The 288,358-nt window shown below is 44.5% G+C and overlaps 4 protein-coding genes across 8 annotated transcripts; 1 reads left to right on the forward strand and 3 right to left on the reverse strand.

Annotated features, from left to right (window-relative positions):
• Positions 1-36,488: 36,488 nt before the first annotated feature.
• Me3 (malic enzyme 3) lies at positions 36,489-191,243 on the forward strand. Of its 2 annotated transcripts, XM_041654647.1 has the most exons (15): positions 36,489-36,672; positions 37,020-37,217; positions 110,929-111,062; positions 112,843-112,992; positions 141,597-141,672; positions 148,567-148,728; positions 154,468-154,571; positions 169,993-170,102; positions 184,802-184,899; positions 185,193-185,306; positions 187,459-187,564; positions 188,128-188,270; positions 188,767-188,940; positions 189,493-189,591; positions 190,876-191,243. In XM_041654647.1, the coding sequence occupies exons 2-15, from the start codon at positions 37,035-37,037 to the stop codon at positions 191,035-191,037; spliced, it is 1,815 nt and encodes a 604-aa protein (XP_041510581.1). In that variant the 5' UTR covers positions 36,489-36,672; positions 37,020-37,034; the 3' UTR covers positions 191,038-191,243. The 2 variants fall into 2 exon arrangements, with proteins under 2 accessions (XP_041510581.1, XP_041510572.1); XM_041654638.1 differs by lacking the exon at positions 36,489-36,672 and having other exon boundaries at positions 36,686-37,217.
• A 12,626-nt stretch (positions 191,244-203,869) lies between these two features.
• Ccdc81 (coiled-coil domain containing 81) lies at positions 203,870-228,225 on the reverse strand. The gene is made up of 15 exons (XM_041656669.1): positions 227,968-228,225; positions 223,278-223,339; positions 221,181-221,337; positions 219,424-219,680; positions 217,471-217,550; positions 216,692-216,813; positions 215,791-215,914; positions 214,246-214,336; positions 213,688-213,834; positions 211,987-212,091; positions 211,424-211,596; positions 210,118-210,196; positions 209,713-209,933; positions 207,065-207,190; positions 203,870-204,011 (listed from the first exon to the last, which is right to left on the reverse strand). Exons 1-15 carry the CDS (start codon positions 228,044-228,046, stop codon positions 203,870-203,872), a joined length of 1,965 nt encoding a protein of 654 aa, XP_041512603.1. The 5' UTR covers positions 228,047-228,225.
• A 3,854-nt stretch (positions 228,226-232,079) lies between these two features.
• On the reverse strand, positions 232,080-251,276 carry Hikeshi (heat shock protein nuclear import factor hikeshi). 3 transcript variants are annotated; one of them, XM_041651773.1, is made up of 5 exons: positions 251,051-251,276; positions 245,935-246,172; positions 235,771-235,922; positions 233,477-233,535; positions 232,080-232,384 (listed from the first exon to the last, which is right to left on the reverse strand). In XM_041651773.1, exons 1-5 carry the CDS (start codon positions 251,078-251,080, stop codon positions 232,330-232,332), a joined length of 534 nt encoding a protein of 177 aa, XP_041507707.1. In that variant the 5' UTR covers positions 251,081-251,276; the 3' UTR covers positions 232,080-232,329. The 3 variants fall into 3 exon arrangements, with proteins under 3 accessions (XP_041507707.1, XP_041507697.1, XP_041507716.1); XM_041651763.1 differs by having other exon boundaries at positions 233,477-233,595; XM_041651782.1 differs by lacking the exon at positions 245,935-246,172 and having other exon boundaries at positions 233,477-233,595.
• Positions 251,277-255,597: 4,321 nt separating this feature from the next.
• Eed (embryonic ectoderm development) lies at positions 255,598-279,766 on the reverse strand. 2 transcript variants are annotated; one of them, XM_041658991.1, is made up of 12 exons: positions 279,266-279,766; positions 275,771-275,923; positions 271,809-271,901; positions 270,799-270,864; positions 269,133-269,258; positions 266,623-266,704; positions 265,460-265,551; positions 264,716-264,849; positions 262,118-262,223; positions 257,025-257,183; positions 256,341-256,414; positions 255,598-255,931 (listed from the first exon to the last, which is right to left on the reverse strand). In XM_041658991.1, exons 1-12 carry the CDS (start codon positions 279,377-279,379, stop codon positions 255,805-255,807), a joined length of 1,326 nt encoding a protein of 441 aa, XP_041514925.1. In that variant the 5' UTR covers positions 279,380-279,766; the 3' UTR covers positions 255,598-255,804. The 2 variants fall into 2 exon arrangements, with proteins under 2 accessions (XP_041514925.1, XP_041514933.1); XM_041658999.1 differs by having other exon boundaries at positions 255,792-255,931; positions 257,114-257,183; positions 279,266-279,529.
• Positions 279,767-288,358: the final 8,592 nt, after the last annotated feature.

Here is a 288,358-nt window from a genome sequence, read left to right on the forward strand (position 1 = left end):
GGGGAACATCTATTCACAAGACTGACATTTAAATGAGGTATAGATAACACAGTATCTGTCGCTTGGCATGATGCCTGCGAATACTTAATTTCTCTTGTAACTTAACATTGATTTAAGAGAACTAGAAAGAAGAAAAGTATGTGTCAGGGCTGGGTGCTACCTCATGAGGACCCGAGTTTGAGGCCCAGAGCCCACATATAAAAAGCCAAGCATTGAGGCAGAGCTCGTGATCCTAGTCCTGGAAAGGTGGGACAGACGGAGCTCTGGGTCTCACTGGCAAGCCAGCCTAGCCTACATGGAGAGCTCCAGGCTGATAAGAGAAAAAACTAGATGGTGTCTAAACTACAACACCCAAGGGGTTGCCCTCTGACCTAAACACATGCTCAAATACACACACACATGTACACACATACACATTTATGCACATACATACACATATGTATATACATACACATACATGCAACATATACATATGTATGCACGCATACCCACATACATGTACACACACATATTCATGCATACACACATACACAAGCACACACACATATGTCCCAACCTCACCACCCTTGACTATGAGCAAGCTATGTGTCTCAGCCTCAAGTTCTTCATGAGCAACAGAAATAAACACACTGCCTAAGAAAGTGCCTTGTCCGCATTAAATGAGTTCAGGAAGCTGTGTCCTGCCATGTGGTAGCAGAAAGATACTTAGAAAGTTGCGAAGAAGTTTGCAGCCGCAATGATCATTCTTTTGCTGACTTCAGGAAAACAGCTTTATTGCTGGGGGAGAACTGGGGTTAAATGTGGTTGGGAATCCCTCATCCTACAAACACAGTAATATTGTAATAGGAGCAGCGGGCTGCTTCCCGCCACCCGGCTAGCTTTACCTGAAATAATTACACGGAAACTGTATTCTTTTAAACACTGCTTGGCCCATTAGTTCCAGCCTCTTATTGGCTAGCTCTTACATATTAATCTAACCCATTTCTAATAATCTATATAGCCCACGAGTTTGCTTACCAGGGAAGATCTTAACCTGCGTCTCTCTGGAGTGGGAGAATCATGGCGACTCTTGACTCAGCTTCTTTCTCCCAGCATTTTGTTCTGTCTACTCTGCCTATCTAATTTTCTGTCCTATCAGAGGCCAAGCAGTTTCTTTATTACTTAACCAATGAAACAACAGATAGAAAGATGACCCTCCTCCATCACAGTAACATGCTGAGCACTTGACCCTTTGGAGATGGGGGTCAGTTCTTTGTCCCTGTTATCGTCACTTAGCTCACTAATCCTGGGATAACCAAACTGCTTGGCATTCCTTTCTTCCCCCAACCACCCAGGCTTCTCTTCTGAGCATGGAGGGGAAGTACTGTCACCACATGCCGCCATGAATCAAGGGGCGTAATTAAGGCAAGACATGCCATGTGCATACACTCGCATCCGACAGCGAAGGAGCTGGCTCTTTTCACTTTGGCACACAAAGCGTGGAGAGTATTTAGGGAGAAAAGTAAGGTTATTCATTAGTCTCACAGAGGCCAAGACAGGAAATGCCTTATGTACAAATGACACAACACACACACATTTTAAATCTAAGTTTGCATATTCCATATGGGAAATACGACGAGTATACCAAGCACTGGGGGTGAGACAGCTTCTGCTCTTCGGGGCAGAACGACAACGTGACCACAGAGAAGCCAAAGATGAGCCTAATCAAATGGCAGTGACCCTGAGGTAAAGCAGATCCTGCAGGGTTTCTGCCTTGAAGACGGTCATGTGACAGGGCTGAAGTTACCCTGAGGCAGACCCAAAGTCTCCACTAAAAACCTGTGCTTCTCCTGCTGCACTGAGCCCTGCCTCCCAGTCCCCTAGGCTTGGGTCCAGGCAGGTGCAGAGTGGAAATGGTGTGTAGCCATTCTCTGAAGAAATGCTAAAGTGATTCCTTTGCCCATTGCATTTGGGATGTTCTGTGTGTACTCTGGTTGTCAATCCTGTCCCACATCGTATATGATCTTTACATGTTAACATTCTATGTTTTATAGTTAGAAGACATACAATTGGTAATTGTTTTCCTTCTGTGTTATCTTTTTCTGCTTTGCTAACAGGGTATGGCAGTCTCAAAAATCAGTTGGGAAGTAGTCTCTACTTTATGGGAAAACTTGTGAAGATTTTTATGTAATTTCTCACTCAAAGATCCTCTGACACTAGGGATCAAGTGTCAAAGACCAAGCTTAGGTCTTTTCTTTGAGAGACGTCTTTGGTCATTAATAATCTCTTTGTTTGTTTTCAATGTATTCTGATGTTATTCTGTCTTTTATTCCTGATTGTTTTAATTTATGGGCTCTCTTGCCTGCCCTCCCTTCCTCCTCCTCCTTCTCCTCTTCCTTCCTCCTCTTCCTCTTCTTCCTTCACCTCCTCCTCTTTTCCTTCTCCTCCTCCTCTTTTCATAGTAACAGGCTTCTTGGTCTTGTTGAACATTTCAGAGAAGGCACTTTTGCTTTATTGACTTTTCTCTACTGATTTTGCAATCTGTGTTTAATTTCTTTCTATGTTCCTCTATATTATCTCCTTCCTGCTGCCTGCTTTGGGATTAATTTACTTTTGAATTGACGTCTTAATTTTTTCAGGCTGTTCATTTCAGGCCTTTATTCTTGTTTTAATGTAAGAATTTGCAACCCTTGTGAACTTTGGCAACAACAGTTCAGGGGATTAGGGTCACCTTGGAAATTGGCGGGGAATACACCGTTTATGCAAGGTTATCAAGCTAGTAAACAGCAGGGCTGGAATTATACTATCGGTTCTCTGAGTGGGAAACAAGGAGTTAGAGTCCAAAGCTACTGTCACTGTCACATGGCTTCCCAACACACCAGGATACACCCCCTGAGAACCGCATAGCCCACAGCTTAAAAACCACACCATCTGTAACCATTGCAGCTATTGTGAGCGTGGATGTCTGTTATGACTGCCTCTGTAATCTGGACATGCGTGCTTCAAAAGCTCAAGAGAAATATATTCCTTGAGGGAAGAAAGCTTTCTGGGACATTCTCTAGCTGCTGACTCTCAGCGGTAAGTGGTTTAATATGGGTTACCGTCACAGGGCTAACACGGGTTACCATCACAGGGCAAACATGGGCTACTGTTACAGGGCTAATGTGGGTTACCATCACAGAGCTAGCGTGGGTTACTGTCTTGGGGCTAACGTGGGTTACTGTCACAGAGCTAACATGGGCCACAGTCACAGGGCTTGCCTCCTGCCTTTTGTCATCTGCTGTGTTATTTTAATTTCGCCAAAATCCTATAGACTAAGTAACAGCTCTGGATCCCAAAGCCCAAAAATGTTAGTATGGAAATTCAGTGTTACTAAGAGAAAAATGATAAACACAGAATACAATGCCCAGGTCTAAAGGACATGCTTTCTCTCCTACCTAGTTTTAGCCACAAGGAGAAGAAATATAGTGCTTTAAAGATGTTTCAAGCTAGAGGGATGGCTCAGCGGCTAAGAGTGCTGGCTGCTTTTTCAGATGACCCAGATTCAATTCCTAGCATAGCAGCTTAAACCATCTATAATTCCAGTTCCAGGGCTCCATCTCTGGACTCTGTCGGTACCAAGCACACACCTAGTGCACAGACACAGATGCAAGTAAGACACCTTACATACACAATGAGAAAACATTAATCTTTTAAAATGTTTCAGTTATCTACCTGCATATACAAATAAGGTTTCCAGAACCTGTTACGTGGCAAATTTTGCATAAAATATTGATATTAATGTTAAAATTCTACATGTTTCCTTTACTCGCAATTCTTACAGTTTAATGGGATAAATCTTAAGCAAGCAGTCATGAAAATAAATGCATGATGATGAGTATGATAAATTTGAAAGGCCCATGTACATCGCAATGTGTTAAGAATGAGATAATCTTCCCAGCTCCGTCATAATGGCTTCCTTAGGAAGCACTACTCCACTGGAATCTGAAGTCAAGTTTAGAAAAGAGTGATATGAATATTCCAGAACAAAACAATGGCCTGTGAAAAGGTCCTGTGGTGGGCTCAACTCTAAGGAACGCAAGTTGCTTTACTCTATTGAAACTAGTACAGTCAAAACCAACATGGCATGTCACACAGCTGAGCGTGAAACAGCGCAGCAATGGATGGGAAGGCAAGTTAATCCAGCTTCTTCTAGGCCTGGCTTAGCAAGGACCTCCTGATAAGGGGGATGATGCTAGCACGAATTTTAAAGATCTGTCTGTGCATGTCAGTCCTCAAAGACCGCTGTGTCTCTTCATTGCTTACAAGGATTTTCCTTCATGAGTATCTTATTTTAGGAAGAGTTGAATAATTTAAGATTTAAACTTTCATTTTCTTGTGCCCAACAGAATTTACACCACAATAATGTGATTACTTTATTACGTTATTTCTTTTTCTGTTGTTTTTGTTTTTGTTTTGTTTTGTGTTAGGGAGGTATGAGACAAGGCCTTAAGCTATAGCCCAGGCTAGCCTGGAACATAAGGAGATTCTGCTTTCTTAGCCTTCCTTGTGCTGGGACCATCACAACTGCAAGCTATCATGCCTAGATTTCACACAAACACACACACACATTATTAACAGTAACAAAGCTGAAATACAAACTTGTGCTCCCAGCTGCAGCGATGCCATATTTAAAAGCCACATGGCAGAGTCAGCTGAGACTGTGATGGAGGCCATGCCAGGGAACAGGAATGCAGGATGGAGTGTACCAGCCTCATCAGAGAACACAAACTCCTGCCTGTGATCTTAGTCACTGCCCCATTGTGCTGTGAACCAATCCCAGCTGTGTTGCGGACTTTCAAGGCCCAGGGCACTTCCCTTAGCATCCGGGCACTTTCAGCATCATCCAGACCCAGAGCCTTGTCTGCATTCAGTGCTGGGTGCACAGCTCTCAGTACACAGCTCCACATGGATTACCCAGTGTTGGGTCAAAGAACGTTAGAACCAAGAAAAGATTGGAGAAGCAATTCAGGGCACATTAGGACATTTCTGGGTAAAGAAACTGAAGTGTAAAGAACAGCACACTGCTCACATCTCTGTGTGGAGGCTGAGAAACCTGATCAGATGCATGTGCCGATTTTAGAGACTGTGAGTATAAAATACGAAGTGAAGAGTGTTTTGATCTGCTGTCCCTGGTGCTGCACTGAGTGGAGGAATTGAAGAAACAAAGCTACTTTTATCCTGTTGGTATTTGCACTGAGGTACCTGTCGTTCCCTGTAAGCAGTTTCTTTGAACTAATTCTCAGAGCTTTATGGTCACCCATGAATTAAACACGATTAGAGCAATTTCCAGGCAGAGGGAAAAACAAACATATCTCGAGGTCAATATTGACCTTTCCTTATTTGGTAGTTTTCCTTTGAGCACCGAAACCCCTTGGGCTGCTGAAAACTGCAAGATAAGGAGGTGACCTCCTTCCAGGGTAGCAAACATCCCTTCTTGAGAAATCTCTAATTTTTTATAACTCAGACAGAACAGTGGTCACAACTACTTAATATTTGCATTAGATTTTGTTCACACTGTTCAAAGTCATATTTACATGCCCTGGCATATTCTCTCTCTCTCTCTCTCTCTCTCTCTCTCTCTCTCTCTCTCTCTCTCTCTTCTCTCTCTCTCCCCCCTCTACTTATTACAGGTTCCTTTTTCTCTCCTAATATTTCCCCTCTCACATTTCATAGACGATTTGTCCGTTTATGAGGCTAAAATCGGTTAAATGCCTATAATGGACACATTACTGGTTCAGGGATAAGTAAGATGTACTTTTTTTCCTCCAAGTTATACGTAAGGACTGTTTTTCTTTTTCTTTTTTTTTAAGTATGGATTTTAAGGAATTTGGAAGTAAAATTCTGTTCTCAGTGTAAAGACCACGCAGACTCCTTGCTACCTCTGTGGTTCATTTCCCGCATGCCTGAGATGACTTTGGGGTACTAGTTGATGATGCAGAGAGCTCGAGAAAACGGCAGGAAATGTATCCCTTAGTTGACATTTCAGTGTGGGAAAGAGTTCTCCTGCCTGGGTTTCATTTTTTTTCCCCTTGGGGACCATGGTAGACAGCTCCTGAAAACCATGTCAGCACCAAAAAATGGTGGGGAAGGAAGCCAGGGGATGAAGTTAAATCATCCACCCCTGAGTCATCTGGAAAGATTGGGCCATATCTTGCAGAGTAATCTGCCTAGAACTGAGACCAATCCGGGTTCTTGGGTCCTGAAAGCTAGATTATTTAGTGGGAGATAGTCCCTTGAGAAAATTAATACAGAATTTACAAGTTTAAAAGTAGCAACAGTGCTTTAGAAGGGAGCACAGAATTAAGCAGTCCTAAATCTGCTATGGGCTTCCTGATAAATCTATGGTCACGGCTTCATTTATGGGACAGACAGAAATATTTGGTGTCTCCGTAGTTCTGTGTTTGCCATGGAAACACTAGATTTGCTTAGAGCCCACCCAGGGACTTCCATGATATCCTTCAGCATCATCTCTATTCAGCTCTACTGGGTGCTCAAGTTTTCAAATCCTGAACTCAGGCAAGTAATGAGGAAGAGTGTGTCTGTGGAGCATCACGGGGACCTTGTGAGTCTCTTCTTGAGACGGCTGTAAGTTCTCGGAAGGACACGTTTTGCCATTGTTTTCGTAGGCTAGGAGTCCCATGAACTACAGCAGTAGTCTCCGAGGCCATTCTTCTATACAAAGCAAGCTGTTTTGCTCTGCTGTCAAGCATGTCCCCACAAGTACTGGTGTATTAATCAACTTGAGTTCAGGATTAAAGGCAGTGAATCACTTGAAGCAGGTGGTGTTGTTGGTGCTTGCAGGATTTTATCCAGGCAGCTTGGAATTCAATACCCTGCTGAAATAAAAAGCAAAACAAAATGAAAAACTGATAAACAAAAAGCATGTTTCTTCTCTTCTACCTAAGAAAAAAGGATGGACCCTTCTTAACAAGAACTATGATGGCTGGTTAAAAAAAAAAAGGAAGGAAAAAAGAAGAAAAGGAAGAAAGAAAGAAAGAAAGAAAGAAAGATCAAGAAAATAGTGATTTACTTAGTCTTATTTTCAATGATAAAAACTTTTTATTTATTTTTTTATTGTTTTTATTGAGCTCTACATTTTTCTCTGCTTCCCTCCCTACCTCTCCCCTCCCCTTCAACCCTCTCCCATGGTCCTCATGCTCCCAATTTACTCAGGAGATCTTGTCTTTTTCTACTTCCCATGTAGATTAGATCCATGCATGTCTCTCTTAGGGTCCTCTTTGTCGTCTAGGTTCTTTGGGATTGTGATTTGTAGGCTGGTTTTTCTTTGCTTTATGTCTAAAAACCACTTGTGTGTGAGTACATACGATATTTGTCTTTCTGAGACAGGATTACCTCACTCAATATGACGTTTCCTAGATCCAGTTGCTCACAAATTTCAAGAAGTCATTATTTTTTTCTGCTGTGAAGTACTCCATTGTGTAAATGTACCACATTTTCCTTATCCGTTCTTCAGTGGCGGGGCATTTAGGTTGTTTCCAGGTTCTGGCTATGACAAATAATGCTGCTGTGAACATAGTTGAGCACAAGTCTTTATGGTATGATTGAGCATCCTTTGGGTATATACCCAAATTACTTAGTATTTTTATATCTCTTTAATTTCTTTCCTTGCCCTTGCTTTCTGATTGGTATTAATGTACCTAATGATTTTGACATTGATAATCAAAGACACTATAAGTTTTGTGCAGTGGTGGGATCTGGGACTATGAAGAAGCCAAACAATGAGGTCCTGCCTCAAAGAGGTAGGAAGACCACAAGAGTAGTTTTAAAAATGCCTAGTAAGTAAATATCATCGGATTAAGTTATATGAACTCATAGTTTAGGGGAGAGTAAAGAGTAAAACTATAGCTATTCTACAATATAATAGTTGGTTTTTCTTAAAGAAGCAAGATTATGGATTGATTAAGGGATCTAGACTTAAAGAAATAAATATAAAATCCAGGTTCAAATCTTGACTCTGTCATCAATCACCCATTCCGAAACAAGCAAATGCCCTCATGCGTGTGTCTATTTCCCAGTTGTCCTATGGTTTTTAGTATAGTACTTGCCTTAGATTGTTGTTGTAAAGTTATGAGAAAATATATCTAAAATATGGAATAAAGACCTTATACATGTGTTTAATATTAAGAGCATTTTGAGCTCTAGGGAGTTTACAAGGGCTAGAGAAACACATGGGGCTGGGAGAGAAGGGATTTTTTATATATGTGGTTGGAAACTAGGATGTAGGTTTTGGAGACTATGGAGATGATGGATGGGTGGTGGGTGGGGAAAAGGGTAGGTGGATGGATGGGAGGGTGAGTAGAGACAGAGTAGTGGCGGGGTAGAACAAAGGTGAGTTCAGGATCCGGTGCTCGATTTTGTCTGATGCTTTTTTAAATGTCTCGTTATCAATAACATCTTCCAGGGAGTGAACACAGCATGAAGAAGAGATATTACAAGGGCTCTCTTTCTGATTGTGTGCGTCATAATGGTGGATGTATAACACTGGTCCAGGGAGACATTGGTACAGCATGGATTTGGGGGTTAATGTTGGAGAATCAGACTGTGAAACAGACTTGGCAGCCAAAGCATTAGCAGCGGAGGAACAGAATGTGCCCGGGGCAGTGGACATTAACAAGCATGATGAGACAGGAGCGCCACCAAATGACTGAGACCTTCAAGAACGAGGTCCTTCAGGTGAGGCCATGGACCAAAACCTGGGAGCACTAGTAAACATGTATTGATTCCTTCAGCTTGATGGGAGTAGGGGCATTTGAGTTAAATTAAGTTAAATTAAGTTTTAAATATCTCCATAATATTTTAGTGCCTCCTTTATAAATTTTAATATCTTATTTACCTCTTTTCTTTTTCTTTTTTTATTTAACTTTTTCAGTGATGCTTTTAGAATGAAGAAAACTGTTACATGAACGCCTTACCAGTTATTATGTTTGGCTTAGCTACATGCTCTTCACTTTCCGCTTATCCTGTGATATATCCCTTTACTATACACAAATGAAAAATGAGAACTCAAAGCAGGTAAATGATTTACAAAGTCTCCTGGGTGTTAATATTTAACTAGAGCCCCATCTTCAATGTGTGCTCTCTGCTATTGGAGTTCAGTATATGATACACTAAAGTCTGGTGCTTTGGCATTTGTGAGTACTTTGAGCTTAAGGAGACTAAGTGGTTTCAGAAGCTAGAAAGTATCTCTGGTCCGGTCTTCTCTCTTGCTCCCCCTTTTCCCTCCTACATTTTCCCCCAGAAATAGGCAATAGAAACTTGAATTCCTCTCCTCCCAGCCAAGTCATAAAGTTAAAAATGCCATTCACCACAGTCTCACTTTCCTCTAAATCCGCTCATGCAATAGATGTCTTGTTTATGCCTGAGGAAAATATTACTACGGAAAGGTTAAGAATATATTGACGAACAGGACTTCCTGTGTCCGCCATCATTTACAGCCCTTAGCTTTTAAAATCACATTTCCACATGACTGTGCACTCCTCATCAATCTCATGCTGTTTAATCTCGTCAACCTGAATAGATTCAGAAGCACCTAGAAGAAACCAAGACACATCTCTGAAGTTCCCAGAGAGGACAGAGGAAGTACTATTTTGAATGGAAGTTGTCCTGTCCCACAGACTGGAGGCTCAGAGAGAATAAAAAGGAAAAGGAGAGAGCCAGTAGGATAGGAATTTTTGTGTCTGCTTTCTGACGGCCGTGGTGTAAACGCCTCTGCCTTACCCTACCCCTCCACCATGATGGACTAAAATATCAGAACCCAAGAACCATCATAAATCTTTCTTCCCTATATGTTATCTCTGTTGGGTATGTCTCACAGCAATGAATGCTTGCTTGACATGGAAAATCGGTACCAGAGAATGGGGTCATTATAGTGACCACATCTAACAACATGGTATTGACTCCGTCGGGAACTGGTTCTCAAGAGGAATGTGGAAAAACTTGAGTGGGCTAGCAAATGCCTGGAAAGCTGGAGCAATGAGAGGCCCTTGCGGGTACTCAAAAGACCAGACTGCAGAGAAGAACTCAGGTAATCAGATTGTCTTTAAAAGGCTTGGGTGGCAACATGGCTTTCTTGGCTCTTGGAACAGAGGCCCCCCCACGTTATATTCTGCTAAAGGACTTTTCCACATTTTGTTTCTGTCCTGAGACTTTGCATGGGGATGAATTTAAAAGTGACTAGATAGCATAGCAGAGAAAACTTCAAGGCCACCCAGAATTCGGCCGGTGACATGGTTACGTCAATCTGATCCTACTTTGATTTATACTACGAATAGGGAGCAAAAAGTAGATAGGTCGGGAAAGACTGAGAAGATGCACAGTATAGACATCTTCAGAGACTGTTAATCAGCACTACAATGTTGAGTGTAGTTGGCTATTCACTGAGACAGGGCCCTCAAGCATCCTGATATTTTGTTTATTAAAATATAAAATGGCATTGTCTGTGTAGTCATAAAATACATTTGTAAGCACTGAAACTGTCGACAAACAACCAATTACTTCAATAGTCACACATACAAAAGGCTAATTATAGTGCCGTGTGGTGGTGGCGCATATCTTTAATCCCAGCACTTGGGAGGCAGAGGCAGGCAGAACTCTGTGAGTTCAAGGTCAGCCTGGTCTACAGAGTGAGTTCTAGGACAGTCAAAGCTACATAGAGAAACCCTGTCTCAAAAAAAAACAAAACAAAACCAACAAAAAGGCTACTTTTTCAGGACCTGAGAAGCAAGGTGAAGCTCATCACACACAGCACTTTCTACAGTCTGGAGAGGAGACATGTGCTACAGGAAAGGGTCGGGACACACAGGGCACAGAGAGCCATGCATGTGATGAATGAGTTGGTGAGCCTTTCGAACTTCGGGTATCGTGCCAGCTCTGAGATCCAGTTTTTTTCCTAAATCATTCTGAGATATGTTTTGAGCCTCTACTCTGTATTTCAGGCATGGAGCTGGCTTTTAGGGGCATAAAGGTGAAAATAAAATCCCTCCAAATATATCTAGGATGGTTTGGGGGACAAACACATAGACAGACTACTTCAGTTGATCATATTAGGGTCTAGATAGAAGTGAAGTCAGGACTTATCTTAAGGGAGCACAATGGAGGGTTTGCTTAGTGTTGGTGTGGGCTTTGGTGAAGAAAAGGGTTAAGCAACACGTCCTGGGAATGTCTAAAATGGTCTTAAAGAGTAAGAAGGAGAGAGGCAAGAGAGTCTGGGGAAATAAGGGCACAACAGAGGTCTTGTCAGAGCTGGGGATGAGATGAAAAGGAAACAGGTAACAGATGTGTGTGAGAAGCAGACATTCTTATCCTATGCAGGGGAGGAGGGGTGAGACTTGAAGATGTTTGATCAAGTGCCTACCTCTTAAAACCAGGAGCCGAGTCTGAGGCCTGAAAGCTGTTGCACCTCTATAGGTAATAGGTACATTCAGTCACCTGCAAACTAGATTAAAGATAACTGATTCAGGAGGATTAAACAGGGCATCATGTGCAAAGCTTTGAAATGGGCACAGAATGCCATAAGTATGTGTGAATGATAGAAATTAAGACAGTAGGCGTTTGCTTTTAAATCTACATAATATGGGGACTGTGGCTATGGCTCAGCTGTTAAGAGTGCAGAGAGCTCAAGTTCAGTTCCCAGGACCTATGTCAGGTGGCTCACAGTCTCCTTAACTCCAGCTCCAAGGGATCTGATGCCCTTTATGGCCTCTAAAGGCAACTGTAGTGATGTGCGCGCACACACACACACACACACACACACACACTTAAAAACTATATGATTTTGTTCCAGGCACACAGAAAGTGCCCCAGTGGAGACCCCCACAGAGTATCCATCCAGGGTGATGGTGAAGTGATCTCTCCTGGGTGCTGGCAAGAAAGGGAGGCACAGTTAAAACATTTAAAATTCCAGTAAAACTGAAAAAAAAAAGTTGGCCTGCTTTTTATTATTGTGAAGCCTAGAGAATTCAAAACAATGTCAAAGCGTCCTCCCTCGAATATCTTCGTTTGGTCTAAGAATTCCAAAGCAGCGCTGCACGGTTACTGCTGAGTTTCAATAATGTATTTAAAACCCATAAACACATTATAAACTAGAGAGGCTCCCCTGAGTCATAGTGAGTTGTACATCATTGTCAAATAACCACTTTAGCAACACTGTCTCCCTGGTTTTACGTCCTGAACAGATAAATATTGAAAGGAACGCACAGTGTAACATGTGTTACATGGCTCAGGTTCTATCCCATGGACTTTCCGATTGGTGTGTGATTACCAGTTCTTCTTATTGTTTCAGTGAGGGAGCTGACAGCTGGGGAGGTGGTTCAGTTGTTGAAGCGAGAGAAGTAGAGGGAGAAGAAGCCATCATCATGATATGCTGTGTGAAAAAAAGAAATCTATTTTCAATAAAAGGGAGAACATTAACCAGGGGCATCCTTTGGATAAAGGGTGAAGACCCCCAGATGACTGGGGGCTAAGTAAGAGGTAAAACACCGGTGCAGGGCCCTTATGCTACCCACAAAGGTAAAGTCCAAGCTGGCGACAATAAATCAGTTAATTATTCTTTTTATCTTAGCTATAACCTGAGTTCTAACCGACTACAAAGCTAACCCAAATGATATTACGGTTAAATATTTCCCCCTTTGATCTGAAAGAACAGAGCGTTACACGTGCTCCTGAAGGCCACAACGCGGGGGCGGGTGGGCACTTTTGACCCCCATCTCAGGATCCTTTCGCCTTTCCTTGCATGCCCACTTCCTTCTCATGGGTGCATCTTGTTCCTTGCAGCCCATAAATCTCGTGTTTTTCTTTCTCTTCTCGTCATCTCCCCCCATGCAGCTTCTAAGATCCCAGGCGGCCCTGCCTTACTAGCTCTCTCTCATGCCGATAAAATTGTCTCAGAGTCCCCTTCTGTGTCCATTTCTAGCTTTTGTCTCGTTTTGTTAACAAGATCAATAATTACAGGGAGGACTCTGCCTGGCCTTCATCCTGGTATCCCTCTGCTGGGCAGCGCCTTAGTGCTTAGTGACTGCGAGTGGCTTTGATGATTCAAAGGTGAGGATGAATTCAGGTAAGGCCTGGATTCGAGGAGGTCTGGAGGAGACATCACGAGAGGGATGTGGGGAGATGGCTCAGTGAGTAAAGGAGCTCGAAACAGAGCCTGATAGCATCAGCTTGATCCCTGAAAGCCGCAGGGCAGAAAGAGAAGACAGACTCACGCAAATTGACCATCACCTCCCCGTGTGTGCTTAGGGAGGTTCGCCACCGACAACTAGATAAAGGCCGTTTTAAAGGTTTAAAAATAGAGAATGCGGAGAGACTGGAAAGCAGATGCCAATTCCGGAGCAGGACACCTGGGAGTGGCTGCGGAGATAACCCGAGTGAAGAGGGCAAGCCGCGGAATGACGGCGCTGACAGGGTGGGGCAGTTTTATCTAGTATGATGTGGGAGTCCCCTCTGTGTGCTGTGTTTACCATTAATGAATAAAGAAACTGCCTTGATCTGTTGATAGGGCAGAACTTAGGTAGGCGGAGAAAACAGGACTGAATGCTGGGAGAAAGAAGGATGGAGTCAGAGAGCCACCATGGAGCTGCAGCCACCAAAGATAGACGTGTTGAAACTTTGCTGGTAGGCTATGACCTCGTGCTAATGCACAGATTAATGAAGATGGGTTAAATTAAGATGTAAAAGTTAGCCAATAAGAAGTTAGAGCTAATAGGCCAAGCAGTGTTTTTAAATAGTATAGTTTCTGTGTGATTATCTTGGTTCTGGGAGGCCGGGACAAACAAGTGGCCTCTCCTCCTACACTAGTATTCTTCTGAAGTATTTCAGCCAGTATTGGATATATATATATACACACACACACAAATATATTTCAGAAATGCTACTTTCTGTAAGATAATGTTACCTGAGTATAAATCATACTGAAACATGCTGCAGCCTGTGTGCCATCCGTGCTGAATGTCATGAGTTGTATCATTTAAGGTGTATAATTACACCACATCACCTTAACCTCATTTTACCCTTGGTTTCATGATAAGGTTTGCCATGGTTGAATTCCTCCAACCTAGTACATCTTATAGTGTGGTCAGGTGAGGTGTCTCTGACCTCTCCATTGTATGATCCCATCGTGTCTGTGTTTTTCCTTCACGGTGCTCTGCCTACCTGAAGCCATTTGATTTGTTGCTGTGTATATAAAAATTGGTTTGTAGGTCCCCGTTGTTGCCAGACTTGAATCCTGTTATGGATAAGGATTGTGTTTCTAGCTGCATCTGCGGATCAGATAAACTCCCTGAAGCAAAGTAAATGTCTAGCCAATACAAGGGACTAAGTGACTGGTTGTCTTAAGCCTTCATGTCATGAAATAACCATGACAACAGATGGCATTGGCCACGCTAAGAGAGTATGTCGCTGTTGTGGAGATCATATCTGGGACTTTATGATTTTTCATGTAACTGTTCACCAGCTCCTAAATTCCAGTGACTTGAAAGACCAGGCACACACGTGGGATCTTAAAACACAGCGACGGTCCATAGGGTCTCGCAGCCTTGACACCACACTCGTGCCTCTGCCATTTGGGGAGCTATGAAATTAGCTCCCACACGGGAGCACCGGACAGAAATCTCAAGGTCCAAATCAGGAGCAGAAGGAGACGGAGCACGAGCAAGGAACTCAGGACCACGAGGGGTGCACCCACACACTAAGACAATGGGGATGTTCTATTGGGATCTCACCAAGGCCAGCTGGCCTAGGTCTGAAAAAGCATGGGATAAATCCGGACTAGCTGAACATAGCGGACAATGAGGAATACTGAGAATTCAAGAACAATTGCAGTGGGTTTTTGACCCTACTGCACGTACTGGCTTTGTGGGAGCCTAGGCAGTTTGAATGCACACCTTACGAGACCTGGATAGAGGTGGGTGGTCCTTGGGCTTCCCACAGGTCAGGGAACCCTGATTGCTCTTCGAGCAGATGAGGGAGGGGGACTTGATCGGGGGAGGGGGAGGGAAATGGGAAGCGGTTGTGGGGACGAGGCAGAAATCCTTAATAAATAAATAAATTAAAAAAAAATAAAAAATGTTCTATATAATAAAATACATAAAAAGTTAAAAAAAAAACTGGCATTCCTTGATGGGCCCAATCCAAGTCAAGTTTACCATACATGTGTGTGTATGTATGTATATATACCTACATACATATGTTGCTATAAACATGTGTGTGTGTGTGTGTGTGTGTGTGTGTGTGTGTATAGCTTACTGGGTGAGTCTTAAATTCAGAAAAAGAGTATAGAGAGTATGATCCCAGGAAGCAGGGTGAGAATGTCAAATAACTGAATAAGAAAATTTAGCACTCAAGAACCCGATGCAACAAATAATTAGACAACATACTAGTTAACAGGGATGGGCAAGGCCTCCCTAAGAGCCCAAGAAGGACTTTTTAAGTAATCCAACCCAGATTGGAAACAGATGGAGGCAGAGGAAGCTAGCTTGGAATTTTGGCAGCAGAAACACAGAGATTAAATATACAGAAAATTTATGATTTCCTAAATCTCTGGCAAATCACAAATGGTGAATGCACGTTACATGCTCCATAAATGCCAAGAAACTAAAAGTGGTCATCTGTAGAAGTGGTGGGGTACAGGAACCGTGAAGTTTGCCTGTAGATGAACCATATTGAAAGACTCTATATGGTTCCTGTGATCCCAGAAACATTGATGATATATCATCCCTCACTTCTTTTTGCTAACCACATTCTGAAACTTCACTTATTAGTTTACATTTTCCTATATAAGTTCCTCTATTTTATTGTCCGTAGTTTGTAAGGGTCAAGACCCCGGTCCAAGGGTACAGTGCCATCTTTTCACATGGACGATAGAACAGAACTGGCATTAAAATAAGTATCTGAGGCACAAGATGATGAACACTGAGCTGAGTTGATCAGCTGTTGAAGGCAGCATATTCCAAGTAAATGATACAATACAGTCCAGCATGCAATTTATTCCTACTTCTTGGTGTTTAAGTCACAGCAGGCATGGGACCCATGCCTTCCAGCTCTTCATCTCTGGTTGAGAGAACGGGTATCCATACCTCAGTTACAATTGCTTGCAATGTATTTGCATTTTTACATGATAAATTTCCTATTTGCTTTCTTCCAGGTTGGTGGTAGACTGTGAAGGGGTTGTGGTCTGTGTTCTCATCTCCACCTGCTGTTTTCCAAGGTCTGTGGGCATCTACAAGTCATTACGTTTGACCTTGCCGACGCTGAGGGCTCATGGACATAGACACCCCTGCACTGTGAGTTCTAGACTCTCGCACACCTGTTCCACCTGGCCCTACAGTCCTTATCCTAACCATCCAAAAGCCTTATGATGTGTTTTCTACTGAAATCTTTTATTTTTTTCTCATCCTATACGCTCAATCTTATCTGCTATTGCTACCTTTCCCAAATAGTCAACTAAGTTATCATCTGTTTTCCCAAATTTTAATTTGAGCCTCATCTTTTCTCTTGACCTCCAGACTTGTATGACTAACTGCTTAGTCACACCACGTAGATGGAGAATAGCCAATCTCAAACTTATCCCATTATTTTTCTTAAGTTTTCTGTTGTCTTTAGTATTTCTATGCTTTGAACTTTAGTTCAGCCTATTTTCTAGAGAATTAAAGAACCCATTGTCTTATTCATCTCCTGGGCAGGTGGTCGTGTTCACCTCAGATCTGCAGAGTGATACCCTGTTTAGCAATGTCTCTCCTCTGTTCTGTGTCTCCTTTTGTTTAACCATGCTCACGGGCTGTGCTGGACAGCCAAGTCACGAGGAAAACCATCTGCCCTGGTGAGGACAGCTGCAGAGCAGAGGTAAAATACCCTGCCACCTTGGAAGGGCCTCTCAAAAGCTTTGCATAAAGGATCCCTTAAATCCTACTGCAAATAGTCTCTAGTAACAGAGCCAATAGATACACAATCCATTATAGTCAAGAATCTGTAATAGAATCCAAGGAGTACTTTCTAAAGGGAAGGCTATACATTTAGACTTTAGAAAAAAAAAAGCTTACCTTTTTCCATTAAAATGCCTATGTTTAAATTTAGTTGAAGAAAAGTAATCTCACTGCTAATTTGTAGTTTGATCTATAACACTAAAGTTTGCTTAAGAATTCCCCAAGGCTATGGAGCAACGAGGTATGGATTTTAAAACTTCAGTGAAATAATGAATTGCAACTCCAACGATGTACAAATGTTATTTTACAAATTCTGTCTCTTCTTCCTATGGGGTAGGGAAAACAGCACACTTTCATTTCCATTTATCTAAGAGGGCTAAGATGTCTTTTTTTTTTTTTTAGTAGAGGCGCTTTTAATACGGAAACAGCACTTTTTATTTTATACATTATTTATGTAGGGTCCACAGGGGCCAGTAGTTTCTCTCCTATCTATCTGACTTGTGCACAGTGGCATTGTTATAATGGAAGAATCTCACTTCATGGCTCATGACAGGACAAGGGTGAACCAGGCTTCTTCGTTTCGGCCAACAACCAGCTCCCAAATCATGACATAGAGACTTGTTATTAGTTTTGAATGCTCAGTCTAGCTCAGGCTCATTTCTGGCTAGCTCTTTTAACTTAAACTGTTTCTCTTTATTTACCTTTGCCTTGGGACTTATTACCTTTCTTACTTCTGTATATCTTACTTTTACTGCTTTTCTATGTCTGGCTGGTGTCTGCCTGGTTTCTTACTCTGGTGTGTCCCTTTTTCTTTCCTCTTTCTTCTGTCTCTCTCTCTCTCTCTCTCTCTCTCTCTCTCTCTCTCTCTCTCGCCTAGATTTCTCCTGTTTATTCTCTCTGTCTGCAAGCCCTGCCTATCCTTTCTCTGCCAGCTCTTTATTAGACCCATCACATGCCTTAGGCAAGCAAGGTAAAACAAATACAACACATCTTTACGTAATTAAACACACATCCTGACATCATTAAATAAATACAGCATAAACAAACGTGACACATCTTTGCCTAGTTAACGTAATATCCCACAACACACGGGCATTTCCCTTAAAAGCCTTTGATAGACGTGAAAGATGTAGGTATTTGGAGACAAGCATCCAGAGGACTTATGAATGAGTGGGATTGTAAGGGATAGATACATTACACAGGTGATATATACATTACACAGGTGATATATACATTACACAGGTGATATATACATTACACAGGTGCATTTTTTAAGGCAAGTCTTTAGCTTTATAAGATTCTCAGGAATGCTTTTGATCCTAGCAATGGTTAAGATCACTGCTGTAGAAGTCTCTAGGAAGTCATACCCAATGAAGGGCATGGTGTGATGGAACGATACACTTTTCTTACGAGCATGCAGCGAGCCCAACTCCCCTCCAATCTCGAGCCACGTGTGCTGATGGATCAGCGCATCCCTCCCACCCCCTATTAGAAAAGCTTCTTTTTGCAATTGATGATGACCAATACAGAGAGACTCACAACTGACCGAAGTGCAGAGAATACATGAATATGGTATTTTGTTTGCTGTGATTTGGTGGCAAAGCGGAAGTTTGATTTTCTACCCATAGGGAGGACAGACTTGCCCAGCAGAGTCCCGCACAGCTTCCATTTTTCTTGACTATGAGAAAATATTAATGAGATGACTGAAGAGGCTAGGTAAATGTGCTTGGCCATAAAAGCAGGTGCGGATGTAATTAGTAAATGCACATGTTTTGACATTCAGCAAATAAACCCGTAAATCTCGGCTATCTACGGACTGCATCGTGGCATAGTTTCACAGCAAAGAAATTTAACCCTGAATCTAAGGCAAGTCAGATAAAGTTGAAACTTATTAAATTTTTTCAGAAAGCATTAGATGGCTGACAATGAAAGACAAAGACCATTTGACATTTTCCTGTCCTGTCTCACACACCTTTACCTCCTCTTAGGCATAGCAACTACTCCCTTGTATCTTTCGTCCACACTCCGACAATTCTAAGCTCCCCCCCCATGCAGCTTGAGGTCCCACATCTCCGTGTGCTCATGAATTCTGTATTATGTAGGTCAACTGAGTCTCTCTGTCTTATTTTTTAAATTATGCATTAAATTATTCCAATGCTTCCCTCACTTCCCAACTTCTTTGAGCAGATCCGGCAAGCGAGAAACTCACCTTGGGTGGGACTGGCAGCTGGGAAGAAGTGTACATTTGCAAATCATTTAAACGCTGTAAAGGAAAGCAGGCACATTTAAGAGTTAAGCAACTTCAAGTTGGACTATGTCTTTCTTGATTAACCTGTCCCTTTAAACTGTTCACACACATTTTAATCTGTTAAAATGAATTGCTTGTACATGCCAGCACATAGTTGCCTTGGATTGTATTCAAGAAATTAAATCACTATATGTAACACACAATTTAATCGAATGATTTTTCTTTCCAAGTTCTCTGGTCCAGGAAGGAAACACTTTAAGCCACAGGCAAGTGGGGAAATAATTTGCATAAAAGCAACTCTGCCCCAGTGAAAGTTTGACACATCCTAAGTCCTGTAATTATTTAGTTCTCTTTTACTTCTCCACCGAAATCTGGAAAACAAACCTCTAGGGGACATGTCATAAGAAGGCAGGCAGGTGGAGCCAGGTATGTTGGTAAGTGTAAATCAAAGGAGGCTTTGTTCCACAGCCAGGCAGCCTCTATGTCACCTGACATGTGACTGGAGGCATGCTCATACACGGATTTGAGGATGTGGTAGGCTGTGCTCTCAAAAGCCTGTAATCCCAGGAAGGATCGCTGCTGAAACCTGCTGGGTTTTAAAAACAAGGAGAGCAAAAACCATAAATATCTTTCTGAAACTTCCCTTTAGAAGTTAAAAGCAACGTAAACTTCACATGTCACCTACGGTGAACAGATCCGTCCACAGTGGGTACGTCCATGGGAGCTGAGGAGTACCAGTAGAGAAAGCTGCCTCGAGTCACAGACTACTAAATGCCATAGCTATTATCCTGGGCACTGGGAGACAGCTCTTTACTTATATGCCATCCACACTGTGTGCCATCTGGGCCTTGAAGATAGCTTCTAATTCAAATATAGCACCTGTGAGGGCCTAATTTTGAGCCAAGGAACATGGAAAATTCCTGTAAGAGGATGAATGGCTTATGAACTTCCTGGCTCGAGGGGTTATAAACTGGGAGTGTGGTGGTGGCAATAATTATCTCCTAGAATGTAACGCAGCCTCACGTGTGTGCCTGTGTTTACAAACAAATACACGCGAGAAGCTCTGTGTCAAAACATTAAAAAACAAGTGATATTGGTTAGCAAGTAAAGGAGCTTATTGCTGGGCCTGATGACCAAGACTGATCCCTGAAATCCATGTAGAAGAATAGAGAACTCACTCCACAAGCTGTCCTCCATCCTCCCCAGAGCCACCATTGTCCTCCATCCTCCCCAGAGGCACCATGGTCCTCCATCCTCCCCAGAGGCATCATGCTCCTCCATCCTCCCCAGAGCCACCATTGTCCTCCATCCTCCCCAGAGCCACCATTGTCCTCCATCCTCCCCACAGGCATCATGCTCCTCTATCCTCCCCAGAGGCACCATAGCGAGTCAGAGAAACTCAGTACTTCTCTCATCAAAGCCAGTTATGAAACCCAGAAATATCTCTAGGTTTCCTGTGTAAATTCTTAATACAAAGGATTATCTCATGGACCTTGCTAATGGACCATTAGGCCCTCCTTCTCCAGCGGGTCTTGCCCTCCTTCTAAGGAAGAATAGCACATGGAAATGAATACCCCCAGAAGATTCCCAATGGGATTTGTTGCCTTTCCTTTCTAAGACTCTTGAAATCAGGTCACTCCTCATGGACTCCAAACAGAAATGGATAGCCTCCCTGGGCTTTTCAGTCTCTAGAAATGACACATACAAAACTTTAATTAAATATATCTGTTACAGGTTTACCAGGCTCATGTCTTTTGTGACAAGGATAATAGCTATGGCATTTATGCATGAGGTCCAGGAAAGGTGGACAAGAAAAGGACAGGAACTTTTCCTGGTGTGTGGACTGACTGCTCCATTTGAACTCATTTTGATGGTTACTCTCAGCCATCAACTTGACTATATCTGAAATTAACTAAAACCCAAGTGGCTGGGCACATCTGTAGGGGATTTTTTTTCTTAAATAAATCATTTGGAGTGGGTGGATCCGCTTTTAATATCAATCTTTCTAGGTGGGAAGATACACCTTTAATCCGAATCTTTTGAGGTAAGGAGATCCACCTTTAATCTGTCTGGGCCATGCCTTCTGACAGAAGCCTGGATAAAGAACAATGAAGAAGGAAGCTTTCACTCTTTGCTTTTGTCTGCTACCTCTTGCTCTCACTGGCAAGTTTGTTCCTTAACTGACATCAGAGGATTCAGGATTCTGGTGTATACCAAAGATCATCTGAGACAATCCAGTAATTGACAGAAAAATTACTGGATACTTGGACCCTCCATTGGTAGACAACCATTGTTGGACTGGCTATACCACAGCCTGTAAGCCATTCTACTAAATTGTGTGTGTGTGTGTGTGTGTGTGTGTGTGTGTGTGTTTGTGTGTGTGTGTGCAAATTCTGTTCCTCTAGAGAACCCTAGTATACTCTGTAACATATAAATTACAGATTATCAATATGGCGACAGCAATAGCAATCCAGTGTATATCCTAAATTGTCTGGAGTGTAGGCCTGCGTGATTAAATGGGCTAGCCACAGAACTGCACCATTCCATCCCTCTGAGGATTTCTCTGTCACTGATCACATCTGGGCATTTTTGCTTAAGTAATTATGACCTCTAAATAAATCTTTCAAGGAAATCCATCCTTGCAAAATCAGCTAATAAAGGTGCTGTCTTGGGGAGGTTCTCTCCTGTGGTGGCAGTGTGTGCCAGAAACCAAAGAATATTTTTTTCTCCAGTGCTAATGGCTAGAAATGTGATTCACCAATTAAAGACTGGAAAACACTGGCCTCTTTCATAAGGCAAATGCTTGGGACGTTAATCAACCAAAGTCATCTTATTCTGGGCAGACCTGGCACGGAGTCAAGACTCCAAAGGGGAAATTCCAAGCATGAACCGTTGGCACTAAAGTGTGTCCTCTGTATGCGATCTTTATGTTTTAATGCTATACCTCTGCCCTGGAAGGTGTGCTAGCTAGTCGCAAACTGAGGTGGCGGTCCCTCTTAAGGTGAATGTATCTGCACAACACATGAACTAAAATGCTAGCAGTTCAATAATGCTAACTGTATTTCTCCTCTCTGAAGCGGATGTTCCTGCTTGGCGGTTAGCTCTGCCTTTAGCAATAATTAAGGAGCCCAGGCTTCTTCCACACTGGAGCCCATCCATCTTCCATATGTGACTTCCAAGAGTTTTCCTGTAAGGAAAGAACCCTGGGGATGATAGTTGGGAGTTTCTAGGGGCCAGGGCTTCAAGTAGCTCAGAATATTTTTGTAGCATTCATTTGGTTATATCCTGGTATATATCTTGGCTACCCTAACTCCATGAGAGCCTGAGAAATGTCATAAAACTGATGGAGAGAAATGGGTAATGGGAGTCCTTACTTTATAGTATCTGATACCACTTTGCAGTAACTGAAGTCGCGGTAAATAGGTGTGCAATTTGCAAAGTACCTGCAGCTCTCCCAGGAGAGTCAATAGAGTTCAGCTCCTTGATCTCGTCATGAAAGTGAAGAGAGCAAGGCCTGTCAATACAGCAAAGACTAACAGATGAGCTAGTGATCTCTCCACCAAAGTTTGTCCAATTATTTTGCTTCTCCTATGGCAATGAGTATATAAATTCATGAGATCTTTTCTTTACCATTGGAATAAGTTGCTGATAACTGATCGCTAGCATGATTCTTAAGTACTTGCCCAAAATTAGAAAAGTGCCTGTAAGTTAAGAAATTATTGTCTACAAAGTCAATGCAGTGTGTTGTCTCTGACCATCCCGGAGTTACAGCTTTGTTAAGTTCTAGCATATGCTGTCTGTATTAAGACTATCAGAATGCACACAATGGAGACAAGGTTGGATTAGCTTTTGATAAAAGGGGGGATTTGTTATAAGGATAGAGACTTTTAGTCTTTGTTTTTGTTTTTGTTTTTTTAAATTCTGGGTGGACGTAACAGCTAGAGTTCAAGAACCCAGGAGCTAGAACGCGCGCATGTCTGTTTCTCACCTCTACATTTCTCCAGGCGCATCGCTGGAATCCTCTTCCCCAAGTATGTGTGCCTGTGTCCCAGCCGTAAGAACAGGCTAAATTCTTGTTTCACATTTCTAAAAAAACTACTCTGATTGGTTCAGCGTGGGAATATTCATCACTGGTTCTGATCAATAATAACAATGAAAGCAAGGTTGCCTCCAAAACTATTTCTCAGAGACCAATACCCCCAACCCATGTCTAATACTTGTCAAGGAGATGGCTGTCTCTTTAATAATGCCTCTGGCTTTAAGGTTCCCTTCAGCACCAACTCAGTGTGAGTAGCATCATGGCAGAGGTCCCACTGATTGAGCTGTAGTATTAGAATACCATGGGTGGGGTAGCTGGGAGACCCAGTGTACCTCCCTTACCTGACCACATCAGGAGCTGGCAGTTAAGCGAATACATAGAATGCCTGTTATTAAAAGAACGTAGTCTCACTCTTTCCACTCGAGCGATTAACGTTTTATAAAATTTTCTAGTTTAGAGTTCTGTGATAGTTTATTCCAAACAGTCAATCCCTTTTCAGTACAACACTAAGAATCCAAGTATTGGCAAGACCCCTTCTAAATTATGTTTTTCTTGTGGAAACAAAAAAGAACCAACCAGAGTTCTCCTACTAGAGGAAAATGAATTGTTAACTACTGTTAACTGGTTTATTAAAAATGCAAAACTTGACGAACTGTGATAAGAAATTCCGTCTTACCCTTTTCCATCACGGCTTTCTGATATGCCTGGCCATGAGGAAATCAAGGCAGATCTCACGACTTCAAAGTTACTTTAGGTTAATTGAAGCTCAGTGAAGTGCATCTTAAAGCTACAGTCTCACATGCATTTCCAAGATTCTTCTCTCAAACCTGAGCTTGCTCCCTTCTCTTCCCTCTGCCAAATCTAATCACCACCTGACTAGAGGAAGGGCGTGAGACAAGGCATGCAGGTGGTTGAGCTGTTGCCCCACAAAAGATGCTCTAATCCCTGGAACCCGTGACTGGAAACTTCCTAAAGGTAAGACATTGAGCTAGTACCGGGCGGGCTCTAAATTCAATGTCGCTGCAGTACAAGAGTTTGCACAGAGGAGATGAATGCAGAGAAGAGAGGCAAAGTGACCAGAGACTGAGGGGAATGGTATAGCCACAAGCCAAGGAGCACTTGGTGTCACTAGAAGCGCAAAGAGCAAGAAACCCTCTCTCCTAGAGCTTCCAGAGGAAACGCTGTCCTGTGGAGCCTCAGCTTTTGCGTCCTGCATTGTTGGAGAACAGATGTACAATGCTGTAAGCTACCGCTATCACAGCAATGTGCTACAGTAGCCCTAGGAAGCCAACACCAACAGGACTTAAGGCCTTTTGATGTTGATTCTACTTTCTGTAGAGCTCTTGGAACAATCGACGTTCACTCAGAGGTTAAGTGTCCCAAAGCTGGATATGTCACTGGCTGCAAGATCATCTTTTTTTGTTCGGAGCCTCACGGCATCCTGGCTTCAGAGGATAGCTCCAGCATTGATTCCATGGGACTTTCTGCTTAGACAGTTCTCACTCAGTTAGGATGTTGGACACAACATCCCCTTAAGTCTATAATCCTCCCCAAAAGCAGGATGAGTACTCCTGGGTCCTCATGGGTACCACATCCTAGAATTCTCAGCTATTTCCCTGGCATTCCTCTGGGATCTCCTGAGCACTGTGAAGAGTGGAAGATCACCCCAACAAGCGTCTGATCTCTTTCCTCTGGTATCACTGGCCACCCCAGTCAATCCTCCATTTTCCAAGGTTGCTTGCAAGCTCACTCGTGAGTTGTCTTATGCCGGTCCACCTCGCGGGGCCTAAGTTAGTTCATCAATAAGCATCTAGCCAGAAACTAGGACCCTTCTGCTCTGTGACAAAAGCCCTGGCTCATGCATAGTTCTTCTGCATATCCTTTGTCAATGGACTCTTCTCGGTCAGAGGTTCTAGTTCTAGTCAGCCGCTACCAGAGTATTAAGAGTGAGAATCCCTTCAGTTAAGACTATTGGAAGCCATGCCTGATGGTTCCTTGTTTTCTGTAGAACACAGAGAACTATTGGTCTTGGTTTTGATCTGTTACTAACATTCTGAGTTACTAAACAAAAACTTTGTTCAAAATCCTATCATACACCATACAGAACAGTAAGCAAAATTTCTAATATGTTGTTCAACTCTGATAACTTTTCTACCAATTATAATTTATTATAGATCACTTCTGTTGTAATTTAAAAAGACACCATGCAAAAGAACTCACGTGGAGGGGGTTTATTAGGGGAAAGAAAACATAAAAAGGGGAAAGGGAGACTGGCCTCTGGGGACAGGAACAGCAGAAGAAAAGAGAGAGGCAGAGAGAGGAGGAAGAGACAAAAAGACAGGCGGCGGAGGAGGAGGCAGAGGAGGAGGAAAGAGAAGGAGGAGGGGGCAGAGGAGGAGGAGGAGGGAAGAGAAGGAGGAGGAGGAGAGAGAGGAGGGCAGAGAACGTAATGAACGTAGTGAACGTGCACAGGAGGTGCTCTTAGTGGCTGCAGCTGAGGACATATCCTGTCAGGACCCCAAGGGCAGGCCAGTGCAGATGCCTGAATGCTAACAACTTCCCATTCTGTCCACAATCTTTTTATCTTCTTGGCTTGTTAGAACTAACGATTAGATTTTCAGATCCCCAACGCAGAGTCTATTCATTCTCATAACCCTCTCTTCTCTATGGTAGTTCCAGGACTCCGTGTCTGGATTCTTTATCAATCTCATTGCTTGCTTAAAATGAGAAGCTATCAGTCTGGACTATGAATCGTCTTTAAAAATGTAAGAGAAAAAAACAAAATGAGCCTGCTGTGTGTAGCTATTCTGATTTATTCATAAGAGACACTTCTCACAGGAGGGGCTGCTCCCATCCCAACAGTACCTTGCAAGTGATGACCTGCTGAGTAACCTCTGGCATCCGGAAGCCTTCCCAGAAAGAAAAGGTTCGATTCTTGGCACCATCTTCCATTAGTAATAAAGCCTGGATGATTCCTAAGACCCTTCTAACTTCAGAATTATGTAATTTCATGTGCTCTATAATTGCCGGAGGTTATAGACAGTTTCCAACTAAGCTTCAAACCTTCTGACTCATAAAGAGACTCTAATCCTTCCCTCCGTTACTAAATCTTATTTAAGGAAAGTATTTTTAAAGCTATATGGACGTATCATGGGTAAGTGTGCTACATTACACAGTGTTCCTGTACATTCGAGACCAACAAAGGTTTTAGGTGTGATGGGGGTTCTTAGACATTTATTTGGATGCCTGCGTATATACTATTATATACTATATATTATATACTATATAAATATTACTGATTTACACAGCAAGCCTCGTGAAGACGAACTTGCACATAATTACAGTTGGCTGATTTTATGTGTATTTGACTTGATTGATGGGTCTACGAGGCCTGAATGCATGCCTCTCCTCCAGGAAATCAATTTAAACAAACAAAATGTTTTCAGGATAGACTTGAATGAGAAGCAGGGATAAGAGTAAACAGAAGTTCAAAGCAGGGTGTAAGGTTATCCTGGAGCCCACTTGGTGTGCACTGAAGAGAGAGGAGGCACAGCAACTGAACCCTGAGAGAGGCACAGCACTCTTCCGGAGACCTGCCTTCTTCCTGGAGCTGGTACATCTGCACCAGCCACGGAACGTGCTGGGCATCCGTCCCTGCCTTCCTCTGCCCCATCAGGAGAGAACCCACAGTTTCAAGCAGCAACAGCAAAGAAGGCAGGCAGCCACGGGGCTTCAGAAGTTGTGGTGGCCAGTGACTCAAGAGAAATAGAAGCAGAGTTTCAGCGATTACTGGTTATTACACACATGGACATGAACACATACACACACACACACACTACCTTGGTGAAGGAGAGGAACAAAGCAGTCAGAGGTGTGGCTCAAATCAGAGCACCTGACTTTGCTAACTAGATAATAAACCTTCTCTGCTGTCCACTGCCAGATGGGCTCCTAGATACGCACACACTTGGGGGGAGCTGAGGTCCTTGTGTTTGAAGTTGTTGGCATGGAAGTCAATCTAGAAAAGCAAAGGCTGTGTGGGAGAATAACCTTACCTGTGACATGAGGGACTGGGGCCCGTGAGCTCCTCGAACTCCCTTTTTAATAGGAACTGGCATGGTATCTAACAGTGTGTTTGTGATTTGTCATCCTTTAGCAACAACAAAACTCTGAGTATTCAGCCTCTGCCCAGGGATATACCTGCTCTGGAGATATGCAAATATCTCATACAGAGCTTTTGAAATCTGAGCCTATAAAAAAAAATCAGTCAGTCCAATTTAAGCAATGTTTACTCAGCATCACATGCTCGGGGCTGTTTCGTGGGAATACAGACGCAGTATGGAAATGATACTGAGCATTTCCCCAAGGTTTACTATGTGCAGTTATTTAATCCTCAGAGCCATTGTGGGAGCTAATTACTACTAGGACCAGGCTTGCCTTATAGTCAACATGGGCTTTCAGAAGGATTAAGCCAAGTCCCTCAGGATCCCACGCCAGTGATCTTGCCAGAACCCAGATCCAACTCCACATGTTGTGATTCCAAAGAGAAAGCTCCGAGTTATTATACCATATACATTTTTTACTGGGCAAGAATCTGAGGTCATGACCTGAAATAGCGCCCTTGGCTCACGCGCTTTCTTTATCGTGCAAGTAAAAGCATTGGCCAGGGTGCCCGCGATGCTTAGACCTTGGAATCTGCTTTGAAACCGCAGCGCTGAGCCTATTTAAAATAAAAACGAAGACAAATAAGATCTCCAGCTCGTTGTGAAGCCTGAAAGCAAAACAGCATCTCTTAGTCCATGGCATTCCTATAGGGCTGGTTTTGTCTCCACTTTCCCCTTGCTAAGACATTCTTGCAGCTTTCGGGACAATCTCAAAGCTAAGACAACGGAAATCCACCTGCCCTTAGAAGCAGGGATACTCCAGGTAAGAAGCCTGCGTCTGGACAACTAGAAGCCTTCGAGGTAGAAGCTCTGGCTTCTCAGTCAAAATCCACACTGGATCTCACAGCCCAGTGAATGTGGCCTGAAGTCCCGATAATACCCATCGCGATAACACCCTGCACACAAGCTAAACTCAAAAGCTCCGAATCCACAAAGGAAACAAATTACATCTCCTTGGGGGAAGGTTCGGTGAATCAGGCAATGGGATTTGAAGCTGAATACCAGCTGAGAGAGGGATCGAGTGGCTAAGCCTTGTGAGACAGGAACGCAAAAACTAATTGAGGCGATAAAGAGCCCAGGAGAGCCCGAGTTCTCTAGAAACAACAGTCTGCCTTAATCTCACCAATTACACAGAGAGAAAACACGCCTTTAAAAACACTTTGAACGGAAAAAACCCCAACTCTCCAGTGAAAACTCGGGATTCCTCCAGCTAGCAGATGAGCTTTGTCGCAGAGAGAAAAGATCCTCAGCGGGGAATGGGGGGTGGGGGGTGGGGGGTGGGAGAGGAACCTCTCCTTTGGCTCCTCCTTTGTGGAAGGGTATGGGGACTGTTGCAAAGTCAATTAGGAAATGGGGCGACATGCTCATTACAGCTCAACAAGTTCGGAGGCTGTGAAGGAGCCATGGAAGCAGCCAGTGGCCAGGGTCAGCTGGTCCAGGGGATGCTGAATGGGCCAGATGGTCAAATCACACTGTGGACAAAGAGCCCTCCCCTCGCCCTATTGGGTTGCTGCTCTGACCTCCAAACAAACCAGGAGGCCACAGATTTGTTCCCCTTATCAGCTGTGCGGCTCAGCAGCTGCTGCCATGGGTTTCTGTTTCCGAAGCCCGAGTTTCCCCAACAGTTGCCTTTTTGTCTAACTTTTGTGCGAGGGAAGAGGAGGTGGGGAGGCCGGAACATAATGGAGAAATGGCCTAGGGACTGGCCGAGGAGGGAGTGTTTGAATAGAGTATTGCAAGAGGTGCAGAAAATAGATGGTTTTTTCCCCTCCCCTTAAACAACCTCTGGGAAATCTACCGGCCTGGAAAACACACAGAAAGTACTGAACACTCCGACTAAAGGCAACATCTCTTTTCAGAACTCATCGTGGAGTGGAAGTAGAGCCGTGTATGAAATGGCCTCTACATTGTTTGGGCTTAAACGAGCCATGGAAAGAAGGGCCGTGGTGCAGGCAGGGTAGGACTCCAAGCAGGACTGCTGAGATCTAACTGCCGAACAAAAGGATAATGGAACCAAAAGCCTGTTGAGAAAGGCAATGCATCATGTTCTCCTATCTGGGAGCAATTACACCTGCTGTAACAATTACTTAGGAAGGCAGCAGGGGTTATAAACAAAGATTGCCAAGTGTTCTTGCAGTAACAATGCAGGGATAGATGAGTTTGGGCGGGTCTCTATTAAAAGTGTGATTAGTTAAAGGTATATCCTTTTCTTCTTAAAGTCAACTATTGTAGTTCTGACAATGGACTAGAATAGAGAGGCGCACACACAACAAAAATAAAGAGCAGGTTTTCTTCTGCTAAAAAAAAAAAAAACTTTCATCTTTCTTTGCTGTGTTGCAGACTGTCTAACGGCTGGTTCTTCTCCTTTAAAAACTAGCAAGAAACTGAGTTAGGATGAGTCGTGTGGGTTAGCCGAGAAACGGGAAAGGGAAAAGAAGAGGCAGAGACGCTGTTTCCCTGGAGACACTTCACACAAAGGAGATGGGAGGGACAGGAACTCAAGGCTCTGTGCTCCCCCGTAAGTGGTGTTACACAACCGTGTGCGAAGGCTTGGGTAGGATGCAGGGCTGATAAGGTGATGAGGAGGTGACTGGATAAGGGAACTGTCACATGGGTTCTTCACACGTCAGGCCTGGTGGTGCACTTCGCAGATCTAAGTCTTCGGTGTCCTGGAACCGCTATGGCATCTGGAGTCCAGACTTAAATCCCAGACCACTCAAGCAAAGCAGTGTCTCTTGTTTGTTTCCTGGTTTGAAAAAACTGAGGGTAACATCAATTTCCAAGTCACGCCAGGCTGGACTAAGTGGAGTAAACAGAACCAAACCATGAATTCAAGAGAACGAACAATTTTCTTCTGTGCTAGGGGACTGAAGGAGAAATCGGGGATTGCTGGGGCAGCCACTAGAAACTTGAGGAATATTATTGTAACTAGATAAACATGTGTCATATTTGCTTACGATGCAGAATATTAATTTAACTGTATAAAGGGGCCTGTTGTTTATGCTGCGTTTGTTTAATTCTGTAAAGATGTGTTGCATCTGTTTCATCTTGCCCCCCTAAGGCACCCAATGGGTCTAATAAAGAGTTGAATGGCCAATAGCTAGGCAGAGAAAGGATAAGCAGGGCTGGCAGCCAGAGAGAAAAAATAGGAGGAGAAATCTACACTCAAGAAGAAGAGGAAGAAGGAGGAGAGAGCAAGGAAGGCACCTGAGGCCAGAAGCTAGGCAGGCACTGAGTAAGGTATATAGAAAAAGATAAAAGGTAGATGAAGAGACACAGGTTAATTTACGTTATAAGAGCTAGTGAGAAAAGAGCTAAGCTAAGGCCACGCATTCAAAACTAATAATAAGTCTCTGTGTCATGATTTGGGAGCTGGTTGGTGGCCTAAAAGAAAAAGCCTGGTACAAGAAACCACTGGAAGAAGCTTAAAGAAGAAGAAAGAAAGGAGCTGCTGGCACCACGAGAGGCTGCACTTGAGCAAGAGACCAATTAGTAGGGGTGCAAGGGTCTGGTGAGGCTGCATTTGCTAAGGAAGGAGGCTGCGCTCAGGGATCAGTGACTGATGCCCACCAATGGGCTACAACGGAACTCTTGAACTGAAAGTGACCTGCTGGAAACAGAGTAAAGAACGTTTGTCCTCTCCAGCCTTCGGTCTCCCTCTGTTGCCCCCACTGACAAAAATTATTGGGAAACCTGTTGCCAAAGAATTGGCTTGCAAGATCCTGCTTCAGGCGTAAGTCAGAAAGATAGTTCTGTAAAGGAATAATTATAGAATTACTATAAGATTAAATGAGTTACAACAGGTGCTCTTTGACTTACAACTAATTAGTTGGCTTATGGCCTGTAAGTCCACTTTGAGTTAGAAATATTATTGATTGAAAATCCATTCACTGTACCTCTGGGGGTTTGAAACAAAATGGCCTCATAGGGAGAGGCACTATTAAGAGGTGTGGCTTTGTTGGGGTAGATGTGACCTTGTTGGAGGAAGTGTGTCACTGTAAGGGGGTGGGCTTTGAGGTCTCCTCTCCTTAAGCTATACTGAGAGGCACAGTTCACTTCCTGTTGCCTGTGGATCAACTTGGAGAGCCCCTTCTCCAGCACCATGTCTGCCTGCACGCCACCTTGTCCTGCCATGATGATAATGGACTAAACCTCTGAACTGTAAGAGAACCTAATTAAATGTTTTCCCTCATATGAGTTCCCATGGTCATGGTGTGTCTTCACAGCAATAGAAACCCTAACTAAGACAGTGCCCGACCTCCCAAATATCAGAGTTTACTGCCAAACACCAGTCATTTATTCTCATGGTTGAGCAATTGGGAAGCTCACTTTACTGCTGCTAGCCAGCGAATGGAGAATGAATCCTACATCTGGACAGCCTGGGAAATGGTCAAAATTAGCAGCACCGTTTCCATGGAACTAACTACCTTACAGTTTCTAATCTCGAGTGGAGGACTCGAGTGTTTAGAGCTGTGCTTGGCATCATGTCAGGGTATTGTAAAGTGCTTTCAATAAGCAAATAAAACCACAAAAATGCTAGGAATAGCAGTGGGATCTCAGTTCTGACATGAAGAGGGTGAGATTGTAAAAGGTCTCTTAAAATGCTCCAGGTCCCATGAACTACGCACTAGTAGAATCCAGACCAATGGACTCTAAAGCTGTTAGCCTTCATGAGACCCAGAGGAGCAGGGCATACAAATAAACTGCATGCAAGAGAGACCGGCTTTAACGGTGTAGTAGACACGCATGGAGGCATTTGGGGATCATGAAGGAGGAAGACGCGCTTACTGACCGTGAGAGACTTGCTGGTGACGATGGTATTTAAGAAGTGAAGATGGAGAAAGGCCTTGTGTGACAGATGCCCAAAGCAAATTCAACAAACCAGGTGTATTCTCTGTGCCAGCCAGGTGCCAACCCAGATGCTGGAGGTCCGAAGACTTGTGCATGGCTTCTGCAATCTTTTTTAAGTAATATTTTTGTGCATCCTTTGAGAGCTTCATACAATGTATTTGATTATATTCATCCCGTCCTCCACCCCCTCCTACATCCTCCCTCTTTTCTACTCACCCAACTTTATGGCTTTTTTTCCTGTATCAAAACCAACAAAACAAACCTCATGGAATCCAATCTGAGTTGGCCAACTGGTCAACCACTCCTGGACATGGGACCTGCCCTGGAGTGTGACTCAAATATCAAATATCACTCCACTGAAGAAAACTGACTCTTCCTCACATAGATGAAATCAAATGCCAAAAGCTCCTTGCCCAGGGGTGGGTCTTTATGCCCATCTACCCTCCCCTCTCCTGGGAATTTTGTCTGGTGTTTGCTTACAGGGGTCTTATGCATGCTGCCACAGTCTTTGTGAGTTTGTGTGTACATCTGCTCTGCTGAGTTTGGAAAACACTGCTTCCTTGAAGGTATCACCACCTCTGGATCTTACAGTCTTTCCACCCCATCTTCCACATAGCTCCCTGAGCCTTGAGAAGAGGGGTGTGATAGACATCCCATTTACGACTGAGAATTCCAAAGTCGCTTATTCTCTGTATATCTATCAACTCTGGGTCTCTGTGTTGCCATCTATGGCAAGCAGAAGCATCTCTGATGAAGGTTGAGTGATGTGCTCACTGATCCGAGGGTATATAAACAATATGTCATCAAGAGTCATTTTATTACGTTCCTTTAGCACAATAACACAAGCAGGCTTCCTTCTAGGACCCATATCTATCTAGTCTCTGTTTTCTGGCCTTATTGATAGTATCAGGTATAGGATCCATCTCATGGAGCAGGCTTTAATAACAATCAAAAAGTAATGGATCCCTCCCATAGCATTTACACCACTATTGCACCAGGGGACATACCTTACCAGGTAGATCATCACTGTATCTCGCAGAGTTAACCTTCTAAAGCCGTGAATACCAACTGATATAAACGAAGCCTCCAGTTGAGTGCTCCCTAGTTTTCTTGATGCTCTGTGACAGAAGCATATGGTATCTTCAGCAATGAGGTCTTACTGTCAAGTTCTGGCAATAACCTGTAATGTTTTGGGGGTCTTTGGGGCCCCATTAGTTACCAACTCGAAAATAGGTAACTCATTCCTGGCACTAGGGTTTTATTTTGTAAGATATGATTTCTAGCTGGAGTATTGTCCCTCATTGTAGGGTGGTGGTTTCAGTCTTTAAGGAAGTCACGATTCAGTAAGGTAGCACATAAATCCTCAAATCCCTATGCTTGTACTAACTAGAAAAGCAACGGTCTTAAGTGAATTTGGAAATGGAGCCTTTGGTCAGGGGGATGGAATGAGATTCCTACCCTGTCGCCTCAGGAAGCAACATTACAAAGGCAGCAGAAGTCGGTTGGTGGGATGAGAAAGGCAAGGCAGATCAGGGAGCATCACTAGTTTTCTCTAATGCTGGAACAGACTGCCGTACTGGCTCGTAAAGGTTTCTTGCTGATGTTTTGATTTTTTTTATGGAATTGGAAAAGTTATAGAATGTTCCCTTGCTTCTCAACTTTGTCTCAGAAATCTTATGTTCATTTTGAAAAGGAAAGGGGTTACTATAAAGCATAGATAGAACCCACGGAGCAGTGACAGACGGCAGCTTCCGAGCCTACCCTGTATACCGAGCTCCCTCACCACAAAATGAGTATTATAGTTAGACACCTAGTCCAGTCAGTCCCGAAGAACAGTTCCTAGTTTCTTCCTTTCAGTAACAGACAACCCTGGCGAGCCTCAGGAAAGCACCCATGATTTTATGGCAGATATCAATGTGATATGCAGAGGGCAATGTGACTATGTGATGAACATCACCCCCCCCCAAAAAAATACTGTGAGCAGATGCCAACTGACTACAATATTCATCCCATTTCCCTTGGCAGAGAGAACCACTTCCTTTCCCGTTCCTTTCTGCCTTTCCACAGGGAAGAAATGGGACACTGAAGTGGTGTCAGCGCTCCTGGAGAGCAGACCAAATCACTTCAGAGGACTTGCCATGCACCCCATGGCGTGTGCTTAGCACACCACTGTAACCAGCATGGTAGCACTGATAGAGTTGTGACTGGGTAGAGAGGGTTTCAGCCATAGGTTATGGCACATGGAAGACTTCCAAGCAAACTTTATAAGCTTTGGTGAATGGACAGTGTAAAAATTGTATTTACTTAAGCTGGGCGGTGGTGATGCATGTCTTTAATCCTAGCACTTGGGAGGCAGAGGCTGGCAGATCTCTGTGAGTTTAAGTCCAGCCAGGTCTATAAGAGCTAGCTCGGGGACAGGCTCCAAAGCTGCAGAGAAACCCTGTCTCTAAAAACAAAACAAAATTATATTTACTTGTTTGAAACCTTCTGTTTTTTGTATCTGTGTCTCTGGCTGGGTTTTGAAGGACTGGGTCTACACCCAAGCAAGGAAAAGATCATCGTGTTGAACAAGGGCATACTCGTTGAACAAACAGTTTTTGCTCACTTGCTCTTTCCTAACTACTGAAGAAAGAAGCATGCATATGCAATCTCTGTCCTCAAGATGCTTGAGAATTGGTGGCGATATGTGCAGATATAAAAACAGTATTGAAAGAAGTGAATGCTCTTGGCTACAGACTATATAAAGACTCTAACTCAAATTTCCTTTATTAACTAAAATGCCATTACCAGGCTTGTGTAAGTATCCACCCTAAGAATAATCCTAACCAGGCATTTACCCTCTATTGGATGAGACTGTTAATGGGACCTGAAAACTCTGTTCTGTTGACCCGGCCTCTGTCCGTTCAACAGGGAGTTCTGATGCTGCTCTAAGCAGCACAGTTTAATACAGATCATTCCGATAGAGAACTGGAAATTAAAGCAGAGAAGATAACAGCTTCAAGGGAAGACCATCATTCTTGAGGAGACGAGCTCCCGAGCCCAGGCTGGAGGACCCAGACAGCACCATCATGACTACTTGGCACTTGGGGCATGAGAGTGGGGGGAGGTTTGAAGGGGGGGCTGAGAGAAGCACACCGTCCACCCAGCAGTCGTTCTGAGAGTCCGCAGCCCCGATCAACAGTGCTCACTCACCTTTGTTCACCAAACAACTATTTTTTTTTAATTGAACAGAGACCTGCCAGGCCCCAAGGACAAACTGATTTACAGGCAAAGATCATAGCCCAGTGAAGCCTGTATTTTAAGGGTGGGAAGCAGACACTAAACCACCAGAGCAATGACTTAATAGCTATATGTTAATCTATACGTAGAGGAAAACCTTGTGTGTCTCCTGGTGATGGCCAACACTGAATAGAATAACTAGAATAATGGCCTCCAAGTTGACAAATTAGGGGCAACCTGAGAGATGAGATTGCAAGCTCTTTGGAAGGTCGGAGGATGCCATTCCACATAAAGCAATAGCAGACAAAAGGCCCTCAGATGCAAAGGCCCTCGGGTAGAGGTTGGGATCTGGGGAAAGTGGAGAAACAAAGCAAGGGACGGGGACCTAAAAGGCAACGCAGAGGGGAGCAGAATGAACGTGAGAAGTTGGCAGGAGCCAGCCTGTGGTTGACCAAAAGGCCTCCTGAAGACGTGGATGTCGGCTCACACGCAGTGAAACACTGCCCATGAAAGAACTCTCTTGACTACTGTGTGGAGGAAGTACACATTTAAACTCAGGGAGAGGGGGACATCAAGGTGCAGGTGTGACCTTAACATCTGTGGCCGCTGGCAGCATGAGCTTCCTAGGAGCCCACTTAGGGACCAAGCGACTTTCCTCAAAGTGTTTTGCATATGTGCACAAACATATGGGCTCTCAACCGCCAACAAGGTGCTTACCACGACTGAGGAATGGGTTGTAAACTGTATTTTATTTAGAGGAATGTATTGAAAACTTACAGCCACATGAAGCTTATGGTTATTATATTGGACAGCATCCTTGTTCAGGATCTTGTTCAAAAGGTGGAAGCAGAAGAGGGAATACTGACCCTTACACGCTCACCCAACATTGCGATTCAGTCCTCTCTGGATGGAAAATACCAGGGAGAAAATGTGCAAACGCTCTAAGGTGGGGAGAAAGCCAGCTTCATCTTGTCTTGTTAGGAAGAGCCGCACGCGCATCGTTAAGGGAAGTCTGGTGCCACCAGGGAAGGTTTGGGGACTGCCTTTCCTGAACGCACCAGTACCGCCAGCTCACGCTGCCTGTGCCACCAGCTCACGCTGCCTGTGCGGTGCAGCCTTTGACGGGAGAGTGACAGGGAACAAAAGCACCTTGCCCCACCTGCCCGCAGTGGGACTGCATAGGTTTTAATTAGACAGGTGAGCCAAGGAAGGAGGAACCAAGGAGAATGCGGGGACCCCTCGGAGCGCGCAGTCGACCATTCTTCTGCATGGGGGCGGGGATGGCACCCGCTGTCATCCGCACAGGATCTGCTTTCTGAGCTTGCTTTCGCTTTGCTGGGTGCCTGGTGAGGCTTGGAGCATCGCAACCGAACCTGGAGCAGGTGGCCTCGGAGGAGGAGCGGAGGCTGGTCCTTTGAACCCTTCGGGGAGCCCCCTGCCTCTCCAAGAATAGGAGTCCTGACTCAGGCCCCCGCGCTCTGCTGGCGCGCAGGACCTGGCTTGGCTAGAGGGCACCCCTGACCTTGGTCTCTCCCTGGTTCCAGATCTGCGCCAGGACCATGGGCGCCGCGCTGGTCACTGGCCCGCGGCTGACCTCCCTGCCACGCATGGCCTTCGGCACCCTCCGGCGCCAGGCACCCTCCGAGCCCGCCCAGGGTTGCCACTCCAAGTCCGGCCCACCTCGCCCCGTGCCCCTGAAGAAGCGCGGATACGATGTCACCAGGAACCCTCATCTCAACAAGGTAATGGTCCGGGTCTGGAAGGGTAGGACATCGGATCCTGTGACTGGAGGGAAGGACGCCCCGCCCCCCTGGGCCTGGGAAGAAGCCTCTGGCGTCCTTCCACGGCCCTTCTGGTTTTGCCTAGCAGAGATTGCTTTATTTGTTTTGGCTTTTTCCGTCCCCTTCCTCTCTCCCTTTTGACATGGAGAGAGGTGATAGGTTATGTGGACATTAATTTCTTCAGCGAAACCAATACAGACCCAGTGAAGGTCCACGAAGGTCTCTCTGACCTAGAGTCAGATTGCCAGCAGATCTTGAGGACAGTTCCTTTGACCCCTGGAATTAAAGTTTCTGTATCTGTTAGAGAAAGACTTCTTGGGAGGATTGCACGGTTTACAAGGAAAATAGAAGCAGAGTTCTTAGCACACACTCCGGCACCAGCGAGATAAGAAGTATCAGTCACTGTTATTATGATGATTATTTGTGAATGCAAATCTGGAAGAAAGGTCTAGAATTATAGAACATTTTAGGACTGGAAGGAACATCCGAGAACTGCGTTCAAACCGGTCCTAGAGCAGGATATACAACCAAGGGGGCTTGACCAAGATGACCAAATTCAGATCTCTAATGCTTTGGCATGTTCAGCCCACTGCAAACACTTGAGTATTAACCTAGAAATACGCACACGCTCTTCCTCCGGGAAGGAGTTCGTATCTCTGGTTCAGAGGATTGTGATGGACAGGAGCCAAAAAAGCAAGACTAGCACCAGTCCGCCACCCCCACCTCTTCACTTTTAACTAGGAGGCTCAACTTTCTTCAGCCTAAAATGGATGCTAGATTCGGCATTCCAACCCCACTGGCTTAGTGTGAATATTCTGAAAACCACAGGATTTGAAGTACTATTTTAAACTATAACTCCAGAGTACTGGCTAAACAATTACCGCAAATAAAATTGTAATGATCCTCATGTATGAAGTTAAGTTTCTGTGATTCAGGATGGTGAAATTCAAATGAGGCAACCTGTATGGAAAATGTGATTTTAAGTGGTGGGGCCAATCATGCCATGCTATGGGTTTTTCCTGCAGTGTTAGTAGAAACTAAGAAAACAAAAAACTTTTGGCTCAGTCTTTGCCTGTCCCACTGACCTCCTGCTCTCCAAAGAGACCTTGGTTTCTCTGAACAAGGCTCCTTTCCTAAGCACAGAAGGTATTTACATCAGTCTGCATCACTTAGGCTGTGTTAGAAGGTGTAAACGACTTTAGACAATCAAAAAGTTACTTTACAGAAACGGAACCTAAAGGGCGGGCTACAGGTAAGACTGGAGGGAGTCACCGAGGGGACTCCGGAGTGGTGCAGCCTTGCTCTGGTCGACCCTGGCTCTGTAATGTCAGCTTCAACAGCAGACCTTTCATGAAGTCGGAGTAGGCCACTTCTTACAGACTCTGCTTGGGTTTTCCTCCTATTTCCAAGACAACCACCAGTAACTTAAGCCAGCTGGAGCATAAGGCTCATTTCTACACCATAATACACCAATTACCTTAGAATAGAAGAGATACATTTCCCCCACCATAAACTTGTATATGTCATAAGATATAAGAGACAGAATTCTGGTGTGCAAAGTAATATATTACTACCATAGGCTTCAGTTATTATAACAATCGCCTTAGATGTATGTGTACATTACCAAAAAGAAGTTATTGCTTCATAAGTAGTTAAGAAAATAATGTTTTTAGTCCCGGGTTTTGGACCCCTAAAAACATTCGAGTCCCCTATGTAAGTTGTCCGAGTGACTTGCCTTCCCAAGTACCAAAGATCGAATGTTATTCATAAATGCATGCGGCCTGCCATTTTCATAAAGTTACACGCATATTTGAAGATGCCTGACACTGGTTAGAGAAGTGGAGGATATCCAGAATGCTGCTCAGGGACAGGGGTATCCCTCTTCTGCAGTGAAGAAGCAGACTTCCGGGGAGCTGCTCATAAGCCCTTCTGTTCCCTCTGGTGACCCCAGCATTTGGTGTCTCCAGGGAAGGCTTCAGGATTTCTCTCCGCCAGATGGGACAATTGTGATGAGGTTAGACAAAGCAATAAGGTTCCCAGAGTAGAAAAATCAACAAAACAAAACAATAAGATGGGAATCTTCGGAAGGTCCTTCATGCCGTGGTTAGCTGGCAGGTCTGTGGGCGGACTGTTTTTCTAGCATGCAAGCTCTTTGAGAGCCAAGACTGACAGTGTTTTGTGCACCTGTGTCTAGAATGCACTAGAGAAGCTTCTCGGGGATCTCGCAATCCACCTCTAGCACTGCATCCGTCGTACTGTGTGTTCCATTTCTGGCAGATCAGGAAAGGCATAACATTGAACCTGGAGGGTGAACGGGAAGTGGAGTTGTAGAGAGAAGATGGGCTTCTCACCGGGTGGGGTAGGCCCGCTGCGGTCACGTGGTCACCATCTTCTGGATCTGGCGCTGTCTGTGTGCCGGCCCTGCTGTCTGTGCTGGGTCTCACTGGCATCTCGGTGACTGGCATGAAGGCCGTCCTCATCCACCTCTCTAAATGTGAGCCTCTTGGCGTTTGCCTTTTTGCCATTTCCTTCGGCACTGGGCATACTTCTACAGTGGCTAAGTTCTTTTCCACAGTAGACCACGATGTTCCTGTGGACAGAGACTGGCCGGTCAGATAATGGTCTCTCTGCCTGATTTGACAGTTGGTAACTATTTGCTCTTGAGTAATCTGAGTCTCTGCCCTTTCCCTCAAAGGTGTTAACGTTAATGTGGTAATTTAACAACCGAGCTCTTGTTTGACTACGTTCTCATTGACTAAAGCCTTTTGTGGAAGCAACATACCTACTTGATACTAGTAGTCCAAGATTTTCAGTCTTTCAGCAAAGCAGTCTGTTATTTCCTAGAGTGCACCAGCCTCCGTCTTTGACATAATACCAGCAGTGGGTTTTTTTCTCACAATATGCTACTTCTGCTGCTTCTGAAGTTTTTCATTTGTTTGTTGTTTTTGTTCATTTGTTGTTGTTTTTGATCTCCTGAGTTTAAGGTTTCAGGAAGTAATGAATGAAGCAGGTGCTTAAACCACTGGTTGTTGACTGGACACATTCCACGGGGTGGACCTTGAGATACTTCAGGACAGAGCAGAAACAGCCTGCCTTCCATGCAGACTTGGCATATTTCGGTCCATGAAGGTATGCAGGATGGTGACCAACACTGCAGCAGGGGTTGAGATTCCGGGGAAACACAGGTTTCAGCAGAATCACCTCAGCATTCAGTGGGGGATTTATTAGACTCCTACGCATGTAATTTGTTTGAAGTGCCTTTTTTTTTTTTATTAACTTAGCAGCAGCACAGACCTTTACCTCCCTCTCCTTGAATGAGGGAGTTATCTCCTCCCAGACTTGCTTCATTCACGTTCAGGAGATGCTGACTGGGCCGGATGGAGAAGCAGAGGTTTAGTGGTGACGTGAATAATATGCTTTCCTGAGACCTCAGTGTCAGATATAAGAGAGAATCAGGCTTCGGGATTGAAAGAGAAACAGTGGATCACTAAGTAGATATGAGTTCATGTGCAGTTTGCCCTAGAGCTAAGTCTCTGGCTTGCTGGTACAGGGAATAGAAACTCAAATACTGTTTGAATATTTCAAGACGAAACGAGAAAAAAAAAAACAGTTTAAAAGTCAGCCTTTCCCTATCGAATACTGCCCTGTCTTCATGGTCCTGATGTGGTTATGTGCTGAAACAGCTGAGAAATGTTAGGGCTATGTGCTTAGAACAGCAAAAAGAATTAGTACTAGTTAGACTAGGTCAGGCCAGTCTGACAAAATGAGCTGCAAATGCGGGGACTTAAACCAGATAGAATTACAAATCAGATAAATGAGTCTGGGAGGGAGTTTGCGAGTTGGCAGGAAGCTTGATCTTCTTGCTCAGTAGTCTTCGCTGGGCTTTTTATGTTTGATAGTCCAAAATGGTGACTCTGGCCATATCTTTAACTCCACAGACTCCAAGGGTAAGAGGAAACACTGCTTTTAAGGGCACTGTTTGGAGGACTTAATTATCATTTTTAGTCAAACCCACTTGGCTGGAACTTGGTAATATGCACACTTAGCTTTAACAGAACAGGGCTGGGGAACCGTCTGGCTGAGCACCAGTGCTTCAGTTAAAAATTCTCCACTATCAAAGAGAGGATATTTTGGGAGCCTGTCAGAAAATATTGATCTGAAACTACCATTCTTTTAGTCTGTCAATTTTTCCTCACCTTCTAAAATCTGTTTTTCTACATCCCCACTAATGCCAACTTTGTTCCTACATATCTCATCTCATCATGGTTAGCTCCTGTAAGCTAGACAACCGTTCTACTATTCAGATTAGATTTAGCCCTCCTTTGCTTCAAGGATTTGGGGCTGATATAGCTCAGGTATTTAACCTACAGTTAAATAGAATGAAGGAAGGAGTCAAATTGTTACCACATTTGTTAGCATCAAACTTGATCACTGCCTGCCTGACAAGATAGCCTACCTCCCCAGAAGGCCAATAAAAGATGCAAGTAGTGGTGAACATCAGAGAAGAGGTGTTTATCCAGTGTGGCTACACGGGGAGGAGGAGCAAATGAATAGATCCAGTGGAGCCCTCTGATCCATGCTCCCCATACTGGCGTTTAGAAAGAGAGCAAAAGTGTAACTCAGCAGCCCTGGGTGAGGTGTGGTCCTGTCTATCCTTGGCCCATCACAGACACATCACTGTCCCCTGGTCCTTGGTCTGCCCTGCAAATGGTCAACACTGGGTAAAATCTCTTGCTGGGAGATGAGCACCCTTCTGGCTGGCACCAGGACCTTAAATTTTTCCTTTCTCAGAATGAGACCACTTTAGAAAGTTCTAATTCCTAGGAATCCCTTGTCTCCATAATCTTAACACCCCAAGGAAGAGACATAGCATCTCACTTTATAAGTTCAGGTTATATTGCTTCTGCCAAGATGGCTATAAACTAGATGAATCATTCAGAGTGACTTCGGCCGGGTTCCCTAAATTCCTCCTTTTTCTTCATCTCTCTTTCTACCAAAGGGCCCTTCTTCAGCGCAGGCCCCTCCCCCAGATCCGTGGATCAGAGAAAGTAGATCCAGGTGCAGCCAGTACCTCCAGTGTCCTTGCCTCCTCTTCTGATGCCTCAGAGGTTCCACTGCTGCTGAGACAGGCAAGGGAGGCAGAGGGATTCACGCAGGAAGGAAAGCTCTAAGGCACTGGTTCTCAACCTGGAGGTCATGACTGCTTTGGGGTCTCAGATAGCCTGCCTATCAAATATTTGCATTACAATTCATAAGAGTTGCAAATTACAGTTATGAGTAGCAATAAAATCATCTTATGGTGGGGGGGGTCACCACAACATGGGGAACTCTATTAAAGGGTCACAGCATTAATGAGAACCTCTGGTCTAAGGCCTCAAGAGTGGAGGATGGGTGCTCAAAGTTACCATAGCAGGCAGAGCCTCAGTTCCAAATACCTGAAAATGGAAAAAGTATGGGGCAGGTGCCAGAGGCTCTGGAAGGAGCTTGACCGTCGCTGGAACCTGAAGCTGATTTGCAAAGTGTTTTCTCATAAGCACGTGGCTATAAATAGGTGACTGATTCTCTAGAGAACACAGAACATTTACTAAATGGGCATCTGTATATTCATCCTCAAGATTTCAGAACCCATTGCCAACAATGCACAATGCTAAGTCGACTCTATAGGGATGGCTGTTGCTATGAGAAACACGCAAGTCTGGAAAATGGCGGGGAGGTAATCTCCTGGAAATGCCTGTTTTGTAACAGAGGTATATTAAGAATCTTATTTTTTCTCTGTGTTAATTCCTTAATGTCCCATTATCGTTTCAGTGGTTTCTATGAGGCAAAGTTTCTAGAACTGAGTGGACGACGTTCAGCTTAACTTTTAGAAGTCGATGCATCTGGAATTTATGAGTGGAAATCTCTCTCAGCGGTCGTCTCGTTTCAGTCTTGTATAATTAGCTATCTTCTGCTGCCAACATTAAAAGTAGTTGTCAACGGCAATATCTGGATTACGTAAGCAGCCGCATGGCTGGCACACCCTTTACAGAAATATGTGCTGTCTGCCTCCGACCTGGGCCAGCTGGCATCTTAAAGGTTCTAAGTCTTGGCTAGATATAAAGTTTCTTTGGTCATGTTTTCAAGATCATCTCTAGTTTCCCTACATCAGTTTCTCTTGGTTGCCCTTGGCCTTGGCACCCTTTGAGGTTTATGATCTGATTGGTTTTATTTGACCACGTTTTTGCCACTTCCACCCAAGATTTCATTATCCGCCCTCCGCGTTCTAAATGCCAGTCACGCCGCGAGGGTGGGAAAGTGGCCTTCTGATTTGTCGGCCATTGCAGGGCACCAATGTGAGCACTTGTGTTTGCAGACAGGGCTTACTTACAATCCCTTCCCTTTGATGTGGAGAAAGTACATCGGGCAGTCCTTTGGGGTGGCGTTCGACTGCCTTTCTGAGTAGAGCACAAAGGACACTCTATGATTGCGTGATGAAAATCCTGCAAGTGGAGGTGCTGGGGTCAGTGGTTAAAAGCTCGCATTCATTCTGTGCGCAGAGGGTTGCCAGGCAGCCTGGGTAAGACACGGTTCTTCCCGCAAGGACAGAGAAAAGAGGAAAATATACCCAGTCATTTGAGGAGAGGGTTTTTGATAGAAAGATTATCAGCTTTTGAAGGGCTTGAATAAAAGAAAATCAAAGCTCTGTTTGCTTTTCCTAGGAGTGGAAACTGGAGGCACAATTCAGTAAACACCTGAATGGCTGGCAACTCGAGATTGTTTTTTTTTTGTTTTTTTTTTTTGTTTTTTTTTTTTTTTTGTCTCATTTGATGGTTTTGTTTTCTTCTGAACTACGGAGCATCCAAAAGAATTGTCTCAACCGCATTCTCTACAGGATAGAAGTCTGGCAAAAATGGGCTCGATTGAATCCTTTTGCAAAATAAAAAGATGCCCTTCTCACCCACCCAAATTAGCATCTCTTCGGAGCTATCTGTTGAGTGACTTTGAGGCTGAAAGCACCTGGCAGACATTGTAGGGCAGCTCCACCTTGGTCCATTGTCCTATCCCTTCTCCCTGCGGATTCCATTTAGACGTCAGTAATGCCAGTTTCCTGCCGTGTTGTCATGGAGAGGAGCCAGACAACAACGACAACAGTTCACAGTTGCAGGAGACATAGGGTACCCAGAATTCTTCCAAGCAGTGTTCATGGGCATTAACTCATTTACTGCATTATCACAACCTTTTGAGGTATACATTGTTATTATTCTTACGTCACAGAGAAGAGGGAAAAAGCACTAAATGGCAGATAACGAATTGCTCCACGCTCTCTGCTCAGTGTGGCACAATGGTGCTTAAACCCAGGCTATCTAGTTTAGGGCCGACACCTGCACCCAGTGTGTGCACTAATGTCACCTGCACCCAGTGTGCGCACCAGTCACCTGCACCCAGTGTGTGCACTAATGTCACCTGCACCCAGTGTGCGCACTAATGTCACCTGCACCCAGTGTGTGCACTAATGTCACCTGCACCCAGTGTGCGCACTAATGTCACCTGCACCCAGTGTGCGCACCAGTCACCTGCACCCAGTGTGTGCACTAATGTCACCTGCACCCAGTGTGCGCACTAATGTCACCTGCACCCAGTGTGCGCACCAGTCACCTGCACCCAGTGTGCGCACTAATGTCACCTGCACCCAGTGTGCGCACTAATGTCACCTGCACCCAGTGTGCACTCATGTCACCTGCACCCAGTGTGTGCACTCATGTCACCTGCACCCAGTGTGCGCACTCATGTCACCTGCACCCAGTGTGTGCACTAATGTCACCTGCACCCAGTGTGTGCACTCATGTCACCTGCACCCAGTGTGCGCACTAATGTCACCTGCACCCAGTGTGCGCACTCATGTCACCTGCACCCAGTGTGTGCACTAATGTCACCTGCACCCAGTGTGCGCACCAGTCACCTGCACCCAGTGTGCGCACTAATGTCACCTGCACCCAGTGTGCGCACTAATGTCACCTGCACCCAGTGTGCGCACTCATGTCACCTGCACCCAGTGTGTGCACTCATGTCACCTGCACCCAGTGTGCGCACTAATGTCACCTGCACCCAGTGTGCGCACTAATGTCACCTGCACCCAGTGTGCGCACTAATGTCACCTGCACCCAGTGTGCGCACTAATGTCACCTGCACCCAGTGTGCGCACTAATGTCACCTGCACCCAGTGTGCGCACTCATGTCACCTGCACCCAGTGTGTGCACTCATGTCACCTGCACCCAGTGTGCGCACCAGTCACCTGCACCCAGTGTGCGCACTAATGTCACCTGCACCCAGTGTGCGCACTAATGTCACCTGCACCCAGTGTGCGCACTCATGTCACCTGCACCCAGTGTGTGCACTAATGTCACCTGCACCCAGTGTGCGCACCAGTCACCTGCACCCAGTGTGCGCACTAATGTCACCTGCACCCAGTGTGCGCACTAATGTCACCTGCACCCAGTGTGCGCACTCATGTCACCTGCACCCAGTGTGTGCACTCATGTCACCTGCACCCAGTGTGCGCACTAATGTCACCTGCACCCAGTGTGCGCACTAATGTCACCTGCACCCAGTGTGCGCACTAATGTCACCTGCACCCAGTGTGCGCACTAATGTCACCTGCACCCAGTGTGCGCACTAATGTCACCTGCACCCAGTGTGCGCACTCATGTCACCTGCACCCAGTGTGTGCACTCATGTCACCTGCACCCAGTGTGCGCACCAGTCACCTGCACCCAGTGTGCGCACTAATGTCACCTGCACCCAGTGTGCGCACTAATGTCACCTGCACCCAGTGTGCGCACTCATGTCACCTGCACCCAGTGTGTGCACTCATGTCACCTGCACCCAGTGTGCGCACTCATGTCACCTGCACCCAGTGTGTGCACCAGTCTTCCAGCATCCAAGATCCCTCTTACTTGGGACTTACTGTATGCAGCCTGATGAGCTGCGGCTGTCCCATGGTAATAACGAATGTAGTGCCTGTTTCCTTGTGTGGCCACTAGGTTGTTATTACTTCCATTTGTTTGGTTTGAAATAGGGAATCCTGAAGTTGGAGGGGACCTTAAATATCACTAAGTGACTTCTACTCTCAAGGATGTGTAATTCTACTCAAACTTACTCTTTTTTTTAATTTTATTGAGCTCTACATTTTTCTCTGCTCCCCTCCCTGCCTCTCCCCTCCCCTTCAACCCTCCCCCAAGGTCCCCATGCTCCCAGTTTACTCAGGAGATCTTGTCTTTTTATACTTCCCATGTAGATTAGATCCATGTTTGTCTCTCTTAGGGTCCTCATTGTTGTCTAGGTTTTCTGGGGTTGTGATTTGTGGGCTGGTTTCTTCATGTTTAAAAACCACTTATGAGTGAGTACATGTGATAACTGTCTTTCTACTCAAACTTACTTTTTCCGTATTAGATTCATCATTAGCCCTTTTATGAGTCCTATTTCCACTTTAAACAGTGAGGAAGTCATGGTAAACACAGCTCTTCTTCTGCCTTTATAGAGTTTACAGGATAAGACAGGGGCATGTGAGGAGCAGGGAGGACTCGGAGACAGTTTCATTCAGCTGGGTAAGTGTGATGAGGGGGGCATCTGTACAGAGTGTGAAAGGGGGTGCAGCAATGCTCTTGTGGCAGCGTTTTGGGGGCTGGTGTGAAAGGACGCCTCAGAGTTGGCCGGTGAAGGTGATGGAAGGCAAGCCGGTTAAACGAGACCCTAAGAGGCTGGCAACGCATTACTGTCGGGATGGGATGGACAGACACTGAGTAGCCTGTAATGGGCCATATTTCAAGAGAACTGTGTGACATTATTGTATCAGCTGTTTTCCTCCCTGCTATAACAAAACACCTGACCAGAAACAGCTTACTGAAAGAAGTGTCTTAGTTAGGGTCTCTATCACTGCGACAAAACACCATGACAAAAAGGCAAATTGAGGAGGAAAGGCTTACACTTCAGCGTTTCTGTTCATCACTGAAGGAAGTCAAGACAGAGCAGCAGCCCAGAGGCAGGAGCTGATGCAGAGGTCATGGAGGGGAACAACTTAATGGCTTGCCTCTCCTGGCTTGCTCAGGCTACCTTCTTATAGAACCCAGGACCAGCAGCCCAAGGATGGCACTACCCACCATGTGCTGGGCCCTCTTCCATGATCACTAATAGAGAAAATGCCTTACAGCTGGATCTCATCAAAGCCTTTTCTCAACTGAGACTCCTTCCTCCTATAACTCTAACTTGGGTCAAGTTAACACACAAAACCACACAGTATCCTTAGCATACTCCGTGTGATATCAAGAGTTAGGGACATTGGGGAGTGACTAGAATTAGATAAGACCGTCATGGTGGAGCCTGCAGAACTGAAAACTGATGTCTTCATAAGAAGATGGACAGATACCTAAGGATACAAATACTTGCATGTGTATGCAAGCACACACATGTCTCTTGACACATGATGCCTCGTACTACCTGAGGACCAGTTTAATAAGAAATCCGCCATATATGACCCCCATATGTTGGATCCCAAATAAAACTCCATAAAGTTCTAAGTGCCCAGCCTCGGGTGTTTAGGTATAGCAGTTAAAAATGGATGAATACAATTCTAATCCAGTACTGCCGTTTACTAGATTCAGGGGCTTTGGAAATCTTTTGAGACCGTTTCCTCATCTATGACGGGAATGCCAATAAAATGTACCCTCTTGATAGGTTGTTCTAATGATTAAAGGAAACACCATATCTAAAGTGTGTTCTAAGCCTTCAGTTAATTCTCAGGTAGCCCTCATCTTTAGCATGTCTAACACAATGCAAGCTCTCTGTGCACCACAGATACCGAAAGAGTCAAGACCTGGCCCCTGCCTGTGTAGAGAATTCAACCCAGAAGAGGGGAAGGCTAAAGCAGCAAACCTGTTCTCAGAGGCGTAGCAGACTTCCTGGAAGAGAAGTGGGTCAAGGAAGGGGCAGGCTAGGCAAGATCATTCACTGATAATTTGTGTTTTGTGAAGCCTATGTGCCCATAAGCTAGGCATTTGTCTGAAAGAAACTTAGGTAAAAATGTCTCTAGAAGTAGAAATTCGAGTGACATTCAGGAAGATGTTCTGGTAATTGAGTCTGGTGTTGAAGATGGTGCTGCCTCCAGCAATCTTAGAACTTTGATCACAATGTTTGGGCACCTGATAAGCAACATTTTATAAACAAAATCAAATTTTCAAAGTTCAAATTTGGGTGGATCTCTATTTCCTCGTTGCTATAACATTCCCAGTCTCAGGAGACAATAACAGTAAGACAACAGATAAGAGAACGTTTGTGATGTCTGTTCAGAGACATAAAAGTCGAAATATTGCCTCAAACTCAGATAAACTGGGCCCAGCTGGCCCAACTTATATTGCTAACAGAGAGTTTGGGGATTGTTCCATCCTAGCAGAGTCTACATAGGCTGTGCTGTGGGTGATAAAATGTGCGTGTGCGTATGTGTGCATGTGTGTTTAAGTGGGCATTTCCCTCTGTCAGGATTCAGGATGAGAATTTTTTAAAAATACTGAGTGGCCATTGTATTTGGAACTTTGTGTTTGGGAAGACACTGTTCTAGCCTTGTTGATCATTTTCCAGATGAATTTCTAGAGGAGAGGAGTCCACATTCATCCTGCCTAGGGTGTCAGCGGTGGACAGGGACACAAGCTACAGCTGTCTCTTTCTTTTCTTTAATCTCTCTCTCTCTCGCTCTCTCTCCCTCTCTCTCTCTCTCTCTCTCTCTGTGTGTGTGTGTGTGTGTGTGTGTGTGTGTGTGTGTGTGTGTGTGTGCCTGTGCTTGTATATATGTGTAAGGGAGGTATATGAACATGTGTGTGAAGGCCAAAGTTGACACTTGGTGTCCTCCTCAGTTACTCTACCCCTGATTTTTTGAGGCAGGGTCCCTCCTTGAGCTCCTTAGTTCAGGCAGACCAACTAGAGAGGAAAGCCAGGGATGCTCCTGTCTCTCCCTCACTAGCACTGGAATTACAGGAGTGCGTCCATGTGCTTGAAATTTTTATATGACTTCTAGGGATCAAACCCATACCCTCTCCTTTAAAAAAAAAAGGAGCATTTTGCCTGCCATCCTAAAATACCAACTTGGACCAAGTCTTTGCTGACATACACAGAAGTACGTTATAGTCTTCATTTCCAAGGAAACACATGAATATTAATCATCGCCATGCACTTCATACTGAAGCACCTGCTGGCGTGGCTCTTGCTGCCACTCCTCAGAGCTCGCCCTGATGAATGAGCCTGCTCCCAACTGTAACTCTTTCCGTATTTCTGTTTTTCTCTGCACTAACATGACCTAAGGGACAGAGCACAAACGACTGGCCGAAAGCTGAGCCCTCCTGTCAGACGCTCCTTTCTTATCTCTTTCGTTTTATTTTTTATCTCTTCTTGCCCATAGCTATTTGTTTTGACTGGTAAAACCATTTGAGGTCACAGGGACAGCAAATAGCAACACAGCTGCTGCTTGGTGAAATAGGAGGAGACAGGGTTGGTGCTGAGAAAAACCCATTAGCAGCCATTTTTAGAAACAGGCTTTGAAAACCACTCAGCAGAGTTGAGTCATCCACAGTGTAAAAGGAGACTGCTCTTTAGTTTCCCGGCCACACAGACCCGAATAATCACACAAACATTTTATTAACTATAACACGGTTTGACCAGCTGCTCAGGGGTATTCCTAGCTAGCTCTTACATCTTAAGTTAACCCATTTCTATTATTTTATATTTTACCACGAGACTCGTGGTTTGTTACCTCCCATCTTGCCTCTTGGGCAGCTACATGTCATCTTCCTGCCTCTGCCTTCTTTCTCCCTGCATTCAGTTTAGTTTCCCCACCAAGCTATATTCTGCCCTGTCATAGGCCAAAGCAACTTCTTTATTAACCAATGGTAATAAAACATATTCATAGCATACAGAGTGGAATCCCGTATCACCCCTGCTCTCACGGGAGTGGGAAGCAGCTTCTCCTTGCATGTCTCTGGCACCACAGACACTGCCTAAGGCCTGGGGAAAGTCCAACAGACGTGCTCATGGTGGAAGGAGAGAACTGACTGCCTCAAGTTGTCTTTTGATCACTATATGTGTGTCATGGGACATATGTGCATGTGGACATGTGCGCACACACACACAAATAAAAAGCAAGGTAAATAAGAGAGAGAAATATATATATATATATGAAGGCGTAAGTCATAAACAATGCCACACCAGTATGGAATTATGATTAATAGGGCGGTATTTATTTAAAGGGGAAAAAACTTACAGATCACCGTCAGCCCTCTACACAACCAGGAAGGGAGTCTAGTAGCCGGCAGAGCATGAAGTGAAGAGAGAGAGGAGAGGGAAGTGGCCACTTTTTTAAAGAGAGAGAGACCACGCCCCAATGGGCTGGTATCTCAGCAGCTATAGGCTGGAGGAGCGGGAGGACCTCCCGCAACATATATATATATATATATATATATATATATATAGAGAGAGAGAGAGAGAGAGAGAGAGAGAAAGAGTGTGTGTGTGTGTGTGTGTGTGTGTGTGTGTGTGTGTGTGTGTCTAAGGATAAGAAATAGCCTTCAGCCGGGCGGTGGTGGCGCACGCCTTTAATCCCAGCACTTGGGAGGCAGAGGCAGGCGGATCTCTGTGAGTTCGAGGCCAGCCTGGTCTACAAGAGCTAGTTCCAGGACAGGCTCCAAAACCACAGAGAAACCCTGTCTCGAAAAACCAAAAAAAAAAAGAAATAGCCTTCAAAGTCATACGTCCATTGACTTCTTCTTCCACTAGGCCCAACTGCCTACTAATTTATTGCAGTTGCTCCCCTTCCTTCATCAACATACGTAGCCCATACTAATAAAGAAATAGCACATTTGTGTTTTAGCCCAGCTTAGAGCTCATGAAGGGATTCCTGACCGGTCATTTCATTTGATTTCTACAGAAGTGCCTCTGAGTGCATTATCCTTGCTTCCTAGGGAAGACATTAGGACCCAGAAGACGGAGCTGCCCCTTGTGTGAGTTTCCTGGTCACAAGGGAAAGAAAATCCAGTCCTTCCAGTGTCTTAGCTACTTTCCAATTGTGATAAAACACCATAGCCAAGGCAACTTACAAAAGAAAGTGTTTGCCTGGGCTTATGGTTCCAGAGGGTTAGAGTCCATGATGGTAGAACAAAGACATGGCGATAGGAACATCTCAGAGCTCACATCTTAATCCACAGTTGGGGTAGACAACACACCTGAAATTTCATGAGTCTTTTGAAACCTCAAAACTTCAAACTCACCCCTAGTGATGGACCTCCTCCAACAAGGCCAAATCTCCCAATCTTTCCCAAACAGTTCTACCAACAAGGGACCAATTATTCAATTATATGAGCCTATGGAGAGAACTTCACTCAAATCAGCACTCTTCAGATAGAGCCCTGACAGACCAAAGGAATTATTTCACCTAAACCTAGTTTAGCAAAGCAGTGAATTTGTTGGAGTTACTTACAGAAGCACATGTGGGGGTCTACCTATAGGAATGGTTATCAACCAAAATAACCATGGAAAAGAAAAAAACAAGCTTAAATTTGAAAAGACACAGAAGAGACTGACATGAGAGCTCAGCTGTCTGATAGTTTGTGGACTGTCTTTGAGATCTCATTAATGCAAAACAAAACAGAAACATGGGAAGATAAACATGTAAAAAAAATAAGATGTATAGAGGCACATGGATGCCTCAAAGGAAACTGCATCATTAAAAAGCCCACCCAGAATGGGTAATGACCCACAACAGCTGTGTCCCTGAACAGCTTTCAGTCAGCTTAGCCAATCAGAGACTCATCCCCCCCCCCCAGTAATTATTTACTATTTATATAATCACAGGGCGGGGCCTTGTGGATCTTGTAAATTTCAGGAGCTTTCTGAGCCTTGTATGTTTCATTTAGTTTTTGAGTCTTCTGAGCCTCACTTTTTTTTGGGGAGAAAAAGGTTTCAATTCAAAAAGAAACAGCTATACAACAACCCTGGTCTCGCAGAAAATCAGTAAAGACTCCACTCCAAATTCCCTGAGACCATTTGCTGATAAATTCAACCATCACCTGTGCACCACCTGAAGTATTACCAGCACTGTGCAGGGTTCAAGGCAGTTATTCTCAAGGAGCTTGGAGTTCAGGGAAGAAACACCCTTGCAAGTTCATAAAGTACAACTGTCTGATGTGTTCTGTGTTATATTAAAATGTATAATTAATACTGTGTCCAAGGAACCTTTATGTTGGTGGTAGAAATAGTGAGCAGGTCATTGGTCAAACAGTGTTATAATTAATATAGTTTCTATGACATTATTCAGGTCCGGGCAGTTGTAAAACCAAAGTGCAATCTCTGTTTACAAACTTCCTTCTTTTTCTCAAGCTACTGGAGAGAAAAAACAAAAAAGCAATTTCTTTCCCTGAGAATGACGAACTAAGGAGACAGCTCACATGAGAAAGTACTTAAGAAGCAAGTGTGAGAACCTGAGTTCCATCCGCGGAACCCATCTTAAAAGAAAAGATCCAGCACATGGGTGTGTTCTTGTAGCCCATCATAGTAGCCCAGTAAAGTGCTCTTGTAGTCCCCGCAATGGGAAGGTTGAGAGAGGAGACTCTCTGGGGCTCTACGGTTATCTAGTCTAATGGTACAGGCAAGCTCCCGGACAATAAAAGACTATCTCAAAGCACAAGATGGATGATACACAAGGAATGATACTCCAAGTTGACTTCTAGACTACATTGATGCAGAGAGAGAGAGAGAGAGAGAGAGAGAGAGAGAGAGAGAGAGAGGCCCCACATGGATGTACACAGAGACAAAGGAAAATGGAAAGAATGCTCATAATTAAAAGTGCACTCCCCCCTCCACAACTTTTCTCTATTTTTTCAGAGGACTTGGGTATAATAAAAGGACTTAGGGCTCATGCAATATGAACCTTTCACAAATTTAGGCCTCCACAGGCCAAGTGTTGTCATGTTCTCCATCGGATTGAAGTTTAGCTTGCCTTTCTCTCTGCCAAGTTCTAGTTTGTCTTTATGAACCATGGTTCCTGGAGAACAAAAATAGAAAGTCAGAAGCTTGCAGGAATGATTTTCTTGGCGACTTCAACCAAGTATCAGCTATTTGCCTAAGTAAAAGACTGTTTAAAGATCTTTTGTAAGTCAAATTTTAAGAGAACGAGAAATAGAGATCCCATCTCTGTTTTTCATGCATTTTTTTTGGTATTATCTAGAAAAGGTTGTGTGTCACATGGTATGATTCTAACCACTGTGCCTAGACAACACAGAAAGTTCAGCGATGAAACATTTCCCAGAATAAAATACTCTGGTGTTTTAGTCTTACAAGTTGCAATTGCACAAGATCTTTGATTTTAAAAACACCATGGGTTCCAAAGTCTTTGATAGTGTGTAACTCATTGTAGAGTAAGACTGTTGTGGTTGACTTTAATTCATACCCCCTTCAAAAGAACATTTTATAATGGAATCTAACACTATAAACATTTCATGGCATTGTGGCTTCGAATAAGGAAATCTGTAAACGTGTTTGCTTCCATTTAGCTGATGGTCAGCAGATGTGAAGAACCCGAGGATTCATTTTGTACACGGGGAAATGCTGCTTTTATGATTTGCCTGAGAAGTGTGGCTTCCATCAGCCTACTCAGAAAGAGATGCTATACTAATATTTTTGTTAAATAACCTTCTCCATAGCAGTCCCCTTTATTTTTGTGTTATAATTCTCTTTTATAATGGTCTATACTATTTCATTAGTTTTACTATTATTTTCTTATTAGGGGAGTGAAAATAAAAATTTTCTTTTACTTTCATATTTTCTACTTGATGCAAGGGCATAGTATTTCATCCAGAAAATTGCATCAAGATTACTAAAAATTATGCTCTCTTTCCCTCCCTATTTGTGTGTGTGCATATATATATATATATAGTGCATACATTAATTGAGGATGGAAAGTTGTGGCCTCACTGTGTAGCCCAAGCTAGCCTCAACTCTCTATCCTCCTGTCTCAGCTTTCCAAGTTCTGTGATTATAGGCATATGTCATCGTGCATTCTGTGTATTTTCCACATCTGTTTCCATTGACACCAATAATATAGAGAATGGGTCATTATGTGTGCCTTACTAATGCCCTAATTGTTAATATGATGATGCCTACCTCTGGGGAGCTAGAAAATCATCATGTTTCCCAATGGGAAGCTGAGGAAAGGGGTACCATCCTGGAGATGAGATCCTGGGACTGGGTGAGAGGGAATGATGTATCTGGGACTATTCATCACTGGTGGAGACAAGAAAAGAAGCTGAGCAAAAAGGCGTGTCAGTGAAATACGCTAAGAAGCATTGGGCTGCATGTTATTGGAAGCATAAATGAATGTAGAGAATGTCCGACAGTGAGGGAGGAAGAGGGATAAGAACGAGGTGGAGACCTGCAGCCAACCAGGGTCAGAGCAAGGGACTGTGGAGTATGAATGTGAGCTTGTTACTTTAGTGAATCTTGACCCTGCAGGAGCATAAGACAGCTTCTTTAAACACACACACATGCACGTGCACACACACACAGACTGCAGCCTGCACAGTCAGTGTGGAAAAGCATGAACTCGGGTAAAGCTCCCTGGCCTCTCTCCTCCATCCACTCTGGTTGCCTCTTACACTAGAATCCAACATGCTCCAGGATGTCACCAAGCATAAATTCTCCTCTGAACAAGGAGACAACCTAGAAGGAGTCAGACTGGGCCCTGGAGGGCTATCACACGATCTGACTGCTGTCCCTTTTTCCTCCAGCAAGGACCTGTCGGGTGATTATATAGTTAACTGTGCCCATCTCTTGCTAGCGAGGGGATGATGGAAACCTCGTTGGAAACCTGTTCTTGGCAGAGGTTGGGCCTGAGGCTTCAGGTCAATTCTGGCCTCCCCAACTCTTTCTGCCCAAATCCATATTCTGGTCACAAATCTAGAGGGGAATTCTGATTAGAATCAGGTCAGCTCCGTCAATTTCCTCCACATCCACCTAACTGCAAGCTGCCCTGGACTACCCTGGTGCTGTAGCGATTAGAGCTATGTAAAACTGGGAAACTGTTTATTGCCTACTTAGGGAGAGAATATCCTGGTTTCTTTTAATGAAGCCTCCTGCCTAAGTGTGGAGCTTCATTTTGAATCCCTTTAGACTCTCGATTTAAAGAAAACAATAGATTTCTGCTCAGAATCATCAAGACTCACGTAAATGAGACTGTAAGTCACTTGTTCCTTTGAAAGGACATTCACTTGAGTGCAGACTGGCCGAAAGCTCAGATTCAGTTTCCAGGACAGGCTCCTCCCCCAAGCAGTGTCCCTGAGCCTTTGCTGTGCAGGCATCCCGTACAGTCCAGATTCAGATGCTGAGATGTGTATTTCAGGCCAGCGGGACAACAACCTGTGGGGACGTGTTTATCCTTGGATGGAGCTTCGTGCTTCAAGACACCGAGCACTGATTATAAATAGAAGCACTCTGCTGCGATTGGATCATTCCTTATTTCTTCTCCTGATATAGATTATCTAGGGAGACTCGGCCCAAGTGTTTCCACTGCTAAAGGAAAGGTCTTCATTCTTCAGCTCTCTTTCAGGCTTAGCAAGAATGGGAATTTTATGATTAAGAAAACAATAGCAACAGACTTCTATAGGAAGCAGCTGACCTCCAAGGCACCATGCTAAGCAGTAGAGAAAGAAAACACTAACTATGGATGAGTGGGCTCACTCTCAGGCTCACCTGGGGAAGTCGCTTGCTGGTGACAGGTTAGTCATTGCCAATGCTCCTTTCAATGTAATGTCCTCTTAGAGATAGGGAGTGCACTCTGTTAGCGACTTCCTGGGGGGCTTTCGGGCCATATTTGGGAGCACAGCCTCTCATATTCTAATGGAGTGAAGTGGGCTAAGCAAGGGAGGCTGCCCTGGCTGTGAAACCCAGGGGTTCTGGGCTTGTATCCTGACATGCTACAACCTGGCTCTGTGGGCTTGGGAAGAGCTACCTGATCATTCCTGTCCAAACTCTCCTGTCTGTGAAGAAGGTGGACATCCCCAGCCTCCTAAAGTGGTAACATCTGTCTGAAATGCTCACTCAAGGCATCTAAAGGATAGCAGGCTCCCAATGAGTCTGATTTAACCTCTGGTCCTTTTACAGACACTGACATTGTATTAGTAAGAGTTTCGGGAACTCTGAGTTAGGAGAGTAGCTGGGTGGATAGGATGCTTGCCTAGCATGCATAAGATCCTGGCTTTAATCCACAGTACCACCAGCCTGTAGTCCTAGCACCCAGGAGGCGGAGCCTGGACAATCAGAGATCCAACGTCATGAGCACCTGCACTGTAAATCAGAGGCAGTCTACCCTACTTTTTCTGTCCTTTTTTGAAGAACAGTTTCAAAATAAAATAAAGCCATAAACATTTAACTTGTTTTTATTCCTTGCAATGAGTGCTGTGAATCATCACCATTCTTTCTTTTTTTTTTCTTTTTAAAAAAAAAAATCCACAGTAAATGCTAATTTCCTTTCACGTGTTAATTTAGAAGTCTGTTTACAGAAGGGAACACAGTTGTCCTGCACCCAAGCTTCCTGCCCCTGGCTGTGCTGCCTGGGTCTAGGCAAAGCCACACAGCCGACACTACAGTGTTTGGGAGGAAGAGGAAGTTCCCAGGGGCACCACTTTGCAGGCTATATATACTTCATCACCTCTAGCTCTGGGTTTGAGGTTGTCCTGGAAATGCCAAGCCACTTGGGTTTGCTGTGTCAGAGGAACAAGAGGACACAACATACCTAAGAGACCATCTGTTGGAAGCCGGAGCCAGGCCAGAGAGGCTCCTGTCAGGACACAGACCACGGTGTCACAGTCGACGCAGAGTGAATTAGCAGGTTCTGTGCATGTGTTCACACCTGTGCACACCTGTATGTGTTCACACATTCACACATGAATTCACTACCATCTCTGCATCTCGAGCCCAGCCTCTGGTATCATCAGACTCCCCACGTAGTGCTTGCCTAGGAAGGTTTGGAACCCTCTCCTTCCTTCCTGTGGGTATTTCCAGGTTCTTCATACTCATTTCCCTGTCTCCAGTTTCTCCCACTTCATGGCTCAACTTCTACTTACCTCTAGCAACTTCCAGTTAGAGGGTGCTCTACCAGATATGATCTTAAAAACATGACCCCCCACCTCACCTTCTAAGAAAGGTTTCTATGACTCTCTTCCTCCTATACTACAAAAGTCAGAGCGCTTGACACCATTCATGGCTCGTCTGAAGCGGAGGCGCAATCTAGCTGACATCTCCGTGTATTCCTAGTTCTTCAGCGCACCAAACTCACAGTTTCTTCCACCTCCTTCCTTCTCTTAAGCCGACAGCCCCAGATCAAATACCTAAGGTATTGCACTTTGTATCCACATGCATCCCACTCCAGTGACCTTTATCGCACTTCTGAGAAGCATTTTTTTCTTTTATTTTTATCTTATGCCCTAAAGAGAGTGCCGTTTCTATGGCATTTTGCAGCCCTACAGATCTGGCCAGTGGCTTCACGCTCATAGCAGACTGTACGAGCTTGTTGATGAAATAATGAGGCCTTCCTAAATGTCCCTGTGGAGATTCTCATTCTGTACAACACCCACCCTCTGTCAGTCTTGAAACCGATTGGAGGTTCTAGATAGAGACGCCAGGGTTGACTTTCCATTTTTGTTTCTACCCCATTTCCTACTTCTTTCCGCCTTCCATATAGTGAGGACAAAGGAAGGCCAGCAACAAATTCTTTGTGCACCTCGTCCACACTGTTGGCTTCTCCCTCCCTCTGAAACCCACCCCTCTGGTTTCTCTTACAGCCTCGTTGTTAGACTCCACTCTACTGTTTACCAACGTCTACGTAGCTTATGGGAAGAGTAATTAAAGGAAAATATAAATTAACATTCTTAGGAACACCTTCCTGCCGTCTTTCTCACCTAATCCCCCTTTTAAGGCAGTCATCTGACATTTCAATTTTTCTTTTTTAGGATGAAAAGATTCAGGATCTGAAAAGTTAACTTTCCCAAGACCGTACACACACAGCAAACAGAGATGCCAAAGTACAGACAAGGAGCTCTGAGTTCAAAACGTGTGTATATTCTGCTTAGCGATATCCTCTCGGAGCCTCAGTTTCCCTTTCTGAAACCTCACAGGAGGTAGAGAATCATGGCTGTTGCAGGCGTCTCTGGGTGTGGGGGCTGCTGTCACTCTGGGCTTTCACTGGAGTGATGTCTGTGATCAGCATTGGCAGTGTGGTCAGGCAAGGCTCTGCTACCCTGAGCTCATCCAGGCCATGACCTTGGTCCTTCTCTTTACAAGTGTTTACTCGGAGCCCCACAGTGCCCTAAAAGCACTTCGCAGATGTTATCTCGCTTTACAGCTTATAAAATCCACAAGGGGAATATGCAATAATTGCTCCCATGTTACAGGTTAAATACTCCCCTGAGACACAGAGAAGTAATGCAGTAATGCGTTCCTAGGTGGGACAGAGATTTTAACCCTGTAACTCCCCGATCAGGCATCATAAGCCCCAGCCACAAAGCTCAACCTATTCCTTCCACCCTCAGATGCTTGAGTTCCGGGCCCTCGGGGTCCCAGGTTCCCAACTGGTCTTTGCCATCCAAGTCTGACACCGTGAGTATTGTAGCTCCAAGCATTCCCCACATACAAGACCATTTATGGCGAGACAGATCCGGAAGACCCAGGGAGAGAAATTATCAAGCCAAAGACCAGAGTTCCAGTTCCACACTCTGCCAATTAGCAGATTGTGCCCACCTTCACCCTCGGTAAATGAATCCTTGTTTCTGGCTGAGCATAGCATCATCCACCTTCTTTGTCAAATGACACATTTTGGCCAGCAACACAGATTCTTTATCTCGATTCGACTACTATAATAAGAATATGGGGCCACAGCCTCGGTGGGCAAAACAACAGACTGGCGTGTGGGATCAGGGTGTCTGCATGGCTGAGTGTGAGCGAGGGTCCTCCTCCTAGATCCCTCTCACTATGTCCTCATGTGGCCTTCCTCTGGTATGTGCAGATGTGCAGAGAACTCCATCACCTTGTAAGGATACAAATCCCAAAGCAAAACCTGCCTTCATCTTAGCCCCATTATCACCCCAAAACCCTGTTTCCAGATGCCATCACATAAAAAATCAGGGTGCAGCAGGTGAATTAGAGGACTATAGATATTCCTCCTCAAACATCCTTAGCGTGGCGGTATTTGTCTTCGTTATGTTAATGAGGAGAAGGCAGAGGGGTAAAGCTGTAGGTTAAAAGTAGATTATAGGATCTGTCGCCATGGTTTCACAGCTTTGGGGACACATTAAAGTAACCAATAACGCTCCAAACTCCATGGGACGTTTCTAATTTTTTTTTTTTAACACTGCCTGGTGACATCCAGAGCCAGCAATACTATCTTGCCCCCTCATAAATGGTCATTTGAGGTTCCTTGGGTTTTGATAGTTTTCGTCTCATGACTGCAAGTCAATAAAAATGGAGAATTCTGCCTAAATGAACTTTTATTGTCCCTTATCATCAACCATAATATAAGCTTCTTCTCCAAGAGTCAGCTAGGAGTGTTATGTTCAAAGGGACCTAGGAGACCTTCCCCAAGAAGACAATAGACAAACCAGTTGCTATCTCTTTTTTTTCTTCTTCAGAATAAGAAACAAAATAGAGGAAGCAAACAAAAGACCCAGAACCATTTCCCAGCGTGGGAACGGGATCCTCTCTAACTCTGGCTCTGTGTGTGGTACACAATGCCCAGGGCACAGGAGTAAAACACTCCCAGACACCCTTTGCTTGGCAGGTGGTTTATTTATTTATTTTAGAAGGCAGAGTAAGTTAATTTTAAACCAAAGTGCACAGCTCTTTTGTGAGGCAGGTAAGTGGAGTGTGGAGTAAGACAGAGCATCCTATGGTTTGTGAACTAATTAGAAGGAGAGGCCAAAGGTTTTAGATGTGGTCCCCAGGGGCATGTGTCCCTTACCTGGCGGGATCCTAGCTCTCAGGATGTCAGCACGGAGCCTGGGAGCCTGGGAGCTGCTCGGGCTGCTGGCAGGTTAGAAGCAACAAGACCATCCTGACAGGGCTGGCAGTGAGGCAGGGACCCTGGGCTTTGCCTCCATAAATCCAGGTCCCAGTAGAGGAAGTTTTGAATAAGAGCCACCATTCTTCTTGGTGTAGGGGAAACATCCATCTCTTCCACATTGTATCTCTTTATCCTGCTTTTTTTTTTCTCCTCTTATTTCCCTCCTTCATTCTTCATGCCCAAGATGGCTTTTGATATGAGGGAGTACATTGGGAGCAGGATGTAGGGACCGATCTAACAATATACCAGGAGTACCAGAGCAAGCCGTTCCTTCTCCTGCCCATCCTCCAAAGGTAACGAGGGGTCAGAGATCCAGTGGGCTGCTCTCTTCCCAGCTACGCCACCAAATGTAGGCCAGCTGCTTAACTGTGTGGCGCTTAGACTTCCCAGCCTAGACAGTGGACGTGCAGCTCCACCCATCGCTGCAGAACATGGGAAATGCGAGCGCGTGAGCACGGCTTGACGACAGAACGCATCGTGCGCGTGGGCATTCACGACACTGCGTCGTGCTGTACGGCTTCCTGTGTTCCAAGCACCACCCTGAGTTTTGTGTGCGTGTTAGCATTTCGCAACCGCCGATCATTTGGGGAGTCAGGTGCTATTATCGTCCCTATCTTGAAGTTAAGGCCCAGAGAGTTGGAGAAAGTTGTTCAAGCGCGGCTGCGCAGCAGGGGCTCATATTGGAGCGCTCAGGCTCCAGGTCTGTGCTCTTCACCCGTCTCCTCTGAATACCACTCACAACCACACAAGAGAAAGCTGCATGATCCTTTCTAGAGTGAAGAATTACTGCTTAGGTGTCCTCATGACGTCATGGCTTCCTTCTGTGTGCCGGCCTCAGGCCGTTCCATTGGGTCTCAACAGCCTGTGTGAAGCCCACCTTATCTGCCTCATCACTGGTGTCTGTTCCAAGGCGAAGGCTCCTAAACTGTGTAAAAGTATAATCTGCCTCCTGCCAGCCTCTTTTCCAACCCAACCGGATGGGCACCTCTGTGCTTATGACTCCTATACTTTCTGCCTGCCCGCATGGTCTCTGTCCCAACATCCTGTCAAACCTGCCTCCCCAGGGTACATCTATCACAGTTCACGTGTCTCTCTGTGAACTGCCTGCAAGTTCCACACCCACTCCCTGGCCTTGCTGCTTGCTTCTCTCTTCCTATACCAGCCAGGCCCCATGCCCTACCCTGAGACAGCTTCCAAAGGCTTTTCTCTGTTACACACTGTGCTCTTTGGAAGAGTCACAACTACTGCCTGCTTTGTATCTTAGTCTGTTTTCATTGCAGGCTGCCGAGAGTCTTTAATCAGACTTCTCGGCCTGGCTCTCCGGCTATTTCCTTTGGCCTGCAACTGAAGAAAGCACAACCCCTCACTAACGAGTCTATGCTTTTTTGCTTTTACCCTGATACAGTCTTCATTTCTAAGGACCCCAAGAACTACACCTCCTGGTGCCTAGAAAGTCCTACAGCTCCTGGTAAACACATTCAGTTCATGACCCCTGAGTGACTGCAACAGACAAACATAGTCTTTCCCTCAGGGTCCCCTAAGCACTGTCCTCTCTCACCCCTGGGTTCAGGAATAATCTTGGTCTGCAGGCCAGACACCTCTGTAGACTCCTTCTCCATCACTACAACCCCCCAAAATCTCAACATCCAACACTACAAACCCCCAAAATCTCAGCATCCTCAATGCTGCCTGTACCCTCTCATTTCTCTTATTATATTCCTTCCCCATGCTGTTACTGCCTAGTGTTTTAATGCTATGATAGAATATGGCATTAACCAGAGGGCCCTAGCACAAGCCTTGCTGTAGGTTCAAATTCTGGCCTTCCCCTGCCAAACAATGAGTGCTTGGGAAAATTCTATAAGCATGTTATGCTCAATTTCTGAACCTACAAAATAAGATCAATATTGGAGTCATTAGAAGAATTAAATGACCTGAATCCTCTCCAAGATCCCAGACCAGCATCTCATGTACCGGAAGTAACAAAATGTCTAGCTTTTGCTGTGCTGTGTCCTTGGTACCATCCCTCTGGTGAGACCATAGCTGAATGGAGATGATGAAGTGGTTTTAAATGTCTTTGGGGAAGCGTCTGTGGTCAGAAAGTAAGAAAGCAAACGCTCAGCCAGGCTTGGTGGGGACTTAGTGGCCAGCACTGAAGCACACAGCAGACGCACACAGCATTTTCCTGTGGGAACCCTCGACATCCTGACTGTGTCCCTGGAATCTGGAGCTGCGGGGTGCTTCAGAGGAGAGTGAGAAAATGTGGCTCAGCTGCGGTGGCTGACTCATGAATAGGAGGGCCGAGGGAGAGGAATTCTTACAACCCTTCCTTCCCATATGTTTCCTGTTGATACAGTCATGACCTGTGGTCTGCGCTGTGTGAGAAGCAATGCCCCCTGTGTTTATCCGCAGCCACTCAGGTGATCCTGACGGAAGCTTTGACCTTTCCTGTCACTCACCACCTGGGTCAGCCAGTTTCCCTACTGCCCAAGGCCTAGCATGGTGGTTCTGTGAATACCTCAAGGCCCTCGTCAGAGTTGATGTGAGATTGTCACAGATTTGGCCGGCTGTCCAGTGTGTGGCAAGAGAATCGATGCCTATGGTGTTAGAAGGAGCTGAGCCTTCCAACTATGGGGTGTATGGAAACTCGTTATTTATAAACGTGAAGACTGACTGACGGAAAGCAGAAGTGAAGCCTGAGGACTAACTCGCAAGTCTCCGTGCTTTGCAGGAAACCCTTTCAATGCCTCTGCCTGGCTCTCGTATGAGGTCCAAGCAGACACAAGCCCAGGGAAGCAAGCTGCGGTATACAGCCCAGCAAAGACTGCTACTCAGCGCCACACAGCAGCCGAGCTGACCTCTTAGAGCCCCCATTTGCTTCTGGCCTTAGTCAGTCTGCTTCCCAAGCAATGTGTGAGGCTGAAGTGTTGACGCTGTCCCAGGAGAGCATGGATGCCTTTTCTCCCGGCATCTTCTAAACACGTCACTTTCCCAGCTACTCAGTCCATCCTACTGTGGCTGTAGAATCAGCACTGTGTCTGAGCGTGAACGACAGCCACGGTATGGCCCTGGGCGGGTGCTTAGCCTCTCTGGGCCTCCATCTTCATCTTCAATGCTCTGCGATAAAGAGATGATGACATAGTTACATAGTTACTAGCTCTCTCACAGAACACGCAACCAGTGGGGAGTGCAGTGCCCGTGGTTAGCAGTAGTACTGGTGATCACAAAACCTGTCTCAGATTGCAGTATTTTGCCATGAGGTCCAGAATTCACAGAGAAGCGCCGCAAACAGTGGTTCCCGAACACGTGGTGCTCAACCCCTGTCACAGGGGTCCTCTAAGACCATCATGCATAACAGATATTTACATTATGATTCATTACAGTAACAAAATTAGAGTTAAGAAGTAGCAATGAAAATAATTTTGTGGTTGGGGTCACCCCCACATGAGGAACTGTGTTGAAGATTAAGAACTACTGTCTGAAAACAAGAATCTGATTTGGTAGGTTGGGGAAGGTGCTGGAGCTTTTTTAGGAGTTTACCAAGAAGATCTGAATTTACAACTGGTTTAGGGAGCTAACTTTCCTCATGGTCTATGGCTCTTGTGAGTGGGGATCTCTGTTCTATGACTTCTCTATTGTAAGTGTGGCTGTGTTCTACAGTTTCCCTGTTGTGAGCGTGGCTCTGGTCTGTTTCCCTGTTGTGTGCATGGCTCTGCTCTGTTTCCCTGTTGTGAGTGTGGTTCTGGTCGCTCACCCTGTTTCACTGCTCACAGGCTAAAGGCAGTTTCCTAAGTGGACTGACATTAGTGTAGGAAAACCCTCACCTGTGTCTCTAAGTTGTGGGTCCCCGTTAAGGAGCTACGTGCCACCGAGATATTAACGTGGGAAGAGAGGAATGTGGGGGAGCACGGAGACTGGAAAGCTGGACGTCAGAACTGGAAATCACGGGGTTCAAATCCTGGTTCCGCCATGACCTTTAGCAGATTGTTTATTCTCCCCAAGCCAAGCTGCAGGACCACAGTTTTAAAACTAACTTTTAAAAGATTTTGTTCAGCCCAACCCTGCAATTTGGCATATGGCATCCTCATGCCAAATCCCACTGTCCCCTTACCTCTGATGGTCCAGAACCTCAAGGCTCTAACCCTGGGGTGCTCTGCTTAGTCAGTCCTTCACCCCAGCTTCTGTCTTGCTCATGCCTTTCTACCCTCCCTGCTGCCTGTGCTGGCAATGAGATTTCCACACCACCTTCCAGCTGTCTGTGGACTCTGGCTCACTCTTTCCCAGGTCTGGGGTGGCTCCTATCAGCATGATTAACAGCTCAAACGTGTTTACCTGCATAGCTTCCCACTGACCTATGCGGCTCTAAGAAGTAAGACTTTCAGCCTTCGACTATCCTGGCTTGGGTCTCCAGCGTGACTCATACCTCATACGTGGCTATTCCCAAAACAGCAGTTTCTGCGGAGAAACACTGCAGGTGGACATTCAGGGAAGATGCCAACGGGTGTGTTTCCTCCAGGCCACGGGCTGATTCCATAAATGCGTTTCGTCCTGTTGGTGTTTCTTGGCGTTTGGAACTTGTCTGAGGCAAACACTGCAGGGGGCTTGGTTTTTAATCTAAAACTGTGCTGCTCTGGAAAAATGTGTATGCGGTGTTCAGCTTCTGTTTCTCAAAATAAGCCGGTGTAGCGGCTCGCTTCTATAAGCTTCCTGCTGGCTGCTGGGGGTGGTGGATTCCTGGAGCTCACTGGCCAGCCAGTCTACCAAAATCAATGAGCTCCAGGTTCAGTGAGAAATTTTGTCAAAAATAAGGAGGAGGAGGAAGAGAAGGAGGAGGAGGAGGAGGAGGAGGAGGAGGAGGAGGAGGAGGAGGGGAGGAGGAGAGGAGGAGGAGAGGAGGAGGAGGAGGAGGAGGAGGAGGAGGAGGAGGAGAAGAAGGAGAAGAAGAAGAAGAAGAAGAAGAAGAAGAAGAAGAAGAAGAAGAAGAAGAAGCAGAAGAAGAAGGAGCAGAAGCATGAGGAGTCACAATGAAGATTGCATCCAACATCCACGTCTGGTCTCCACACAAATGTGCACACATGTACCAACCCACCTTCATGTGTGTGCACACAAGCATGAACACATAACAGAGAGCAAGAGTGGGGAGGGAGGGAAAGAGGGAAGGAGGGAGGGAGAGTCTTACTGAGGCTGGCACTGTAGCATACAGAAGCCCTGGCTTGATTACCAGCACCACAAAGAGAAACAAAACGTCTGTCCACAGAGGCCAGAATGGCCCAGGAAGACATCCCCAGTGAGCTGCCTCTGAAACAACACAACCCACGATGGTATGAGAGACAAGAGGATAATATAAACAAAAGCCACTGAGCTGCCTCCCTCAGGCCCTGAATATCTCACTGGTGGGTGGCCCAAGCCTTCCAAGAGCATCTGTCTTTGCAAAACATTCCAAGCAAAGTGGTGTCAGCCAGGCCCTCCTGAGAGGAAACCATGTGCCCACCACTTTCCCTTTCCTGTTTCTTGGCGGTAGAGGAGGCTCCAGCCTCCATCTGGTATACTAGCGACATGACCAGGAACTCCCATTAGGACACCTAAAGGCTGTGAAATCCTCACGTTAGAATTCCAGGCTTTATTGTCGGTGGCAAGCCAGTGTCAGCAGAGCCTGAGGTGCCTTTGATTCTGGTGCTGAAGCATCTTAGACTCAGTTTGTCAGGCTCCGTTTCTTCTTAAATGCTTCTTACTACCCCACGGTCATGGTTCAGGCTTAGCAGAATTAAAACTTAGCAGTTAAAACCCACTTCGTTATTCACATCTAATTTCAGTCGTGACTTTTCATGTGGCAAAACCTGTTAGGAGACAACTGGCGGTACTGGGTGGGTGATGAAGCCTAGCCAGCAGGCAGCAGGGTAAGCTCTGAGGCTAACTCGCGAGGTCAGAATGATGGCAGGGCTCACGACCTTGAAGGTCCGGGGCCTGTGACTTTAAAGCCAATCCTGACTCCTGGACACCACTTTTGGAATACAAAGATAACCGAGATAGTACAGTGTGTGCTTATATTTGAAGGCTAGTAGCTAACTGATTTCTGTCAACTTGAAACAAGCCTAGAGTTAGTTGAGAAGAGAGGCTCTTGGTGAAGGTATTGGCTCCATTACATTGGCCTATAGACAAGAAGGTGGGGGCATTTTCTTGACCAATGTGGAAGTCCACTGTGGGTAATTATCATCCCTGATCAGTGGTCTTGGGTTGTATACAAAAGCAAGTTTAGCAAGCTACTAAGTAGTGTTCCTCCAGGGCCTCTGCTTCAGCGCCTGCCCTGGCTTCCCTTCACGATGGACTATGATGGAGACGTGTAAGCCAAATAGATCATTTCCGCCCAAATCGCTTCAGGTCAATGTCTTGTCACAGCACTGGGAAATCTAACCGAGACGGCTGGCATTCTATCAGCAAGTAAAACCTTAAGCGGGTCTCTTTTTGCATTCCTACGCCTCAAACGATGAAAGATGTTGTAACCAGGATAAATTTCACATAATAGGAATTTGGCATCTCTACCCATGGGGGAAACGGGAGGGTCTGGTCTAAAATTTGATATTCAGTCAGCCTCCTTTCTTGAACTGAAAAGACTGCCTCAGTGTTTGTTGTTTTTAGTTGAAAAGCTTCTTTAAGAAAACAAACAGGTGAATGCAAACTCTGCCTTTCTCCTGAATGTGTTTTGAAGCCCCACAGACAGAGCCATTCCCCTGTGAATACACACCCCAGCCGCTCAAAGTGCTACAACAAAGGACATGAACTCGGGACCCTAGACATTCTCATGACCTGATGAGAAAGATAGTTTCCAGGCCGGGCTTCCTTTCCCCAAAGACAAACCATTAGTGAAGTTCGCTGGATTATCAGATAGAGACCACAGTCGGCACTGTCATCTTTTGCCTTTTTCATTCCCTATTTGTCAAGGGCAGAGAAAATAAGATCTGAAAGCTCCTCTCTGTGTGAGGTTATACTTGCCCGAAAGTAGGTGAACGGCACTAAGGCAAGAGACTGCAGAATTCGGTCCCCTCCCTTACATCGGAGGGGCTTGCATACGTCTGCAAATCCATTTCCTAACTTAGTTCCCTCAACCATTTCCTAAGATGAAATACGATGCCCGGACAGGTGACCCAGCACAGAAACATTAAGAGCTTCCAGGAAAGACTGTACACAGACCCTGAAACTAGCACGGTAGCTGTAACCCTGATGGCGAGACACACCTGTGGTCCTGGTGATGGCACACATCTGTAATCCTGATGGTAGCACACATCTGTAATCCTGATGGCAAAACATACGTATAATCCTGATGGTTGCACACACCTGTGACCCTGATGGGTGCACACACCTGTGACCCCGATGGGTGCACACACCTGTGATCTTGACGGTAAAACATACCTATAATCCTCATACTCAGGTGACCAGGACAGGAGGAATACCAAATTCAAAAGTCATCCTTATGAAGTCTGGGAAGAGAGAGCATTGTCTTCAAATATTCTGCGGTGTCAAGTCAGATGCATTGTAGAACACAGGCTTTCCACCTCAACTTTGCTTTAGTGATCATTTTTTTAAATTATCGCTAGGTTTTCTTAAAATACTAGTTCCATCTGTCACTCCAGAGATTCTGATGATTGGTCTGAATGTGGCCTGGGCATCAGTATTTCAGCTTGCCAAGTGGTTCAAATGTGTAGCCGGAACTGCAGAGTTGAGAAGGGCTGCTTAGAACAGGCATTGTATCTCAGTCTGTGGGCCTGGATCCACTCCAGGAGCTGCTGCCTCAGGAGCTGTTCCCAGAAGTTTCCATGGGCACAGCAATAGTGGGAGGTTGCTGGTGACAGGAGCAGCAGTACCGCTCTCTAAGGCCGGGGAGAAGTCCATCACAACTACAGTCTGTGGTGATAATCATAGGAGCCGAAAGGTGGACATTCTTATATTTATGCTGGCTTGGAATATTCTATGTGCTTACATCTCAACTCTCCTACTAGAGTCAGTTTCTTCAGAGTGAGATTCTGTCACCCAAAGATATCTGTCATCGTCACCATTAAACTGCACACTCCAGGGAGGAGGTCTTACGTTACTCTCCTTCACTGTCTCTGGGCGGCACAGCACATGGCTTAGCAAATGGTGACTGGGCACAAACATTCCTGAGAAGGTGACATTTTCAGTTTTTCCATTCCAGAAACTATTTTCTCCCATCTAAAACCAAGAACATGCTTTTATGCAGTGTAGTTCAGGCTCCCAGGAAAGCTGAAAGAGTCTGCAGACCTCTGGGCCCGGGTTCAGTGTCAAGCACTCTCTGTGTGCTCCAGGCACCCACGCCTCTGCTGAACACTCAATTTGCCTTGTCAGAGGAGACGTTGGAACACTCGCTGAGTCCTAAGGGCTGTGATTTTGAGGTTGATACTAAATCCTCCACCACTCAGCAGAAAAAGCTGCCAAGGATATGTTTGCCAAGTGGCCATGAACATAATTCTTAGAACCTTTGGTAATTTCACCGTAAATCTGACTGAAAAAAATATATTTGTGGTTAAGTCATGCAAGAACAAAAGAATTATACTTAATATTGATTTGCGTATTGGCAGAAGACCTCTTCCTGTTTGGAAATGGCATCCTTCCAGCCTTGACCACCACCGGAGCCAAGCAGATCTGGTTGCAGGGTCCTCAGAGCCAGGGTTCTGAAGTGGGGTGCTGAGATTTGTTGAGCATTTGTTGGGTTCGTGTAAGTCATTTTGTAAACATTAGCCCACTTAGTCCTTGTCACACTCGATTTCACTCACGAAGATATTCTCCAAGCCCACGCATGAGCCTGCGTTCCATCGGACTTGGAAAGTAGACAAGGAAAGCCAGCATGGCCTCTGAGGTCTTCCACGGGCTCCGTGGTTCCTTCCTCTCTGCCACGGCAGCTGTGCAGTGAGCCTCGTTCTCTTTCAGGGATGACATTTGCACAAGTTTGTCCTTCTTCTGGAACACCCTTCTCCCACCTCTCCCTGAGTCCTGCAGTAGCCCTCTGCCTACTCAGTGCCCAGGTTTCGTTCCATTCTCCATAACATCTACCAGGGCCTAGGAAGGAGACAGAAACCACACCAGTCATCTCAACCAAAGGAACGAAGATAATGATGACTTATTAAGATGTGTTTAGTTATTTAATAATGATTTTTCACCATCTTAAATACTTTGATAAATTTTAAATTATTTGAAAAGGTGTTAACAGGTAATACAAGAGAGAAAAAGAAAACTTCAAGCTGGGGTTGACAAACATGATGACCAACCAACTGTGGACCAAATCCATTCATGGCCTGTTTTTGTTGGACCAGTGAGCTAAGAACATTTTAATCGGTTCTTTTTTTCAACCTTTGTAAAGATTGTCAGCTAAAATAGCAACAATGGCAGCATGGAGCCCACAGAGTGGGAAGTATTTACTCTCTGCTCCTTCGGATGAAAAGCTCAGTGACTCCCGCAGCCCCCTGCTCTAAAGTTTCACGAGGTATCAAGTGTAGGAAGCAGCCGCCATTTCCAGGCAGTAAGCATTGGAATTATTAAAAGATGGAAAGCTAGGGAAGGGATCTGAACTGTGGAAGCAGGGCACAGCTGCCCGGAACAAGCATCTCGGAGGCGGGAAAGGCTAGAGCCATCTTTACAGTGAGAAAATTGTGCACCCTCCCGAAATGCTTCCTCAAAAGGTAGCTATCCGCAGCTGCCGGGTGAAGAATCCTGCTCAGGTTTACTTACCACAGAAACCACCCAGGAAGTAGAATGGAACAAGTCGTGCCCTGTGCCCCATGCCTCTTGTCTCGTGCCTCCTGCCTCCTGCCGCCTGCCTCCTGCCTCCTGCCTCCCTCTGTTGGTCCATCTCAACAGAGCTAAACAGGGAGGCAGTCTACAAAGCAAAAGTTTGGTTTGCAGGGTCCAGGCCCTGACCAATCCAGGTGACAGTGATGTAGGTTTGTGAGAAAAGCAGGTGATCCAATAACTAGTTTAAGGCAATTTCCTGGAAACCCATGATGTCACCAGTGCCCTCCATTATGACTTTATTGTACTATGGATGGTTTCTCTGCTAGGTTAGCTACAGTTAATGAAAATGCTGACAAGAACCACATCCCAGGGCCCTTGGCACAGTTTTCAATGTTCAGCCTTCACGACAAGCCAGGGAAGAGTGAGATGCTAGCCTCACTTTCCAGATGATGACATTTACACCAAGATAAAAGTGAAACCGTCTACTCAAGGGAGCACTCAGCTGGAAAACAAGTGCCCTTGGTGTAGGGTCTATCGTCTCATGATGACACTATCCTGCCTCCAGTTTTCAGTTCTTCTTGGGAGTCTTGCCCAGTGTCTCTCTCAGTCTCTCGTTAGACGAGGATGGGGACTGGGTCACTTCCTGCTGCCTAATGGACCCCCTCAGCCTGCCACAAGGTCTGCCAAACAGGAGACTCTTCATAAATGCACAAAAGTGAGATCTGTCATAGAAAAGTTAAGGCAGAAATTACTAATCAAAGGGGAGATTCACACTCCAGTCTGTCAGATCGCAAACACCATGTTCTGCCCAGCCAAGAGTTGATTCACACTCCAATCTGTCAAATGGCAAATGCCACATTCTGCCCGGCCGAAAGTTGGTTCGTATTCCAGTCTGCCGAATGGCAATGCCATGTTCTGCCCAGCCGAAAGTTGGTTCACTCTCCAGTCGGTCGGACCACAAATGCCATGAGTTGGTACACACTGCAGTCTGTCAGATGGCAAATACCATGTTCCGCCCAGCAGAGATGTGGCAAAGCAGAGCTTTGCTCTTTGGTGACTATGAGCTTCCTGATGATGTGCGCGAGACTTGTCAGTCATCACTGTCTTCTGCTCTTTGAACGAACGATGCATTTTGTCTGGTCTTGGGCTTATCGAGAAAGTGTGATCAGCTACACTTCTCATTTGGTGGTCACACTGCATCAAAAAAATCACTGTGCTTCGTTATTGGGGGACCCCCATCTCCAAAAACAACATTCCTCTACTTCTCAGGTTAACGACTGCTAGTGTCTAAGGAGGACTTTGGCATGGGAATGGTGATTGTTGGGCCTTTTGTACCAAATGCTGTCCAAGAGTTTCTATTTCCTTCAGTGAGCATATTAAAGAAACACTTACTTAAAATGCTGAGAGCAAACATTCCTCCTAGCAAATTTGGACATAGCTGAACGGTCCTCCCTCCCTCACCTCGGGGCAATGTGCTTGCTCCTTCCTTCATCATTTTCTACCTCCTGTCTTGTCACTCTGCCACAGAGACCAGACACTTGCTGGTCTTGTGTGCCTTGTGTGTCACCGTTTCTCTTGGGGCAAAGCTGCCATCCCATAGCAGCGCCGTGAGGTACCTCAAGATCTGATCCTCAGAGTGACCCATTTTTGGCCCTCTTCTGCTGATACTAGAGTCGAAGTCCACACCAAAACATCAGAAGGTTATATAGGAAGGCAGAAGTGCGGCAAATATAATCACGTTCATTCCCGAAAACTCAGGCCTGCTGATGGAGTCTATTTAGTAAGTGTGCTGTGCTAACTTTCCTATCTGGGCGATTTTCATACCAGAGGAACTGATCTTGGGTAATTTTCTAGAACTGGATGTCTTTGGTGTTCTGAAAAATACCAGTGACAGCAATACGGTTAAATCAGAGGAGAGACTAGAGGAGGCCTCAAAGCTGTTTATGAAGTAGACCAGTCAGACAGTACAGCACTCACCCAACCCCAGTTTGGAGAGCATAAGCAGGAGAATCATAAGTCAGCGGCAAGTATTAGCTTCACGGTGAGTTCTGGCCATGTTGGGTTGCATATTGAAGCCCTGGCTCAAGCCTTTCCAGCAGAGGTCTTTATCAAGACCTCTGAGCTCTTGATAAAAATTCAGTTGCTGAGGCTTTTGTTGTTGTTGTTTTGGTCTGTTTGGTTGTGTTTTTGAAAAGTGATCTTACTACATAGCCCAAACTGGTCTTGAACTCATGGTCATCCTGCCTTGCTCTCTCTCTCAAATGCTGAGACTGTAGCTAGGTACCACTATGTCTGAAAAGGGCCTCATCCTTAACTGCATCAGAAATCACTCAGGTCTCTGAAAGGACCCACACAGTAACAATTAGGTACTCTCATCTCTCTAGAACACTGATGATGTGGAAACAGTCTTTTATTTTATGCATCCTATAACTTTGAAGATGTCCTTGAGTGTGCCAGTTTGGTCCATGACTCTTTCTACAGTCATAACTGTACTTATATATCTACTATTGTGGGGAAGGATGTACTGTCTTTGTTAATAACTCCCACTGGTAGCATAGTCTAAAACCAGAACCGCCGAGTTTCAATCCTGTCTCTGTTACAGACTTTTGCACGACTGTTGGTGGCCCTTAACTTCTCTGTTTCTCAGCTCTTTCCCTCAGGAATCTGTAGTTTAGAGCAGAGTAATAAGAAACCCCTGGAACAGGTTCTCTATCACATATCCTTCCACAAGTCCTACAGCTCCCCTATCACACTCTGGCCACGCACACATCACTAATCAATCAATTACAGCATGGCTTCTTGAGCTCAGATGATTCAAATCAACACACAACATAGGAATCTACCATTAAGTTCGTGAAGTTCATTCCCAACTGAAATGCTAGTATCTCTAGACTACGTAATCCAAAGAGTTCCTATAAACTTTAAAAATATAAAGTTCTTTGTGATGAGAAAAAGGAAATTTCATTTTTTTTCAAACATTCATTGTTATTTTTACATAAGTTCCTGTAAAAACCCAGGTGAGGTGAGGGGCCTGCACAGCTGTAATCCTGGCAATTTAGAGGCTGAGGCAGGAGACTTGTGCGTTTTGAGACCAACCTGAGTAGTCGATACATAAAACCAATTTACTGAACAAATATGATTGTAATCTGCTTTAATTCAAGTCTCCTCTGAGCTTCCCACTATGTCCGTTTTTCTAATCTAGATTAGGGCTATGGTCTGAGCACCATTTGTCTAGAACCTTCTCAGCCTGTGCTGTCAAACTGTACTCAGGGTCAGACACTAACATCACCCTCTTGAGTTTTAGCTGGGACTCAAGGACAGTCCTACTCATAAAAACAAGCTTATGGCTGGGAAGCTGCTATATGAGAAGGGACATATAAAGACAGGAGGAAAGAGAGGCTAGAAAGAACAGAGAAGGAAAGTGGAGGATCCTACATCTAAAAATCCCTGGAGGCATCAGGCATAGCAGCACACACTTGTAATCCCAGCACTTTGGGGGCTGTGGTGGGAGGGGCATAGAACATTTTAGCCACTGGGCTGTCCAGAGAAACCCGCAATAAATAAATAGAAATTAAAAATAAAAGGACTTTAGTTTCTTAGAAACAGCCTGGGTTCTTTGAGGATTTTGTGTAACCCCTTTGGCTAAAACTCAACTGAATGCAACCCATTCCCAATATTGGAAACCTGATTTGGTAACAAGACATGGCCAGTTGAGACGCCGTACCCTCATTATCAGGAGACCTCATTAGAATCACGTTTATATATTTTAGGAAGTTTCCACTGTGCTAGGTTTCCATATCATCCGTCAGATGTCCCCTCAATTCCAGTGTCTGGATTCTCTCCCTCTACCTTGTCTTCTCTCGCCCTCCCAATCTGATCCTTATCCTCCTACCCTCACTCACCCCCAGTTTACATGTAGAGTTTGTTCTGTTTCCCCCTCCCATGGAGATTCAAGTGTGCATCCTAAACTCTTCCTTTACACCTAACCTCTCTGGGTCTATGGATTGTATCTTGGTAATCATTTATTTAATTAATGGTTAACTTTCACATGTAAGTGAACATAAACTATATTATCTTTCTGGATCTGGGTTACCTCATTCAGAATGATTTTTCTAGTTCCATCCATTTGCCTTCAGATTTCATAATGTCCTTGTTTTTAACAGCTGAATCGTAAGTACTTCATTGTGTAAATGTACGGCATTTTCTTTATCCAGTCTTCCATTGAGGAACGTCTAGGATGTCTCCAGTTTGTGGCTATTATTAATAAAGCAGCAATGAATGTGGTTGAGAAATAAATAAATAAAAGGACTTTAAGGAAAAAAGTATAAATACATTTTTTTCAAAGTGATGAAATCAGTCCTGCCTTGTGGATTGCTCCAGGCCAAGTGTCAGGAATTCAGAGTTCCGCATTTTTGTTTAAAAAAATCTAATTACAAAGGTTACCTAAGAGAATTCTACTTAGAAGTTAGCTAAGTCCAAAGGCACTGAGTAATTTATTTTGTTTTGTTTTGTTTTCTTCTAAGAGAGTGAAAATAACCTTCATTGTTTCTAAGGGTCACAAATTCTATGCCAATAAAAACAGTATTTCTTTCTATTGACTTTAGAGCTGGGTAGAAATTGCTGAAAGTGTTGGTTATTTCTCTTTCTATTAACCTCACAGAACATTGTATCGAGATGGAATATAAATATATCAAATAGGCCAAGAATATTTCCCAAAACCATCATGGAGAAATTTGGAGATGGTGAGAATAGGTGTTTGTTGTTTTTGTTGTTGTTTTGTTTTTAATTTTGGGTCTAGACTCCACACAAAAGTATTATGGTCTGGGCATGTCTCTGAGAAACCTGGAAGAACTCCCTGATGTCAGCTGACCCCTGGAGGTCCCAACCCAGTCTTTGCTTGGAAGTAGACTGTCTCTCCAGGAACTTAGGCAGAGCTGTGTTTTTTAACCAATCACAAGCACGAGAAAACTCACACTCGGATGGGAAACACTGTGAGACAGGAGACTGGGGTGAAGCCAGCCTGGTAAAAACACTTGAGCTAAGGCTGTGGAGCACAGAGGTTGGCATAGTTAGCAAAGTGCTGGAATTTAAAACTTCTGATCAGAAAAAAAATCAATGTATATATTAATGTAAATGAGTAGCTGAAACTAACTCTCCAGGGGGTGCCTGTGGGCGGTGCCTGTCATCTCTCCTTAAAGAAGTCATGGCAACACAGAGATCTGAGTTCAGAATCTACCTCTGCCCACCCTTGCAGGATGCTTATATCATCTCTTACTTTTAGATAGGGTCCTAAGCAGTTAAGTTCCTGGTATCACAAGGTACAGCATGTGAGAAAACAGCAAACCCCCATGGGATGGCTAGCTACAAGGGCTGAAGCCTTTTTGATAAGCAAGCTGGAAAGAAACCTAAAATCACATCTTAGACCATTTTATGAGAGCAAATTGCCTCAGGGGACTTCACTGGCATGAAAGGACACGTGGTTATTACGCTCTGCACAATGACTGCACTCTCCTGATAAGGCTGATCGCATCTATTCCCTCTGCTTAAGGTCAGGGATCTGAGTCACTCCCTTCACTTTAACAAAGCCTTTACGGGATGCCCAGCAAACGCCAGATACTGTGCTCAGAGCTCTTGACTCAAAGGAAGATAAGACAGACGTCTGTAATCCGGAATAGGAAACAGATAACGAAGTGCTGTATTTTTCAATTTTTATCCAAAAATATCAAAATTTAGCACTCAATGTTATATAATTATATCAGAAAATGTGCTTCTATGAAAAACTTATTCCCTGGGTCAATGAATTGTTGCTATGGATCCTTTCTGTTCTCGTACATGGAAGAACATTAATCAGCTAAACAGGTTCACACCCCAAAGATGAATTTGCTGCCCCTAATTAATGTATGATGCTCGGTCCACACCCTTCCTTCTCTCTGCTTCCAAAAGGGATCACATTAAAATGCAAGGTCAAATTCTGCAGCCAGAAAGAAGCTGAAGTTAATCAATGCCATGTGTTTGCCCCTCGGTGTAATAATTCGGCATGCAGCTTCAGTATTAGTCCATCAACTTTTCTACTAATAGAAACAGTAAGATAGTAAGTTATTTGACTAAGGCATGTTTTTAACCAGGTCAGTGATAAGTCAGACTTCGCTGGTGGGCATTTATTTATAATGTAGTGTATGTGTGTATGTCTGCAGATAGACATTATCACCGTGATGCACTTACCTGAGGGGGCCAGAAGAGGGTGTTGGATCCCCTGAGGCTGGATTCCCTGGAGTGATAGATTGTGAACTGCTTGATGGGAGTGCTGGGTACTAAACTCGGGTCCCCTGAAGGAATTGCACTGAGCCATCCCTCCAGTCCCTGGTGTTTCTTCATGGCTCCCTTTAGGCAAGCTTGGCGTGGACATTCTTCACATGTATTGCCTCGTTTAACCTTTGTAGTAACTCTGTAGGCTCTTGCTATGTGGCTGTCACTAGAATTTTTAGAATGAGAAAACTGGAGATAAATGATATATCTTAATTAGATAGCCTGTGACGCTACATTCTTTGAGTAGATCGAGGCTTAAATCCTTTGTTGTAGCTCTTTCTTGCAGATCGAAATTTTCCCTCATGGAGAGATGTGGGAGGCTCAGGAAATTCAAAATACTCCCAAGGCCCTTTGCAGAGGTGACATAGGAATGAGCGGCAACAGGAGAGGAGACTTCTCGGTGTAGCAGTGTGAAGCTTGTGCAAGGGGCTCCGGTAACGCAGCTCTCACGAGTGCTCCCCGATTCAGGAGTGGGGGATTTCTGGTGATGTGACTTTGTGCTCCTGTAATGCCAGCACAGCCGCTGGTTCACCAGGCTGGACATGCCCCAAACCCTTTCTTTGGTCTGTTATTGTCTTCTCTCGCCAGGGTGAATAAAAAAGAGTCCCCAGGAAAAGTCGCACATGCCCTATCCTCTAGGCTGGTGGCATTAAATAGTTTGTTTCAACTGTGCCCATCCGTAGGCTTCTGCTGCACTACTATCAAAGCTCAGGGCGATTTCTGACGTTCTGAGTTCTTCGCTTTGCCCTTGTCATTTTTGAGTCTAACTTGTAGATCAGGTTACGCATCTGTGCCGCAGTTTAGCGCCCAGAAGAAAGGACTTGTATATGTGAGAAAGCCAGTGTATGTTTTCCTTTACTCTTTGGTTATTTTTCCTTTCCTGCTCACATAACTTGTGGTTAAGTTATTTTCCCTAGACTTTCGTACTAAAATAATTTGCCTTTGGATAGTGGCCAAGCACAGGCCATTTTCAGCGCTCGGCCAGCTTGTTTTTCTGAGCAGCCCAAATGAAGGAATGTTCACAATGTCTTACAATGGACATTTGTTAAGCCTGGCGTTTGGGCAGCCAGGGCTAGGACGTGGGGTCTCCTTACCGTCTTGCATGCTCTCACTGCACTTACTCTTAGGGCATAACCCAACAGCTTCATAGAAAAACAAGAGCGAGGACACCAAGCCCCGCGTCAGTTTCCATTTCCAGATTCGAGCAATGGATCCTTTATGCTGAATCTAGAAGTTGAATGAGGCGTTTTAATTTTCCACTTTTTACATAACCCCGCATTTCTATTTTATAAAATTCCTTGTTGCCATAAAGAAACTAAGAACTGGAAAGAGGCACCCCCCAATCTAAACCAATGAGTGCTTTTTTGTGCCCGTCACAATGCTAATTATATCTAGGTCCTTACCGGTGTAATGGCGATGATTCTCTTCCCATATAATAGGTGAACTGAAGCTGAAAGAGACAACTGTTCAAGGCTAGTCAGCTGCAGCAAATGCTGGTTTTGGGACTCCAAACAGGCAGCGGCATTCTTGTTCTTCATCTTTTGCAAACTTTAGATTTATAGAGAACTTGTCCCCAATAGCACGGAGAGCCCACAACAGCTCCCACCTGTCTTTAGTGTGCAATGCTTCCCTGGCGCAAATGTCGGAGCTAAGAAAGCAATGTTGCCCTGTAGCTGTGAACTAAAACCCAGACTTTAGCTGCATTTCAACGGTTTTCAACTGTTTTTCTGTTCCAGGACTCCATGCAAAAACCACGGTGGGTTTCACCATCTGCAATGGTGTCCTTATATTTTCTTATTTTTCACAATGTTGAGACCCATTGCTCAGACTGTCCCAGAGAGTGTCCCCTAACTGGGTTTGCCTCCTTTTACTTTCCTCACAAGTAGACTGAGCTATTTTGGGGGGCAGGTTCTCACTGTGTAGCTCAGCCTGGCCTGGAAGTTAGTTCTGCCTCCGTTTCCCAAGTGCTGGGATTGCAGGCACGCACCACATTCCTGACTTGTGACCCTTGTTCTAGACGCTTTCTGGGATTGTTACTGTCACTTTTGACCTATTTATATTGTAAGATTCTATTTGCTATTCCATAGTAGATCCTATCAGTGTATGAAATAGAACCTTGACACGGCTTTTTTAAAAAAAGAAAAAGTTTATTTAAGACACTAATTTAATTGAAAACCCCAAGATGGTTTGAATATTTCTGTAATGATAATAGCAACCTGAGAACTGGAGCCAGAACTAAATTCTTAATGAAATAGTGTTTTCAATATAAAGAAGTTCCGGTATTTTCATGTTGAAAATTGTTCTACGAGAAGTAACCCTAAATATCACAAAGGGCTTATTCAGGGGGAAAAAATGGACTGTTATTTACGATGATGAAACACTTAAAACTCACACAAATGCCTAACGACAGGGACGCAGTTTAGTAAATTATAGAACATGTATAAAATGATGTATTATCAGCATCTTAAAAAGGCATTTAAACAAGCAAGCATAATATGGATACAATTTAGGCGAGGGAAAGATATAATAGGGCATTCCTTTCTGTCACAGCTAACAACACAGGCTTTGTCCCGAAGTCACCAGAGACAAACACAGAAAATGTCAACAATGGCGGTCCTGCCGCGGCCAGATTTGCCCTTCTACTTTGTTCTAATTCTCTGTACATTCCATGCCATTAAGATGTTTCTGAGTGCGCATTGTAAGAAAAGAATGAAAGAAGGGAGGGCGGGAGGGAAAGGAAAACAAAAACACCCTCCAAGAATTTGCTCTTAAGCTACTACAAGAACATTTTGTTACTACGACAGGTGATTTCATAAAAGAATCCTGGAGGGTAAGACCTACGAGTTAGGCCCAGTTTCAACTCCCAAACCACAGCAGCACCAAGAGCAAGATGCTAACACTTCTTGAGTAGGGAGAGTCCTACTCAAACAGAGGCCCTCACACACTCACATACACCACTGGATCCCCACACCGCCTCGCAAAGGCAAGGACACACCCAGGCAGAGGTGTCCTCTTCCTACCTCTGTGATTTTGAATGAGTCATTCTACCTCAGAGCCTCCATTTCTGCACCCATCAAGAGAGAGAGGTTAGCACTGTTCCTACCCAGAGTTGGAACCCCAAGACAGTGACCATTGCCAAGAAGCAGAAAGCCAAGACGCTTAGGCCCATGGTAAGCGCACTAACCGTGGAAAGTGGGAAACCTGTATCTCTCACAGATGGCTGCTTTTCCTTCAGGGAGCCCTTGCTATCTATTCATCCTACTGACAGCCCAGACAGACAGAAAATGGGTCCCCGATCTCCTTATTTGACACACAGGAGCTCCTGGACTCACAGCAAAAGCATAATCCGGCTCTGTCTATTAATTCTACAGGAAGTCAGTTAAAAAAATGGCAACCTGCATTGGAATTCCCACCCCATGATTTAGTAACGCAATCACTGGGACAACTTATTTAAACCCTCTTTTCCCCAGTTCCTTCTTAGAGGTAAGAGATTTTAAAACGTGAAATTAATTAATATAGTTTCTGTGTCATTATTCAGGTCTGAGCATCCAGGAAATGAATGTGCAGTCTCTCTGTGTGTGTGTGTGTGTGTGTGTGTGTGTGTGTGTGTGTGTGTGAGTGTGTGTGTATCTGTCCACATCCATCAACAGGCACTTCAACATAGGATGCTCACTTTTTTTCAGACATGGTTGTTGCTGTTCTCTTGAGTGTACAGTTGGGGAATTAAGGGATCACCACTATTGCCCACAGGGTCTCTGGTGAACAACAGTCCAGGCTCTAAGTTAGGCCATCACAGACTTTCTGATCCTAAGTGCAGGTGCTTAGTCAAACAACCAGGGAAACATTTCTACAATATAGCAGTATGTTCTACAACCACAGTGTGTTCCGGGAAGAGAGGACAGGATCAAAAACTATTGGAGGACTCATCTTTGTTTGAAGCAGCAGCTGGATTTGGGGCTGTCCCAACCCAATACCAAGGTGCCTAAGAGCCAGCATTTCTGGAAAACAGTTGGCCGGGTTCTCAGCATCAGAATACATACCGCACATACCACCTGCTTCCCATCAGCCAGTCTCCATCTCAGTTTTGCATAGCATCAAGTGCTCATCCTTTCCTCAAATCTCAGGTGTTATGCACTATTGCCAACACAGGTCCTCCCTGGCAACCAGGCTGCCTCTGAGTAGCAGACAAGGGCCCCAACACAGCCACAGTCTGAAAGAGAACCACAGGTGACCCGCTGAATTATTAATCCAGTCACCAGGACCAGAAAGGGCAGCTTCCTAACTACTGTCTCCCATTTTCCCAGAAATGAGGACAGAGGAAAGGCGAAGCAGAGTGTTGTGCAGGACCTGAGCCAGTCTCCCGGGGTCTTGGGATGGGAAATGGACGTTCTCTTCTCGCTCTGAGCCTCGCTTCATGCCCACTGTGTGCACAGCTTCATCCAGGTGCTGTTAGCCCTGGTTTCACATTTGCTAAATTCCCACATTGGCCTTTTCATGAGCAGACGCCATCCTTTGTCCTCATCATCCATGAGATAACTGGGATAATGTTTCCTTTCATTGGGCCCGCAAGGTGTTTAGTTTCTACTTACAGATCACTTTCCTAATTATGAAATAGTTCAGACATAGGGAAAGAAGTATAACTTTTAAAAAACCTGATTACCAGGCTTTGGAGATAAGTCAGTTGGTAAAGTGCCTACCTTGCAAGCACCAAGATATGAATTTGATCCCCAGAACTCATGGGGGTTTAAAAAAAAAAAGCCAGGCAAGAAGGTGCATGCTCATAATCTCAGCCCTGAGAAGACAGAGGCATGTATTCCTTCAGGCCAGTTAGTATGACCCACTTGGCAAGTTGCAGACCAGTAAAGGACACCATCCCCAAATCAAAATAAACAGAAACAAAGCTGTGAGTATAGCTCAGTGGTTGCAAGTGTGATTTAAAAAAAAAAGATGGAGGCACCTAAAGAACAACATGGAAGACCTTCCTATGACCACACACTTAACCACGCACTGACCATGTACTGTGACCACACAATGACCATGCACTGACCATACGCTGTGGCCACACACTTGACCATGCACTGACCATGTACTGACCACACACTGTGACCACACACTGACCATGTACTGACCACACAGTGACCACGCACTGACCACACACGGACCACACACTTGTGCATCTGTACACACACAAATCATGTGGCTTAATAAGTGGAATATAATCATTGCATCTGTCTCCCGACTATTCTCCTCTCTGATCAAACTCTCCTTGTTTTTATGGCTTTTTTGATTCCCATGTATGTTTTCCTGCTTTTACTACATATGTGGACAATTTTAAATCTCTTTGGTCACGTTTAAACATTTTACAACATGTCAAATTCCTCAACATCCTCATGTCTCGGGTGGGTTGAAAAGATTGTTATAAGGACAGAATGAATTAATACACATAAACAATACAATGCCTAGCATAACATGTGTGAACTAGCGTCACCATTATTTTTGCTAATTGCATTTTGGAACCCATCCATGTTATGCATTTAGTTTTATCAACTTAATCTCCTTGTATCACTAAACTCAAATGTCCTTCCCACGCTTGCATGGATGAACTTTTATTGTTCCTAACCTTCTGCTATTGCAAACTGTTTTGTGATCAATATTTTTCCAAATGTTTCCTTGTGCAAAGGCAAATCTTACTGGTTTATAATAGTGAGGAATGGACAGTATGTATTCCTAAATATATACTAGTTTACTTTTATATATGTGTGTGCATTTGTGTGCACAGATTTTCATCATTCCTAGCTCATTTTAAGCTTCTTAGAGAAAAGCCTAGTAGAATTTAGGCATTCAATAGTTAAAGACGTGTTCATTCTGCCCTTGTATAGACAGCATGCAGATCAAGGCAACAAAAATTCAAATACTAAATAGCAGTGGCTGTGTGCTTGTGAAAACATAGATTGCAAGGTCAGAACTATGGTCTTTTATGAGGTTAGGGGCATATTTTCATTGAGTGTTCATGTTGAATTAATTATACAATGTGTACTTTCATTCCAACAAACACTAATAGCCTACCTGCTAGTTGCACTCACTGCTTATCTCACCGAGTCCAATTTTATCTAAAGAGAAAGTACTGAATTTTTTGTTTTTAAGTGCTGAGAACCAAATTCAGATTCCTAAAATCACCCCATGCTAAATGTATGATCTTGTGCAAATGAGCTGGCTTTAATAGATTCTCGTTGTGGAATATTAGTTTAAGATGTGTTTCATCCATTTGTGCTGTGGAATGTTTGTTTGATGGTGCAAAGATGTGCTGTGTTCTTTTATGTTGTGTTTGTTGAACTCCGTAAAGCTGCGTCACATTGCCTGCCTGAAACACCTGACTGGTTTAATAAAGAGCAGAACGGCCAATACCTAGGCAGGAGAGGGCTAGGCAGGGCTTCCAGGCAGAGAGAGTAAAGAGGAGGAGAAGAAGAGAAGGTGGAGGAATGAGAAAAGGAGAAGGAAAGGAGGACACCAAGGGCCCTAGCCACATAGCCAGTCATGGAGTAAGAAGGAAAGAAGAGGAAAGTAAAAGCCTAGAAGCAAAAGGTAGACAAGATCATTTAAGTTATGAAAAGCTGGCTAGAAACAAGCCAAGCTAAAGCCACGTGTTCTTTTATATTGAAATTACTATTTCCATGTACAAATACTTTTATTTTGATTTTAATATAACATTTATTTATTATTTTTTATTGTTTTTATTGAGCTATATATTTTTCTCTGCTCTCCTCCCTTCCTCTCCCCTCCCCTTTTTCTCTCCCATGGTCCCCATGCTCCCAATTTACCCAGGATAGCTTGTCTTTTTCTACTTCCCATGTAGACTAGATCCAAGTGTATGTCTCTTTTGGGGTCCTCATTGTTGTCTAGGTTCTCTGGAATTATGAATTGTAGGCTTATTTTTCTTTGCTTTATGTCTAAAAGCCATTTATGAATGAGTACATATGATATTTGTCTTTCTGGGTATGGGTTACCTTACTCAATATGTTGTTTTCTAGATCCATCCATTTGCCTGCAAATTTCAAGATGTCATTATTTTTTTTCTGCTTTGCAGTACTCCATTGTGTAAATGTACCACATTTTCCTTATCCTTTCTTCAGTCAAGGGGCATTTAGGTAGCTTCCAGGTTCTGGTTATGACAAATAATACTTTGCGTATATGCCCAAAAGTGTTATTACTGGTTCTTGGGATAGTTTTTTCCCCCTAATTTTCTGAGAAATTGAAAAGCCAGACATTCTTAAGTAAGAGTAAGTCTTTGTGTATTTATTTGGGAGCTGGGTGGTGTCCCCCCACCCCTAAGTTAAAAAAAAAAAGCTACAGATTCCTGTTTCTTGGTCTAGTGGGATTTTAGTATCTACCTAGGAGAAATTTCATGAGAAAATACAAGGTTTACTTAGTCCTGGACAGGGGATAGTGTTTGGTGGTTGATGCTTTACGGATGACAATGGCAATGGTGACATCCTCAAGCCAAGATGGGTGCCCTTTCAGGAATCAACATAACAAGGGAGACATTATGGAACTTCTTCCTTCTTTCCACTGTTCCAAAACCCACCAGTTATAATCAAATGATCTCATTTGCCGTCTTCCACTACAGGCTCCTGCCTCTTTCATAAGACATGTACTCACGGTATATTTGATCTCAGCTTTGCTGGGTGGAAAATAAGAAAACTTTTACGGTGTTTAAATTTTTGAAGTCCTTTTTTAGTACGTTATTATTCATTCCTTCTAGTTATTCCAAAAATTTCACTCATGTATAAAATATAGCTTTAATTCTTTTGTTTGCTTTGTTTGTTTCTGAGACAGGGTCTCTCTGTACACCTCTGGCTGTTCTGGAATTCACTCTGTAGACCAGGCTGACGTCAAACTCACAGAGATTCGCCTGCCTCTGCCTCCCTGTGCGCTGAGATTAAGGCGTGCGCCGCCACAGCCCAGTTTAATTTTTTTTAACCAATCAAATTTTCTATGGTGGAGGAAAAGAATCGATAACTCCCGGTGTTCATTTTATTGTTGTTATTATGACGGCTGCTATAACAATGCAGTGTTACAAGGTCATTTCCACACAAGTGTCTGTTGTACCTTGAGCATGCCCATCCCCCACACCCTCCCTCCCTAACCAGTCGCAGTCATTTTGGCACTTCAAGTTGGAGCAGGAGCCATGCCCCAGAATTCCACAGGCAGCTGCTCGCTCCCACCTCTAGAGGGCGCATACAGGGTGCTTGAGTCTGAACTTTATTTTTTTTTTGTCTTTTTATTTTATTTTATTTATTTATTTTTTAAATTTATTTATTTATTAAAGATTTCTGTCTCTTCCCCGCCACCACCTCCCATTTCCCTCCCCCTCCCCCAATTAAGTCCCCCTCCCTCGTCAGCCCAAAGAGCAATCAGGGTTCCCTGCCCTGTGGGAAGTCCAAGGACCACCTACCTCCATCCAGGTCTAGTAAGGTGAGCATCCAAACTGCCTAGGCTCCCGAGTCTGAACTTTAGAATCAGGTTCACTGTAGAACTTCTGGAACCTTCCATACCCGAGGAACACCCTCTGGGTTCTCTGGTTCTTTCATTTTAAACAGTGAACTTTTTATATTTAAGGAGCATACTGCTTATGGTTATGCCGGGCTCAATTCTGTGTCAGAATGTGTTTACATCCCCTAACTTACTGCCTCCTGCCAAGCAGTTGGGAAATAACCAATTGGTACCTGCGGCTTCTGGGCAGAGTCTGTGCTTTGCCCTCGCTAGCACAGGAGACGCAGTGTTACAAGGCCATTTCCACTCAAGTGTATAATGTATCTTAATCACGCCCCTCCCCCACACTCCTCTTTCCTAGCCAGAGAATGATTCCAGAACTCCATTCTCTTTCTGAAGGAAGACAGCAAATGAGAGCATTGCCGAAGGCTCATTGAGTAGAGTAGAGATTGGGCCCGACACCATTCTCAAAGTCAGATGAAGGGCACACTGGGTTTATTGAAAGTTCAACTTTGGCTCAATAATGAAAAAAGATTCTTTGTTAAAAATCACTGACATCAGTGGTGTAGCCGCTGGTACATTGCCCCTGCATCAGGACACAGGCCCACACCCATGCACCTCAAGCAACCTTAACTAGCTACCTTAGCATTGCAGGCAAAAGACATGAAAGTGTGAGGGAACTTATTAGATATAAGGGGTTCAGCAGAAGTGGGGGAGATTAGAAGAGGTAATGGGGTGGGTATTAGCAAAATACATTATGTATATGCATAAATCATAAAATAAGAGAATAAATTTAAAAAAAAACACTGACTTCTATATCTCTGGACATACTCAACTGGAAGCCAAAAACCTTCCATCAAGAGCACACAGAGGGAGAAAATGTCTCACCTCTAACGCTCTGCAGATCTCTCATAAAGACTTGTGTCCTGATGTACTTTGTTCTTAAGCTGTCGATTTGGCTCTTTCTGGATAGTTTTTCCCACTAGAGAAACAAAAGACCCATGCCTCCACTTGCTGGTTTGCAAACATTGCTGTGAACTCAGGAGGAAATAATTGACGGTGTGTGTATGGTGGAAGAGGGAGAGGAGACCAGCGGGAAGTCTGCACAGACTGCTGAGTGATAAGAAGAAACGGGCAGGTGGGCCCCAAGGGTGTGAGGACGCGGAAGAGCTTGGTTCACGGACTACGTAATGTGTGTCCTGGAATGGCCTGACTTAGAGCCATCAGGGTAATGGTAGAAATAGAGGTCCATCAATAAAGGTGATTTCCCAACTATTTAATACCGAGTATGGCATGGCTCTGAACCAAGTGAAACGGAGGCCAGCCAATTCAGATCCCTGGGAAATGCCAGGCCACTAACTGGCCTGCCAGTAAGCCTGAGAAGTAGTTTCTGGCCGGATTATCCTAAGTGAACAGTACCATCACACTGGCTATTGAGATCACCCTTGCGGGAGGCTGGATTGCTAGATGTCCCAATGGCTGTGATTCTGTGAAACTGATAGCATGTGCTTGGCAAGTCGTTTTAAAACACGATGCTGATTGGAGTCCCACCCCCAGCTATGGAAGAAGTCTATACAGCAGTCCAGGGTGGCGGGCAGCAGCTGTATTAAAGCCCACAGTATGCCCAAATAAAAATCAAACCTTTGGCTTACAAGAAACAAAGCTTATTGCCTTTCCTTGTCGTTGGTGCCAGAGCGACTTTCAGGCAGAGCCTGGCTTGGCACTGACTGTGGAGTTTATTTACCACAAATAGCAGCTCACCTATTTATACTTCCTTTTCCTGGTGACACACAGGCTGGCCAAGACAGGAAGGTTAACATCAGTTAATTTAAAGCAAGATTTTTTCCAGACAAATGACCTCCAAGTCAAGTGATCACCAGGCAGAGGCACCATGTCACCGGACCAAAATTCTTCTACTCTTTTGGCAGGAGAGTCATCAGCACTGTGGATGAAGGGTCTCTTCCCAGTGTGAAGTGAAGAATTTGCCATTAGACCCAAAGAGGGACTTAAGGCCTGAGCAGATCTGGGACCATCAGTCAGTAGATTGTCAGGAATGTGTTTTGTCAAACTCCTGGGGCATAATGACATGCCTTTGTAGAGGAATGTGACGACATCCAAAGCACCCTGAGATGGCTTCGAGGAACAGGCCACTGGGGATCCTTTAGCCTGGACCAGTGTCCTGGGTGTCACTTCTATGTTCAGCTACAAGTGGCCAGAGATGCCCTCCTTCTTTTGTAGTTTGCTATTCTTTGCTATTGCTGGCAAAGCTGACCCCAGTTAGAAAGAGTCTTCTAAACCAGGTCTTGAGACGCTTCCATAACTCCAAGGCACACAGCATGTCAAAGGCCTAGGGGGTAAGTGGTACACTTGGAGCCAGGAATGTGACTAGGGGCAAGTGACACCCCCAGTCTCAATGCCTGTGGAAGTAGGTCCTCTTCTAACTCATGGCTGCCGTCTTGGTCCCCTAAGGCATTAGGGAGCAATGGGTTGATGAACTGATAATTGCTGTGTGAGGATCGTATGGCAATGTTGTTGTTCTCTTTGGTGCAGGCAGTCTTAGGAGCGAGGAAAAACAGAGTCCTCCCTCTGCAAAGTGAATTTCCAGGGGCTGCCATTGGAGAATGGGCTTCAAAAGCTCTCAGAAACAAGATGGAGCTGGGGCGGGGCTTGGGAGAGAGGATCAGTCAGTGAAACACTTGCTGTGTAAACCCAAAGACCAGAATCCGCTGGGTGGAGTGGGAGGCTGCTTGTAATCTCAGCTTGCATCCCAAGACAGGGGCTCTGTAAGGCAAGCTGGCTAGCCAGACTCACCAAAACAGTGAACCCTGGGTTCAGCAAGAGACCCTATCTTACATAAGGGAGGGAGTAATCAAGGGAGACACTGAGTGTCAAACGCTGGGCTTCACGTGCATGTACAAGTGCACATGACCGGGTACTTGTAAACACACTCACACATGTACATGCATGCCATACACACATACAGAGAAGAGGAGAAGGAAAGGAAGAAAGGGGTGGTAATAATTCAGTAGGACTGAAAGACAGTCAGTGATTTGCTCAGCTGTGGGAGGCATGTGGAGCTGGTGGTGTTGGGAAAGGTAAAATTATCAGTGAACACAAGATTCTGAAAGAGCACTGATGTCAGAAACTGGAAGAAAAATAATTGTGGTCTTTGGATTTCTGCCGTCTGGGTTTAAGCCCTAACTCCTTCTCCTCTGACTGCTTCTTGTCCAGTCCATCTGTAAAATGGGCAAAATTCTAAATAAGTCTGATAAATATCTCTATGACACAGGGCAACGGTGGGATATCAGGAAGGCGTTTCTGTGAGGGTCAGGATTGATGGTGTTAACAGAACCAGAGGCCTTGAACCCGAGCAGCAACTCACTACACAATGAAAATTCGCAAATAAACCTGCTTAAACAAAAGGGTCTACTGTGAGACACGGTGCAGCTCCCAAAGACACCAAGAACAATGGAGAGGCCAGAAAGACCGGAGAGCGAAATGGGTGTTTTTGTTTGCTTGTTTGTTTTGTTTGGGGAGATTGCTTTTTAATTACTTTTTATTTTTATTATTTTTTTTTCATTTTCCTTTGGGGAGGACACTACAAGGGTGAAGGGTTGACACGGAGGGACAGGGAAAGGAGTGGGATTGGGTCCATGATGTGAAATTCCCAAAGAATCAATTAAAAAATTATGCTTAAGAAAATAATTTCTTAACAATTCATTACAAACCTAGAGGTTCGTCTACTCGGAATATTTGTGCCGATATTTGTGCTAATATCCTCTGAACATTTCATTCTTTCTTTCTGGCATGTTTGCCTGTTGCAGATGTGCATGTGCATATGCATGTTTGCACGTGGGGGGTCACATGGGTTCAGGGGTTTTCTTACGTTGCCCTCCGCCTCTAAAATTGAGGCTCTCGCTGAACTCAGATCTGGGTGATCCCAGCCAGTGTCGCCGAGATGCCCTGTCCCTGCCTCTCGAGGGCTGGTGTTACAGACGGCTGCTGCTTCCCCTGCCCAGCTTTCACAAGGTTTCTCAGGATCAAAACTCGGGATCCGGCCAGCAGGCTTGTGTGTGACAAAGGCGTTGTCTACCTGGTCATCTCCTCAACGTGGAATTGTCTGTACTTGTTCCTGTTTCCTGATCTGTCGAGTGGGAAGAATAACATTAGCCTCACTCATTGTTGAGATCTAAGTATGAGGTATAAATGTTAATGTACCGACTTTCAATCCTGTAAGTTTGTTTGCCATTTCTATCCCATTTTATCATGGGCCTACTAGATAGGCTCCATATCCTTGAGCTAAATCCCCGGCCTTAGTGTATTAATTTATAAAATCCCAACTGTTGTCCGTTTTTCCATTTTAGTTGTCCAACAAGACAAGCTGCTTTATATAGTGGATAGCACTGGTTTTAGAGAGGAAATGTCCTTGCTCTCACTTTGTCCTCAGAGCGGTACCTGTGTAGCAAGGTATACTTTCTTGATCAAAGGCATTTCCCACATAGTCATTAAGTCCTAAGACTAAGAAAAAAAAAATCTTGCAGTGTCTAACTAAGGCTGTACATGTTCCAGAAGAATACATCACAGAAGTGACAATAGGTCTGTTCTCTAACACATCCAGTGCCCTCCCTGCCTCATTAACAACATATGTGGTTACTGCAGTCTCTGCTTCCCATCACGGCCATTTGACTGGAAACAGTCACATGACCTCAGTCAGGACACACAGAAAGCTGGAAACACATGGGATTGTATTATGTCCATAGATAGTCCTTGTTTCCTCCGTACGGCTCCACATTAGCCCAAAGAACTCCAGGCCAGAAGGTCACCTCTTGTTCTGCCTTGACCTTATAAATGCGTTCCTTGGAACTGTGCTCCAGACTTTGTATTCCAGTTCCGCTGGGCCCCCGTGGTCACATTCTTGCCTTAACCCTGAACTTATTTCAGTGCCTGTGATGGGGAGCACTGTTACTGAGTGCAGTTCCTCTGAGCGCCTGTTACCAAGGCTCCCCTTATCTGCTTACCGCACTTCTGTAACCTGATCGCAGACTCTGTCCTCTGGATATGCTGCAGAAATAACCTGGCTTTGTGCCTTCTTGGGACTCGTTGACTATGTTTTTCCTGGCTGACTCCGGAACCTTCCCCTAGTTTCTGTTCTCCTTTGCCAGATCTGGCTGTTCACAACCTGGCCCACTCCCACTACCATCAGGATCCGGGTTTGAAAAGGGAAATTGAAAAAGTAATGGAAATGGGAAAATTCAGAGAGAGTGAGGTGGAATAAAGGCATGGTGATATAAGGAGTTCTTATTACATGTGGAATAAGATTTGTGTCTAAAAGTCACTTTCTGAAATCTCTGTTTCTTCATCTACAGTATGAATAAGGTAGACCAGATGGACATTTAGAACCTTTCCATTAATTGTAGTGTATGATTTTACTTTTTTAATTTTTTTACTTAATTAACATCTTTTCATTTGTTTTATGTACCAACCACAGTTTCCCCTCCCTCCTCTTCTCCTGTTCCACCCCCACTCCCACCTACTCCCCTCCCCATCCACTCCTCCATCTCCATTCAGAAAGGGACAGGCCTCCCATGGGCTTGTACAAAGCATGGCTAACGTACGATTTTCTAAGAAAATAAGAACTCTGTTTAAAGTCTTTTAGGCTCCTTTGAGAATCAGAGAGAAGAAAGCCAGAGCATGCGCACGAACTAGGAAGTACTTTGCCAAAATTTTGAGCGGAAACTATTATTATTTTGAAGCATCTAGTCCTAAGAATTAAATATTTTCTAGGGATTTCCTGGAACCTTCACTTCAGAAAAAAGGGAGACTTAGCTTTTAATATATTTCACCTGACCATGATGAACACATTAAAGCTACACAAGTAGAAAAATGTATAAAGCACTTTTTATTCTGCCCATTTTAATACTAGTCAAAAGAGACTGAAATTCAGTGTGTTCTCAAATTAGCTAAAGAAAGCCCCCATCAGATTCCCCCTTGATCCATCTGGTAACTATTATTAAAGCATTATGAGGTATACGTACTTTCCATTGGGGAAAAAATGAATATTCCCTTCAAAAAATGTCATTTCATAGGTTTTGAAACATGAAAGCAACTGTTAAAGGAGCCACCAAAGCAGTCTGAACTACGGTGTGAATTGTCAAGGGGAAAACTGTAAAGGAGTTTCCAACAGCTACAAGTTCAGGGGATTCTAATGCCCAAGCCTGGGGTTCTGAGAACGCTTGGTGGAATTCATAAAGACAGTCGTTCGCTGCCTACAGGCATCTGAATCCAAGAGGCAAACCCTGAGTCACCTGGACCACATCACACTCTCTGGGACCTGGAAGGTACAAAGACGGGTCAACTCAGAGATAGCCCTGGCACGTGCGCTCTCACCAGAGAGAAGGCTGCCCAAGGTTCCAAGAGAGCCATATTCTGTGAAACCTTGCCCCTAAAATATCAGCTCCAGGGAGAAAATACTTGTGACATAGGACACAGTAGATGGAGCAAGGCCTTCAGTCTGGCATACTTGCAACCACGTCTGAGCTCCTGGCTTCCCACTCACAGTTTGGTGACCTTGGGCCAGCACAGGGTCTGATTCATAAAAGTCACTCAAGTCTCTCTTGACCCAACCCATTGAACCAGGGAAGTACTGTTCTGGCCATAATTAAGTTCTCTTCCTATAGTATTCAGTGTGTGGACTCTACAGGCAGACTCCATGGTTAGATCCTGAGTACCCAGTTCTCTAGGCTCAGTTTCATTATCTGTCAAGGGAAGATAATGATTGTATCTATTCATAAGACAAAAGTGCCTAACGCAGTATCCCATATATAATAGGCTCTGTGTACACATACCTAGAAAGCAAAGTTACTCGGGTTACATGCTACAGACTTAGGTGACATGTTTGGTTTTTATTTTGTTTTGTTTTGTGGTTTTTGGCTTGGTTTTGGTTTGTTTTTAATGACGCTTTGAGTTTTAACACGGGAAAGTATGAACTATGTCATTATAGGTGGAGAAAGGGGTGAACCTAAATTCTCACATGCAGGATGATCTAGGCTTGGTTCAAGCTAAGATTTTGCCTTTATGGTTTCTTTAAATAGGCATGGGAAAAGGACTGAAAGAAAATAGATCGAAATGATAGCATGGTTATCTTTAGATGATGAGGGAAGACTTCTTTTTTGTTTTTTTCTAGTATGTGTTTAATATATTTTATCTTTAAACTCAGGAATTCTGCTAAACTTAGCAACACAGCAGAGGGCTCATAATCCAGTTCCAAAGCTTGGTAGCTGTGTGCTGAGTCTCAAAGCCCGTGTGGGACTCACATGTTATATACAACAGTGTTGTCTTGTAAAGTATTAAGCATAAAGCCAGAGTAGGGAGCATTGGTCGATATTTTTTGTCTTACTGTAACTGTGTCAAGTGGTACTTTTAAGAAAGCCTCCAAAACATCAAGATCCCTTCATGACTTGTTAAAATTCTCAACCTGAGCTGGCCCTGTGGTCATAAAAGTGGGAGAACTATCCCCAGTCCCCACCAACTGCAACGCTCTGGAGAGCAGACTCTGCACCCACCAGGGCAGCACAACAGATCCAACCGTTAGCGAAAGTGTGGGTGAGCCACCCCCAAAACTGTGAACTTGGGATAACTGTCCTCATTTCTCAGACCAAACCTACAGCTGTCGAGACCCAGACCCAAGGCCTGTCCCAATATCCACCCCATCTATGGTCTGCTGGAACACAGGAAGAAACCTGACCAGCAGACCCAAAGTTGCAAGATCTCCACAACACAGGGTTCCAGTGGGATGTCCAGAAGAGTCCTAGTGAGGGTCCCCCAACAATAGTGTAGTGGAGATCAGGGATCTGAAACCAGAACAATGACTCTTTGCAATAAACACTTGCAAAGTAGAGATGCCTGGACCAAGAGTATATAGCATAAATTGTTGGGTCGCACTGTAACTTCTATGAAGAAGCCCCCACTTTTTGAATTTTTCTCATTTTATTTTCTTCAATTTTTCTCTTGGATTTTGTTTTATTCTGGAAAGGTGCAGGAGCGAAGGGTGGGGAATGAATGGGATCAAGACGGATGATGTGAATACACAGAGAATAGATCAATTTTAGTAATAAAAAATTAATTTTATTATAAAAAAATTCTCAACCTGTTGGGAAGAACTCTGCCCATGCCTGGAGGAGAGAGTATGCCTGGTTTACGCAGAGTTCCTCTCCCATTGCAGATGTTTGCTGGCTTTGTTATGAGTGGGGGAAGGGCTGGGGAACACCTGGCCTTCCACACTTGTTTGTCACCATAACTGTGAACGAGGAGTGACGGGCAGTCGTGAGTCACTTTCCTGATATCAGGCCAAGCTCATCTTCGTCATCTCCACCCACCTGCTTCGGGTTTATTTTGTTTTGTTTACATCCACAGTCACACGGAATCCTCATGGTTGCTCTGTGCAGAAGGGTCCAGCGTATGCCAGGTTTACAGATGGACCATCTGAGAGCCATGGAAGATCAAATACCTGTTCTGGGGCCATACGCAGAGGAACCAATGGGCCTGGACTCAAATGCTGGTTGTTTGTCTCTTCGATTGTGACAGTTCCTCCACCCAGTGTACCCTATCTCAGAGGAGTGGCCAGAAAGTCTACTTTCAGGTCTTGCTGAACTGGGGAGGTTTCCTTAGATAATCCAGATTGCTCTCTGTGTAATCTTTGTCTTGTTGCTAGGCAGGAACAAGAAAACTTGGCATCTCCAAACCCAAAGGGCAGTTGGTAAAAGGTTCCTTGTTGCTGGTTTAACGTGGCCATCCTTAGCTCAATGGCTTATCTTAAATCCGGAGACTGATTTGGTCACATCCAGCAATTGTCTGTGAAAACTTTGTCTTCTTATTGGTTACAGTGAGATTCTCAAACAGTGTTTCTATGTTTGCCCAAATAAGGCAACCAATTAAGGCTCACCTTCCTAGTCTCTTTGGAAGTAGTAATAAGTCACCCCCTCTAGAGGGACATAGATTCTATAAAGTGCTCCTTGACTTCTCGAGTGGCCTTTCTCCTTGAAGGCAGATTCTCTTTACAAATATTTTGTATTATTCTCCCAAGATGTAGTTGTCAACAGAGCTCAGTGGGCATTCCAGTCTGAGCCAGAGTATTTTCTCCCTTCCCAAAGCCTACAGCTCTGGCTCTGGGCTAGTATACTGTGATGAGCCACTGTGAGCTTTTGAACCAATTGGCAAATTCTTCATAACAAAACCACGACCTTGACAAAACAACCCAGTGACATTCTTGATCAAGTGACCAAATTCCCTTCCTTCTCTTGCCTACGTTGTCATGGTTTTTGTATTTGTAGCGATGGTAAAGGTGGGCCAACTAGAAAAATAAAAACCAGAGAACAGAGTCTCAGTTCCCAGGAGACTTCTTGTATACCCTATCCCGGCTGATGTGGACCATCATGAGATTTACTCACAGAGAGTGTGTTGATTTGGTCAGGCTGCTGTAACAAAATGCCACAGGCAATGTGACTTATACAGCAAAAAATACATTCTCTCACATTTCAAGAGGCTACAAGGTTATGATGCCTGCAGGCTGGGATTCTTCTGAGCTCAGCCTCTCAGCTTGAAGATGTTCACCTTCTCATTGTGTCTTCATAAGGTCATCCCTCTGCATTCATGTCCTGAGTTCCATTTCTTATAGGGACAACAGTCATATTGAGCCACGCACCGCACCCCTGTGTCTGCGCTCGGTGTGCTATTACCCAGTTGGCGAGCTTCGGGCAAGGGGGCTGGAGGTTAAAATACACAGACACACACAGAAAGACAGGAACACGGGTCATCCTTGAATTCCCCAAGAATACCCCCCTTTATTATATTCAGGGGCAGATTATATAGAGATAGCCATGCACCAGGCAAACCCACCAGAACCCACTCTCCTGCCATCAGGAACTCCTGAAGGTCTCGTGCTGAGAGCAGCTGTAGGCACTCAGACCAGGGGATTACAAGAAATTCAGAATCTGGGGTCTCACTGCTCACAACAATATTGTATCGAGCCCTCCCGTGACAACTCCATCTTAGTTCCTCTTTTAAAACTTTTCTCGAAACCCAGCCTCAATCTGAGGTACAGAGAATGGGAGCTTCAATCCATGAATTTTAAGAGGGCCCAGTCCATCTGGTAAGGGGAGACCTATGGAGAACCAGATTCAGTATTCCACATGCTAAATTTTCACACAGTCCATGGCAACAGCCCTGCTATTACTGCCTCATGATCTGCAGCTTCTGCTTCTCTCCAGCCCTCCTCTTAGAGACAAGGGGACCATTTTTACCTGCTAGATTGATTCCCTGTCACCCTTAGCCCATCAACTATGTGCTCAGCACATACCTGAGGTCACACTGTAATATCTTCACCCAGTCCTCACTGCCTCCAAAGAAATACAGTTGGTGCAACTTTTCAGGACGCATTTCTGCCCGGCTCAACCTATCTTTGGCCTTCCTGCCTAACACTGCTACACCATCACCCTCACCTCCCAGATGAGGAACTAATCTTCCTCTGGCTGGGTGGCTCTGTACCTTTGTGGCTTTCTATCTCATGTCTTCAGGCTTGATGAGCTGTCTAAAGATAATATTTCAAAGGCAGGTCTTCACCACCTACACATGTACTCCAAGGCCCCAAGGAGATAGCTTGTCTGTATTCTACAATCCCACGCCGTTGAATATTCTCTATCTGTGCTGCTCGTTGTGTTAAATGGCATCAGTTTCTGCATATTGCCTCATTAGGATGTGGGCGCCTGAGCCAAAGCACATTCCCTTATCTACCACCATAGGCATCGGTAGTCCCGTGCATAGTGAACAGACGCTAAGCAAAAAGGTATAGGTTAAAGAATGGAGTCTTTTTGTGGTGTTGATAGCACTGATGCTCCATGCTGTGGTATTCCTGGGTTACCTGATAATGTCCTCTGCAAACATGAGCAATAACCAACCAATGGATAGCATCCCTGACCCACCCACCTGAAGCAACATTTCCATCAGCAGAGGTACTATAAAGTGTATCGGTGATGTTAAAATTAGATACAAGAAATAAGAGGTGGAGACGGCAGTTTAAACCCCCGCTGACCTCAGAAGTCCGTGCACCTTGTCACTGTAATGTGAAGCCCACACACTTCAGTGTGGCTGTCTGAGCCCTAGTGCAACTGAATACACTGTAAACCTGTGGTGCACAACATCCCTTATTCGTGTTATTTCTCATGAAGTGATGCAGGAAAAGAATGCAGAAAAAAATATCCAAAAGCAGCAGTTGAAGGATGAAGAAAAGCAAGAACCTGACTGTCCATAACAGAATAAATTGAGCCTGTAGGACAAGAAGACAAAAATATCTAGCCCAGGATTTTTCTCCAAATACTTCTTTGGGGCACAGAGCAAAACAGACAGACATTTTATTTCCATTGGGAAAAAAAACCCCAAGAAAATATTATAAAAAGAACTGAACAAGATATACAGACTTTAAGACATCTAGCTACTTACAAGGCATCTAAGTGGATGTATCAAAAAGCAAACTCAGTGTATATGAGATAAAATATGATAAAAGTCTCTCTACAATTACTGTGGTCTTCATCATGTCTGTCCTATCTGAATAATGCCATTATCATCCATCCAGTTACCATGACAGTGTTCCTTGGACTCCTTTCTCTCATCTAACCCCAAGGCTCATCTGTCACTAGGTCCTGTTTGTTTCATTTCTAAATATTGCTCTCCGTCTGTGTCCCATCGTCTGAACCCAGGCTGCCATCTCATCTTATCCAGACAATTGCAGGAAACTCAATTCATCAGCCCGGTCTTAGTCCCCACCATAATTTCCCCTTGTTGCTATAGACAAAGTGAGCTTTGGTGGGAGGGTGGGGAATTTATTGTGTCTCTCTTCTGTTGAAAACATCTAGTGATTTCATTTGGCTCTAAGGCTGCGAACCTTAGCCCTGAGTCAGCGACCCACACACCTCACAACCCTGGTACCCTACGCTCCTTTCCTTCCCAAAGCCTTGAGGACCTGATTCAACTCCACCTAGACAACACAACTGGGCTCTGCCTCAACCACTCAGCCTAATGAACTATCCTTATTGTTGTTATATTAAAAATACAGAATTGTCTTTACCATAGCATTTCTCTTCGTTACCTCTACCGCCACTCCTATTGTAGGACACGTAGCATAAGATCTACCCTTTGAAACAGACATATAAATATGAAACACTTCAAATGTTATTATAAGCCATTATAAGTACAAATATGTTCAATGGATCTCTAGGATCTCATTTCGCATAACTGAAATTTTGCCCCTATTTCATCCTTTCCTAAGTCCATGGCAACCACATATAGTCTGACTATTTTGTAAACATCAGATGTGTGCAATAGTGCAGTATTTATCTACCTGTAACTGGTTCCTTCTGTTGTGCAAAATGACCTTGAGGTTCCACGTTGTTTAACCTTGCAGGGTTTCCTTTGTTTTCAAAGCTGAATAATGTTCTCTGGTGAACATGCAAACCATATTTCCAATCCGTGCATTTATCAAGGGATATTAGAAATGTCTCCACACCCTGGCTGTTGAGAACAGGACTGCATGAGCATAGAGTGTTAATATTTGTTTGAGATCTTGATTTCAACTCTTTGAAAAGAAATATCAGGTGCAGCATTGTTAGATTCTATGGCAGACTTTTTATTTTGTTTCATTTTTGAGGAATCCCCTTACATTTTTCCCATGGGAGCTGCAGTGTTCTACATCTCTACCAATAAGGCAGAGTTCCAGTCAACTCTCGTTCTATTTTATTTGATAATAGCCATCCTCACACAGGTAAGGATTTGCATCTCCCTAATTGTTAATGACACTGCACGTCTTTTCCTGTGCCTGATGACCTTTGGAGAAATGTCTGTTCAAGTCCTTTGCCTGTATTTTATTCAAGTTGGTGGGGTGAAGGGGAGACATTTTGTGCTTTGCTTTTGTTTCCTTCTTGGAGAGAGGGTCTCGTGTATTGAAGTCTGGCCTCAAACACACTATGGAATCAAGAATGATGTCTTCGTGAGGGTTTCTGTGGCTGTGAAGAGACACCATGACCATGGCAACTCTTACACAGGAAAACATTTAATGGTGTGCTTTACCGTGCAGAGGTTCAGTCCATTATCATCACGGTGAGATACGGTGGCATTCAGGCTGATACGGTGCTGGAGAACGAGCTGAGAATTCTACATCTTTGTTCTGCAGGCAACAGGAAGTGAACTGAGACACTGGGCATGGCTTGAGCATATATGAGACCACAAAGCCTGTCTCCACAGTGGCACGCTTTCTCCTACAAGGCCACACCTACTCAAGCAAAGCCACACCTCCTAATAGTGCCACTCCCTATTATAAGATTATGAGAGATTATGGGGACCAATTACATTCAAACTACCACAGAAGATCTTGAACTTCAGTGCCTATCTGGATCACTGGGATTAGAAATGTATGTCCACACACTCTGTTTCTATAGTGCTGGAACACTAAGCATGACTTTCTGTGGACCAAGCAAACTCCCACCAACTGACAAATATCCCAAGGGCCAAGTTAGGTTTGGTGTTGTTTTGATTTGGGGTTTTTTTTTTTGTTATTAATGTTTCCACTAAGTCAAGTTCTCTTTATATTTTAAGCTGTGTGGTTTACAAATATTTTCTTTGGTTCTTCAGATCACCAGCCATTGTGCTGCCCACTAACTTGGCTGTGCCCAGGGATTTGAGTTGCTGTCATTCCACTTGTAAGTTTAGTTTTTGTTTCCCAGGATTTCATACCAACTTTAAAAAATTATTTTCCAGACCAAAGATGTAAAGCCTTTTTTTCCCTGGGAAATATTAGTCTCTAGTCTAATGCTTTAATTCTTTAATCCATTTCTGTGCATAAGAATCCAATATCAATTTTTGCATGTACAGATCTGCTTTCCCCAACACTCTTGGTGAAGTTAATTAACTCTTTATCTTCCAGGTATTATTTCAAATATGGCTTCTTCATGGGAGCCTCATCTAATCACAGAACACACACCACATGAACACACACATGCACACACCTCTAAAGCTACCCACATCCGGGCTTCCAGCTCTTTATATACTGCGGTCGCATTGCCTGCAGCTGCTGTGTAGTATTTCTTCTACTACAGTAATTGTATGGGTAATTTTACAGTACTGCCACCCTCTTTTAATACTGTATGGATAATTTTATAGTACTGCCACCCCCTTTTGAAAGCACACTTCTGTTTTTTCCAACTGCGTTCCCACTGCCTACTCTGCTATATAATACAAAGAAAATGTTCGCTCCACAACTTTCTGTAAAAAAAAAAAATGGTATCATTTTGTTCTGAATGAATGACAAATCACTTTGCCTTGCATTTTGTGAGTGAGTTCTACCTGAATGGGTATTATTTTGGGGACTTTCCTTTATTTCTTGGATCTGGCGTCATCTATCCCACAGAATATGTACTCCCTGAAAAAAGTGATTGCGTGAGTGTGAATGAATGGATAAATGAATGAGTAAAGGAAATGAGGAAGAAACAATGATAAAATTGATTAATCAGGGTGGGCAGGATGGTTCCAATCAGCAAAACAGCAGTGAGGAAGCTGTTCTAAGAACCTTATTTATAAACCATAAGTTATCAGGTTCACAATAATCTTCAACCATTAGAATACCTAAGGGGAGGGAGAGGGGTATGGCTCAGAGATCTGTTCGCTATAAAAAGTCCATCTCTATTCTTGTTTTCTCACCAAGGTTTAACTGCTTCTAATCAAAGTTACTTGACTTGAACAACCCCTACCCCGCTTCTTCTTCCTGGTCTTTATCTTCTCTTCCTTCTTCTTCACCTCCTTGATGCATCTCCTTCAAAAACCATGGCAGGACAGTGGCATCAATGTGCTTTTGAAATATGCAATTTTCTTATCTTAAGTCAATTATCTTAATAGTTATATCAAATAACAGTGTTTTCCCTCTTTTACAATTTTTTCTCATCCAAAAGGTGCATCTGCACATATCTTTTCTCCTTTGTAAACTGTCCTAATCAATTATGTCAACTCAGGTACTTCTCAAAGACTGAGGGAGTCACCTTGTCTCCTGAACTTGAGAGTTGAAGCTTAAGTCTTAATCAAAACTTTCTATTCTGATGCAGGTGATCCTGCTGAGGTCATGATATTTAGACTTGAAATAAAAGTAAGTCACTAAGGTGCTCCTGATACATACTGAATTTTGAGAATCAATATTTCATTAAATGTGAGTTCATGCCCTCCCCTTGAACCCACTCTAGTGATGGGCAGACAGGCATGGGAAGGCTTTCCCACAGAGAGGCTCCCACATCCACACACACAGGCATGGGAAGGCTTTCCCACAGAGGGTCTCCACATCCACACACACAGGCATGGGAAAGCATGCTTGCTCTGAGAATGGTAAAGCTATTCACTATGTTGAATTCACTGCCCCTGAGGGGTAGCTGAAGTCATTAAAGGAGATTTCAAATGTTGACTTTACTTATCACAGGATATAGGTTTTAGAAGCGTCTCTTAGCCTAATGACACTAAATATAGCTTCTGGCACGGGGCTGTTTTCCTTGGAGCAGTTAGAGGAGAGGTCAGCCCACGGGTCTCAGAGAATGTCAACATGGCCTCCTTCAGAGCAGGAGATGTTACTCTGGAAGAGCCCAGCCACATGTGCAGGCATTCCAGTGACATTCCTGGAAAACACGAACAGACAAGAGTGTTTTACTGTGTACAAAAAATCCCTAGACTCATAGATCCCAGGGCCAATCAAGTTTATGAAATGAGGAATTAAAAGAAAGGGATACTAAATTAATTCATCAAGTACAAAGATCCGATTTTATCTCAGGAGGGAACAAAGAAAACAACTCGATTATAGAAGCTAAATGCTGACGAAAACAAAGACTGACATGGCTTGAGACCCCACCTCCTTCTTTTAAAATAAATCTAATAAAACATGGAATGTCATTCCAAAGGCAATCTCAAACCTTCAGCTTTCAGTCCAGTCCCCTTTGAGTTTGTTTCATGCCACTTAGATATGGCTAGGCTACCAGTTAACATTTATTGAGCACCAACTCATGTTTCCCAAATAAGTAGTATCTCAACTCTGGGAACCGAGGAATAAGTAGAACCAACAGAAGGTAAAGGCTGAAAGGATGAATATTATTTTTAAAACAAGTAAGTAGTTGGCTGGGGAACCCACACGTTCCCCAGGGCGTTTAGAAAGGGCCCAGCCACGGCTGTGTTTATCACAAGGGCTAAGGGCTAACTAGCCAGGCACATCACACAGGAGCCTCCAAGCAAGTCTCCTGATGACTTTTTGAAGTGGCTATTACAGTCTTCGTTCTATTGATATGCAAACTGAAGCTCAAAAAAATTAGGAAAGTTATCCATGATCACAACAGGCGAGGCTGGGTCACCATTTGAACCCAGGAACTAACTTCCAGATACAGTTCTCCCTTGTTAGTGGACCCCTGCCTCTTATGGGAAAAATCATTCTGTGTCCACCTGAAGGGCAGAAAAAAAAAAAAAAGTCCCTGTGCTTTTCTGATGATCACCCCAACTTTTCAGGCTCTAAACCAGCCCACAAAAATCTAAATTACTTCTAAAATAGGAAGGCTATAAAGGAAACTGGTGTGAATTAAAAGATGCCTAGACTGGTAAAGGTTGTATGTATGTATGTATTATACATATACATATATATACATTCATGCGCGCACACACATATACATGCTCTCTCAAACACCAACTACCTGGGATAAATCTACTATTCAGAGTGTGATTGATTCATGATTAAAGGCATGAATGTTTAAATGAATTAAAGAGTCAGCATGTTGAAATAGAGTTGAGACTCGGGATTCGTTTCTGTACCTCGTTGGGGCCACAGTTTGGGATTGTCTCTGCTTTAGCTTTCTGATCTGCAGAATGGGGATATTTTCAAGGTCTTCCTTACATAGTAGTAGTTGTGTAAATTGATGACATGACCACTCCATGGTATGGTAAAGGAGAATGTTTTTATTGTAGATATGACAGAGAAAATAGCCAAAGGCATTTGAAAGATTTCAGAGCAGAGAAAGATATTTGGGTGGGGGAGGGATGAGAAGTGCTGAGAAAGAGCCAGGATGCCAGCATGGGCTTTGAGGGATGTAATAGGTACTTGTGATACTGAGGGAGCCTAGAGGCCAGCATGAGCTCTGGTACGCTAATAGGCACCACAGGAGTCCATATGATCCATGGAAAATGACTCCTTTTGGTAGGGGGAACTGGATCCAAAAGTTCCTGAGAAATACTAGAGTTTATCTAACTGCAAGAAATCCTCCTGTAATCCAGATTGAGTCCATTTCTGGATATTTTGACTGCCATTTAGAGTTTAAGGAATTGGAGTCTCCTTTGGTTCTGACTGATATGGGATTCCCCTCTGTATGCTATGAATACCATTGGTGAATAAAGAAACTGCCTTGGTCCGTTTATAGGGTAGAACTTAGATAGGTGGGGAAAACTAAACTGAATGCTGGGAGAAAGAAAGAGGAGTTAAAGAGAAGCTATGTTACCCTGCCAGGGACAGATGCCAAAAGCCACAACCATGTGGCAATACACAGATTACTAGGAATGGGTTAAATTAATGGGCCCAGCAGTTATTTAAATAATATAGTTTCTGTGTGATCATCTCAGGGCCAAGCAACCAGGAACAAAGAAGCCCCCAACACACAATAAATTAGATAGGAAGGTTTGGAAGCCACTTCTCATGAGAAATAGGAATTCTTTGCAGATGTTGACGGTTCTACTTTTCTTCCCATTACTGAAATAAACACTATGACCAAAAGCAACTCAGGGAGAAAAGAGTTGATTTGACTTACAGGTTCCAGTCCATCATCAGTGGAGACCAAGGGTCTTAGTTACTTTTCTATTGCTCTGAAAAACACAACCTGACCAAGGCAACTTATAAAGGAAAGTGTGGAACTAGGCTTGCATTTCAGAAGATTAGACATGACGGCCAAGCAAAGGCAGCGAGCAATAGGCAGCAGACACAGCCACTACGAGCTCATATCTAACTCACAAGCAAAGCGCAGAGAACACATTTGAAACAGCACAAGTCTTTTGAAATCTCAAGACTCCTTCTAAGAAGGCCTCAGGTCCTAATCATCCCAAAACAGTTTCACCAACTGGGGACAATACTCAAATATATGAGCCTGTAGGGCCCGTTTTCATTCAAAACAGGAGCTCAGGGGAAGAACTGGAGGCTTGAATTGCAGCAGAGATGATGGGGGAACACTCTTATTAGCTTGCTCCCGTGACTTACTCATCTTGTTTTCTTACGTACTCCAGGACTACCTTCACGAGTGTGGTACTAGATCCCCTACGTCAAGCAGTAAGCAAGAAAAGGCTCCACAGACATAACCACGGGTCAGTGTGATGGAGGCAGTTTCTCAACTGAGATTCCCCCTTCTCACATGATTCTGTCTTGTGTCAGGTTGAGGAAAAACTAACCAGAACACCAACAATGTACTTAGATGTGGGCAGTTGTTCTTAACCCACTCCCCAGCGGGTGCCAGATCTTGCACTGGTGCCTTCTGGGGACAAGACAGAGACTGGTCACCCTTATCTGTGATAAACAACGATCATTTGTCTCTTGAAAAATGACCTCCTTCCTGGTTCACATGGTCAGATAACAGAGCTGGTCAGTACCCAGGAGAATGAGGATTAGGTCCATGGAAGGCCTAGAGAAGCTTCATCAGCAGCTAGAGAATAGCACCATTGATAACTTGTCTTTAGTTATGTTATATCGCTTTCTGGCACCTCCACCCCTCATCCCCCCCACCCACCCACACACATCAGGTATGCATGTACAAGGTCTATTCTGAGCCCCTCTCAAGGCATGACTGTTTGTTTTATTACTCTAGCTATAGTACCCTTTTTGAGCCAGTCCTCCCAGGCTGGACCCATCAAAGCACAGTAATGTTGTTGGAGGAAGGAAACTGCCCCCTTTGTTCTCGGCTGCTCCTCTGTTGTTATCCTGGTGTGGTTCAGCTGAGTGAGAGGCATCAGGGAGCCAAGAATAACATGGTCAAAAATTTAAATAATAAACTCTTGGGGATATGGGGTTGTGCAGCATCCAGACTGCCACTGACTTTTCCCAAGAGAATTATGCAGAATCTTTCAGTCTATTCATCTCCTGTGCAATGGGGACAAAATTCCAGAGTTGTCAAGTATTTCGGGAGCAGATTCTTCTTATCAACATTTTTGCAGAAGCTAGTCTTCCAAAAGAAATAGCTATTACTTTCATGTGACTTTGAATGTCCCTTGGGAATCACATCCCTATGACCCACTTAGACGTCAATTTCTTCTTCTGTAAATAGGGATAACACCTGCCCTGTCTAGGTTAAATTGGCATAAGCCAGATGGGAACATTTTTTAATACAATAAAGCATTAAGATATGTAAGGCATTTTTTATCATTAACAAAGATACTGGGCCAAGATTCCTTTCACCTCTCAAGCAGTAAATCCTTAGAGGTGTGTTGAGGATGGGAGGACTTTAGAGTATTGATTGGCATAGTATTTGTATAGCAAATTCTGTCACTCTTCCTCTTCACGGTCACCTTGCTGAGTATTCACCTTGAAAAGTCCTTGGCTGTCTGCCTCGCCACCCACTTATCCCTAAACAGTCCACAGAGATAGCCACACCCGTTGCCTTTGTTTTTAAGAATGACTAGAGCTAGCTGACTCTTGTTGGGTACTCACTAAACTGGGCTCACAAAACTAGTGTTACTTGAAATTTGTGGAAATCCCTTGGTGGGAAATTTGTGACAGTGGTGTCCGTTGGTGGCGTGACACATGGATGGGTAAGAACAGGTTTCACCACACAGCTTTCCCTGCCATGTGGGACTCCTAGACTATGTTCATCTGCTCATGCTTCTTGTGTAAGTTATAAAAACGTAGAGCTGTGTTGTGAGTCAAAGACATTAAGATCAAGTCAAGCCCTTGTCTCCAAGGAAGATGGACTAGCAAATGGCTCTTTGAAGGCAGGAGGTTGAAATTTGTGAGAAATACATCTGATTCTATAGGCTGGGGCAATTTAGTGGGACCTTGTACCAAAGTTAAAATAAAAAGAAGGCTGGAGATATAACTCAGGTGAGGAGTGTTTCCTAGCATGCACGAGGCTATGGATCCAATCCCCGTACCCCCTGCAAAAAAGAAATGCTTATCCCTTTTGGAGCCACGGAACTGCTAACTTGTCTTTCTGCTTTGCCAGTTTATAAATCTAGAGCTTCTAGAAGTAATTTCTTTAAATCCTTAAAATTACCCATTGCTAAACAGTCATTCGTTTTCCTCAAATACAAAAGAAGTTAGTGGAAGTCAGCCAAGAGAAACACTTGAGCCTGTAGAGAAAAGAAGCCTGTTATTAAAAGTCATGGTGGCTATTAGCAATGATGATGTCATAATTAAATGTCTGGAATCCCTGGGATCCCTGCGGCCAAGGAGAGGCAACCGTAGTCTTTCCAAATCAGTTAAGAATCACCTACCTAATGGTGTTTGGTAACAGTCACCAGTCTGGCTGGGCTTAGTGGTGCAAACTTTTAATTTCCAGCACTTGGGGGGGGGAGGCAGAGGCAGGCAGATCTCTAAGTTTGAGGCCAGCCTGATCTACATAATGAGTTCCAGGGCAGCCAGGTCTATATGGTAAGACCCTGTCTTGGGTAAGAAAAATATAAAGATGACCAGTCTGTGGGCAAGGTCATTTCTTACAAAGGAATCTGGGAACTGGCATGGTGCCCCCTTGTTGGCAAGCACCATGGGTTTGAAACCGGTAACTGTTAGGTCTGAGACTACAGGCTGATCAGGCCGTACCTACCTGCAGCAACCTCTTTTTCAGGACTGCTGTAGAGAAAAGGAAGCGTGGCCACCAAGAAACTGTCTCTGAATCTTGAACCCTCTAACAGAATCTCTGGGTATCTGGATTTTGTAAGAATGACAGATGCCATTGTCTTGTTTCCAAGGAAGTTATAGGTTCAAGTTGCCAGGCTCCAGGATAACACAAGGCCACCGTTAGCAGGCATATCGCCAACCAGTGCCAGGGTCTGCCATAAGTAAATGTGCCCTTCTTCTCCCACATCGTCTGAATAACAAACCCCTTCCAGAATTCCCTTCCCTCCCCTGACACCCCGGATATCAGAGACAGACTGCACAAACCTCTCCATTTCCTCTGAGATTTATAAAAAGAAAAAGAAGAAGCCCCAGTCGTAAAAACATATGCATACAAATAATAGTATGTGAACTGAGTAAGTTGTATTTATATATTTAGGAATATATATATATATATATTACACACAAATATATCTTGTAACGCAATTTTTTAATAGAGGCTATGGATTTGAAAGAGAGTAAGGGGGACATATGGGAAGGTTTGGAGGGAGGAAAGGGAAGGGGAAATTTGTGTAATTATAACATTAAAAACATTTTTTTAAAGAGGAGTCTTCTGTCTCATGGGTTTGCTGCCTGCCATATGTCCCTGACATGCTGTATGTACACCTATGCCATTAATAACTCTTCTAGTAAATCTCTTATCCAAAAAGACTTCCTGCCTCAGCAACCCCTCTGAACCACACATGCCCATTCTGCCTTGTGTCTCCTCCGAATCCCACATCTCCAACCTTTCAGTAACTTTGGACAATCTTTGATAAAGCAGATTTGGGATTTGTGTGGAGTACTTTGAACATGTCCCTGTGTGTCATCTTCTCAAGCAAAGTGTCCTATCTTAAGGTAGGCCTTTTGCACAGTTCACACACATCCCAGGGAAAAAATGGTCCTCAGGACAAGCTGGGGTTGATCTGTTGCTACTGCTCTAGAAATCTATGGGAAGCCCAGTCTCAGAGAGCCCTGGCCTTTAAACCACACACAAAGAGGAAATTAGAAGATGCCTTTCATGCTCCCTCCGCTCCAATTCTCTTCCTTTGATCAGATCTACTACCTTCTAACCTAGGATAATCATGGCAAAACTGTCTTGCCAAATGTCCTCACATGCTGCAGGATACACCCTGCTTTTAAGAAGCAGTTCAGCAGTATGGCTATAGGATAGGATCATTTCAGGTTCCCTATCTTCAGCTGTCCCAGGAACTAACTGGGGACCTCGCCTTGGGCACCTGGAAGCCCCTCTAGGTCCAAGTCTTTTCCCAACCCTAAGATGGCTCCCTTAATTAAGATATGTGCTCCCCTGCTACCCTATACAACCTTCCTTTATCCCAATCATCCCGTTGCCCCAAGTTCTCCCCATCCTACCCTTCTCACTTTTCTCTCCCCATCTCCCCTTACCCCCCTCCCACCCCACCCTTAAGATCCCGATTTTTTGCCTGGCAATCTTGTCTACTTCCCCTACCCAGGAGGATAGCTATATGTTTTTCTTTGGGTTCACCTTCTTAAGGATATCAAATTATAGACTCACTGACCTTTATTTATGGCTAGAAACCAATTATGAGTGAGTACATCCCATGTTCATCTTTTTGGGTCTGGGTTACCTCACTCAGGAGAGTATTTTCTATTTCCATCCATTTGCATGCAAAATTTGAGAAGTCATTGTTTTTTACCGCTGAGTAGTACTCTAATGTGTATATATTCCACACTTTCTTCATCCATTCTTCCATATCACCATAGAATCTTCATCTGGCGATGGATGGAGATAGAGACAGAGACCCACACTGGAGCACTGGACTGAACTCCCAAAGTCCCAATGAGGAACAGAAGGAGGGAGAAGATGAGCAAGGAAGTCAGGACCAAGAGGGGCGCACCCACCCACGGAGACAGTGGGGCTGATCTATTGGGAGCTCACCAAGGCCAGCTGGACTGTGACTGAAAAAGCAGGGGATAAAACCGGACTCTCTGAATATGGCGGACAATGAGGGCTGCTGAGAAGCCAAGGACAATGGCACTGGGTTTTGATCCTACTTCATGTTCTGGCTTTGTGGGAGCCTAGCCAGTTTGGATGTTCACCTTCCTAGACCAGGATGGAGGGGGGAGGACTTTGGACTTTCCACAGGGCAGGAAACCCTGACTGCTCTTCAGACTTGAGAGGGAGGGGGAGAGGAGTGGGGGGAGGAGGAGAGGAGTGGGGGGAGGGGGGAGAAGTGGGGGGAGGAGGAGAGGAGTGGGGGGAGGGGGGAGAAGTGGGGGGAGGGGGGAGAAGTGGGAGGCTGGGAGGAGGTGGAAATTTTTTTTTCTCAAAAAAAAAAAAAGAAAAAAAAAGAAGCAGTTCAGCACAAAGCAAGTTAGGTAACCTCTCTGCTTGAGCCCTCTAGTCTGTAAAGTAGACGTCTTTAACTGTCCCTCACAGAGTGGCTGTAAGTAAAGTATAAAATATAATTGTGTATATTTAGAGATAAGCTATGGCACGAATGCAAATGGATGTTACTTGATAAAAAAGAATGAATTGTGGTCACGAAAAGGCACAAAAGCCTTAAAGTGCTTGAGTTTAACAATTTAAACTGGGTTTACATTAGCTGGGTTCCTAAGTGAAAGAAGCTAGCCTAGGAAGCCTGAATATTCTCTTACGCCAATTGCACGGCATTCTAAAAAGGGTGGCACTGTAGAGAGAGCAAAAGAAGATCAGTGGCCGCCAGAGGTTTGGCAAAGCAAGAAGGGACGAACACGTAAAGCCCATGGGATTTCATACATATTATAAATTTACAGAACAATCTCCATGAATATGGAGGAGGTGGAAGTGTCTGCTTAGGTAGCTTTGGAAATTAACGGAATTTGTGAGACTAAAGGCAAAGGGATTTCATCTATCCTATAGACTCTATCTTATAAAGTTGTTTCCCATAGTGGTCCAAATTAAGGGTTTTTACACTACTGCATCAGCCTGCTGGAGCTAAGAAATTAAATAAACAGATGGCAGATGTTGGGAGGCAAATGCATGACTGAGTGAGAATTTCCAGATCAGCAAGGGAATCATGCTAGAATGACCCAAGTGGGTGTGTGTCAGATTTACAGGCCTAGGTATGAACCTTACCTAGGCTCAAAAAGGAATTGCAGAAATATCCACAAATATGCATGATGCACATTTTATGATGCATGCTTATGTGTCCTTGCTCTATAAACTGAGAGACAGTGCAAACTAGGAAACCTCAGAGCAAGAAGCACAATAAAAATAATGCCCAAACCGGCAATGGTGGTGCATGCCTTTCATCCCAGGTCTTGGGAAGCAGAGGCAGGTGGATCTCCATGAGTTCGAGACCAGCCTGATCTACAAAGCAAGTTCCAAGACAGCCAGGGCTGTTACACAGAGAAAGCCTGTCTCACAAAGAAATAAAAATAAGAAAGGAAGGAAGGAAAGAAAAGAAAAAAGAAAAAATGTCCAAACCTTGATTTCTTTTCTTTTCATTTTCCCAAGACAGGGTTTCCCTGTGAAACAGTCCTGGCTGTCCTGGAACTCACTCTGTAGACCATGCTGGCCTAGAACCCACAGAGATTTGCCTACCTCTGCCTCCCAGGTGCTGGGATTAAAAGCATGCGCCACCACTGCCCGGCCAGACCTTGGTTTCTAATAGCAAACTACAGAAAAATGACTCGAGGATCTTAGAAGAAATGGATGGTTCTAGAACTAGAGCAGGCAATATGCAAGATGAGCATCCCTGGAGTACCAGAAAGTGAGAGATTACTCAACACATGTAGTAGTTAAGGGCGGCAGGGCTGCGTTCCCAGCACCCCAGCCGCCTGCTCGGCTAGCTTATGCCCCAAAATAATTACACAGACACTGTATTCTTTTAATCACTGCTTGGCCCATTCTCTTCTAGGCTAATTCTCACATATTAATTTAACCCATTTCTAATCATCTGTGTATGGCACCCCAAGGTGCGCTTACCGGGGAGATTCTAGCCTAGTCCATCCTGGGTCGGAGCTTCATGGCGTGTGTCTGCCCGGGAGCGGGGCATGGCGTCTCTGCTGAGGCATCTGCTCCGGAGAGCAGAGCTGTGGAGTCTCTGAGCTCACTTCCTCTTCCTCCCAGTGTTCTGTTCTGTTTACTCCTCCCTCCTATCCTCTAACCAATAAAATGGGCCAGGGCAGTTCCTTTATTAGCCAATGACCTTCCTCCATCAAACACACACACACAAAACAAAACCCTGTATTTTGGGAGTGTGTCAAAAGACACTGAAATTAACTGGAAGATTGCCCAAAAGCCAAAGCTGGAGCAATACGAGCAATAACATAAATAAGGCCACACTGGATCATAAGCCAAAGTGGAAAACAACCGTGCATGAGTCTATCCCGATATGTATCAATTCTGACATATAAATTCCCAGGCAGAGTAATTCCAAAGTGGGAGACGCTGTCAAGCCCTACCTCAGCTTGATGGCTGTGATCCTCACCAGCAGAGACAATGCCCTCTCTTCCCATGGTCTTCCCTTGAAAGCCTACAGCCCCACCATAATTGTGAGAAAAGCTCAACTTGTTTTCGTAGAGAAGTATTATCCAAAAGACCTGACGAACACTCTCCGAAAGATCAAGGTCGTAAGAAGCTAAGGGTACCTGAGGGCTGTCTTCGCTAACACAAGCCTAAGAAAATGACTAAATATAATGTGTCTTGCTTGGGTGGAGTCCTGAATAGCACATGAGCATGATAAAAATCAAGGAGCTCTGAATAAGCTAAAAGCATTAGTTGTATGGTGGGCCCCTATGTTTATTCATTAACTTTGATATATATGCCACACTATTATATAAAATGGGGATTTGGAGGAAGAGGCATAGAAGGAGCGTTATTCTACAGTCTGGTGTTCTATGGACCTCAGCTTCTTTTTTCAAAAAGCAAAATCTAGTCTTGCTGAAGTGTCTGCCTTCCTCATCTGTCTTATCGGGAGGCTTGAATGTAACTAGCACAAGAAAGCCCTCTTTGAAACAGCAGAGGTGAGATTTGGGCCCATCCCTTCTTACTAATTCACACTAACTTTGGCTGTCTACAGATGGAACGTCCATCCGTTGGCTTCCTGGACCTACGTTAAATGTGTGTCCCTTTCCTCTTCTCCAGGGCATGGCCTTTACCCTTGAAGAAAGACTGCAGCTCGGCATCCATGGGCTCATCCCACCCTGCTTCCTCAGCCAGGATGTCCAGCTCCTCCGCATCATGAGATACTATGAGAAGCAGCCGAGCGACTTGGACAAGTCAGTAGCTGAAGTCTGTTCTCTATGCCCAGTCCTGAGGCTGAGATGCTCTCCCCTGAGGCTCCCAGGGGTTTCTAAATTCTCTGTGACTAGGAAAACCTGAGAGACTTCAGATCCAGCTCTGTCTCTAAAGAGAGTTACGGTCTCCCTAAAGATGAGGCTTAGAGCAGAAGCACAGCTGAAATGAACCAGGACTTGACCAGTCTGGGAGGCCATCTGAGCGATCGCACAGATGAGTCAGTCCCAGAAGCCTTGAAGAAACAACTCGGCAGTCAACAGGCGCTTGCGGGAGGGCAGCTCACTAAGCCGGAGATGGGGCAAAAAACTGGAGATGGGGCTGTTAAGGAAGACAGCAAGAGGAACAGTGGAGAAAGGGGTCTTAGAGACAGGATGCCTTCGGAAGGATCGAGATGCTGTGTTGAAGATCATGGGCAGCAAATAAGAGCACTGCTCCCTCTGAATACTCCTCAGTGGAGACACAACCGCAAAGACCCCGGTTCAGAGTCTTTGAGCCAATGTTAAGAGTTACGAAGGTGGTAGTCACCACCCAGGTACCCACCATGAGTCAGCATGAGATTTAAATACCCTGACTTCAGCGTCTATGAATTTAACTCTCTGCCATACATAGTTCAGAGATGGTAAAGCCTAGTTGATGTAAGACTATTCTAGAATGGGTGAAACCTACCTTCCTGCATTGAATAATGAAAGTTACTCTGCCAACTCTGTGCCAATGGTATCTGACTCATTGGATTTTATGAGAATTAAATGCATGTCTTTATGATGTACTTAGAATGTTGCCTGGGGCATAGTAAGCTCTGGGTAAGTTTGTTTTTAAAAAAAAAAATGTGTCATCTTGCTATGGACTTTAGCAGATATATATTAATAAGATAATGGTTCTCTCTACATCCACACAGCTAAACGCCCATGAAGGGCAAAGTTCAGTAGCATGTGAGGTTCATACTGCACCTAGCTCCCAGTGCCTCCTCCAAGTCACCCATACCTGAGAAGCAGGAAGTGTCCCTGCCCACAACCATGTCGCCCCTCCTAAAGCACTAAACTCACGGCTATGCTCACATTAACCCCAAGACCAAATTGCCACCAAGTCGAATATTCTCTCCCTTTTGTCCATCCAGCCACCTCATCTCGAAGAGCAAACCAGAAGTTAAACAGCAGATATCCTAACAAACTGATCCATGCCCGAGCTTTGAACCATCAGAAACTCCTGCTAAATGTACCAAAAAGAATGAGCGTCCAAAGTCAAATATTTGCTTAAAATGTGAAATTATAAAAGTTATGCTCTAATGCTGACCTTCTCAACGCTTTCCAACTTCATGGGCCTCTCTCACTTGCCTAAGATGCTCTAGGATCAGGAAGCGATGAGTGCGCATGTTCCTGAGAGCTCTCGAGGGCTTGCTCCTGGTTCGCGCTCCTTTCCACATACTTGCTCCCGGCTAGCGCTCCTTTCACACACTTGCTCCAAATAGACTCTCCTTTCAACAGGTGACTGGGAGGAAGGCTGAGAAGGCTCCCCAGCCATAGGGACTGTGGTGTGCTGGTAAAGGTTTCAGAGAGGAGGGGAGTAGAGTCCAGAATTGGGGAGAAACGTACACAAATGGAAAATGGAATGCCCTACGAAGGCGGTGGGTTGAGGGCGTGGCTACCGCCAAGTGTAACTCCTCCCTGGAGCAAGGCCTCCTTTCTTAAACACAATGACGTCATCAGGGGGTCGGCCAAGTAGTGGTGTCTCTGGGATCAGCTGGCGTTTTCTTTTCTTTCCAAGGTACATCATTCTCATGACTCTCCAAGACCGCAATGAGAAGCTCTTCTACCGAGTGCTGACCTCAGACGTGGAGAAATTCATGCCCATTGTGTACACACCCACGGTGGGGCTGGCCTGTCAGCAATATGGTCTGACCTTCCGCCGTCCTCGGTGAGTACCTACTAAGGGGGCCACCGAGAGGCTGGCCCATAGAGGGTGAGAAATACTTTCCAGTGTCCTTGTTTCTTGACTGTTAGAGGCTACGTTAGAGTCAATGGCCAAACAAGGAGACATTTGATTTTAAACATGTGCTCGATAAAATAACGCCACCAGCCTGGAAATGAACTGAGAAGTTAGCAAGGGGATATTGAATCTTCGCCACCTCCAAACGATAAGCGTTCAACAGGTTGCTCAGAAGAGTAGTTCCTACTGTTTTCAGTCCCCACCTGCCACCTCTCCATGTCCTTCCCCCTTTCCTGTTCGTCTCCAACATACCTACAGACCTCTGGGTAATTGAGGACAATAAATAGCCCTGGACACCAAACACACGCTCTCTTCCCAGCCCTTAAATCACTATCCCTCCATTAGAAGTTGACTTAGATTCAACAGAAAATGTCACTCTATAGGCAAAAGCTAGGGCATCACATTTTTCTCCTAAAGCCAAAGGATTTGAGAGAAGTTTTCTAAAGAAATAGTTTTTGTTTTCATTTTTAGTACTGGAAAAAAAATATATATATATGCATAAATCTGTTTGTGCCAGAAAAATAGGAATCGTCTCAGTAATTCTCGGTGCAAGGTACCTGATCATTGTAACAACATAGTTCTTGCATTTACAATAAAAGAAGGGTCTAGATATGTTATGTGTAATAGGATATCATAGGAAAGCCATTATAAATGTACAGTATCCTGCAAACCAGTAGTTGTCAACCTTCCTAATGCTACAACCCTTTAATACAGTTCCTCATGTTGTGGTGACCCCCAACCACAAAGTTATTTTTGCTGCTACTTCATAACTGTAATTTTGCTACTGTTGTGAACTGTAACATAAATATCTGTGTTTTCCAATGGCTTAGGTGACCCCTGTGAAAGGGTCATTTGACCCCAAAGGGGTTGTGAGCCACAGGTTGAGAACCGCTGCAAAACCAATGCATGATTGACATTTATAGAGTAGTTATAAATTAGATTTCTTGTTTTGCTTTGTTTTCATTTGTTATGATTTAATTTTTTATTTTATTGCTTGCTTGTTTTTTGGGGTTTGTTTGTTTTCTTGAGACAAGGTTACTCTGGGTAGCCCTAGTTGTCCTGGAATTCCCTCTGTACATGAGACTGGCCTCCAACTCAAGAGCTCTGCCTCTTGAGTGCTGGAATTTAAGCAGTGCGCCACAACCACCCTGTGTGGCTAAGTGTTTGAAGACAGGTTCTCCTGTGGCCCAGGCTGGCCTGGAAACTCACGATACAGCAAAACTGTATCTTCTTTCTTCCACCCCTTGCCACCACACCTGACTACAGACCACTTTTGAAAGCCTGTGTTATAGAGGGAACATGTAATCATAGACTCGCGACTGCTTCTTTTCAGTGGTGCTGGGCTGGGACAGATGATAGCAAAGGACTGGGATTTGAAAGAGTTGTCTATGTGGAAGGCTGTGCCTAGGTGAGACATCTATTGTCGACGGCTTCAAAGCTCGGGAAACATCCAGAGGAGGGAGTGGAAAAAGTATATGAGCCAGACGCTTGGGATGAGGGTTACAAGAGCATCTTCTGGACGTGACAGGGACGTTTTCTTCATGAGCTCACTGTAGCTGCAGTAGCTGGGTCATGACTTTGTGTCATGCACATAAAAGGAGCTCATGGGGCTCTGCCCATCACTGAGGAACTAGGAGCAGATAATGGGTGCTGGGGGTGTGTCGTTTTCTTTAGTGGTAGAGCCACTGATAAGATGCCCATATTCCCGTAAATAACCCCAAGTAGCACCTGTGCAAATAACCTCATTTAAAACTCAGTGAGTCAAAAAGAAGGAAAAGACATCAAAGTTGGGGGAAAGGAGGAGTTCCCAAGGGAGACAGAGAAATGAGAGTCATGGGGGTGACTTAAGCAGAAGTTCAGAATATCCATGTCTGAAATTGTTAAAGCTTAAATAGTAGAAACAAAACAATCTGCTAAGGGAAAGGGGAGCACATGGGGGCCCAGGGAGTCAAGAGAAAACTACTTAAGGTCAGGAAAGGACAGAAATGGGAACCAATCCAGCCACTAAGCTGACTAGATCTCCCTGGGTCAATAGGGGGCATGAGGAAGGCTGGTGCTGACCTGGTAGAAACTGTGATATGGTGAAGGGGAGGTTTTGATTATATAGATGGGGAGAAAACAGCCAGAGGCATCTGGAAGAGTCCAGAGCAGAGAGGAAGTAGACTGGACACGCCAGCAGACGGGGCCTGGCTGTGAGAGAAAGCAGGAGCCGAGCAGAGAGGAAGAAAGGAGGGGAGCCAGGAGGGAGAAGCATAGCTGAATAGCAGGGCTATACGGAGAAGTGAGTCGCTGGGGAAACAGGCAGGAGCAAGGGTAGGGCGGGAGGAGCGCGGAGAAGAACCAGGATGTCAGCAGGGACTCTGAAATGAGTAAGAAGTACTCTTGATACCGAGGGAGCCAGGAGGCCAGCGTGAGCTTTGGTACGCTAATAGCACCTTAGATAGCCATTTGTCTCTTCGGCCAGGGATAGGGAAAATGGCTCCTTTGCCTAGTACCTGAAGAAGGCTGACTGTTGTCTAACCACCAGATTCTGGGGAAATAAAGTTTCCTTTGGGCCTGACAGACCTGACAGAGGACCATTTTGGTGAAATTTATGAACTGGGGAGCGGGGAAGGAAAACAAAACAAACAAAAAAGATGCTACTCTTTTGAAAAGTTGTGTTGTTGTAGTCATTGGAAACTCCGGAAGAAATGCGGATCAAGAGGACTGTCCGATGGCTGCTTCCTTCCCATCTTTCCTGCTCAGCTCTGTGTTGCCCTCTGGTCCTGCTCATTACATTGTTTTATTCTCTTTGTAGCCCCCGTTCCTATCTCTAAGACCTCTGTGTGTGTTTGCTTCTACCAAGAACATGTATGAAAGTTTTCTCTTTACTTGTCTCGACACCAGCCTTTGTTAGAAGGCGAGCCATCTGGCTCCCTGTGGCAGTTAAACCGGAGGTCTGAGGGTCTGGGTAGAACGGACAAAGATTTCTGTCTAAAAATGATGTCTCTTTTATGTGTTCAAGGGAGTTGGATTGACGGGGAGCGCTTCCTGGCTCAGGTCAAGCCAGACTTGTGGTTCTCTAATGAGTGAGCAATGGACAAAGCAGAGGGAGCAAGGTGGGGCTCCATATGTGCAGAACCAGGATCCTGAGCCACCTCCACCCAGAGAACATCTCTAGATACAGGTAGCCAGAGGGCTGCAGTGGGAGACACAGCGTGGGGGAGAAAATAGGTAACAACACCAGCAAAAAAAAAAAAAAAAAAAAAAAGAACTGGAATTGCAACGTGGAGAAAATCATAACTGTAAGGCCAGATACTACCCTCAGATCTTTACATATCTATTTAATTATCATCACACCCTCAGGGGGAGGCACTGTTATCTTCTGTAGAACGAGGAAGCTGAGACACAGAGAAATAAGTTACCCAAAGTCACACGGTGAAGCCAAGACTGGACCTGTGTACTTGGAACCAGAGTGTGAGCAAGAAACTGCTCCGCTGTTCACTGCACTGCCTCATAGTTGAGGACGGGGCACACATGATGGCCATTCAGGGCTCAACACCTCTGCAGTTCCAGGAATGATTGGCTGCCCGGGGTATGAGGTGACGATTATCTAGGTACCATTTTCAGAGCCTCTCCCCAGAGGAAAGACCTAGTCAGGCCGTTGGCTTGCAGCTGGCTGAGGCTAAGGCAGGTTGAGACAGACTGAAGTGTCTTCTTGGATTAGTCCTTCACACCTAAGCACAGTGTGTTTTCCACTAACCCTTCTTCAGATGACTGCCCAATTAGGTGATTTGACACGTGACACCCTGAGCTGTTGCTCTGGGTTTCCATCTGGCCTCTTTCCAGGTGTCGATTTCACACCAGCCTTGCGTCCAAGGGAACAGAGACTTCGGGTTCTGCCCTAGCCCTGAGCCTCATCCGAGACCTGGCCTAGGATGACTTTGTAGATTAACATCTGAGGGAAGGACAGCCCCAGGGCCCAGAAGAGGAGAGCCAGGCCTCCTCAGTTTCTGAAATGATAAATAGTCCTGCCAGGTACTGTTAACAAAGAAACACTCTGTAGAAGGACCTGGTCCCACACCAAAGCTGATTAGGTCCAGCCAACACTAGAAATGAGGCCTCCAACACACCTCGACTCCACATCACCCCAAAAACCTGGAAAGAAGGACAAGAGTATCTCAGGGGACCTAAAAAGCTTGAGTAACCCTATAAGGAGAGTGGTTATCCTTCATCCTTTAGTGCCTTTTCCCGGGAACAACCTCCACCTGGGCTTCTGTAGGTCTGACTGGCAGGGGCACCCACTAATGGTTACTGGGAACAAGCGAAAGCCGGCAGGAGGCCTGGACAGATTTCAACCCAAAAGACAGGTGTCAAGAGGAAGCCAATATGGCAGCCAGGGTCCATGAGAGCTCTTCTCCCAAGCTACCCAGCCTTCATCAATGTTTCTGTACCTTCCTCATTCTCTTAGACTCCAGCTGGCACACATACAGTTGTGGCTATAGCATTTTGAATCTCAGTGTGCCTGTAGGGATGGATGCAGATGTTAATGAAAAAGTTATAATGATATCTTAAGACAGTACAGCAGACTTTATTCTAATGGAGGACATCGTCATAGGTATAGGGACCGCTGTGCAGACTCTTGCATCAAGGGACAAGATTAGACTCAATTCTAACAAATGAAAACTGGGGATTATAACCAAGAAGTAGAGTGGCCGCGGGTGGTAATAAGGTTCCAAGGTGATTGGATATCAAAGGTAGAAAACTTTCGCTAATTGGCTAAAGCCATTTGGCAGGATTCTTGCTCAGAGTGGGTTCTTCAAGGACAGAGAGTGAAGTCCACTGCCTGGCCTATCAGAAGAGACGGAGGAGCCTGACTAATGATTGGGTTGACAGAGAATCTATCGGAGAGTTGGACTATGGAAAGTGGAAATAGCTCAGACTTTAAAGTTGGGCAATCTTAACCTCCAGTTTCAGGTCCTGATAACCTTGATAATTAGCATAGCAAACCCCCCCCCCCAGGCTTTTCTGTATGAAATAGGAGCAATGCTTATGCTGCATGGGAAGATTTTGAGATTCCATTGGAAAGGGCCTGGCCATACGCAGTACTGGGAGCTCCCCGACTCACCATCTCTAGGATATGCCATCTGACTCAGTCACCCTCCGGTAATGGCTAGTTTTACGTCAACTTGATACAAATTGGAATCATAGCAGGGGCACGAGGGGAGAGGGACACTCAATTGAGAGATGCCTCTATAAGACCTGGGTGTAGGCAAGCCTGTAGGACATTTTCTCATTTCGGTGATTCATGAGGAAGGGCCCAGCCCACTGTGGGTTGTGCCATCCCTGAGCTGGTGGTCCTGTGTTCTATAAGAAAACAAGTTGAATGAGCAAACCATGGGGAGGAAGCCAGTAACTAGCACTCCTCCATGGCTTCTGCATCAGCCCCCTCCCCTAAGTCCTTGCCTTGCTTGAGTTCCTGTCTGTCCTGACTTCCTTTGGTGATGAACTATGATGTGGAAGCAGAAGCTGAATAAACCCTTTCCTCCCCAAGGTGCTTTGGTCATAGTGTTTCATCACAGCAATGGTAACCTTAACTAAAACACCACTCACTCAGAACGTGGGCATCTCTGTCCTCTGAAACGCCGCTATACTCAGGGGTTTGGTCCAGATGCTAAACAAAATTATCTGTAGTTTCAAGTAACAAATTCATTAGCAAGTACCTACAAGGACTAAGAGAAAAAGGAGGGCTGAGTTTAAAAAAAAAATGGATGCTCTGTGGAAAAACACCTAAAGATTTATTTGATTTGAAAAAGATGACATCCCTTGGCCCTGAGCCAAGCCACCATCCTCCTCTGCAAACAGATCTGGTTCTGCACCTAGGCCAGTATTCTACACACAGGATATGAGGAGCTGTCATTTATTGGATGCTTACAATGTCTTTGACTGGGCCCGAGGCAAGGAACTCCCACAAAGCACTTGCTATTTTACTGAGAAAGGAACTGGAACTAGCCTAACCAATATCTTACAGCTAACTCAAAAACAGTTCTCTGTGCTCTTTCTGTACCTGCAGGCCAGCTTCCTATAGCCATGGTAAATGCAATGTGTGATAGGTAAACACCTGCCTTCTTGTAAACTCGCTTGCACAATGAACTGGCCCAATGCCTGTCACCCACAGTATAACCTTCTGGAAGTCTCCCGTCCCTTTTCAGACCTCAATTTCTTTGTCTGCAGAAGGAGGCGTTTTTCTGGGGATTTCGAGTGTTAATCTTTACCCTGGACATCTCCAGTTTGTGGAGCAGACTGGAGCACTGGAACGGTAGAGTTACGGCTAAGGTTTGTGGTATTTGAGATAAAAACGGAAGGCAGGTGAAAACACATTCTTTGCATTTTCTGACAGGAGAAAGCTTGCAGGCTTATCTGCAGGCGTGTCATTTTCCTTGAGAGCTCTGATCCACAAGTGGGCACTTTTCCAAACAGACCAGCTGGGCACACCAGCATTGTTAAGTTTGATTTGGTGCTGTGACTTGGAAATCCCCGCTGGAATGGATATAAGGCCTGAGGAGCCTCTCCAAGGGACATTGTTTAGCTATTATTTGACACAAATGTCTTAAGGAGTACACTAAATAGTTCATCCATCCCACGTGACTAAAACAGTCCGAAGCAGAGAGATGGGGGAGAGAGAAAAATTACTGCGTGTCTAAATGACATGGACTTCAGTCCTAGAGAGAATTGGCTTATTCTTTTTACCGGTTATCAAGATTGGCATTTTTAAAGGGACTACATGCTTAGTTGTATGTGACCTGCCCAGGAGTTTCACCTCCGAAGGAGCAGCTTGCTCTGTGGACAGGACTGAAGGCACTCCTTAGACGTCTGTGAGTTTGACTGTAGAAGGCTGGCGTGGAGGTGGGAACCATGGATCGGACCCATGTAGACACAAACATCGCATTCTCCTTACTTAAGCTGGAGCCGTTCAGTAAGTAGAACGGGGTGTACTCGCTTTGACTTCCTTTGGCCAAAGGCAGATTTCCCTGACCATTTAAACAAAGTGATTTTGTTTCTCTTTGACTGGCTCTGTCCTCTTCCTCCTTTGTCCCTGGCAAACCCTGCCACGGTGATCAAAGAGTTATTATGGGAGGGAATTTCCTCAGTCAAACCAGGAAATACGTACATACAAGCAGGAGTTGAGCAAACCTTTCTTCGAACAACCTTGATCTCCCATTGACCTGTAAAATGTACCAAAGGGTGTGTTAACTCACATTAAGTTTAGTTCAAAAAGAGTCTCAAGCAGTGCAAATGTTCTGGAAGGTTCTAGGCTAGAAGAGGACTAGCCAATTACTAGCATAAAACTTCTCAAAGAAAATTAAAAGTTGCCTTGCCATAAAGAGCTCACCTTTGCTGGGCAGTGGTGGTGCATGACTGTAATCCCAGTGCTCAGGAGGCAGAGGCAGGTGGATCTCTGTGAGTTCCAGGTCCAGCCTGGTCTACAAAACAAGTTAGAGTAGAGCCAGAGCTATCACACAGAGAAACCTTGCCAAAAAAAAGAAAGAAAGAAAGAAAGAAAGAGGAAAAAACAAGAAAAGAACCCCCCTCACTTAGCCCACTCCCAGAGCTATTATTATTTTATTTCCTGGCATTAGACCATTACAGCTATGCAGATCTTTAGAGATTCCCCTTGTCTTCGTGGGTAACGTTAAACTTTTTTTTTTTTTTTTTTTTTTTTTGGTTTTTCGAGACAGGGTTTCTCTGTGGTTTTGGAGCCTGTCCTGGAACTAGCTCTTGTAAACCAGGCTGGTCTCGAACTCACAGAGATCCGCCTGCCTCTGCCTCCCGAGTGCTGGGATTAAAGGCGTGCGCCACCACCGCCCGGCGCGTTAAACTTTTTGAATGTGTTTCTTAGAGACTTTGTTTTTTAAATTAATTGTGTGTGTGTGTGTGTGTGTGTGTGTGTGTGTGTGTGTGTACATTGGGATTTGCCTGCTTATCTGTGAGGGTGCCAGATGCTCTGGAACTAGAGTTACAGACAGTTGTGAACTGCCATGCGGCTTCTCAGGGCCTTGGGTCTGGGATGAAGCGATGGAAACCGAGGCCCTGAGAAGTGGGTGTCTACAGTCCGTACAGGTGGAGGTGGGGTTGTCAGACTGTGGAATGTGTTCCGATGCACTTGACGGTGTGGGAAGCAGAGCTCGGGCCTCTGAAACACAACACTGAGCTGGATCATAACTAACACTCCTGAATTCCCGTGCTTTTACCCACTGGCCGGTCCTGTGATGGTCAAGTTGCCTTCATTATCTCTGAATCCCACAACAGCCCCTGCGAAGTCAGAGTATATTGTTCTTCCAAGAGAAGAGACTCTGAGGTAGAGGGAGGAGCGCCCAAGACCGTGTGCTAGCAAGTTGCTGGTCTCAATCCACACAGTATCCTATGTGGATACTGTACCAAGTCCTCTCCCTCCACTAGTCCTGCATTGCTAAAATCCAGTGTTTTTCAATCTATTCTTTTTTTCAATTCTAATTATTTTCTTTTTTTATTTATTTATTTTTCCATTCAAAAATTTAGGGAGGAAGCTGAATCTGTATTCTTAAAAAAAAAAAAATACGGTCAACACCCTCTGTGCCTAACAACAACAAAGCAAACACTTCCCTAGGCTAAAGGAAATTAGCAACAGGTACCTACAGGAGTCCATGCGTGTGAGTCTCAGGCTGCTGTCCCTTACGATGAAGCAGGGTGGGGTAGGGCTGTGAATTACAGTATTAAGGTGCTTGGTTAAACAACCCCAGAAAGAAAGTCCAGATTCTTCACAGCAGAACAGGCAGAGCACGCAGCAAGGCCTTCTGGGGCCTTCTGCTCCTACACTGAGTTGGGATCCAAGTCTTTACCAGCCTTTACATCTTAAAATCCACCTCTGACCAACATAAACCTTCCCTATGTGCCCCTGCAGCCCATTCTAAACACCCGTCAAGCAGCTCCCTGACTCAGGGTTCCAGGACAGGATGTGGAATTAGCCTCCTAAGAGGCCTTTGAATAGGAGGCTCGTATCTCCCCAGGAAGCTGTAGGTGGAACCCTGGATGGGAACAGATTGGTTGGAATTGATTAACTCTTAAAAGCCCCGTGAGTTCTGCACGTCTGTAGTTTTGTCTCCCTGCACAGCATACAATGGCAGCGTCACAGATCCATAAATCAACCAGCTCAAACTATGGCTAAGAAAGGAAGTGACACCCTGATTACCAGTGGTACAAGTCAGGGCAAGCGACAGGACACCTCTTCTAAATCTTTTCTGCCCTCCATTCTACGGAGATAGATGCTGTCTGTGAATTGTAGCCATATGTGTTCGTATATAGTACATCAAGGCTTTAGGGTGGACCCAAATACAGCCCTTTAAACTACCCCGTGAAGCAGGGAAGCCCATTTCACACAGGGAAATAAAGAACTCAAGACCGTGAGTGCCCCCCACACACACACACACAAAGCTGTACAAATAACAAAAGAAAAGAACTGAGGCCAGGCCTAGGATTTATAGCTTCCTATTTGCCACTCAGAACTGCTTCCATAAACGGATCTTAGAATTCCAACGGGGCAGCCATATTTGTTTGCTAATGGATAAAAATAAACATCCTACACCCCATAGGTCCTTCTTGGTGGTACTTAGGAGCTGGAAGCAGGGGTGAATGGATGGAAGATACACAGAATCTTTTTTTTCCTGATAATTTCTGATAGAAACAGAGGTGTGAGTTGCTGTTATATATATAGCTCCTTAAACCCAAAGAGCTATGACTTGTAATTTTGAATAATTCAGTCTTAAATTTGTTTAACGTGAATGTAAAATGTGGCTTCATTCATTTAAGAATTTTCAGGAAGAGTGTTTGCACAGGGCATGGTCAATTTTCACTAAGTGTTCCTGTGGTTAAGTTGTATTTAAGCCCTAGGAGAAAAACATTGCCGGAATCACAAAAAGTTTCTGTGTTAGAGGGATAATTAGAGAATAGACTTTCTCCATTGTTTGCAAAATAATGAGATCTTCAAGTCTCGCTCCATCAACTGGAGAGAAGTAAACTGCTGGAGTGGAATAAGGTCACGGCCCACGTGTCCCGAACCCTTGCTTCTGGAGGTCTAATAACAATGGCCAATGTTCAACACAGATGAGCTTGAAAAAATTGCCCTGTCTCCCAGTACAGGGTGGACTCCTCGTGAGCCAATCAGTGCCTCTCGTGTGCAGTCAAGCAGAGAGACATAGACGTGAAGTTGTCATGGTGACCCTTTTACTTAATGGAAGAATAGATGAAGCCTAAAGACCCTCCAGATTCAATGGGGATAGGAGGAGGGGTGTCCAGGAGTGAGGAACAGAAAAAAAAAAAAAAAGATATCTCTAATCAGAGAAAGTACAAAGAATTTAAATTCAAGTAATGGTAGAAGAAAAACAGAAAGGGGGCTGTGTAAAATAATGACGATGATAAGCAATTAAAGGATCGTTATCATCAAAGCAAGAAGGTGCTTGAGAGTGAATGACCCGAGCCTGGTGTAAGGTTTCCTACGAAACTACTTATGAAAATTGCACACTCCAGTCTTCTCTCTCAAGATCCCAATCCACGGTATCAGGAGAGGACCCAAAATGACCCACAACCAACCCTGCTGCAGGAAGCTTATGGGCTGTGTATTATAAACACTGCTCCGGCTCAACACAGAGCACCAGACAGCTGACCCAAGCAGGAGCCCACGCGGTGCTGGCGCCTCATGGGAAAACAATCAAGACTGTTTTCTCCTTAAGCCTAAGTTTTAAATCAAAACAAAAGCAAAGTTTGATTACTAGGTGATTGATAAGGTTTTCCCCCTCTCTGAATCAACAACTTTAGTTAGTCTGTAGTATTTTTTCTTTAATCTATCTGCCATATGTTTTATTAATGGATGAAAACCACAGAAGTTTTCTATGCCCAACTACTCTCTCTTCTTATCCCAATAAGTCTCTGCTTACTCGGAAGTCTACCTCAAACACCTGTCCTTTTCAGCCTCGGCTTCTATCCTCCAAGCTCATTTGTAAAATGCTTTGCTCCCCATTCTGAGTCTGTGGACAGTGTCCTCTGGAATTCTCTGCTGCAGAAATCGCTGTGAGCGGGGCTGGAGAGATGGCTCAGTGGTTAAGAGCATTGCCTGCTCTTCCAAAGGTCCTGAGTTCAATTCCCAGCAACCACATGGTGGCTCACAACCATCTGTAAAAGAGGTCTGGCGCCCTCTTCTGGCCTTCAGGCATACAGACAGAATATTGTATACATAATAAATAAATAAAAAAAAAAAAAGAAATCGCTGTGAGAGCCCAGCGCCTCCTCTCAAATCTGCCTGGCGCTCTCTGCTGTGCTGCCCCAGGGAGCGCTGTGTCTTCATCTGTGTATATTTTTTTCTCTTTCTTTAATATCTCCTGTGCTCTTCACCATATGAGAGAAGTAAAAGGATGGATGGATGGATGGATGGATGGATTGATGGATGGATTGAATGGATAGATAGGATGGATGGATGGATGGATGATGGATGGATGGATGGATGGATGGATGGATAGGTTGGATGAATGGATGATGGATAGATGGATGGATGGATGGATGGATTGAATGGATGGATAGGTTGGATGGATGGATGATGGATAGATATATGTATGTATGTATGTATGTATGTATGTGTGGATGGATGGATGGATGGATGGATTGGATGGATGGATAGGATAAATGGATGGATTAAATAGATGGATGGATGGATTAATGGATGGATGGATTGGGTGGATGGATGGATTGAAAGGATGGATAGGATAAATGGATGGATTAAATAGATGGATGGATGGATGATGGATGATGGATGGATGGATGGATGGATTGGATGGATGGATAGGATAAATGGATGGATTGAATAGATGGATGGATGGATGGATGATGGATTGGATGGATGGATAGGTTGGATGGATGGATGATGGATAGATATATGTATGTATGTATGTGTGGATGGATGGTTGGATGGATTGGATGGATGGATAGGATAAATGGATGGATTGAATTAGATGGATGGATGGATGGATGGATGGATGGATGGATGATGGATGGATTGGGTGGATGGATGGATTGAAAGGATGGATAGGATAAATGGATGGATTAAATAGATGGATGGATGGATGATGGATGATGGATGGATGGATGGATGATGGATGATGGATGGATGGATGGATGGATGATGGATTGGATGGATGGATAGGATAAATGGATGGATTGAATTAGATGGATGGATGGATGGATGGATGATGGATGGATGGATTGAATGGATGGATAGGTTGGATGGATGGATGATGGATAGATGTACGGATGGATGGATGAATGGATGGATGGATGGGATGGATGGAGTACAAGTATGTTCTATGAGAATAAGGTTTTGTCTATTTCATTCACTGAGATAAATATCTCAAGTGTTTTCATAGAGGGTTCAGTAAATAATTCTTGAAATAATTTATAAGCATAATTGAGGCCAAGAAACAAAAAGAATAAGCCTGCTGTGTCTTCTAACACCATAGTTTGACTTTTCATAATAGCTTCCAAAGCAGGTGAAAGTTGAGAACACTGTTAGTTGGTTGCCCATTATGAGGCTGAAGGTTGGCTGTGTGAACCTAAGATATCCTAACACAGGGACAAAAGAGGAAGGTTGCAAGCATTTGGCTTGTTTGTGCAGAATTTAGAACAAGACCACTGTTATGTAGCCCTGGTCACAACATTCCTCCACTGATGGTAGAGCCCAGGCGCGGAGCCTCCTGGAGGCTAGCTTACATGAAATAAGAATTATAAAAATAACTTTGCTTACTGAAAATTCACTAAATATGGCACTTACTTGTATCAGATCAACTTTACATACTTATCTTTTACCTCATTGGTTAACATTTAATCCATGATTATTATTTGTTCAATTTCATTTGTTTGACTTTTGTAAGAAACAAGGTCTTAGTATGTAGCCCAGGCTGGACTTGCATTCCCTATCTTTCAAATTCCTGATCCTCCTGCCTCCACCTCCCTTACACTAGAGCATAAGCAAACACCATTAACACCTAGCCCAAGTACTATTCGTGGGACTCTTGTAAATAGGACTTTTCCTAATTTCTTTTTCTACATAGCTCATTGTTATTTATGGAAATAATACTGATTTTATAACCATTTTGTGTACTGAATTCATTCGCAATTCTAATTTTGGGGCAATAATCATTAAACCTTCTTGATGAGTTGATTCCTCTACCATCATATAATAACCTTCTGTATCTCTTTTATATAATTTTTGACTTACGGTTTACTTTTTCTGATGTAAGTATAGCTACCGCTCCTTTTTGATTTCCATTTGTATAGAATAGTTTTTCTACTCTCTCACTTTCAGCCTGTTTCCTTAAGAGTACAGTGAGTCGCTGGAAGGAAGCATGTGTCTGATTTCTTTGTACTTTATATATTCAGAAATTCTCTAACTTTTGATTAGCAAATTTGATGCATTTACGTTTAAAATAATTATCAATGGGTAAGGACTGCTACCATTTTGCCAACAGTGTTCTAGTTCTGACCTCTTTGTTCCTTTTTTGTATACCTTACTATAGCTTCCTGTACTCTGCTAGTTTTTTGGGGTTCATTTGTTTTTGTTTTTCTGGGGGTGGGTTTCTAGGCACGGTTTCTGGATGTCCTAGAACTTACTCTGTAGTCCAGGCTGGCCTTAAACTCACAGAGTACTGAGATTAAAGGCATGTGCCACCACTGCCCAGATTCTGATAGCTTTTTTGTTTTGTTTGTTTTTTATCTGTGGGTTTGTTTATTTGGTTTTGTTTTGTTTAGTTTTGAGACAGGATCTCACTGTGTTTCCTTGGCTGGCCTGAAACATGCTATGTAGACCAGAAGGGCCTCAGACTCATGGAAATCCATCTGCATTTGTCTCCCAAGTGCTGGGATCAAAGATTTGTGCCATCTCATCATGCCCACATGGTTTGATAGCCTTTTTATATTGAAATGCTTTGAGTCTTCAAAGAATTATATTCTTTGACTCCAAATGCAACAAGCAGTGTGCTCACTGTTTACCATGAATTCTCCTTTGGTTTCCATATTGTTGGAGGAGAGCTACCTGTTTGTCCCAGCCACCTAGAACCAAAATAACCACACAGAAACTGTATTAATTAAATCACTGCTTGGCCCATTAGCTCTAGCTTCTTATTGGCTAACTCTTACATATTAATTTAACCCATTTCTATTAATCTGTATATCACCATGAGGTTGTGGCCAACCAGCAAAGTTTCAGCACGTCTAGCTCCATAGTGTCTCCCTCTCCGCCTTCCTTCTCCCAGCACTCAGTCCAGTTTTCCCCGCTTATCTAAGTTCTGCCAACAGGCTAAGGCAGTTTCTTTATTCATTAGCCAATAAAAGTAACACATAGACAGAAGGACCTCCCACACCACCATATATAATTGTATTGTTCTCAATTTTCATTTTTGTTTTTTGTTTTGTATGCGTGTTGTTTGTTTGTTGCTATTACTTTATAGATAAGAAAACTAAGGCTCAAACATGACTAGTTGCCAAGGTGATGCCGCCGCTACCATAAAGTCTGAAACATTGGGAAAACCCATCTGAACCTGTGCTCTCGGGCTTCAAAATAACAGCAGCGTCTCACAGATGTAGAACTTTCCGTGAGGTCCATTATCCCTGGGATTAAAACATTCTAGACATTTCAAAGCACATTCTTTCTTGGCCACTGACTAGTCTGATCTGAGTGTTCTGGGATTTCTTCCTTTAATGATATGAGTGGTTTGAAGGCTAAACTTGATCAAAACCACAAATTGGGTCAAACATGTCTTTCCTGATTAACAGCACCAGCTGAGTGGTGTTTTGGAGACAATAGTTCCAGGTGCTTCGCTGTCTCTTACATTTGCTTTGCTTCCATTGTGGAAGGTCTCTGGGATTCAAGTGTATTCAAGTTCCCAGTGAACTTTTGTCCTCTTGGAAACTGTGTTCCTCTCTCTCTTATTAAATTCCAGCTTTCATGACTAATTTGCAGTGGCAGCCCCAGAAACACTCATATGATAAACGAAAGAGGTTTGGGACTTCCGCTTACAAATTGCTTCAAGATAGGCCTCCGATATCTACTCTTAGAATTGCCTCAGAAACGCTCACATGAAATGCATTTGAGTTTTTATAGCCTTTGCATGGGGGCCTGTTGTGTCAGGGTGTCTCCACATGCTGGTGAGGGCCTGGAAACTGCAGAGATTTATGAGCCGGTGGAAAAGGTCTGTGTGAGGACTTCTTCAACCTGTCTTGGGATAGCAAGCAGAGAGGATGTTTTTCTCCCTCTCACACAGATGTGTAAACAACTGACTGACTCACTGTCAGCCTCTGAGTCAGGACAGCGATCACGGGTTGATGAGTGTTTGCTTTGAATATCAAAATTCCGAGTTAGAACGCATTCCAAAAACCTTATTTCCCAGAGAGCCCAATTCGCCAGCGGCTGGAAGGAGACAGCAAGGAGTTTGGTTTATAAAGTACAGACTTGTGTGAGCCTTTGCCTCCTTCATGGCCAGGAAAGAAAGCAATGAGTGTGAAGTATGACTTCTCGGAATAAAGGGACTCTGGGGTCTGTGGTAATTATTTCTGGAAGAGTAAATATTACGATAGGAAAAGAAACTCCTTTGTACCCACTCTTCCTGGGTTCCTTGGCATATCTGAATATTTCAAGTCATGTTTGAAACTATATTAACCTTCTGGGGTCTAATTGGAAGCATCTGGAGCTGCAGGGTTGGCATTTTCTGATTCCATGGTCATTTTCTATGTAGACTGAGCTGAAATGCCACCTGTGCGGCCTTTTCCTCCCTGCTGACCACAGAGGGGGCAGACAATGCGATAGCCGTGCAGGGCGGTCTGCTGGCTTCCCTGTTGGGAGGCTTTTTATGGAAACCTGCACTTGTTAGCGTTTGCATTCCTTCCAGACCTCCTCGGACCCGTCTCAGAGAATGTGGATGGAGACATTCCTTCCCAACCTATGGAATTCAACTCAGCAATTTTCTGCTGCCAGATCCATCTTGCAATCACCCAAGAGGCTAGAGAAATATATCCTATTTGCAAAATCCAGAAAGGCCAAAAATGAATTTTAAAAAATAATCACAAACTTCTTAGGAGTTTTCTCTGTGTTAAGAGAAGCATATCTAAACTTCAGCCATATACAGGAAGCAGAGTAGCTTCTCACCTGCTTTTGTACATTGCTCTGACTCCTTTTTGTTGTTGGGTGTATTTTTGTGTATGTGGGGGGTGTGTGTGTGTGTGTGCGTGCGTGTATGCATGAGTGTAGGTATGTGCTTGCTGTGTGTGGTGTGTGTGTGATATGTGTGTGTGTTTGGTGTGTGTGTGATATGTGTGTATGTGTGTGATATGTGTGTATGAGTGTGGTGTGTGTGTGGTATGTGTTTGTGTGATATGTGTGTGAGTGTGTGGTATATGTGTGATATGTGTGTGTGGTATGTGTGTATGTGTGTGATATGTGTGTTTGTGTGGTGTATGTATATGTGTGTGAGTGTTTGGTGTGTGTGTGGTATGTGTATATGTGTGTGATATGTATGTGAGTGTGTGGTATGTGTGTATGTGTGTGCAATGTGTGTGGTATGTGTATGTATGTGTGAGTGTGTGGTATGTGTGTATATGTGTGTGATGTGTGTGAGTGTGGTGTGTGGTATGTGTGTATGTGTGCGGTATGTGTATATGTGTGTAATATGTGTGTGAGAGTGTGGTGTGGTATGTGTGATATGTATGTGGTATGTGTATGTATGTGTTTGAGTGTGTGGTATGTGTGTATATGTGTGTGAGTGTGTGGTGTGCATATATGTGGTATGGGTGTGAGTGTGTGTTTGGTATGTGTGTGTGGTGTTGTGTGTTGTGTACATACATGTGTATGTGTGTGTGAGTGTGTGCTGTGTTTATATGAGTGTATGTGGTATGGTTGGTTATATGTTCAGTGTGTGGTATATGTGTGGTGTGTGCGTCAGTGGTATATATATGGTGTATGTGTGTGTGGTGTGTGGTATGTGTGATCTGTGTGTGTTTGGTATGTGTGTGTGGTGTGTATGTGTGGTGTGGTGTGTGTATGTGGTGTATGTGAGGGGTGTGGTAGTGTGGTGTGTGTATAGTACGTGTGCTGTGTGTATGCAGGTACATGTGGATACCAAATGTTAATGCCAGGTATCTCCCTTGGTTGTTGTTCATGTGATTTTTTTAACTAAAAAACTGTGGGGGTGGAACTGGCACAATGTCTAAGTGGGTAAAGATGCTGGCTGCAAATGCCTGGCAATCTCAACTGAGCCCCAGAACCCACATAAAGGTGAAAAAGGAGAGCAGACTCCATGAAAGTTCTCCTTTGACCTCCGCTCATGCACCCCCATAATAATCAAAATTGAAACAACAAAAAAAGAAACCCTTGAGTTCTCATAGTTGGCGTTAAGTGTTTGCAGTGTGCTAGGTCTGCAGATCGGCAAGTTCTCATAGTTGGCGTTAAGTGTTTGCAGTGTGCTAGGTCTGCAGATCAGCAAGTTCTCATAGTTGGCGTTAAGTGTTTGCAGTGTGCTAGGTCTGCAGATCAGCAAGTTTTGCAGAACAAAATGGAAAACAAACTGATTGTGTCAGGGCACGTGGAGACCAGAATTCGCAGTTGCCCCGTTTTTGAACCAAGGCAGGAAATTCAGTGTCCCTTAGGGGATCTGACCTATATTTTTTTGGCAAACATTTTTAGCACAACTTGGAACATACCAAGAGGCTGTTTTTGATGGCATCGTGTTGATATGCATGGATACACTCACATGGGCTGAGAGAGATGGATGTAATGATCCCAGCTTCATTCTAGTGATGACCCATCCAGGTGGATCTGGAGTTGAAACCCAGCTCTGTCTGGTTTCAAACTCAAGTTATTGCCGTGGTTCCAGGGATATCTGTGAGCCCTGCCGGAATACAGGCAAAGAGTCCTAGGGTTTCAGTAGTTTTCTGTTCTACTGCCTTTGTTGGGAAGCAGATTGGGAAAGGTCTAATAATCTCATAATCTCGCAGCCGGTGGGAAATTCCTCCAGCCCTGGCTTCACTGCCCCAGTCCCACATGCAAGGAAAGAGAAAATGCAACTGGCCTGCATCTGCCAGCTGAACTGTGTTTATACAGCTGCATAAGTGCTCACCATGGGAATCACTGGGAGGGGAGGAGAGGGGAGGGGAGGGGAGGGGATGGTGCCTCCTTTTGTAGTGCTCAATCTACCTAGGGAAGCCCATACTACAATAGCCAGGAGGTGACAGAGAGAGGAGATGGCCAATGGGCTTCCTGAGTCAGCTCTGCTCTTCCATGCTGAGATATAGCTATGCTATTAATGCTTATCTTTAAACCTCCAATAATGGTGTTGTTACATACTCTATTGTGCTGGTTTGGGCTTTTCGTTTGTTTGTTCGTTTTCTGATCCTAACTCAGAATGGCCTCTGGACCAGGGCCAATTACATTTGTCTCTGTGTCCCATGTCCCCAGCACCATGTCTACCACAAAGCATAATACATGAAGCTATGTGGGGCTGAGGTGATGATTCACCTTACAGGTGTGAGATCAAGAGATCCCTCTCTGCCCCAACGTCCAGTTGATGGTGTCACCTAGATAAAAATCATTGCCACAGCTATAAGCCTCTCTCCAAAGACAAGCCCACTCAAAGTTCACTGTCATCTAAGAAGGTCACCCAGTGGGTGGGGAAGAGCACAAACCCATCCACTCCCTTTCTAACAGCCCACCTCAGAAGGAAGTGGAGTCCAAACAGGATGGGTTGTCCAGGATACAGGAACTAAGCTGCGGTGCTTCGGTGTGCTTAAATAATCAAACTGTTCCTCAGGAGAGAAAGTAAAGCCAACGTGACACACCGCTGACACCTACCCTGTCTGTGGGCATATCCGTCATGTCCCCACAGGCCGTGGGCATTGGCTTCACTTCATACTCTCTAGGTATGTGGCCTGCAGAGTCTAGAGGATGCCTCAATCTTCTTCCTACACTTAGACTGTTTCTCCTGAGCACTGCTGATTTTAGGGAAAGTGCTGGTGGGCTTTTAAAATAGCTTCATGTGGCTTTTTCAAAGAACGGGTTGCCTTCCAGCCAAAACTGTGGAGAATAGCGGTTCTCTGTCAACAGCGAGTCTTTGTTATGGAGTTGAAAGGGCAGGCCTCTCCTCCTGTGTGTGCTGCAGAGGTTCCCCCAATGCAATTGACCCTGTTTTAATTAAGTCTTCCTTTTATGTTGGACTTGGTGCCAAGAAGTCTAAACAAATGTTGTGGATTTCAATGGGTTTTGTTGTTCTGGGTTGTCCATTTATTTCCAGTTCTATTTGAAGACCTGTCGAAGGGTCACTCCCTGGCAGACCCTCAAGATAAGGGTTAAGAGACTTTTTCTCAAAAAAAAAAAAAAAAAAAACAAAACAAAAAAAACAATAACATTCTCAAGAGTGAACATTTGTTTTGCTTTCTCTCCGGTGTCATTGAATTCTCAAAGTCAAGAAAAATTTTCTGCCTCCTGATGGAGACTGGAGACAGTGATGTCATTCACAGGCCTCTATTGGATGGGGGAGGCTGCCCCTGTGTAGTGGGAGGGCCGCTTCTTGGTCCCTGGCTGCTCAATCACACAGCCCCAAAATAATCACACAGAACCATATTACTTAAATCACTGCTTAGCCCATTAGCTTTCGCTTCTTATTGGCTAACTCTTACATATTAATTTAATCCATCTCCATTAATCTGTGTATCTCCACATGACAGTGGCTTACCAGCAAAGTTTTGGCATGTCTGACTCTGGCGGCTCTCTGACCCTGCCTCCTTTTTTCTCAGCATTCACTTTAGTTTCCCCACCTAGCTCTGTTCTTTTGCCCTATCACAGGCCAAGACAGTTTCTTTATTCTTTAACCAATAAAAGTAACACATAGACAGAAGGACCTCCCACACCACCCCTGAATTTAGGAAAACTCTAACAGACATTGAACTTGATGTAGCTCAGTAGTCAAGTGCTTACCTATTCTCTATGAAGCCCTGAGTTTTTCCTCCGACATCACATGAACTGGGCCTTGGGGTATAAGTCTATAATCTCAGCACACAGTGTGGTAGGAAACCAGGAACCAAGGTCATCCGCAGATGCATAACAAGTTTGAGGCCAGCCTGGGTTACACGAACCCACTTTATTCCTGCCCATGCCACTCCAGGACATTTCATCAAGACTTCCAGCCAACTTGGCCTCTAACACCAACCATCGCTCCCGACCTTAATCAGGGAAGCCTCTCCTCTATATTGTGAACTGCCATGAAGGCAGAGACCTAGGACTTTACCAGATGCAGAGCCTAAGTGCTAATTGGCTGCTCAGCCCTAAACAAGGTACTTAAATCACCCCTCCAGGGCTCCGAGAACATTGTGCGCCCAGAGCCAGAGGATGGGGGAATGAGGTGCCATCGTATGAGCAACACAGGGCCACTGCCACCATGAACTCTAGACAGCTGCAATCATTGCACAAGAACAGCCAGACAAGGAGAGAGAAGTGAGACTGTTTGCCCTGCCTGCTGAGGCTGAACTGTTTCCTACTGGTAGTCAGGAAAGGGGGAGTGACTGCCTGCAATGGTGAGCCTGCTGGTGATGATCATACAGGTGGCCCTGATTAAACCAAGCAAGTCACACAGTAAACTAAGAGTCCTTAATCTGAGAAAGATTGGTGGGGTTCGTCTTGACAAAAGCTGGGCGACAGTAGGAGAGGGTAGAGGAAGGGAGTAACCAGACTGGATTACAAACTCGTATGAAATGATCGAAGAACTCACTTAATAAAAAAATAAAAATAAGAATGAGGAAAGTTGGGAGGGGGAGGGAAATGGGAGGCGGTGGCAGGGAGGAGGCAGAAATCTTTAATAAATAAATAAATACAAAAAAATTAAAAAAAAAAGAATGAGAAAAGTTAGTTTAGAATTGGGAAGCATATAGAGAAGGAATTGTGTTGACCAGCTCCTCGGGGCTACCACACAAGAATCGGAGAGCTGGCTTCTTCAACTCCTGATGCGGCTGGAACAAGTTAGCACCAGCTGGGTGGCTGGGAACAACAGGAATGAATTTGTCACTCTGAAACAGTTCTGAAGGCAGGGTCATGTACTCTCTGACCGCTGAAGGAAACAATCCCCCTCCGCCCTCCCAGGCCGCTATTGTTTATTGGTAAACCTTTGCCATCCTTGTCTCCTGGATGTGGCAGTCTGGTCTGCTCAGCCTCCGTCCGTCACCATCTGTCTTCTTTATATGGCACCGTCTTCCCTTCTTCCGAGGCTAGCACTTTTCTAAAAAGAGGTCCCACCCTCATGACATCATCTTAACTGACTGTTCCATGAAGACATTATCTCTAAATAAGGCCACGGATGTATAGGGTTAAGATTTTAACATCTAAGTTGGGGGGGGTCACACAATCCACATTGCTTGGAGGAAGCCTTCACATAAACATCCTGAGATGGTACGCAGTCAGTTTGTAAGTGTGAAATTCCAGGCCCGGATTTATGTTATTTCAGTACCGTATCGTGCACACTCATGCACACTCATCGTGCACAGGCCCAGATTAATGTCATTTCGGTACTACATTGTGCACACTCGTCATGCACCCTTCTTGTCCCCAATGCATGTACTGCCTGGAGAGTACCTGTTGTGTGCGTAGCACCATGCCAGGCCACAATTTTACAACTATGAATGAGACAGATGCAGCCCAACCCTCCCTAAACAGCAAATGGTCTCATCAAATAAGATGTAATTTGAAATATATCATTTCCTAGCCCTCATATACTTCATAGCATATTTTCAGTAATGGAATCTTCTTCCATGGCTGTCATCGTCAGAGTTCTAGCTGAGGGAAAGAAACTGAGAACCCCTTCAAAAGGGTCAACCTCTCTCTTCTACTTTCAACAGATTGTCCATGTTTTGTGTGTGAGACATCCCTGGGAGAAGGTTCCTGATCAGAGTGGACCATGGTCATGTCATACTTCCCAACAAACAATTCTAAAACCTCAATGGAACTGAAGAGATGGCTCTATAGTGAAGAGCACTTGCTACTCAGTCTTGAGGACCCATGGTCGAATCCCAACATCCATATCATAAGACTGGTTTCTAGGTCACGTACTAATATTATTCTCCTCTGAAACCTCCTGAACCAGGCCCCCACAACTCCAATCACACTCGGCACCACTGTCGGCCATGTTCTTACTAAGATGCCCATTAGGCAGGATTTAAAGCATTCAACTGCTTTCCCAACCCAAAGCACCAAAGTCCATATTCCTCCAAATAGAAACATGGTCGGGCCTATCACAACAATACCCCAGTCTCTGGTATCAACTTTTGTCTTAGTTGGGTTCTTATTGCTGTGAAGAGACACCATGACCACAGCCCCACTTATAAAGGAAAATCATTTAATTGGGATGGTTTGTATTCTCAGAGATTTAGTTCATTATCAGCACAGTGGCATACAGGCCGACATGGTGGTGGAGAAGGAGCTGAGAGTCCTACATCTTGATCCGCAGGCAACAGGAAGGGGTCTGCCTCACAGGTAGTGATTGGAGCTTGACTACACTCATCAGTGATACACTTTCTCCAACAAGGCCAGGCCTACTCCAGCAAAGCCACACCTCCTAATAGTGCCACTCCCTTTAGGGACCATTTTCTTTCAAACCTCCACATGCCCCCACAGGGCAATGACCCCTACATCAGAGATTTTCTGCCCACTGTACTTTATTTCTGACAACCTTCCTCTGACATCAGTAAAAGGCCCTGCAACTGCCAGTCATGGCTTGGGACAGACGGGCTGTCATTCTAGCCAAAAGCCTCATTCCTAACCAGATTCTGGCATTTGCCAGGCATTTGGTAGGAGTCTTATGCCTTCAGGATACTGTGCCAGCATCTGAGGCCAGACAAGCTGACCCATGAGCTTACACGGCCAGCAACAGAAAGAGCTACCATTTGATGAGTTATACCAGACACTGTAGACCGGTATAGGAGACACTGTTACACACTATTTAAATATGGACTGTCTTATTTAACCATTATAGCCAAAATAGACAGCAGATGGGACTGCTTCTTCCACTTTGCATGTGAAGACCAGACTACCTAGGAACAGAAAAGTAACGTGTGCACAATTGTCTTACCAGGACTGGCAGCATCAGGCCTTGAACCCAGGTGCTGTGGTTGCAAAGCAGGCACATTAACCCCTCGTCTGTGCTACCCTCCCTCCAGAAGCCCTCTCTTATGCCTGATAAGCCACGGGCAGCATCCTTAGGCGGTGCCGTGTTTTAAATCCTCCAACCAGCCGCAGTGACTACCATGTTATTGCATTTTCCAGATGGAGCCAAGCAGGACTGAAAAGGGAGCTTCCCGAGGCACCGAGGTACTCTCTCTGAGGTCACTGAGGAGGAATGCATTCCTAGGCTAATAACATCTTATGGAAATGGGAGGAACCGTCCCATCACCCGGTACCGTTGGAAACGTTTATTTCCCCTGAGTGCGAAGTCGCTAGAACTGAAAATAGTTTACTGAGAACATTTTATAGATTCTTTCTGAGAACACAGGAAACTTGGACAGCAAAGCGGCAGGCCCCGTTTGTTACACACACGAACAGAGAGGCAGCTTCAGCTCCTCTCTGCATGAGCAGTCTCTCTAAGGGGCAGTCCTCAGGCTGTAGCCGGCAGAGAAAGCAAGCTTCAGGAACTTTCCTGCACACCCCTCAGCACTCACTCAGACCCCAGGATGCTTGGCGCTTCCTCTGAGCCTTCCTTGGGAAGGCTTTGCCCAGTCCCAGAATCCGACGCTCGCTGAGGTCTTCAGCATGGCTGTGCCCATGCCAACAAGACACATTCACTCAGGATTTCTCTCTGCCTACAAGCCCTCAAGAATCCTTCTGGGGCCTACAATCCTTCTGTTGATTAGCCCACTCCCTTGCCAACAAGAATCACAGAAAGAAAAAAACCTCGAAACCCACATCCAGAGCAGTCCTTTGCTATAGTTTATATGAACATTTTAAAAACTCTTAATACATTTCAGAAGGGGGAAATTTTATAGTCTGATCTCTGCAGCCCCGATAAATGCATTTTAAGAGAAAGAGAATGAATGAGCCATCAACATTTCATCAGGTCAGGAGTTTAAATGTAAAACTTCTCCCTCCTATTATCAATAAAGAGGGCTGATTTTAACGCACCGTATAATTTTAGTAATCACGCTTTGCCTGTGTTTGCAGTTAGCTGCACACCGCTCGCTCTGCTTAGCTCTACACCAAAGCAGGACTGGTACCCATTCACACACGTGCTCCATCCCACGGGGCCTCAGACCTTTCCAAAGTAGAGCCGAGTAGCCAGAAATGTGTCACGGTCATTGCTGTGTTGCGAGATGAGTTCCCTAGGTGAGACATCAATAAACCTGGGGCTGGCACCTGGTTATCCTAGTGCAAAGGCATCGCCCTCCTTGTTAGTGCAGGAGAGAAGCACTCACCTACAGGGAGAGGCCTGCCTGCCTTTCATAGTTCTCAGCTGGAATAAGCCCTTTCGCAAAAGACAGATTAGCAAGCAAAAAATGGAATTTAACAAGTATAGCCTAAGGAGTGGTTAGGACTTCGAGCTCAAATATGGTTTTCGATAAAACAAAAGAAATTAGGGGAGGGTCCTAAAGGAAAGAGATGGCGTGATGACCACAGGTGAGGTAAGCAAGAGTTATCAGGAATTTTCGTTGTGATCAGGTGGGCAGGGTACAACACAGAAAAAAAGATATTCTTCTTCATCTGCTACAGGCTTCCGATGTTATCTGACAGCATTCTTAGCTTTCATTGGAATAAGAGATCTGTTAATACACTCCAAAGTATTTGCCTAAAAAAATATCAGAGGATGTTAGGTCAGACACAGAGAACTAAAGATAGTGGAAGATAATCTGGCCACATTCCAACCCTCCATAATCGCAGTTTTAATCAGCTTGTAGAACACAGGTGTGGCTTTTCATTTTCCTGAAAACCTCAGTTCACAGTGAAACAGCTCAAAACCGTCTCTAAGTGGAAGAGGCATATCCTGGGGGTGGCCTAGTCTGTTGTTCTTCACCTGGAAGCTATCATGAGTAAGTTAACTCAGATGCTTACACTGCCCCCTTCACAAGTAGAACCTGATCCCCCAACTCTTCAGCGCATTTCTTTCCCCCGGCGCACTCACCAGCCTCTGTGCACTGACTAGCACTGCCCAGCACCACACACAGGGCACACACACAACTTGCCTTGGTGCCAACTCACCTAGTTTCATCCAGTGGTTTTCCCGTCACTTGACCATCATCACCTGTTGGCTTACAGCTCCCTGTGTCCAGAGCTGATGTGCTCAGCACGGGTCACAAACTAAGCCCGAGGGGAGGGGGCTGAACGACAATGAAAACAGACACACAGTTTGTCCCTGTGATGCTTACAGTCTCATGAAGGCACGTTAGCCAAGGAGCCACACAGTAAACACGGCTGTGTCTTCAAGGCGAAGAGACCGTGAACTCATACCAAGAACCTTCTACCTGGACTTGGAAATTTCCAGAATAATGAGAAGGAGTTAACTGCAGGAAAAGTGAAGAAGCATAGTGGCAGAAGAAACAGCCTGGACATGGCGGCACGGGGTCTGGAAGGGAAGCCGGTGTGACTGAGACGTGAGAATGAAAGGAATGAGTCAGCTTTATCTTGTCTTTCAGTCACAGTTGGTGAGAGGCTCAGTCTTAAATTTGGTCGTAGACATGTTAAATTCGAGTGCCTTTGACATACGTCAGGCAGGCAGTTAATAGAGGTCTAGAGCAATTCCTTCCAAGTTTGTGATGACTTTTGTCCTCTCTGGGGATAGTTGCTAATGACTGGAGATGTTGTTGTTGTTGCTGTTGTTGCTATTTCGTTGTTGTTGTTGTTGTTGCTGCTGCTGCTGTTGTTACAGCAGAGTAGAGGGTAGAGGTGTTTCTGGCATATAGTGGGTAGAGGCAAAGGATGTTACCAAAAACCCTGAAGGGCTCAGGACAACCTCACCCACACAGCAAAGAATTCTCTAACCCAAAATGTCAATAGCACCTAAAATGAGAAATTCTAGTGGCAATGTCTTAAGGTCCGTGTCCAGATGCTTTTGGTGCTGATGAGATCACACAGGAGACTGAAAGTGGAAGACTGAGGGGAAATATTGAGGAATGTTAGCACAAATACGACTGGGGGGCCAGTTTAAAAGAATAAACAAGAATAGTCAGAGAAGGTGGAAAACTCAAAAAAAAGGACTCGGGGAAGCCAACATTTGGGGACAGGGAATTAGTGAAAGTATCAGATTCTATCAAGGAGACAGAGAACGGACTGGGGAAAAAGCTTGCTGCTTTGGCAGAAGGCTAGAGTTCAGTTCTCAGCACCATCAACAGACAGCTCACAACTGCCTGTAACTCCAGCTCCAGAGAATTAAGCACCCTCTTCTGGCTTCCAGGGGTACTGCACACACACGGAGCACATACACACATGCAGACAAAATACTTACACACATGAAAGAAAAACAAATAATTCTTTTAAAAAAATAAACCAGAGGAGATGAAAGCTGGAAAGTATGCAATGCTTTCAAAATGGTGAAGCTATTGAAAGTTTAGTAATACAATGCTAATAAAAAACACACTACTATGGGTGGAGAATTAGAGGGAGGAACAGCATGCAGGCAGCTTCTGAAGACAAGCTGGGTTTTCATTTTGGTTTGGTTTGTTTGTTTTTAGTTTAGTGATAGAAGAGAGAAGAAAGAATATTTCTGAAAATGGATGGCATTCAGGACTCTTTGTGGGGGTTGCGGTCATTGCTCAGTGGGAAACAGCCCTTTCCATCACATGTGAGGGCCCAAGTGTGATACCCAACACCTACATTTAAAATAAGCTGAGGGGAGCAATGTGCAGCTGCCATCCTAGCACTAGGGAGGAACAGGCCAGGCTAGTTCAGGGGCTTGCTGGTCACCCAGCTCAGCCAAACGCTGTCTCGAAAAAGTAAAGTAGAAAATTCATGATTTCAGTCTCTGACTCTCACGTGCATGGGTGACAGGCATGTGTGTAAGGATCTCTCTCTCTCTCTCTCTCTCTCTCTCTCACACACACACACACACACACACACACACATTTTATCTTGAAAACCGAAACATAAATGATATAAGCACGTCATTATAATGGATATCTCTGGTATCCTGTCTTCTATAGATGCTGGATTATGTTTTGTTTCTTTAAAAAGTAGTCTTTTGTTCTAAGAGAGTGAACTAAACTGAATTCAAATTCCAAGCTCCGTCTGCCCAAATCAGCAAGAACTGAGGTCTCTGCTCAGTTCTTTGGGTTTCTTGCTGCAACCAATTGTATCAGTGCCCCTGCTACTCCCATCCAACCAATGACAGGGCTTTTTATACCCAGGCTTGAGAGTCCCTGAAGTTTCCAATTCCCTTCCAATTTCCCCCTGCACTGCCCAACTGCTCTTCCTAATCCCAACCCTGTTCTCGGGCACTCAATGTGTAAGTCGGCCTTCTGTTGTTCTGAGTCATTTGAAGATGGGCTTGTGCCCAGGCAAAAAGCTGCAAAGAACAGCTCCTGCTTTCAAAGGCAGATGCTCTTGCCACTTCTAGCACCATTTGGCCGAGCTCCCTTACTGTAAACCAAAAACACATATTTCATAGCGTAGCGGTAATATAAATTGTTTATATATGAGTGACTTTATAATAATTGTCTTCAGAAGGGTTATCCTATGTCACTCCCAGACACCAGGAACCTTGTTACACTTCTAAAATGATGACGACTTGAGTGTGTAAGTTTTACGGGTTATCTCCTAATATGAGAAAGAGTGAGAAGGGAACCCGCAAATGTACACATTCTCTTATCTCTAGCCCTAAAACAGAAGATTCATATCCACGCCTTTGAAGTCTGTATTAAACATTCTAAGTCAAGTAGCAAGCTATGAAGCATAGCATGCTCTATTATCTTACATTTGCAATTGTGCCCTCTGCCAGACTGGAAGGCTAAGTCTGAATTTGGTATTGTTAGACTCCCATGCCGACAGAGAAAAGTATTTCATCAAGCACCCCTCCCCTGCTTCCCTTCCCAGCTACATCTCAGAGGCCTGGTGCATACATATCTGAACATGCCAGCCCACATGTCCAGGTTCCGGTCCTGGCCATGTGCTCTGTTCTCTGGAGCAAGTACCTGGAGAGCAGACCCATCGCGGCTAAGGTAGTTGTGGGGCTAGCGAGTCAGGGGATTCTGGTACCGGATGTAGAGAGAAAAGAAGAGAAGAGGCATTCTCTAGAGAAGATGGCTGCAGGCGGGCATGCCCTTGACCCAGCACACTCCTGATTCTACGGAGAGAAGCGATTGGGAAAGACACCAGGACTCTTCAGAGCATTGAGACAAAATCCATCTTCCGTGGAGCTGGGGGCAAAAGTGGGCAATGCAGTTGATGCCGGTGCTCAGGGACTTTGCTTTGTTTCCACACTGACTGCCTGGCTTCTCTTTGTGTGCATGTTTCTATCTCCTAGTGGGCTGTTCATCACCATTCATGACAAGGGCCACCTGGCAACCATGCTGAACTCCTGGCCAGAGGACAATATTAAGGTATGAACCTGCTTTTATTGCTATTGCCATCTGTATTGGTGTTATTTCTACCTATGAAACGAGCCGTTATGACACTGAAGGCAGGATACTTCCCGCCCTTCCCAGGCCCCGATCACACACCAGCTAGAGCCACCACAAATGCATCACAGAAGAGATTTGCCTTAACTGCACAGCTAGGTAAAATTGCTCTCAGTTCATATTCGTCCAAAGAAATGCTTGCTATGTGCTGAGCTTCTGCTAAATGCACTGTGGATGTAGACCCTTTCCTTGTGGCTGTAGACAGAAACCAAGCATGGCCCTCTTCCGGAGTAAAGGATACCTCATGATGAAAGCAGGACAGTAACACAGCAGACCGGCCAGGTGGACCGTGATTGAAGCCAAGTGGACCGCACAGAGGGAGCTGCGGTGATCACAGAGGTAGGAAGACTTTCATCTCCGAGAGCTCTGAGGTGACGTCACGGGGAAATGACTTCGGAACAGGACCTTAGGTTGAGGGTTATGCAGACATTGGCGAGGACCTGCTGCATGGAAAGTTTACAGCAAGCAGGCTTGGGTTTAGGTGTGCCCAAGTGGCACTGAGCAGAGAGGAGATGCGTAGAGCGACAAAGCCAAGCTGCCACCGCTTCCCAAATACCCAGTCTCCTCCAAACATGAAGAGGGAAAAGGATGAGCTGACAGTATGGCCGCAAACTGTGTGGTGCTGCGCGTGGAGGGGCGCGTCTGAGGTAATTACCTTCTCTGGAAGCAATGTGAGACTAATGGCTCCTTAGTGAGAGAATGTCCAGCCCAGGAGTCAAAGTACTAGAGGTAAACATAGTGTAGCCCTGGGGCCAGCTCTTTGCTTTACCCTGACTCCCCTGGCAGGCTGTGGATCTCTGCAGGGTCCTGCTCCCTTCACCCCTTCTGGTTCCCTGAGCCCATTCCTCACCAGAAGGTACCAAATAGAGCCTCTATTGGTTTTCCACCCAAAAATGGCTCTCTCTCAGCAGTGTGAGAATTTAGAACAAGAACAGAAAAGGGTTAGGACCTCAGCTCTCTGCAGCCAGGTCTGAGCTACAGCCAAAGTTCAGTACTGGCCACAGGAAATAATTTGTCCTCGCGTCTCCCTCTGGGTGTGACTTTGCCCTATGCTTCTCCGCCTGGACTCCAGTTATGTGTAAGGCCTTGGCCTTGAAAGCCCTGGCCTCCGTCCCAGGAAAGCGCGTTTCCAGGGTGTGTCTAGGATGATACTCTAGTAAAATATTGAGGACATTGAGGGGAGCCAGCCCACTTAGTGGAGAATTAACTTGGGCGAACCTGGGCAGGCACAATGCTGAGGTCCTGCACACCGATCTTTTCCCCATGCCTGAACAGCTCAACTACAGAGAAGCCCCATGCATCAGCAGGCCCTCAGCAGGTGCCTGCCCAGGTGAACAACCTCAGTCAGCAGACGCACTGAGCATCTTCCGTGTGCCGGGCACTGTGCCAGCCGTAGAGATAATGCCTACAGTCCATTCAGGCAAATTGTGAGCAACTGGGACATCTAAAGGAAATTCTTCTTCCTCAACTGGAACTAAAAAGGTACCTCTTCCTCTAGGCTGGCACAGGGATCGAACCCCCATTGTTTCCTTGGCTGGGCACAATATTCATGATCAGTATTAGGTCCTTCTACAAAAGTTTCAAACTGACTAGCACTTGGGAGGCAGAGGCAGGCGGATCTCAGTGGGATTGAGGCCAGCCTGGTCTATAGAGTGAGTTCCAGGACAGCCAGGACTGTTACACAGAGAAACCCTGTCTCTGGGGAAAAAAAAATCCAAAATGAAAGTGAAAGACACCTTGTCTCCAATTCTTCATGTCATGGTTAAAAACCCAGGATATAAATTCAAAATAGAACCATAGGAGTTAAGTGACTATTCAATAAACGTGTCTTAAGACCCATCTAAATATTGAATACTAACTCCCAGAGGGGCAGTAACAGTGACCAGAGGAACAGAAACAGGGACTTTACATACTCTAGAGGAAGAGAGCCTAAAGTAGGTCACATATCGACATCCAGACCTCTTAAGAAGGGTGTAAGAGCCGGGCGGTGGTGGCGCACGCCTTTAATCCCAGCACTCGGGAGGCAGAGGCAGGAACCCTGTGAGTTCCAGGCCAGCCTGGTCTATCTACAAGAGCTACAGAGGAACCAAAAGCTACAGAGAAACCCAAATACAAAATAAAAAAAAGAAGGGTGTAAGATGCACAAGCTGATCTAGTCTGGTGAGAGCCGTGTAACCCAGTTCCATTTGACCACCCTTCAGTAAGCGTCTCCTCTAAGGAAGCTCCCGGAAGCTCTGTGTCTCCTCTAAGGAAGCTCCCAGAAGCTCTGTGTCTCCTCAAAGGAAGCTCCCCAAAGCTCTGTGATAAAGATGAGCAGGACCAAATTTAAGAACTCACATTCTGGTTAGATGGGCTTACCTGGAAACAAGGCCAGAATACCATGCCTCTGCTGCCAAGGAGAGGAACTTGCAGGGCGAGGTGTAGACAGGCTACCAGCTGTCCAGCCTCCTCCCCTGGAAGCTCCAAAGGGGACAGGTAAAGGCCTCGGACAATCCCCACCCTTTCTTTCTGTCTCACTTTTGAGAGGTTCCAGTGACCACCTAAAGGAAACAGAGCTGATTTTGTAAGCAGACACACAAGGCTTCTGATCATGAGTATGCCCCTTGCCTACTGTACGTGCGGATAGGCTTTCCCAGCTTCGCATTCCTGTTGTGGAGTAGGCATGACAACGCTGGTGGACTCTGAAGCTCATCCAGATAAACATTGTCTTTACAGAAGGTATTGGAAGCCGTTGTAGCATCTTTGGCTATGGAGGGTCAAAGGGCAGTCAGGAAAACAGAGGTTTCTTCTGGGAATCAGCCACAGATGCGTCATCATATGCCTTGTACACAGAAGTACTTTGTTTGGCCCTCAGCGCCTGTTAAAATTTTTGAATTTATAGGCAATATTTTTAAAGCATAGTTCGTTTAAAACAATAAATATAAAAGCACTTGGATTTTCTGACTTCTCTGGAAAAACTAAGTACTCTGAATATAGAGCCTGAATCATGGTGTGTAAACAAACTAACAGTAGCTGACTGGACTTTGCCTAACCCACCGCATGCTCCACCCTGGCTCTGATGGCTTCCTCCCCCATCACCCAAGGTGCCCCCTTCAGAAGTTCAGAATGTTCCGGCCTGCAGACTTTCCTATTCCCTAAAAAAATGAGAAGGTGAAGATCTATCTACTTCCACAGGGGCTCTCTGCTCCTCATCCCTCCACAGGGCATCGTGCCTGTGCTCAGAAAGAATTCCTCCTGAAAGCCCCAAGCTGGGCCCTGGAGGATGGGAAGGAGGAGGGGACATTGCTCAGAGGAGGACGAAGCATGCACAGTACTCACAAGGTCACCCACAGGTGAATGCTGGTATCTAAACTACATCTTGTGTCTGAGCTCTGCCCCACCCCCCCAACAGGTGATTCAAAGAGGCCGTTTCTCAAGGCCTAGGAAGTCTTTGGAACCTAATGTTGCTGACTGCCTGGCTAGAGAAGCGGGATCATTTCAGAAGACCTTCTGAATCGATTTGGAAGATGAAAAATTAACTTTCTGTGGTTTCCCAGCTAAAAAGTCAGGAACCTGAAATCCAGGAGAAGATAACTATGAGGTACCTACGACTCAAGGCCAGGACTCTAAAAGCTTCGAGGTCTTTCTTCTCCAAAGAGGAAAATGTTGCCCTGTGTAAATCACCCAGAGGAGTGAGCACCGCATCCTGTCTCCTTCCCGGAGTGCCCATTGCCTCCAGCAGGAGAAAGGCTCAACTGAGAACTTCTCTCCTTGTCAGCTTCCCAAACTCCTAAGCATCTCTCCCGACCCAGTAACAACACTCCTGAGGAGAGAGAGAGCCCTGCGTGGTGGAGCCACAGCGGCAACTTCCACCATGAGACACCCGCCGCACAGCTGTTAAAGCATGGTCCGGACTGCCAGCGCCGTGTGCCTGCCTACCACGCACAGGCCGATGGTGTGGTGAACACCTTCGGCATCGTGTCGGAGATAGGGCTTGCTGAAACTTTCTGAGACCGAAATCAACTTGTCAGGAAGGGCTCTTGGTTCAACAACTGGACCCCAAAAGGAGGGGAGGACACGAAGGCAGGGTGTCTTGTGTACTCCTGGGGTGGTCAGTCATTGGCTGTAGGCTGATCTTCAGAAAGAGGTACGGCTTCTGCGCAAGGTCGGGTAGAGAAATTTCTCCAGATAGGCTGGTGGCTAAGAAGAGCAGTACGGAAGAAAGCCCCTTCATTCCTGAATAAGGAACAACCTTGGGCAGACCTCTCCAGCCCCTTCATTCACACAGAACGACGCATCGAATTCTGTTGGCATCCTCAGGGCTTCTTACTGTCTTTGTTCTAAAGACAAGGAATCTGAAAGACTAGGTTCTTTGTGAGGAGTGGAACCAAGATTTGAAACTAAGGAATGTGGGTTATTTGTGCTATGAAGCAGGGGGAAAGGAAGGAGGGGTGATGACACCAAAGGGTGAAGCAGAAGGAAGTAGAAAAGCGGCTGGAAAAGTCTTGCCGGCAGCCCATAATCACACTAATAAATCTGAAACGGCCCACGAGCAAACCAGGACTCATGGTCTTCCAATCAGCCTTTGGTTCGCTAAGCTAAGGGCCATATCCAACAAGTCAGATAAGGTCATAGGTCTGAGGAGGGCAGGCAAGAAGGAACACAGCATACTATCCTTCAAACCTCTCCATTTGTCTAAGGAACAGGGGTGTCGTGACTTTTCCAACAGCCAAATAAGGAAATTGGAGTTCTGTCATTCCAGACATTGTTGCTGGCTTTTCAAACCCAGAGACACTGCCCAGACTTTCCCTAAGCCCTTGGCAACCCCCAGAACTAGTTAAGTGGTTCCCAGCATTAATTGGATTGCTATCAGGAACAATGAGAGGCAATACCTTCTCTCCGAATTTAACGATACTGGCTTTAATCCTGTCCAGCCAAGAAGCACTGTTGGAGCCATAGTTTGCCTGGCTAATGAACTAGATGTCACATTGCTGGCCTCAGAGCCAACTGCTAAGAAATCAAAAATAACACAACCTGATATTGCCCCTAAAAAGCGTACAACTTTTATGAAATACGTGGAAACATGAATATTTATAATACAAGGAAAAGACTGTTGGCTGCTTTGCACAAGGAACAATATTCTGGGAGTGCAAAGGAAGAGTGAGAAGCCCAGGAGGGAAGCTTCTTGGAGACCAGTGTGCTGGTTGCAGTGACCCACAAACAGCTCCACTGTCACCCCAGGAGGCTCCCCTTGCCCTGATGCTCATTGGCTTGTCCCTCCCACCCCATTCTGCCATTCATATAAAGTGCACCTCCTTGCTTCTCAACACCTTTTATGCAAGTCTATCCTGGACCTTAACTTTCTTTCTTATTTGTACCAGGATTTTGCTTTCAGGCCACCAACCAGCTCCCAAATCATGACAGGGAGACTTGTTATTAGTTTTAAATGCTTGGCCTTATCTTAGCTCTCTTCTCTTTAACTGTGTTTTGCCTTGGGTTTTTTTTTTTTTCCTTTTTTCCCTTCTGTGTATCTTACTTTCACTGGTTCTTGTGTTTGGCTGTAACTGCCTGGCTTCCATCTCCAGGAGTGTCTCTCTCTTTCTCCCTTGTTCTTTCCTCCTCCTCTTCTCTCCTTCTCTAGCCTTTATTTCTCCTCCTATTTATTGTCTCCACCTGCCAGGTCCACCTATCCCTCTCCTGCCTAGCTATTGGCTGTTCGACTTTTTATTACACCAATCAGGTGCTTTAGACAGGCAAGGTGAAACAAATGCACTTCTTCATATAATTAAACACACATCCTTACATCGTTAACCAAATGCAATGTAAACAAGTAAAACACACCTGTACACAGTTGCAGTAATATTCCTTGGCACAAAAGAATGTAACACCTTTTTGCCTAGGTAAAGTAATATTCCATAACACCCATTAAAGGTCTTTGATTCTGCCTGCATCCTCACAATTGCTGTCTGGTGTGTGCATCCTCTCATCTGCAGAACTTCTAAGAGTGAGTCACCCTCCGGGAAGATCTCAATCTCTCCTCCCTCTGCATTGTCCTGTTGCATTCAGGCCTCTGTCCCAAAGCTATAACAGCTGATAAATATGCTCCCTGTCTCATTTGGCTTCACACATATTTAATTTTATAGGTAATCAAACTAAAGTTCCTTCCCCAGGATATGTCTTACTAGCAAACAGGTGCTTTGTGCGTACTGATTAAGTGAATGAATATAGGAGCATCCATCATAACCATATGATCATGGCTGTCGTCACCATGAGCTCCGTCAACATGGGACGAGGGAAAGATTGATGATACCAGTACTGTGTCTAGTACACGGTTGGCCCTCGGTGATTCCTTGCCAACAGGTTACCCTCAGACAACCAAAGGATCTGCTTGATTCTCTGTTTTGTGATTCTAAGAAATGTTACAAGCTCTGTTCTTTGCACATTGGCCTCAAGATGCTGCAGCTGTAGCAGTGGCCTGAACTTTCTCATACCCCTCCCTTGCCATCTCAGGCCCCAGGTTTCAGGCTGAGGCTGTCCAGTTTCTCTGAGAGAGAGAAAAAGAGAGACTAGATGTGATTTCTCTCCAGCTGTTTCTGTGGCTCCCGACCCAATTTTCAGAATGCAGGGAACGCTGTCTTTCTGTCACTTGGCCTCAGCAAGCTCTCTCACCCCCTTGCCAGAAAGGACCAGTCACCTGCAGCTGATGGATCCCTCTGGCCTTGTCCCAGACCGGCTGCTTTCTTCCCAGCTGGCAGGCCTGGTTGCTAGGACTTTGAAAAGAGCACTTCATCATGCGGGTGGTGCTCCCGACTGAGGGTGCCCTGCTGTGTTTTTCAGGCTGTGGTGGTGACCGATGGAGAGCGCATACTGGGCTTGGGAGACCTGGGCTGCTATGGCATGGGCATCCCTGTGGGCAAGCTGGCCCTGTACACCGCATGCGGAGGAGTCAATCCACAGCAGTGCCTTCCCGTCCTGCTCGATGTGGGCACCAACAATGAGGTAACAGGCTGTGCGGGCCAGGAACTCTTGAGCCCCAAAGAAGATGAGGTGAGGGGGGCGCTTTTGTGGAGTAATTATATCCACATGGGCTGTTTCGTTCCCAGGATGCTATCGACCCCCATTCCCACATAGTTGTGAAGTAGTGGAGTCTCCTCTCCCAACCCCCTTTGCTTCTGAGTCCTCTGGCTTCTGCATCTTCCTCCTCTGTGCCCACAATGCCCTGGACTTACTTCTCCCGTTGATTCATGGGCCCACCAAGTTTGCAATCCTCCTTGGGGCTCCTCTCTGAGAGAGCAGCCAATGGTGAGACTAGTCTGTGTTCTGTATTTTGAAGGTGATTTGCCTTAGTGTTTGAACTAAAATTCAAAAAGAAGGCTCCAGGCTGAAATGTTGGGGACAAGCAGAAGAGTGTCCTGCAGATCAAGTGAGAGAAACTGAGCTAAGATGCTGGTCAATCCTTCTGTAGGATTCAGGGACTTTGTCAAGGAGATTAACCCCCAGCCAAGAGTTTGTCTGCTCCTGGTAACAGGCTGGCACGTTGTCTCTGGCTGTAATTCTCGGCCCTATGACTGGCAGAAAAAAAAAAAGCAGCTTCCACAGGTAGTGATGGCTCATGCCTTTAATCCAAATTTCAACCCAGCCTGGTGTATAGAGTGAGTTTCAAAACTAAACAAAATAAAACAAAAACACTATCTTTTTTTCTTCATTTCCAAATTGTTTGCTTAATTCAAACTTTCAGTTATTTTCACAAATGAAGCAAATATATCTCTATCCAACTGTCACGTTTTGCAAATTATAATTTTATGGAATATATGAATTATAGTAAAAATGAGTCTCATTATGATATTTTCATACACGTCTATAATATATGTCAAAGCAATTCCTTCTAACTAGCATTTACTTTTGAATTTAAGATCAGCGTGTGTTCTTTTAAAAATCAAAATTCAGAGATGGATTAAAAGTAAACTATTAGTCACATTATCGGTACATTTTTATATATATATATAGCATTTTGATGTTTTTAATATGTTCATGAAAAGTATGTTTATATATACACCTCTTTAGACCTGATCACCTACAGAGCAGTCCTGCCATTTCTAAAATCTCTTCCTCTTACTATGTTCCTGACCGGCCTATGGGATAGGGGACCCGGTGGTGGCGCAAGCCTCATAGCTGCTAAGTAAGGGCAGATCTCAAGTTTTGCTCCAAACCAAGTTCCCTTCTCCCAGCCAGACGTTTGAGTTTATACCAAGCAACCATATATATTTATACAATAAAACTGTATGTATTTATACATTAAGTAAAATTATATTATTGCATATATGTATCACATGTACATATTGCATATATGCAATAATATAATTTTAATGTTTTTCCTTCCAGTCTCTTTTCTCTCCAAACCCTTACAAAAACCAAACTTGGAGTTGCATTGCCTTACCTCTCTGAAGCCTGCTCTTTATAGTTTGCATACGTCAAGAGTTCCCTCTGGGGTTAACAACCATTACTCCACTCTGTCGCTGCACCCCAGTTCATGCAGGAAAGCCCACACAGCTGCACGTTTAGGTGTTCCCGAAGTTCTTGCAGAGGTCAGCTGTACTCCGGTCCCCACTTTGCCGATCAGTCATGTTCTCATCTCTGAGAGGCAGAAATATCGGTGCACATTGGAGGTGGGTGTTTGTCTAGATTAACGGAATGGGTATGCTTACTTATTGGGGAGCAGTGTTGTTAGCCAGAGAAGAACCTTTCCTCCTCCAGCACCGTGCTGTTTGAGGCAGTCTCACACTGGGATCTGGGATTTAATGGTTCACATGAGTTGGCCGGATAGTGAACTCTGAGGATCTTACCAGTGTGCGGCCCCTGCACTGGGATTGTGGATGTGCACTGCAATGCCCAGCCTTTTCCCATGTGGTTGCTGGGGGCGGAACTTGGATCCTCATGCAAATCAAACGCTTTAATCACCGAGCCATCTCCACGGCCCTATGGTGCGGATTCACGATCCACATTTGCAATCCACAATGATTCAGTTCAAGGAAAACTGATTTCCTCGTCTTCAGACAGCATCGTCTGGGTTTCTAAACAAGAATGAGATTTCTAATTCCTAGCAGGAAATACAGCTTCCTCAGGCTCCACCCTGAGATGGAATCTCCTCCTGAATTGAGGGATCCAGAAGGAGACCTTCCTTGAGAGCCAGAAACCTCATGGGATCAGGGGGTAGGCAGGAGAGGACAAGAGAAATGGATTAAGAAGCAGGGGCCCTGGCCCCATGCCACCAACAGGCTGGGTGAGTCACTTCACCTCTTTAGACCTGGCCCCTACAGAACAGTCCTGCCATTTCTAAAATCACTTCCCCTTGCCATGTCTCCTGACTGGCCTACGAGATGGGGCCGGGTGGTGGTGCAAGCCTTACAGCTGCTCAGCACGGCTTTGATTCATCACAAATCCATCAGAACAGATCTCCGAAAAGAAGTGGCAGTCGTGGATCAGGACCTTACACCCAGTTTGAGCCTCATAGGAGCACAGAGTGAAAGCCTCTGTCACTGCCTTCCCTTTCCACTGCAGAAAACTGAGGTCCAGAAACTTTAATTGGCTCAAAGAGATTCTAATCAGAGCCAAGATCCTCTGCCATATCCCACCCCTGCTGGGATTCTGGTGTTTTATAAGCCAACCTCATCTCTTGATCCATAAGATTACTAAAGTAACTTCAGGATATTATTCAAATTATTTTTTCTTTTCTTTTTTTTTTTTTTTTGTTTGTTTCTTTGTTGTTGTTGTTTTGGTTTTCAAGACAGGGTTTCTCTGTGAGACAGTCCTGGCTATCCTGGAACTCACTTTATAAATCAGGCTGGCCTCACACTCACAGTGACCTGCCTCTAACTCCTGAGTGCTGGGGTTAAAGGCATGCGCCACCACCATCCGGATCAAATTCTTAAAAGAAATGGCATTTCTCCCACAGTTCCCTGTTTGTGCCCCTTTCAGTATTTATCCATGACGCACGCACATATAGATGAATTTGTTACTTAGCTGCAATCATAATGCACCTGTATTTCGTTCTCATTTTTTTCAATCAAGGTTATTTTGTGAACATTTTCTTTTTACTCCTTTAATCAAAGTTTACTGGGTGTTTAGTAGGTGTCGGGCACTCTGGTAGGCTTGAGGGAGATAAATGAACCAGGCCTGGGTGGAGCTGTCCAGCTGTCGGGGTTTCAACACTGCCACATAATGGGTCATGTATTACATCATCACTCAGAGTGTCTGCTTCTCCCCTGAGTGCTGGATTCCAAGCATGAGAATTCAAAGTGGCCAAGTGAACCAGTGTTACAAAAACGGTGTTTAGCCCCCTTCAAATGGGTCTGCTATGTCATGTCCCATAGTAAAACTGTTCAAAACACATCTGTCGCCGGGCGGTGGTGGCGCACGCCTTTAATCCCAGCACTCGGGAGGCAGAGGCAGGCAGATCTCTGTGAGTTCGAGACCAGCCTGGTCTACAAGAGCTAGTTCCAGGACAGGCTCCAAAGCCACAGAGAAACCCTGTCTCGAAAAACCAAAAAAAAAAAAAAAAAAAAAAACACATCTGTTTCTAATTCTTGTACGAAAACACCACCAGGTAAGATACCAATATGGACTGGAGAAGTGTCACAGGGCCCCCTGCGAGGCGAAGAGCTACAGACAATTAAAGGCCTCTAGGAGAGTGAGAATCAGTTTTCTCTGGGGACAATCCCTCTGATAGGTTGTCCAATGCTAAGTGGTCAGTCCTAAATGCATATACATATGAGCACAACACTAAATGAACGCTAGAGAAAACACACATGTATACACACACACACATATATATACCAAATTAAAGAAGAGCTCATAAAGTTGAGAGTTCAGAGAAAGTTGCAGAGACAGGGGAGGTGTTGGAGGTGGGAGATTATGGGGTTGAAATGATTTCGATATAATACTGGTGTCTAAAAATCTAAAATAAAATAAATGTTTCTTAGTGAATCTCTTTGTAAGGAATTTTCCCCAGGACCCTTGGGGTGCAACTTTCGCTGAAAGCAATCCTGGACTGTAGGGGAGGAAAGCTGGGCCTTATCGCTTCCACTGCCTCTAGTAGTACAGGGAGGACACTGTTGTGGGATGTTTTTGTGTCCAAATAGCAAAGCCATCACTGTGTGTGTCTCTGTAAAACAAAACAGAAACCTCCTGAGGTGACAGCAATTGAATGAGTGTCAGAACACCCTTCTAAGCTTCCTGTTGAGAGGAAACATCTGCTTTCTACATTCCCGAAACTGAGTCACTTTTACCTGCCAACACCAAGCATATTTGGAAAAATAAACGCATGGATCAGGGATTCCGTAGAGGAGGGATGTCCCAGGGTTCGGTTCCAAGGGCTTTGGGGCGAGGAGTCGTGGCTGCGTGTGGAAGAAACCAAGTACAAGATGGCCATATTGTCCAAGGTAGAAGGAACCAGAGGCAGCATCTCATACCAACCTCTTCACTCCATGTAAGAAAAGAGGCCCAGAGCATAAATGTCTTCCCTAAGGATTCGTTCCCAAATCCTGCACACATGGTCCTCTACAGTGAGGTTCTTCGGAACAGCCCGCAGTGCTCAGGCTGCCCTCCTGGGCCCCGAGAGTCTAATATTTCCTGAACTCATGAACCTGTGTTCACCTCCTGGGGCGATGCCTTGTGGCCCTCTGAAACCTGCTATGTGGCTGATGAGGATGCTGGCATCTGTGGACAGAAACTCTCTGTGTGACTGATGAGGATACTGGCATCTGTGGGCAGACTCAGGGGGAAACTAGCCACAGACCCAGACTTCGAAGACTTGGTGAGAAAGAACGGAGTCAGTTTCTGTGCTGGGGTCAGCAGTTTCTTCTGTTCTGCAAGTTTGTTGTCTCTGAGACTAGAATAAACTTCATGGTGCAGTACTACCAGAGAGCCCACTCTCCGCGTGCATGTGTGAGGATGCTACCCCAGAATCTTTGCACCTTCTCCTGGGCTTAACTTAATTTTCCATAAAATTAAGCAATAGAAATAATTACAATTTGAGGGGAGGGTGCTATGTCCACAAAGTTGACCCCATGCCATAACCTCCTGAATACACAGATTTGAAGGAGGGTGTTATGACCATGGAGTAGACTCCATGCCATGGCCTGAACACACCAATGTTCTTCATGACCTCTTAGCCTGCCTGTTGCTACTCAAGGTAAATATTTTTTTAACCAGAAGGTTAAATACAACATTCTGTGATATGTCCAGGGAAGAGGAGGAAAAACTATTTGTTTTCCATGACATTTTGTCTCCAAGGAAAACCTTAGCAAGGCAGAGCTAGGCAAACAACCCAGAGTGTGTACTCAGCCCCATTACCACAGCAGAGGGAGAAGTTCCAGTTTGCCTTCTTTGGGTAAATTTATTTCACCTATAATTCTCATCGCTATTTATTTAGTTCCGAAGGGAACTTAGTAACCATCTAAGAGAGAAAAGATTTAGTCATCAAATTAATACTTAGGTACCAGGATACCTTGTACACGCCAGAGCTGGGGAATGAATAGGTTCAGTCCCTATCCTGTTCTAAAATAATGGTTTCTTCCCTTCCACTCCCACCAGTGGGTTTTGTGACCCAAGACAGTTCACTTCGACTTTACAAGTCTCAGGAATCCACTGGGAGGAAGCTGAAGGAGGAGATTTCCAAGATCTACGTTTTTAGGATGGAATAGTAGAGCGGGTTCAGTAAGTGGATGCTCTCTGTTCCAGGAGCTTCTCAGAGACCCTCTGTACATCGGCCTGAAACACCGGCGTGTTGGTGGGAAGGCGTACGATGACCTACTGGATGAGTTCATGCAGGCCGTGACGGATAAGTAAGTGGGCCTTGGGAGAGAGCTCTTAAGACGTGCCGTGGCCAGAGTCAAGCCTAGCTTTGGAAGAATGGAATTTCCAAATAAGGCTGTGGCTCTATCCTTTGGGGTGGATGGTCTGAAAATTTCAGCCTGACGCATGCACCTGAAAGCCTGGAAGCCATGTGGGGTGGGCCTGTCTCCAGGATAACTGCTAGAAGGCACTGGGATGTGGAGGTAGCTAGATTCTGTTGTTCTGGGAGGGATACCCTCTGGGTCTGAATTGCTCGGGATAGTTTGTATGAATATAGACTCTGCTCTTCTGGTGAAAAGACGTTAGCCTCCTAATAAAATGGCTTTGGGAAGCAGCTCGCCATATTCATCTTCACACATGCACGCACGTGCGCACTTGGTTAGGTCAGGTTAGGAGAAGGTTAATAGACCAGTACAGCAGACTCCCCAAATCCAAGCCTTCTAGATTTGTGGGAGCTCTTGTCTACTCTGGAGAGCATAATGCTGGCAGCTCCACCCTACTCCCCTGTTTATTCTGCCAGCCACCATGGCCGCCCACACCCCTGGCATGCTACCAGGTTCTAGTGATGCCCTCCACAGGCTGGGTAAGCCAGAGCTTCGGCGATTCAGGGGAACCTATAGACATACTTCATTCTCCCTAGAAAAGAGCTGAAGTCATATTGTGGTTCTTTGGCATGGGAAGGGTGCTGCGGAAAAGAGAAAGTTAATAATGGGGTACAGAAAATTAATAATGGGGCACAGGATGGGAGCAGAAATTTGTGTAAGCCAGAGGGCCAGGGATCAAATGCACACCTGGAGAAGTTCAGGCTTAGAAACACACACTGCATCGTGGGAAGAGAGTCAAGGAAGAGGAAGGTAGGAGAAGAGATAGATGAATCAGGCTTGATCTTTTTCCAGGCAAGAAGGGAGTTGAGTGTGTACTCGGGGGGATTGCCACAATGGTGTGCCAAAGGTCTAGGCTGAGGAAGAAGGGAAATGAGGACCTGGAGAAGCGGGAGGTAGGGAAGGGACGAGGAAAGCTGTAGGACTGGCAGACCGCAAGTCCTGGTGAGAACTGAGAACCAGCACCCTGGGAACCAGGCGGAATAAACTGGATGAAGGGGAGCGATGCTCTGAAGGTCACATGTTGACAGTCGAGACCACAGGGGAAATGCACTGCTGGGGTGTGGTCACCAAAGAAGCTCGTCCACAAGCTGGTGCATTAACAGAAGGACAGCATCTGGAACAAAGGGGGTGCGCCCCACTTCATCCCTCCCCTTTCAGACTGTCTCAGTGCCACCTCCAAGTCCAGACCAAACATGCCTTTAAAGAACAATAGCCCTGACAGTGGAGGGAAAGAAATGCTTGATTTGGCAGTGAGAAGGCTCTGAGGCCACTCTGGATCAAGGAGTAGGATGCCTTCTGGACATCTGCAAGCTATTCTTCCAGAAGACTTGTTTCTGTATGTCCAAAGGAGAGCTGAAGGGTTCAGGGCCAACAGAGGCCATTTGGGGCCCAAAGTAAGCATCGTGGTACACGGAATTCTGATTATGTGTTCTCTGTCCTGGAAGGAGCGCCAGGATATGTTGTTTGGCATTTAGATGGTGAGAGTATGGATGGATTTAAGCAGCACAGCCTCCTGAATGTGTCTTCTTCCCACTCCATGACTCTGGTCTGGCCTCTTAAGAATGCCATGGAGCTGGCAGGATAGGTACTATCTGGCTCACTTTAATGGAAGAAGAAGCTGAGGACCTGAGATGACAAGGTCACTGTCGTGGCTCACCAAGTCCTTGGCTCACAAGGTACCCAGGAAGTACCATGCAGGACTGTGAGGTGAACCCAGTGTGCCAACTCCACCTGCAGGCTCTTTCTTATAAGGCTTTGTGACCTGAGCAAAGGGAATGGCATTGCCTTAGAGAGCCGATTTTTTGCTTCCTGTTTCCGGCACTCATTGCCTGCTTTATGAGTCAGTAGTCAGTCCATGGCTCCCCAAAGAGAAATCTTTCTATCCGTGGGAGAGAAGGTTAAATATATTAACCTTAAATATATGTAAGAGGCTTTTCAAATCATCATCAAAATCTATCCACAGACACACAGGCATCCAGAGGAAACCCTTAGAGAAGGGTGTGTGTCAGCCTACAGGAATGTGTCCTTCTGCCGGAGAGGTGATGGACGGGTTGACAGCTCATTGTTTTGACTTTCTAACAAGATAGAACAAATGTTTCTGTCGATACTGTAGGTGGAAAATGAGCTGGTCTCCCCAGGTACCCTTGGGAATGTTCTAGCCCCACAATGGAATGCCTGGCCTGAGGTTGAGTCAGAAGCCCTGAAGCCAAACACACTATATTTTAAGAAAGAACCTTGGGAAATCGTGACTCCTGCCTTCAATGTCCTCATTGCTGCCCAAACATCCTGCCAATAAAAAGCTTCCTCTTTCTGCCTTCCCTGCTAACTGTTGCATCTGTAGATTCTAGGTGGTAAAAAAGAGAAGTATTGACAAGACTTCACTCTGACTCAATTCCTATCCTGAAGGTAGTTCCTGAGGAAGACACGCCAAAGCAGAGGAACATCCGGTTAAGTCTGTGAACCACAGGGACTAGGATGTAGCTCAGTTAGTTAAGTGCTTTGCCTAGCATGCTCAGTGGTCCTGGGTTCAATCCCTAGAGCCCACTGGGCATGGCAGCACACAGCTGTAACCCCAACTTTTAGGAGGCAGACGAAGCTCAAGGTTCTCCTCAGTAACAAATTCTAGGCCAGCACGGTTACATGAAACCCTGTCTCAAATAAATAAATAAATAAATCTGTGAACCACACTAGAAAGCTGAGTGTGGTTGTCAAACCAGAGGCAGATTGATCTTTCAAGCCCTTGTCTTTCTGTCTTTGCTTCTCTCCTCTCCTGTGTGGTGGGACCTGAAGCATCGTATCTGGGTACCATGTCCCGGTGGGACAAGTTCTCCTCCACAGTTTTTGTTTATATTTCTTACTTAAGTTACTAACAGGAAATGCTCTGGAAATGGGAGAAAAGCAGAGGAAATAATGGTATAGCTACGTATATCTCCACGGAAATGTGCTGAGTGATACAGAAAGGCATCTTTACCTAGCATTTGCTATATTCCAGCCACTAAGCCAGGCTGATAAGTAATCTGCAAATATATAAAGACCTCTGCTCTCAGAAGAGCATGGAAACACATGCCTATAAACTCAGAATGCACGAAGATGAGGCAAGAGGATCATGAATTTAAGACCAGCCCGGGCTACATAACGAGACCCTGTAGCAAAACATCCTGATCCTATTCTCCAAACTACTGCGTTCAGAACATTTCATCTGTGTCTGCTGGTGTTTGGATAACCTGACCTGCCATGCTTTCTTTGGCTCAGTGTCGATGTAAGTCAGTAGTTCAGGAAGAGTGGGTCCTCTGGTGGAAATATAAAAAGTTGTGAGCTCCCAGCCCATAAACATTAAAGTTGAGGGGCTGCTTGCAGCCCCTGAGGCTGAAGGAAGGAAGAAGAGAGGGTGACTCTCCACCACTTCCTGAACTGTGCCCAAGTGCTCTGTGAACTTTAGGATTCGGCTGGGATATTGTTGGTAGGTACAGTGAGGAAGGTTAAGTAGAAGGTCTCATTTGTTCTTCTAGCCTCGACTGTTCAGGATTTTGTGTTCAACAGGGAAGATATTGTGGTGGCATTGTCTTCCCTGAGCAGGTGACAAGGTCTGTAGCACATATAAAATACTACACACAATACATTTGGTATCTGTGAGGACTCCGGGATCCAGCCTCCTAATCTCATGAGCATTTACTCCAGCTGGTCCTGCAGCTCCTCTAGCTCAATAGCAAGTCAGAGGCTAATGTAGCCTCCATCTTAGTCTCCATGTGTTCAGAATATTTCCAGAGTTAAACCAAGTTTATCCCCCCCCCACTTTCTCTCCATGAAATGGAAACTGATTCCTCTAGTGTACAAAACTCTGCTGGATTATGTTCCCTTGGATATATCCAACCCCACTCCCTATCCACTGCAGAACAGAACAGAGGATTAAATCAAGTAGGTGTGTAAATGCCGAACTAACCCCCATACCCCAACACACACATCTAACTGTTCTTCTGAATCACCAAGGGTGTTTATAAAGAATTCAGAGTCTCTGGGTTGAAACATGAACATCTGTATTTGTAAGCTCTGGTACAAAGTGGTCTAGTTTCACCACTGTTGATGTGATAAAATATCCTGACCAAAAGTAAGATAGAGGATGGGGGGAAAGGAGTTTATTTGGCTGACAGTCTATCATTGAGAGGAAGCCAAGGAGGGAACTCAAGAAACCAGACATATCACATCCACAGTCAAGAGCAGATAAAGAATAAACTCATGGGTCCTTGCTCAGTTACTGCCCAGCCAGCCTCTTCCACTCTTATACAACCCAAGGCCCCCTGAATAGGGAATAGTCCCACTGACAGTGGGCTGGGTCACAATCAAGACAATTGCCCCACAGACATGCCCACAGGCCAATATGATCTAAACAATCTCACAGCAAAGAGTCTCTTCTCAGGCAATTCTAGGTTCTGGTAAGTCAGCAGCTGAAACCAATCAGTACCTGAGCAAAGAATTATCTGGATTCATATTCACCAAATTGTTAATAGCGATTGCCACAACAGAACGAGATTGCCTGGGAATTTGGCTTACCAAATTACTCATTTTCTCATGCTTATTTATTTATGTACAGATACTTCTTTTGTAACTAAAAGACAAAGCTTTAATTAGGAGTGTCCTAGTGTTTCTATTGCTGTAAAGAGGCAGCATGACCACAGTAACCCTTATAAAGGAAAACATTTAATGGGTGATGTAGACGGAAACTTCTGTCCTGCCCAGTCCTGTAGCTGTTCTGTCCCAAATAAACACACAAGGGCTTATATTAATTATAAACTGTTTTGCCTATTGCTCAGGCTTATTACTAACTTAAATTAACTCATAATTCTTATCTGTGTTTAGCCACGTGGCTTGGTACCTTTTCTCAGTGAGGCATTCTCATCTTCCTTCCTCTGTATCTTGCTTGTGACTGCATCTCTGCCTTTCCTCTTCCCAGAGTTCTCCTAGTCTTATACTTCCTGCCTGGCTACTGGCCAGTCAATGTTTTATTAAACCAATACAAGTGACAAATCTTTACAGTGTACAAGAGCATTATCCCAAACAGGATGGCTTACAGTTTCAGAGGTTTAGTCCATTATCATCATGGTGGGACATAGCAGAATGTGGGCAGACATGGTGCTGGAGTAGAAGCTGAAAGTCCTACATCTTACAGGCAACAGGAAGTGAACTGGGTCCCTGGAAATAGGCCTTACCTACTCCAACAAAACCAGACTTCCTAATAGTGCCATTCCCTATGAGCTTATGGGGGCCAATTACATTCAAACTACCACAATGAGCTAAATAGCAATTCTCACCCAGAGCTCATTTCTCAATTTTAAAAAATCTAATTAATAAAAAGTATCTATTTATTCTCTTGGTGCACTGGATACTGGTATAATCTAGATGCCTAAGGCCAATAAGTAATTCACTTGCTTTAAGTTATTTAACATTGTCAACAACCCTATTAGTCAGCTTTTCATGACTCTGATGAAATTATGAAGATAATAGCTATTAGTTAATAGCTGTGGAGGTTCCAGTTCAACATCAGGAAGATCTACTGCTTTGGGCCTCTGACAGAGACACTACTATAGCAGAGAGTTTGTTGTAGAGCACACCATCTGTCCCGTGACCAGAAAGAAGAGATGAGCCATGTCTCATAATTCCCTTGGAGGGAAAGTGCTCCATTTTCTAAGGACCTAAGTGGTGGTTTGAAAGAAAATAGCCCCAAAGGGAATGGGACTGTAGGAGGCTTAGCCTTGTTAGGGTGGGTGTGTAGCCTTTTAGATGAAGTGTGTCACTGGGGGTGAGCTTTGAGGTCTCCTATGCTCAAGTTACTCCAAGTGTCACAGACTTCTTCCTGAAGCCTGACTATCAAGATGTAGGACTCTAAGTTTGAGGCTATTGTAGACTACGGAAACTTTTAAAGTTGTACTGAATGCATTTTTGCATTATGATATAGTTATACGCCTTGGGGGGCCAGGGAGAGGAATGTGGTGGTTTGACAGAAAGTGGCCCCCAAAGGGAGTGACACTATTAGTTGGTGTGACTTTGTTGGAGGAAGTGTGTCCCCGTGGGGACAGACTTTGAGGTCTCTAGACCTCAAACTACTCCCAGTATCACAGACCACTTCCTATTGCCTGTCTTTCAAGATATAGGACTCTCAGTTCTAGCACCATGTCTGCCTGCATGCTACCATGTCAAACCATGATGATTGTAGACTAAACCTATGAAAATGTAAGCCACTCTAATTAAATGTTTCACTTTGTAGGAGTTGTCATGGTCATGGTGTCTCTTCACAGCAATAGAAACCCTAACTAAGACAGTCCCCATCTCCTAATGGTTACCTCCTAGCAGTATCTGGGGACTAGGCCCTTAATCCGTGGGCAATATTCTTATAAATTCTACCAGAATCTAATAACTAGGTGTGTGACTCTCTTATATCACTAAAATATAAGTCACAGTAAGGGACTGTCCTATCTTTTCCATCTACTGATGTAGCTCACACATCCAAAACAATGCTGACTGCAACATGGGTTATCAGATGAGAGACCTGAGACCCAGGAAGTCAAGGAAACTGCTCGTGGCCACACCCCCACTTAACCGCAGAGGTGAATTACAAAGGTGATCTAACTGCAAAATTCACTTTCTAATGGGATATTTTCTATTGCTGTGCCATCACGTGAAGGAAATGATAGCTAACATTCTCCAGACACTTTCTTAGTAAACCAAAAAAGCAAAAGAGAGGGAAATCGTATTATTAAAGCTATTCTACTTAGCTTACTCCTGTTTTCTCTGTCTTGGTCAAGGGCAAAGTTAGTGCCTACCCGTTCTCTCCAGAGGGCACTGTAGAGGGACTAGACATCAGTTACAAATCTAGACAGTCTCTAGCTTCCATTGGTTGTAGGAATTCCTACAGCCAGTAGCCTTTAAGTTACCCGCCCACTTGGGCGTGGCCTCTTATACTATTTATACCCATGTAAAGTGCGCATGGGGACTCTTTTCTGGCTGCAGGATTTGGTTGCTGTTCCCCATTCTAGCAGAGGATTCTGATTTGTGAGTCTATCCCTAGATAAATAACCCTCTATTATTCTCAATTCTGAGCTAGTGTGGGATTTCTTTTAAGCATCCTTCTTCAAATGGTGAATGAAGCATCCTCTTACTTTACTCAGATGAGTCATCCCATACTCTCCAGTTTCTCCTTCTTGATGATAGTTGTCCACTTGCCCCGTCACTCACCAGAGCTGAGCAATCCCACAGCTCTCAACCAACCTCAAACCTCAGCCAGCTCAACTCAACCCCAAGGGGACGAAGCACATGTACTCATGCTCCTGTGGTAGTTTTTAAAGCAACATAAGCCAGGGAAACCCTTAGCTTCTGACATCCAGACCACAGTGAAAGCTAAGGATTGTGTTTGCATTTTAAAAGACCGTAGAAAGAGCATTGTTTGGCTCTAAGCTCTTACTGTAGCATTTCAAGATGGTCCTCACACACTGTGTGCTGACAGTCTCCAAATATGGTCTGGTTCTCTGTTTTATCATCAAAGGTCATAAGTCTTCATGGAGCCTAGCTAGGTCTCCGTGAGAGGTTCTGACTCTGGGGAAGATCAGTGTATGATTGTATCATGGATTGTATCAGTCCTGAACAGAGAAATACAAATAATGAGAGAGACTTTGTGGAGGATGCCCATGGCCTCATGACAACCGGAACACACAGTCTATAAGAAAATGGGATCTGTTATCTGTGGAGTTCCAGGTGGGTGAGAGAAATGGATGGGAGATTTAGGAACAGGACTTTGTGGAATGAGTTGCTGTAACTTAGAGGAGAGGGGGAGAGTTCAGGAGTGACCTTTGAGAGGTTGAAAGGTCGGCGGTTAGCCTCCACCCTCTTCCTAGATCGAGATTACTGATGCCTTGTGTGATTGTCTAAGAACCGAGACAAACAGGGAAACTCCGGAGGAAATCCAACTGTTCATGAAGTGTTTTCTGTCTGGCCTGGACTCGCCCCCTCATAATGATGAAGGAGTGGCCACATTATCCTGACATGTTTGCTGGAAATTGTTGCTTCCTGAGACCATCTTGATAGTTGTTGGGATTTCCCCAATGAGGTCAGAATGTCATGTAAGGAGCCCGCTGGTCTGGCTTCCAGGCAGGCACAAGAGGAGCTTTCCCAGGCTGGGATATGGGAAGTAGAAATTCGCTGGGGTCCTCCCTCACATTCCAGGCTGAAATCTCGTCCCCTAGTTCCTCAACAAATGAAGCCACAGTGACCACAAAATCACCTCTGGTGACCAGCCACCACAGTCAGTCCCGTATTTGAAACCCTACCTTACGCAACACTAGAATCTGGGTCTCTCTTTCTTCTGCCCATTAGCTATGCACAGAAGACAGCTCAGCTCCCAGCCCACTGGATGGTCTTTCGTGTACTTGAAAATGTCCACTGTGCTCATTCCGCTTTGCCTTCTGTTTCTTTAAACTCGGTGAGCCTGCTATCTAATCCGTGATCTCCTGCATCCTTGCCTATGGATTAGTTTCCCTGACATCCTTGTGAATCCATCCCTCTTCAACTCTGCCCCCTCCCCATGACTTTAGAACGGTCACTCCCTCAATGCCTGTGGGTGAACTGGGATGAGACGGCTAATGTCTGCCCCATGGTATCTGACCACATCTTCACACTTCAGCTGGGCTAGCTCCTGCCCCCTCCCAGACTCTTAGGATCTCCCCCAATCCATCCTACTTCATTTCGTCCCTCGTCTCTTGACTTTTACCTCCCCTCCAATCCAGCTCATTTTACTCCTGTAGACACTACCCATCTCCAAAGCAAGTCCATCCTTCAGTCCTTCGTTCCCTGGTGGCTGCCCCACCACAGGCACTTTGAAGCCAAACATCTTAAAATGTGTTATCATCGGCCTGTGGTCAAATAAGTTTAGAAACTGCTGGGTTAAACCTTTTCCTTCATACATAACTTTTCAAAGTCTTTAATACACATCGCATCTGGTACATGTAATATCAAGAGCTATCCAGACTTATTTTACTAGGGAAATTTATCTGAGAGCATTTCAAGGGCATTCAGTGTAATGGAATGTGTAAAATGTTTTAAAGACCTAGAGTTTCATGATTCTGCCAGTTCTAGTTTCTGGAAGGAAAAAAAGAAAAGAAATAATTTTCCATGGAGTGATGACTGATAGTTTCGCTAGGCACTAGGCCAAGGGAGACCTGCACGTGGTTTTCATGGGGAAAGCAGAGCAGAGTCCCTTGGGAATACGAGTGGTACCTTTTCATCATTGGATTCAGATGCAGGCTAAGCAAGCTCACCTGTTCCTTCTGGCTTCCTCGTGTTTATTCAGGCCTGAAAGGGGCCAGACTAGGTGTTTTAAAGACTGACAGGCCCCGATCTCTAAAACAGAGATGGTTTGCAGCCTCTGGAACGTTCTGCTCTCGCCAACACCCCACTCTGTACCCCTGGCCAGCCCACGAGGGGAAGAGCCTCAGACGGCCCTACCCAGGAAGGTTTGGCCCCAACCATGCCCAACTCTGCTGGCCTTTGTTAGGTCTTGTAACCTGTCTTACAGATGCAGGTCACCATTTACAGCCTGGGGAGAAATCAGACATCTGCCCATCATCCTGTACCTCTAAGAGAGCCCTGGTCCTGTTCAAAGAACGCTTCCCAGATTCACCCCAGAGTGGAGAAGTCTAGGAGTCCCCAGTTTGTCGGGGCAGGGCCTCTCCAAGGCAGGATTTTTCTGTAGGAGTGCCAGATGTTTTTCTGCGGCTGCCAGGGCCGCAGGGTGAAGAGTTCAAAGGGGCTGACGGGGACAGATAAGCAGGAGCCTCTCGGGTCAGGGTTTCTCTGCCAAGGCAGTAGAAAGGCTGGTGGCGCGAGGGGGTTGTGGGGGAGCCCAGAATAAGGGGCTCTAAGCAGGGCCCAGACTGAAGGAAACTTGGTCGTCCTTTTGAGGTTCTCCTAAATGATGGCCACATGTTGGTCTGCCCATGTAAGTACAGAAAGGACCCTAAGACTGACTGTCCTTATTTCCTTGCCATGTGTAACTCCTACTAGGAACTATGTAGGACCCGCGTCTCCTGCCTCCCACACTCATTTTAAAGAAATGTCTGAGGGAAATGCCCAGATGTCAAATCCAGCCTCAAGCATGAAGTAACCTGTGCCCACTTCTAAATTAGCATTTGAATTTTTTAAAGTTGCTTTTATTCAGCTATATATTTTTCTCTACTCTACTCCCTTCCTCTCCCCTTCTATCATCTCTGGTGGTCCGCATGTTCCTAATTTACTCAGGAGATCTTGTCTTTTTTTTACTTCCCATGTAGATTAGATCCATGTATGCCTCTCTTAGGGTCCTCTTTGTTGTCTAGGTTCTATGGGGTTATGAATTGTAGGCTGGATTTTCTTTGCTTTCTGTCTAAAAGCCACTTATGAGTGAGTACATACGTTATTTGTCTTTCTGGGTCTGGTTACCTCACTCAGTATGTTTTCTAGATCCATCCACTTGCCCGCAAATTTCAAGATGTCATTATTCCCACCCCCCTGCTGTGTAGTACTCCATTGTGTAAATGTACCTCGTTTTTCTTATCCATTCTTGATTAGAGGGGCATTTAGATTGTTTCCAGGTACTGGCTATGACAAATAATGCTGCTGTGAACATAATTGAGCACATGTCCTTGTGGTATGATTGAGCATCCTTTGGAAATATACCCAAAAGTGGTATTGCTGGATCCTGAGGTAGCTGTTTCCCAATTTTCTGAGAAATCGCCATCCTGATATCCAAAGTGGCTGTACCAGTTTGCACTCCCACCAGCAATGCAGGAGTGTTCCTTTTACCCCACTTCTTCTCCAGCATAAGTTGTCATCAGTGTTTTTGACCTTGGCCATTCTTATGGGTGTAAGATGGAATCTAAGAGTTGTTTTGATTTGCATTTCTCTGATGGCTAAAATGCTGAGCATTTTCTTAAATGTCTTTCAGTCATTTTAGATTCATTTTTGAGAGTTTTCTTTTTAGGTCTGTACTCCATGTTTTTACTGGATTATTTGTTCTTTTGATGACCAATTTCTTGAGTTCTTTGTATATTTTGGAGATCAGCCCTCTGTCTGATGTGGGATTGATGAAGATCTTTTCCCATTACGTAGGCTGCTGTTTTGTCTTGTTTACTGTGTCCTTTGCTTTACAGAAGTGTCTCAGTTTCAGGAGGCCCCACTGATTAATGTTTCTCTCGGTGCTGAGATTTGTTTGTTTGGTTGGCTGGTTGGTTTGGTTTGGTTTGGTTTAGTTTTGGTTTTTCAAGATAGGGTTTCTCTGTAGCTTTGAAGCCTGTCCTGGAACTAGCTCTTGTAGATCAGGCTGGTCTTGAACTCACAGAGATCACCTGCCTCTGCCTCCTGAGTGCTGGGATTAAAGGTGTGTACTACTGCCGCCCGGCATTACTGGGGTTATATGTAGGAAGTGGTTCCCTGTGACAATGTCTTCAAGTGTACTTCCCAATTTCTCTTCTGTGAGGTTCAGTGTGGTTGGTTCTGTGTTGAGGTCTTTGATCAATTTGAACTTACGTTTTGTGCATGGCAATAAATATGGATCTATTTTCATTCTCCTACGTGTTGATATCCAGTTATGCCAGCACCATTTGCTGAATATGCTTTCATTTTCCCATTTTATATTTTTTGTTTCTTTGTCAAAAATCAGGTGTTTGTAGGTGTGTGGATTGATATCCAGGTCTTCGATTGGGTTCCATTGGTCCTCCTGTCTGTTTTTATGCCAATACCAGCCTGTTTTCAGTACTGTAGCTCTGTAGTAGAGTTTGAATTCAGGGATTGTGATGCCTCCAGAAGTTCCTTTATTGTACAGGATGGTTTTGGCTATCCTGGGTCTTTTTGCTTTTCCATATGAAGTTCAATACCATTCTTTCAAGCTCTGTGAAGAATTTTGCTGGGATTTTGATGGGTATTGCATTGAATCTGTAGATTGCCATTTTTACTATTTAACATTTGAATTTATATTTCAGTAAAAGCCTGTGTTTGACTGTACATGGATGGATTGAGAACTTTGTTTTTCACCTGATCTGTTTAGATTTCCATGTTGAATTTTTGGTTTTGTTCTTAACTAAGTAGTAAATAGTTGAACAAGTAAGGAGATAAATTCACAACATCAAAAACCCACCAATTCTTTCATGTAACTACTCTTTTGCAAAAACCCTGATTGATGATATTGGCTCATCACAGGTTTTACATAATTACAGATAGAGAGAATAATACTGGGTAGATGGATGGACGGATGGACGGATGGATGGACGAACTGATAGATGGCTTGGTGGTTCCTGATTCATACTAGGTTGGTTTGACAGAAGTCATACAGGAGAGGTTAAAGGATTAGGATTCAAGACTCCCAGCTCATGATGGAGAGAAAGAACAGACACAATAGACAAAAAGGAGGGTAAAAGTGGAAGAAGTCAGAGACTTGAAGAGGTCAGTGTGTAATCTGTCTGACAGGGGCTGTTCCTGGTCCAGGGAACATCCTTGGGGATGCATGTCCAAAGAAGGACATGTTTAAGAAGGTTCAGAAGTTCTAGGAACTGTTGGGTTATTAGGGCCATGTGTTTTTTTTTTATTCTATTCCAAGTAGGAATTAGATTAATCTGAATTGTGAAGGTTTTGTTCTATATTCCATGGGACCAAGGGGAATTTCTCTTGTAAAATTAAATGAAACATGAAACAGAAACACACTGAGTTAAAAAAGGCATTTATAATTTTGCCTTATTGTTTCCTTAGCAAATGAGTGGTGGTATTGCTTCAAGGTCAAGTGTGGGAGTATATATATATTAGTGTGTGATGGAAAAATACACACCCATCATGTGTTTTGTTGTCTAAGCTCTCAGAATTTTTGCCCCAGGCTAGTTGTGAAACAACACTGGAAGTCTTATGTATAGCAAAATGTCAAGACATTCTGTTCCCTACTCCCAGCCCAAACACTTGCAATTCATAACCTGAACAAAAAAATTCACAGTAAATTTGGGCTTGACAGGCATGACATTATATTTATGAGTGGGTGGTTTTATTTATTATTTCTATTCATAGTGCAATTGTCCTTCAGTATCCAAGAGAGATTTGTTGTGGAACTCCTCATGGGTACCAAAACTGTGCATGGTCAAGTCCCTTATGTAATATAATCTGCATACATTGCCCTGTATAATTATTTGTTGTATATGATTTATCATACCATATATATTGTAAATTCTGCATGTAAAATGCTTTATGCTCTTTAGTCTAATAACAGAAAAGCATTTTTATATATATTGGATCTTCTTAAACATTTTCAGCAGGGGAGTGGTTGAATCCATGAGTGTAGAATCTACAGATATGAAGGGCTAACATGTTATCAGGCACCTGTGTGTTGGGTAGTGTACAGAGCTGCTTGCTAAAAGAATAGTAAACCATGGACTGCACTGTTGAAAGAAATTATGGAACTACTTTCTATGAGGTAGAAAAATATGGTGATCTATATGTAATTACACACAGAGATAGCAGCATGAAATGCTGATCATCATACCTCATAATGCAAAGGAGCTCAAAGAGAAATATTTCACAGTCCTCTCTCCAGCCGTCCCATCGAGCTACAAACCAGTAAGTCTTCTGAGGGTCCCACTGAAGCTCAAGGCCAATGCTGTGCACTTTCTGTCATCCAGCCCAGTCCCTTACACCTCAGTCTTCTCCCCTCTGATAGAGCCCGCTGGAGCTAGCGCTGTGGTTGAAAAAGTCCCCTACATCCCACTACTCTGACTGCTTCCTCACCTGACCTGGTTAAAGTTTAGCTTTATCCTCTGCGGCCACTGCTTCTCCTACCACCTTCTGTGTTGTTTCTCACACCTGGGGATCTGTGACAACTCCATTTCAAACCAGTTGTGACTAGTCCTCTCTCAAAACTCACAGGGAAGGAAAAGAAGTCTGAGAGATGGGTTGAGAGACACAGAGAGGCCCCTAACCATCTCATCAGTGATTCACACTCCATGAGTGTGGATAAGAACTGCAGCCAGAGGGTCGTGCCATGGTGGCGCACACCTTCAACCCCAGCACTTGGGAGGCAGAGGCGGGGTGGGGGGACAGGAGGGGGTCTTTGTGAGTTCAAGGCTGGTCTACAAAGCAAGTTGTAGGATAGCCAGGGCTGTTACACAGAGAAACATTGTCTTTAAAAAAAAAAAAGGAAAGAAAAGAAAAGATAGAATTGCCTCAGAATGAGACTAGGACTTAGCACTTTGCAGTCTAAAATTCACCTGCTGGCTGCACCTGATAGTGCCATATTTGCTAAATAAAAACTTCGATTTGTATAACTGAAATTCGCTAAGAGACTCAACCTCAAGTGTTTAGACCACACACATAAAGATGACCATATATGACAGTAAATATGTCAGCTAGCCTCGTCATGGCAATTATTTCACAATATACGCCAAGTTCAAACCATAAATGTTATGTGTTTTAATACAGAGGTTTTTTGTTTTGCGTCCACCAAGGCCGGTTTCTTAGTTTTCTAGCCTTCTGTAATCACAGCCATCCAGCGAGCTAGCTGAGAATGTAGATCACGGAGCCTCGTCCCACGGGCCCTGATTGAAGTCATCTGTGAGACGGCCCTCCTGATCCACACTTTCATTGAGCTTTCCTAACTGTTCTTCTACTCCCGGAAGGTGGGGAACATCTCTGCCAGGATAACAGTGGCTTCATGGCGTGGCCTTTCTCAGCCTTGACTGTGTCTTGTTGGAGAATAACGCGTGCATGTCGAGGAGTGAATGATTCTAAGCCTTGGGGTCTGGGGAGGGTGACAGCGGGCCTTGGAAGCTTCCAGACCCCGAGTGATTCTATTCACTGTTGCGTTTGGGGTGAGTTTTCTGCTGGGATCTTGGACACCCAGGTTGCACGGAAGGCAGGACCTATCTCAGCTTTGCTGATGCTCCTGTGGTGGGCATGGTGGTTTGCGGGGAGCCCATTAGATGCAGTGAGGTTGAATGGGTAGACCGTGATGCCCTTGGCCCTACACTGCTCCTACGGTGGGCATGGTGGTTTGCAGGGAGCCCATTAGATGCAGTGAGGTTGAATGGGTAGACCGTGACACCCTTGGCCCTACACTCTCCATTTGCTTACATCATGGAGCAGGCAAAGGTCTACTTCTGGGAGTTGCTGATCCAGTCTGGTGACAAAAAGAATAGGAGGAAGGAGCCACATTACCCTCAGCTCTTGTCCTGAGCCTCCCCTGTATCCAGTTCTGATAGGATCCACTCCAGGAGGTAATCACACATTTTTTCCTCTGTCTTTCCCCACCCTACAGGTTCGGAATCAATTGCCTCATCCAGTTTGAAGACTTTGCCAACGCCAATGCCTTCCGTCTGCTCAACAAATACCGCAACAAGTACTGCATGTTCAACGATGATATCCAAGGTACAGTCACCCACCTAACGAAGTGGCTGGGTAATCACACCTTCTCACAAGGTTCACCCACATGCCAAAAGCTGGGGCGGGAATCGCATCTCATAGCTGGCTTGCTGCCAGAACCTGTTTAAGGAACAATGCTAGTCTTGGAGTCAGCTTCCACTTGGCTGATTCTTAGCTCTGTGACCTTGAACATATCTCTCCACTTGACTGAGCTTTGGTGTGCATAAGGGCCAAATGGAAATCATTACTACTTCAGAGGTAGATAGGAACTGCAAGGTTTCATATTTATAAGAAATTCTTTAGACTACTGTCAATTATTAGCTACCTGAACTTGAAAAATCATTTTTCTGACTGTGGTTTTATAATCTGTTCTGAGATGGCAATAACTACATCAGGAAAACATTGTAAAGATTTCAAGAGCCGGGACTGGGAGACTGGAAGCTTCCGTGGGTAAATGGCACTTGCTGCCATTCATGAAGACTGAGTTTGGATTCCACACTCACATCAAAAGCCTACTGCACATGCGTGCAACTCCAATGTGGCTGACACAGGAGGGTCACTGGGGGTTTCTGGCCTCCAGACCAGCTCCCGTTTCAATGAGAGGCCCTGTTTCCATAAGATAAAGCACAAGTGATGCTCGGTGTCCTCCTCTGCTTCTAGGCACTCTGGCACCATGTACACCCCACACACGCATGCACATACAGCACATATACATGTGCATGCTGAGAGAGAAAGATGGAGAGCTTATACACAGAAAATAGCACTCCATGACTTATCAGATCAAAACATCACCCTTCGTAAGAATGGCTTTCTCTAGCCATATCTTGCTCATAGACTTTCCAAACACAAGGTGCATTCATCAGAGAGCCATGACAAGTCCTTCCCTAAGCTTGGCTGGAAGTAATAGGCTTGAAAGGTACTGGCAACAGGAGACACAGAGCATTTCCAGAGTCTTTATAAAGCATCTTGGGCACCATGTCCCTTGTCACCTGTTCAAGAGTCTTAGAAACCCTACAGGAAGTTGCTTCTTTTTTGGGGGGTGCCTGTATCTGAAGCTGGAACAGGACAGAGGCTTCTCAGCAATGTTCTTATCTGACCCAGGAGTTCTCAGTGAGAATGGTTCATAGGTTTTTGTAAGGCCCGAGGGAAACCTTGATGGCTCCACATATCTTGTTACTTAATGGATGAAGTTTGTGAGCCACGCCCGTTAAACAAACAGTCCGCATCAGATGAAAAGAATGAACTGGTATGAACGGTCTCATGATTGAGTAAAAGTTGGCTGGCGTTCACACACCAGAAATGAGAACAATAAAGACAGTTAGGGGTATACTCGAGAGAACATAAGCCCAGCTTAAAGGTCATTGCTGAACATCTGTGACACACTGATGTTCTGGGAACTTCTCACATTTAACCCTATGAGATATTAGTGTCTGTATCTTCTGGATGAAGAAACCAAGCCACAAAGAGAATAAGTAACTTGTCTACCCAGACAGTGTTCAAATGAAATTTGAGTTCACGTTTCTGGACTCTAAATTCATAACCACTTACCATACTGCTCCAGGTTTAAAACCACAGAGCCAAGTGCCTCTGTTCTTTTGGTCCACATTAGAGAGTAACAGGAATACAATCAATTGTTTGTATTGATTTGTTGTAAATTGTCAATGAGTGATAGTTATAGCACACTGTTAGAGAACTAAGGCCAAACATTATTTCAGGGCCTGGGGACTCGATGCCCAGAGAAGGGGAAACCCAGAGAGAAAACTCAGCTTCTCATACTCTCTCTCCAGCCCCCCAATACCTAGGCCTGCAACAGGCATTGGTGGACTGTGCCAGACGCATTCCAACAAGCCACGTACCCTCCAGCTTTGCAGTACAGCCCTTCAGTACAGAGAGCTGGCTGGAGGCGAAGAGAATTCTCTCACTACCTGTCGGTCAACTCACAACTCTCAACCAACCTAACGGGCAAATGTGTCTGTGGCCCTGGAGGAAGCACCTGCTGACGAGTTCCCCCGTGATGCCACTCACACATGAGTCAGCAACAGGACGCCCCTGGTCAGCCAGGCAGCCTCTGGGCTGCCAAGTGGAAAACAAATCCATATGGTCAGCACACCTGGTACACGGGCTCCAGATGCTCAGACAGACAGACAGACAGACTTATAAACATAAACAGGTTATGATAGTCTCATAAACATGCAAAGGAACACAGCAGGGTCCCGCCGTTTATCCACCTCCATCTCCCCCACGCTGATGCCAGAATGGTCCCCTAAGAGGGAAACAATGATTCACTATGCTATCCATCCAATGGCACATGATTGGCACATTGGATGTATGATACTCACACATAGAAACAACATTCCCACCATCACACCTCTTCCTGTAGAAATGACTTGCTGGCCCCTGCCTTGCAGCTCGTCACTCTCCTGATCATCATACATATGTCCATGTATGTATGATGCCATTGCAAATATATGAAGTGCACATACAAATGTATGAGGTGCACATACAAATGCACCTCATAGGTGCTCATACTCAGATGTTAGACATGTATGCAAATATGTATAATTTCATATGCATGAACAATTTTTTAAAACCTAATTCATTTGTTTAAGTTCAGTGAGTTCTGAGTCCTGTCTATAGACTCTCAGACAAAGCCAGCTGGAGAGTTTCTGTTTCTCACCAAAAAAAAAAAAATGGGAGATAAATTTCCTATTCTTTTCTCAGAAATTAAGACAGAGGTCATGAATTGCAGATGTGCCTCTAGAACTAATCAAAATGGGAAGAGGTTGTCATGGAGATCCATCCACATCTTCCTTCGAGGGAAGACTTGTTGCCTCAGCTGATGCAGGCAGAGCCTCAGCAGCAGAAAGCCCTTACCCACAGTCCTGCCCTGCCGCAGGCTACTGTCCACACTCCTGAAGAAATGTGTCTAATCGTTCCATCCCTGATCTGGCCTGAGTGCCTAGTGGTCTTAATTGAGGCTCCACGGGCCACGCTGAGTCTCTATAGCGTTCTCTGCCTCTGTCTTCACAAGCACAAGCTTGGACGGGCACAGTCCACCCCAGAAAGATGTAGGAATAGTCTCAGAATCTGCCTGTGGCCCACATACTGTAAAGACTGGAGCCAGGCGGCCCCCACGAAAATGAGACTAGGTCTACGCTGTCTGCTTAAGCATAAGCCCTGCCTCTTATCCTCAGCGGAGCATGGAGAGATGGCACCACGGTCCTCAGGAGCCCCAGGCTGAGCTTCCTGTGGGCCCCAATGTGTGTGACATCAAGTACCTTATTTGTACTGTCTGAATCATAGACCCCACAGGGCCCACGGGGTTGAATTCCGGAGCCAGAGCACAGAGAGACTTCCTCCTGGTTGTCTCCTCCATCCTCACCCCAGCTCTGGCCAGTAGAAATCCTCCACCCGGGCCAGGCTGGTTCTTGGCGCACAAAGCTGCCCATGCGCTGACTCATTGCTGGCAGCCTCTTCAGGAATCTTGGACCAGAGGAGTCTCAGGTGACTTTTGTTGTTTCAGCTGGGAACATCTCTGCTGTTGGGGGAGAAGAGAGAGACGAGAAAGGGCAACGGCCGTGGGAGTAGTTGTGCTGGGGAGAGACTAACTTTGACCTTGGGAAGGAGAGCTTGTAGGACAGAAATCAGGCACAGAATGCTGCTGACCTAGTGACCTTGGGCCCTGACCTCCCCTGCAAGCTAGCCACGTAATATGACTGGGGGGGACAAGAAACAATGGGCTCATCAACTCCAGAACATACTGAACCCTACCAAACTTACCTGTGCCTCTAGTCCTCCTACATCTTCAAGGATAGATAGCCTGACAAAATGCCTGTGTGCTATGCCACCGCTTCACAATTATGTTTTTGTTTGAGGTTTTTTGGGGTTGTTTTGTCCATTTGCTCTTAAGACAGGGTCTTGCTGTGTAGCCCAGGCTAGCCTTGAACTTGACGTGATCTTCCTGCCTCCACTGCCTTCCTACTGCTTGGGATCACAGAAGCGCATGCCCCTAAGCCTCGTACTCTTTCTCACTTTCAAGCTTCTGCATCTGTCTCCCTACCCTCACTTGGCTGCTCTGTGGTTCTATCCAAGTAGTATATGTAGCATTCTTTACCTTTCCTCTGAAATGAACTAGCAACCATGACTAGGCATCAGTAAATATCAGAGCAGCCCGTATGCTTTTCTCAAGCCAGCCCCCATGCCAGTGAGTTGAAACCTCTGCCAGTTCATTGCCAAGTATCTGCGGCATTACCCACATTGCACTAACTGAGGTGTGTGTGTGTAGCGTGTACAGGAACAGCCACTCAGCAGCACTCAGTTTATTGGACCTATTACTAGTATTTATAGAGCGTAAATCAGGCATGAAGAAGAGGTATTAAGACCCAAAGCAGGGTGGTGACAAGGAGGAGAACGTGTGAGCACAATGCTACCGAAGCCTGTTGAAAAAGCCATGGCCACCACTTTCCTGTGTGTCCTCTGTTCCTTTCTCAATTTTTTTTTATTTATTGATGCTGTGTGTATGATGTGTGTGCGACGGTGTGCACACTATCGTACACGTGGGAGATCAAAGGACAACCCGCAGGAGTCAATTCTCGCCTTCGACTGTGGGTTCGGGGAATTGAACTCGGGTCGTTAGGACTGCACATTCCTACAGCACTGAACTCACTGGTCTGTGAATTTTTCTACTAATTCCATGATTTGGCACGTGCTGATTCTTCCAGCTAGAACTTTGCTCCTGACCTTGGCTAATTTTCCTTTATACTTAAAGGCACAAGAGTGGCCCCCCCCCTCCGGATGCTACATCCAGGCCATGCCACAGGCACCCAGGTGACCCAGAACTAGGTCATGGCGTTCCACCCCACACAATGTTCCCCAGAGCTACCAACGGGGCACTTGGCCAAGACACACATAGCTGAAAGATGACCTCTGTGGGTGCAATTGGCTACAGGTGCCGCCATACGCACAGACAGAAGCACACGAGCGGCTGAGCCCCAAAGATTTTTTTTTTTTTTGCCACTAATTTGTCCTGTTTACAGAACAGCAATGTCCCTGAAAGCCACCAAGGACTCATGCCCCACCTCCCCACCACACACATCCGAGTCCCAGGCCTTTTCCTGATCTTCCCCACAATAGACTTCACCACCCCACACCCATCTCATTTCTCCCCAGCACCACAACCTTCCTCCCACCGTGTCCTGTGTTAGGCTGCTCACTCCTGGGACCAATCCCCACGCGACCCCACATCTTCCAGCAGCCTGGCAGCTGAGGACCTGGAGAAGCTAAGAAAGGACAATTACTCCCCCCAGGTCCTAGCAGACTATGGCAGGGGAGGCCCGCTCTAGCCTTTGGAACTGATCTGAGAGCAGGCTTCTTACTCTGTTCCCACCCACAACCCCTCAGAGGAACGTGTAGAGCAAACTCAGATAACCTTTGGCAGGACCCTGGCTATGAAAGTATATCGATTGAGTATTCAAATCAAACATTTACTGATATCAAATCAAAACGAAATTTATTTTAAAACAATTCTTTGGTGCGCATGTAATTTTTGCCTTTTATTAAAGATGAATGTAAGTTTTCATGGTAATGAGGCAGGTACAATTAATTTTAAAATCAAATATAAAGGTAAAAATCAAATCACAAGTGAACATTTGACACTGCAGGATACAAGCCAGCTTCAACATTTTTTCAGCATTGAAGTATTTTCATTTTAAAGCCATCAATACGACTTCATGTACAGTGTAGCACAAAGCGGCGGAAGTGTGTCTAGGGCTGGGCCAGAAATTGTTGGAAATTCTCTCTTACTCTCAAGCCCAAATTCACTGAACAAAGATTTATAAAGCTCAAGACAACCACACAAAAAGCAATTTGAAAAACATTCGTTCTAATGTAAAACAACCCAAAGATATACATATTTAGTATTTATAACCTGAGAAATGGCATTATAAAAATATATCTTTATTTCATAATTAAACCATATCTTTCTATAAGAGCAGAAAACTTTGTGGATACAGCAGAGACATTATGATTTGCAACAGACACCAGGCTCAAGCCTGAGCCAGGGCAACTCAGGCAGGCTTGCTTGGGGTTGCACGCTAGGAGCCCTGCCAGATCACCTCAGACCTGCCATGTGCTCGGCTTTGAACTAACTTTGTTATTGTGCGTTCAAAAGCTCTTGACCGCTGATGTTACATCCCACAGTTTAATATTCTGCACTCTAGAGCACCCCAGGACTCTAGAAAAGTCCTTTAAGACACAGCCCTGTTGAAGCAGTCTCAAAGGTCTTGCCAGGGGACTGGAAAGAGGACTCAGCCTCTGCTGAAGTGGTCCTGGCAGCTCCCAGAGAAAAGTCTATTCTGTTGCTCTATCTGTTGCTTTCGACGGCCCCAAGTCGGCCCTCTAAGCCTGTGAATGAGAAAACAAAGACAGTGTGGCTGCCGTGGGAAGGGAGTTACAGTGGAGCACGGCAAAAGTCTGCCTAGCTTTGTAGAAGCCACCCAGTCCTCAGAGACCCACAGATCCACAACCACCTCAGCCAGCCCTTGACCCAGCCCACCCCTCCCCATCCTTCTGGCTGCCAGTTTCTGACACTGTCACCCCTTCCTCCTGAAATCTGTTCAACAGAGAATCTGATCCAACTCAGCCAAACGGGACTGTTTAAAGGAATATTCTCAGCTTGTCCTTTTTTGCCATTTGCTAAACCTACAGCCTCAAGTATTCTGTTTGCAGGAAGTGTAATTACGGAACATTCCCACCAAAAAAGAAGAAAGTTTGTCCTTCATCACGAATGGGAACAAGCAGCTCACATCACTTGTGGGCACGGGACATAGGGCTCTCAGACTTCTTAGGGTGATTGCCTCCAAAAATCTAAGCAGTTTTCCTCCCCTCCATTTTAAAATTCCGGCACACCGCCCAAGAACTAACCTTCACCTCACCCAACAACAGAAGTCAGCGGTGGAGACGATAACTTGATTTGCCAAGATCCCTTTTTATAATTAAGACCTGCTGCTTTCTGCCTTGAGTTCTGATCTGGAATTTAAGATACCTTGCCCTCCTAGAGCGAGGCCTCCAGAGTGGGTCCCAGAAGGGTGACCGTGGAGAGGTGGCTGAAGTAGACGGCCCGTAGAAGTCTAGTTCTGGGAGCCATATTCAGGAAGAGTTCTCCCGAACAGCAGCAGGCCGCAGTGCCAAGTACCACTGAGAGGCTAAAGGACAGGAAACTGAGAACTGACCTCTGGGCTTCACAAGGTGGAGCTGCTCAGTGACTTTGACAAGAAGTGGACTGGTCCCTTGGGTCGAATAGATTCCCCCGAGACAGAGAAGAAAACAATTGGAGGCAGTGGTCACATTGGGCTCTTTGAAGGGTTTGACTATAGAAGGCAGTAAGGAGTAGGGTTGGGCCTATAAGGGCAAGACTTTTTTCCATATAAAAGTTTTACAGTAGCCAGGCGATGGTGGCGCACGCCTTTAATCCCAGCACTCGGGAGGCAGAGGCAGGTGGATCTCTGTGAGTTCGAGGCCAGCCTGGTCTACAAGAGCTAGTTCCGGGACAGGCACCAAAGCTACAGAGAAACCCTGTCTCGAAAAGAAACCAAAAAAAAAAAAAAGTTTTACAGTGTATTTATTCACTGATGGGGATGACCCAGCAGAGAGAGGGAAACCAAAGACAAAGAACGGAGGAAAGAATGGGAGAGCAAACTTTGCGGGTCCATGAGAAAGAGATCCCAGGGCACACGGAAATGGCTTAGACAGGAGCTGAAAGGACCTCTGTGGCTTCTGCAGGGGTGGCAAAGGGTGCACATGAGACCTGCTGCGAAGATGCGCAACATCTTGGAATATTTCATCCTTCTTCACCCGTTGAAGTGAAGTCCTACGTACGTAATCCGTTCAACTTCTCCTGGCTGTGTCTGTTTCCTCTGAGCCTTCCTGTACCGAGAGGAAGTTTAAAACTAAAAACCTCCATAGAGGGAACACAAGAATACCTCCTCCATGGTGTTTTAATGAAGATTAAGTGGGCAAAGGCACACAGCCAAGTTTACCATAAGACTAGTTGACAGAGCTTGGGGGAGGCTCATTTGCTGTGCCAATCTGAAGATCTGGGTTCGAATCTCCAAGGCCCATATAAAAAGCCAGGTGTGACTGCTCTTTTCTTTAACCCCAACATTGGGGGTGGGGGTCAGAGAGCGGCAGACTCTGGGGGTTTGCAGTTGAGTCAGCCTGGCTTCAACAGTGCGCTTCCAGCGTCCTGTCCCAAAGAGGAAAGGTTGACAGCAACAGAGGAAAACACCTGAAACCCTCCGCTGGCCTTACATGCATGTATCACACACAAACATACATCACAACACACAACAAAGATGTAGTAAATAAACGGCAGTTAGCAGCCTTTGTGCTGTTTCATTGCAGTGCACAGTGAAATCTATGAGACTCCCCGCCGGTTTTCGTCCTGACCCTGTCCAGCTGACGTCTCCTGCCAAAGTTCTCATCCGTCAGCCTCCTCTTTACCATCCACCCCACAGTTCTCTCCCACAAAGCCCGAATGGCCTTTCTGCTGCCTCCGGCTACCCAGGAAAAGCTTTAGGCTGCGGACCACACCAAGCCTTCCTGGCTTTTCTGCTGGACCCCAGACCAATCCACCCTCCCTTCAATACCATGCAGAGGTCGGTATCTTCCTCCATGCAATTATGGGAAGCCAGATTCAGCAGCCGCCATCCAGCTCTACAGGATGAAGATAAATTCAGTTATTCAGCCCTCAGGTTCTCACTTCAAAAGATACTTGATAGCCAAACAGAAAAAAGCCCTTGAAGACTGTCTAGCCCAAGAAACAGCTACCATAAAATATCTTTGGTGCCATCTACTGGTGAATGATTTTCAGACGGCCTCCCTGAGAGCAGAAAGCATTCTAAGGAGCAGAAACTGATTTCAATAACAGAGCTGATGCCTTAGTGGGAGAAGCCGTCCTGCACTGAATGAACACACATAAAATCCATACCGATATACCATATACTTTAGATATCCATACCGATGTTAGCTACTTACTGAGAGCGTGCCCTGGGTTGCTATGAAACCGTCATAAAAATTTTAATTAAAAAAAAAAACATGTGCATGAGGTCTCTGCAGGCGTGTGCTCCCAGTCACACAAGTATATGACCAGAGGTTGGGTCTTCTCTGAGATGCCCACCTTATTCTTTGAGACACTGTGTCATGCTTACCATGGCTGAAGAGTGGGTCTCTGGGATCCTCCTGACTCCAATCTGTGGTTACACCTATCATCATGCCCAGCCTGCTCATGGGTGCTGTGGACCCAAATTCAGGTCCTCATGCCTGAGCAGCAAACACCGTCCAGTCTGAGCCTTCTCCCCTCTTGGGAGCAGTGAGACCCCAGGTCCTGAATTTCTTGTAATCTCCTGATCTGAGTGCCTACAGCTGCTCTGAGCACGAGACCTTCAGGAGTTCCTGATCTCAGCAGTGCCTCCTGCTGTGGTGCCTGTACCACCTGGAACTACTACCAGCAAGAGTCTGAAAAACAAAACAAAACACAGAAGGAGCTAACAGACCTTTTAACACCGATACCAAAACCCCAAGAATGCCCCCTTTATTGTGTTCAGGGGCAGATTATATAGAGATAGCCATGCCCCAGCCAAACCCATCAGAAACCACTCTCCTGAAGGTCTCGTGCTCAGAGCAGCTGTAGGCACTCAGATCAGGGGATTACAAGAAATTTAGGATCTGGGTCTCACTGTTCCCAACACTCCCCAGTCCCCATAGTGGCCATTTTTCGTGGTTGAAATATTCTCCTGCATGACTATCCTAGCTGATTTACTCAGCCTTTTTCCCATCACTTTGTATAACAAACAACACTGTCCTAAATGCTCTACTATACATATTTCAGAGTTTCCCATCCATCGATTTCCAGAAGTAGAACAGTAAGGTCGAAGGACAAAAATATCTTATACTTTAGATTTATATATCTAGAGGAAGCCGTTTTCTTTTTTTAAAATTGTTTTTATTCAGCTATATATTTTTCTCCACTCCCCTCCTTTTCTTCCCTCCCCTTCTGCCCTCTCCCATGGTCCCCATGCTCCCACTTTACTCAGGAGATCTTGTCTTCGTCTACTTCCCATGTAGATTAGATCTATGTATGTCTCTCTTTGGGTCCTCATTGTTGTCTAGGTTCTCTGGGGTTGTGATTTGTAGGCTGGTTTTCTTTGCTTTATGTTTAAAAACCACTTATGAGTGAGTACATATGATATTTGTCTTTCTGAGTCTGGGTTACCTCACTCAATATGATGTTTTCTAGATCCATCCATTTGCCTGCAAATTTCAGGATGTCATTATTTTTTTTCTGCTGTGTAGTACTCCATTGTATAAATGTACCACATTTTCCTTATCTGTTCTCCGGTCGAGGGGCATTTAGGTTGTTTCCAGGTTCACTATGACAAACAATGCTGCTATGAATGTCCTTGTGGTATGACTTGAGCATTATATACCCAAAAGTGGTATTGCTGGATCTTGAGGTAGGTTGGGAAACCGTTTTCTTAAAAAAAGAAAAGTTGCTCTTTATATTGAAAAGAACGCTGGAACCTACCACTTCTCATTGTTTCACTGGCAGTCACGGACAGCATGGGGCTTTTTGTTGTTATTGTTTTCTAACTGGGGAAAATGGAGCAAACCATAAACAATGCCACCTTAGTTTCCTTTCCTGTGACTGCATTAATATTGACCCTGTGAATGCAGTTTGGTTGTGAGCCCTCAGTATCTGTCAGGGTCTGTACCAGAGACATGGACCGAGAACACTCAGTATAAAAAGTGTTAATTGTGAGAGCTGAACCGCAGAAGAGACAATAAGACTCTGCTCCCACTCCCTGGAGCTGAGGAACAACAGAGAAGGGAGGCAGCTGGCTGGTGCGCACGCGCTGTGAGCTCAGCAATTGATGAATTGCAGACGGGGTTCCGTGGCTACTGTGGAAGGGAAGAATCAAGTCTGGGGTTGTCTGGTGGCAAAAGCAAAACTCTGGGTCTTTTAAATCCCGTTATCAAATAAATGACACTTTTTAGAGTATGCTAATGTTTAATAGGATGAGCCCATACAAATTATTATTATTCAAATGTTATTAAATGTCCTACAGTTTACCTGTGCTTCTAAAACACCTAGGCAATGCTGGAAATCATCTTCTTTCCTCCTCCTGGAGCCGTTCTGTTGCTCTCTAGTGCCCCCTTTCGGCAGACCCCGGCACAGAGCCCCATTGATTTTTTTGCTCCTCAATGTAAGCTCAGGAAGTATGTGTTAATTGGTAGAGTCCACCCTCTTGCCAACTCAGCGTCCTTTGGACTTGCAGATGGCAAAAGCAACTCTAACAAAAGAGAACTATCTCCAACAAATGAAGACAGTCTCGCCTTCTCCCCAAAATGAGAAGAAACAAGTCTTGAAGTTGTTGGTTATTTGCAGGAGAGTTACACTAACCATTGCTAGAAAGAATTCACTTGCTCTTCAAACCCAGTCACAGTTGAAAACCCTGCCGCTTCAAGACTGAAATATAGAATTAGCTTCCAAAAAGTTATTAAATGACCGAGGGGGGAAAAAGGAATTAGCCAATGTCTCCCGTTATCTATTGTGATATAACCAAGAAAGAAGTTTGCATGGCTGCTTACTAGTTTTTTTAGCCAGTCATAATGAAAGGGCCTTGGCCAACTCGAGCATGGTAAACATGGCTCTGGCAGGCCTTGTCCATCTCTCCCATTCCCTCTGCCTTGCTAAAAAACAAGATTACATTCCTAAAACTAGCCACCAAGGTCTGTTCCCTTATTTGGCCACTTCCTCCCCAAGGCTGACTATGAAGGTCCAGCTATTGAAGTATTGAAGTCCAGCAATCAGAAAGCTCCCTCTGGCTCACCAAATTAACATGCCCAGTTAAAATTAAATACCTCGGTTTACCATCATTTTCCTATGTGCCATATCTGCCTCCTCTCTATCCAGAGGCCATCATTTGTCCCTCCTGGACAAATCTCCCTGCCCCCTTTCTCTTTTTCCCTTCCCGTTCTCCCTTTGTCCTCTACCTCCTGCCTCTGTCTCTTATTCCCGTCCCTAAATCTTCTTTGTGCTGAGAACTTGGTCTTGGAGGTCTTGAGCTGATATTTTCCTTCCGTATAATGTCACTTGGTGCTCATAAATTTCTTCCTCAGCCATTCCATGTTTTCTTGTCCTCAGACAGGACTTTGTTCTTCACCCAGTAAAGTGGCCTATCCCTGCATTTCTGAAGGTCCTGGATCACCAATAGTCCCACCTGTCTTTAGTTGTTATATCCCATATGTTTACTAACATGCATGGGACTATCAATCCCCCAGAGGATGCCCCAGCTCCAGCCATGTTCCTCCCCTGTGGTTTTCTTCCTCTTGTTTATCAGGATCAACCCCCACAGCCAGAGAAATGAGTCCTCTGCAGTTCCTGGGTCAGTGCCAAGAAAAACCCAGGTGGTGGTCCCAATCCCCAATCCAATAGAAGCCTGCTGCGATTCCTAAAGGAAGTTCATCTCTAACCAGGCAGGGCATAAGCTTGAAGTCAAAGGAAGCATAAACTCTGCAGCTTATCTGGTGAGGTAGTGGGAGGTACATGTGTTCTGGCTGTGGGAGAAGGGATACAATGCATCGCTTGCGGAGTGGGATCCTAAGTTGCATGTTCTTGTCATGTGCAGTCTTACGGTGCGGTGGGTAAGATGGGCATCTCGACACACAATCACTTGGTGTCTCATGGTCCCGTCATTCCTGACTTTTAAATGTCTTTGTCCTTTCAATGACTACTTCTAGAGGTGTCACGTCCTGCGTGACTTGGTCCAGGAAACCTGACAAGGATGACAACGGTCATGAAGAAATGAAAGACACTGAAGCAAAGACAGACACACATAGAGAAGCTAGGAGGGGTTCACCATGCTCCCTCTGATGGAATGAATGGGACTCCGCCTGCTTGTCATGGCTCAGGAGGAGGGGTTAGCTCATGTCTGTAGGAGAGAGGAGTCTCCAGCTGTAAACATCTGGGGGAGGAAGCCTCAGTAGGTGCTTTCTGTACCCTCTCAATCGCTCAATATTCCCACAGACTAGGGAAGGCTTTGGCCATTCCCATGGGTCTAAGGTATTGGGGTCCCTGGCATGGCTGTGCCCGTGTCAACAATACACAGTCACTCAGAATTTTATCCACTCCCCACACTTTTTTTTTCTTTTTCTTTTTCTTTTTTTTTTTTTTGGTATCTATTAATTACATCTATCCCGTGGCTTCATCTGTCAATAAACACTTCTTTTCTGCTAACACAGCAGCTGCACCTGAATCTACTGCTGTTTCAGTTAGTAATTGCGGCTCCCAGTTACTGGTCCGCTTCTCTGGTAGCAGCCTGATGGGACTTGTATATCCCGCCAGATCTACCTCCTGCAGCTGCCACCAAATGTAGTTTTTAACTAAATCTCTATCGTTCTATTTACCAATAAAGACTTGGGAGTCAGAAGTTGGGGTGAAGAACTGCCTAGCTCAAAGAGGTTGAGGAGCGACCAGCTGACTTTCCCTTTTTGCCTGAGTGGCAGAAAGAGAGTCCTTCTGCCCTTCCAAACCAAAAATACCATCACACTCAAAGTCCCTCCCTACTAGTTCTTGTGCATCTCTATCCATCTTCCAGCCAGACTCTTTTCTCTCTATGATTTCTTTCTGTGCATTAGTTGCTGGCTCCACTTCCTGACCCAAGGTTGATTTTTTTTTTAATTAGTACAGATACAAACTCTCGGTTCACGGTGTGATTGAATATCCCACCATATAATAGCAGTAACAGCACCTGGCTAGCTGGTTGTCTCCCATGGACAAGTAGCAAGGCCAGGGACTATTTTTCAAACTGCTGTTTACAGTAGAAGGGAGGAGATGGCATCAATTTGCCCTGAATCCTCCTGCCTGCAGACATTTCTTTTTTTTAATTTTTTAAACTTTTTTTTAAATTTTGTGTTCATTGGTGTTTAGCCTGCATGGATGTCTGTGTGAAGGTATCAGGTCCCCTGGAACTGGAGTTACAGACAGTTGTTAACGGCCATGTGGGTGCTGGGAATTGAACTCGTGTCTTCTGGAAGAGCAGTCAGTGTTCTTAACCACTGAACCAGATATAATTTTAGTTTTTATTGTTTTTATTTTGTTTTGTTTTTTGTTTTAGGGGCTGTTTTGTTTGTTGAGGGAGTTGTTTGGTTGGTTTGGTTTGGCTTTTGTTTTTAACACAGGGTGTCTCTGTGTAACCCTTGCTGTCCTGGAACTCACTCTAATCCAGGCTGAACTCAAACTCAGAAATCTGCCTGCCTCTGCCTCCTGAGTGCTGGGGAAAAGGTGCACACCACCACCACCTGGCAGAGATATGATTTCTTTTTTTTTTTAAAAAAAACCATACATCTTTTTATTGTTAAGTCAAAGAGGTATCAAAATTAAAAGCAAAACTTACAGGGTAAGACTTAACGAAACTACTAAGGAGCATCAAAGGATGTGAGAATGGAACTAGGCGCAAGGCAATTATGAATCAATGAACACAGGAGAGGGAGAGGGCGAACAGTGAGACTGCTGAAGACAACTAGGGGAGATGGAGATATGATTTCTTTAAGAGTTAAGAAAAGCTGCTTTTCTCGAACTCTGCCAAGTCTTTACTTGCGGGTTGAGGGCTCGAGGTCACAAGCTGATTTGGTGCACTCTGTTGCAGGCACAGCCTCTGTAGCCGTGGCAGGGATCCTGGCTGCTCTGAGAATCACTAAGAACAGGCTCTCCAATCATGTGTTTGTTTTCCAGGGTGCAGGGGAGGTAAGTACCGCCCAGAGGACTCTCCAGTGGCTGTCCTGAGAAGAGGAACGGGTGCGGGAGTGTTCCTGGCGGGAGGTGGTCTGGGTTCCAGCCAGAGGATGCGGCAGGAGTGTGTTCTGATTGTTGCAGCATTTTGAGTCTCAATATTTGAGTTTCTCAAAGGAAAGATTCACCTGGGCTTCCTAGGATTTGTGGGGCTGAGGAAATGAAGGGCTCATTTGGGTGAAACATCTAGCATATGCTGAATAACTATGTGCTTTAAGTTTAAATATCGTCCTTATGGTACTCCCTAGGCAGCCATGGGCATCGCCCACCTCCTGGTTATGGCCCTGGAAAAGGAAGGCGTGCCCAAGGCAGAAGCCATAAGGAAGATCTGGATGGTGGACTCCAGGGGTCTGATTGTCAAGGTACTGTTCAAATCTGAAAAACTAGAGGTTTCGCAGGGTGGTGGTGGCACTCAGGAGGCAGAGGCAGGCGGATCTCTGTGAGTTCGAGGCCAGCCTGGTCTACAAGAGTGAGTTCCAGGACAGGCTCGAAAGCTACAGAGAAACCCTGTCTCAAAAAAAAAAAAAAAACTAGAGGTTTCCTGGCAGGTGGAGCTGCCAAGAACTAAACCTAAAGAGGCCTCTAGCTAGGCACTGTGGTACACGCTTTTAATCCCAGCATTGGGGAAGCAGAAATAGGTGAATATGTGAGTTTGCGTCATCCTGGTCTACCAAGTTTCAGGACACTCAGAGCTACACAAAGAAACCCTCAGAAAAAGAAGAGGAGAAGAAGGAAGGGAGGGAGGAAAAGAGGGAAGGTAGGACAGAAAGAAAAAAAAGAAGGGAGGAAGGAAGGGAAGGAAAGGAAAGGAGGAAGGGAAGGGAAGGAAAAGAAGGAAGGGAGGGAGGGAGGGAGGAAGAAAGGGAAAGGGAGGGAGGGAGGAAGAAAGGGAGAGGGAGGGAGGGACGGAAGGATGGAGCAGGAGGGAGGGAAGGAGGAAGGGAGGAAGGAAGGAAGGGAGGGAGGGAGGGAGGGAGGGAGGGAGGGATGGAGAGGGAGGGAGGGAAGGAGGAAGGAAGGAAGGAAGGAAGGAAGGAAGGAAGGAAGGGATGGAGAGGGAGGGAGGGAAGGAGGAAGGAAGGAAGGAAGGAAGGAAGGAAGGAAGGAAGGAAGGAAGAAGGAAGGGCTCTCCAAGGGGCAGAATTCTAAGACAGGATGGAAAGCAAAAAGGAAATTCTAAAGCAAAAGCTCTAATTGCTGTTATCCAAAAAGTTATGATGGTGTGTGTATGTGTGTATATGTGTATGTGTGTATGTGTGTTTGTGTGTGTATGTGGGGGGGATTGTTATGAAGAGTGTGAGCATGTATGTGTGCCTGAATACCCTTCCAGCCTTCTCTCCTACCACTTCCTACCCTCAGTTTATCTCAGCCATATTGAATCATAGTCCTCCAGAAGACATGGCTTGACTCCCTTCCACAACCTTTTGCAGCCGTTGACAGGGCCGTGGGCCTGGTGTGCGTCTTCCCATCCCCCCATCAATCCAGGGAACAGTCTCTGAACAGGTTACCAGACACTGGCCACTCTTCTGTTCACTTGTGCTTTTTCCAACATCATTTGGTCTGCTCTATTGAGCTGACTTCTAGTCAAGGAACTGTAGGCTTGGCATCTTCCCTCTGGCACTCCTGAGGCCAGCTGGAGCCGTCAAAATGATTGCACCCATTTACCAACACTGTGCCAGCCTGTCATCCCCAGGCTCCTGTTCGAAGAGATGGAAAGAAATCTGGAGATTCTCAGACACGGTTGGCAAGACCAGCCGATCCTAGACTCAGCTCAGGGACGCTCCCGGGAAGACTAATGGATCCTGTTAAATCCATTCACATTAGCTCTCTGGTACTGAAAGTCTTCAAGCCCCGTCCTTCTGCAAACCTGTAGGCTGTACTTCATATGACCAGCAGGTTCAGTGAGGCTAAGGAACCTCCTAAGAGTCTTTCTATCTTGTCCCTGTAACCCATGACCCCCAATAGCTAAAAACAAAATAAAAAGTAAAGATTTTTGATCATTTTTTATTCTAAATATTTTAAATATGTAAATATTTTATTTTTAATAATTTATTATAAATAAATAAATACTTATGTATTCTTCCGTGTGGCTCAGAAGATGGCTCAGAGTTTAAGAAGACTTGTTTGCTTTTTTGGGGGACCCAGATTTGATTTGATTCCCAGCACACACATGGTGGCTAACAACTGTTTGTACCTTCAGTTACAAGGGACCTGGTGCCCTCCTTAGCCTCCAGAGACCCTGCACGCATGTGAAGCACAAATACAAGTAGCAAAATACCCACACAATTAAAATAAAAATACATTTTTAAGAAAAAAAGGAAGGAAGAAACACATGTATACATTCCCTTAGGTTCTACTAAGAAATCTGATAAAGGATCTGGGCCTCACTATTCTGAAGGCTCGGATCAAAACACAAGGCTCAATCAGAAACACTATCAGAATTCTAACACATCAAGGCTCTGCTTAGAAGGCCCTCAATGCCACTGCTACTCCATCTTCCTTCTTTTCCTACAGGGTAGGAGCCACCTGAACCATGAGAAGGAGATGTTTGCCCAAGACCATCCTGAAGTCAACTCCCTGGAGGAGGTAGTGAGGCTGGTGAAGCCCACAGCAATTATAGGTAGGAAGAAGAGGTCCTGCTGCCCAACCCAGCTAACCCTCTCACCTTGCAGATAGATAGTCTGAGACCCAGTGAAGAATCACAAACCACCTACGGAAGCGCAGCTGTCTCCCCTATCCCTGGTTCAATGACATGAACTTATTGGGTAACTTCTGTATAGAAACCGTAGAAATGAGGGCCCAGAGTTGGGACTTGGTGACATATGTGTTGATGTAAGACAGTGAGAAAGCGCAGTGCTGCTCTCTAGCATGGAGATGAGCAATCCTTCCACACCCAGACTGGGGCCCTGGTACCTATCCCTGTACTAGAGGAACACTCTGCACTCGACAACAACATCCGGGAATGGCTTCCAGGTGCACCGTCAAGATCGGAGGCCAGAAATGGACCAGTGGTCTCCCAGCTAGCTCAAGCAACAGGATTCCCTCATCCTCAACAGCGGGATTCTATCCCCAGGATTCCCAAGTCTGCCATGGGGTACCTAGTTCCGTCACCAGTGCCACAAGAGGGGAAATGGGGTGTTCATACAGAGTAGGCATTCCCCGCTGCCCCCCTTTTCCCTGTAGGTGTCGCTGCCGTCGCAGGAGCCTTCACGGAGCAGATTCTGAGGGACATGGCCTCCTTCCATGAGCGCCCTATCATCTTTGCCCTGAGCAACCCCACCAGCAAGGCTGAGTGCACAGCTGAGAAGTGCTACCGGGTCACTGAGGTCAGCGGGGAGTCCTTCCTCCCACCAGCTGAGAGAGTAGCAGCGGCTACTACCAGCAGCCCTATGAGGGTGACAGAGGGTGCCCCGTCATCGTAGGCAAGCTGACGTTTAGAAAGATGAGTCAGCTTTCCCAAGATCATTGAGCTAATAAATAGAACTAGCCTTCAAGTCCCCATCTAACTCCAAAGTTGGAGCTCTTCCATGCTACTGGACTGCTCAGGGTTCCCCCAAACAACAGAGCTTTGTCCAGCAGAGTTTCTTTATTCCTGAGGCAACTATCTCATGCTGGCCCTCCCAGATGTTGGGGGAAGAGGCACCATGGCCTCCTCTGTCAGTAACTTGAAGGGAGGCAAGGCTTTAGAGTACTTACCAAGTTCTTACTATTCTGGACACAGAGGGGAGGGTATGGGTCCAACATTTAAGAGATAAGAATAGACTGCCACAGCTGCCCCAAACCTGTCTCCAAGTTCCGCTTCTACTTTCTTCCTATGTCTAGGGCCGAGGGATCTTTGCCAGTGGAAGTCCCTTTAAGAATGTGACTCTGGAAGATGGCAGGACCTTCATTCCCGGTCAGGGAAACAATGCCTATGTGTTTCCAGGGGTCGCCCTGGGCGTCATTGCCGGTGGGATCCGACACATCCCAGATGACATCTTCCTCCTGACGGCAGAGGTACCGCTGCTTTTCTCCCTAGGATGCTTCTAGTGCGGTTGGTGGCGCAACACCAGGTCCTTAGGCCCAGTGACCCCTGGATTCGTCATCTCTTATCTACTACCCACTCACCCCAGACCAGAAGCAAGGCTGGAAAGGAAAGCACATGGAACCTTGAAGCAAGTTTTTTTTTGCTAAGATGGCCACCCAGAATGATACTAAGGATGTGGGTGGAAGCTAGGACCCAAGAGTAAGGGGGCCCAGAGACTCCTATATAACAGGCTGTGATCTGTCAGAAGACAAAGTCTTCGTTTGCTGGTCACAAGCTTATCCATGTTGGTCTTAGTGGTTTCCTTCTAGAATTCATGGAACCTCGTGCTGTTTTTAAACTTTAGCCATGCTTAGCACAGAAAGAATGAGTCTTTGTTTAAGCCTAAGCATTAAGCTTCCTTAGGGCTATGGCATAGGTCGCAGTACGTGGGCAAGCTTTGGGATAATGGAATGGGATTTGTTCTGTAAAGAAAATCTCTCTCTCTCTCTCTCTCTCTCTCTCTCTCTCTCTCTCCTCTCTAGCATATTGCCCAAGAAGTCTCTGAGCAGCACCTGTCCCAGGGGAGACTGTACCCACCACTCAGCACCATCCGAGATGTGTCTCTGAGAATTGCAGTCAAAGTAAGGGCCGTCCTCCCTCGTACCCCTCTAACACGGGTGGTGTGGCTCCACCTACTCCTATGACGTCAGGAGGGCTAGGCAGCTGTGGAAACCTGTGCTCCTTGAGCCTCGCTGCATGTAACCCACAGACTAGGTGGCAAACTCTTGCCTGCTCAACAGACTGAGTCCCGCTCCAAACACCCACCCAGGCATTCTAGAAAAGCTCCCGCATTTCCCCCACAGACAATCGGAAGGAAGGTCGTCAGAGGCCACCAGAATGTGGGTGGAATTTTTTTAATGAATCATAACCCCTCATTTATGGGAAAGGCCAGCTTGCACAGCATCATAGGAAGGATTCAAGCTTTGGAGTTCCCACTCTGGCAATCAGCAGAGGTGTCACTGTGACCCAATACCTTCACTTCCCTCAACCTTAGCTGCTTCTCTGTAGAGCCCAGTAGTTCCTCCCTCCCAAAACTCCTGTTGGCCAGAGTGGGTAGTTACTTTCCCCTTTCTCTCTTTAAGGGATAATGAGGTGACTGGATTCACAGAACATTCCAGACTATGCAAGGATAATGGGTTTTCAGAGAAAACATAATACAGTAAAGACCAATTTCAAGCAATAATTATCCAAGCTGGATAATAAGCACATGATATCCTTTCCATTATTGTATGTTTCTGTAAGAATAACCAACAGTCTCAGAAAGTACAGCGCACAGCAATACATTAGTGCCCACGAGTTGTCCAGCGCAGGCACCCTTACAAAACAATTATGAAGTCCAACAATCCAGATCCCGGTTCAGCTCACCCATTCCTCTTCCTTCACGGGGGACTATTGGCTCACAAGATGGTCATCTACTTCAGCCACATCAGTCTCCATGGGAACGAGTTGCAGGCGGACTGTTACTAACGATATTCTCATCATCACTCTAGAAGAAGGAGATCATTATTTTGCTTCCCAAGCAGTAAGCTGAAGTACTAATCAAATTTACCATTGGCTGGAAACCCACAGAGAATTAGAAACAGGGATAATCATGGGCTGAGCCTCTTTGACCTTGGCCCAGGCACTGGGTATGAATCCACCTCCAGAGCTCTGGGAGAGAGGGACAACCAGCCCCTTAGGAAGAGAAGTGAATGCTCTCTAAGAAAAAGTTTTAATCCTCCCCTTCCGGTGGTATCAAGGGTGGCAGCTGAAGAGGAACATGACCGTCCTTTAGGGAATATTCTTGGCCCCTCGCTGCCAAGGAAGGGGCTTTTAAGGCCGATTTCCCATAGAGCTAGTTTCTCATTCAAGCTTGTTTCTCCTAGGTCCTCGACTATGCATATAAACACAACCTGGCCTCCTGCTATCCAGAGCCCAAGGACAAGGAGGCTTTTGTAAGATCTCTGATCTACACTCCAGACTATGACTCCTTCACACTAGACACCTACACTTGGCCTAAGGAAGCTATGAATGTCCAGAAGGTCTGATGCACTCTCTGGGACTTATTTGGGCTGGATGAAGAAATACAATATAAACGTTCCATAATGGCCAGCCTTGTCACCATGGTTATTTTTTGTTTGTCATTTGTTTTACTTTGTGTGTTCTGCGGAGGTGCTGAGGCATGCAGCGGATGTCAGCTTTGTTCCTGAAGGCCCTGGGAGCGCTTTTTCCTATAAAACTTCTCTGAATTCTCTCCAAATGGTTCTTTTACTGTTAATTGCTATTATCAAAGCCTTGTGGGAAATTCTGCTTAGAAACGCACCTTTGTAGAGCTCAAGGTCTAGATTGAACTCAAGTCCTTTTCCATACGCAAGGAAGTGCTGTGTCCGTGGAAGATGCTCATAGGGAAGTCACGGAGCTCCAGGAAGAAAGGATGCTTCCCATGAGAGCAGTGTTTGTGCACTGCCCGTGACTAAAGGGCGGATTCGTCATAGGCACTCAGGGAATGTAAGCAAAGCCACCTGCCAGAAAATGTGGTCCACCCGTCAGGGAGTGAATTCATTTCAGAAGAATACATTGCCTTCAAGGCTCAGTAGAGTGTGGGTTGGGGCTGAGTGGCCAGAGGCTCATCAAGAAGGGTCCCTGCCCTTTGAGTTGTTGAGTACTGTACATTTTATGTTGTCATTACTAAAGGGAAAGATAGAGAAATATGGATGAGAAGAATGAGGAGAAAGAGGAGCAAAGAGCGTGAGCACCACGGGGAAGGCGTTGATTTGATTTGTAAGGAAGACTTGATTTAACTAATGTTCCAGGCCTGGGATACACTCTCCCCTCCATCCTTCACCCTCAAGTAATGGAGCAATTCAAATTTCTGGTGGAGGTGACGTTTAGTGAAAACCTTTACCTCCCCCGTTTTCATGACTGCACACATGCATAGCAAACAGTAAAGAAAGACTTGGAGCCCCTGCTTGGCCTGTTTGGGATAGCCAGTCTCCTTTGCCTGTATAAATCACACTTTGAGAAACTTACCCCTGGAGCCACCTCACCAGGATTCCCGCTGCAGATAATGCTCTATTTGACTGTCCCTCGGTGCAGTCCAGGTAAACTCCTAAGCGCCACGAAGAGTGTCTGGCAGAGTCATGAATCAGTCATCTCTTGTTCAGGTCTTATTCTTCCAGCATCGGCTTCCTTGGTGCTAGAACTTAATCAACAATGTCCCCAAAGTGTAGACCTAAATATAAAAACTAACACTCCACGTTTCTGGAAGAGAACAGATCAATGAGTCCTTGTGAAGACTCACCAGTAAATCTCTAATGGCAATCTCATATCTAATGCCTGTGTCCTGGGGGATACAGTTGCAAACGATAGAAGAAACTGGCTAAGATTTCCAAAGTTCTGATCTATTGCATCAGCCCCACACGGCCACCAATGGCCTGGTTAGACTTCTCATTTCCACAGGAGAAACCATCTGCCTGGACCCAAACTCCTCCTTTCTGTCCCATGCCCAGAATCAGTAAGGGCACCCGTACAAGAAAATGGCTTCTTCCATCCGAAAGGCTCGCTCCATGGAACACCTCTACAGCTGGTTCATATTCCTCTCCTAGCTCTCATAGCTCTCCTAATGCATGACTTTTGGAATGTCTTCATGTGCCCTTAATTGTTGCAGATCGTGTCTTGGGGTTCCATCATCTACCACATACCATGTAGAGAAGCAGAAGACTCTAGACATAGATTTTCAAAATCCCAAATGTGTTCCTAATAGCACTAATTATGGTCAGAGAACCTGTTATGACTTGTTGAAATAGATTTCAGTTTGCTGGGAAATCTATTTTTTTTCAAATGCTATTGCCAAATTTTAAAAACAAAAAAGTTCACATCTTCTTAAAAAGAATATGTGCACCAACATGGTAGAATGCAATATCCTTTGTATGGGGATTTTTATTTTATTTTACTCAATTCCACATATTATTATTTTTTTCTCTACTCAGCCTATATCTGAAAGATAATTTTTTCCTTGCAGTTTTGACCATATCTATTTTACATATTTTGATCCAGTGTTATTAGGTACATGAAGTTTAGAATTGTGATCATTTACAGTGAACTCAAATCTGTGAAACTTTGTAATTTTCTTAATAATGTATTTGTTCTGTGATAACATCTTGGAAGTCTCCCTTGCCCTTTTTTATTTATTTAGATTTTGAAACTTATATCGTACCTGGTGATGACAGGCGCTCTCCAGTTATTTCTGCCACACAACTTAAAGCACTCTTTCCTAGAGCGAAAATGTGGTTAGTTTAACATAAAAACAAAGGATCGTTTTATCAATTTTATAATAAAATAATTATCAAGAACCCTAATTTTAACTCACATAATTTTAAAAACAAAAAGATTTTCCAGGTGGTGGTGCAATGCACCTTTAATCCCAACTCGGGAGGCGGAAGCAGGCAGATATCTGTGAGGTCGAGGCCAGTCTGGTCTACAAATCAAGTTTACAGTCAAGGAAACAGAGAAACAATGTCTTGAAGAAAAAACATAAATTATTAAATGTCCCATTGATTAGTAGAAACTAATCCCATTTTGGTTGCGAAAACAGAGGGAAAATATACTTTCAACCAAAGTAATAGGTAGTAAGCAATTGCTAATGTTTGGCAAAAAAAAAAAAATCAGGAGCTTCAGAAATTGGATAATAGCACTGTTTTAGCCACAAAGGCAACACATCTCTGCTTTTTATAAAATACCAGGGGTTAGAGATGGCTCAGTAGGTAATGTGCCTGCCATGCAAGCATAAGGACCTGAGTTCAATCCCTAGAGACTATTAACAAAAAACAAAACAAAAAAGCTGAGTGGTGGGATGTATTTGTAATCCCAGGTGTGGGGAAACAGAGATGCGATCCCCAGGGCTCGCTGACCAACCAGCCCAGCTCAGTTGGCAAGCACCTGGTAAAGGTTGAGAGACCCTATTTCAAAACACTGACTAGGAGAGCGACTGAGGAAGCCACTTGCCATCTGAGGTTAACCTCTGGCACGCGCGCGCGCGCACACACACACACACACACATTCACATGCACACTTACAAAATGCTTACTAAATTACAAGCCCTATGTCCTACACAATATTCTGCTTCCTGGTCTCTCCCGTCCTGTCTTCAGCCCTCCTCCTTCGATTGGTATGCCAAACACAAACATATATGACAAGACATTAAACACACGCTGCTTCAGTACAAATGGCTCTTGTCTGAGCTTCTACCGAAGCTGGCTATTCCAAGCAGAAGTTTCAAAACAGCATAAAATGAGCTTTACGGAAATGCATTCATCACTGTGAAACTTAAAATCTCACAGAAGCAACCGCCGCAGACTTGATGTCTACCAGCGCAGATGCGGGGAGGTGAACGCCGAAGAGCATGCAAAGAGGAGCTCTATCCTGACAAGGTCTGAAATGGCTGGATAAACAACATAAGCTCTGGAATGATGTTTAGAGTGTTTTAGAATTTTAATTCTGTATTACTAAACATAGACAAGTCCTGGGTTGTGTCTTGGCAGCCCCATGCTGGCCTTGAACTCACTCTGTAGCCAAGGATAGCTTTGAAACCTTCATTGTACGGCCTCCACCTTCCAGGAGCTCAGATTCCAGCTGTGTATAGTCCTCTACTCCATACAGTACCGGGGACGGAACCCAGGGCTTCCTTATGCTAAGCAAGCACTCTCCCGTCCCAAGCAACACCCCTGGCCTCTGATGCTCATTCTCCCCATCCCTTCCCTGCTTGCCACGTTTATTACATGTATTGTTTGTATGTGTGCATCACCATACCACAAACGTGTGGAGAACAGTCCTCCCCTTCTGCAGGGTAGGTCCTAGGGATCAAACCTAGTTCCTCAGGCTTGGCAACAGGTGCCTTCACCCATAGAGCAGTGGGCATTTAATAGGTTATTAAATGAAAACTTTGGTGCTAGGATTGGGGATACTTTCTTACAAGTGGTTGATCAGGGCGGTCCCAAAGAACTCCCAAGGCAACACAAGCTATCATCTTAGCTCTTGATTTCCCGCTACAGTGAGATGGTAAGTGTATCGGCGTAAACGAATGCAGACAGATTGTAAAAATATATATACAGCTTTAATGGCAAAATAGACTTAGAGAACCACCGTTCCCGCGGAGACCAGGAAAGCAGAAGAAGCGGCTGGGAGCACGCTCGCCAAATTTATAGGCAAACATTAGCCCGAGGCGAACACGCCCCCTAAGGGGTGGGACTTATACCTACATCTCCCCTTTTTGTCTAAATAAGACAGAACTAAACCAAATACAACTATATACAATAATAACAAATAATAAATATAACAAACAATATTGAGAACAAAAGTTTTGCTAAACATTCTATCTCAAGGAGTCTAAATAATGTAGAGAGTAACTATAATTATATAATCTTCAACTCCATCAAAGATCTCAGAAGGGAATAAATATTACTTAACAAACGAGATATATCCAAAATGTGCAACAATTGACAGAGACAACTGACTACCTGGGCAATCACCCAAAGTCTCGTTTGCAATGTTGAGTCAACCAATTTTGGCTAAGGCCTAACGTAACTGACAAACCATTATTAAAGGCAAGGAACTTTTCAAAACTATCTTACCCTGTCTTGGCAGGATATGACAGTCCTGTTTTATCCATTGATGCACGCTCTGTATCTCTGTCAGTGGTTGAGGTATGGGCATTTCTTTGCCCAAAGGCCAGTTCTGCCAAATAGAAAGGCTCCAGATGGAGTGTCTTTGGTGCTCAACATTCTCTCGGGAATAGAGCGGTGTTGCCAGGAGCAATTGTGTCTCACTATCACGAAACTCTGAGTTAAATTAAAGGCCATTTTCTACAGCTCTGTGAAGAGATTGAAGATTATCTATCTATACTGAGTATAATCTCTATATATCTAGAGAACCTGATTAGTCTAATTATAAATGACAAACTTAGATGACTATTTATCTATATAATTCTCAATATCTATCTAACTTAAAGACTAAGACAAAAAACAACTGTGTAACAAATGAGGATAATGACCTCCAAATATAAAAACTGTACAAATATACATTGCAATATGGTAAATATATATCAATATACAAACATTATATAAGTATCTTAATCAGAGGTAGAAATGTACACTGCAATATGGTAAATATATACAATATACATTTATCAATACAATATATGTCAATACATAAAAAATGTTTTAAACATGCATGCATACAATAGTCAATATAATTTAACTTTGTATCAATATACAAGAATCGATACCAATATATTTGTCTAAAAGCAGTAACTCACAATTATAAATCTATTATCCCATCATTCCCTCTTTTTTTTTTTCAAAATGATCCCTGAGCTTATAAAATTCCTCCCCCAACCTCCCAACCCCTAAATGATGTCCCTAAACCCAGGGGCAAACTTTACTTGGAGAGGGGATGTCGTCCTCTAGAATTACATCCAGTTGTCATGGGGGCGACGTTCTTTCTGGGGGATCCTGTGAAAGTAAAATGATGGTTAAATTTCAAGATCAATGTCTTTTAAAATTGCAAATAGTCTCTGAGTATTTTGTGGAGGTCTGGCCAGAATGTTGTACAAGATGTGCACCATTTCAGCTAACCAAGTTGGGATCGTCTTGTGCAGCTGGTATCCAAAACAGGTCTTGTAGTAGCGCTATCAGTATCATGACGTCATATCAACCAGGTAGAGTTGTTGTTGTGGGGCCCCATCTTCTTCCTGGAAACTTCAAATGTCACTTCAAGAAAAACTCATTGTTCATTGTGAAAAACTTAAACATTAATCATATAGACATATATAGACATATATATATATATATATATATATATATTCAATGAAAGGCATGATAGATATATTCAATGAAAAGTATGATAGATATGAAGAAAAGCAAAGATGTTTTCTAAACTCATATTTATTTCTGTCCCATATCATGGCTCTTGACATGAGACAGAAACTCCAGAAACTCTGGGTTTTTCTCTTACTAACAGGCTTGGAATTGGAGAGGGACTGAGCCAGAGTCCAACTTCAAAACCAGCTCTACATATTTATAAAGAAATGTTTAATAAGACATATATATATATAAATTAATACTTACAAAATGTGTCCATCCATCAGTAATTAAATATTCAGGGTCCCTTAATTTCTTTGAAGATGAGTATTTTCCTGTGGAGATAAGAAAAGAACCCTGCCTCCAACCTATCTGTATTTCTTACCATCAGTATGATCGCCATCCTTATGAAAGAATTGTTATTTATCTTTTCCAAGTGGCTTCTCTTCTTCAAACCAAACCTTTATTAATTTTGACAGTATCCACAATTTTTCCTCACCTGTGGAGATAAGAGCAAAACCCCTTCCCCAACGTAGCACATCTCCTGGCTTCCATTGTGAGGTCAGCACATCCTTGAAATAAACTGGTTGATTTAGTTCAGTAGACTTTTCCATTATCCAATGTCTTTCTGCAGCTGTTGTTCCCTTCTCGTTAGCGTTGAGAAAATTCAAGGTTAACAAAGCATTATGTAACCTATTTCTGGGGGTATTTTCCACCCCTTTCTGTTTGTTCAACATATCCTTTATAGTTCAATTTGATCTTTCTATGACTGCTTGACCTGTAGGATTGTATGGTATACCTGTAACATGCTTGATATTGTAATAATCAAACAACCGTTTCATTTTCCTAGAGACATAAGCAGGACCATTATCCATCTTTATTTGTGTAGGTATACCCATGATAGCCATGACTTCTAATAAATGAGTGATTACTGAATCAGCTTTTTCTGAACTTAAAGCAGTTGCCCACTGAAAGCCTGAATAAGTGTCAATGGTGTGATGAACATATTTTAATTTGCCAAATTCTGCAAAGTGGAACACATCCATCTGCCAGATTTCATTCCTTTGGGTGCCCTTTGGATTAGCCCCTGCAGGCAGTGGCGTTTGGTTATAGAAAGAGCAAGTAGGGCATTTCTTTACAATCTCCTTAGCTTGTTGCCATGTAATTGAAAACTCTTTCTTCAAACCTTTGCTATTAACATGATGTTTTTTTATGAAATTCAGAGGCTTATAGCACACTACCAATCAATAATTGATCAATTTCTGCATTACCTTGTGCTAGAGGACCTGGCAGATCTATATGGGATCGGATGTGTGTTATGTACATAGGGCAAAGCCTGTTCCTGATCAAATCTTGAACCTGGAGAAACAATGAGGTTAGTTCAGTATCATCAGGTATAAATTCAGCAGTTTCAATATGTAAATTAACTCTTTCTGCGTATTGTGAATCTGTAACTATATTAATAGGTTCTTTAAAATCCCTTAGCACCATAAGAATGGCATATAATTCCGCCTTCTGGACAGAATTATACGGACTTTGTTTCACCTTACCCAAGTCTTCTGATTTGTAACCTGCCTTCCCTGATTTATTGGCATCAGTATAGAATGTACGGGCTCCAGCTCCAGTTATTGGAGCATCACGGACGATTCGAGGAAGAATCCAAGAAGTTCTCTTTATGAAGTTAAGCCTCTTGCTTTTTGGATAGTTGTTATTAATGTCTCCCAAAAAATTAGCACAAGCTCTTTGCCATGGTTCATTATCTTCCCATAATTTCTTTAGTTCATCAGCAGTGAAAGGCAATATAATTTCTGCTGGGTCTATGCCTGCTAGTTGACAAAGTCTCAGCTTGCCTTTTATAATTAACTCAGAGACTTTTTCCACATAAGTTTTCAGTTTCTTACTTGGTTTATGTGGTAAAAAGATCCATTCCAAAATAATATCATCTCTCTGCATTAAAATTCCTGTAGGAGAAATTTTTGATGGTAGTATGACGAGAATACAATCGAGCTCTGGATTCACCCTGTCCACATGTGCCTGTTGTAATTTTTCCTCAATCATTGTCAGTTCCTTTTCTGCGTCAGCTGTTAATTCTCTGGGACTGTTTAAATCTTTATCACCATCCAAGGTTTTGTTCAAATGAATTATTAGATCAGGTGTTATTCCAATAGCTGGTCATAGACTGGAAATGTCTCCTAACAGTCTTTGAAAGTCATTAAGAGTCCGTAGGCGATCTCTCCTAATTTGTGCTTTTTGTGTCTTAATTTTTTGCAAACCTATTCTATAACCTAAATAATTAACAGAATCTCCCTTCTGAATCTTTTCAGGAGTGATTTGCAATCCCCATTTAGGTAAAAGTGTCTTTATTTCTTCAAACAGTCTGTTCAAAGTATCCATGTTTGAATCGGATAACAAGATGTCGTCCATGTAATGGTATACTATAGATTTGGGAAATGTCTTGCGTATTATTTGTAATGGTTGGTTCACAAAATATTGGCACGGGGGGGGGGCTATTTAACATACCCTGGGGGAGAACGGTCCAGTGGTACCTCCTCGAAGGTTGAGAATTGTTATAAGTAGGCACTGTGAAGGCAAATTTTTCTCTATCTCCTTTTTGCAAAGGTATAGTGAAAAAACAATCCTTTAAATCAATAACTATGAGAGGCCATCCTTTTGGTAATAAAGAGGGCAAAGGAATTCCAGATTGCAGAGGGCCCATAGGTTGAATAACCTTGTTGATGGCCCTGAGATCTGTCACCATTCTCCATTTACCTGATTTTTTCTTAACCACAAATACAGGAGAATTCCAAGGGCTGGTAGATTCTTCTATATGTCCAGCATCTAATTGTTCTTGTACCAGCTGTTCTAAAGCCTGTAACTTTTCCTCAGCTAAAGGCCATTGCTTTGTCCATATTGGTTTTTCAGTCAACCATTTTAGAGGCAAGGCTGTTGGTATCTCTGAAGGGACATCAATTGCTTGTTCTTGTACAGCCCGAATGGCCGGTTTTCTCCGTTTGTAATATCTTTTAATATTATTCTCAGAAATATAGGCTCTAGATTTAGCAGGAATGTTAATTTCGGTATTCCATTGTTGTAATAGGTCACGACCCCATAAATTCATTGCAATATTGGCTACATATGGCTTTAATTTTCCTATTTGTCCCTCTGGCCCTATACATTCAACCCATCTCGTGCTCTGCCTTACTCGAGATAGGGTTCCAATTCCCAGGAGCTGAATATTTACATTCTGAAGAGGCCAATACGGATGCCAAGATTCTGAGGTAATGATACTTACATCAGCACCTGTGTCCAGCAGGCCAGTAATAAAAATGCCATTTACACACACTCTCAGTTTAGGTCTTTGATCATTTATAGAAGTTTGCCAAAACACACGTAACTTATCTTTCTGATCATTATTGCTTGTAACAGTAGGCATGGGGCTTCCTAATTGTCCTGACGAGGCATGTTCTCTGCAGAAACTGGAAATGACTGAACCACGTTTGCCATGGGGGCCTATGAGGTGACCCCTCTCACGTTTCCCGTCTGTATTAGGTTGCCTTGTCTATCTCTTGTAGACCTGCATTCATTCGTCCAATGTCTGCCTTTTCCACATCTTCTACATAAACCTGAAGACTGAGTCCTCCTATTTCTGTTATTTCTAGAAGATGCATTATTATTATTATTTCTGAAAGATGCATTATTATTATTATTATTATTATTATTATTATTTCTGAAAATCCGTTGTCTACAATTCTTTTTCATATGACCTATTTTTCCACAATTAAAACATTTGGTATTCTGGTGTCTCCTTTTACCATTGGAAATTGCTTCTTCTACCCATGCTTCAGTGCCATAATCAAATGTATCAACATTGAGTGTATGCAAGACCCATTCTTCCAAGGGCGCTGATCTGAGCTTTAAAGACCCCAAAATCCTTTTGCATTCCACATTTGCATGTTCATAAGCCAAAGACTCAATCATTATACATCTTGCTTCTGGGTCAGATATCCCTATTTGTTCAGCCTTAGTTAATTTTTGTAAAAAGTCACTAAAGTGTTCTCTCTGACCCTGTTTAACTCTGACAAATGATTCCATTCTCTGTCCTGGGTCTTGTACCCTGTCCCAAGCCCTTAAGGCTGCTGTAGTACACATGGAGAGTGTGTTTTTATCCAAATTAGCTTGTTCCTGAGGGTTGGAAAAGAGCCCTTCACCTAGAATTTTATCTAGGGAAATGTCAATTCCCTTCGCTTTTTCCTGCTGTTCTAAAAGTCTAGCCTTTTGCCTGAATAAGCATTTCCATTTCAATTGCGGTCCACTCTCGAGTACCGCAGAGCTCAGCTGGAGCCAGTCCGAGGGGGTTGCTCTGCTTGTCGTGGCCCAAGATCTTAGCATCTCTTTAACAAAAGAGGCTTGCATCCCAAAAGTCATGACAGCATGTTTAATTTCCTTGAGGTCATTCATACGGACAGGCTCCCATGTATCCTCCTTGATGACCCTAGGGTTTCTGGAACCAATCACCTTCTTTGTTGTTATTACTGGAAAGGCCAGTAGAGCTGTAGGTAGAGCTTTGTGGAAATTGTCCCGGAGAGATTTACCCACAGATGTAGTTAAAATTTGCCTTTCTACCCTTTGTTCTTCTTCGTCAGAATTTAGAAATTCCTCAATCTTTTCAATTCTATTCACCATTGCCTTCTGCAATGTCTGAATCTCCTGTCCAGAATTATGTTCCAAAGCCTTCACTGAGGATTCTAAAGTATGAAGTTTGTCCATTAGAGATAACATCTCATCTTTGGACATAATTTTTATGGCATAAACCGTGCCTTCTTATATTGACAATCTTTCTGCCAATCTGTCATAAGCTTTAGACAAAATCCGATTGTCACATTCAGCAGTTTTGATTCTCTCAGTTAATGTTTCAGTTCCTACAGAAAGGGACTGAAGCTTACGATCCAAATCAGCTGTTCCCTCTTCCATAGTAATGAATTTCTCCTTAACATCAGCTTGGAGAACGTCAAACTGATTCTTGAGAAGATTCTTGTCATTCTCAATTGTTTTTAAGTGTTCAATCCCTGCCTTAAGAATCCTGGATTCGTCTTGTAAAGGCTTTATCATATTTCTATTATCAAACCATTTAGTGCCAATGAAAACTACGAATCTCAGAAGGATCCATAGATGTGGGGTGATAGACACCTCTTGTAAAATCTCCCACATGGTACAATTAAAAAAAGCTGTTAAATTCTTGAACAGTAACATGTTCAGACATTTTATTTATAAAAGAAAAATTTTTTACCTGCAATGATCGGTTCCTGCCAGTGGTGGTCTCTGTGTTTTTGGAGCCTGTCCTAGAACTAGCTCTTGTAGAGCAGGCTGGCCTCGAACTCACAGAGATCTGCCTGCCTCAGCTTCCCAAGTGCTGGGATTAAAGGCGTGCACCACCACCGCCTGGCCGGCCTTGAACTCACAGAGATCCACCTGCCTCTGCCTCCCAAGTGCTGGTGTCAAAGGCGTGTGCCACCACTGCCTGGCCAAGTCACTTTGTATCAGACCCAATCTGCCGCTGTGGCAGCTTTTGTTGCAAAACCGCAGGTACTTGAGCTTCTGCTAATTCAGGCAGTGGGGTTCCGCTGCAAACTTAGCCAAGACAGGCAGAATGGGCCTGTGTGACCAAGTGTGTCTCGGACTCGGCACTGGGACCGGAGTCAGGAACTAAAAAACAGCACCCAGGAGGGTGCTGTGTTAGCTAGCGGGCTACCCGCTTGAGTCGGGGGCAAAATAGCCCGACGTTGGACGCCAAAATGTATCGGCATAAACGAATGCAGACAGATTGTAAAAATATATATACAGCTTTAATGGAGAAATAGACTTACAGAACCACCATTCCAGTGGAGACCAGGAAAGCAGAAGAAGCGGCTGGGAGCACGTTCACGGAATTTATAGGCAAACATTAGCCCGAGGCGAACACACCCCCTAAGGGGCGGGACTTATCCCTACAGGTAAGACTCCCATTGCTAAAATACAGTACACTTTAGATGCAGGGTATAGTGGATGAAATTAAACTGGAATTGACCTGAAATTTTTCTGTCAAAAGATGGCCTGCAGATTACTTAAGAGAAAACAGTCAGCATTGGACCGTGCACAACATAACAGCAACCTGCATGGCAATTTGTGCCAACTGGCCCAATGGTGGCGTAACTATTGTGGGTCACCAGCTTCCTTCTGAATAGATCTGAGGCCTGTGCCACAGGCAGAATTTCATGCTTGATGCTATAAACCTGGTCAAAAGGCAATCATAGCCATGAGGGGAACCTCCTGCTGCAGCTTTGTTATGTGGTCAGTGCTGTCGAATTGCCTTCCAAATGTTTGTGTTTATACCTTTAGAGCCACTCTCAACGTTGGTCAGAGAAGCTTCTTTTTGCAATGAACAGCATCAATGATCAACATGATGAGAATGTTATTATCAATAAAAAACAAAGGAGGACATAAGGTTGGGATGGATGTGGGGTAGGATGCAGCGGGGAAATGGGATAAAAATAGTGATAGATGCATCTAATCAAAAAAAATTATATAAATGCATAAAATTTTCAAAGAATAAATAAAAACGTATTTTAAAAGTTTAGACTTGGGGAGGGGATATATGTACCATTATAAATTGTCATGCATACTCAGCACTTCGAAATATTTGTTAAAATGTATTTATTACAGGTGGGAAAATTGAACATTTCTAAAAGAAGTCACAGAGCTGGGTCAGCACCCCTCAGATCCAGCAAGAAGTTGGGTCCCTCCCAGTCCCTATAGCAAAAGGACTCTAGGTTAAGAATTATTTAGACACCAGCACCGTTATTGGAGCCAAGTTCAGGGAATACGCAGGGATGAGAGGAAGGCGGGACACTAAGGAAATAATAGACATGAATTCAAGAAAGGGTTTGAAAACACTCAGTTTTTTCCTCCGAGGTACAAATATACACACTCTAAATATTCATCCACTCCAAACAAACGTTCCTGAGTACGTAGGTTCAAACTTTGAGTTCTACACGAGCAATCGTGACCCCTGCAGGAACTTATTCAGGGGCCACACGTTGCTCTCACCCACGTTGGAGGTGCGCCTCTGGCACTGCCTGCAGCGCCGGTACTTCTCACACTGGTCCAAGAGGAACAGCTTGTCAGAAGCCCTGGGGGGAAGAAAGCAAAAGCTGATGTCGTCAAGTGTCCCCCAAATCCCTAGAAGCAGAGCGAAGAAAAGTGATGCCCCATCTCTGTTTTCAAGACTCCTACCATCACGTCCTGACTGGCCCTGCCATCTACTGCTTATCCCACATCCTGGCATCTGTGGCCTCCTCCTTTCCACTAAATCAAAGGCTTTGTGCAAATTCCCAACCTACCTTCATGCCCAGCCACACATGCCTAACAGCAAACACATAAACCCCAAGGCCACACCCACCCTCTAAGGTAGCCCTGAAGCTTTGGTGTTTGGCGCTATTTACTCTTCTCTCACTCTCTGGAAACCTTGTTTGAGAAGGGGACGAAGCTGCTGGCTGACAGGTAATTCCTAACACCTGCTGAGAACTAAGGGTTTACTTGCTTAGAAAAGTCCCAAGAGGACAGAGCTTTTGGAGAGTTGAGCACCCAGAAAGAAAGAAGAGACAAAGAAGGGGGAAAAACAAACAGGAAGCAGAAATAAAGGACTACAATGACTGATTCTCCATTTTGAAAGTTCTTGGTTCTGCAAGTCAGTCCCAAGTGCTCTCTTGTGACCCATCAACATTTCTGTAGGGACACAGAATTCTGTAAAAGTCATAAGACTGGGTCAGTGGTGCTCCCCACTTCCCCCCACCCCCATCCCAGCAGCCAGTGAGAAGTTGAGTTCAGAGAAGTTGAGTCCGGATTATGAGGGGCTGGAGGGAGAGCTATCAAAAGGAAGACCTGAGATTGAACCCTAAAACCCACATACCAGCCAGCCTAGCTTAGCTGACAAGCTTCAGGCCAAGGAGAGAACCTGTCTCAAAAAGCAAGGCTGATGGCCCCATTTAAGGTTGACTTGTGTCCTCCACAGGTTGATACAAGACACATGCACACACACACACACACACACGAGAGAGAGAGAGAGAGAGAGGGGGGGGGGGGGGGGCTAGGAAAACCTTCGAAGAAAAAGAATAATGAATAATCTAGGAAAAGATGGGAAGACCTATCTGTGCAATCCAGAAACAGGTCAGCATCGGCATATGCTAACTGCATAAACATGAATCTTGCATTTGTGTTTGCTTGTCTTTTGTTTTGTTTTTGTTTTTCACATCAACCACTTCCTTCTTCCCACCTGCTGCCTACCACAGCCTGCCCTGGGTCACCCACTCGCTAACTTGAGTTCACAGTTATTTCCTGTGACTCCCCTATCTGCTATCGTCATGTTGGCCAAGCCGTCTCTCTGGATCCAGACAAAATCTTGCTGGTGTAAGCCTCACTGCTTCTCACTGGTTTTCCACAAGACTGAAAGAAATAGTTTGAACTCACCAACTTCCACCCTCTTCCTCTTCTCTGGATCAAATAGACCCACTTCGCCTTTGGCTCAGACCACCATGCTATCCCTCATACTTTCTTTCTTACAAATGAGCTCCACCAATAGAAAATCAGATGAGACGTGCCTTTCAAGAAACTCTTAAAAGAAAGGGTGGCAGATGAAGAACCTTGCTTAAAGGACAATAATGCTGGAGCTGGAGAGAAGGCTCAGTGGTTAAGAGCACTGGCTGCTCTTCCAGAGGGCCCAGGTTTGATTCCCAGCACCCACGTGGTGGCTCACAACTGTCCAGGTCCAGGAGATCCTACACCCTTCTTCTGGCCTCCTTGGAAACCAGGCACGCAAGTGGTGCACAGACACATATGGAGAGGGAAAAAAACTTATACATAAAATAAATAAATCTTTTTGTTGTTGTTGTTTTAAAGTCAAGACTGGAGAGATCAGTTAAGAGTGTTTGCTGTTCTTGAAAATGAGTTCGGGTCTCAGAACCAAAAGGGGCCATGGTTGCCTGGAACTCCAACTCGAGGGACTCTGACCCTCTCTTCTGGCCTCCTCAGTTACACATACACACACACACACACACACACACACACACACGAATAAAAAATAAAATCTTAAGCAGTAGTGGAACAGTAGCCACGTAAACTGGTTTTTGCTATGTTTGGTCCTGATAATCTGACTGTATAGGTTGGCTTGGTTTCATTGGAATCTTAACGATTTAGGAAATCTTTTTTCATTTTATAAAATCACACCTTAAATTTCTAAAGAATTTCCATTGTTTTCAAAGTATAATAGTTTTCCATATTTTTTTTTACCCCTAAAACCCCGGTGCTAGCTGGGTCAGGCAATTATTTACATTCACTGTTTACAAGTTAAAAAAGTATGACTGGCATTAGCAGCCCTTCCACAGTTCATGCTAACTCTCAACAGCAGACTCAAATAGTAACACAGATGGAGAGGGGCCCAGCTCCACTGTGTGTAGCTCATTCTTCCCATGGTCAGGCTTTCCTATCCATCCACGAAGGTCAAGCATGGTGGTGTACAGGAGGCAGAGGCAGATGAATCTGTGAGTTTAAGGCCAGTCAGGTCTACAGAGCAAGTTCCAGTCCAGCTAGACTAAATAGCAATACCCTGTCTCAAAAAAAAAAAAAAAAAAAAAAGTCCATTAAGCTTGGATCAGAGCAGAATTCATCCTGCTTCAAAGTAGCCCTATCCAGAGAGAGTTGCAACCCTCAGCAAAGTGGAACCACCAGGGCAGAAGCAAAGATCAGGGCAGGGTCAGTGAAAACTTAACATACAGCACAGTGTTTTCCAGCCCCTTGCTCATAAAAGACATTGCTAATCAATCGCAGCAGTGTTTCCCACTAACCAGATTTGTTCTCCCCAGAGAATGCTATAGAGGGCCATGTTAATCAACTGATGGTACTCAAAGCCTCGGCCATCCTAGGGTTAGACTAACAGTGGTTCTCAACCTGGGAGCCGCACAGCAGATCTCCTTCATATCAGATACTTACATCACAATTCATAACGGTTAACAAAATTACAGTTATGAAGTAGCAATGAAAGAGTTTTATGATCACGTGAGGAATGGCATTAAAGGGCCGCAGCATTAGAAAGGTTGAGAACTACTAAGTTAAAGGACAGAAAACTCAGAGCTGATTGACAAGGATGTTTCTTGCAAGCAGAGAGTGCCTGGTTCCCACAAGGTCTTACCGCTCAAAGGCCTTCTCCTCCAGGTCCCGCTGCTTCTTCATGCACAGGCTCCTGTCCCAGTCCTCCTGCAAACACTGGTTGATCCTGTTCACCCGATCCACCTCCGCAGCTCTGTCTGCCAAGTGCCTGGAGAGAAAGGAACAGCCTGACTCCATTTGCAATGCAGGGAAGGGCCGGGACCACCATGGACGCTCTACTTCTTTTATGTTAAATTAGACAGAAAGTGTTCTGGTCCTGTTCAAGAGCCTTTAGAATGTGCAGAAACGGGGATGCTGGAAAAAGCACAGTGAAACTGCAAGCTGTCGGATAATGGATGGCTCTAAGATCTTTCATCCTGCACCATGGTTTAAATTAGCAGGACTTAAGTCCTATTCCAATTAACAAATTCAAAGGCCACTAATGCCCTTTGAAGCTAATTTGGCTCATCTGATGAACCATCCCAAATGGATTCCCTGCTCTGTGTTTCTCCCCAGCCTCTCAGCTGTCAGCAATCAGCCTACGCATCTGGTTCTTTGGGGGTTTCTCCCCTTTGGTCTCTATGTGTAGTTCAGGGTAGCTTTGAATTTTGGGTCCTCCCGCCTCAGCCTCCAGCGTGCTGGGAGCACAGAAGTGCCTTATCACAATTGGAGACAACAGGTATTTTATGCTACAAAGTGGAGTGCAGAAAGGAGAAGAGGAAGAGAAATGAGAAGAGGTAGGGGATGACTTGTAAGCAAGAAAAACGGAAGCAGAACTACCCAGCACTGACGGGAATGCTTGGCGAAGGGTGTGCCGCCCAGGAAAAGAACAAAGCTAGCACTAGGCTAAGCTATTTGCAGGAGTCATTTAAGTCTGGACCATCAGCAGGGAGATACTTGTATTAGCCCTAGTACAGAAAGAAAACCAGTGCCCTCCAAAGTATGTAACCTGTGCTATATCACTCAGTTAACACAGTGACACAAACATGCCCACCAATCAGAATGCATCTGAAACATGGTCTGGAGCCCCAAGTGAGAAGCTGAAGTTCAAGTTCAAAGAATGGATCATGAGGGGCTGGAAAGATGGCTCATGGGGCCTGAGAGATTGCCCAGTGGTTAGGGGCACTGGCTGCTTTTCCAGAGGGCCCTAGTTCAATTCCCAGCACCCACATGGCAGCTCACGACTATCTGTAACTCCAGTTTCAGAGGATCCAACAGCCTCACACAGACATGCATGCAAGCAAAACACCAATGCACATAAAAGAAAAACAAATCATTCTAAAAATTAAAAAGGAGGGGGAGGTTCATGGCAACCTAGGTAGAGTGTATTTGTTGGGCTTGGGACAACAGTGCCTATCAATGGATATGGAAATAGGTAACGATTTTAGAAATTTGATATATATCAAGGCAAGACTTTTATCCTTGTTCAGATTAGATGTGACCCTTTGTTTTTTTATCAAAATAGGGAAAAGTGTAATGCAGATAATGATTCTAACAGAATAAACGTCACAATTTAAGTACTCCCACACCCTCTATCAACAGTCACACCCACTACCATTGTGTCCTTCAGTCTATGACTGACTCACATCTAGCCAACCCAGCAGGGAGCCTAACAGACCCATAAACTATCCCACTGGGGCCATTTCTAATATTTATATAAATTTAATAATATGACTTTTTATAAGTACAACTACCTTCCAAAAATAGTGGATTCCTTGGCCAGAAGCCTTTTTGGATGGTAATTTGGGCTCATCAGAGATATAAGAATTGATGGACATTTAGAAAGAAAAAACTAGTTTCCTATGACAGTCTTGGTGGAGGCAGGAAGTAGGAAATTGATGATGGAGGGCTAGGAAGAAAACACGAGGTGTTGTGAGACTGAGCGTTAGTGCGACCTTTAAACTGTCTCCACCAGTTAGGTGACCACCTGGACGTTCTAAGAAATCAAGTGTCTGATGTTTGAACTTTGAGATCCAGGCCCTGAGAGAATTCCTTTGCCCATCCTTCCACCTACGCCATCACTTCATGATGGAAGCAGAACACACTGCGAACTTGGGGAAGGACCTAGTGCCGGGTCTCCATCTATGAGTGGAGCAGCATATCTCTAGCTCATTTAATACAACCAATGGGTAGTGCTGATGTTATGATTCTTTTAAAAAGTTATGCTGTTGGTGAGAGCAGTGGTGTACACCTTAATCCCCAGCACTCGGGAGGCAGAAGCAGACAGATCTGTGAGTTCAAGGCCAGCCTGCTCTACAAAGCATGTTCCGGGATACTCAGGGCTACAGAGAGAAACCCTGTCTCAAAAACTGGAGAACGAGGAGGAGAAAGAGGAGAAAAGGAGAAGGAGGAAGAGAAGAAGGAAGAGGAGAAGGAGGGGAAATTATATTGTGATATAAGGGAAAATGTGGAGTTGGGGCTTGAAAGAGAAGTGGAGATCAAGAGAGAGCACATCTTTTATTTAATAACATTTTCTTCATTGAATGAATTATAGTATAAAACGGAGTGAAATATGTAACCAATTTAGAATAATGGCTTGCATAAGTCCTCAATACGTTAGCTATATTTCTTCTCCGCTACTCAATACATTAGCTACATTTCTTCTCCACTATTGTTACAAAGAAAGAAAGAGTTGGGGGAGAGGAAGGAGGTGAGGAAAGGAGAGAGAAGGCAGACCCGGGCTCTCCTTACTCTCGCTGCGTCCTCTGAAGCATCTGCAGGTCTCGCCTCTGGTCCACCAGCTGGTTCAGAATGGCGTTCCTCTTGAGGCTGGCAGCCGCCTCCATCTGGTGCTTCATGCAACTCTGCTCTCGCTTTCGCTTTTCAGTCTTCATCTCGCCCTCGTCCTTACCAAAGATGGGCTCAGCAGAATCCGGCTCAAACATGGGCAGCTGGGAGGGTTTGTTCTTCACCTGGAGTGGGCAGCAGACAATGGGCAATTAGTAAGATACCAACACCAAGGTTTACGGGGACAAACAAAGCCTCGAAACCTACCAAAGGAATATTGTGTGTGCATGTTCACAGTGCTACGTGCTTATTTACAGAACTGTGTTGATGCGGTGCACGGTTTTAAAGTGATGATCACCGACTTCCTACCTGTGCATCCAACGCTCTCTTGTAGTACTGCGTTTCTTCCATCTTCTCTTTTAGGTATTGGGCTCTCTGTGCAGCCAGTCTGGTATTTAAGACACAGAGAAGGTGAGAGCCATTTTACAGTTTGAATACAGCAACACAAGTTAGCATCATATCAAAGCATGTTCCGTATTAATAGGAATGGGTACAGGATGCATAAAAGCTCATCGCTCATTCTGGGAACTCTCGTTTAAGAAAAAGGAATTCGGGTCTACAGGTTGCTGGATACTGTGTTGAACACAGGGCAGACAGGACAGGTATAAGAAGAAGGGGAGCCATATCACTCATATGGGATGAATATGGCAGGCCCCCTCCCCACCCCACGCACACACGCACACATGCACACACACACGCACACACACACACACACAAACACACACACACACAATACTTTTTAAGTCTAGATAAGGCCATGCCTATAAGTAGATTCAATATGTAATTCTTCCTTAGAAAAGTAACCGACCCTCTCATTGTACAGTCATTATATGAAACCTGCCAAGAACCTTAGTGATTAATGAAATTCATATAGTAGAGCAGGTAAATCTTAGGGCGGTATATTCTTAGGGGCGCAGAAACTAGCTTATTGTTTGTGGTGCAGTCTCTGCTCACACCACACAATGACTGTCCTGGCTTCAGCAGCAAAGGCTTCAGCAGGAGCCCCTAAGGCAGATAAAAATTTCAGGGCCTTGGCCCTATCCAGGGCCTCAGACAGCCCAACCTGAACAATAACTTTCTGCTTCCTGAAAATTTAGACTTGCGACTCCGAGTCTCCAAGCTCAAAGCGGACTAGAGGTGATGACAAGTAAAAATCTGTGGGGTAAGCAGGGGGGAAACGAATCTGCACTGCTTCTCAGCTCCTGGTTCTAGTGTCCCCTGTGTCTACGCCCTCAGGTTTGCTGGAACAAGCGATGTGCTTAGAACAAGAACTCGGCTTTGCCAGGAGGTCACTTGAGCATCTCACAGTTGGCAATGATGCCTGCTCAAGATATGTTCCTTCCTGAACTAGCGGGAAGTACTGGTGATCATAGACAGTACAGAAATGCTGCCCTATCATTCCAGTGCTCTTAGAGATTCAGTTATTGCTGAAACTAAAGAAATGGTGGCTTTCTCTTTGTGTTGCAGCTATTCCTGTGAAACTGGCTGCTTTTTGGGTTAGTTTGTTCCCGTGGCTATGGAGGTATTCATGGAATTCTGAATGCTTCTTCAATCCCACATAGAAATTAGCTTCACACAAGATGTCTGTCTTCCCGGGGGCACGTGGTGAACTCACTCCTCCGTGAGCTGCACTTGTTCCAAGCGATCCATCAGCTCCCTGTTTTGTCTTTGCTTTATTTCCTTCTCCCGCTTGCTCTCTATCTGTTTCAGGAGACTCTGGGAATATTCCCCTTGCTTGAAAGCATTGATCTCAGGACTAAGAGGTCGTTTATCAAACAGGAAGGATTTCTGAAATGAGACACAAGAGATTCTCTTCCTCTCACATACCAAGAAGTAAAGTCTACGACACAAATGAAAATCAAAGTATGACTTAGTTTCTAACATTTGAGAGGCAGAGACGGGCGGATCTCTGTGAGTTAAAGGCCAGCTTGGTTTACCAAGTGAGTTTCAGGACAGCCTTAACAGTTACACAGAGGAAACCCTGTCAAAAAGAAACAAGAAAAAAAGACTACAAAAGAAAAATTAGAGATTGAGAACCAATTGCCTAAGAAAAGGCATTGCTTAAGTTAAGTGATTAAAAAGTTTGATAGGGAACAATTTGGCAGAAAACTCACACAATCTCGTTAGTGTTGCTTATACACTATCAGTTAGTGTTGCTTATACGCTATCAGTACTCACATAAAACTCGGGTTTCTCGTTCTTGTGACTCCTTATGGCTTCAGCAACCCCGAGATTATAGGCAGCGTTTTTCTGATTCTGCTCCCTGGCAGCCATACTTTTCACCTAACAACAAGTATTTTTTTCAATTTTTAATTTAATAATAAAATACAACCTTTAAAACCCATTATTCTGCCAGGCTGTGGTGGTGCACACCTTTAATCCCAGCAGAGTCGGGCAGATCTCTGTGACTTCAAGGGCAGCCTGACCTACAAATCGAGTTCCAGGACAGCCAGCGCTGTTACACAAAGAAACCCTGTCTCAAAATAACAAAGCAAAGAGCCTTCATTCTATATTAATGAAATATATATATAATTCACATACTCCGTGAATTCAGTTCTGTCATTAATATCATTAATATCTTACAACCGGCACAGAAACCTGTCTGGATGCAATGGCACTTTCTGAAGTCCTTGTAGACATGAGGTGAGGTTTTTATTTTCCCAATTCTCGGACTCTGGACACCATCACTATAACTATAGTAAAAAAAGAACTGTGGATTTCTACTTCAAATACAGAACACAGTAACCGTATCATTATTGTAAACCATAGAAATCCGCATAAAGAAAGTGTAAAGGCAATTCTGTGTCTCCTCCACCTTTTTTGAGATAGGCTGTGACTTTAAAAGGTATAAGATTTGACCAGGGGCTGGAGAGATGGCTCAGCGGTTAAGAGCACTGACTGCTCTTCCAGAGGACCCGGGTTCGATTCCCAGCACCCACATGGCAGCTCACAACTGTCTAAAAATGCAGTTCCATGAGATCTGACACCTTCACACCAACAAACATAATAAAGTTAAGTAAATAAATAAAAAAAGTTTAAAAAAAAGATTTGACCAGATTTATATTTTATCAAAATCAAATAAAAAAATCCATCATTTTCATTTTTTTTTTTTTGAGACAAGTTGTTACAATGCATCCCTGACTAGCCTGGAAATAAATTTGTGTAGATCAGGCTGGCCTCAAACTCACAGAGATCTGTCTGCCTCGGCCTCTTGAGCTTAAAGGCGTGCACAGCTCTGCCTGGCCCATTTTCACTTTTAAAACACGGTCCTGAGGGTTGAGGGGAAGATCCATGATACATACAGGGAAATCACCAATGAAAACTTGGACACCACCTGTCTTAGTTGGGGTTTCTGTTGTGATGAAATATTATGACCAAATCAACTTGGGGGTGGGAGGTGAGCTCAATTCAACTCTCAAGTCATTCTCCATCGTTGTAGAAAGTTGGGACGGGAACTGAAGGCAGGAAGGAACTGAGCAGAGACCACGGAGGAACCCTGCTTACTAGCTTACCCTCCACAGCTTGCTCAGTCTGCCTTATACAGCGCAGAACCACCAGCCCGGGCTGGCACTGCCTCCCGTGAGCTGGACCCCCGCACCCCCATATCATTCATTGAGAACACCAGCATAGACTTGCCTGCAGACAAATCTCACGGAGGCATGCTGTCCATTAAAAGTCACTTTTCCTGAATGACCCCAGTTTGTATCAAGTTGCCATGAAACCAACCCACACACCACCTGCTTTAGCCCAGCCGCAAATGGATAATTAAATGGGTTACAGCGCAAGCATGCGCAGAACATATTCAGTTGACTCTAAGAATGGCATCCCGCGGTCCCGCTGTCCCACGGCAAACCCTCTGCCGATAAGGCATAAGGCTACCTGGTTTTTGAAGAAAGCCTCCTGGTCTTTCAGAATTTGGTACTGCTGCATGAGCCTCTCGTCCTCCATCTCTCTCCTCCTCCTCTCGTCTCCATAGTACAGCGGGAAATTCCTCTGCGCTCGTTGCAAACACACGTAGCACATTTCCTACCGTTCAGATTTCAGGACAAATCATACACTGTTTATTTTTTCATCTTCATTTACTTTATTCCCTTTGCAAGCCCTCCTAAGGCAGGGTATGTCAAGAAGCGTGTTTCATGAAAGAATAGATTGCTGAAATATACTCTCTAATACGCAATTAGCAAAAGGAAGATTACAAAGTAAATCTCCCAAGTGATATAAAGGATCTAATGAGCTCCCTGAAGAGCTGAAAATTAGAAGGGATTTGCTAGCCCCTTTCTCTTAAGTAGGAGCTCTAGGCTAATGGGCAAATTTCAGTCCAGACACTTGAGTATGCCCATAGAGTATGTTAAGGAGGAGGATTCCCAGAATTCTCTTGGAGAAACAAAAATCCGAGGATGAGTCTGCCTGGGATTGATTTAGTCGAAGGCACTATACCTGTCCTGCCTTATTATGATCCTGGCACACCGGGGCGGGAGATGTCCTGGGCTTCTCATTGTCATTTATCTGACAACTTGGAGATGGTACGCTTCAAAGACAACGGAACACAAATTAACCTTTAATACAATCTGGCCTCTGGAACAGTGATCATATTAAAGATTCTTTATATTATAGGATGGTGTGTGTGTGTGTGTGTGTGTGTGTGTAGGTATGTACACATGACAGAAGAAAGGCTTGAATCCTCTGGAGTTGGAGTTACAGACAATTGTGAGTCACTTGTTATGGGGCTGGAAATGGAAGGCAGAACCTCTGAAAGAATGGTAAGTGCTCCTAACCTAGGACATATCCCTCCAGCTCCAGGAGAGTGATAATTTTAGAGACAAATATAAACATAAAATAAAGAAAAAGGGACTGGGCATGGTGGCTCCTAAGGCAGAGGCAGGTAGATCTCTGTGAGCTCCAGGTTAGTCTGATCTACAGAGCCAGAGCAGGACAGTCAGGGATTGCACAACAGAGAGATCCTGTCTTAAAAATACAGAAAAAAGTATCTCAGTGGTTTCCTTTCGAATAGACCATGCATCCAAGTCAAGAACGTGTACTCTGTGTCAGAGCCGGGCTTGACTTCTTTTTGTGGTTTGCGGGTAGATGACATGGACAAATTATGCCATCTTGGAAACCTTGTTACCACTTCTGTGAAATGGGGATAAATTCACTCATTTCATAAAAATATAATGCCTGTTTGCTGTGTGGTTACTCTAGATGCAGGAACGCAGTGCAAACAAAACCCATACACACACAGGTCCCTAGCCTCACGGGTATATTATTCTGATGGGGACAGTCAGCCGGTAATAACTGTGTATACTCTGTAATAATCATAAATGCTATGCCCCGAAGAAATTGAGTAGTAAATCACAAATCAAAAGCTACAGGAAGGAACAACTCAGATGTCTCTTTGGGACCTCAAACAGGAAAAAATAGAAAATTTTCATTAAAATGTGGAGGAAAAAGAAACTAAGAACCAAGAATTGTCAACAAAATCCTAACCCACTTGTTCATTAAGAAGAATGACCTTCCTACAAGACAGAGAACTTGCCCAAAGAATCGTTGCAGGACACACAGGAAGACAGCAAAAAGCAGATGCCAGAAACACTGGTGTGCCTGCCGGGCCTGCGTGGCAAACTCACATTCCATTCGATCTCAATATAAAATTGCCATGTGATTCCTCAGCACTCAGAAATCAACAAAGCCTGTAGAGCTGGGAAGTCGGCTGTGAAAGCAGGCAGGCAGGTGGAATTACCGCTGCGCTACCTCTGCCTCGGCTGAGTAACCTCCATTCCTCTTAGCGAGTCTACCTTACCCTTGGTGTGTGTCTGGATTTCCCTCTAGATTATAAACCCTGGCCACCTCTACAGTCCCCATCACCTCCCACATAGAAGGCTCTCAGTCACACCAAGTAAAGGAACGAAAGGATTGCTAAGATCCTGTGTCATGGGAAGACTTCAAGGTGATAGTTAGTAAACTGCAACAGAAACAAAAGTTTACTTTTCAGGTGTCTCGGTCTTCCCGCCGCTCCCGCTTCGCTCCAGCTTGTCCAGCAGGCTGACGCTTGTTACTTTGGCAGGAGAGATGGACTGCCTATCACTGCGTTTCTTGGGTGACGAGATCTCTAGAATAAATAACAAATGCAATCAACAGTCTCTTCGGTTTTCAAACAGCTAAATAGAGCGCTAAGTAGACACATAAAATCTGACAGTTCTGACCACGGGAAAGTTTAGTATCCCTTACTTTGTTGAGACAGAATACGCCCTAGAGTTCACCTCATGCATTTGTGAGATTTATCAGGACCTGGTCAAGAACAGGAAGACGGCCACCAAACAGATGGTAGTGTAAGAGGCTGGGTGTGGGTTAAGGCAAAATACAGGGTTCCGAGAATAAAAAGCATTCGTAAGAAAAAGGAAAAAATACAGTGGCTACTTGTGAATCTAGAAGTGGTGGTTTGAATGTCAAACGTCCCCCATAGACTCCTGTATTTGGACATTCCGTCCCCAGCGGGTGACGCTGTTTGAGAAGGTGAAGAACCTTTAAGAAGGTGGGCCCTTGCTCGAAAAACAAATGAGTCACTGAAGGAGAGCCTTGAGGTTTTACAGGGGGGCTCCACTTCCTGGTCACTCTCTGCTTTTGGCTCCAGATACTTTGTGACCAGCTGGCCTCCCACGCTTAGCCCCTGGGACCCAATCACAGTCCAGAGCAAAGCTCCCCCCCCCCAACCTTAAATCACTGCTTCTAAGTTTTTTCATGACAACAAGGAAAGTAACTAATACACTAGCTTTATTTACTTTGAGCATATGAGTTCCTAAGTGACACGCATATGAGTTCCTAAGTGACACCACCCTGTTCCTAAGAGTCAAGAGGAACAGACGGTGCCCACAAACCACTGGCCTACCCCTGGCTCCTTCTTCTTTGTCTGTCGGGTCTTTCAACTTGATCTTCCTTGGTCTGTTCTCTCCACCTTCCTCGGCAATGGCCTCCATGGTTGGTTTGTTCTCTGTCTCTTTGTGCTCAATCCTAAGAAGGATTCAAGAGGTTTGTCTTCTGCACAGGTCCTGACCAGGCGACTGTGCAAACTCTCAGCTCTGGGAAGCCACCCACCACCTCTCTGACTTCACAGCAAGCCTGCTTCCTTCAAGGGGGTGCAAGGTTTGTCTTGTGAAATCAGGAGCATGAACTCCCCCTCTGGGAGGACAGATCTGGGAGCCTACCCAAACCACATACCCTTGTACCGTGGGCCCCCGAAAGAACTTAATATAAAGAAATTGCTCACACACCTCAACTTAAATTTTTTCCTTTGGTTTCAGCCTGAGCTTTCTGTCCTTTCTACATCAGTGAGAGATGTCTGTCAGCTTGAAGTCAAGAAATCATAACCTGATACAGTGTACCCCCAAATAACCATCTCCTTTCTCCTCTCCATTTCCTCATCCTCTCCCTACATAAAAATAAGAACCTATAAAGAGACAGTTTGTGAAGGGCTGTGCTGGTGGTGTGTACAATAAACTCTTGGTGCTTATACAGAGATGGTAGAGAGGGAGAAGGGAAGAAAGGGGGTGAGAGAAACAGAGGAGAGACGGACAAGGAGAGAGAAGCAGAAAATTAGTTTGGAAAACAAATATTGTCCTTTAAGAAGGAGAGCGGGTGCCTGGGTTAACCCCAAAGCAAAACACTCACCTTGGAAAGGCCAGTGCACTGTTGGGGCGCTTTCCAACGCCCTCTCTGCTCGACAGCACTGAGTCCATGGTGCCAGGCCTCTAGAGGACAGAGATAAAGATCGCGCCTGAGCTGTCGCCCAGGACAGACCAAGACACGCAGGCCCCCTCCTAGGCATTGCTACCATGGAGCTGTTTGTGTTTGTTCAGCGCTTGGAGTCCAGTATGGCGTGACCGCCTTCATCAGAGTTCGCCTGGACCGCTAAAGAGCAGTTTCACAGACGCTGCCTTTTCTCAGACCATGCCGTCTCTTTTGAAAATTGCCCTAAGAGTTGAAACGACTTCTACACACCGTTGGAAAATGAGCAAACATCCAGAAACCATCGGGAAATGAGCACAGATCGGACTTCACTCTTGGTCCACAGGACTCTAATATTAGACAGTTCAGAGAAAGTCTCTGAAGTCACGTGGCCTTCTGTCCCCCAGAACACTGCCGGCTGCTATGTGTTCCCAGGTACTAGGCTTATAGAGAGAGCAACCGGAGCTGCCTCGCAGGGTTTTAATATAATACTGTATGGAAATGTGCAGAGCATGGAACCAAGAGCTATTGTAGTTACCACTTTCTATAATAACTTCATTATTACTATTAACTAATATGTATGATTATTTATGAATTCTATAGCCTACAAAAACTTTAAAGAAAAATCTCAAAGGGGCTAGAGAGATGACTCAGAGGTTAAGAGTGTTGACTGCTTTTCCAGAGGATCCGGGTTCAACTCTCAGCACCCACAAGGCAACTCACAACAGTCTATAACTCCTTCAGGAGTTAAACATACATGCAGGCGAACACCAATGCACACAAAATAAAAATAAATAAATTTAAAGAAAAATTCCAAAAAGCAGTGTTTTGGTTTGGGTATAGTTTTGGTTTACCACCAAAATATGCACAAAAAATTCCCAAGAGGGCTATTTTCAGGATCACACGAAGGTTTAAATTATAGGACATCTGCCGGTCAAACTGCCACTCCCCACCACATTTCACAGTGTTTACAGAGTGAATGAGATGTCAAGGGTGCCGATTAACCCAGAGGTCCAGGCTAAATTCACCCATCAAGCTAGCTGCCCTGTAGCCTGTGTTCTTAGCCCCCTCACATGCTGTGAGTACGGTACTATAAAATGTCCAGAATTATGAATTTCTACTGCTTTTTCCATTCCTTGGGTAGTACTTCTTTTTTCAAACTTGATTTGAAGTTCTTTGTCTTGCTTGTCAAGGAACTGGCTGCCTGTACCACACATTTCCACACACTTGGGAAAAGGGTCACTTAAAATACGTCAACACGAGCTTTTCTTTTATCTGTTTGCATTTAGAGCGGGGTAGAGGCGGGACATTGAAACAGGGCCTCTCTACATACCCTGTCCTGGAACTCACTATGTAGACCAGGCTGGCCTCAAACTCACAGAAATCTGCCTGTCTCTGCCTCCCAAATGCTGGGATTAAAGACTTATATCACCATGCCTGTCCCGAATAGACATTCTTAATGAAAGCATACCCACATTTGATTCAGAACCATAGACTGAAAAAAAAAAAAAAAAGGGGTTGCATGATGGTTAGTTTCAGTTGTCAGCTAGATCCTATTTAGAATTCCTGGGAAGACAAGTCCCACGAGGGACTGTCTACTTCAAGGTGGCCTGTGGGCGGACCTGTGGGCGTGTCTGTGGCATGCCTGTGGGGAACTATCTCAATTGCCTTCCTCCGTGTGAAAAGATGCAGGCTGAAAGGGGACAGCACCATTCCCTAGCTTTGGTCCCGGGACCACAGTGCAGACTGTGGATGCCGTGTGTTTAGCTGTTTTAAGTTCCTGCCTCCGTGACGATCTTTCCTGGAAGACCGAGCTAACATAAACCCTTTCCGCCAGGCTATTTTATCACAACAACAGAAAACGAAACCAGGAAAGCTTAGAAGCAAACAACTTACATTTGCCAGGGCTTTGCTCAAGGCGCCACTTCCGTCCATCGAGCAAAGGAAGTCCTTGTAAAATCTCATCTTCACTTTGCTGTCTCTGATCAAAAGGACCCCAATTCCTTTGAATGTGAACTCCACGTTTTGTTTGACAGATATGGATCGTGATAAGAAAAGCAATGTCTCCTTAACACATCCTTCTATAGTGTCCCTGTTAAATGGTCCCTCCAGGGATATCATGACAAAATTAAGTGGGACAACTGGAATATCACCTGGAGGAGAAAAAGACAGAGCGGGGAGATGGAGATTATACTAAAGACATATTGTGTACACTTTATTCACCTGACTAATATTAAAAAATAAAATTGTCCATATTTTCCCCTTATATTTGTACTATTATTGCAGATAATGAATATAAGTGGTCACTAATACATGCTAATTAGTACAATGTCACCTAAAAGTACAATGCATTTTGCTCATGATAAAAGTAACTGACTATCTAAATAGTAGACAAGGGTTTGGTTTTTTGGGGAACAGAGCGGTGACAAACTGTTTCTATCCATCGTTTTCTGAGGTTTTCAGATCTTTCAAAACACTCTTCAGCAGTATTTATGGATGTCTTCTGGCTGTTGTCCCATCTTTGGGTAGTTACAAATATTTGTGAATGTTAAGTGTTTGAAAAGATAGCCATCTCATCTTTCAGGAAACTAAATCTGATACAGAGGTATCAGACCAGACAAGACACAGAAAGCTTTCCTTCCCAGAGAGCTCACAAACACATGTTAAAGGAGCAAGATGGTAGCAGCTTGAAGAAAGCAGGGTCCAGCTGGCTACAACTGATGTAGGAGTTCTGCAAGGCCCACTGATCAGAAAAAAGGACAAGCAGCGGAGATGGTGGAGACACCATGACAAGGACGATTCATTGGGTAAGGGCACGTGCCACCAAGCCTGGGGGCCTGAGTTCAATCCCCAGGACCTAAGTGGTGGAAGGAGAGCAATGACACCCCTAAGTTGTCCTCTGACCTCCACATGCATCCTGCAGAACAAAACACACACACACACATAGACATACACACACACACAAACATAGACATACACACACACACAGACATACACATACACACATAGACATACACACACACACAGACATACACTTACACACAAACATAGACATACACACACACATGGACATACACACAGAGACATACACATAGACATACACGTACACACAGACATACATGTACACACACAGATATACACATACACACACAGACATACACATACACACACATATAGACATACACACACATATAGACATACATACACATACATACACACACATACATACACACACATACACATACACACAGACATACACACACACAGACATACACACACACAGAGACATACACACACACATAGACATACATACACACACAGACATACATACACACACACATACACACACAGACATACACATACACACACACATACACACACACATAGACATACACATATACACATACACAGAGACATACACACATACACACAAACACACACACACATTAAAATAAATATTTAAAATTTAGAAAGCAAACAAAATGAACTTCAGAAAGACTTTAACTTCCACTTTAACTTCCAAAAGCACCATGTGGGATTTGAGTCTCTGAAACCAGAAACTAAGGCAGCGCTGGCCAAAGTTTACCCTTTCCGTTCGTCTCCACAGGCCAACACACTTCTGGGGGAAAGTTTCAGCTGTTAAAACGATTTACCAGGAGAGAATACTTTGTTCTGCTTGAGTCCGTGGGTCTGCACTAACTTCTCCGCCATGATAAACACGGGCCTCTGCACTAGAATAGACTTGTGGTTCCCGACCTCGAGCTTCTGCCTCGTGAAGGTGAAAGTTCCAAGTCCGGGAATCTGAACTCCCTGAAAGGGAAAAAGAAGACAAGAAGAACAACACACACTATTCCGTTAAAGGGTGAAGGTTTATAGCCATTCGGTCACCAAAAAGAAAGAGGAGATTGGGGTTTACCGAGTTCATATTCAGCAGTCTCTGTGAGTTCTTAGAAGCGGTATATCTGTGAAAATATATGCTTATGGGCACCATAGCTTTTAGAATTCCATAACAAATATTGTTCTTGTCCTAAACTATATGACATAAATTCAATCATTTTCCATTTAATGAAATCCTTGTTTTCTTGTTCCCTCAGATTTTAGGTTCCCTATTTAAAGTCAGAAAACACACTAGTGGGACAGGGCAGGGGATGGTTGAAAATGAGCAAGCACAATCGTGTGTGTAAAAAAACGTCTTCATGAACAGTGCTTCTGTGTTAACTACTGAAATGGGATAAGGAGACAGGATGAAGTGGAACCCGACAAACCAGCACCCAGGAACCTCCTACAGTGTAACCCTGGCCACTGAGTTTATGCAAATGCCCCTGGGATACCCTAAAGATGTCATATACCAATGGTTGCAAACTCAAATCTATAGGAACAGAAGGAAAAAGCCATGGAGTGAAGGGAGCCTACTAGAACGTGTGCTGGCCAGGACACGCATGCTTCATGTAAAGGGAAGAGCACCTCGTGGCCTGCATCCGTGACTGTGTGCAAAAATGAAAGACAGGGGCTGGAGAGATGGCTCAGTGGTTAAGAGCACTGACTACTTTCTAGATGTCCTGAGTTCAATTCCCAGCAACCATATGGTGGCTCACAACCACCAGTAATAAGATCTGGTGCCAAGTTCTATCTGCAAGGACACATGCCGGCAGACCATTATATACATAATAAATAAATAAATCTTTTTAAAAAATGAAAGACAATATCATTACCCCTGTTGAGTTTTCAAGAAAATGGTGAGAAAAATGCAATTTTAAGTAATGATAAATGATTCAAATTCCCAAACCAGACAAAATAAGTTTGAAGGGTTCGTTCAGCCATAGACAGCAACAGTTAGGACACATGCGTAAATTATAAAAGGTCCACAAACTCTTAACTGCCTCCAACTCTGGCAAAATCCTCACCTGGTTCTACAGCCTTTAAAGCCAACACTTGACCTGAGGAAAAAGCCCAACCACAGGCAGTTTCTAATTTTGCGCTAGCTGAATTTAGTTTCTGTATTTACATATTCCAATTAAGACTTATTCCCTCAAAAATGGCAGACAAGTTTATCCCTTCCCACACCCATGCTGGGAGCTGACAGACTGCAAACAGATCTCATTTAGTTCTTTACAGAAACCCAGACTGAGCAGTCCTGCATTCCTGCGTCTCTGTCATTAAGAGAGTTATGAATGTGTTATCTAAGGTTAACACCCAGCTTGCCACAAGTTCTACATGTATCATAAAGTGAAAATAGAAAAGGAGTGATGGCAGGCAGTGGTGGCGCATGCCTTTAATCCCAGCACTTGGGAGGCAGAGGCAGGCGGATCTCTGTGAGTTAGAGGCCAGCCTGCTTTACAGAGTGAATCCCACAACAGCCAGGGCTACATAGAGAAACCTGTCTCAAAAAAAAAAATAATAATAATTAATTAATTATAATTAAAAAATAAATAAAAAGGGGGGGGGGGGCTACTGGAGAGATGGCACTGCCTGCTCTTCCAGAGGCGGGGAATTCAATTCCCAGGAACCACATGGTGGCTCACAGTCATCTGTAATGAGATCTGGCGCCCTCTTCTGGCCTGCAGGGGGACATGCAGACAGAGCACTGTATACATAAATAAACAAACCTTTATTAAAAGTAAAATAAAATACTAAAGGAGTGACCGCAGACCAGAATGGCTCTAAATCTACCGCACTACTCCCAGCAAAAATACGCAAGTCTGCAGAAGAAATATCTAACTACCGTGCTGAGACTGGAGTGGAAAACCTACCTTATGCATAGCTAGCTGCTTTTCCACAAATTCTGACACATTCCCCCAGATGGTAGAGACTTCTGAAATTCAAAGGAAAAGGAAAACAATCTATGTGAGCAATCATGTAATAGTATTTTAATCCTCACAAGCAAAAGTGTAATTATAAAAGGAATAAATGGTAGTAACTTCTAATGCATAGAGAACTAACAAAATCATTCCCCAAAATTAATGTTCCTGCTAACAAAAGCTTATGCCTGTAACCTCCGAAGATATGACTTTAATTACAGCAATAATGGGGCTGGGGACTGTGGTATGCGGGACCCTAGGATGAATCTTCCGTACTACGACAAAGGGTTGTGTAACTCAGTAGGAGAGTGCTTACCAAGCACAAGGCCCTGCATTCAATCCTTAAGGACCAAGTAGCAGTAATAACAGTGCAAATAATAATGTACAAAAAACTTTTCTATAATGAAGGGAAGTAAGTCATGTTTCTTTTTCTTTAATTATTATAGAGCCCTTCAACCCTTTCCCATGGTCCCCATGCTCCCAATTTACTCAGGAGATCTTGTCTTTTTCTACTTGGTCATGTTTCATTTTATCTTATACATGGATATAATGATATTTTGTGTTTTAAGAAATAAAGCTTGCCTGAAAATAAAAAGGCAGAGAGCTAAGCCGCCAGAGGCCAGGGAGTGGCGGCACACACTTTTAATCCCAGAACTCCGGAGACAGGCATAGAGATCTCTGTTAGTTCAAGGCCACCCTGGGCTCTGCAAGACTGGATCTGTCTAAAAAAGAAACAGAGTTCACACAAAGGTGTGACCTTGGGATCCCAGCACTAGGGAGATGGAGACAGGAGCGATATGGCTGGGCAGAGAGAGGAATATAAGGCACACGGAGACAGGAGCTCAGTGCAGTCTGAGGTTTGGTGGAGACAGATGAGTCTGGATATGCATCTGAGGACAGGATGGCCCCTTCAGTCTGAGCATTGGTAGAGGTAAAAGAACTCTCTAGTATCTGGTCGTTCGCTTCTCTGATCTTCAGCATTAACCCCTGTATCTGACTCTGGGTTTTTATTATTAATACCAATTAGCATTCAGGCTACGCATGGAGTTTTAGCCAACTATAATCTTTTTTCTTTTTTCTTTTTTTTTGGTTTTTCAAGACAGGGTTTCTCTGTGGCTTTGGAGTCTGTCCTGGAACTAGCTCTGTAGATCAGGCTGGTCTCGAACTCCCAGCGATCCGCCTGCCTCTGCCTCCCAAGTGCTGGGATTAAAGGCATGTGCCACCATCGCTATAATCTTTTTTCTTAATGACTCATTGAACACCTATTTCTGAAGTGTTCACTGTGGGTCACGTGACTGATATGAGCATGAACTCATACTATTCCATAGCATAAGGTCAAGGGCTACTAATGACAAGAAAGACCGCCTGTCTGCTCAATACATTAACTGTCCCTACGCATCGGCTCGTGTGAAATTCTCGAGTGCAATTTCCATGTTCACTGGTAGAGATCCGCTGTCCCCCTCTCATTGTTCACTAGGCTCCCTGATCCTCCCAATCTGCCGCTGCTAGTCTGTTATGTCCTGGAAACAACAAATATACTAATATATCCACAGTAGTAACTTATAAAAACTAACTGTGGGTAGGGCCCCCAGGCTTTGTCTTTGAATTAAGTTATTGACTTCACAATTCTACTTTGATCTGAAGGCTTTCTGTATTTTTTCCTTGTACTAAATTGAGTTCTCCTCCCTGTAACCCCAAAAAGCTGCCAAAAAATAGTTATTAATGTTGATGTGAAAAATGTACGTAGTCTGGACATGAGTCGGACTTAACAATAGAGAAAATTACGTCTGTATTACCTCGCCGTCCTATAAGTCTAGTCATATATTATTGGTGATAATTTCTAATTTAGGAACTTTTTACAAATCAAGAAAGCTAAGTTTTAAGTATTCAAATAAAAGACCAAGAAAGGTGACTTCTACTGGACTGCCACTTGGAGACATGGAAGAAGCTAGCAACGAAAGGTCAGCTCTTCTCTAACAATGCAAACTGGTATTTTTCCGTTAATGGATTAAACTGCTAACTAAAGCAGGACGACTGCAGTCGTTAATTCTGATAAACCAGGGCTATAAAATACTTTTTACCAACAATGTGCCAGGGAACAGGCAAGTTTGATGGACAGAAAGTAGCCGTCGTTCTCATGAGCATCTTGGAACAAGTTGAATAGTAGATATTCATGGCCAACGACATGAGGGCAACTCGCCGCAGTGAACACGGGCCCACTGCGAACTTTACCTTCCCCCCCACTGTGCCCCACCCTACAGTAGTTACCCCTTCCCTCCTTACCCAATAGCCCAAAGGAGTCTACCCCTTTCTGCTAAGAACTAAGAATGTCTGTCAAAGCCCAGGGGCGGCGCTGCACACTTTTAATCCCAGCAGTTGAGAGGCAGAGGCAGATGGGTCTCTGAGTTCCAGGTCAGCCCAGTCTGCTTAAGAGAGTTCCAGGACAGTCAGTGTTACATAGCGAGACCCTGTCTTGAAAAAAGAAAATGAAAGAAGAAAAGAAAGAAAGAAAGAAAGAGAGAGAGAGAGAGAGAGAGAAAGGAAAAGAAAAAGGAGGGGAGAGGAAGAAGAAAAGGGGAAGTCTGTCCATTGTCAATCAGTCCCAACTATGTAACTATATATGGAGTTTAAACCCTCATTGACACCATAAAAGCAATTAACTCACTAACAGAAATCTTACCATCCCTGTTTACATGGAGAAATTTCAGAGTTACAGTGTGAAAACCGACAGTCCATGACTAGACATAACAGGCAGTTCAGACTTGAGGAAAATTATCTATACCAACGAGGAAATGATTTAACAAAGGCCAGGAGAAAGTGTGTACTTTGTAACCAAACCCTGGTGAAAAGTCTCCGGTTTAACCGGGAGTCTGAGCAGGCTCCTTGGTCACTGAGATGAGGGATCGAAGTCGTTGTAATGTTTTATTCAATAGAGTAGGACAGGCAGAGTTAATTATTTAAACTGAAGTTTGGTATTTCTCCCTGGAGAAAGAGGCTTTCGGCCTCTGCAGCCCAATTAGAATAGATCTGTTAATGTTGTCTATCAGGATTTCTAAACCATTTGTTCTGATGACCGAGCTTTAGGCGGATTACCGCTAAATCTCAGAATAAAAATAATTTCAACCCCATCTAAAGATCATTTTAAATGTAACCCATGACAACAGGCTAAAAAGGAAAAGTCTGATCATTTGACAAAATTCAGCACACAGGCACACACACACACACTCAGAAAACTAGTGTGTTCATTTACTTTGCTTAAGGACAATGAAATAGCCAAGGTGGCTAACTTAAAAAGGAAAGAGGTTTGTTGAGCTCAGAGTTTTAGAGGAGTCTCGAGTTCAAGAAATTCAGAGAAACCCTGCTTGAAAATCCAAGATAGATAGATAGATAGATACTATATATGTCAAATATATTCTTCTTCTTCTTCTTCTTCTTCTTCTTCTTCTTCTTCTTCTTCTTCTTCTTCTAAGACAGGGTTTCTCTGTGTAGCTGTGTGTCCTGGAACTCACTGTATAGACCAGGCTGGCCTCGAACTCAGAGATCCGCCTGCCTCTGCCTCCCAAGTGCTGGAATTAAAGGCATGCACCACCATCACAGGGCTAAATATGCATATATTTAACAAAAGCTCTTATTGTGGATCTGGAGAGATAGCTCAGCAGTTAAGAGCACTGACTGCTCTAGTGGAGAACCCAGCTTCAGCTACCAGCGCCTAAGTCTGGCTTCTTACAACTTCCTGTAACCGCCAGCTCCAAGGGATCTGACATGACATCATCTTGTGGCTTCCCCTGGCACCCACACACATAGATGCACACACACATAGATTAAACAAAATTGTTTTTAAAGTTATTTTATCATGTATCCTCTTTGGTAGCATTTAGTTCAAATATAAATTTACACCTATTTGTGTTTTGATTAGTGTGTATCTATTTGTGTTTTGATTAGTGTGTATCTTCCCCACTGATTGTAAATCATTGGGGCTTTTAGTAACCATCAGTTCTTTAGGGCTCAGCATACAGTAGGACTTGAAAGAATATGTATATAAAGAAGGTGGAAAGTATTTCTAAAGTCATAAAGTTATCTTCTATACTTCTTTCAAAAACTTGGCAGGAACAATTAGGAGAGATGCTTGAGAAACGAAAAAAACAACACTACTTGTTCGTATTTATTTTGTCTGCTCAACAATCTCAATTATAAATGGCTAATAGTAGCTTGCTTCTCTAGAGCGCCCTCCCGTGGACGGCCCCTATCATAGACAGATGCCAAAGCGCTTTGGTGATGGGGTGGGGTGGCGCGCTTTCCTAAAGGGGGCGGGGGGGCTGTGTGTCTCATCTCCGATTGCCCTCTGAGTTTTCTGTGAAAATTGTCTGTCGATAAGCGTCACTTTTCATTAACACACTCGCAAGGCATCAAGGAAAGTACAAATATGTGTTCTGTGTCCAACTCTGAAAAGGAGCCATTCGGGACTCCAGTTGGACCACAAGGGCTTTGCTTTCAGTACTTAATACTAATCAGGCCGTGTGTGGATTGTTTTGTTTTGTTTTTGAATGAAAATCCTGAGCGGAAGAAAATGACACCGTAAGCTCTGAGTCACGTCTGTAGCACAGTAAGGTACACCCCCAAGCCCCGGCATTAAGTCGCTTACCCTCCTGGCTCAGCGAAGGCAGTGTGGGCAGCACCTGCCTGCACAGGTCCTGAAAAGCCGGGGCAATCCTGTCCAACATCTTCGGTCCCAGATGACTCCGGGGTGGGTCCTTGATGGATAGTCTCTTCTTTGTTATGTGGACTTTGCACTAAAAGGATTTTTCCACCCTCCAGCACTCTTTGCCTAGAATTTGGGGTGGTTCTTTGAAATCAAAAATTGCTCTAAAAATCTTAAAATGTATTTTTCCTTAAATAAACGTTCTTTGTGGCCACCCCTCCCCCAGTGATCTGGCTCGCTGATAACCTGTTCCCTCAACACGAAGACAGAGCTCCGTCCCTCTTAAGCCAGAAGTGCAAATCTCGCTCCCATCCAAACAGCGAGGTCCTCAGGCAGATGGAGGCCTGGGGATCTCTGAACTAAGAAGGCCTTAGGAAAGGAAGTGCTGAAAGCGTTGCTATGACGCGACAAAGACTGACTCGGTTGCTAGGGCCTCAAGGCCCGGCCCCCTAAAAGAATCCAGTCTCTAGGCTGCTCAAGAACTCAGGCAGAAATGCTAGAACTCAATTTAAAAAATAAAAAACAAAAATAAACAAACAAACAAAAAAAAAGCAAAAAACCTTTCTTCCTTCCCTCTTACCCAGGGCAGCAGGGAGACTTGGCCTTGAAGGTGGTCCAAATCTCGAGTGTCGAGAGGACAGGTGGTGGGGTGGGGGTGGGGGTGTGAGGAGGAAGGGTGTGCATTTTGCCGACAGCAATGTAGGTTAGAATCTGTGGATCTAATTGAGGATTTGAGTTTAGCTGAAATTTATCTCTTGTCTTTGTTTTGTTTTGTTTCCAGGAGGCTCCTCTCTTAGGAAATGGAGGGCTGGAAAAAATAAAGGCAGAGTTTATGCATTTACTCCCCTCCCCTCCCCTATTTCTCATTTCCCTACCCTGTGGAGGAGGGAATGGGGCAAACCTACAGACCTCCTCGGTGTTCTCCCTCCTAAGAGTGCACGTCCACCCCCTACACACACACACACACACACACACACAGATGGAGCATTTATTTGAGTAGCCTCCCTTTCTGGACATTAGGAATAATGCTCCCGCAAGTATTCTCTTACAAGGCTTTTACATTTTTTGCTAATATATTCTCTTCCCTGAGCATGTGTAACTCAGTGTACACTGGCGTCATGGGAGAGGCATGCGATTGGTTTAGATAGTGCCAAGCACGTTTCCACGGCGCTTGTTGCTATGGAGAGGCGAGAGGAGCTGTTGGCATGTGCCGTGGACAGAGGGCAGACGTGCTAGACCACCTGAAAGGGAAAGGGGTTGTTCCACAGCCACCGTTTTCAAACATCTCATCATGCAAACTCCAAAACCAAACAAGGAGACTTGGCCGCTTAGAACAATAAAGCCGCAATCCCTACGCTTGAGCCAGGCTGCCTTTGCCTATGCTGCACTCGTGATTAATAGAGATCTGTTTGCAATGCATCTTTATGCCTCCTCACAGTCGTACTTGGACACTATCTTACTTAGGGTTTCTTTTGCTGACACCATGACCACAGCGGCTCTTACAAAGGAAAACATTGAATTGGGCTGGCTTGCGTTTTCAGAGGTTCTGTCCATCTTCGCCACAGTGCAACGACAAAACCAAGCTCATACAGGCATTCTACACCAAAATCCACCTTGTGTGCACAGAGTAATTTTTTAAATCATTGAGATAATTAACTTTCTTCTCTTCTTCCTTGTTTCCGGGGGAAAGCTAAGCATTCCCAACACGCCTGGAGCACATGCCACATCTAGTTCTTGGAAACGAAAACTTGCTCTGCTCGTGCTCTGGAAAATGCTATTGCAAGAGCAAGATCAACTCACGTAGAAGAGGTCGTCCAAAATTTAATTCTCACCATCTGCCCTGAAAGCCCAACAAACTAGTTGAACTGAACTGACCCAGGCAGGCCTGCCAGACAACTGCAATCTTCAATGTCCTCAGGGGGAAAAAAAAAAGTCTAAATAACTCATACCTCTATCAAATCATTGATTAGGCAGAAGAGATTTTAAGGGGAAAAAATTGTTTTATATGTACGGGTGTTTTGCCTGCACATAACTCTGTGCACAACATGCATGTCTGGTATCCTTGGGGACAAAAGGCATCAGACCCCCTGGAACTGGAGTTTATAGACATCTGTGGGCCACTGTGTTAGGAACTGGTTCCTCTCAAAGAACAGCTGTGCTAACCACTGAACCATCTCTCCAGTCCCAGAAGCGATTCTGCCTAGGTAAAAACAAGTGGCTACATGAGCAGAACGGACTCACTTGAGCTCTGGGTTAGTTCTGTGGCTTGGGGAATCCAGGGCCCTGGCCACACACACACTGGGGACAATCACTCTGTCAAGTGTCTGGGTTAGTTCTGAGGCTTCGGGAATCCAGGGCCCTGGCCACACTCACGCACACTGGGGACAATCACTCTGTCAAGTGTCTTGGAATCGGCTAGTGCTGTCGAGCAGCCGGCGGCAGCAGCCACTCGCTGTTGAGGTACAAGGCGGAACCATCGTTTCTTAGCAAGGATCGAGCACAATCACTGTACGCAGAGCCCAGTAACGAGACTTCTGACTGAAAAAAGCCAGAGGAGAATAAAGAATAACTTGGAAAAAAAAATAAAAGTCATACCATATACAAAGTCTACCAAACTCTGACAAGGTAAGAAATTACCAAAGAGCAGAGTTGGGGGGGGGGGGTAGCTCAACTAGATCCTTGTTTCAAAAGACGGCAAACTGATCTCACACGTAATTCCACACAGGCTTGTACTGTTAAAGACACCATTAATACAGACCACCTATCTTTCGCCTTGTAAAGACAAAAGACACTCTATCACTAGCGAGCTATTTTCCAATTTTTTAGAATTATCTGTCAAGGGCTGGAGAGATGGCTCAGAGGTTAGGAGCACTGCCTGTTCTTCCGAAGGTCCTGAGTTCAATTCCCAGCAACCACATGGTGGCTCACAACCATCTGTAATGAGATCTGGTGCAGAATACAGTATATATAATAAATAAATAAATCTTTAAAAAAAAAGAATTATCTGTCAAAACAACACAAAATTAACTCAAGGCTACAAAACTGTTATGTCGTCCTCCTACATAGGGACCCTGGGGCTCCTCTGCTGGACATGCTCCCTCACTGAGTAAGCTAATAAATCTAGCTTTGATTACAGATGAGATCTTGGCAGTCTTCAGCCAATGTGTTTCTCCAGTATGAAAACTGGAGACAAAAATGAGACAAAAAGCTCTGTCTTCGTATACAAAGGTACTGAGAGCTACATTCTATATACAATCACCTACCAGTGCTAACAGTATTCAATAAAAGTTCACTGGTATTAAACATAGAAACTTTATTAAATAAAAAAGTACATCAATCTGAAGATATAAAAACTGACAACCAACTTTTCTTGATTGAAAAACAACAAATTTGCTAATCTTAAGAAAAACTCCATGAAACCAAAGCAGTGGTGTACCCTTGTAATGCCAGCACTCAGGAGGCAGGGGCTGGGCCTCAGGAGCTCAAGGGCATTCTTAGCTACAAAGGGAGTTCTGAGACTAACATGGGCCACACGAGACCCTGTCTACACACACACACAGAGAGAGAGAGAGAGAGAGAGAGAGAGAGAGAGAGAGAGAGAGAGAGAGAGAGAGAGAGAGAGAGAGAGAGAGAGAGAGCGGGAACAGGGAGAAGAGGAAAGAAAACTCCCTGAAGACAATTTTCCCTTTTTTTTTTTTTTTGAGACAGGGTTTCTCTGTGTAGCTTTGGAACCTGTAGTGGAACTAGCTCTTGTAGACCAGGCTGGCCTCGAACTCACAGAGATCAGCCTGCCTCTGCCTCTCGAGTGCTGGGATTAAAGGCATGCGCCACCACCACCCAGCATAATTTTCCCATCTTCAAACACATTTTTGACATTTTTCAAAACCAACTGTGAAACAGTTGACTTAAAGTTAACGTTACAGTGAATCAAGCTCGTAATCATTTGCTTCTGGCTATGCTGGGGCACACGAGACCCTTACAACGAATCAACCAACAAAGTCAGCTACTCTAGCAAAGCACTGTGTGATGAACAAAAGGTTACACATGCAATGGCATTTCAGATACTACTACTGTGAATAGGTTTTATTTTAAGAAATGAATAACAGTCGATACAAAACGTTTGCTCCAAGAAGTATTTCACACTTCTGAGGGAAAGGTAATCAATACTGAACATTTTCCTCGTCCGGTGTTTCTAATGTTTATATGGGTTTTGGGTAAGTTTCATAGTCACTGAACAGTTTTGAAAGGTAGACTTCATGACGCCTTTGACTTCATGCTTTTAAATGACACGACAAATTATTCAAATTATGTTTTCCAAAAGAGAGGGTTCTGTGCCAGTCGTCTCTGAAAGTTTTCATACCTAGGAAAGAAAATCCAGATTTATGTAAGAACATTTCCATCACAATTTCAGAGCTTACCAAAAAACTTTTATCAAAAATAATTTTTTGTCATTTCAAAAGAAAAAAATCAAAAAACTATAATAAAAAAGTAGAAAGTAGACCAGGCTGGCGTCGAACTCACAGAGTGAGTTGATGAGAACTCATTTCTGTGAGTTCGAGGCTAGCCTGGTCTATTGAGCTAGTTCCAGGACAGGCTCCAAAGCTACAGGGAAACCCTGTCTCAAAAAACAAAACAAAATAAAAAGTAGAAAGCAACTCTGGAAGTTATCACTATAAAAGCAAGAACAGTGACCAAGGACGAGATGGGATTGACAGCTCTCAGCAGAGAGCAGCGACCACCTCCACCTCCGCAATCAGACGATCGATGCTCAGATGCTAGAAAGTCAAGGAAAGGGATCGCTGCAGATAGCAGATCCCTGGAAGCAGTTTGCTCAAAGCCATAGCCGCATTGGGGCAAAAAACCACAAATCCAGTATACCCTGGGGCCCCTTGCTAGAGCAAAGTACCACCTCCTATAAAGCTTCCTGAACAGCTGCCCACTGGACATTCAAAGTGAAAAGAAATTCCTACAAAACATAGGAAGCCAGATAAAAACATCTAACAGTCACATGTTCACGGTGCAGTGCAAGCCACACGATGCCTGGTATGCTGACTTTCAGTTTTGTCTGTTAATGTTTCTGAGTTATTTTTAATTTACTTGTAAGAGCATTCTGTCTGTATGCATGTATTTGTACCAGGTGTGTGTTATCTACTGGAGCCAGAAGAGGACATCCGCTCCTCTGAAACTGGAGTCATAGTTGGTTGTGAGTACTGGGAACTGGAACCCTGGTCCTCTGACAGAACAGCAAGTACTCTTATAGGTGACAGGATATTTAGGGTATGAACTATTCCAGATCTGAACGCTACAGAACATATAATATTGATATGCAACATATTAACATATGTTGATATCCACAATAAAAGACTATGTTTACCTCTCGAAGATGAAAGACAGTCACAGACAATATATAGTTACTAAAGCCTTACTACTAGAGATTGAAATTGTCAGATACCATTTCAGAACCACATTTGCTGGGATGAACATCTCAGATGGATTGGGTGTCATCTGGGCCTGAGAGAGAGCAAATGATGAAGCAAAATTGTAGAAGTTGTCCAACATCTTCTGTGTGAACTGAAAAGTTAATAACCGATGTTAGTGAACTACATTAAATATTAAGTTTAGGCCTCAACACTTTTATTAAAAGTATTCCTGTATTAACTTGGTTCTAAGGAATATAAGCTCTATGACAGCCAGGTGTGGTAGCACATACTTTTAATTCAGCACTCGAGAGGCAGTGGCAGGCAGATTTCTATCAGTTCCAGACCAACTTGGTCTACACAGTTCGGGCCAGCCAGTGCTAGAGACAGGGGCTCTGCATTTACATAGTGGAACTGAGTAAGACCTAAGACAGTCTGGTGAGGAAGGCTTAGGTCATTGTGCGGTGATTTGGTCTGCAGGAATGAAGGGAAAATCTTCCTTCAAACCGCTTTCACTGTCTGCACACCCTCTAACACACTCTCCTCCAACCACCACCTCTACGAGGTCTGGGTCTTGACAGAACTATAAAAGCTTAACTACTGAGCTGAAGAGAGAATTCAGCAATTAAGAGCACTGGGTGCTCTTCCACAGGTCCCGAGTTCAATTCCCAGCACCCACATGGTGGCTCACAACCATCTATAATGGGATCGGATGCCCTCTTCTGGAATGCAGGAATATATACAGAGAGAACACTTGTATAAAAAATAAATAAACAAATACTTTTTTTTAAAAAAAAAAGCTTAAGTATCATTAGAAAAGCTACAGCCAGGCAGTGGTGGCGCAAGCCTTGAATCCCAGCACTCGGGAGGCAGAGGCAGGCAGATCTCTGTGAGTTTGAGGCCAGCCTGGTCTACAGAGCTAGTTCCAGGGCAGGCTCCATAGCTACAGAGAAACTCTGTCTCAAAAAACAAAAAAACAAATTATTAGGAACAATACCTAGGCCTATTCTAATGATGAGAAGGAGCCTGTACCACTAGACATTAAGATGTAACTGGCAGGCAGTGGTGCATACACCTTTAATCCCAGCACTCAGGCAGCACAGTAAGGTGGAGCTCTGCAGTTCAAAGCCAGCCTGGTCTATACAGCGATTTCCAGGCCAGTTGGGACTACATAGTGAGATCTTGTCTCAAAACAACAACAAAAAAGAAGACAAAACTTTGTGCAAAGAGGCAGGCAAAAAAACTACCTGGAGTAAAGGAATCCAAGACACACTTGAGCATATGTGACATGATACAGGACAAAGGTCTTACTACTCTGGGAGGGGTAATTTGTAAAACAATGGGCCAGGAGAAAAAAAAGAAATTCAATACAGAATAAAAGTACTTCTATACCAACTGTAAAAGAAAAGAATCCAAAGATATTACATAAGAAGCCCAAATAACCAGTTCACCATAGGGGAAAAAAATTTTTTTTAAGAAAGGAAAAAGCAAAGCCGGGTGGCGGTGGGACACACCTTTTATCCCAGCACTCAGGAGGCAGAGGCAAGTGGATCTCTGTGAGTTCAAGGCCAGCCTGAGCTAGAACCAGGACAAGCAGGACTACACATAGAATCTTCGTCTCAAAAAAAGGGGAAAAAAAGGAGAGAGAATTTGAAAAGGAATGGCTCGAGAAGAATATCACAGTAGTATCATTTATATTTGCGGACTCTGGGCTCAAATTAGAACTGGAAACAAAAATATATGCAAAAGAGAAGGGAGAAACACAGAAATTAGTAGATAAGAGAATGTAACAAATTGGGGAGTAGGAGGCTTAGAAGTCTACAAGGTCAGGTATTACTTTATTTTGCCTACTTTTTTGTATCTATTTGTACTTTAAAAATGCTTGACACTGAATAAGTGCGTAATAAAAATAAGTACCTAACTTATTCTCTTTACTTCATGTACTTAAAATAGTCCAAAATCAAATGTTCAATAAAAGTACAAGTGCTTTATTTAAAAGCTGAAAAAGCTTATGAACTCACGGAAGCAGATAGGAGAATGGTGGCTGTGGAGGGCTAGGGGAGACAGGACGTGTTGGTCAAAGCGTACAAAGTTATGTACAATGGAAGATTATCCACTGAAAATATACTTGAAATCTGCTAAGACATCAGCTCTCAAGTATGTTTCCACAAGGAAGAATGCACCATCACAGACATGCTACCAAGCTTTGGGTACTTCACAAAGTACAATATACCCGAACATTATCTTAAATACCATGAAGACAAACAATTTGTCACTACACCGTAACGGGGGAGAAGGCAGAAAAAGGAGTAACGCCTGTGTGCTCTACCTGCGTGAAGGAGTCAACTGAGGACACAGCAGCGCTGCCCACAGGAGTCTGCTGAGCCAGACTGTCCAACAGCTCCACCGAAATGCCGATCTGAGCCACAGATGGGGTCCGCACAATATTCATGGCTCCAAACGGGTGCTGGCTTCCTTCTCCTGGAAGACATTCACAGGTGCTAGATTTCAGACTAATGTGAGGATGTTCCCTGATTGAACATGTTGAAAATATTAAATTTTCCTTTGTGATTCTGCTGACTGGGATGTCTCAAGTCTCACTTCAGTGGTCCTGTTCTGTGACAGCGGCTGTGGACCTGAAGGCCTGCTCACTGTAACTCTACTCATGAAGCTCATCAGAAAGGAAACTCAGGCCAGCTGGACTTCAGTATGAACCTCCCCGCTCCCCCCTCGCTCAAACACGTCTCTCCAGCCACATAGAGTAATAGATATAAACCAGGTCTCTGAGCAGCTGTCCATGGCCACACCCTCTTCTTTTTCTGCACGACACCGCCAAGTGCACGCTTCAAAGCTTGAAACTCTGGAACCTTCGGAGGCTCAGAACTGGCTGAAGATCATCTTCTCTAGCCATAATATGAAAGACACTCTCACTTTTCATCTGTAAACTTTATTAAGAATGGCCAACTATGGGTGAGTGAGATGGCTCAGTGGGTAAAGGTGCTTGCCGCCAGGACTGGAGATCTGAGTTTGATCTCTGGAACCCAACCCCTTCAAGTTGTCCTCCAACCTCCAAATGTACCCTGTGGAGGACTCACACCAACAGACAATAAATAAATACATAAAAATCAATTAAGAGAAGAAGCAAGACAGTTCAGAGGGTGAACCAAGAACACCTGAGTTCTAGCTACAGACTCCCCAAAATAAAAGAGCGATGAAGCTCCGAGTTGTCCTCCGACATGCTATGGCATACACACGATAAAACCTAAATATAAAAAATAAAATTAGGGGCTGGAGAGATGGCTCAGTGGTTAAGAGCTTTGCCTGCTCTTCCAGATGTCCTGAGTTCAATTCCCAGCAACTACATGTACTCACAACCATCTGTAATAAGATTTGGTGCCCTCTTCTGGCCTGCAGGGATACATGCAGGCAGAACACTGAATACATAATAATAAATAAAAAAATAAAATAAAATAACTCTTCAAGAATGACAAATTTACAAGAGCTCCCCTGACCGTCAACTTGACAGGACCAAGAGACAACAAGCATGCATGCTGAGAGGGATTACCTAGACTGGCCTAAGACGACAATCATGCCCACTATGAGGGATTACCTAGACCGGCCTAACTAAATGGGCAAACCCATGATTCAAGTTTCCTTCCTGTTACCATGATAAAGCACTCTGATCAAAAGCCACCTAGGGAAGGAAAGGAAAATTTGGCTTACACTTTTAGGTTACAGTCCAGCATTAAGGGATGTTAAGGCAGGAACTCAAAATGGAGCTGGAAACAGAAAGCATGGAAAACACTGCTTACTGACTCCACTCGTACAGCCAAGGACCACATGCCTCGGGAATGGGACCACCACAGGGGGCTAGGCACTTCGGGACCAACACAATCCCTCACAGACACGTCCAGCCTCACCTGATCCAGAAGTTTAACAACTGAGAGGCCTCTTGGATGACTGCCGGCTGTGTCAAACTGAAAATGTTTAAAGCTAACAGGGCACCCGTCCTGAATGCAGAGGATTATTCAGTGGGCTGGAGCCCTGGGCTGTGCACAAGCATCCACTGTTTCTTCTTGACTGGAGACAATGGGACTCCTCACTCCTGCTGCCACGCCTTCCAGGCAGACTAACCCTTCCCTCCTTAAATCACTTTGCTCAAGGGGACAAGAAACTCACATAGCAACCTAATGGCTTCTTCACCTTTGTTTACTTCCATTACCTCTGCACATAACCCCACACTCAGAATCTGTAGGTATGTTCACCACATGGTCACATCAAATACTGTGATAAGTTCTTTATGGCTGAGTAAAATACCATATTTCCTTTGGGTTCTCAGAGTCGATACTTACTTGGGGAGACTCAATTGAGGAGATTATCATCTAAGACTCAGGAGCTAAGAATCTGCTACCATAGCAACTTCTAGAATGCATTTCTCTTTTATTTGCCCTGAATTTGTCAAACTATAAAACTTCTGTTCATTTCTTTCTTATACCATATGAACAAAGTCTGAAAAGTGTAAATTCCAGATTCTGTTTAATAAAAGGCGGCCATGAAGATCACTCCTTTACAGACGGCCTAACTAAAGCTGGGCGTGGTGACACATGCCTTTAGTCCCAGCATGTGGGCTGGAGAGCTAGCTGCATCTCTGTGAGTTTGAGGCCAGCATGGACTATACAGTGAGTTGCTGGGCGTGGTGACACCTGCCTTTAGTCCCAGCATGTGGGCTGAAGAGCTAGCTGCATCTCTGTGAGTTTGAGGCCAGCATGGACTATACAGTGAGTTGCTGGGCGTGGTGACACCTGCCTTTAGTCCCAGCATGTGGGCTGAAGAGCTAGCTGCATCTCTGTGAGTTTGAGGCCAGCATGGACTATACAGTGAGTTGCTGGGCGTGGTGACACCTGCCTTTAGTCCCAGCATGTGGGCTGAAGAGGTAGCTGCATCTCTGTGAGTTTGAGGCCAGCATGGACTATACAGTGAGTTGCTGGGCGTGGTGACACCTGCCTTTAGTCCCAGCATGTGGGCTGAAGAGGTAGCTGCATCTCTGTGAGTTTGAGGCCAGCATGGACTATACAGTGAGTTGCTGGGCGTGGTGACACCTGCCTTTAGTCCCAGCATGTGGGCTGAAGAGGTAGCTGCATCTCTGTGAGTTTGAGGCCAGCATGGACTATACAGTGAGTTCCAGGACAGCCAGGGCTACATAGAGAGAGACTTTGTCTCAAAAAATAAATAAATAAAAAAGTAAGACTACATTACAGAAAATTGCTCGATGAAGATTACATGTTAGTGCAATGGTAAATCTGGCTCACATCCCATTTCTGTAGGACCTGGGACCTAAGAATGCAGCTTAAATGTTTAAAGTTGTTTAAAGATAGGTATGCCAGAGAGACCACCTGCGGTCTAGAAAGCATTTACTATGGGACCCCTCCCTTTACAAAACAGTTAGCCAACCTGTCGTGAACAATTCCGTCAATCCTCCATCTCTCATATATTTTTTTGTTTTTTTCGAGACAGGGTTTCTCTGTGTGTGCTTTTTTTTTTTTTTTTTTTTTTTGGACCTGTCGTGGAACTAGCTCTTGTAGACCAGGCTGGTCTCGCACTCACAGAGATCTGCCTGCCTCGGCCTCCCAAGTGCTGGGATTAAAGGCGTGCACCACCACCGCCCGACTTCTTTCTTATATTTCAACCCTTTTTCTTTTAGCATAGTTAAAAATGAGTGATGAGCTGAAGTAAAATAATTTCTTGATTGAATTTCTATATTGAATATGAGATACTTCAATAGAAAAACACAGCCTCAAATACATCTTAGATTTCAAAAATGACCCACTGGACTTCTGTAACTGCAAGATAAAAATAAGCTTCTACTCTATTAGAAATGTATATAAGTAAAGGGCTTGAGGAGACGGCGCAGTTGGGAAACTGCTTGCCTAGCAACCACAGGGACCTGAATTTAACCCCAGCATGCACATAAAAAGTCATGGATGGTGGTTCACACTTATAACCACAGCGCCAGCCAGCCAACCTACTCTAGCTGGTGAGACCCAGGTCCCAGGGGAGGACACTGTCTCAAAACCAAGGTGGGCATCTAGGAGAACACCCAAAGTTGTATATGTAAAGATTCCCTCTGTTCTTCCAAAGATGTCAGTAAAAGGATAAAAATCATGAAATATAAGTCATCTAATTAAGTGCTCAAGAGATCCACTGTTTGAGACGCACGCAGCAGCCGAAGGAGGCGAGGATGCTCATGACAGAGGGAAGCGGTTGTCACAGCGACGTCTGGATGTGACCATGTGTGCAACTTACACGGAACATCAACAGCACTCTCGGTGCTGGAAAGAAAGATTTGAAATCACGTATATGTATATACAGTATATTAACATATGTGATATATTTTAATAGACATTAATATATCGTTTATATATTAATATATATGAAATATATATTTAAAATCCCTGATTCATTTTTATTAATAGAAAAACAGCATGAAAATACATTTTTCATCAGGCAGTGGTGGCACACACATTGAATCCCTGCACTCGGCAGGCAGATCTCTGTCAGTTTGAGGTCAGCCTGATCTACAAGAGCTAGTTCCAGGACAGGTTCCAAAGCTACAAAGAAAACCTCTCTTGAAAAACCAAAAAAAAAAAAAAAAAAAGAAAGAAAGAAAAAGAAAATACATTCACACATTTTTCACTAACAGTTTCAAAAAGGGTATTATAAAACTTTATTGTCAGTTGCGCAGTGATGGCACCAGGCAGGTGGGTCTATGAGCTGGAGGTCAGCCAGGTCTACAAAGGGAGCTCCAGGCCAGCTAGAGCTACAGAATGAGACCGTGTCTCAAAAAATTGAAAGAGGAAAAGAAAGTGGGTGTAGGGCGGAAGAGAAAGAGTGGAGAAAGAAAAGAGAAGGGAAGTCAAATGAAGATTTACAGGACAATTTCCAGCCTTCCTCAGCTATGTTACTGGTATGAAAGATAAGCAACTGTTCCAGAGCAGACGAGAGATGTAACAACACGTGCACGCGATGCTTGATCCTGCCTGCATCTTAGATGAAGGACAATGAACAGTTACAGAAGGCATTTTGGGGAAAAAAAATGACAAAACTAAAACAAAGTGCAAATTAAATGAGAGTACTGTGTTTGCGTTGATGTTACACTCGATTGTACTGTATTTCTACAGCAAGATTATGTCCTGGACCTACCTATGAAAGGTAAGCTCACACACCCAGGAGTAAAGAACAGTACGTACAACACATTCTCAAAGCTTCCAGAACAAAAGCAAACGTCTGCAGGGCCAGTGAAGGCTCAGCAGGTAAATGCACCTGACTCCACATCTGACAAACTGAGTTCAATCCCAGGGTCTCCACAGTGGAAGGAAAGAAGCAACCCCCAGCCTCCACAATGTGGCAAGGCACACATGCACATGCATAACACACACACACAAAGAAATATATGCAACTTTTTTATCTAGATAATGATGAAAGACAAAACAATAAATGTGGGAAAAACATAAGGAATCTTTGTACAATTCTTATATTCTCCAGTAATTTCTTAACTTCTTTTTTCAAAACAAAGTCTTCAATCTGGCGCAGGGTTAGGGGCGTAGCTCAGCGGTAGAAAGCGTGTCTCACATTCATATCACACACGTACATAATCCCTAGTGTGAAAAAATGGCAAATGACGTTTTTGTAAAGATTTATTTATGTTTGGATGAGTGAGTGACTGCCCGTATGTGTGTGTACCCTATGTGTGCATGAAGCCCATGGAAACGAGAGCGAAGTTTCGGATCCTCTGGAACTAGTTAGAGACAAACTGAGCTGCCCGAGAGGCTGGGAACTGAACCCAGGTTCTCTGTACATCAGTGAGGGCTCTTAACCACTGAGCCATCTCTCCAGCCTCTAGAACTGATATTTTAACAACTCGAATTTCAAACTAATTGTATCTCATCATCAGGCTTTGGTCGAAACATAAGGAAAACTCAGCTACAGGGTAAGGTACCCTGAAGGCCGCAACACAAAATGCGGTCCTCTCGACCAGGTCTAACACCTACCACAGTACTTACTCCCACTCATCTGCTCGTTCGTCACAGGCAATCTGAGCAACTACTTCTTATTATTTTATCAAGCATAACCACACGTTAAAAGTGCTGCACACAAAAGGTAAAACTTGTCAAGCTCTATGTAAGTGTTTTCACGTCTGACCTAAGGTCCTATTCCCCCACCTGCTCTTCCAATCTTGGCCTCTTCTGTCTCCCATCCTCCACATAATTCTCCACTGCAGATGTCACTGGAATGCTCCCTGACTGAGGCAATGCGCTATTTCCTCCTTGTCTCTTGAGACACTTTACAAATAGTTAACCTACAGAGAAAAGGAAGGTTTGAGATTGGCTTTGCGTGCATGAGCGGTATGGCATGTGGCTTCAGCAAACCCTTCAAGCAAATGTGAGTTTGAGAACAGCCTGGTCTACAGAACTAGTTTCAGGACAACCACAACTGTTATATTTTACTTTTAAAACAAAAAGCAGAAAGAACTCCCAAATAAATATCAAGTGAACATGCTCAACGACAGGACAATTTGTCTTCACTGTCTTTTAAACACATTAAGCTGGAACTAGATAGCTATTCGCCAAGAATTACAAAGAGAAAGACTTTGTACTAGACAGAAATAAAAAACAATGCACACAGACTATACCAAAAATGTAAACTTCTATTAATAAACATACCACAAACAGAAAAAAGTATTCAAAAACGGGGAAGGGGAGGTATTTTCAGGCCATAAATCTGACAAAGAACTCATGCAGAGAACTTTCAAAAGTAACTTCTAGAAGTAGCAGACTACCCTCTAATCCGTACCTGGGAGGCTGATGTAGAAAAGTCTTAGGTTTAAGATATTCCTAAAGTATATGCCAAATTCTCCTGACTAAGGAGGAAAGGAAAAGAAGGAGAACGAGAGGAGAGGGGACAGGGATGTGGTTGGGGACGGATGGTGGTAGGGGGAGGGATAGGGAAGGGATGGTGGGGGGAGATCTAAGGATCTGCACACTCATCAAGGAAGTTTCATTGACCTCAAAATGGCAATGAAAGAACCAGGTAGGGGCGCACACCTTTAATCCCAACCCTTGAGAGGCAGAGGCCAGCCTGCTGTACAAAGCAACCTTCCAGGACAGAAAAAAATCCCTGTCTTTGAAGACCCAAAAAAAAAAAAGGCACATGAAAAGGATTTCTCAGTATCACTAGACATTACAAAAATGTGTATTAAAATTAGCACCAAGGGCCGGCAAGAATTTGGAGAGTCAAGAAGTGGCATGCGCCTTTAATCCCAGCACTCGGGAGGCAGAGACAGGCAGATCTCTGAGTTTGAGGCCAGCTGGTCTACAGTTAGTTCCAGGACAGCTAGAGCTGTTACACAGAGAAACCCTGTCTCGAAAAACTAAAAAGAAAAAAAAAAATTCTTACTTGTGCCACAGTATAGGTGCTGAGGTCAAAGGTCAGAGGACAACCTTGGAGGAGTCAGTTCTCTCCTTCTACCACCGGGGTCCTAGAAACTGAGTTCAGATCAATGCCTTCACCTACTCAGCAATGGACTTCATGACCTAATTATCTAGAAATATCCCAAAAGGTCCTAAGTCGTTCATGGACAGCCTGACATGGCAGCACACACCATTATTCTCAGGTCCTGGGAGTCAGAGGCAGGTTGATCTCAGTGAGTCCAGGGCTAATCTGTTCTAACTGGTCAGATCCGGGCCAACCAGGGCTCCACAGTGAAAAGGAAAGAGGAGGGAGACAAACAAGCTGCAGTGTGTGTCCAACATCAATGCAGTGCTGCCTAGCAGTGAGCTGTCTGGCTAACGTGTGCTAAATGCACAACATACACAAATAATCCAATGGTTCGCAGTAGGAACGCGCCACGCTTAGCTTCAGAAGGCATGATTCTATTAAGAGAGCTTGTAATTCAACAAGAGAAATGAACTAGTGATACATACTATAATACAGAAGATTCCAAAATTAACTGTCCTCAATTAAAGATGTCACCTACCCAAAAAGTGCATACATATGCTATCATTTATATAATTCTAGAAAATACATTTAATTTATGACATTAGAAAATAGGTCAGTAGATGCCTACCCTAGGGAGGATATATAGAGAACGGGTGTAAGGGAGAAGCAGGGCCCACAGGGTGAGAGAGCAGCACCAGGCAGGGAATGAAAAACTAGTGAACCAGGACGACTGTGTCAGCGAGAGAGGCAAGAACTTCAGAAATCCTCAGAAGGCGGCAAGGGGCTGGAAAAACCAAGAAATGAACGAACATCAAGTGGAAAGGGATAGAGTGTGGAACACGAGGAAGGGAGTTCTCATCGACAGGTGAGGTAAGCCAGGCAGCCCACCCACAGGACAAGCACACAGCTCCACAGCCTGAACTCCAGGAGAGTGACATGGCGTGGGAAGAAGCCCTCTGTGGGGCAGGTCAACACTGTGGTCCTTGGCCTTGAACCCAGAGCGGGGTGGTGGTGGTGGTGGTGGTGGTGCTGGTGAGTGTCTTCAAGCCTTTAATCTCAGCCATTCGGAGGCAGAGGCAGGCAAATCTCTGAGTTTGAGGCCAGCCTGGTCTACAGATCAAGTTCTGAGATAGGCTCCAAAGCTACACAGAGAAACCCTGTCTCGAATAACCAAGACAAACAAACCGACAAAGTTCTTAAATTTTATCTTTCAATGAAGATGCTAACATATTTATAGATTAGTTGTGATTTAGGACTCTTGCTTCTAATTGTATCAAAACAGAGAAGTAAACAAGAATTCAAATTAATATCTATAAACTGGTCATTTTTGAAGCTGGATGATGAGCATATTTACCTCATCTAATATCGTATACATCAGAAAATGTATACTGGAAACTACAATAGCAGCTCAAATTTTTTTGTGTTTTCTATGCGGGTATACGTATCTTAATCACTCAACTTATTCAGTATTCACAGAATTCAATTTTCTCAAATCAATTCTGTTTGCATTCCTAGCACATGGCTTTTGTAAATCATCAGCAAATAGGCGGTACCTGACGCACACTAAACACTGCTGACTATTAGTAGCACCCATTCGATCTATGATCCACACCTATTTTACACGTACTCTTTCTGCCTTGTGCCATTCTGAGCATAGCGCATCCTCAAATTGCTACCCCTCCACCGAGATATTGTGTCTATTCCTAGAAAAGAATGCCAATAGGTCTCAAAGGCCTGACAAACTCTTCCTTGAGCAGTAACACTGTCTCCTCCAGAAACTTCCCCAACCAAGTAGAGCTCACCACTCCATTCTCCCCAGGACTATTTTACAAACACAGCTACATCTTAATTTTCTTCTGTTTTATTTTTATTTTATGTACATTGGTGTTTTGCCTGCATATATGTCTAGTTAGGGTGTCGGGTCCCTGGAACTGGAGTTACAGACAGTTGTGAGCTACCAGGTGGGTGCTGGGAATTGAACCAGGGTCCACTGGAAGAGCAGTCGGCATCTTAACCACTGAGCCACTACTGCAGACAAGAGCTCAACTGTTATCTTTAAACTCCAGGAGCAGGCACCTGTTTGTTAAGTCTGTGAACATGTTATCTATGCTGCCGAAATCAGCTTTCGCTGGCCTCCATATGTATTTCTCTAAGAGACACACTGAAGAGGTTTACACACCTCCGCCTAGACTCAGAGAAATAGAGCATCAGCGAGAGCAACGCGAGCCAATCACAGCTCTTCACATACTTCTTCAAACATACTCCAAAGTGTAAAGTGAAGATTATTATTATTATTGTTAACAGAGCCAAGACAGGAATGCCAGAGAGATCAGCATAAAAGCTGAAACAGCTGAATATTCAGATCCACAGGTACGTGTATACACAAGGAACTATGAATGCATTCAGGTAAACATGTGGGAGTGCATGTCTGTAGAGACCAGAGGTAATCTGTGTTATTCCTTGAGTCTGCCCAACTTGTTTATGTCATAGATTGCTCACTGGCCTGGAGCTCGCCAGTTTGGCTAGGCTGGCTGCCCAGCAAACCCCCTGGGTACACCTGTCTCTGCTGGAATTACAAGTACAGACCACCACATCTGACCTTTTCCGAGCTTGAGGCCAGGCACTACCAACTGAGCCATAAGAGTTCAAATTTTTAATGAAGGAAGAATTTCCACTTTATTTCCTATACAGTTGTATTTTTATCTATTTGCATTTAAAACAAACATGCATACTATAAAATGCGGGTGCTGGGGAGACCACCTTTACTTAAAATACTCAGGAACTCAGAAACGTCCAGGTAGAGTGGTTTCCCTCAGGGCCAGAGGACAAGTACAGTGTGCCCAGGGAGCTTTCACTTCCCACTTTCTAGATGTTTCTGTACCATGAGAATCATATAGACTGTTACTCAGAACAACATGGTGGAACTTAAAAGCTGTATTTCATGTTATGCTGGTTAGAAGAAAGCGTAACTATGACACCATTTGAATATTATTCTTACCAGATTTAAGACCTGATATTTTGAAGATGGCACTTGGCTTCCCGTTCGTGACAAATCCCAGGAGCTGCCATACTGGCACCCCATTGGAGTCAGGATAGGAAAAGTAGACAGATCCTCCCATCCCCTCAGGAAACGGGATTGTTCCCAGCATAAAAACCACAACATGGTTGATATTTTCATAATCAGGCAAGTCAAAAACAAACTTATCCTCTGCCACTTGCTGTGCAGCTGTTTGCACCTAGGAGACAAGAAAGCAGTCTTAGTTTGAGAACGTGACGCTCAGTCCACCTCCAGCGCTGCTCCAAACTGTCACACCACTCAGTCAGCTAACATCCTGACACAAAACCACCAGATAAACAGAAAATCCAAAACCACGTATTTAGCCTTAAAATGCTCATCTAATCTTTTCAAAATACTGCTACATTCTCCCAGAAGTTCCCTCATGGATTTTTGCTTACAAAACAAGTAACTATGCTTTAAGAACATTGTAAGAGGGGCTGGAGAGATGGCTCAGTGGTTAAGAGCATTGCCCGCTCTTCCAAAGGTTCTGAGTTCAATTCCCAGCAACCACATGGTGGCTCACAACCATCTGTAATGAGGTCTAGTGCCCTCTTCTGGCCTGCAGACATACACACAGACAGAATATTGTATACATAATAAATAAATAAATATTTAAAAAAAAAAAAGAAAAAGAAAAAAAAAAGAACATTGTAAGAATGAGCACATGGTGACACATGCCTGTTATCCCAGGATTTGAGGGGTCGTTCTCAGCTACATAGCAAATTTGAGGTAGCCTGGGATACCTGAGACTCTGTCCCAAACATGAAAACCTTGTAAAAATGAAAGTGTGTTCAATTTAACACTCCTAGGCTTTTTATCCTCAATCTGAACGGCAGACGGTCAGGTAATTAAAGTGGGTACTCAATTATTCTAAGATTCTGGATTAGCAAATTCAGCCACTAAAATCTATTTATAACCCAAGGTCAAGGCTTGTAGGGTTTCTCCTGCCATCCACTCTCAGCAGCAGGACAGCCACAGAACACTGTAAGCTGCCTTACAAGAACCACACAAGGCTGTGCGGTGCTTTCCTGCCGCAGTACCCGTGCTGTGACGAACGTCCGTCCTGCCACACTCCATTACAAGGCTTTCCTGCTGGTATGAGGTGTAACAGGGGTTAAGACATGAGTTGAATATTAATCAACAATGATTTTTTGTTAGGAACAAGATATTTCTGTGCAACCCTGGCTGGCCTAGTCCTGGCTTGTGTACATCCCCCACACGCCTCCTGCTGGCCTGGAACTCAGACTCACAGTAACACAGTAACTCTCCAGCCTGAAGGGTTGAGATCTCTCCAGGCTCAAAAATACATGTGCTTTTAAACACAAATGTATATGAAACAAAGTAATGCCATGATTTTTAAAAGTGATTTAAAAAAAAAAAATTGGAACCAAAGGTTCTCAGGAACCAAACCCTGTTGAACTAGCTGCAGAGATTAACCTCTACCATTTAATCTTCAGACTAAAGAAAACAATGTTTGGGAAAAACAGGAACTGGTGATTAACTAGGTGTGGTGGCGTGTCCACCTGAGAAGTCAGGCTAACCTTCACTACATAGCAGGCTGGAAGCCACCCTGGGCTACGTGAGATCCTGTGGGGTGGAGGCTGGTTCCACATAAAATTCTTTTCTTACACACTATATCCACATGCATCACAAAGAGAAACAGCAATTCTGAGAGGACTGAAGTATTTTAACTTACATAAGGCTGAGGTTTTGTTTTGTTAGGTTTCTGGTTTTATAGTAATGGCTATTCATCAAAAGAACAAATCTGCATCACTACACTTATCCTGAAGACCAAGCACTGACTGTGTTTGTTTATTTATTTATTTACAATAATAAATAAAGGGAGGGTTTATCTGGACAGCCCTAATAGTCCTGGAACTCACTCTGCACATCAGGCCTGCCTCTGCCTGGGAGTGCTGGGATTAAAGACTGTGCTACCACGACCCAGCTGACCCAAATACTTAATTCTTAATACCTAATACAAATGATTTTCTGTGCCAAGTAGCTGCTGTTACTTAAATGCTTACTTTTTCTTCTCTATAGTTTTCTACCCTACCAAGACAAGAAACCTTAAAAACCAAATTACTACCATAAAGTAAAGTTCTTAAACTAAATCCCAAGATGTCAAGGCTGAGTGCCAGGACCTCATACAGGTGCACCAGCCTCAAGTTCATCACACAGCAGAGGAGGACCTTCAACCCTAATCCTCCCAGGTGTCAGGTGTACAGGTACCTGTCACTATACTCAACTGGGACGGAGTGTTTAAGGCCAAGCTCTGATTCCCTTTTATGAAATTTACTGACCCAACTTAAATTTTTTTTTTTTTTTTCAAGATAGGGTTTCTCTGTAGCTTTTGGTTCCTGTCCTGGAACTAGCTCTTGTAGACCAGGCTGGCCTTGAACTCAAAGATCCGCCGGCCTCTGCCTCCCGAGTGCTGGGATTAAAGGCGTGTACCACCACCGCCTGGCACCCAACTTAAAATTTTTCACCATAAAAAAATAAAATGAAAAGCAAAAATAGAAACCAAACCTTCCTATAGCACGAAATTGAACTTCATCAAGTTTTAGCACATGTATTTCTTGGAAGGCATGGAAACCTCTAGTATTCACAGGCCTTGAAAACCAATAAAGATTTGTTTCAACTTTTACTGCACAGGCAAGAGATATTCTGTAAATCTATACCCATATTCCAATCTCCCTTCCTAAGACAGGATCTTATGCAGGTGACCCAAGTTGGTCTTGAGTGAGCTATGCAGTCAAGACTGACCTTAAATCCCTTGGTGCCCTGTCTCCATCTCCCAAGTGCTGGGATGCTGACTGGGGTGTGCCCCATATCCAACCAGACACTTTCATACTTGACCTTAATTAAAGCAAACGAAAATGGAGTGGGGGAACCTTTCTCTTCTTCCCTGCCTTGGGCATTTTGCTCCTTAAAGAAAAAACCTCAGGCTGGTTGGGATGACAAAGGCTTTTAATCCCAGTGCTAGGGAGACAGACAGGTGGAACCCTGAGTTTGAGGCTAGAATGTTCTATAGAGCAACTTTCAGCACAGCTAGGGCTACACAGAGAAACCCTGTCTCATGAAAACAAGGAAAAAAACAAACAAAAATCCTCAAATAATGAAAATTGGGTTTGTAAGTTTCCATGGGCGGGTTTTCTGGCAAGATCACAATGTGCCTAACTTCTCAGATGTCAGTATGTCTATTTGTCCTCCATTTTCATTTATGTCTAATGATACACAATTTAAAGCCAAACATCACCCCCCAAAAAATAATACCTATTGGATATTTATTATAGCCATTTGATATCAGGCAAATACAACAGATAACTCTAAATTCCCTTCAGATTAGTCCACAGTATGACACACAGATTCCACATACAATTTTGTTTTTTAATTCTCTAAAAACATACTTTTTGTTTTGTTTTTTTTTTTTTTGTGGTGTGTGGTGCTGGGGTTTGAACCCAGTCTTGGGGCTATTAAACAGGAATTCTGAGTCGGGTATGGAGACAGACTCCTTCAACCCCAGCGCTTTGGGAGGCAGAGGCAGGCTGCTCATAGTTCAAAAGCCTCCCTGGTAGTCTACAGGGTGAGTTCCAGACCAGTCAGGACTGGAAGAAGAAAAAAAGCTATCACCAACACCCTTTTTGTACTGTTTTTTGCTTGTTTTTAAGACAGGGTTTCTCTGTGTAGCCCTGGCTGTCCTGGAACTCACAGAGCTCCACCTGCTTCTGCTTCCCACTGCTGGGACTAAAGGTGTTCCCCAAAACTGCCCAGTTCCAACACTCTCTCCCCTTTTCTTTTTTGAGACAGTCTTGCAACTGTGACCCTCCTCCCTTGCCTTTTCAATGGCTGGAATTACAGGTGTGAGACACCAGGTCAGGCCTTATTAATGACAGACATCTAAAAGATACACACTCATCTCAAATTGTTTCTTTCGTATTCCAATTCCAGAGCAGGGACATTCCCCAAAGGGACATTCCCCAAAAGGAGATCATCAGTGTTACCGCTCCCCCACCTCCACAGGGGCCTCGCACTAGATGGAGACAGAAAACAAGCCTTCTAACGCTAGCAGTCCCTGGTTATTCGGAACCACGTGGTTTCCTAAAAGCCGCCTGTACAGAATACACTCTCAAAAGCTGGTAAGACTAAGCAGTCAAGAGCTTGCCTACTTGCTATCCGTGAAGCACAGTTTAACAAAGAGGCTGCAACATTTAACAAAGCAGGGATACACAAAGCAAAGAACCAGAACTCTGAAGGTCAAGGAGTCAAGTCTCAAGTGGGAAATACCGTGGTTTCTAACAAGCCAGATTTACTCTGGGTTCTTCCCCCAATAATTCCAGGCACTCATTTCATTTCATTCTAACGCTCTGGAAAAGCAAGTGCATCCTCTGACGGATAAGGAAGCACTTCACTGGAATCCTTCTCCAATTATCATGGTTAAGGCTCACACTTAAATTCCAGTCATTTCTACTAGTCAACTTCCAACTATTTTAAACATAATTTGAGAGAAGGTGGAAAATTTCAAACATGGTCAGTAAACTTCAAAAAGGGGGCCTTCCAAATACACCCGACAGAAACTCATTGTCCGGGCAATTTAAGAAAAATCTCTGGAAAAACGCTTAGCTTTAGATTACAAATCTCAGCTTTCCTTCTAAATGACAATATCCATTGAAGCGAGTACGGACACTTTCTATTGAGCGTTAAGTTCCTGAACTGCCAAGAGAGAATGAGTAGCGCTGGAGTGAACCACGGCTACGGCGAAATGTCAAAATAAACGCCACGCAGAAGGCTGAAATACCAAGCAATTACAGCACGCAGCCCGGTAAGTAGAACAAAATGCGCACTCAATGATAGGCAATAATATTCTGACAACTATTCAAAGGCGTACGAGTTGGGCAAGCGTCCCACTGCCCATCGCACACGCCCAGACCAAAAAAAAAAAAGGGGGGGGTGGGGAGGCAACGAGCGGGTTTCCCCGCGTCCCTGGCACCGTGCACCGTGCCACCACCCGGCTCAGCCGCCGACCCCTTCGTGCCACCGCCCGAGCCATCCTCACCAGCCTCCCCGCCACCAGGCAGCCAAACATGGCAGCGCCCGCGACGCCTCTGCTCGGCCAGCGGGCACCTCAGGCCGGAGACCAGGAATTCCGCAGCCACTGTCCCAATTGAACTCGAGAACCTTCCGGAATTTGCAGGAGGGCACGTGCCCCTCCACTACATAGCAACACAGGAACGCATTCTGGCCCGGCGACCTCTGACCCTCCCACCCTAACCTGCACGCCTCTCGGGGACGACTACTTCCGGGTCTTGCAGCACCCATTTCCTCCTTCTAAGGGAATAAGGAGGAGCCGGCGGCTCACCGAGACTACAAATCCCAGAGTGCCGTGCGCCGACCTTCGGGGAGGCGAGTCCGGAGAATTTGAATGTTAGTTCACGTTTTCGGAGCTTGCTTGAATCAAAATCTCCAAGTGCCTTGCTGAATGAAGACGTTTCTGAGGTTTGTGTAACATTTTAGGCGTATCAATGCGCCTTTACCAGAATCGCTTCACCTCAGCCTCTTTCCTACAAAAGCCCTATGAATTAAATATTATCTCCGATTTATACGTCAGGAAAATTGAAGTTCAGCGAGACCAGCTCTGAAACTTGACAAAGGTGTGAATTTGGGAGCGTCATCCAATTCCTGTGTTCTTTCTGCCGAATACTATCTCAGAAATTCTTCTGTATTTTTTATATGATTTATTTTTATTTCATGTGCACTCGTGTTTCGCCTGGAGATAATATGCGTGAAGGCGTCGGATCCCTGAACTAACGTTCAGACAGTTGTGAAGTTGTGAACCGCCTTGTGTGTGCTGGGAACTGAACCTCGGGCCCTCTGGAAGAGCAGCCAGTGCTTTTAACTGCTGAGCCCTCTCCAGCGCTGCGTGTTTTTATCCCGGTTTTTTATGGCACTGTCTCCTTATGTAGCCTAGGTTGATCTCGAACTGGTGACATCTCCCCCCTTCCCGCCCCCCCGCCAAGAAGGATCAGAAGTACTAATTTTAACAAGCGGTTGTGTCCTTTTCTTGCATATATTCCTTGTAGCACTTTCCAGCTCCACTTTTTTCCCCTTGTACAACTGTGGACAAGCAGTATACCAGCTTCTTCAGCTGCTCTTTTATAAAGTGAGATACTTACCTCTTTCAGGGGTTTTGTGAGGATTAAGTGGTAATTTAACTGATGACTGCCACTGAGAATAGCGTTTGGTGGTGCGTAATTGGTGGGAATTTTATTGTAAAATTCCCTCCCCCCCTTTTTTAAGTCAGGTTTTGTGTAGTCTTAGCTGGCCTGGAACTTGCTGTGTAGTCAAGATGATCCTGAACTCCTGACTCTCCTTCCTCCACTTCCTAAATGCTGGAATTACAAACACACAACACCATCCATACTTGGCTTAAATAGCTTTTTTAAATCATGGATTTCCATAAAAAAGGCTCATAGGAAACACAGAGCAATATCTGAAAGAAGTAGCGTCAAGGATTAACTGTTAGGTTGAAGCCTCCAGCTCTCCTCTACTTGGCCTGGGAAACCCTATTCCTGTCTCTCTGCAAACCCCGCCCACTCAGAGACTTCGAACAAAGGAAAGGTAGTGCCAAAAAGCCAAGTTATGAATTCTCGGCGCTATTGCAACTTCTTTCCCTGAAGTTGCCAGCTGCCCAAGTCCCAGACACATCAGCGCCCCTCACCTATAAATCTTCCTGCCTACGTTTCGCCTCGGGGCTTTACCTTTATTTCCTCATCTCTTACTTTCCTGCTCTCCCTCCCAGGTCTGGCTCACAGCTGCCGCGCTTCTGGCCCCGGGGCATGTGCCTCTCTTTCTCCTCATTTTCTTCCCTGGTTCTTAGATTTCTGCTCCTACTTATTTTCTGCCGTCTCTCCTGCCTAGCTATTGGCCATTCAGCTTTCTATTAGACCAATCAGGTGCCTTAGGGAGGCAAGGAGAAACAAATGCAACTCATCGTTACATAATTAAATGCAACATAAACAAAAGTAGCACACCTTTACTCTGTAATATTCCCCAGCAGAAATGTAAAGTGTAACACATCTTTGCCTACTTAAAGTAATATCCCACAACACTTCCCTTTTAGCCTTTTGGGCTCTTTTGTGTTGTGTGCAGCTGCATGAACTTGCAGTTTAACATAGTACAGTACGCCAAGAGAAAAGAGCATAGTGCCTTTTTGAGTTCTGTGACTTACCTGTGTGTGCCTCCCGATACCTCAGAAAGGGTCTATGTCTTGTTTAACATTGCTGTCCCTATCAATGGGACCAGAGATAACAACTCAGCTGTTTTCTGCCCTCCATCAGGATATGACACTACCAGACCGCCCCCCCCCCCCAAATGTCAGAGGACTCAATGTAGAATTCAGTGCCACTGGGAAACAAGTGACATGTACAACAGGGTAGACGGGTGCCAACAGTCCCAGGAGGCCGTTCTTTGGTTAAAAACAGAACTTACTTTGAACACAGAAAGATAACAGCATGTTTCACTAGTGTAGCCTGTGATCCACCCTTGAGTTACTTCTGTGGAGCGTGTCTACTGTACTGATAAGAACATGTACAGTTCACAAAATAACACTTAAGATTTTCATGAGTTCAGTATGGGTGTGTGGGCATACATGGAGGCACAATGTTGTATACATAATAAATCTTTTTTTTTTTTTTTTTTTTTTAAACTTTTTATTTATTTAACTTTATTATGTTCGTTGGTGTGAAGGTGTCAGATCTCATGGAACTGCATTTTCAGACAGTTGTGAGCTGCCATGTGGGTGCTGGGAATCGAACCCGGGTCCTCTGGAAGAGCAGTCAGTGCTCTTAACCGCTGAGCCATCTCTCCAGCCCCTTTTTTTTTTTTTTTTTTTTTTAAACTTTTTATTTATTTAACTTTATTATGTTCGTTGGTGTGAAGGTGTCAGATCTCATGGAACTGCATTTTCAGACAGTTGTGAGCTGCCATGTGGGTGCTGGGAATCGAACCCGGGTCCTCTGGAAGAGCAGTCAGTGCTCTTAACCGCTGAGCCATCTCTCCAGCCCCTTTTTTTTTTTTTTTTTTTTTTTTTTTTTAAACTTTTTATTTATTTAACTTTATTATGTTCGTTGGTGTGAAGGTGTCAGATCTCATGGAACTGCATTTTCAGACAGTTGTGAGCTGCCATGTGGGTGCTGGGAATCGAACCCGGGTCCTCTGGAAGAGCAGTCAGTGCTCTTAACCGCTGAGCCATCTCTCCAGCCCCCATAATAAATCTTTTTAAAAATGTCCTATTGCAACTGAATTTTCTTTTTTTGAAGATTTATGTGTACAGTATTCTGTGTGCATGTATGCCTGCAGGCCAGAAGAGAGCACCAGATCTCATTACAGATGGTTGAGAGCCACCATGTGGTTGCTGGTAATTGAACTCAGGACTTTTGGAAGAGCAGGCAGTGCTCTTAACTGAGTCATCTCTCCAGCCCCTGCATCTGAATTCTTTAAAAAAAAAAAAAGTGTATATTGTGAATGTGAGCAGAGGTAAGAGAACGGCCTTCAGCTGCTCTCTCCACTGTAAACGTCCCCGGAATTGAGCTCAGGCCATCAGGCTCGACACTTAAACTAGCTCACCAGCACCTCCTGAGCTCGAGTCTGGAAGACAAAGTTTCAGTAGCCATGGTGCTTTGCCCACATGTGTATGTCTGTGGACCACTTTTCATGCCTGTTGCCTTCAGAGGCCAAAAGAGAACACTGGGTTCACCAGGACTGGAGCCACGTGAGGGTGCTTAAGAACTGAACCTAGCCGGGCGGTGGTGTCGCAGGCCTTTAATCCCAGTACTCGGGAGGCAGAGGCAGGCGGATCTCTGTGAGTTTGATGCCAGCCTGGGCTACAAGAGCCAGTTCCAGGACAGGCTCCAAAGCCACAGGGAAACCCTGTCTCAAAAAACCAAAAAAGAACTGAACCTGGGTCCTCTGGAAGAGCAGCCAGTGCTCTTAACTACTGACCCGCCTTTCCAGCCGAGAACCTACTACTTAGGATAGGTATGGCTGTTTTCACCTAAAATTAAAAGTACATGACATGATGTTAAGTATCTGTGGTGGTCTGAGCAAGAATGGTCCCCATACATTTGAATTGTTAGTCCCCACAGAGTGGCACTATTGGAAAGGAGTAGGTGTGGTCCTTGTTGGAGGAAGTGTGTCACTGAGGTGTGCTCTGAGGTCTCAAACGCCGAAGCCACGGCCAGAGTCTGTCTCTCTCTGCCTGTGGATCAGGATGTCACTCTCGGCTACTGCTTCCACATCTGCCTGCATGCTGCCAGGTTCCCCACCATGATGATAACGGATGAAGCCTGTGAAAGACCCCAATTAAAGGCTTTTTCTCAGAGTTGCCTTGGTCATGTCTCTTCACAGTGAGAATAAGTGACTAACAATAGCAAAGGTTACTTGGTAGCAGAGCCGAGATTTAAGTATATAGTTTAGGTATACAATTTACACTCTTAAGTCTCCATAGTAAATAGCTTACTCCAGTTAAAGAAACCATTACAAAAAGATAGAGTATAATTTTATTACTTCCAACTTTAATTTTCATCACAATAAAAATAACACAGCTTTACAAAAATAAATTTTTATTAAAAGCCGTAAAGTCTGAGCAGGAAGACAGTACAAAGAATGTAAACAAGGTACACATCACTACATTCAGCTCAGCCCGATCAAATGCTGAAAAACAAGTCTAAATGCTCTATTGCCCTTGCTAGCAAGATACATTAATTCTATTTTACAAAGACAACATATTCTAGTTTTCCAGGAAAAAATAGTTTATCGAAGTCGATCCCAACGCCAAATGCTGGCATCATCACAGACAGCTATGAGGATGCTGCTATCCCTGCTGAAGCTGGTTTGTCGGATCGCAGCCCCACACTTATGGTGAGTCAGTGTCGTACACCTAGGGAGAACCAAGACAAGACCTAAATAGCACACATACCAGTGCTTACATTAAAGAGTGAATGAGAAAATGCAGGTGAGAGCCATCGTCATTAAGAATATCATCCTTCATTCTAAATTTCAGCAAGTTTGGTATATTTATCTACTCACCACAGTATAAGCACAAGTTAATTGAAATATGAAAAAAATACTTAAACTCTAAAACCTGCAGCTGTTAAAATGACTGGGCCATGTCACAGCTCAGTGGTGATACACTTGGTGACATGGCCCAGAGTCAGATCCATGGAAGCCACATGGTGGAAGGTGAGAACTGGCTCCTGTGACCTACACGCTGGGGATGTGGCACAGGTGCAGAACGGAGCACCGCTACTGGTTATTAAGGCTGACATAAAAAGGCCACAGTTACTTACTTGGCTTTATGAGGGTCTTCTACTTCTAAATCCCAAACATAAAGTTTGCCAACCTGATTGCCCAGTGCAAGCATCTGCGTAAACAAAGTGAAAACATAAAATCAACACAGTACCAAGCTCTAGGGTATTTAAGAAGCCTCAGCTCCAGCCTTGGTGGCCCCCTTAACTGAGTTTTGCATCTTATGACACTGATTTGTAAGTAAGAATAAGAACAATTACTATTTCCTTGGCATCTTGAGAAACTAGGGCTCTGCCCCATTTCACAGACGGGGGAGTTACAGTACTTTTTCTCTACCTTAGAGTCACACACAGAATGGGATGCTCTTCCCAAGCTTTCTTAGAGAAATAAACTGCAGCAGCAGAATTTAATACTTTGAATAATAGTTATTCTACCTTCCATGTTGATTTTTCTCTAAGTTTTTCTAGAAGAAAAGCTAGGTAAGATGATAAACACATTGAAACACTGTATCTTGAACAGGCATCAGGAACGTAGGGTTACCAAACCTAACTGCCCGTTTCTTTCCCAACACTGCAGATAACGTGCAGTGCCCAGGAGGCAGCCAAAGTCATCAACACAGGACCAGTACAACCAAAGTGCGAGGACGAGGAGCATGGACAAAACAGGAAAGGGGACAACGACACGGTGTTTCAGAAGACAATTCCAAATATAAAAGTATGTGCTACCTTTTGCCAGAAATCCATAGAAAACCTCATGTACCAAATGTCACACTGGCTGTAATCAAATCGCCCAAGAATAGTCACATTAGACTCACTAGGTTTAATTTTATCTATATCATCCTCCATTTTGCCAGGTTTCCAGCATACAATGGCATTTTCACAAGACTAAAAGAGAGAAATAAGAGACATGTATTAGAACTGAATTTCAAAAATAAAAATAAAAGTGCTTACTTTACCATTTTAGATAGGTAAGAGTCCACTTTCCAGGACCATACACAGACTGTTCACTATCACGTCAAGGCTTACCCCCCGAGGACAAGAGATCTGACTAGTCAAAGAATTAAACAACACAAAAGGATCATGCTATTTGGAAGTTCCTCTTCCAGAACAAATTAACTAAGTGCAGTTCCAGGTAGGCTGGCACCCAGACTCGAGGAGTGCTATAAAAATTAGAAAACTTTAGTACTACGACAGAAGGCTTTCCAAATCTGGCCACTGGTGTCCTAACCCACACATAACCAGGAAACCAGTGGCATCTACCGAGCTTCCCTGCACAGGGTGGGCACCTTAGAAGATATCACAGGAAACAGTTCACCAACAGGACCATAGGCTATAAAGGAGCTCACACTGATGAGGGGATAGGCTCACACAGGCCACGGAATCACACTTCTACTTAACACAGTCTCCCTGTGGCCACTGTTCCAATCACTGTCTTAGTCAGTGGCCCACACTAGCGAGTTTTTGGCAATGTGTCTGGCCTCTAGTTGATAAAAGCCTCTAAACATCAGCACCTCTCCTCGAAGCCTGGCCGACCTCAACGGTACCTAGATGAGCAAGGCTGCCGCTCAGTTTCTCAGGCAGTCTATCCAGTCACAGACGGCAGCCCACTGAGAGCTCCACATTCAAATTTTAACCAGAGGTTCAGAGAAAGAATCTCCTCTACTTTCTTCGAATGTGGAAATGCTCAAGCTAAGTGACATCTCCCATACAGTCACTAACTGCACGGTGTCTGACATCACTAGCCCAATGTTGCCCTAATTGCAGAGTGAGACTTTTCTCTAAAGACTGATCTTGGCCCAAACACCAAGCCAGACTCTCACAGTTCCCTGGGGCTTCTTTTGCTACCCTAGCCTGGACACCAAGAGAGCAATGACTTGGAAATGCTAATGGATAAGAACAGTGTGGTGGTTTGAAAGAAGATGACCTCCAAAGGGAGTGGCACAACGAGGAGGTGTGGCCTTATTCAAGGAAGTGTGCCTCTGTGGGGGTGGGCTTTGTGGTGTCTTCTGCTCAAGCTTCCCTCGGTAAGACATAAAAGCAACCTCCAAACTGCCACATACAGAAACAGGTGTAACAATGCTATAAGGGCTAGTAAGATGACTCTGGAGGTGAAAGTCCTTAATGCTCCAGCCTCACAATCCAAGTACAATGGCCGCTTCCATGAGAGAAGAAGAGAACCAATCCCTGAAAGCTGTCTTCTGACCTCCACACATTTCAGTGGCACACAAGCACACACACACACAAAGTAAATAAAAAGGGGATTCTAAAAAGTGTTATGTTACAGGCATAGAGCTCATGCCTGTAAATCCTAGTACTTGGGAGACTGAGGTAGGAGAATCCTAAGTTTGAGGTTAGCCTGGGCTACAAAGCATGTACCAGGCTGGCTTGGGTTCATGGTGAGATACCCTGTCTCAACAAACAAGGAAAAGAATTAAGAGGAGAGAAGAAAGGAGAAGAAAAAAGGAGAAAGCTCCCAACAAAAATGGAACTGAGGAGGAAGAAACCAGCCCCAAACAAAATGAAACAGAAGGTTCAAATGACCTATAGGAAGTACAGGGTCCAACTCAGAACAGAATACAGACCAGAAAAAAGTCAATTCAACTCAGATTGTTTAGTGGCTAACCCTATAAACTGGCAGAAAGGATATAAAAAGATAAGGTCTAAATAAATAAAGGGCTGGGGATGCAGCTTGGTGGTGGAGCTTAGATTCCGTCTCAGTTACTCACTACAAAAGTCAAGACAAAAGATTGGGAATAGATTACAAAAATGAGCTGGGTATAGTGACTCATAAATGAAATCATAGCGCTAAGGAGACAAGTCAAGAGAGTTCAAGGACAGCCTAGACTACACAGCAAATATCTTTAATCCTAGGCCTCAGGAGGCAGAAGCAGTAGAACAGTCAAAGGCCAGTACAGTCTATGGAGTGAGTTTCAGGACAGCCAGGGCTATGGAGAGAGACCCCGTCTCACAAACAAGCAAACAGAGAAAGGAAAGGGAAAGGGAAAGGGAAAGGGAAAGGGAAAGGGAAAGGGAAGGAAAGGAAAGGAAAAAGGAAAGGAACGGAAGAAAGGAAGAAAGATCCTTACTACATGGGGCCTGGTGGAGAGTTCATGCAATTTTTTTTCAAAAATATTAAATTATAATTAAAAAAATACCTAAACATTTTCTTGAACCAGCAAGATGGCTCCACGGATAAAGGCACATGCCACTAAGTCTGATAGCCTGAGTTTAATCCCTGGACCACATGGTATAAGGCAGGAACTGATTCCCAAAGCGTGAGCGCGCACAGACACACACACACACACACACACACACACACACACACACACACCTAATTTAAAAACAAAACAACAAAAAAACTAAGCATTTTCTTAGCCAAAGGCCCTATTAAAGAGATGAAAAGATTAGCCACCAGCTGAAAGAAAAGATTTACAAACACTGTTTCTGATAAGATGCATATTCAGAATATATAAAGAACACTCAGAATTCAACAATAAAATAAAAATAAAACAAAAACTAAGCCAATTATAAAACCAGCCAAAGATTCAAAGAGACAACCCCCCAAAAGGATATGGATGGTGTGATGGCTATTCTTGGTTGTCTTCTGAACCACATCTGGAATTAACTAAAACCCAATCAGCTGTGTGAGGGAATTTTTTCTTAAATCATCTGATGTGGGAGATTCACTTCTACCCTGAATCTTGAGATAAGAAGACACACTTTAATCCCTATCTTTTGAAGTGTAAAGAGCCACCTTTAATCCAGGAGACAAGGTCTCCTGGCAGCCTACATAAGGGACTACACTTAAGGAAGCCCTCTCCTGGTCGGCTTGCTTTTGCTCTCAATAGCAAGTCCATTTCTTCACTGACATTAGAACCTATTACTTTGGGATTCTGGTGTAGATTTAGGACCAGCTGAGATATCCAGTCTTGTGGACTTAATAACCACTAGATTCTTGGACCTTGCACTATGGGCAGACATTGTTGAATTAGCTGGACCACTGCCTGAAGTGATTCTAATGAATTCCATATATACATGGAACCCTGAATACAGAAGGTAAATACACAAATGTAAAGATGCTCAACAGCATCACTAGCAGAGAATGCAAAGCAAGACCATGATGAGGTTTCACTACACATCTGTTGGAACTAAGTAAATAAAAATAATGGTAATACTAAATGCTGGCAATGATACAGAAACACTGGATACTTTGCTAGTGACGGTGTAAAATGGCACTCTGGAAAACAGTTTAGTAGTTTCTTAAAAACTTAACCATTACCCAACAATTGCTTTCCGCAACATTTATCAGAGAAACAGAAAGTCAAGTCTTACAAAATTCTGTACACAACTGTCCATCAGCAAGTATGCTGTAAAGAACAAGCACAGCCCAGAAGATGGTGTTAAACCGACTGCGATGAAGCTTGGGCGTAGTAGTGCACACCTCTAATCCCAGCACTTGGGAGGCAGAGGCAGGCAGAGCCTGAGGCCCGCATAGCACATTCCAGGCAAGCCAATGATTCATTAGATTCTCTCAAAAAATCAATAACGAATACATAAAAGCTAATGAACTAATTGGGATGGCACGGGGCACCATGGAATGTGACTCAGCAATGTAAACGAGAAACCACTTTACAAGCAGCAACCTGGATGGATGTCCAGTGAATCGCATTGAGTAAAAAGCAATCATAGCATTTTTGAAAGGACAAAATTCACGTGACAAAATGATAAGGAACTAAACACACAGCATAGGAATGTTCTTTTTCTAGGCTTTTGAGAGCATAGCAGCATAACATAACTACTGATTTATAGCTCCAGTTCCAGGTGATCCGATGCCTTCTTCTGGCCTAAGGGAACCAGACAACAACGTATACAGATATACATGCAGGTAAAACACTCATCGCATAAGAAATATATATTGTGATAATTACTGAGACATAATAACAACTACTAAGACAAGTGGACAACGGTCATGTTGTCCTGAACTATCTGTAAAACTTCCTGTAGTCTATTCCAAGATCAAGAGTTTAAGGAGGGGAACATGAAACCAACAAAAGCAAATGAGATGGACATCTCTCTAACTCTGACAAGCCTACATGTTCAGAGAACATGGATCAGCCCTCTAGATAACCAGCTGGAAAAAACAAAACTAAACAAAGGAAGACGACGTCACCCCTCAATTCTCTGGAAGAACTGGCTCCAAACACCTTACTCAAGGACCTTACTGAATGGCGTTGTATGTGCACATACTCCCATGGACTGTACTTATTATGAAGCCCATACAACAGAATATGAACATTTTAAATGTCCTGTGCGTAGTGAATAACAAGAGCTCTTTGCACATGTTCAGTACAGATGCAATTCTTCTATTCAAACACTTCTCATCAGTCAGATTCAATCAAAAGACGTGGACTCCATGGATATGCAGGGCTGTGTATCCGTATCTACCGACAAGGCAGAACAGTGAGTAAACTGCAGCCTGTAAGCCAAGGACTCCAGCCACTGCTCCTACAAACAAGGGCTTACTGAGACAAACAGGAACGGTTCTGCTGCTTTGAGTCATTATTTTCAACATCACTGACCCCCAGAACAGTCCGCGCCGTCCAAGCTCACTTCTCTTCTTACTGGAGCATAAAGAACTACAGTCTAGAGAACTCTTTCTCCTTAAGTAAGTTCGACAGTCTACCAAGACTCTTTAACAGTTTCTCTCTGCTATCAACACATTTTATACATGGTCCCTGCAAAGCACACTCTCACGCTCTCCCCCCACCCCCCACCCCCCCCCCACAATGCAAGTACAGCTTAATTCTAGTTTTCCATACCTTGGAAAGTATCAAATCGCCTAACCATCGCACACAATCAACATAATTCCTATGTATGTCTCTGGTAGAAAAGTCAGGAAAGTGGATTTTCTGGGAAATAAATGGCCTGAAGGAAGAATGGAAATATAAAAGTTAAAGGAAGCACTCTGCCTACTGAGCTTCAGCTGCCAGCTCGATTTTGAAAACTCTACAGAACAGGACTATTAATTTCTCTTTGCTTGAAGATAGAATGTATCCATTCATCTGGTTTTTTTTTTAAGATGAAGTATCCATTTTTCATTTTTATTTTCTTTCATTATCAGCTTTCTGATATAATGTTCAACTTTCCTTTCTAAACTCGGAGTTTTAAATTTGGGGCAGCTGAGATGGTGAAAGCACTTGCCACGCAAGCCTGACCCGAGTTCACTGTATGGGACCAACATACTAGGGGAAGATGGGAAGTAACTCGTGCTTGTCCTCTGACCTCCATTATTTCTAATATATTTGTGAAAAAAAAAAAAACAAAACAAAACAATAAACAAGGTATTTTGGAGGTGGTAAATTAAAAGCATACCTAATATTTCTAATCTAGTAAGTGATTCTATGGTATTTATATGCTTTTCTTTCGTTTTTTGGGGGGCCACAACCCACAGCATCACCCTTGTCAGACAGGCATTCAACCAGACCAACCAGAATCACAACCATCTTTGTGATTTTTTTTTTCTTTTTCTTTTTGATACAGGGTATCTCTGTGTATCCCTGGCTGTGGTCCTGGAATCCAGAGATCTGCCTGCCTCTGCCTTCCAAGTGTGGGATTAAAGGCAGGAGTCACCTCTGCCAGGCTCTGATCCACTTTTTATATTAATCATAGCCCTGTGGTGGCAACATAGAAAAAGGCAGAGTAAACTCATCTCAAACCCTTCCCCTTCACGTCTCGTTAGGATGCATGTGCCCATCAAGGTACACGCAGAGGCCAGATGGGGCCGTACGCATCTTCCTGCATCCTTCTCCACCTGATTTCTGAAACAAGGTCTTTCACTGAACTGGAAGCTAGTGGGTTCCTAGGCTTGGAAGCTCCAAGCTCTCCATTCCCCAGCCTAGGGAATACAGGAAGTCAGAGTCAAGCAGGCTTATAGGGGTGCTGGAGATTTGAACTCAGGCCTTTCTGCTTTTACAGCAAATGCTCTTCCTCATCCCACCAAGCCAACTTGACATGAATGATTAACCGTTCCAATTTCAGCTGCTTTCTAATCAAAATGCGTATTATAATTAACAGTTAAAGCCTTTCAGAAAGACTACAGGAACTGTGAAGTATAATTTATTATTTACTCCACAGATATAACTTTTTAATTTTTTTTTTTTGTTTTTTTTTTTTTTTTTTGTTTTTCGAGACAGGGTTTCTCTGTGGCTTTGGAGCCTGTCCTGGAACTAGCTCTTGTAGACCAGGCTGGTCTCCAGATATAACTTTTTAAAGACAGGGTTTCTCTGAATAGCTTTCATTCAAATCCTAAGTTTAGCATTGCACCTGACACTGAACGGTAGAAACCTAAAGCTGTACTGTAATTCTTTTTTTTTTTTTTTTTTTTTTTTTTTTTTGGTTTTTTCGAGACAGGGTTTCTCTATAGCTTTGGAGCCTGTCCTGGAACTCCCTTTGTAGACCAGGCTGGCCTCGAACTGACTGAGATCCGCCTGCCTCTGCCTCCTGAGTGTGTACCGTAATTCTTAAAAGCCAATGAGGTAAGTAGGTGCACTTCAGTGCTTACTAGAGCTCGCAAAATTAACAACCTAGCCATAATTGGACTTGAAAACTCTTGGCTAGAATAAAAATACCAAGTTAGCATATTTAAACATGATGCTCACAGTGACAGAGTAACACATGTACACATGTTTACAGAGAGAGTACCACTGGCAACCCAGTAAGTACTAAAAAGGTAGTTAGACCAAGACCTAAAGCACTTCAAAAGAGAAACAGTTGAAACATCTCAAAAATATGGAATCTCCATCCCATGGTATGATGAAACAAGACTCCACAATTTTAATTTTCTCTGTTTAATGAAAGAAGCATCATTTATATATAGGAAAATATCAGTATGTATTTATGTATGTAGCTAGCTAGCTAGTTGGGTCTCACTATGTATATAGCCCTAACTGGCCTGAAATTTGCTCTGTAGGCCAGGCTGGCTTCCAATATTCCAACTGACAGAAATGTCCCTGCTTCTGCTTCCTCTGTGCTCAATGAAACTAAAGAAAAGTATTATCACGAACTACAGGTAGAAAGCCAATTGAAAACCATTGTCTATATACTGAATTAGAATTTACTATTATGTCTTTCTCAGGTGATTTAAAACTTTAGTACTTCCAACTCACTTACTCAGCATGCACCATAAATCGAAGGGAGTGAAACGTGCCACCAATAGACAAAAACAATCCATTCAAATAAGACTGAAAAAATTAAATAAGGGACTCCTTTTAAAAGAGGTGAATTTGTTGACAGGCAGCAATACCTGGGGATTTCAGGATATTAAAGACGGGATTCTAAAGCAGCAGTGGGGATTAGTTCTCAATACTCGAGGGAAAGGGAGACACATCTACACAACAGCAAAGCATCGGGACTGTCACCTGTTAGTTCTATTTGGGTTATAATCGTAAGAATCCTTAATTGCATTCATCATTCTCTTCGAGTTGATTCTCCAAAGTTTGAGGGAGTGATCCATACCACACGACATTATTTTTTCACCCAAAAGATCATAATCCTAGAAATAAAACAGAACAGTGCAAATAGGTAAGCTGCAGTCTCAAAGGCTATTTGTCCAGGCTTCGCCTGGTGCACAACACACTGAGCACTGCATTTCAGACCAGCTCCCGACACACTGAGCACTGCATTTCAGACCATGACACAGTGAACACCGCATTTCAGACCACAGCCTCCGACACAGTGAACACTGCATTTCAGACCATGACACAGTGAACACTGCATTTCAGACCATGACACAGTGAACACTGCATTTCAGACCACGACACAGTAAACACTGCATTTCAGATCACAGCCCCCGACACAGTGAACACTGCATTTCAGACCACAGCCCTAACTGCAGCCTGGGCTTCGCCTGGTGTAGGGTACAGTGAAAACTCCATTTCAGACCCTATCTCCAAAACCAACACCAAACTGACAAAAACGTCCACAATGATCATGGTACTGTATAAAACCCGAGTCATTTTTATGAAACTGAACAAACAATGGCTCAGCCTGCTCTATCCTTCCATGTGCAGGGTGACGGCCTGGCAGGCTGCATGAAGCAGGCACAGCCGTGCATCTGCGGAAAAGGTTCAGTATTCGCATCACATAGCCCAGCTTCAACTTACAGCACTCAGAACTTCGTCTCTGTGTCCTTCCACACCTCCGAATATTGCCACAAGTGTGTCCGTTTGGATATTCCATAATCGTAAAGCATGATCTATTATAACACAGAAAGTTAAAATAAAAGTTTATCACGCACCACTGCAAACTTTTAGTATGGCCTTAATATGTAAAAGTTATGGAAATTTAGACTAGGCATGATAAAGACATATACCAACTTAAAATATACCACTCAGAATGAATAGAGACATGGTGATGTTAAATTAAGACTGCCTCAAAAACAAACAAACAAATTAAATGGAAATTACAGCAGACACTGAAGATGTGCTCAGGGCACACCTCGTGTGCCCAACGGCAAAAATCCTCCTCCCCTAACCTATCATCTCAGCACTGAAGGGGTGTGAAGCGAGAGGACTGGCTGCCTTGAGCTCAAAGGCAGCCTGGGCTGGCTGCTTGGCACCCACCCATCCATCCATCCATCCATCCACCCACCCATCCATCCATCCATCCACCCACCCACCCACCCACCCACCCACCCATCCATCCATCCATCCACCCATCCATCCACCCACCCATCCATCCATCCATCCATCCACCCACCCACCCACCCATCCATCCATCCATCCACCCACCCATCCACCCACCCATCCATCCATCCACCCACCCATCCACCCACCCATCCATCCATCCACCCATCCATCCATCCATCCGCCTGCCTGTCTGTCTACCTACCTGCCTACCTAGAAACCCTATCTCAAACAAACAGTGGTGGCATATGCCTTCAATCCTAGCACTCCAAAAGCAGGGAAAGGCAGTTCGAGGCCAGCCTGGTCTACAGAGTATAAATTCCTGGACAGCTAGGGCAACACAGAGAAACCTATCTTGAAAAACCAAACAAAAAAACACCTTTTGAAAATCCTAACATGGTGATATGTCATTCAATACTGATAAATCAATGTAACTCTTCAGGTGAGGATAAGGTTCTAGAACAATCACAATATAGTAAGTGAAGTTTCTATGTCTTGGTTTATAGTCTAGGCTATTTTTTCTACTAAAACTTTTTTCTCTTTTAATTTTGATTATTTTCCCTTACAACACAATCTGTCTCTTTAAAACAATTATTCCAAAACAATCTGAACTAAGGAAACATTGGTTTCTGTAAGCTTACCTTTACTTACTGACAGCAGAAGATTTGGGTCTCGTGGGTGGAATTTCAGCTCATTGACAGCATTGCCATGGCCAACATAGTGCTATAATAAATTGAAAACATTTTGTTTCACATCTCAAAAACCAATAAATTCTCTTTCATAAACCTTAAGAGAAGCAAAAGGCTGGAGGGACAGCTCAGTGGTAGACCACTAGCCTAGCAGACTCAAAGACCAAGGTTCAGTGGTGGAGGCCCGAAAATGTGAGCCCATTTCCACTTTAAGGTCAGAGAGTTGGAACTCACCCCAGTTCCTTCAAGGTGATCGTGCTTCCACCTCAAACAAGGTCTTGTCTGTGTAGTTCAGAAAGTTCTGCTCCCTTAAGGTTATTGTCAACAGGTGTGGCTAATAGCCAGACCTTGTGCTCCAGGAACAGACAAGTAGATTCTTCCTACCTCTAACAAGAGTCTAAGTATCCAACTAAGTTCCGGTTCTGTTATGGAGATAACTTAGGATTCCACCCAGGGAGTGGTTTGCCTACAGAATGTTTTGGTCTAGGATGTGAGAGTGACTTGTTTTGTTCTAGCAACAGAATGTTTAACTGTGGATGTAGCCCATGACCTTCAATTGGTTTGTTTCTTTCCTATGTATCATGTTAATGTAGTTTGTCTTACTCCTACCTTTTGGGGTCAGGGGTATTTTAAGCAGTTGGAAATTAAACACGGCTTAAATGCAGGCAAATTTCAGTACTCACTGGAACTCCCTCCTGATACTATCCTATATGTTTCTTCGTTTTATGATTTTCATTCACATCTTCATATTCTTTACTGTATTTCCAAATCCCCACACCGCTACCCTGAAGAGAGGTATTTTTGTTGATCTTCGACATTCAACATCCAGCAAAGCTGCCCTCTGCCTCCCAAACAGAAAGTGTCACCTAAGTTCTTCTCACCCTTGGACACACTAAAATCACCCAAAAACTTGACAGAAAGGAAAATGGGACCCATCGGTCACCACTCAGCTAGCAGCACTGTTTAAGATCACCTCCAGGATACAACGAGCCCCAGGTGAGAGACAGCGGCATCCACAGTGTGCCTTCTCATCAGCTCCATGCCTTTACCAGCCTGTCCCTGGACTGGTGTCCTGGAGCCCACAACTCTTGGGTCCCTTGAAAAAAGTGGTTACTTGGTGTGGGAGGTCCTTCTGTCTATGTGTTGCTTTTATTGGTTAATGAATAAAGAACTGCTTTGAGCCTATGGCAAGGAAGAACAGAACTCGGCAGGAAATGCTAGAGTGTATGCTGGGAGGAAGAAGGGTGGAGTCAGAGAGAAGAGTTGCTGCCATAGACAGATGCTGGGAACTTCTTTACTTAATAAGCTACAGTCATGTGGTGATATACAGATGAACAGAAATGGGTTAAATTAATATGTAAGAATTAGCCAATAAAAAACTAGAGATAATGGGCCAAGCAGTGATTTAATTAATAGTTTCTGTGTGATTATTTCGGGGCTGAGCAGTAGGGAATGAACAACTGGCTCCTTCCAACAGTTACTTTTCAGTTAAAGACACCTAAAGCAATCACAAGAAAACCCACAGAATCAACTAACTTGGGCTCACAGGAGCTCAGAGTGTCTCAAACAACAACCAGGGGCCTGCAAGGGAATGGTGTAGGCCCTCGGAATAGATGACAGTTGTGTAGCTTGGTCTTCTTGGGAGTCCTAACCTTGGAAGCAGGGCTGTCTCCTTTGCCGGATTTCTGGACCCTAACCTACTCATCTGGACTGCCCTGCCCAGCCTTCAGACAAGGGGAGGTGTTTACTTTTTTTTTTTTTTTTGATTTGGCTATTTGAGACAGGGTTTGTCTGTAGCTTTGGTGCTTGTCCTGGAACTAGCTCTCATAGACCAGGCTGGCCTCGAACTCAGAGATCCCTAGTGCTGGGATTAAAGGTGTGTGCCACTACTGCCAAGCTGAGGTGCTTAGCCCTACTGTAACTTGATATGCCATGTTTTGTTGGTACCCATGGGAAGCTTGCCCTTTTCTGAACAGAAATGAAGGAGGAGTAGACTGGGAATGGGGTAGGGTGGGAACAGGACTGGGAGAAGAGGGAGGGGAAACTTCGGTTGGGAGGTAAAATAAATTAGTTTAAAAAAAAAAAAAGACATTCAAAGCAAGGGAAGAGGAATTTAAAAAAAAACACAAAACAAAATACTGAGTATGAACACTTTCCTATGTATTCCTTAATTTATATCATCTAATTGTCACAGAGGCTTCAAAGGACTGCTTTAAAGAAAGAAATGGAACTAGCAAGATGGTTTAGTATCATGGTGGGGCTGGCATGCCGGAAAGGAAAGCATCTGGAAGATGGGAATTGACACCTCTGACTGTCCACGTCCACACGAACAAATACACCTGCATCACACACCCAAAGTGAATAAACACAGTAAGAGAGAAAATAACAAATCAAATGAGGCATTCGTTGTAAACTACGAGTATTCAAAAGCAACAAATCTATAGTCTGCCCAGAAGACGTACCTTTATACACTGCATGGTTATGGGGTTAATTATCCTTATTATGCCTCTAGAGCCAGCAACAGCGAGCAGAGGGTGGCTGGTGTTGCTATCGTACGTCCACGCACAAGTATAAAAGTTTTCATCTGCCTAAGAAATGCCAGAGTTAAGAAATAGAATTTATCTTGAAAAAATAAATGTTAACGTTTACAATGACAGGAACCTTTCAAACTGCTAAAGCTTTGGATATTTAAGCGTTCATTTTTTGTCACAGAAAATTTGCACAGTGATAGCCAGGTGTCCCAGAACTCAAGAGACAGAAACTGGATGATTTTCTTTCTTTTTTTTTTGGTTTTTTCGAGACAGGGTTTCTCTGTGGTTTTGGTTCCTGTCCTGGAACTAGCTCTGTAGACCAGGCTGGTCTCGAACTCACAGAGATCCTCCTGCCTCTGCCTCCCGAATGCTGGGATTAAAGGCGTGTGCCACCATCGCCCGGCCTGGATGATTTTCTTAAATTAAAGGCCAGCTACGGCTACTCAGCAAAGTCCTATGCTCAAAAACAAATAAGTTAACTTCAGTGGCGGCGTTTTTAGGTCTAAAATCCAAATGAGCGCCTTCCTTGAGTGTCATGCTAACACACTTCTCTTTTCTGCCTGCTGAGCTACACCCACCAGAGCACCAGCCAAACAGCAAGTGCAGGCAGGAATGTCCGCCAGTGAACCTTTACCTGCAAAGCCAGGGTGAGCCTGCAGGCTTCGCTTACTGACTGTGTCCTGATGCGTCCTGACAGGGCAGCTGTTCACTCACTTCCCTGTCATCACAGGATCAATGTCGCCTTCCTTCGCTCTCTGTGCTTTTGCTAAAGGATCTGGGAGAAACATCTCACCATTCAGCTTTTTAAAAGTCCTTTAAGATTTGGCTTTTAAGTTAAGATCTTCCTTTTCTTCGTAGCTCACGCTCCAATCATTTCCTAAATGGCACACACTTATTTTTTCTATCTCCGTGTTGTTGAGCAAATACTTAGAATGGCTGCCAGCTAAGTGGTGCGGGACAATGGTCTATACTCTCTCAATTATATTTTAATAAAAAGCCAGGCAGGAAGTAGAGATGGGACAACCAGGCAGGAAGTAGAGGCAGGTTGACAAGAACAGAAGAATTCTGGGAAGAGGAAAGCTTGGTCCGCAGGCATTACCCAGCCACAGAAGCAGCAAGATGTGACTGCCTCGCTGAATAAGGTACTGAGCCACGTGGCTAACACAGATAAGAATAATGGCCTAATATAAGAAGTCTGAGCTACCAGGTCAATCAGTTTATAACTAATGTAGACCTATGTGTGATTTCTTGGGACTAAACGGCTGGGGGACCAGGTGGGACAGAAAACCTCAGACAACAGCTAAGTATTACAACTATACTGAAATTGTAACTCCAGGCTTAGCTGCTCCCTGCTAACCATTTCTACCACGGATTTCTAACGCTCAGCTCCACCCATCTTGCACCCACAATCCCATCTACCTCGTGACAAACTGAAGATCAGGTGAACGGGATTCAAGGATTGATCCCCTTGGGTAACAATGACAATACTCCTAGCTAAAGATGGGACAGTACCTTTAGGGAACTTTTTTAAGTTTTAGAGTACTTATCAAAACAAATGTCTTAAACCTGAGATACAAAGACAGTAAGAAAAGGATACATCAGCGTCTACATAGGACTGCAATAACCGGATTTCCCCTTGCGAATGGCACTCATATAAGGTCACCTAGAGAAACAAAGATATGAGTGTCATCTCAGATAAACATTCTAGTTGCAATTACAACTTAGTGACATTACAGAAACTGCCTGAAGCGGCTCTGTAAGCTTACCTAACAGTCAGGTAATAGTAGTTGCTATTACCAAATATTTGAATATACATTTCATCCATATAAACACAACTTTTTCAAAGTGAGCAAAGTTGAAAATTTTAAAATAATTATGGTTTATCCTCCTTTAATTAGCTTTGTAACAAGACATCTTTAGTACCATAAAACAATGATTAAAGAACACCACATAACATATACATGTACCAAAACACCACCTGATGCCCCATAAATATGTACAATTTTTAATGACTATGTATAATTAACACTTTTAAGATTATTACTTAAATCCACTGGATTTATGCTTTCCTTATAGAACAATTAATCACAACTTTAAAAAAAAATGACAGGGTTCTGGGGTATGGAGAGCCAGCTTAGTGACATGGTATTTACTCTTCCAGAGGGGTCTGTTCCCAGCACCCACGTGGCTGCTAGAGACCCTCTGCACCTCCAGTTCCCTGAGGCTCTGATGCCCTCTGGCCTCCACGAGCGCTGCATGCGCCTGGTGCACAGACCGACATGCAGGCTGCCTACTAACACACAGAAAATGCGACTTTAAAAGTATACATATTTCTTTCATATTTGAATGATAAATAGCAGTCAATTCTTTCAGATATTCAAAATATTTATAAATGAAACTATAAAGCCTGCTTTATAACAAATGTCAATAAAAATGTGTTTTCTAGTTTTAAACCTGACCATTTCTCAAAAGCTTCACTCTTACACAAAAGAATGATACTGGTGCGCCAGCTATTCAGAATTTGTTCTAAAGTCATTCCACTTCAACACCGTAATTGTAACAGATACAAAATAACCCCTATAGCCAACCCACCCCCTTGACACTTACCCTGTTGCTTCCCACAGTTGCGAACACCAGAGGATCCCCTTCCTTACTGTGCCAGTTAAACTGAACCCCAAACAACGGCTGGTTATGATCCTCCTACAAAACCAGGAAACAGGGAAACTCTAACAGATTTCTGAAAACACTAGCAAACTGACATTAACCTTCCCTTCTTTTCCTTCCCCAATTTCAGCCCCCTCACAAGAATGGGCCCACGGGGCTGTATATTTGACAGCTTGGGGAGGAGCACTATTTAAAGGATTAGGAGCTGTGGCTTTCTTGGAGGCAATGTGACACTGGAGGGGGCCCTCCCTGTGGATCCAGATGTAGAACTCTCAGCAACCTCTCCAGCACCACGTCTGCCTGCACCCACCATGCTTCCAGTCATTACCATAGTGGGCTGAACCTCTGAAACTGTAAGCAAGTCCCACGAAATGCTTTTTTAACAAGGCGTCACTGTCATTGTGTCTCTTCCCAGCAAGAGAACACTGACTGAGACACAAGCTGCTTCTGACATTAAAATGAAGACACCACGCAAGCGCCCGCATCTTAAACCATGCGAATGTTTTCTAACAAAGATTTACACCACACGCTAGGAAGCAGATTATCTATCCTGGGAACACTGAAGTCTTCTTGTTTTCTCAAAGCCAATCATCTTTCTAAACTGTAATAAACTGAGAACGTTTGGTAGATACATTTTAAGCTCTTGAGCCCAGAGGACAGTTATTTCTCTCATATAACAAACTAACAAATGACTCTGGATTTGATTAGAATTGACTTTTTCCTTGAAGTGGGGCACATCACACTCCATCCCAGCCACTACTTTATTAGTCCTACACATACAAATCTAAGTTATCTTGAGCAATCTTTAAATAACCTTGGATTTGTACCAGGCAGTGTAGCACACACCTTTATCCCCAGCACTCGGGAGGTAGAGGCAGGTGAATCTCTGAGTTGGAGGCCAGCCTGGTTGGTCTACAGTTTCAGGACAGCCAGGGCTAAACAGAGAAACTCTGCCTCAAAAATCAATGACATTAAAAAAAAAAAAAAAAAAAAACCTCCACTTGGATTTGGATCCTAGGAAAGTATCATCCCCTGAAGACTATTTGAAAGTAAGGACTTAGAGAGGGAAAGAACTATGTCTTTAGATTCTCTGTTTTAGCGCTTGTATTAAATCCAGGCTTAAACTGCAGAGTAGATAAGCATGACTTCTGTTCTCCAAGTTGCATTTTGGACTTAGGGCTTTACTGCAATCTCTGTGCCCAACACTAACTTCCAAGGTCACGTGAAAGCACGCCCCCCCACCCCCAGGCTTTTAATGTCTTCTAGCTAGGGAACAATTGTCTTTTCCTGCCAAGACAGGCAGACTAAATCTCCCCCCCTCCCCCAGGAAAAATCTTCGGGCCTCTTATACTCAGCAGCTACTGGCAAGCACTGCCTCTAAGGCTGGTGTTCTCCAAGGACTAAGGAAAGACTTGGGATTGCCTGTGTGGCTAAAAAAGCTGTCTCATTTCTGCTCATTTATCCCTCCCAGATCTGCTAATGGCATTTGATGACTTAAGGTACTGGTAGCTCATTGTCTCATTTGTTAAGTTTCCTGCTAAAATACAGACAGGTGTGCCTTTTTCACAGGCTTCATAATCCAGGACTAACAACAGGTTTCAGAGTTCTCAATTCCTTTGTCTTCTAAAATGTTCTTGTCCAGTTGTCTTACAGACACCTGCAGGTTCCTGAAAAAGTTCTGCTTTATCAAGAAATCTGGTCTGGCAAAAACTAACAGTCTCCAGAGCGTGTTTTAACCCTACCCATTTTCAAGTCACTCCTGCTGTCTGGGACAAGACCAACTTACAAAGCACTCTCCAGACAACGCCAACACCTGCACCAGCTCCTGGGACTTCACCACTGGTACCAATTCTCCTAGCTCAAGAACACCTACCAACTAAAATCTGGTTTTATCTGCTCTTGTGTCTCACTTATACACCCAACCTCACCTGTACAACCAGGGCACTTCTCTGTCCCATCCTTTCTGACAGTTAATGACTTCCTATGACTAGCCCCATTCACAGGGCCAATAACAATATTTTCTCTCCTAGCCACCTGCCTTCTTATCTTCCTCAAGGAACAGCTGCTTGAAGCCTCCAGGATGACAGCAAACCGGATGCTGCTCTAGCCACACCTCTCGCTGAGCATGAGCCCAACTCTCAGCTCTCCCTTCTCCCATATCGCCCCATGCCCACCCACAGGAAGTAGCCAGACTTGAGCCGGTGCCCCTTTATCCAAGGAGTCTAAAATGTTTGGTTGAGGGGTTTCACCTCAGCTTGCTGGCACCCCTTTATCCAAAAAGTCTGGATTGCTTGCCTGGGGGCTTCACCCCAGCTCCTGGCATAAGCTCTCTCCCCTGGGAGTTGCCTCAGTCCAAACTCCGCCTCCGAGAAAGCCCGCCAAACGGTGACCCCTCCGCAGGGGCTTTGTAAATTGCCCCCCAGAGAATGAACACGTGGTCTCCGGGTTACCCGTGGTCTCCCCTTCTCACTCTTCCCTCTCCATGTTTCCCGGAGGCCACCCGGGAGTATTGTTATTTATTAACATGAGCATCTTTTAATTCAGTCTGATTAAGTGTGATTGGGATTATTTGTGTTGGCAGAGAGGTTTGTTTAAGAAAATACTTAACAGAGGAGTAATTTTTTACAATTATTTGTATATTCTAGATATTACTAAAATGAAATACACTGATTTTGGGGCTGGAGAGACAGACGGCTCAGCAGTTAAGAGTACTGCTCTCCCGGAGGACCGCGATTCAGTCCCAGCACTCACACTGTAGCGTGCACTGGGGCCTTGTCCTCAGAGAAGCACTAAGAGAACCAGGAATGTCAGTCACACAGGGGTTAAAATCAAATACCTGCAATTCATTCAGAAAGCTGAGTGGGGCTTTTTAAACAACCTGGTGACCATTTTGCTATCTGAAGGGACAGACTTCACCCTAATTCCCCAGAATGATCACCCCAGACTCTTTCCTCCCTAGCCATTACCTATCCTTGGATGTCACAAGTACTTACAGCTGCTGACCACACTAGATTCTAGGCCTTTTAGCTACAGAACCCTCTCATGGTCACGTGTACTTTATGAAAGAGTCACGTGTAGTCACACCTTAAGAGCTACTGTGCACCTGGAACACATGGTATTTATTCTATTGTGTTTAAATATACCTACAATACCGGTATAATGAGCGAGTTCCAGGACAGGCTCCAAAACTACACAGAGAAACCCTGATTCAAAAAGAAACAAAAAGGCCTAAGCTAAACCTCCTGGTCTAGAATCCCTGGGGTCTGACCCAGGCTGATGGCATCAATCTGCACTGGGTTTCCGCTCTCATCTCTTCTCGCGGTTTGCTTCCCCATAGGACACCTACAGCGACCCACCTGCCACACAGACGGCTTCTGAGAATGACTCGTTCCCCCACTCAGGTTCTCAGGCTTAGCAAACACCCTCACCCACCGAGCATCTGGCTGGCCCCCAAACCCAAAAGCTTTTAACACGTCACACTGTTTTCCTATAAGACAATTCCAAGCAAATGCTGAAAATGTTTTACAACTGTGACAGTGTAGGCATGTTGAAGATAACAGCTCATTCAGCTATGTTTAATATTGGATCAACAGATAAAGCAACAACAGCCTGCAACTCAGTACTATAGATTAAAAGGTAAGCAGAATAAATAAATCACAAATGACTACAAGCATGGATCACCACATTCGATGTAAACAAACAAGCCTTTCAAACGCTGTCATTTTTAGATACTTTAAACCTAAGGGCAACCTGTATGTCCCTGAGAAGTCGCACAGAGCAAAACTGGGGATGGGGGGGCACACAGGGTCCCAGCCCAGACTTAAATGCTATGGCAACGGCCGATCTGAAGCCAGGAGTACCCTGGACACAGATAGGGGACTGCAAGCCCCGCTTCCTGTACATACCTTGAGGCTGTTCACACACTTGAAAGAATATTTGCATTTCTTCGACTTCCATTTTCCCTTTCCCCAGCTTTTCCTTCCGGGCGCGTTGGGTGTATTTGTAGGTGTGTCGGGGCGTTCTGTGTTTGTGCCACTCTCGATACTGACAGCATCATCCTGTGTGCGGTAAAACCAGGAACAAATTCACCAGGCAGGGAGAGATGTGCAAGGTATTTAAAAGATAATGACCAACTTAAAAGCGTGCAAAAAATGGGACATGGCCCCCTGGCTGCAGCTGGAGATTTAGGAAGTAGAAGCCAGTTATGCATTAGGACACTGGTGGATACTTTACCCTGCAGCGAACGCGACAACAAAGTGCTCAGAAAGGCAGCAAACGAGGAATTTAGCTTTAAATAAGACGCTGGCCTGTGCCAGCGACACTAATACAATTAAGTCACCGTTTGCCTTACACAGCTCTGTGGAAAGCCACTAATCAGACAAGGAAATCTTTTCCAGTAAAACTAACTGTCCTCTTGCTGGTGAAGAGTTGCTAGGATTCAGTACCTCACTAAGATACAGTAAACGTATAAATTCAATAAATCCGACTGGTCTACACATCTTCATAATTTGACTACAGCTCAAGTGGAAGCCAGTGTAGATGCCACACGGTCAGCACGGCAGGAGTGTTAACGCTTATTTATAACACAAACCACTCAGAATTTTAAGGACGTTTAAAGAAGTCCCTCGTGGTCCACACCGTGTGTAAAGGCCTCGCCTCACAGTCTGAACACTACTCCACACATGTGAACTCTGTACACAGTCATGGGGAGGACATGGCTTGAGGAAAAACTGGAAACTCTTCCAACTCATCTGCAGTTCAGAACCCACACTCAAGTCTTCTCTGGAATACGAAGATTTCCATCTACTGCCCTGGGGCAGTCAGTAGTCCCTAAACCATTCCAGAGAAACCCTTGGTCACAGTGTGTCTAATAGCTATTAGGTTGAAGCCAGGAAGTCTACACAGCCTTTGTGGTCTAAGTTACTGCTTTATAGTACAAAAGGTTAAACATAAGTTGAAGTGTCAAGAGGTACTTTTTAAAAAATCACTAATTCGTTTAAAAACATTAGTTCTTAAGGTTTTTCAAACTTCACATTGGTCCAAAGCGAAATGCCTTTTAAGAAATACACTATTCTAGAACATGTTTATTATCTAACACCAGAAAAAAGAGCAGAAGCTAGGCATAGTGTCTCACACCTATAATCCTAGTACTCGGAATGCTGAGGCAGGAGACTAGCCATTAGTTTGAGGTGAGCCTGTGAGACTCTAACGAAAACAAGCAAAAACACCCAAAAAAGGAAGTACTCCCAACAAAGTAGGTGCTTAATAAATATTTGAATTGCGATTTAATGTAAATGTACAATTAGTTTCTATGGAAATTTAAAATGTGACAAGTTAATTCCCAAATTGAAATCAATTTTGGCTAGGCATGTGTTTCCCAGCAATTGGGAAGTAACGGCAGAAGGAAATCAGCCAGCATGGACATAACAGGAACCTGATTAAAAAGATAAAATTAAAAAAAAAAATCACTTTTTATCTGTTGCTCCTCACCTGTCACTTGTTCTTATATGCAAAAAGTTCTGATTTTGGATTTTGAGGTTTCATCCCCTATTACAATTGTTGCAGATCTTTAAAAAAAAAAAAATCAGTCTATCACTTCTACCAATGGTTCCAGCAAAACCTGGCATTTACTATGCCAAATAATACATGTATTACTCCATCTAAATGGGGAGCAACTTATGGTGGCTCAGGTCTTGATTCCAGCACTCAGTTCGCAGGGGCAAATGGATCTCTATGAGTTCAAGGCCAACCTGGACACAGTGGACTTCCAGGCCCACCAAAAGTGCAAGGTGAGACCCCATTTCAAAAACTAGAAATTTAATTAAAAAAATAAAACCAGGGCTGGAGAGATGGCTCAGTGGTTAAGAGCATTGCCTGCCCTTCCAAAGGTCCTGAGTTCAATTCCCGGCAACCACATGATGGCTCACAACCATCTGTAATGAGGTCTGGTGCCCTCTTCTGGCCTGCAGGCATACACACAGACAGAATATTGTATACATAATAAATAAATAAATATTTAAAAAAATAAAATAAAACCAAATACAACACAGGGAAGCACACCTTTTGCTGAGGACTGAACCTGGGGCCTCCTATACGGCCGGCATGTGCTTTACAAGCACGCTTTATGTTTCCAGTGTTCTAAAGAATTTATTAAATAGACCCTAAAGTTTTATTCTTGATTTGTTTGCTCACCTTCTATACTTTCTCTGTGTACCTATAGTATTCTGCAGGGAGTGGTGGTGCACGAATGAATTCTGGGTACTGAAGATATCAGAAGATAACAGGTTTGAGGACAGCCTGTGCTACCTAGGGAGATTCTGACTCAAAAAAAAAAAAAAAGACTAAATTTTTTTCGGAGACGACCCCATACCAAAAGCTCAATCTCGTTCCTATCAATCATTCGGTTATGGGTAGTTTTAGAAAGCATAAAAAATGTATACATTCCCCCTTAAGAGTCTGTAAAAAGAAAATGCGCTTTCTCTGAATTTTCCCCCTGCCAATTTCCTCCTCCTAAACAAATTGACATTTTCATTAAATTCTGGGTAATTAAGCATACGAAAAAGCCAAAGCCTAACCTACACTACACAATCATAATCTAAGTAATTAATGATTTGAACACGTGTACAGGACTTTTCACAACACTTGTATAAGCACTTTTTACGGGGCAGCATTTCTCTAAGCAGTATGACTTCGCTTAATCTTCATACTCGCTCAAATACACAGGTCTTTACCACGATCGCCTGAAAAAAAAAACCTTCCAATCTCTTTACATTAAGTAAAAAAAACTTTCAAATTGCCCCCTCCCTTGCCGTAATCAAAGGTGGTTCCCCCTCCACGACCTTCGCCGACGCGAAGGCACGCCCCACTGGCACGGAAAGGAGCGTGCAGAAGCCCAGTCACGCACACCGGAGCCAAAGAGCTCTCCTTCCCATCCAGATCCCGCAGGGCTGGCTCTACGGAGTGCCGCAGTCCCTCCCTTTGGAAGCCCTTCCACCAACTTTCCTCGGGAAACACCATCTCTTACCCGGAGCATGTCTCTGAAACTTGGACAATCTCAGATTCGCAGTCCCCGGCAAGTCCCCCAAAGGCGCAAACTCACTCCTCCTCCCCCGCAAGGATGACCGGAGCAGACCTCGCCGAACTCGGGACCCTTAATCCGCTCCTTCGCCAACTTTCCGCTTGCTAACGGACGCCGTAGCCCCATACAATTCGAATCCCTCGGACAAGTTGGATTTCCCCGCACGCCCGCGTTTTCCTGAGCGCGGGGTGACACCTTTCCCTGCCCCCACGGCCGCCCTCCCGCCCGCCCGCCCGCTCGCCCGCCCGCCCCGCGCGTCCAGTTTCCAAAGATCCTGAAACTTGCAACTCCACGGTCCCGGGACAGCCAGGGCTGCACTCACATTCTCGTCTCCCGAGAGGTCCGGGTTGCTGTTCTCGTCGCTGCTCAACTTCTGCTTCTTGGCAGCAGGCATGTCTGTTCCCGCCGGCGCTGTCGACACTTCCCTCTCGGACATATTCCTCCGCCTCCCTCCAGGTTCCTGCCGCCTCGGGCGGGGCCTCCGCCACACCGCCGTCAAGCAAGCCCGGCCGGAGCCTGCCGCAAAGCTGCCGCCGGCGCCGCCACCGCCGCCGCCGCCGCTCCCCCCACTGTCGCAAATCGCGCCCAGCCGCCGAGGCGGGCGTGCGTGCGACCCCGCCACACTGCTGAAAAAGGGGCGCGCGCGCGCGCCCGCCCTCCCGCACGGCTGTCCGGCGCCTTCCCGTCCCCGGCTCCCGACGGGCGCTCTTCCCGCCGTCCTCTCGGCACTTGGCCCGGAGGCGTCGGTGTCGGCGGGCTCAGAGGGCAGGCTTCCCCACGTCCCCCTTCCCCGTCAGCGCCTAGGGAGGAGGCGGAACTCAAAGGGCTGCTCCCTCACCCCCTTCCCGGCCAAGACGTTTGCTCCGCAATTGGCTCGATCCTTCGATCTCCGACCAGCTGCAAACGAGCGAAAGTCTGTGGCCCGGAGCAGACCACCACTGTCCCAGAGGGAGGGGGGAGGGACGAGGGGTTCCCCCCTCGTCTGGGGCGTCTGTGCCTAAGGTCCCTGTGCTGAGTCTGGAGGACGACCTGGAAGTGCGGTTCAAGGGACTCCTCCCAACCTAGGCTCTTTCTTGAAGGCAGGAATTCAAAACCTATAGGTGGTTTCCTGCCGGCACCCCCATCTGGCAGATGGAAGGGACCCTCCCGGAGGTGCGCATGCGCCGAGGCGTATTCTCGCGCTGGGATGGGGGAGCCGGCCTCCAGGCCCCTCCTCTTATAGGTTCTTGTTTGCTGAACCAGGTAGTCTTCCACCGGTTCTCAAAGCTCTGGGGAGGATTTCAAAACGGTACGACTCAGTGCCTCTGGACAGGCCTAAATTCTGGGCAGATATTTCGACTAATGACTATTAGTTACAATGAATGATTATAATCAGCCGGTTGGTGCCAGTAGTGGCTTAAGTAAAGCTATATTTTAAATTGCATATTTAGGCTTAAGTAAAAATACCTTGCGGTGCATGATGCATGCCACAATTTCCAACACCGGAGAGGCAGCAACAGGAATATCACCTGATCGCCTCAATCTCTAGATTATCCTGGTCTACGTTGCAAGTTCCGAGCTAACCAAGGGCTGTTTATTAAAAAGCTATCCGAAAAACAATCTTAAAATTATATGGTTCGGCCAGGTGTAGTGGCGCATGCCTTTGATCCCAGCACTAGGGTGACAGATGCAGGTGGATTGCAGTGAGTTTGAGTCCAGCTTCGTCTACACAAGGAGTTTCGGGTCAGCCAGGGCTGCATAATAGACCCTATTTCCAAAAATAAATAAGTAAATAAATAAATAACAAAATCACATGGTTTTAAATTACCATGATTTATAGTCGAAAAGTTTTTAGCTGTTGATAACTGAGACCCTAGGAAACTGACAAGGTCTGTAGATCATTGTGAGCAGCTGCATGAGTTTGCGAGACTTCGGCAAAAGGCAATTTTTTTTGATATAGGAAAAGGTAACCAAATAGTCAGCTGGCTAAAGTATTTGCCTGTAGCATACAAAACCTTTTTCCTTAGTTTTCTGTTGTTAGTTTGTGTGTGTGTATGAGTGTTTCACTCCCATGTATATCTGTGTATCGTGTGTGCCTGGTGCACGCACGAGGAGGTCAGATGGGGGTGTTAGAGCACTGTACTAATGGTTCTGAGCCACCCTGGGTGGGGCCTCTGGAAGAATAACCAGTGATCTTAACCACAAGCCATCTCAGCAGCCCCCTCAAGTACACTCTAGACAGGTGATGCTCGACAACTACCTTTTCTGGAAAAGTTGCTGAAAGATAAACTTGGAATTTTGAAGCAAAGATCTACCTTGTTTACTGCGACCAGTATTAATTTTGTGAGTAAGATTTTATCTGTATATGTATAGATTTCCCCTTTTGTGTAGTAGTCAAAAAGAAGCAGGGAAAACAGATTGAAAGCGACTTTGAGATGTAAGATGTGCGTTTCAAACGCATCAAAACCAGCACAATCCCTATTTTAAGATACTAGGACACAAAGGACCCATAAAGTTCTGTCCAGAGGTCACTTTCACTCAAGGTTTGTTGCACAATTTATCTAATTTTTAATAATTATAGGTAAGGAAGCTGAGGCAAAGAAATCCAACAGCTCCAAGCCCTGAGGGTGGCGTGTGGAATGGTGAGGTCTGAATCCATACAGTGTAACTCTGGAGCCTGTTCCTTTCCCATCACATATGCCTCCTCCCTAAGCTGCACACCTGCTCATCCTCCTTCTAATCCACTTCCTCTCGGTGGAGATCTAACCCATGGTCCATCACACCCACACCAGACAGGTGCTGTGCCTTCAAGCCTCATCCCCATCTGTCTGTCTTTCTGTTCCTCCATCATTTTGGTAATAAGCATGGATTAGATTTGAAGTAAGAGAAAAGGTTGTTTTAACTTTAAAAGCACTCTTAATATCTTAAATAGCCTAATTCTCCTGGGCTGGAGAGAGCAGTTAAAAGTACTGGCTGCTCTTCCGGAGGTCCTGAGTTCAATTCGCAGCAACCATGTGGGGGCTCACAACCATCTGTAATGAGATCTGAAGTCCTCTTCTGTCATGCAGGCATGCCTGCAAGTAGAGCGCTCATATGCAAAATTAAATAAATACTTTCTTTAATTGCCCAATTCTCCTTTATTTGCTGAAAATCAAAAGACGCCTCCATCCCGGATGTTGATTTTAAGGAGTAAATCCTTGCTTTTTTGTTTTGGTTACAAAATCAAGCCAGGAGTAACGGCTCTCGCCTTTAATCCCAGCGCTTGGGACACAGTTCGAGGCCAGCCTGGTCTACAGAATGAATTCTAGGACAGCCAGGGCTACACAGAGAAACCCTGTCTTGAAAAGAAAAGAAAGAAGAAAGCAAGCAAGCAATCAAGCAAGCAACTGTTACCTAACAATCAAAGCTAACATCCAGCCGGTGATGAAGCCAGCTATTAGCTATTAATGTCCCAGTAACCCCTGAGAAGTACACACTTGGGTTTCCATTTCTTTGTGGAACTTGGTTCTCCTTTTTCTAGCCGTGCGCTTGTTGCTCTGCTATATAGGATTTGTCCGATTGGATCAGATAGTGCTGTTTTTGTGGAAGGAAGTCAACGTCAGGGAAGTTCTCGTGTTGAAGGGGTAATTGTATAGATTAAAATACACGGATTTTATAAAATAGCATGAGGCCCCTCCACCAACGCTCTCCTCTTCCCCAATAATTGTTTACTGTTTATACAGCCCAGGGAGGAGCCTTGTCCATCTCTTGTGAATTTCCTGAGTTCGGTAGAGCTCTTTCCTTCCTCCCTTCCATCAGGGACTGTTTCAGTGTGGTTCAACACAAGGGTATATTATGATTCTCCCTAAAAGAAGGACTAACATACAGCCTTGTATATGTATGTATGTGTATTATATATGTATATTTATGTGTGTATGTATACATGCATACATATATTTTAAGATTGATTCATACAATTATGAAGACTGGAAAGTCCCAAATCTACATTTACTACCTCAATTCAGTCTTTGTTTTTGTTTCAGTTAACTTGACACAAACCTAGATATCTCTGGGAACAGGGAATCTCCGTGGAGAAAATGCCTCCATCAGATTGGCCTATAGACATGCCGGTGGGGCATTTTCTTGATTCATGACTGATGTGGGAGGGCCCAGCCTTGTATGAGTGGCGCCATCCCTGGGAATGTGGTCCTGGAGCATATACCAAAGCAAGCTGAGCAAGGCAGGAGGAGCAAGTTAGAAAGAAACTTTCTTCTGTAAGACTTTAAGACAAGCCGGGCAGTGGTGGTGCATGCCTTTAATCCCAGCACTTGGGAGGCAGAGTCAGGTGGATCTCTGTGAGTTCGAGACCAGCCTGGTCTACAAGAGCTAGTTCCAGGACAGGCTCCAAAACCACAGAGAAACCCTGTCTCGAAAAAAAAAAAAATAAGACTTTAAGACAATCCTGAAGCCATTTTTGACAATTCTGAATCCTCTCAGCCTCTGTGCCATAGTGCTTCCCCTCCTCCCCTGGGAACCAAGGACCTAACAGCTACACTCGCCCCGTACTCAGTTCCTGAACAATTACCTATATACGTATGTTTTGGTTTGGTCCCCTGGGAAACGGGGTCAAAATGACCTCTTACCTCATCTGATCTGGCAACAGCTCTCCAGTCAATTATTGGTAATAGCCCTTTCGGATAAGCCAATCAGAATAGTCAAAGAACAACCCCCCCCCCCCTTGCTTCTGTGGCCCCTTTAAAAGTAGACTGTACCAGCTATTTGAGGTCCCTCAGCTTCCTGAATGCTGGGGGACCCTGTCATGACAGAATTAAAATCCTCATGCTTTTGCATCGGCTGTGGTGTGTGAGATGGTCTCTGGGGGCGACTCCTCGGTGTTTGGACGCTAGAGTCCAATACTTCCAGGGTCTCTGCTTGAGTTCCAGCCTTGGATCTCTTGATGACGGACTGTAACCTACAGGCCAAACAAACCCTTTCCTCCTCAGGTCGCTTTCCAGCCCTGGTGTTTTACATAGCAACAGATAAGTTACTAGGACGCTTCCCAAACCTTAAACTGCCCACACAGCTATGAAAAGGAGGGCTTAGCCGGGCGGTGGTGGCGCACGCCTTTAATCCCAGCACTCGGGAGGCAGAGGCAGGCGGATCTCTGTGAGTTCAAGACCAGCCTGGTCTACAAGAACTAGTTCCAGGACAGGCTCCAAAGCCACAGAGAAACCCTGTCTCGAAAAACAAAACAAAACAAAACAAAAAAACAACAACAAAAAAAAGGAGGGCTTATAGTGCCTATCGTCTCAGTTTCTCCTGTCTCCGGAGATGATGTCACACTTTGGATAAGGGATTAACACTGGCTGAAATTTGGTTTCATCATGAAGAGGACAGGGGAGGCATTTCAGTACATGTTCAGATGAGAGTGATTGCAAAAAGAAGGGCCTATGTGATATAACAAAAATTGTTTGAGGGCCAAGCATGGTGGTGCACCCCTTAAATCCCAGCTCCATGGAGACAGAGGCAGGCAGATATCTGTGAGTGTGAGAGTAGCCTCATCCGTATGTGAAATTCCAGGACGCCCAGAGTTGCCTAGAGAGACTGTCTCCAAACAATGGTTTGAGGAAGAAGATCAGAACAAGTAGATGGAACATCTATTAAATTCCGTGAGCTGAGTTAAACCCTCTTCCTGCTCGTGTCTCCTCGCAGTCTTCTGATAGGTGACGGTGATGTTCCATGAGAGCTGTCCAACACACACCCTTGGATGGCCTCACCTCTCCGCGCTGATGGTTCCACCTCCCGAAATATCTCCATCCGTCACCTCGGAGTGTTTATTTATTTATTTAATATTTATTTATTATGTATACAATATTCTGTCTGTGTGTATGACTGCAGTCCAGAAGAGGGCACCAGACCTCATTACAGATGGTTGTGAGCCACCATGTGGTTGCTGGGAATTGAACTCAGGACCTTTGGAAGAACAACCTCTGAGCCATCTCTCCAGCCCCACCTCGGAATGTTTAAATGCCCCTGGTTGTGAAAACTTTTACCATCTTTTCAGTCAGAACGAGTATGTGTATCTTAATCACTGGTCTGTTGCTGTGATGACGCACCATGACCAAGGCAACTTATAAAAGAACATATTTGTCTTGGCTATGATCTCAGAGTTACAGTCCAATGGAGAGCAAAGGAATAGCTGAGCGTTCATATCTTGATCTAAAACCACAAGGCAGAAAGAGAACACTGGGGACAGAATGAGTCTTTTGAAACTCAAAGCCCACCGCCAGTGACACATCTTGTTTAATAAGACCACATTTCCTGAACTGGATAGATGGCTCAGCAATTATGAGCTCTGGCTGCTCTTCCAAAGGACCCAGGTTCAGTTCCCTGCACCCACATGGATGCTCACAACTGTCTGTAACTCCATTTATAGGAAATCAAAACACCCTCGTATAAGCATACACACTGGCAAAACACCAGTGCACATAAATAAAACTATCTGTTTTAAATGACGACATCTCTACCAACTGGGGACCAGGCATTTAAGTATATGAGCCTATGGGAGCCATTCTCATTCAAACCAACCACATTGCCCTTTCTTGATCTTAGACACTTATTTCATCTCTTTTGTGTTACTTATTATAGTAACTTAATAGTTTCTCTGTGTCCCTACTTACAGTGTACGAAAGTGTGCTAAGTATTTAACATGCAACAGCACTTCAGTCATCACTGACACATTATAAATAGATGTTATTACACTCTTGTTGACGGATGAAGAAATTGAGACACATAGAGATTAAGAGAAGAATCTAAGGTCACACAAACTACCAGTTTCAAAGTTAAGATGCTAAGGTATGTTTGACCACAGAGTCTGAGCTCTTAGCAGTTATACTACTCTGCCTCCTGATAAGATCAACGTTGCTGCCTCTCTCAGAAACTCTAGGTTATTACCCAAGATTATAGTGATCCTCTTAGCACACAGCTGCCTGGTGTGCTTGGAGAGACTTCTTACGGAATCCCAGAGATACCAGACTTAAAACCCTCGAATGGGGTGGAAAGATGCCTCATTGGTTAAAAGCACTTGCTGCTCTTTTGGAGAACCCAAGTTCAGTTCTCAACATCCACACCAGGCTCACAGCCATGTGTAAGACCACTGGTAGGGAACATGACACCCTCTTCTGGCCTCTGCAGGCATCTGCATGCAAATGGAACACACCAACTTGTACCAAACATACACATCATAAATCAAATTTTAAAACTTGAACCATTATAACAGTGTGAAGGACTTCAAACACTCCCTGCAGCTCCTGTGAGTGCACCCCGGGCAGGATATGAAAGAACTTATTTCTTTGTCTCCAAATACAAGTTCTCTGAGGTATGTATTGAGTCTGCACAGTTGGCATCGTGAAACAGCCTTCTGTTCGTGCCCTTGGGGAATTTGTTTGAGACATTTTTACATAAAGAAAGCAAAACAGTTTTTTGGGGAGTTCTTCTTAAAATAGAATTAGTTTGGAATGACAAGACTAAGGTGCATATTTTGGATAATTTGTTAATTATAAGAAAAGCACGGAGAAAATAATAAGCTTCCATAATCTCACTGTTTGGAGATAGTCATAACTGATGTTTCCATATAGTCTTTATATGTACACAAAGACATGGATACATATTTGGAAAATATAATTGATAACACGGGGTTTATTGGTGTGTGCTTTTTTGATGCAGGATATTATATAGTCCAGGCTAGTCTATAACTTGCTGTGTAGCAAAGGACGACTTAGAACTTCTGCTCTTCTGGCCTCCACATCCTGAGTCCATGGAATTATAGGCATGCACCACTATCCCAGGTTTACATGATGCTGGGAACCAAACCCAAAAAGGCTTCAGCATGCTAACGGGAATTCTGTCAACTGAGATGTATTACCAACCATGTTCTAATTTTGTAAGCAATTATTATGACAATAGACAATGAACATGTTGTTCTCCTACATCATTTTAAAACATGCCTAGTATTACATCATGATGATGACCATTGCTTAACCTCACCCTTAGTGGTTTTCTATAGATTCTGAGCTTGGCATACACATTCCCATACTAGCCCATGCATGTTTATATTGTCTCTAACTATTTCCTTAGGAGGGAAGGGGGAGAAACCAAATCACTGAATATCCAAAGGTACATTTCAAACTGTTAGCCTTGTACAAGGTGGTATTCCCAGTGCATGTAGGTTATCATTGGATAATTAAAAGATCCGTTAGCCCCTAAGGGCCTAGATGCTGGAAGTGCCGGGGGAAAAAATGTGGGGTAAGAGCCCAAAGAGGAGCAAGACCAACAGCTCCAGGTGACACTGAGAAAAGCCCCAAGCAAGTCCTTTGGTGCCACCTTTTCTGCCTGTCCTGTCCACTGGCTTCTATATCCGAGTCTACACCCACACAAAATAGCTGCTTCTTAAGTTTTCTCCTCTCTCTCTTTCTTTCTGAGGGTCTCTTTCTCTTTAGGTAGTCCCGGCTGTCCGGGACTCACAGATATCCCCCTGCCTCTGCGAGTGCTGGGATTAGTGGCATGCACCACCACCCAGTCTTCTTTAAAGACTGAATCTCACGTGTCGCGGGTTGGGCATTGAACACACTATGTGACTGGGGATTATAGGCTTTCGCTACCGTGCTTGCTTTTAAAATTGTTTGTTTATTTATCTTTCCTTATTTTACATCCTGACTCCCTCCTCTTCTCCCAGCCCCACTGGTGTAGGACAGTTCTATATTCTGTCAATTATGTTATAAATAAACACTGATTGGCTGATAGCCAGGCAGAAAGTATAGGCGGGAAAACCAGACAGAAAGTAGAGGTGGAGCAGTGAGAACAGGGAGGAGGAAGCTCCTTCCTGCAGTCCTGTCCAGATGCCTAAGAAGCAAGATGTGACTTGCCCCACTGAAAACGGTACTGAACCTTGTGGCTAACATAGATAAGAATAATGGGTTATTGTAAGTTATAAGAGTTAATAAGAAGCCTGAGCTAATGGGCCAATCAGTTTATAACTTATGGAGACTTCTGTGTGATTTTTTTTGGGGACCTAACGACTGTGGGAACCGGGCAGGACAGAAACCCCAACAAGCAGCCCCCTCATGCTACACCCTACCCCATTGTCTTTTTTTTGGTTTGGTTTGGTTTTTAGAGATTAGGGTTCCTTTCCCAGTAGCTATGAAGCCAGTCCTGGAACTTGCTCTGTAGGCCAGGCTGGCCTCGAACCGCAGAGATCTACATGCCTCTTCCTCCCAAGTGCAGGGATTAAAGGCCTGTGCGACCACCGCTTGGCTGTCTTATTTCTTAGTTACATGTACTTAGTGTGTGTGCGTGTGTGCATGTGGAGGTCAGAGGACAATTTATGTGAGCTGGTTCTCTCCACCATGTGGGTCTCAGAGACTGACCTCAGGTCATCAGCACGGCACTCATCGTCTTG

The sequence above is a fragment of the Microtus oregoni genome, unplaced genomic scaffold, assembly GCF_018167655.1.
Source record: "Microtus oregoni isolate MIOR12 unplaced genomic scaffold, Mior012 000000F_ref0000247, whole genome shotgun sequence".
NCBI lineage: Eukaryota > Metazoa > Chordata > Mammalia > Rodentia > Cricetidae > Microtus > Microtus oregoni.

Bases quoted from the DNA above. Each gene is read 5' to 3' on its own strand.
- Ccdc81 (XM_041656669.1), bottom strand. From the start codon at position 228,046: ATGTTGGACAGGATTGCCCCGGCTTTTCAGGACCTGTGCAGGCAGGTG. The intron at 211,597-211,986 runs GTGAGTACTGAT...GTCTCATTTCAG, and splicing joins ACGAGAAACCCGAGTTTTAT to AAATCCTTCCTGTTTGATAA. The intron at 207,191-209,712 runs GTAAGGAGAGCC...CTTTCTCTCCAG, and splicing joins CTTCAGAGGACGCAGCGAGA to GCACTTGGCAGACAGAGCTG.
- Eed (XM_041658991.1), bottom strand. From the start codon at position 279,379: ATGTCCGAGAGGGAAGTGTCGACAGCGCCGGCGGGAACAGACATGCCT. The intron at 275,924-279,265 runs GTGAGTGCAGCC...TACCGCACACAG, and splicing joins ACCTCTCGGGAGACGAGAAT to GATGATGCTGTCAGTATCGA. The intron at 255,932-256,340 runs GTAAGTAACTGT...GGTTCTCCCTAG, and splicing joins GAAGACCCTCATAAAGCCAA to GTGTACGACACTGACTCACC.
- Me3 (XM_041654647.1), top strand. From the start codon at position 37,035: ATGGGCGCCGCGCTGGTCACTGGCCCGCGGCTGACCTCCCTGCCACGC. The intron at 148,729-154,467 runs GTAACAGGCTGT...TCTCTGTTCCAG, and splicing joins ATGTGGGCACCAACAATGAG to GAGCTTCTCAGAGACCCTCT. The intron at 154,572-169,992 runs GTAAGTGGGCCT...CCCACCCTACAG, and splicing joins ATGCAGGCCGTGACGGATAA to GTTCGGAATCAATTGCCTCA.
- Hikeshi (XM_041651763.1), bottom strand. From the start codon at position 251,080: ATGTTTGGCTGCCTGGTGGCGGGGAGGCTG. The intron at 246,173-251,050 runs GTGAGGATGGCT...CTTGTCTCCTAG, and splicing joins GCCTGGTGGCGGGGAGGCTG to GTGCAAACAGCTGCACAGCA. The intron at 233,596-235,770 runs GTAGAGCACACA...TTAACTTTTCAG, and splicing joins CAGTTGACTCCTTCACGCAG to TTCACACAGAAGATGTTGGA.